This window comes from Perca fluviatilis, chromosome 5 (genome assembly GCF_010015445.1).
Source record: "Perca fluviatilis chromosome 5, GENO_Pfluv_1.0, whole genome shotgun sequence".
NCBI classification, from domain to species: domain Eukaryota; kingdom Metazoa; phylum Chordata; class Actinopteri; order Perciformes; family Percidae; genus Perca; species Perca fluviatilis.
In genome coordinates this window covers 33,249,758-33,472,198 of record NC_053116.1, presented here as the reverse complement: position 1 = coordinate 33,472,198, position 222,441 = coordinate 33,249,758, and the positions used below count along the sequence as shown (strand labels likewise).

Here is a 222,441-nt window from a genome sequence, read left to right as displayed (position 1 = left end):
TCAAATCTTCCCTTTTCTCCGCTGTAGACACACATCGATGTTCAAATCATTCATTCATATGCAAATATATCCACACATACATACATGCAGGTATGGACATACACTAACCTCTCTGCTGTCTGTCGTCCCCATTTCTTTTTCCCTCTCACTTGTAAAAGGTCAGCGTGTCCACAGGGCACAGGCCACTACAGTAATTGGGACCATGAAGAAGGCATCATAAATTATGAATATATAGTTTTTATATATGTATAATGTAGAGTGTGAGCTGGAAGATTAGGGACAGCAGAGGAGAAACTGAGGAACAGAGATATAGGCTATTGTGTCACTTTATCTCGCTCCTATCACCTGCTAAATGTCATTTCTTTCCCTGTCAGTCCTCAGGTCACAGTGTGCTTGCCTTCTGCTGTGTCTACTGTAACACACACACACGCACACACACACACACACACACACACACACACACACACACACACACACACACACACACACACACACACACACACACCCACCTCATTTCTGTCAACAGTATAAATGCGATTCTGATTTAAACATACATTATAATTTGAATGTGGCACTAGTATGTTGATACCTGACAAGATTACTTTTTATTCTGAGTTAGTCAGAAGCAGACAGACTCAGAACATGCTCTGAAATAAAATAAACCAAAGGATTTTGTAATTCCAACAAAAACTTAAAAATTTTTTTTTGAAAAAAAAAAAAAACAAAAAAAAAAAAAAAAAAAATTTAAATAAAAAAAAAAAAAAAAAAAAAATGCTGTACTAACTGATAGTTTTTGTTTTTACATGGATAAGGGTTTGTAAAGGTTCAGTTCAGGTTGCCTTGCAAACTCAAAATTGTGAATTTTCAACTAATTGGGTAGTTACAAATATGGAACTCATCTCCTTGATATTATGTAACAGCATCTCCTTGATATTATGTAACAGCATACATCGCATGGCGGCCACTTGGAGAGCAGAGTGGGAGTGGGCGGGGCAGGAGCAGGGGATTCAAATGGAACCCACCTGCCCTTGATCACTTTCAGCCCAAACTGATATAATTGTCCCATAAATCCTAAATGATAACTCCCTCTTCATTTAAAATTTATCATTCTAGCTCTAAATGTATACTCCAATCCCTCTTCTAATCCTGTGTTGTCTTTTTTTCCAGGTTGGAACCCACCAAGGGACCCTCATCCTCTCCGAAGCTACGAGACACAGTTCACAAGGCCCCGTGTCTGACAGCGAGTCATAGAACAACGCTCCTGGATTTGAATGTTCTCTAGTTTAATTAAGGGAAGAATTTTTTTTTTTTACATTAAATGCAAGAAGGTCTTGCAGTCATTACACTCCTGTAGAGTTTTCATTTAAAGACTTTGGTTCATTTATAAAAGGTTTTTTTTCCCCTGTAGGCTTTATCGCCAGGGTGCAAATAGAACTGCCGAGCTGCAGCTGAGGGGGACTGGAAGCCCTGAATAATTCCCTTTTTGTTTAAAGGTATAAAAGTCTCTGCCATAAAGGCTTTCTCTTGGATTATCATTGCACTAGTGAAGGTCAGTGTTCCTTAACTCTCTCTTTTCTCGGGTCTTTGATCCAGTGCCATCTCCTCCTCCACTCCTGACTTTGAGGTTTTTGTGGGATTAAGTATTAAGCCCTAGGACACCCTCTTCAAGCTTTTTTTTTTTTTCCTTTTTGCCCAGGAATATACTCAAGCCAAAACTTTAACCAAAATAACCTCCCAGCAGGATGCAGTGAAGGAGAGAAGAGGGCCGGAGAGAAAGGAATAGAGAGAATCGAAGGGCAGATGGCTTCGCTGCTCGAAAACACCAACAGCCAGATGAATAAAACATTTGAATAAAGAGGGAGTCGTGACATCTGGCTGAGGAGTGAGTTAGACACTCTCCTCATTCCCTCGCTCTTTCTTATTCCCTTTTCTGTCCATCTTTCACACACTAGCATCCCTATCTTCTTTACCCCCCCTCCTTCTATCCATCTTTCACTTTTCCCTTGTCTCTTTACCTCTGTGGACGCAGAGGTTCAGGCGGTCACTCAAACAGACAGAAACAAGCTTGTTCCTCTGCTTGTTTCTTCTGCTCTCGCTCAGTTTTGTTCCACCTTTGCGAGCCCCCCACCCCCCACTCCACCTTCTGTCTCTTCCTCTTCCTCCTCCCTGGCGTGGTGTGTGATGCTGTGTCCCCTCCTCTCTGTCCTGGAGACATGCCTGTGCAGGAGATGGCGGTGAGTCCTGTCAAGTCCCTGTACTGGGAGCCGTTCCCCCCCATGTCGCAGCGCCGCGTCTACTGCACTCCCGTCTACCACGAAGGCCTGCTCTACGTGCTGGGGGGCTGCAGCGAGACGGGCGCACCCCTGGACAGCGTCGAAGTCCTGGATGTGGAGAGCCAGACGTGGAGCCAGCTGCCGCCGCTGCCCACTGCGCGGGCGGGGGCCTCGGCCGTGGCCTTGGGGGGCCAGGTGATGGTGCTCGGGGGCATGAACCAGCAGCAGACCCCGCTGGCGTCCGTGGAGATGTACCACCCCGACGAGGGCAAATGGGAGACGAAGGCCAGCCTGGGTCAGCCGTCCATGGGAGTCACCGCTGTGGAGAAAGGTAAGAAAGTTGGAATGCATGTGTGCAATGCTACTTTTTATACCAAATGTGCAGTGTTGTTAATAAAAAGTCCCGAAGTCTGTCGAGCTGATTATGAATATGACTTGGGCGTGATTGGCCCGAGTTGGATCGGGTCTGTTCTAGTCTGGGTCAGTTGGTGAATATGTTATATGACATGTTTGATATTTGCGACTTCACTTGTCGGACACCTGAGAGACACATTGGTAAAAAAGAGAAGAGTGGAGGAAGAGTTAGCTTTGTACATTTCTGAATTCCCAGAGCTAACTATACTCGGCTTTGTAGGGTATGTAGTGTTTTCAATTACATCTTTCATCCTGTTCTTTACTTTAGCCTAAATAACAGATTTTCCTTGGATGACTAGGCTGATTGTTGGTGTTCGTGAGTCTCGAGGTGGGTGCTAGTGATCCCGAATATTAGTTATTCACATAGACTTACATATTAGATGTGTACAATCTTTATTTGACAGGTGAACTTGATTGTATTGCTTGGAGTGCGCTCATTCTAGATTTGTCAGTGCAGGACTGTGCCTTCACCCCATCAATTACTGCCAAAAAGTTCATGCAGGCTCATTAAGAACTGATTAGGCTGCTGCTTTGACATTTTTTGTAAGACTTTGAAACAAAAACGGCAACAACAAACTCATGCCTCTGAAGTGGGGATGTAAACTAATTAGCTGTTCATTTTGGGAGAAGCCCCTCCAAGCTTTTCAGTGACTGTGAAGCTGCTCAAGTGTACGGAGTGGAAGCTGTTCACTTGTGATTAAACCTGAGTGCCGCCGAGATCGATTGCTACTTACAAAAAGCATGTAGCTGGTGCTTAAAGAAGCATTTTGCTGCAGGAAAGTGGGTCTTTTTAAAAAGGGCCATTTTTATGCAGTAGAATGGCATAAACATTTTTGAAATTGGTGTGACATGGACAGAGAAAACAGAGACAAGGAGCTGTGGTATTCCCATTTCGCTCAGAAGGTAGAAAACCTACAACTAACCTCCTGCTGGTGGGTGTAATGCGAGCACATCATAGAATCATTATAGCAGCTGGCTGGTAACATACAATCTTGTAGTTGAAACATGATTCCTAAAACATTTTAGTCGAGAAAAATGCAATACACTATAACAGAATCTTGGTTAATATTTGATCAGCGCAGCCTAGTTTTACAGATTAAGTGTTTACAGCCTCCATTTTTGCAATACTGGAAACAGTATGGCGCCTATTTTTACACAGTCTATGTATGACGCCCACTTTCTGTTTACAAACTCTTGTAGTACTGCCAAAGAGTGCACTAAATTATGTTTCTGAAAACATTTTAAGTTGGAAATAGGCAATACAGGAACAGAATCTTTGTCTTTATATTCGATGAGCGCTGTCTAGTTTTACAGTTTAATCTGAGTTCGGTCTGAGATGCAACATGCGTCATCTGTGAGATGCGTGCGCTCAGATCTCCGTGCTCTGAGATCTGGGCGCTGGTAAGATGGAGGTAAGTTTACCATAGTTCATTGACACATACTACTATATACATACTACTGATACACAGCTTGTTGACAGTTTTAGTAAATATTGCAGTTAAGCAGTCCCAAGATTCTGGTGTTGTAAATGGTCATTAGGTTGTGTGTTTGTACAAGTCTACTATGATACAAAGCTGCTCCCCTGCCCCATCTAGCCCACTCAGATCACCTCTCTTTGTTCCTACTGCCCAAGTATTTATCACTCATCAAATGTGTGAAACCAACAGTAAGGACAGCCAAAGTGTGGCCAGAAGGAGCTGACTCTGCACTTCAGCAGCATTTTGGAAACAGTGACTGGAGAGTGTTCACAACTCAGGCCACCCAGGACTACCACACAGACATTGATTCATATGCCTCCTCCGTTCTGGACTGTATCAACTCACACATCAACAGTGTCACCACCCTCAAACGGATTACCACTTTTCCTAATCAGAAGCCATGGATGAACAGTGAGGTCAGACTCCTGCTGAAGGTATGTGACATTGCATTCAGATCAGGTGATGCTCAAGCCTATAACTCATCCAGGGCTAACCTGAATAGGGGCATCAAAAAAGCCAAGCACAACCACAAGCTAAGGATTGAGGATCACTTCAAGAACAACTCTGATCCTCGACACATGTGGCAAGGCATCCAGGCCATCACAGATTACAAAGCTACCAACTCCACCACCCCTGTCATGACACCTCCTTGCCTGATGAGCTGAACCACTTCTGTGGCTGCTTCGATAGGGACAACAAGGTGGTGGCCATCAAGGCTGTGGTCTCTGCAGATCACCAGCCCCTCACACTCTCCACCACCGACATGTGTGTGGCACTGAGCAGGATTATTGCACGCAAGGCTGCTGGTCCTGATGGTATCCCCAGACACGTATTTAGGGCCTGTGCTGTGCAGCTGACTGAGGTTTGGACTGACATATTTAGTCTGTCACTAGCCCAGGCAGCCAAAACACTCCACTGCAACAAGCCTTAATGACTTCCGTCCAGTTGCACTCACCCCCATCATTATGAAGTGCTTCGAGAGGCTGGTCCTGGCCCATCTCATGACCTGCTTACCACCTTCACTGGACCCCTTCCAATTCGCCTACCGTTAGAACAGGAGCACAGAGGATGCCATCTCTACGGCACTTCACTCTGCCCTGTTCCACCTTGACAATAGCAACACCTTTGTGAGAATGCTGTTCATTGACTTTAGTTCAGCATTCATCACCATCATCCCCTCCAAACTGATCACCAAACTCAGTGAACTGGGTATCAATACCTCCCTCTGCAACTGGATTCTGGACTTCCTAACCAACAGACCTCAGTCTGTTAGGTTAGATAATCACACCTCCTCAACCATCACTCTGAACACCGACATACCACAGGGATGCCCTCTCCTTTACTCCCTCTTCACCTCCGACTGCACACCTGTACATGGCTCTAACATCCTTGTAAAGTTTGCAGACGACACTACGGTAATTGGTCTCATCAGCAACAACTATGAGATGGCCTACAAGAAGTAGGTCCAGCACCTATCATCCTGGTGCACTGACAACAACCTGGCTCTCAACACCAAGAAGACCAAAGAGCTCATTGTGGACTTCAGGAAGTCTAAAGCTGGCACGCACACCCCCATTCTCATCAATGGGACTGAGGTGGAGCGTGTCACCAGCTTCAAGTTTCTGGGTGTCCACATCTCTGAGGACCTCTCTTGGACCCTCAACACCTATACCCTGATCAAGAAGGCTCACCAGCGTCTCTTCTTTCTGAGGAGGCTCAAGAAGGTCCACCTGTCTCCTCAGATCCTGGTGAACTTCTACCGCTGCACCATCGAGAGCATCCTCACCAACTGTGTCACAGTTTGGTATGGCAACTGCTCTGCCCATGACCGGAAGGCACTGCAGAGGGTGGTGAAAAACTGCCCAACGCATCACCGGTTCCTCACTCCCCTCCATCAAGACCATCCAGGGCAAGCAATGCTTGCGTAAGGCACGCAGGATCATCAAAGACTGCTCTCACCCCAACCACAAACTGTTCACCTCACTCACGTCTCAGGTCTCTCCGCACCCGTACCAGCAGGTTCAGAGGAAGCTTCTTTCTTGCGGCTGTCACCCTACTGAACTCTTGCTCTGCATCCCAGTGACAATTTAACCTACTCCCGTATTTATTCTGTTTTTCTTATTATATATTCTGCTAATACACTGCATATATCTATATTATTCTTACTACTATTATAATGTCAATGATACTACATTGCACATATCTGTACATGTTGTTCATACATTGTTCATATTACATAAATATTTATCCTGCTCTCATAACACTGCAATATATTTATTGTCCTGCCTATGCACCACCTTTCTATACTTTGTATATCACATTGCACTTTTCTGCTTTTTTTTGGCACTTCTGGTTAGACGCAAACTGCATTTCGTTGTCTTTGTACTTGTACTCTGCACATTGACAATAAAGTTGAATCTAATCTAAACAAAAACAGTCTTGTCTGTGCGTGTGCTACCTTGTGTGCTTTAAGCCGAATGTCAAACATAGCTCTTGTGGAAGAGCCAGTCGTCACACAGGCTACCTCCACTGAATAAACATACTGGACGTAATTGTCATTCCCCCAAGTGAGTGCACGCTGTCTGTGTATGTTGGCCCAGAGGAAGGGAGAGTCGTGAAAAAGCGAGGAAGAGAGAAGAGCGTGAGGAAGGAAACAGAAAAATGAAGCGATCACAGGCCATAATAGGGAAAAAGATGCACTATGATATATGTAGCTGAAGAAAGATTTCAAATATTGCCCTGATAGAAAACTGAGCTCACAATGAACAGAGAGAGAACAGAAGTGAGATGCACTTGTTGAAGTTCTTCTTCGCTGCAGTTTCCTGTGTTTACATCTCAGGCTGCATGCTGTTGTGTGCCAAATTACTGTTGAGACAAAGTGAGGGAATATTTCTGTGATATGAATTTTCATTCCATATGCTGTACTTCATACACAAGGTAAAAAAAGGACACAGGTGCTGCTGAGTATAATGCAGATCAGTTTGATTCTTCCAGCATTTATGGGATGTTGTATTCAGTGCATACCAAGCATTACATGCTGGATTAAAGGGGTATTAAGTAAAATCACAGTCAAGGTACCAAACTACAAATCTGTAAAACTGACGTGCAGACGTAAATTTCAAAAACACAAGTGATTTGCATTCACTAAACCCTTCTCCTAAACAACGATTGTCCAATCATAGCTTAGCAACTGTAACTAATACTTATCTGCTGTAGGGTAAGCTACAAACGTCGGCATGCCCGCTTAACTGGCTTACTGCTGACAGTGATGGAAAAGCCAGGTTCAGGATGGGAACATCCACTGTGTGGGAGCTGTCATGGAAGCTACAATGCTATACACAGGTCAGGCTAACAATAGTGGCTCTGTCCTGCTCTGTGTTGAATTTAGGGAAGTTAACTCTGGCAACCTGGGTCAAACTAGTTTCCAGTGCCAAATACAACTAATTAGTTTTACATCCTCAAAGCCTTTTCTCTTTTAACAATAAAAGAGAAATATGAACAATAAAGCATTTATTCAACCTTTATTTATCCTCAAGATCATTGAGGGGCGACCCTCATTTTCAATGTGATCCAGTGAAATTACAAAGAGAAAAAAACAGAACAACACAGAAAACAACACAGAAAAACTTTCTGAATTGGAACATGATTTGATAATGAAATTAAGGTAATAAGGATGCACAAGTAAAGCAATTACAAGTAGAAGTTTGCAGGTTTAAAACCAGATTTCTAAATTGTCCAAGAGGCACAACTGAGTTGATTTTAACAAAGTGTTGTAATTTGTTCCAGGATTCTAAAACTAAAAGCAGTTTTTCCAAGCAGACCGAGCTCGTGGAACATGAAGTGAAAGCCAGTCAGCAGAGCGAGTCTGATATTGTCCCTCTGAGTAACAGAGAAGTTTTGTAAGGTAGTGTGCTAGTTTAAATCTAACCTATGTTGCTTGTCCAAACATTTTACTAGCATCTAGCATATAAACAGGGTTATGGTGGAATAAAATGTCTGATCTTACATTTCTTTATTATACTGTAACAGGTTAAATGCCCACCCTGCTATACAAGAACAGTGCTGCTCTTTTATTGTCATGTCTTCTGCATGGATCATCAACTGGTTAGAATTTTCTTTTGTTTCTTGAGTCCAAAAAAGTTGTCTGATTGTGAGTCATAGTAAAACAAACTAAGCCATATTCTTTTCAGCAACACCTTCATAATATGTTATGTTTAGAATATGGGGTCTGAAAAAAAATCTCTATTTACTGTATATTTACCAAAGCGAACAATGTTGTTTTGTGAAACTGTGCAGTCTGCGGTGCACTGTAATGAGCATGACGACACATGCTTTCAGTCTAGAAACCAGTGCAGCAGAATCGTTCTGCTCTAAAGCCCTGCAGACAAAACACTTTCCTAAGTGGATGCTGTCACACTCATAAAAAAAAAAACTCCCATTAAAGACAAGCTTAACATAAACAGCTCAAGTGCTCATGTTTTCATGTTCTGTGAGTGCTGCAGAAGAGATACACGGGATTTCGCAGCTCCAGTGTGAACAGGAAAATATATGGGGTATGATTGATTGATTTGCAATTAATTGTTTTATCCACACTGTTTCCAGTTGTCCGTGATTATAGAAGCAAGAAGCAGGGTTCAACAATAAGGGCTGGCCCGATGGCCCCGGGGCAAGTAAAATGCCACGTCGGGCAATAAATATAAAATCCCACTTGCCTGTTCAGGCACCATCATGTCATAATCATTTGATTTGAATGTGCTGTTAGCCAATCAAGAAATTAGTTGGCACCTGATGCTTTTGAGTTTTTATTTTTAAACTTTTGGTGCTTTTTTTTTTTTTTTTACATTTTTTGCCATTTTTGTTTACTTTTTTGATACTTTTTGACCGTATTTTACGTATTCAACCGTATTTATTTTGATTTTGACATTTTTTGTTCGATATTTTCTGACCTTTTTTTGTCCGACGTGTTTTCTTTTTCAAACTTTTTTTGATGTTTGTCCTAAGAAAAACAATGTGTATAGGGGTCAGTAAAAATTGACTTTCACTAACACTTGCGAATCTGTCCTGGGCTACAGAGAACCCAGAAGAAAAGATTGGGTCACAGATGCAACTTGGAGTGAGATCGAAGCTAGACGAGACATCAAAGCAAAACTCAACAGAGAGACAGACAACAACAACTCTGACAAGACTACCAAGAAAAGAACAGGGTGGTCCGTAAAAGCTGCAAGAGGGACAAGAAAGCACAAATAGAGGAGCTGGCCATGGAAGCAGAAGCAGCAGCCAGAGAAAGGAACGCCAAGGAACTGTACAGAATAACCCGCCAGCTGTCTGGGAAAAAAACGGACCACAAGCTGGCCTATCAGGGACAAGCAGGGAAACCTCACCAAAGAGTCCCAGCAATTAGAGCGCTGGAAGGAACACTTTGAAGAGGTCCTGAATAGACTCCCCCCAGACACGGGAAAAGACATTAACTGTGGTAGGATATCAAAGGAGGAAATAAGGAGAGCCATCAAAAAACTGAAGCTAGGCAGGGCACCGGGAAGGATAACATCCCACCTGATATACTGAAAGCAGACATCAACGTCTCCACTGATATCCTCCATGGGCTCCTAAATGACATCTGGGAAAAAGAGGAGATTCCCAATGATTGGAAGGAGGGGTTAATTGTCACAGCCCAAGAAAGGAAAACTTAGCGAATGTAAAAACTGGAGAGGCATCATGCTCCTCTCAGTCCCCAGCAGAATCCTCTGCCGAATAATCCTAGACAGAATACAAGAACCACTAGACAAGATTTTCAGGAGAGAACAAGCAGGTGTCCGGAAAAACAACTCCTGTACAGATCACATTGCAACACTAATTGTCGAACAGTGCATCGAATGGCAGTCATCACTATTCATAAACTTTGTCGACTTTGAAAAGGCTTTTGACAGTCTAGACAGAAACATTCTGTGGAAGCTGCTCCGACATTATGGAATACCCATAAAACTGGTCAACATCATTAAATGCATGTATGATGGATTCACAGGTCAAGTCACCTCAAATGGTAAGCTCTCGGACACCCTCTTTATAAAAACAGAAGTACGTCAAGGCTGCCTACTGTCCCCCCTCCTCTTCCTCATCGCCATCGACTGGACAATGAAAATGTCAGTGGATGGGCAAAGGACAGGACTACAGTGGACCCTTTTTGAGCAACTGGAAGATCTCAATTTTGCTGATGACCTGGCTCGGATCTCAGGAACACATACACACATCCAACGCAAGACCACCAGATTGCATGAACACAGTAAACTGATAGGCCTCAGGATTAAACGTTGGGAAGACCAAGGTCATGAGGCTCAACACCAAAACCAACCAACCTATCACAATCAAGGAGCAATCCCTGGAAGATGTGGTCGAGTTTGTACACCTGGGAAGCAACATCAGCACAGATGGAGTAGCTGATAAAGATGTCGAGCTGCGCATTAGCAAAGCAAGACATGCCTTTAACACTATATGACTATATGGCTGTGAAACCTGGAAAACCACCAAATCAATCATCATTAAACTACAAGTGTTCATTAACAACTGTCTCAGATACTGTACAAACTGCGGATTTGGTGCCCCAACAAGATATCAAATGTAGACCTGTGGAGACGCATGAACCAGGAGCAAATCCACATTGAAATCAAATCCAGAAAGTGGGGATGGACTGGTCATACACTTAGGAAGGATCTGAGGAACATAGCAAGACAAGCTCTGGAATATAATCCCCAAGGCAAGAGGAAGCTAGGGAGACCTAAATCCAAGTAGAGGCAGTCCACGCTTGATGAACTGACCAAGATGGGGTCCTCCTGGCAAGAAGTAAAGACCTTAGCGCAGAGGAGAGTGAGGTGGAGATCCATGGTGGACGCCTTATGCTCCCAAGAGGGCCAAGAAGATTAAAATAAATAAATGAATGAAAAATTGACTTTGGGCGAGTAGAATTCTTTTTTTTACTTGCCAGACCGGACAAAAACCTTAGCGTTGAACCCTGAAGAAGAGATTTGGTGTAGTTTACAATCACCAGTGAATCCAGACACTAAAACTGGGCAGGGCCCAGTGTTTATCTATGAGGATTATGTCCACTGTTGTTTATCTTAAATGTATGTCACCCAATTGTTTATTACTACAGGGAATTCTGCAGAAGTGATACTATAGAAACAGTAGCCTACAATTGTTCATGTTATTCTCTGATGCCTTCTGACATCTGTGTGACAAATGACTAACAATATGACCACTGTGTGTGGTGTGTTTATGTGTGTATACTGCATGTGTGGCACCCTGATTGCTGTCTGCTGGTCGATAGTTGTTGGCCACCAATGGCTGTTTGTGTAAATAGAAAATTGCTTCAATTGGATACTGGACTTGACGGTACTTGTGATTATACTCTATGTGGATACAAACCACACTGTTCCCTGTAATATCCCTGCCAAAGCTCCAGGATTTGGAGCAAAACTTTTTGAGAAACCATTATCCAGAATCCTGTCCACAGTCACATCTAAGAAGGTTTGCCTGCAAGTGAATAATGCGAAACTTCTGCAGCTGCCCTTGAAGGATACAGAATTTAAATGAGATGAGGTGTGAGGCCGATGGAGGTGCAGAGCAGTGATGAGAGAACAGCATGTGCAAAACAGTGGCTTCTGAACCCTGTTGCTTCATTTAAATAATAATTATAAACCTAAGGCAATTCAGGTTGTGACATGCAAAGTGTCCACTAAATTTAATCCCAGGATGAACATGGTTCCAGCTGGGATGTAACAACTCAGATAGAAGATGTTATGTGTATTATTTTCAATAATAAGGAAACACTTATGTTAGCTGCTCATGTGTATGAGTTTACTGCACATTGACGGATACAATTTCCATCCGTCAGTGCTTAACATGGACTGGCAACTACACCTACAAAATGTGTAAAATTGGATGGTTGTATTTCTTATGTATTTGATTATAAATAGATTAACATACTAATATATCATGTAACATAGCTTTTATCAAGTGTATGAAAGGAAGACTGTCTGTCCATGAAATGTTATACAGGCATCCATGGTCCCCAGAGGATAAATCCTACTGATCCTCTAACTTTTTTCCCCCACGCTTTCCTTAAAAAAAAAAGTCTGAGCTACCCCTTTAAGTTATCATAAAAGTGTCTCAGACATATTGGATGGATCACCATGAAATTTGGCACAAATATTCATGGTCCACAGATAAGGAATTGTTGGCACTTTTATGATCCCTTAAAGGGATAGCTCAGATTTTTTTTCAGTGTATTACCTAAAGTAGATGGCGGTCGGAACGCCTTCCAGGCAGGAGTACTGGCACGGAAGCTAAACAATATTCTGCTGTCGACGGGGGCAGCGTATTGTAGCCACCTAAAAAAATGCCCGCTGTTTTTGTCAAAGGAGTCTGGTGGCTTAGAAGATTAATGGATATCATGGCCTCAGTTTCCTGTGGGAAAGGGATGTCTGATGGCAAGATCTGTCCTACACTTTATTTGGTTTGGGGAGTTTACAGTCTAGCAGCCCCTGCCAAACTTGTTACCTAAGATATCTTTAGTGCACAAGTTATACAGTTCTTGTGCTTTCAGCCAACATGTACACATTTGCCACTGATCCGTTCTGATGTCAGGGGTGAACTTTCAGATGGTGATTGACAAGTCTTGGCCTGAGGCCTCTCCTCTCCTCCCCTGACTTTCTCTGCATTTCAGAGTCGACTGATCAAGCGAGCATTGCTGTTCCTTGGCAACAGGTGTGTGACTGCCGTGTTTGTTTTCAGACTTAGCAGAGGGAGCAAGCAGATTAGTTGTAAATGTCTGTTTGTGTGCGTCAGGCAGAGCTACAGACCGAGCATGTGTGGGAATTCTGTGCATTCCTAAATTAGCAGCCAGCACAACATGCATGTGTGTCTGTGTGGTGTTTTTTATGCCTCTAGAGAGGTAAACCATGTATGTGTGTGGATTTCTTTCTCTTATCCTGCCGTTCTCTCTCTGCACACAGATATGGAACATTGTGTATAATAAATGCAACCCCCCACTGCTCCCTCAGAACATCTAGCTTTTAGTCCTCATCATTCCGAGCCACTTTTTAATTGCTGCTGTAGCGTGACTCAAAAGTGTCATACTGCCACTGCACTGATGAGTATAATTTCCTCTTTCCCTCTGTCTGTGATTAACGGCCGCTGCCCTCTCCTTAAGTCAACAGTCACTGGCTCTCTTGTCAGCTGGCCTGCACACCGCCTGACTGAAAAATAACCGTTCCGCATGGCTGTCATGCTCCTAAAAGATATAAAGTATGTTTATACGAGGAAGAAGATAAAGGCTTGCTGTCATGGCTTCAAAGTGGTGCAGGGGTGTGTTCTTTGGGGGAGGGGGGGGGGGATGTCTGTGGGATGTCAGTTACAAACAAATTCCCAGGAAAGACTCCACTCTCTCTTCTTGTGAGAGGTACTGCAATGTGTTTTTTTTCCCCTTCTAATTATTAAAGCCCCTTTCCCACTGGAGAAAAAAAACCCACTAACACCCACTAACATCTGGCTTTTGTCAGCAGTGGGAAAGAACCGGCATTCATTCCCGGGACAAATTACTCTGCACTAGTCACGGCTATTTATCGGCTCCAGCTCTGATCGGCAGTGGTGGAGACACGCAACCCAGGTTGTAATGCTCATTTTTGCCCTCTTTTTCCAGCGCGATGCTATGACACTTGTCGCCTCCATCCGTAACTTCTGTGAACCTATGTCATCTCGGCCACAAATTCTGTCCATCTCTGTGCAAGCAGCGCTCAAACATGGTAGTCGGCACCGAGTTTGAAAGAGAGACTGAGTAATAGAATAAGTAACATATATATATATATAAAAAAAAAAAAAAAAGTAACCATCGTAACATTGTCACTGGCCTCCATGCTGCTTTCTACTTTACTAACTCTGTTTTCCGGCGCGTTCGTGGCGTCTAACATGACACACCAGAAAAAAAGACAGAAAGTCACCCTCCTCTACTGGCAATGGGAAATAATAATAATAATAATAATAATAATAATAATAATAATAATAATAATAATAATAACTTTTATTTGTATAGCACCTTTCCTACACAGAATTCAGCTCAAAGTGCTTTTACATAATTATTACATTTGGAACATTTAACACAATAATAGAGAATAAAATAATAATGATAAGGAAAGGAGTTTATCGCCTATTTTTAGAGGGTTTTACTGATTTTAAAATTGCATATATGTGCTAATTTTGGTGGAAAAAGGGTTGGTTGAATATCGCACAGTAGTCACCTCTGATTCTTAGAATTCAATTTAATATGTAGATTTCTACTTTTCTTATAGGAACTTCCTATAGCAATCTCCACATCTTTTCTACTGCTTGCTTTTCTCGAACAACCTGCGATGACCTGTTTTCTGGGCTCCTGGAGCTTCAGAATGCATAATGCAAGAGTTTTTTTGCTGAAATGTTCTCTGTGATGTGATAATATGCTGAGTTAATTTGGCCATGTGATGGACTTGTGATTGGATGCAACTAATGTAGAAATATGTAAGGCAATGGCGCTCTGCCTAACCTTATTGTGATGACTTTAGGCATGTGTGGTGTCATGTTATATTGTAAATAGTAGACATCGAAGCAGTAAATATCTTCAGGTGTAGTAGTACCCATTCAAATTACAAAACTCCTTGGAGGGGGAGGAGGGATAAAAGACATCTTTCCAGGGTTTTTGAGAGCTTTCTTTTATCAACACTGTTGCTACTTCAGATTCCGTCTCTACTTCTCTGTAAAAGGTAAAGAAGTGCTAGAGGACACAGCAGGACAGACTCCTCAGCATTCTGAGTATCTCTGTCAGCAGTTTCTATGAATCACTCAGCTGCTCTTGCAAAGGAAATACCGGCAGCTATTGCACAGGGATATCTAACAAGTCTTCAGTGCGACTCCTCAAAGGTTTTTGGTAGCATCGGTTACAGTGCTGGAGTTTGCTCACAGGCCTGCTCCACTGATCACCGCCTGTGACTTTGTGAATTTTAAATGGATGCATGGTATGAAAAGAAACACCTCTCATGCCTTCTGTGTATATCCTGTGTTAACGGAGCCACAACTGTGTATTACAACACAAAATTCTTTCTATGGTTTCTTTCAACCAATTTATTACTTGGCTTTTCTTTGACAGTGAAGCTATGTTTTCTTTGTCAGTAAATTGCACTTTCATTTCATTATTCTCATATAGGCAGAAGACTGTAACATGATTCCAAAACATACATTTTCGCCACACATTCGTCTCTGCTTTTTTTCTGTTTGGTCGGACAGGGTCCTTCATCTAGTCCAGTTAACTGAACTGCCCCGTTTATGTTTCATATAGCATTAAATGGTTAGTAAATGGTTTGGCGCACAATGCGCTAAAGTAAGAGCGTGAAAATTGTACCATTTACTGACCTGAGAGTTGAATTGAAAAGTTTGAATTGAATTGTGACACCTAGAACCGAAATCGCATGAAATGATTAGATTCCTAAAGGTTGCCTGACCAGCTGTTTTCTGTTTTCTGTAGCTAGCTGAACTAGTTCCAGTGAACAGACAATGAGCTTGATTGATTGATTGGTAACACGTCCAATAATTGATTGAGGAAATTGCTTGAAATTTGGAGCCCTAATATGGTATGACCAATGAAGCCAGTAGACATCCAATATGCAGAGGTAGCAGGCAACCACACATAAGTGAAACATGAATTGAGTGAGTGTGACATTAACATTAATCCCTTTCAAAATGAGTACACAAACATGTGCTAGCCATGAAGATGAGGAAACAGATTTGTTCCGCTCAAGTTTAGTGATACTGTGTTCATTTTAGGCCTACATGTTAGTGCAAAATATATCTTTGCTTTTGTGTGAAACAAGATAAGCCAAAAATTCCTGTTAGATCCAGAATTATAGAGCAGAATCATGTAAATCAGAATGAAGCTGGGGCTCATTTTAATCATGATCACGCCTGGAAAACTGTTGCAGAGCCCTTCTCACATACATGGTCATCTGCATTTCTCACATCACTGTAATGGGTTTAAATTGGCACAATATGCATTTTCACAATATGCAAGACAGACACGCACGCACCCACCCACCCACGCACGCTCGCTTGCTCTGTTTGAATGTGATGAAACCCTGTTGAAGATGTCAGGGCTGTTTGATCTGATTTCCTGATCCTCTGCCTGCATTGCTGTTTATGATTGACCAACAGATTGCACACACACACACACACACACACACACACACACACACACACACACACACACACACACACACACACACACACACACACACACACACACACACACAGGTGCATTGGGGCCATTTTAGAGATCTCTTTGCTTTTAGCTTCAAATGAGCTGGCTTAGGCTCACCACAGACTAATTATTTGTGTGTGAATTTTCTGTGTGTGTGCATGCATTTGTACTTTGTGTGTTCTGTGTGCATGTGTGTACATTTTCTCTGCTTTGGTTACATATTTAGTTTAATTAAAAATAATGCTAATGTGTTTCACTGACAAACGCGCCACCATTCAGACTATCTTGATACAGTCATTGAATGCTAGTCTGTTCACATCATGTATCTCAGCATTAAAAACTCAAAATGTTATTTTTATGTTAAGCCATGATTGTTTGCAACTTTTAAAAATAATTTTCTTTTCAAAAGGACTCTTTTCTTCCTGAGTCTTATATTCATGAGAGCAGAAAAGACTGAGATAATGACATTTGTCTGTGGAGACTTTGCACTCACACATTCTGTTTTTGCTTGACAGGGCTTTTTCTTTCAGTGATTTGAACTTAAAAAAATAAAAAATAAGACTTGTGCTCAGAACAAAGTTTCAAACCTTTTGCTTTTCATGCACCTTAGTAAAGCCCTAAACCCACAGCGCTGAGCACAGTGGTTTCTATTCTAGGGATGAGTCTCTGATGACAGAAGCCTCTGATAGTGTGGCCCGGTTGAGCTGAAGTTGTGATGTTCTGCTGGAGGGCACAAGCTGAAATGGCTGCATATTCTTGTTTCATCCAATACTGTATCACAGTCTTATTATGAGAGCCAAGGAGCTTAAAGAAACTAAAAACACTGATAACAGTTTGCTTCTCTCTGGTCTGTTCTGTCACGGCAGCTAAGCAACAAACGTCATCGAGAAAATCTACCGTGGAACTAGAGCGAGACTACTCTGTGTGAAACAACACTCCACTTAGAAATTAAAAGTTAAATTCATGATACTTTGCCTTTTTTGGCCTTGTTTGACCACAAGCTTATGGTGGCTAATGTTATGTTAGTAAACTTTATATAGATATGACTGATTCAGTTCACTGATCTAATGACGCTTCTCATGCTGCTCTAACTGTACATTTTATTTTCTCGTAACCGTTACTTGTGGGTTCAAACAACAAAAAACATACATAGTGTTGTTTGTGTTATGTACATGTATATGTATATATATATATACATATATATATAATTTTTGTGTAAATGCTAAACACATTATTTCTCTGTCCAAGAATAAGATTAGATGATTGATATAAATCTCATATCTACATTAAAGCAAGACTGTAACTTTTGCTGAACATCTGCCTCTGTGGCCACCAATGACAATTACAAAATGCTTAATGCCAATTTATAGTCATATTTTGTGAAGGAATGATATGATATCATTCCTACGTGACAGGCAATACAACTTTTTAACACTTGATCACAGAATGTTGGATAAGACTCATACATCACATTACTGCACTAAGTGCAACTTGCACAAACATAGGTTTTACTTACATCTTTATAAATATGATTTAGGTAGTTGTAAATATTTTTCTCCCAATATACGTTTGTACATGCTTTCCTTTGTATTTTTTGTATTTTATTTTTTTTTACTTTATTTTTAGAATATTTGTTCTTGTATTTTATCCTATTTGTTATTTCTTGTACATTCTGTATGTGTGCTGTGTGTCTGATATTTTGCTGCTGTAGCACTTAAGCGTGATTTGTGGTTCTGCGGAGGCTCCACGCAGAGCTTTCGCCGTAGCCTACGTAAGTGGCTGGAGTTTATACTGCATTGGTGTGTGCGTCGGGCCGGCATGTGTGTGTGCGTGGGGCGTGTGTGGTAAAGCGAGTGAGAGAGTGATGGTGATCAGCTTCGGAGCGAGTAGCGACTCTAGAGTCGTAGTGAGAGAAACAAAGTGTCTCCCCTGTGTTTTCTGACCACGGTGGGAAAAGGTAACCATCTCCTTGATTTCATGTTGTTTATGGAGAAGGAGAACCAGGAAATGAGTAGGGGGAAATGCAACGCTATCAAGACACGACGAGCGTCGCTGCGACGTGTTGTTACAGTTTCCGAGAGGTGCACGTCAGTCTACGGCGTAGGGTCCGTGTCTCCACGTGCCTACGTACGTAGCCACGGCGTAGATTTTACGCAGAAGTATAAATCCCGCTTGACATTTCCCAATTTGGGATGAATAAAGTCTAACTAATCTAGTCTAATCTAATATAGATAGTGAATATGTAGTTTAACAAAAGCACAACTAGGGGAGAGTTGTAAAGTCAGTGGACTGACTTAGTAAAGCTAGTCACACAGCAGTATCTGTCTAAAGTTGGCCAATGTCGGAAACCATCAGATCCCGGTCCAGATGACATTTTGGCTAATCTCTATGAACAGATATCTGCATGTCAATGCAGATTAAAATAAAAAGTAATTGTCAGACGATAGCCAATTGGTTCCCAGATTGTATTTCGGCAAATGCGTGTTGTCTCTTTTGCTCTTTACAGACTGTTTACCTGCATGCAACCAAAGCCCGCTCCAATGTGATTGGTCAATACTACTCGGACTCCAACCGGAAACCAGAACGCTTCCACTACCAAAATCTTGTCCTGTTGCCTACAGATTCTGCATTCATATGCAAATATCATTTTATAGAGATTAAAAGTTGGCTAACATAAGCTAACACTAGCTACTATAAGCTACTGATAGCAAGATCAAGTAGACTGTAGCAGCAGTGTGTTGAATTGAGCAAAGCTCTGATGCAACTTTTCATTTGTTAGAGGTTGAATTTATTATTTCTTCCTTGAAAAGTTGCTTTAAGTACACAGCTGGAGTCAACTAGCCTCTGTCCAGTTTTCGTGCTAAGCTATGCTAAACACATCCCAAATCTAGCTTTCTCTTTGAAAAGAAGAAAATAGATGCATCTCTTCTAAACGCTAAAACAGTTTTTGTTAATGTACGTTTTTTTGTTTGTGCATTTTTTCCTCCATTGATAGCTATCCAAATGTAGATGTTATACGATATTTACAGCAGTTCGAATATTTTTGATATTCAGGAAATATATAGCAATAATTATAATAGCAGGGAAATTGTAAGCTATTTGCAACATCAACAGTAAATAGAAAGTTTGGGGTCAGCCACTCAGAAAATGTGTGTCTTGTGGTAAGTGTTCTTTCAGAGAAATCCACTGCAGAAGCGGCAGATGGAGATACGCCTCCATTGACCGTCGCCTCCATAGACCAGAGTGCAATTCAGTTCTGAGCACGACTCTAGCCTGGAAAAACACCCTTAAAAAGTACCGCTATTGCTCTTTCCACCCCCACATACTGACTGCAAAACATTCAACAAGATCCTTCTGTCAAAAGACACTCGGGAAATGTAAGAATCTCAAAGCAGAGGTAGATGAGAGTGGCAGAGCAAAAGTGCATACGACTAAAAAAAAAGAATCAAAAGACAGCCCGTCGAGAGAAAACAACTCCTGGAAGTGAAGTGAACATAACATGTTGATGATGCATAACGACTTCAGATTATCTTTGAGTGCTGATGTCCTTTTTAAGAGGAAATAAGTTGTGTGCTTGCCTTCACAGTGCAAATACTGATCATATTCTCTGTTCCACTCTGACCCAGCAAAGCCATATGTCTAGACTTGAAGGGGGCTTTGGCCAAAGACTGTGGTGCTGACTCCGTAATGTTAAAGCCAGGATTACTTATGTCGGAAGCCTGGTGTCTGAAGATACTCTCTCCCTTTACCGTCGACTCTAGTGGCAGCGCCTCATCCTCTCAGCGAAAGCGCTTTACCAGGGGAAGCCTGGAGCCCTGCTGAGGCTTTCATTAGACGCTCAGAGAAGGGATGATTACAGAGGAACACCTACACGAACACGAGCTGGCTGCCTGACACTGTGAAATCTGACGGAATAAAACAACAACACACACTTGTGTTTCCTGATCTGGATGGGGAGCTTTCCGGGCTCAAGAGGAAGATTTGGAGAAGAGTGAATGACAGAAATGAGATGCAAAGCAAATACATGAGAAACATGTAGGCTAGCAAAAGTGTCAATATTTAGACTCTAACAGCTTTTTTGATTCAGTTTAATTAATGCTAATTTGATGCATGCAGGTACATTCCTAATACACTGTTAGAAAAGTCTGTAGAAATAGAGGCTAATTTACTGTGTTAATATGAAGGAATTTTCGGTAATGATTTTTCACAGGTGTTTTTCCGTATTTAGATTTTTTTTGGATTAATAGAAATGTCCGTTAAAGGTACAGAGGATGTACTGTAAATCTACAGAATTTTCTGTTTTTAGATGAACAGAAATGTCGATAAACTTAATGGAAAAGGTATCTGGAAATTTTCTGCCAGGACATTATCCGTTTTTCTACGGATTTCTTTCTTACAGTGTAGGGCTGCGCAACATCTATTTATTTTTTTCGCGATATCAACTTGCGCAATAAACACATCGCGAAAAGGCTGCGTCATATTGCGAAAGACACTCAGAGATGTTTTGTGTTAGCTGAAAGAAAATATCAGTAGAAAACTGCACTTTTTCCTTATATCGTGCAGCCCTAATAACTTATGAGATTGTTATGATGGAAATGATTTCTTTCCATTTGCGTGGGTGCTGCAGTCTCCAGCAACACTTGTCTTGCTTGCTGTCTTTACAAAGACGGCCGGCAGCAAGCCCTGGCAGGAAACGTTAGAAAGAACAAGAATAAGCCCAGCCATTAGAAATACAGACATTCAGACATCTGTTAACTGGAGGGGAGCAGCAATTTTGAGCACACGCTGTGCTTTATACTGTCTGTTTTTATGATAGCACGGCTTTAGGGTTGGCAAATAAAGCACTTCTATCAGTTTCCACATTCAGATTGAGGTCAGGCTTTTGCAGCCCTCAAATTTTTAGTTTTTTATAAACCTGCCTCGCTTTTTGCTCTCTTATTTTACAGAACAAGTCTCATTGTCAAGTGAGCTCTGCAATTGAAGTCTTTTTAAGACTAAAGATCTGTTTACGTAGTTAAATTTTTAGGGTGATTTATTTATTCCCCAAAACCTGGGGCTTACATTACCCACGATGCAACTTGCCCGCCAACAGGTGTGCCATGCTAATAACGGATAATGTAGCCTCAAACGTCTAGTAGAGATGACGAGCGGGCTACAGAGGTCTGGCAAGTTCACTCCTTTCTAACTCCACACCCCACAGATTTTTATTTTTTTATTTTGGAACTCTGGACAATATCTGGCGAATCGGGTGCATATATTATCCAGTTTTCATTTCTCACATGTTGCAAACAAAAGCAGATTTTCAGTGTCAGATGAATTCTCACTTACTGGAATTACTGTGTTTGGTTTAGGCAAGCGGCGACGCTGGGTGGAGCGTGCAAGAAATGATGCGGATAACAGGGTGTCAAGTAGCAGTTCATAGTTTGGTCAGTAACAGTCGAGCGTCTTGCCGTTCCTTATATGTGTGTGATGAAGTTGGCATCGGCTGTTGCCGACTGAAATCCCCAAATCTTGTTGTCTCTCCAGTTAGACATTATTGTTGGTGTCTTAGTGTAAATGACCCTTGTGTTCTTCCGCGTGAGCTGTATGATAGAAAACGTCATCAACACACACACTCCCTCTCTGGGAATTCTCTGGACAATGACCGTCTCTATTCACACATGGCCTCAATCTGATATTTTACAGACTTTGTGAGCTGGGAGGGTAAGGTCCGTTGGATGTCCATTCCAACTGATTTGGACATTTGCCTTCTCACATACAGCTCCTCCGGGTAATGTCTAGATCCTTTTAGGTTTTAGTGCACGTGTCACAGGGTCTCTAGAGAGACAGGGAGGCCCGAGGGAGCAGCTTCTGTGTTTCTAAAGACAGTCGGCCGTGACAGGCCCGATTTCGCCACAAGCTGCTAGAAATACACCATTACGTTTACCCCCTCTCACTCTTTGCCTCTCTATCTGACCTTCTCGCAGTACCACATTTTGGCAAATATTCTCTTTGACACATTGGGCACAAGAGGATCAGCATCAACAGTATGGGTCTTATGACTTTTGCTTCAGCTTTGCATTTTTTTGTTTTTTATTTCACTTCCTGCCCGGCTGTCCGAACGCCCCGTGGCTTGCGTGAAAATAGACGCGCGGCAGTAATTGCTCGCGGGGGGCCGCGGCGCATCCGGAACGCAGCACAGGCGCCCCCGGTGGAAAATAGGGGTTACTGTTGTACGTACAGGACATTTAAATGGCGATGTGTTCACTTACTTGTGTGCATACTGAAGTCCCTTTGAACGGTAATGAGTCCACTTACTGTCATACGTACTGAAGTACAACAGCAATTTTGTCAGTAGGTTTGTATAAATAAGCAAGGGAGAGTGTCGTGGGTTTTCTTAGGCCGATTTGTCGAATCAAAGAATCTTCAGAGAGACTGGATGGATGGTGCAATAATAAGATCTTTATTCATTTAAGAAGGGTAAAGAAGATGCCTAAAGAAACACAGGGAGAGAGATGTGGAGATAAGTGGAAGAACACAAGAATAAAGACATTGACATTCCACGCATATTAAGAGACCTGCAGGCCAGACTGAAGTAAACAACACCAAAGCCTTAGACTTGACAACAGCCTACATTAACATCCAGTGAGTCAGTGACCCACACACTCAATACTTGACCCCACAGTTGTTTGCATGTAAATAGGGATTGATTTGCTCCCGTGTTTATGCATCATTAGAGTTTGTGATGAGGGGAAGCAAGGCCATGGGTTAAATATATATGGGGCAGATGCTGTCACATGAAAGTTTTGATGTTTTATTCAGGCTTCTTCCTCAGGAGTACTTTTTACAGGAAGCACATTGGCTGTTGCAGGAACCAAAGTTGAGACTGTTTGAATAATTTTCTTTTATTGCTGGTCAGTTTTAGGGAATGTCACTGCTGCCAGGGTTTTTAATTGTTAACTGTTAACTACTGGCTGCCAGACTTCATTTACCCCTACATTCTTTTGTTGTGTTTTGGAAGTTGTTTTTGGTATTTGGATTAAATTGTGTTTTCGCTTCTAATAAGCCTCACCTCACAACTAACAGGAGTGAATTCTCCAGTTTAAACAGTGTGTGTGTGTGTGTGTGTGTGTGTGTGTGTGTGTGTGTGTGTGTGTGCTCTTCCTTTATGTATGTGCATGGATTTGCACGTGCTGCATTTGTGTGTGTGTGTGTGTGTGTGGGGCTATGACTGAACCCTGTAAAGCAAAGGCTGTGTCCAATTCTGCTCTCCCAGGTTTGATTGTCCCACAGATCTCTGTCCTTCTTTCAACTCGTCAACTCTAATCATTTTTCTGCTGCCTTTAAGTCTCCTCTACTTAGATATTTTCACTTCCCCCTTCTCTCTCTCTCTCATCCATTTATCTCACTAATTACACATTCTCACTTTTATTATTGTTCATGCTATTTCTTCTCCTTCGCCTGCCTCTGGCCATTGCTCTCTCTCCACTTACACTCCATGCATAATAATAGTCAGCTAGATAATAGAGTATCAGTGTTGTCTCAGTGACCCGGTCTGAATATGGATGAGAGTCTCATTATTGCCTAGGGCAGGTTAGGGGACAGATAACGATGATTACATTAAAAATGATGAGCACTCGTCTGAGAATAAACCCTAATTTAATCTGTCTAAACTGATTCAAGGTCTGTACATTAACTGAGTTCAGGACAACAACAAGAGGACAATAGTTTCTTTGACCGCAAAATGTCCGATTCCACAGAGGCTGCTCTGGGAACAGAATAAGCAAAAGGTGCTTGTATTCAGGACATGCAGTGTGATTTAAAAAAAGGAAAAAATGGGACGTAGTTGTAGAGAATTATTGTTGGTCCCTGTGGAAGTTGTTTACCTTCTCCAAGCTGGGATTTATCCCTTAAATGGAAAACCTAGAGCAAACAAAAATTGACTCTGTTAAGATAAGATGAAACTTTACTGATTCATTCAGGGAAGTTGAAACATTATATGAGCGCTAGCGGGGAAATTTATCAGATAAACTCTAAAAATGATGACACAAAATGAAAACACAAGCAGTCCCAGACAGCAAACAGTCATTGAAACTATGTTAAATCAACATTCCGTTGTCAACATTAAGTCATTGAAACAACATCAAATTCTGATGTTGATTCAACATCATTTTGCACCCTGTTTTATTGAAACAACGTTGAAATCCTGTCCATAGATCAACGGAATTTCAATGGTATTTCAATTATCAGGAATATTGAAACAATGTTGAAATTTCAACTGAACTAAGGATCAACGTGATTTCAATGGAATTTCAATCATTATTAAGCCATAGAAAAGTATTGCTAGGCATACGAAAATGTAATGCCCTAAATTAAATAGCCTATAATGAATATCCTGCTTTATCTACAGCCAGGATGTTAAAAAGTGATGGAACATTTGAAAGCTTTTATGCCTATAGCCTAGCCTAAAACACTGACCACACCACACTGTTTAAGGTAAAAACAAATTCATTTTATTAGCCTCTTATTTCATTATTTGTCCTCTTTAGCATAGTTACAGTTCATGGTCCTCTGACGTCTGACTGCTTTGTCGTCTAGTCCATCCTGCCCGGTCTGACGCATAGCGCAGCAACTGTTGCACAGCCTGGGCAAAAGTAAATTGGGTGACGGCGGCTGTCCCCATCTGCTGTGTAAGAGCATCTAAAACAGAAAATACAAGCACAATGCAAAAAATGTGCCTTTAAGTTAAACAGAACACCCACAAATACACACTTGGAAACAAATTCATTAGGCCTAGTATTTTTCAGTGATCGGATATAAGGCAATTTGTCCAGTGTTGTAGGCTAGCCTATCATGTTTTCCCTAAATTCAAATCACTTTTCAAAATTGAAGGTTACCTTTTTACTTGCTTCAGTCCCTCCGGCAGGTGATCTCTTTTCTTCCCTCTCCGCCAGGCATTTCCCTCTCTACAAACACATTACAACACAATTAGAGCAACAAATACTGTCACATCCTTGCCAAACATCAGTTTAAAATGGATTTTTAGGCTAAGACTAGCGCTAGCTAACGTTAGCTAGCATTAGCTAACATGACCGAATTCAAAATAATAATATCCAATAATTTCCTTGCCAAAACATTTCCAACTTCACCTGTACCATATTCTAAGACTGTTACTGCTAGCTAACGCTAGCGAATGTTAGCTAACGCTAGCTAACGTTAGCTATTTTCAAAAGTTGTCTGATGCAGAATCCAAAAGCATGATGGACACTAACCACCATGTTAACGAGTAACAGTATTTGATTTAGTACAATTCATTCATACCGAACATTACATATTAAGCAAGCTTACCTGATCGTATTCGCCCCAAGAGTCCAGAAATGAGATGTGTTCGGTGCAGTCCGTTGGTCTACCACCCGATGATCTCCCGGTCAACCAAAAATCAATGGCTTTTCAATTATTTCCATCTTTTTACCTTTCTCAACTATATATCAATGCATTTTCAATCATATTTCCCGGTCAACTATATATCAATGCATTTTCAATCATATTTCCCGGGCAACTATATTTCGATGGCTTTTCAACAACAGGTCGTTTCCCGGTCAACTCTAAATCAATGACTTTTCAACACATTGGCAATATCGCCCAGTAAACCAAATATCAATGCTTAATCAATCATAAAGATAACTACAGATCAATGTTGTTCCAATGTTGTTGCCATCAACATTAATAACATCAGGTTTCATCGATATTGTAATGGTGATTCAACATTTATTTTGCATTGAAATTTCAATATCAACCATAATGATGATTCCGATGGAAAATCAATATTTATTCAATGTTGGGTTGCTGTCTGGGGTAGCAGCAGCAGCAGCAGGACTGTATAAACATGCAGATACCAATCATAGTAGGACTCTGTAGGAATGTAGAAATGGCCAAAAGTATATAGACATCCAAACAAAGTGTGTGGACACCCAAGCATCACACTCATATGAGCTATATTTGTAACAACATCCTCTCTTCTGGGGAGCTTTTTTTTGTGTGGAACCAGTCTACAGGGATGGTCTGGCCCACAATAACAAAACTAACATGCTGATGTTAAAGCGCCCATATTATGCTCATTTTCAGGTTCATAACTGTATTTTAAGGTTGTACCAGAATAGGTTTACATGGTTTAATTTTCAAAAAACACCATATTTTTGTTGTCTCTCACTTCTGCAGATCCTCTTTTCACCTGGTTTCTGTTTTAGCTACAGAGTGAGACCTCTTTTCATCTTCTTCTTCTGTAAAACTTTGATTGCACTCGCACATGCGCAGTAGCTCAGATGTAGAGCATGTCAGCTAGCTAACTCTAGAGACAGTAAAAGAGAGCTTCTCCAACTTTGGTCAGTTACAAGGCAGGATTAGCTGGGAGACTTCTAAATGAGGGCGCACATGTAAGTAGTTCTTTTGTAGATTATGGTGAACTTGTGTGTGTTGTAGCAGTGCTTTGCTATTGAGAACGACGTAGCAAGCTAGCCTTAGCATTAGCGTTAGCATGCTAAAGCTAACGCTACGAGCTAACGGTTGTGGTTAGCCAGCTCATTTCGGACTGTGATGTCACAGTCCGAGCCGATTTTGAACAGCTCACTAGGAGACTGAAGGCAGGACACATTCAGAAACCGTATCTCACTCAAAACAGCATGGATGGATTTTTTTCAAAGTTTGTATGTGTGTGTGGGGTGTCACGGTCATGCACAACAAAACAAAGCATGCAAGATTTAAATCCCCCTTTCAATACCAGTTGTTATAGAGCCACTTGGCTGGCCATGCCAAAAACACTTATTTATGAACACTAAATATCCAAAGGAAAATAATCTCAAAATGAAATAGCACAACATGGTGTCAACATGAAACTAAACTTAACTGTCATCGCTGCTCACTTTTTCTGGCTAAACTCTATTTACATGGCCCCTGAAAGGAGCGTCATCTGGCTGGTGCCTGTAGCCGGCTCACAGTCACTAAACAACTGCTGCTGGTAGCTGGCGTCCAAGTACGGAAGAGGAGTATGGCCACATGTGAAAAAATTTATTGAGTTCTGAATTTAAAGTCAGAATTCTAAGAAAAAAAGTCTGAATTATGAATATTTTGTCCCCACCAGGGGTAAAAATAATTCAGCAGAGGCAGGGATATATAGACCAGAAAGGGGGAAATCCCACACATCCCCCCTGGTAAATCGCACACTGGGTATACTGTTGACTGCTTCCCTCATCTTTTCAGATCGGCACGGATGCCCTTCCTGACGCAACTTTCGGTTGATTCAATTCATCGTCTAATTGTCTCAGCTCTACACTCAAATTTACTTCCCTGTGCACGCATAATCTCAATTAATCAAATTACAGTACTAAATTTGATACGTAGTGAAGCTGAGGCTTTGGGGCCACTGGGGCGGTGGCCTCGGAGGACCTTCATCTTCTACCTCACTCTCCAGACAGTTCTAAATTATTATTTTTGGGGCATTTTAGGCCTTTATTCATATAACAACAGCTGAAGACATGAAAGGAGAGAGAGGGAATGACATGCAGCAAAGGGTTGGAGTCAAACCCGCGGCCGCTGCATCGAGGAGTAAACCTCTATATATGGGCGCGCACTCTACCAGGTGAGCTACCCAGGCACCCTGACAGTTCTAAATTTGCCTCTCTGATTCCTCATAATTCTTTAATCACACCACTACCTGCCTGTTGGCATTCCTCGTGCCCTTTTTGCTCTACTTTGTCCTCATTCTGTCTCACTTTAGCACTCTGACCGTTGCCATTTCCACACAATCTGAGTTAATCACAGACATTTGCATAAAAAGTATTTGCTCTACTTCAGCATTCTCAATATATCATGAACTTAGAAATGCGATTCCATGAGTGCCCTCTCTAACTAATAACTCATCCGAATCTCTGTGGACCTTATGAGTCATATGCATTTGCACTTGACTTTTTTTGCTTTTACATAAAATACATCTACACACACACACACACACACACACACACACACACACACACACACACACACACACACACACACACACACACACACACACACACACACACACACAAAATCATGCATATTGCATGTTCTGAAAAGTACATTCACAACCACGCATGCAAATAAGGTAGGTTTGTCCTCACTTTGCTGTGCTATGATAGTCAATATTAAGAGTATTTTAAATGTTAACCTTTATTTGAGTTTGGGGATTTTTGGTTTGTAATAACATTTTTTCAAATGACAATGAGACCATTATAAACGAGTGTGCACTCAGCCACTATGTTTTCCCCTAAAGCTGCTCCAGGCAACGCCACACACTGGTGGCCCTAAACTGCAATGAGTTCTGAATTTTTCAGATACACCTGCATCCCCCAGCATGACACCAGTAAACAACATATTTGACAATATTTGTGGCTGCTTTATATCAAAGAAATAAAAAAGGAACAGAAGAGGCAACATATTTCGAAATGTCTTCCTTTGAGATGTTATTTCCTCTGCTTTCTCTTTTATATTTCTGCTTCTATTTGTATTTAGATTTGACATTTTGAGTGCATTTGTGTGTTTTTGATTTTGCTTTATTTGTAGAGGATGTGATGATCATGATCAGGTAATGGATGAAGTGGGTCTACTTTACATAAATCCAACCGCTGGGACTTTGTCCTAATGTGCTTTCAGTAGCACAGCTTTTTACCAACACATAACAAAGGAGTAGACTTTTGAGCTGAAATAAAAAAAAAAATATATATATTTTGGCAAATAAATCAGTATATGTATTCTAGATGTTTGTTTTACTAAATAAATGAAATATTTTTTTTCTGTGATACTGCCCCATATATTCCTTCAACCTTTATTTATCCTCGAGATATCATTGAGGGGTGACCCTCATTTTCAATGTCATCGAGTCAGATTACAAAGACAAATACAGAACAACAACACAGAAAGTACAATCATAAGAAATATAGAAAGACAATTATTTGATAAATACATTAGGAAAATAAGGATGCAAAAGAAATACAATTATGTAAAGCAGTTACAAGTAGAACTCTGGAGATTTAATTCCCGATTTCTAAAATGTCCGAACGGCACAATTGAGTTGATTTTAACAAAGTGTTGTATGTTGTTCCAGGAGTCGGGTGCACTAAAACTAAAAGCAGTTTTTCCAAGTTCAGACCGAGCTCGTGGAACATGAAGTAAAAGCCAGTCAGCAGAGCCAGTCTGATAATGTCCCTCTGAGTAACAGAGAAGTTCTGTAAGGTAAGATGTCAGTTTTCCAATAAGAGCCTCATAGATAAAGAGATACCAGTGAGTATTTCTTCTTTCTTGTAGAGAAGACCACCCAATACTTTCATATAAAATACAATGATGTGAACCATAGGCATGACCGGTTATGAATCTCAAGGCAGAGTGAGTGAGGCAGAGATTTAAGAGTTGAACATGATGCATTTCTATAAATCACATCACCATAGTCCAAGACAGACATGATGCCTCAACAACCATTTTCCTACAAAACATGGGAACGATGCTTTTGTTTCTGTAAAAATAGCCACTTTTTTGCCTGAGTCTGCACCCACTGACACAACAATTTTTGGTGCCAACTGACAATGCTGGTACTGTAACAGTATGTTTTTTTTTTTACTTCCTTTGAATGCTTTTGAATGAAGGCAGCACGGTGTCTCAGTGGTTAGCACTTCTGCCTCACAGCAAGAAGGTTTTGGGTTCGAACCCAGGTTGTACCGAGCCTTTCTGTGTGGAGTTTGCATGTTCTCCCCGTGCTTGCGTGGGTTTCCTCCGGGTGCTCCGGTTTCTTCCCACCATAAAGACATGCATGCAACTAGGACTACAGTTGAAAATTAGCTGACTGGCTAACACTGGCGCACTTACAGAAATGTTCATTAATGTGCATTTTCCTAATATAAATAAATCTTCTTTTATACCCAAAGTTTCTAATTAGAACGTTTTCTTACACAAGGTGAAGCAAGCGTGAAATTCGTTATTTTCAACAGGCTTCAACCAAGCACTGAATGTGGTGTTCTTGAACTCCTTGAATTTGCTTATATTTGCAATAACCCATATTAGATAAAAGTCATTTTAATTTAGTACTTCTAGAAGTAGCAATTGTTTTTATCAGAGGAGATGTAGGGTCTTTCCAGATTGTTTTGTTACTGCCATCAATACACATTTTCCCTTAAACACATTTAAAAGCGAGACTGAAGTTAATGCAACTTTATAAACGTAACGTTAACGTCATAATCCAATCATTTCTAATGATCTGTCAAAATCGTACTTAGGACATTTAAGAGCATTTTAAGCCCTAAAAATCAGATTATTGGATTTTTTTTATTTTTTAAGGACCTGCAAAAACCTGTTATTTGATTGTTTAAATATCTGTGGGAAGACACAAAAAAATAATCATAATATCACTTCAATTCTAACAACCCTATGTAGACTTACTGAAAAATAGGAAAACATTGTATCAACATTTGTATGATATACAGTTCACAAATAATATTCAGCTGCTGCCATGGGAAACGCCCACTCACAGGCCTGAATCTTAGATGATCACCAATGATCACCAATGTGTCCATAAAATGTTTTACAGTTCGCTTTTGTAAATAAATGGAAACATCTGCACAATCGCTGCGGTATAATAACAGTTTGTATTTCCTTACACAGAGAGTATCCTTACAGAGTGAGGAGAATTCAAATTTCAACTCTCTCTCTCATTTTAACATGCTTACTTACAACCAGCTTTTACTCTGCCCCCCTGACACCACCATTCAATTTTCCAGCCCATCTGTTTTCTGTCTGCTCCACTGGAGGCAGCTATATGTTGGGATCGAAGAAAGTTTCATTAGTGATTCAGCTCATGTTTTTTATGGCTTGCCAAACATGTTTCTCACTCTCTCAAATCACCTATAAAGTGGCCAAGGACCCATAGAGATAGGACGATTTATTCTACCCTTAGTCTCGCATTGCCAGACCTTCCTCCATAGCGCTGCAGATGAGGGTCTGGCGAGTCCACACAGCATTCCGGGATGTGAGAAAAACGTGCTCTGGTTTATTGGCATTTCTTTAAACCAATCACAATTGTCTTGGGCGGCGCTAAGCTCCACACGGAGCAACAGTGCCTCTGCAAAATAGCCTTGGGAATGAACTTGTTTTGGTGGAACGTGTACGTTCAAAAGTTGTAACAGAAAACTCAGATTGGACAGATAGTCTAGCTAGCTGTCTGGATTTACCCTGCAGAGATCTGAGGAGCAGTTAACCATAGTCCTTATAAATCCACCGGAGTTTAAAATGCCAACACAAAGAAAGCGGAAGATAATAGACATCCGGCCGAAATGAAAGACATCCGGCGGAATTTCCGGCGTCACCTGAACAATCCTCACACACACACATCTGCCAACTGTCCCTTTCTTAATGCCTTCTGTACTCTTTCTGAAATACTGGCTCATTTTTTTCTCATCTTTAAACTTTGCTCCTCCTTGCTTTCTATAGGCTGCTCCATCTACTCCATCCTGATGTTGATGTTGCATCTATAGATCTTCGATCGTCTTTATTGTTTTACATATAACAAATGCAGAGCCGCATTTCAGGTCGTTGCACAACAGCAAGTGCATCAGTATATACTGTATCTACCACAAAAATTAAAATGCTGAACTGGAGCTGGTGAATCGATCAATTTATTTGCTACACCTCCCGCTCCATCTATGATAGCTCCAAGCATGTTCAAGGGAGTGTGTGTGAGTGAGTGAGTGTGTGAGTGACGAGTGAGTGAGTGAGTGAGTGTGGTGGTGAGTGAGTGAGTGTGAGTGAGTGAGTGAGTGAGTGAGTGTGTGTGTGTGTGTTACATGTATTTATAAAACAGCAAGGAGGAGTTTCACCCTATGAGAAGCTAATCAGATGAATAATGTAGGGAGCCCTGGTAATAATGTAGGAAGGCCGTTCATACTGCTTTTCTGCTGCAGTATGGTTATGTTTATGTGTGTCAGAGGAGTGCATGTTTGTGTATGCATGCAGATGAGAATCAGGCTTTCTCAAAAAAAAATATTACACTGCAACTCCTTTCACAGCCTCCACAAATAATTGACTTATGAAAGCGAGTAACACGCGCACATACATACGCATGCACGCAATCACGCACAGGCGCACACTACAGAGACACACACACACACACACACACACACACACACACACACACACACACACACACACACACACACACACACACACACACAAAACCCACATATACTATTTATAGCAGCATTCTGTGTTGCTCAGAACACTGTGATATCTTGTTATTTTCTGCTAACTTTTGATATCATAGTATGCCATTTTCTGTACCCATTTATCATCCGCAGTCTTTCCCATATGCTCCTCAGGTACGTTTGCAATGCATTCAGATGCATCCTATTAAACCACACTATCATTTTAAATCTGGTAATTCAAATAAGACCTAACAGATTGTTATTATCAGGATTTTTACTGGCTGACATAGAAAGCTCCTCTGTAGCCACACACATTACATATTTTATCATCGTGTCATGTTTTGAGGCAAGTCAGGAGGCAATCAAAGAGCATATGTGATGCCTAAGTCACAGAAACAGACTTTGACTATAAATGAAGTTAGCAGTAAGGAGGAGAATGGTAGAAGTGTCTGTCTGTATGGATGTGGATCATGTGTATATACATGTGCTGTAGCCTATATGCCCCCACACTAGACTATAGGCTTAAATACAGGCATTATTCATTCAGTTTAGTTTCTGCCAATATCATATAGATTAGTTGTTATGAAGCTGAATCAAACCAAAATAACTTGGATATAGTGTCTTGTAGCTGTGACAGAACTGAGGTATAGCTGAAAGATTGGCTGGGATAAAGATATTTTCCGACAAGCGGAGTCACAAAAGTCAGAGCCCAGTTCTTGAGCTGGAACCCTGTCGTGCTGCTGCCAGCTGGATTTCCGTCTAAAATCTGCTCCAAGTGCTTGTCTATCATGTTGTCAGTTTCACTCTATCAATGGATGGCAAGTTTTAGAACACTTCAATAAGTTAAAAAGCTAAGTTATTAAATTAGGTGCTTCATCAGTCTCTTACTTTAAGATGGATGGATGGTGGTGACCTGCCACAAACGTCCCACTACTCTAACCCTTTTTCAGTGTCTCACATATGTCATTGAACTCAGTTTGACAAAGAAATGTGTAAAAATAACAATATACTTGACAAGGCAAGTTCATTTTAGGTGTGGGGTGGGGGGTGTGGCCTTGACCAACTGCCACTTTGCTTGTTGGCAAGCCATGATGTCTCTCTCTTTCTCATGGGCGGGCCACATTCTCTGGGCGGGAAAAGCAGAGAAAGGGGAGATCCAGATTGGCCCATCTGAACTTTCATTTTCTCAAAGGCAGAGAAGGACACCCAGGGCTCAGTTTACATCTATCACCATTTCTAACCACTGGGGGACCATAGGCAGGCTGGGGGAACTCATATTAATGTTAAAAGAAAACTCATGAAGTGAAATTTTCATTCCATGGGACCTTTAAAAATCAATCACATAATATACAAAAGTTTGTTCCATACAGCATTTAATGAATACCATACAAACTATAAAAAGTGATTGGTGAAAGCATGAGCATACAGTGTATATAGTATTAAAGCTGTAGGTAGGGCTGAGCGATATAGAGAAAATCCGATATCACAATATTCTTGACCAAATACATCGATATCGATATTGTGACAATATTGTAGTGTTGGCAGTGGATGCTTTCACAACATGTTTTATGACATGAGACAATGAGATTTTAGATAAATAATCATCAAAAATGTGGTAAACAGTTTCAAGTGAAATTATAGAGAAAAAAAAAATATTCCAGCTATATACTGACTATGTTTACATGCATGCACAAAAATAGTGTGATGTTAAAACAAATCTGCAATGCTTCAAATGATATTACCTCAAAAGGTTTCACAACAGATTTTCTGAGAAAATGGATTTAGAATGTGCTTTTTATTATCAATTGAGACAACGTAATTGTAAATTACGATATCTCAATATATGATTTCATCACAATATGATTCCATTGAAAGACGATACATTATCATATTAACTTATTACCCAGCCGTAGCTCTAGGTTATATACTGATGTTATACTACTAGAAACCTACGCCCCTCAAATTTGCAGACTTTCTAGACATTGATATCCCACAATAAAATTGCACGATTTTGCTTTAACCAGTCAGTAGAGACCCATCAGTCCGGCTGACGTCATTGTCAGTTGGCCCAGAAGCTGTGATAGCAGTTGCTAGGAGCAGTTACCTAAACATTTTCACGTTGATCAAAGAAATATGGTGATTTAAGACTTGTTATTTGTGAAACATAATGTAATGTAACACTGAATCACGGATCTGGGCACGGACTCAGAAGGCAGAACATGTGTGGTAAAAACATTGTGTTGTAGGCAGTCACAGCAGGCAAAGTAATGCAGAGGGTAAAGCAAGCAGATGGTTTTCAGAGCAGGTACAGGCGGTCAGCACTAGAGGATGGATACCCGACCCGAGCCCGACGGGACCCGACGGTCCGGGCCGGGTTCGGACAGATATTAGAAATGATGTTTGGGGTCGGGTCAGGCTCGGTCACATCAGCGCGATAAGGCATTGAACATTTTAAATTGAAAAAAAGCTTATTATGTAGGTAGCCAATGGGCCTGTTTCACTTGATGCAAAGGTTCGTTTTTGTGATTAAAATACATTTAAAATATTAACATCCGTCTTCCTGTGTGCGGAAATTTGTTTATGTAGCTGTGACAAGGAAACACGTGCATATTAGGCTACATGTGGCAGCTCAATGATGGAAGACGTTAAAAAGAAGTTTTAAAATTTATTTTATAAAAGATTTTAAAACCACCGAAAATGAAGAAAAGTCTACACAGAATTTTTGGGATTTAGTTTTGTTAGCTTGGGCCATTTCTGTGTTAATTTAATTTCAATTGGCTATATGATTGGGCCTCTTGTGCACGCCTGTGTTAACGTGCGCTTATTGCCCCGTGTGTGCTGATGCGCTCATTTGTTGACATGTCCAAATGCCTTCCTACAGTTGCTTAATAAAAGAGGACTTTCCACACAAACAAACGTATGTGTCATTAGTATGAGAAAAAAATGAGATTTTAACTGTGACGGGCTCGGACATAAATATCTTAATGCCTGTCGGGCTCGGGTCGGGTTCGGTTACTGCTCTGTCGGACGCGGGCCGGGCTCGGACAGAAAAATGCAGCCCGATCCGCACTCTAGTCAGCACGCAATAAAGGCATGATTGCTCAGGCAACATAGACGATCTGACAGAGCGTGACCAATGGATGTTTTCTGACATATACTGAGGCTGATTGTGAATGATGAGCAGCTGGGAATTTCTTTAAACCAATCACAATCGTCATGGGCGGTGCTAAGCACCGCACGGAGCCACTGCCAAATAGCCTCGGGAAGGAACTTGTTTTGGTGGAACGTGAACGTTCAAAAGTTGATTTAGTCATGCGTGACAAAACTCAGATTGGACAGATAGTCTAGCAAGCTATCTGGATTTACCCTGCAGAGATCTGAGGAGCAGTTAACCATAGTCCTCAGAAATCCACCGGAGTTTAAAATTCCAACACAAAGAAAGCGGAAGGAAAGGGACATCAGCGAAAGTACATGCATCCGGCGGAATTTCCTGCGGTACCGGAGCAATTCCTGAAGTGGAACGTCGAGGATATAGACTAGGGGAAATACAACGCTACCGCATCACCGCAACATTTTTTGAGAGGTGCACATCAGGCTACGGTGTAGGGTCTGGCGTAGGGTCCGGCGTAGGGTCCTTGTTGCCACGTACCTTTGTACGTAGCCACAGCATAGATTTAATGCAGAAGCATCATTCTTTAGTCGCTGAAATTACTTGATCCCTTGCAGAAGTTGAGGAAAATACACTTTGTCTTACAGTTTTAAGACAGTTTTCCCTGCAGATGAGGCATTCTTATCCACGAAACTTTCACTGTACAGCTGGACTTTTGTGCTTTAGGTCGTCTCAGGTTCGGTTGTATCAGACTGTGTTGAGGGCTGGAATGTATCAGCATTTCCAGTGACGAATATTTCTATCACTTTGATATGCCTGATCGCTCTGCACCTGGAAAGCTCAATAATGCAATAATGACCCGCCCGCTCTACAAGTAAGGAGTGTGGACTGGAAATGGGATTAATGGATTATTAAATCTTATTAAAAATGTTCTGTAACAAAAATGGAAATACATCTTGCAACACCTTGGTCTGTCTTTAAGGAACCCAATGGTGCTGTGATACTTCCCTTTGGGAATAAGAGGCAGAAGTTATTGCCATGACAAAGAAGAAAGTTTATTATCCGTTGTGTACAATTGTACAGTACAATGTAGTGAACAACCACCCACAACACACAAATATGTCTACCTAGAAGCAGAAAAAACCCAGGCAGCACTTGTCATCTCGTGGCCTCTGACACATACTGTACAAACAAAGGCTGATTTACTTGATGGATTTAACTGCAGCTTTATCTTTCAATAAAGCTGTAGCAGTTACTTACTTCACTTACTGTTGTCAAGATTGACAGTTGAGAACTTTTTAACACTTAGTATGCTGTGCTCATGCTACAGTCAGTGTTCAGAGCAGCCCCTCTAATAGTGTGATCTGCTTATGTTCATATTTAGATCAGAGACTTTCCTTCTTATTTGAACTTATTCCCAAGATTGTGCAGTGGCAGGTGCTCTACATGCTGCAAAACCAGAATTACAGGCTGAATGTTTGAAGTCACACTCCACTTTTCTCCTCAGGGGGTCTAAATTTCCTTTTACAGTGTTCAACTAATGCATTAAGATCATTGCACGCTAATGGGTTGTATTGTCTTTTTTATTTTTACATTGGGGAGCGAGTTAAGGGTTTGACCTGTGTCAAAGTTACACAGTTTCTGTCCATTTTCTTCCTGCTACCATGCTGGGTTTTCCTGCCTCTGAAGAAACTGCTTTATTTGAACTCTGTAACACATTTTTATGACACATTTGACACATTTTGAGCTTTAAGTGCTTTGACAGTTAAACAAGATGTAGTGTCTGACAAATACCGACAACAATTTGAAACCCAGTGGGTAACCAGTAAGTAGACTGCAGAGCTGTAGTGGTGTGATGCTGTTTGTTTTCGACTTGATGGTCGTCTTAAAACGCCACTCTTTAAGTTGCTTTTTTTAATGTCAGAAAAAGCATGAATAGCTTATTCACTTGTTTTGGAGAGTTTGCACTGACAGATAGGTAGCTAGTTAACTTACAGTAGCATACATACTATTAATAACCAATTTAATCCCTCAGGACACAATAGTGACCAATACAAATTTAGACTGAGGATTGAAAAACAATGTTTCTATGCTGTAATTTATATGGGTCATTTTGGAAGGAAATGACGAAACAACCTACTTTTTTGATTTAGGCTGGAGGACTTGTTGAAAAGTTGTTTGTACACGGACTACAGCACAATCCACACCAGCTCTACTATAATAACTATAATAATCTCACCACGAGGTCCATTAGTTGCTGTTTCTCAAGCTTTTGATCGGATCAGCAGAGTTTGTCCAGTTGTCTTGGTTTAACTTGGCAAAGACATGCTGGATTATTAAATTATTTTTAGCTTTGCTAGTACCATTGAAGCCACTAACAGTCCTTGACATTGACTTGTGCACATACAGTACAGAAGCCTCAGAGAACAACAGACTGATACAGATATCAGGCGACTGAAGCTAAGAGTAGCTTTGTCAACCTTGCCATGAGGTGCCCTCAACCATAAACTGTAAAATTGATGGACGTAGCAGCAGTGACGTCACCCATTGGTTTGTGGACTACCCTTTTGTAGCCAAGAGTTTGAGTAGTTTGAGAAATGTTCCAATCAACCTTGATGAAGCGAAAACACACAGTGAGAGAGTCAAAGCTTAAGATGAAATCACAGACATCACCCTTAAACAAGTTCACAGCTATTTTACTTTACACAGAGCCATGGTTAGCATTGCTAAGCCTCTATCATGATTGACAGGTCGGTGTGTAGTCACAGCTTAAAGCATCCTCTGCTATACTGTCTACTTCAAAATAAACAGGAGCAAAATTTACAAAATGAACACCGTGCTGCATTGAAGAAGACTTGAAACTAACGATTGAGGCCCTAAACTCATTAGGAAAATGTTTACGGAAGTAATACATCAAGTGAGAAGTAGGGTCATTGTCTCTTAGACTTCTATACAAGCTGACTTCTTTTTGCAACCAGTGGTGTCACCCCCTGCTGGAAATTACATAGAATGCAGTTTATTTTAATTTTTTTAAGCTTAATTTGACATTAATAAACATTTCTGCAATTATGCCAGAATTAGCCAAAAGGATAGTTTCCATATTTAGTCCCTGGCCAGATGTTACAATAGGCTCCCTAAAAAGCAATGATAGGCCATCCTAACATGTGCATGACATTTAAGGCACTTTCGCATTTCTTCATTGCTTCACTTTTCAGACCCATGAACCCATTATGTTATATAGTCTATTTCCTCAACTGTTTGTAGTGTGATCATTACTGGGCCTTTCATCATGAAGGAAAGCCTCCACGTCTTTGACGGATGACTCAGGTGAAAACCTACAAACCTACAGTATAAAGTCTTAATGATGTGTACATGTGGTCACAGAAGCAGTTTGACTTTATGTTCACCATTAAACTCCACTTAAGAAGTCTGTGTGAGGATGCTATCAATCATCCTCTCAACAGCCAATGTAGACACGACTTGTCTTTGAGATAGAACCAGTTGACCTCCTGAACCTGCTTGTCGCCACTTTATCTCGGTTGCATTTTTCAAAATCGATCTATCAGAATTAGCTTCCTCCTTGGCACCAAAGTGCCTAATGTTTAATGCAATGCTGCCACACATTCATCAGCAGCTTGTGACGTATCAGGTGGCTTATCTCTCTCTTTCTCCTACCATCTGAATTGCAAATTTCTTGAAAGAAAGCAACTGAAAAGCAGTCACGTGCTTCGGAGTGCCCCGCCAACCCAGACTCCATGCGACGAAAAATACCAGGGGCTGGGCAGAGCAGCCAGCTGGTTGGTAAAAAATATGACAGACACACACACACACAAACACACAAACAAAGTGAAAGAGGGAGAATCTAGGACTCAAACCACCCACATAGTTCACATAACACAGACTGCATTGCCAGTGTCCCTTGGGGACATGAGAAATAAGGTGAGAACCAGGGCGACTCAGGGGGGAAAAGTGAAAGAAGACAGGAGGAGGACGAAAGGAGGGCTGTGAGGTGTGGGAAGTGCCCGGCAGAGGATAGATGTGCTAGTGTGGAGGGAAGATAGCAAGTCAATAAAAGAGAGCCAGGAGAAATGAGGGGGGAGGGAGAGGATGCAGTGAACATGCAGTCACAGGCTTTGACATTTTGAATCATCACGGACCTGCTAACACCACATCTCTATACTCTTATTTTTCCTGAATGAATTTTTATATATCTGTGACTGGGAAAGAAGTACTCAGCTTGTTTTTAGTACAAGTCAGCTTGTCCTCAAACAAATATCCTGTGTGTGTGTTTTGCTGATCGGAATAAAGTGGTCTGCTTTATTCAGCTAGCTCCAAAAGAATTTCTCATTGAAAATAATTGAAATAGTCAGCTTCTAATGGCATTTTTGAAGCAAAAGTTAAAGTGGAGGTTGTCAGACTGAGGTGGAGGGAGAGTTGATGCGAAGGGAGAGAAGCAAGGCAAAGAAATTGCGCGAGGTGAGTTGTATTCTGGTCTTCTAGGAAGTAAGTTGTTGTAGCTTGGCCGCTCATTTAGCCAGCTCACAAATACATTTAGCAGTTGGAACTGCAGCAGTGGATGTGACACAGCTCACTGACACATATCGACGACGTTTCATTTATGGGATTGTTCTGGTGCCACCGGAGGTTCCACCGGAAGGCACCTTATTTTCGGCCGGATGTCCCTCATCTTCCGCTTTCTTTGTGTTGGCATTCTAAACTTCGGTCGATTTGGGAAAGATCCTCTGAGCTAGAACCGACATGGCGTGTGACTGGATGACTAATGGTTTACAGTTAGGCTCTTTGGTCCTGTTAGCAACATTTTGCTCACCCCAGGGAGTCTAGAGGTTTCACTGCTCCCATCACTCTCACATCACCTACACCTCAACTCTGCCTGTCTTGCTTTAGCTTTCACTTCTCTCCGCTGCCTTCCCTGTTTCTCACCTATCTCTGGTCTGCTTCCTCCTCATCACCTCTTCCCTACCTCCTTTCTCTCTGTCTCTATCGGTGTGTCCCCCTCTCTGACAAGTGCTTGTTGTCAGTATTGATCATACAGCTCAGTGCGTTGCTTTTGGCTGCTCAGCTTTTCATAGAGCCAGTGTACACATAATGGTCTCCTACTGAACCCCTAAAAATGCCCAAGGCACTGAAAAAGAATTGTGTTTGTGTGTGGGTGGGTGGGTGGGTGTTATCTGCAAAGTCTGCTTGCCTAAATCCCGTCTCTCCTTGTCCTCCCACTTTTTTTGAAAACTTTTACACAAATCACACTTTTGAGTGTTTTTTTGAATGTGCACATTCCCCCACCTAAACACAGACAGACGTGTGAAGACAGGTGTGCACTCATTCATAAACACAACCTGCAATGCCTACAGTGCATTCACAATACAATTGTAAAGGTAAAAAAATAGGACTGTTAATGTTTTCTTTAGCTCTCTTTTTTTCTCTCTCTCTTTCCTACATTATGGCCTTGTAGCATTACAGTGTGCATTTCACACAAGGCCTTAATGTGTAATTTAATTTAATACAAGCTCACTTCATTTCAGTGCTTAGGATCATTAAAGTGTTTGTTCAGGACTGCTTGAGCTTAGGATATGAAGATAAACAACTGTTATGTTCTGGCTGCCTGGCTAAGAGATGTCTGCTTAAATAGGTTGAACACACACACAACAGCAGGAGAGAAAAAGCACACACACACGCACACACACACACACACGCACACACACACACACACACACACACACACGCGCGCAAACACACACACACACACACGCACACACACACACACACACACGCACACACACACACACACACACACACACACACACACACACACACACACACACACACACACACACACACACACAGGTTTGTGGCACTATCTTTGTGGAGACCCGTCATTGACATAATGCATTCCCTAGCCCCTTACCCTAAACCTTAACCTAATTCTATCCCTAATCCTACAACCAAGTCTTAACCCTCAAACAGCCCTTTAAACTTGTGGGGTCCAGCATTTTGGCCCCACAAAGCTGTCGGGACCCCATAAGTATACTGGATCCCAGTTTTTGGACCCCACAAATATAGTTAAACAAGCCCACACACACACACACACACACACACACACACACACACACACACACACACACACACACACACACACACACACGCACACACACACACAGTGCATGTCTTTTCATAGAAACAACTTATGTGGAGCCACATGATCATCAGTGCTTTGAAGATATACTGTATCTGGATATGCTTCCAGCATCACTGTGCTGTCAAACGTAAAGGTTGTGTGTGTGTGTGTGTGTGTGTGTGTGTGTGTCTGTGTGCGTGCGGTGCGCTGCACAATGTCAGTGATGGACTATCTTGCCATATTGCCAAGGCCTAGTTGTAAATCTCAGTGTCAACATTACATGGCATTTGTCATAAATGCACAACACTGTATAATTATAAAAACTCATGGTAGTCTTATCAAGTAAGATACTATAAGGATAATCAGTCAATATTAATATATATAAATCACAATATAAATTAACTTGCTATTTCTGTTATGCTTTAAGGAAAAGGCTGGTGATATTCTATGTTTTTTCTATAGTCAATAAATCCCATGGCAATGTCTTAGTCTGTCTCTTCATAGTTCCAGACCTCCCTTACCTTCCTGTGGCTCCCAGGCAGCTAGCTGTAGCTCATTAATTTCTAATAAAGATGTGAACCTTTTAGAAATGGGACATGACAATTCAGTCTATATATTTTCACTTAAATGTTTTTTGTCCTAAATAAGCTAAATCATTTCCAAAAACAGGAGTAGAAAGTAAGTGTGTTGAGGGACTAATTTCAGCAGCAGATTTGGTGCGCTGGTGAATAGTTAGTTCAAAGGGCATTGTGTGGGAGATTGAATAAAGGGCCTAACTTTGGGTTCAACATTAATTTCCTGCATTGTGGTGAAATTGTTTGCAACAATTTGTGCCTTTTCTGCATCAAGTCATGGTGCAAATGTCTTTATTTATGTAAAGGAAATTATAATAGTTTTTTGTGGGGGGGGGGTGGGGGGGTTGCACTGGCCAGTTTTGATTATTGGGGGGGGGTCTATCAAAATAGACTACCAACCCGGTCACGCAGTGCAAGAGTTTCTCATTGATGTGTTTTCAACAGTATTTAGACAACGATGGGACTCTATGACACAGAGGAAGAAGACATGTCTGACTCTGCATACACACACAATACTTGTTAGCAGGGTCGAGAGAGTCTTCTGAAATGTTTGATAGAATAGCATTTACTGTAATGCAGCACATTTTAACGATAAGGAGAATGTTCTAAATTTTTCCTAGATGAGAGGTTGCAAAAACAAAATTTAGCACACAAAAAAGCAACCTCACATGGCTGATCCCATAGGAAAAGAACTAATTGGTTGACCAGATATCAGTAGTAAACAAAGATTACACTGTTTTCCTGCTGCAGCCCTAGGATATGAGCGGCACCAATGTTCCACATTTGTCGAGCTGATTTTAGAACACACTTTTAAACGGAGATGCCTGGGAGCCAGCTAAGCTTGTAATTGGTTTACAGCATTTGCAGGTTCTTGTAGGAAACATCAGAACCAAAGGCTTCTTCAATAGGATAGAGCATGAGGGCTAGACAGATCAGAGGCTGCCTCTTTTTATGGGGATAAGAGAAATAAGTCCGAGGTTGATCTGAGAAAAAAAAAAGGGAAAAAATGGGAATTTTTTTTTTTTTAGCCTTTTGTTAAAAGGCTGCATTTTTTGGTTTATCAGTTTTGGGACTATCTGCGTGCGTACTGCATGTGTGTGGTTGTGCAGGAAGAAGGGTTTGACCCTGAATCTTCTTGGCTATTAATATAGCTTTCTCCCTGACTCCCATTTCATTAGGCATCTCAGTCTGTCTGAATCCCTCGCTGTCTCTTTTGTTCCTTCTCATCCGTCCATCTATACCGAGAGATCCGGTTATATAATGAAGTCGCTGCTCTCTTATGTGCATTAAAGGGGACATATTATGCTTTTCCGTATTTTCTGTCATATCTACAATATTACAATGTCGGATTTTCATGTCAAACGTGGCCAAAATTTTAAATAATGAGGTAAACACGTTTTAGAGAAATCCCTGTGAGCTAAAACGTTCAGATTTCCAACTGTTCTGAACGCTCCAGTTTCAACAGTTTTTTCTACTCACGGCTATCGGCCGTCGGACAGTCTGGCGAGGTCAGTGACTCGAGTCTGTTTGGTGTGTTCCGTGCCGTCGTCAGTCGGCTTTAATTTGGGCCGATTTGACTTGTGTGGACTCAATGACCAATCTGATTGGTGGAATGCTAGCCCTCGACTAGCGAATAAGTGCACTTATGTTAAAATACTTACCGGAAATGACGAGTGGGTTGAGCGTGATGAACGTCTCTCAAAATCTGACAAAAATCTTTCAGACTGACCTTTGTTGATCAAAAAAACAGACAGATTCAGCAACTTTATGGCCTATTTCTCACATACATTTTTTCAGAAACACGTTTCGTAAAATACAAGATAGTATTCCGAACGAGCCGCCATAGGGTTGGCTTTGAAATTCGGGAGAAGCCATACCCACGTGACGCGTTCGTCCAATCAGCTGCCGGTTTTCATTTTTAGGGTGACAATACAGATTAGCGTCGCCTGCTTTTATTGAGATGTATTACGTCTCGCACACGCGCAGAACGTACGCTCAAGTCGGCGTCGCTTTGGTGTGTTCCGAGGCACTTTTTGGCCGAATGATCAGTCTGATGATCAGCCTTTTCTGCTGACAGTCAGCCATCGGGTTGGTGTGTCAGAGCCTTTAGTCTACCTTTATTGACAGCTATCTTTCAGGAAACCCGGAGTGTCCCGGCCGAAGAAGTGTTTTTCTGTCTTTATTAATGATGTAGCACAATATAGCACCATAAATAAAGGACTATATAAGTGTCTCTCATTCGTTCTGTTGTTGGGATATTTGCGATGCTTTTGAAATGTCCGAATATCCTTGCCGATGTACGCGTTGAACCCTTATCTCTAGAGCTATTAGAGCTAGCCTTAGCTAACATGCCAGTCTGATTAAATTTTGTTTTATACACGCAGGTGCTATTCTTTCCCTCTCCCTATGTTTTGTTTCACGCTCGCCGCTGCCTGAACAACTCTCGATTGTTGAATTTGTGCACGAAGAGTAATATCTGTGCGTGTGAAATTATATAATTTGCTTGTGAGTAGTGGTGGGCGATATATATTGTATACGATAATATCGTCATTGTTGAGTTAACGATGTGCAAATTGACATTATCGAGTATTTAAATTACTTAGAAAAAAACACTTCAAAACACGCATTGGAACGCTACACATTCACTAATGTCAACAAAGATGGCGACGCACTGTTGTGCAGTGGCTACTAGCTCTCCTAATGGTGTATATTTATACAAGTACAGCCACACTAATTAATCAATATAGGACTACGATACAACACAGCCGTTACGAGAGCCTTCCAGGCGGCTCATAACATCCCGGAGGACATAGCCAGACCAGGCGCTCCTTGATTGTTGTTGGCAGCTAGCACGCCGAGCTAGCTACCGGCAGGATCGAGACAAGAACTCCGACAAGACCAGAGGCGGAGGACTGCATTTCTGTGCATAATGAATGGCGTAACTACAGCAGGATCGTTGCCCAGCACTGCTCACCTGACCTGGAAGCCCTGTCGGTAATATACAGGCCATTTTATTTACCACGAAAACAGCACACAGCCCCCGATGCTAACGTTAGCACAAGTTTGGCTCACTGCTAACCATAGTGAACAAACTGCAGCGCGGGGGGGGGGGGGCAAATATTAATATAAATATTGTAGCAGGGGACTTAATCAAGGCGTCCTTAAAGTCTGTACTCCCCAGCTTTTTTCCAGCATGTAGATTGTGTTACTAGAGGGAAGAACACAATAGACCATGTATACTCTAACATCAAGAAAGCACACAGAACCTGGGCCAGTCAGGTCACATCCAACTATTTCTGATCCCAGCATAAAGTAGAAGGACTATCAAAACCTGGCCTGACACTACCCTATCTCATCTCCAGGACCGCTTCCAATAAGGACATGGTTGTGTGCAATATGTTACAGAACAGAGCCCTTTGTTTATTATTATGATTTCATCTTGCTTGTATGCTGCACAATTTACATTACAGCAGAGGTGTACAACTGAATGTGTAATCAGAGTTCAATGTTCCTACACTTGTTCAATTAGTATTAGTATAGTATTAGTATGTTGTATGTCTTTGAATTTTTTTTACTTGAATAGTTACATTTTAAAGAAAATAAATAAGACCAGTTTTCATTCAACATTGTGCCCATTATATACCAAAAATATCGAGATATTATTTTTTGTCTATATCGCCCACCCCTACTTGTGAGGATGTTTTATTGCGCTTGGGAGATATGTCATAAACCTGATGCCATGGGGCGACAGCCAAAATACACACGCCTGGTTTTAAAAAGCAGTCTACAAATCATTATTTTTCATAATCAAATCAAATAAATATATATTTATATAAATATTTAAATATACAGTACAGGCCAAAAGTTTGGACACACCTTCTCATTCAATGCGTTTCCTTTATTTTCATGACTATTTACATTGTAGATTCTCACTGAAGGCATCAAACCTATGAATAAACACATATGGAATTATGTACTTAACAAAAAAGTGTGAAATAACTGAAAACATGTCTTATATTTTAGATTCTTCAAAGTAGCCACCCTTTGCTTTTTTGATAGCGCTGCAAACCCTTGCTGTTCTCTCAATGAGCTTCATGAGGTAGTCACCTGAAATGGTTTTCACTTCACAGGTGTGCCTTGTCAGGGTTAATTAGTGGATTTTTTTCCCTTATTAATGGGGTTGGGACCATCAGTTGTGTTGTGCAGAAGTCCGGTTGATACACAGCCAACAGCCCTATTGGACAACTGTTAGAATTCATATTATGGCAAGAACCAATCAGCTAAGTAAAGAGAAATGAGTGGCCATCATTACTTTAACAAATGAAGGTCAGTCAGTTGGAAAATTGCAAAAACTTTGAATGTGTCCCCAAGTGCAGTAGCAAAAACCATCAAGCGCTACAACAAAACTGGCTCACATGAGGACCGCCCCAAGAAAGGAAGACCAAGAGTCACCTCTGCTGCTGAGGATAAGTTCATCCGAGTCACCAGCCTCAGAAATCGCAAGTTAACAGCAGCTCAGATTAGAGACCAGATGAATGCCACACAGAGTTCTAGCAGCAGACACATCTCTAGAACAACTGTTAAGAGGAGACTGCACGAATCATGCCTTCATGGTCAAGTAGCTGCTAGGAAACCACTGCTAAGGAGAGGCAACAAGCACAAGGAATGGACATTAGACCAGTGGAAATCTGTGCTTTGGTCGATGAGTCCAAATTTGAGATCTTTGGTTCCAACTGCCGTGTCTTTGTGCGACAAAGAAAAGGTGAACGGATGGATTCTACATGCCTGGTTCCCACCGTGAAGCATGGAGGAGGAGGTGTGATGGTGTGGGGGTGCTTTGCTGGTGACACTGTTGGGGATTTATTCAAAATTGAAGGCATACTGAACCAGCAAGACTACCACAGCATCCTGCAGCGACATGCCATCCCATCCGGTTTGCGTTTCGTTGGACCATCATTTATTTTTCAACAGGACAATGACACCAAACACACCTCCAGGCTGTGTAAGGGCTATTTGACCAAGAAGGAAAGTGATGGAGTGCTTCGCCAGATGACCTGGCCTCCTCAGTCACTGGACCTGAACCCAATCGAGATGGTTTGGGGTGAGCTGGACCGCAGAGTGAAGGCAAAAGGGCCAACAAGTGCTAAGCATCTCTGGGAACTCCTTCAAGACTGTTGGAAAACCATTTCAGGTGACTACCTCTTGAAACTCATCAAGAGAATGCCAAGAGTGTGCAAAGCAGTAATCAGAGCAAAGGGTGGCTACTTTGAGGAATCTAAAATATAAGACATGTTTTCAGTTATTTCACACTTTTTTGTTAAGTACATAATTCCATATGTGTTCATTCATAGTTTTGATGCCTTCAGTGAGAATCTACAATGTAAATAGTCATGAAAATAAAGGAAACGCATTGAATGAGAAGGTGTGTCCAAACTTTTGGCCTGTACTGTATATATATTGTGTTCATTGTTTCACTTTTATTCTTTGTTTGACTTGGCATTTGGCATTTTAAATCTCCCATATATACCAACGTGCACGCACTCCATAATAACAGAGCACCAGGTGTGATGGTCACTTATTGAATAATAATACTGTTATTACAAGGCAAAGCTAGCTGTTCGCTACAATCATAGATACTCTGTCAGAGAACTCAGCATGGGATTGCATGTGTATTTAAATTATCACGGATTTGCATTAAATATAAATGGGGCCTCTGGAGTGTTGGTGCGAGGGAAAACACAGAATTGCCTGGCATGAAATGTAGGCCAGCATACATGATACAGATGGAATAAACGTGTCATATACACGTAGTGCTGTCTCTCCTTACTCTCTTTATCTTACCACCATCTGTGGCCAAGCTTCAGGCAACAGCTGAGAAAGAAAAGTGGGGGTATGAGGGTTTGTAAAGGAACAATAACATTTCATACTTCTTAGAGTTGTATAATCCTGGAAATATGTTATTCTTTTGAGATGAGACTGGAGGTTGTGGTGGGGAAAAATCTAACCGTGAGAGAAAGGATGTTTATTCATAAGCTGGTGCACCTGTGCGTGTTGCAACAAGTTGCTTACAGGAAAACAGTGTGGGCATGTTGCACAGGTGTCTACAGAATCAGAACTCACTGTTTGACTACGTGTGTGCTCTTTTCCTGGCATGTGCATGCTGGTCATTACACTTAATTTTGAATATATGTGTATATATTGACAATTCATGGCCATACAAAAGGCGCTTGATTGCCTATTTTGGACTTCTGCTGCGTGTGTGCATGTACTGTGTGTGAGCGTGATGTGTGACTGGTGAACCTCCAGCTGGCTAGGTGTGGGTGTCTGTCAGCACTAGAGAGAGAGCGAGAGCTCAGCTGTAATGAGGACTATGATGTAAGATGTCCTATGGGACTCAACGTGGCACTTCCACTCTCTTCCTTCCTGCACCGTGTGCTACGAGATAAGAGAGCAGGAGTGAGGCGGGTGAGAGAAACAAGACATGCTGGTTGCCAGTACAAATCCTCGCTCACAGAGCATCTCGCTGAAAAACCTTAGAACGTTACACAGAACCTAGTCTCGCATTGCCAGACCTTCCTCCACAGCGTTGCGGAGGAGGGTTTGTCTAGTCCACACAACATTCGGGGATGGGAGAAAAACATGCTCTGGTTTATTGGCATTTCTTTAAACCAATCACAATTGTCTTGGCCAGTGCTAAGTGCCAGACGGAGCCACGGTGCCGCTACAAAATAGCCTCGGGAAGGCTTGTTTTGGTGGAACATGTGTACGTTCAAAGGTTGTTTTAGTCGTGCAACAGAAAACTCAGATTGGACAGATAGTCTAGCTAGCTGTCTGGATTTACCCTGCAGAGATCTGAGGAGCAGTTAACCATAGTCCTCATAAATCCACTGGAGTTTAGAATTACAACACAAAGAAAGTGGAAGGTAACGGAAATCCAGCTGAAAAGAAGAACATCAGCGGAAATTCCGGCAGCACCGGAGCAATCGTGGAAATGGAACGTCGTAGATAGAGACTTGGCGGCGCTAAGTGCTGGACGCAGGTACGGTGTCTCTGCAAAATAACCTTGGGAACATGCGCATGTAGGGAGGTGAGCTCCGTAATTTAAAATAGCTGTCAAGTGTGTGAAAAAAAAGATAAACATAATTTTTTTGTCGTTTCTTGGTCTGAGGATGTTTCCTGAATCGACCGGAGTAGAATGCCAACATAAAGAAAGCGGAAAATGAGGGACATCCGGCCGAAAATGAGGGACATCTGGCAGAACCTCCGGTGGCACCGGAACAATCCTGTAAATTAAATGTAGTCGATATAGACTACACAGAACCTAGTCAGGCTCAACGTATGTACATTGCTGGGATAAAGCCTGACACCGGATGTCCCTCGCTCTCTCTATCTCTGCTATTGGGGCTTAGCACCACCTAGGGAGGTTGTGATTGGTTTAAAGAAATACAAACAAGCCACAGCGTTTTTCCGTTATCCCACAATAGATATAGTTAGGCATTGTAGACAGATCATACTCCATCGCTGACAGCGCTGTAGAGATAGATCTGGCAATGCGAGACACAGAACCTGATACATAACTAAACCAGCCACAAATATTAATACACCGTCAGACCAAGCTGCCTTACCTTAAAAAAATGTATCGCCTCCCCCCTGTGCAAAAAAACATCCAGGGCAAAAACGTTTTGTGTTTTTTTATGAAAGTTACCAATTGAGTGCCCATGCCATTAAGAGCTTTTTAATGTCGTCTGTCTGTGGTGCAGAAGATAATGTAAAATATCTTCAAAGTAATTTAGCTGTCTGTAAGCCGTGCTACACATAAAAAACACCCACATCCTGAAGTCTAAGTGTTGTAAAGGACACAAGGAAATGTTTTACTGTATACTTGCAATAGCTCAGTGAAGCTCCATGTGCAGTTAACAGCCTACAGCTTTCGGCTTACTACCTTTTATGATTCATGTCGCTGGCTGGAAGTCAGTTTAGGAGCGTAAACTTTGATTGATTTTGCTGCTGCTCGAGGCAGCCAGTACTCTTAAACACACATTGAACCTAAAATAAAGCAGTGGAGGATTCATGAATAAGCACGTCGTAAATTGAGGACGTCCTTCAGTCATAATTTCTGTAGTAGACCCACTGGATATAAGCAGAACTTGTGCAAATCAATTGTTAAATTAATGTGTAGATGAGATAGATGCTTGTTTTCTAATTGAAAGATTGTCCTTGAGTATACCTCAAACGTCACTTAACAAAGATATTCAATGTTCTCAGCAAATACTTTGGTGAGGATAATGTCATTATAGCTGGTAGAAATCTACTGTAAAATTATACTGGAAATTTCTTGGACCCAGAAATGTTGTTTCCTATGAACTTTTATGATTGAAATATCATCTACAGCCCCAATGGATGAAATTAAGCTTGGGAAGTTTCATGTTGATATCTATTAGTTAAAGGGTAACCACTGTTTTTTTCAACCTGGATCCTATTTTCCTATGTTTTTGTGTCTAAGTGACTGATGGGAACAACAATCTTTGAAATGGGTCCAGTATTAAGCGAGGTCGCTACATTTGGCAGCGGCAAAACAAGCTACAATGCAAGTTAATATAGGGCAATTGTCCAGCTTGTATTTACCTTCACAAAAGGCTCAGATTAATATTCTAAGTGTCTGACAACATTATGGAAAGGATCCCTTCAGAGATAGACCTTTAAAACGGCTTTTCATAGTTTTATTTTGTTTCTGTCAACTTTGAATGAAGTGTATTTTACGATGCTTAAATTACTGTTTATTTACATGGAGTCTGGTGGGTTTAGCGAACGCAATTTCGCAGATGTTTTTATGTTTAGAAAAATAATCTTACTATTTGACAGAAATGTCAACCTCCTTAGACTACCGACTGCAGCAATCTCGCTTAATACTAGACCAATTTCAAAGATTGTTGTTCCCATCAGTCACTTAGACACAAAAACATAGGAAAATAGGTTCCAGGTTGAGAAAAACAGTAGTTACCCTTTAATTTTTTAAGCCTATTCACCTGCAGTGTCTACCCCTAAATGAGCTAATTATGCTAATCACAGAAATTGCCCAAAATGCAACTTTTAGCAACCAATCTTACTTTCATACACTAGGGCTGTGGATGATATTTAGTACATAGAAAACAACATTTCTGGGTTTCATATGGGCTGTACAGCGGTTTCCAGTACACTATGATGGCCCAAATTATACAAAAAGAACTGGACAAATGTGTCAGCATTAGAAAAAGATATCATCTATTGTTATGTCATTCAGTGTAAGTGTGGATTAGAGAGTTGCACTCAGCTGTAACGCACAGAGCAATGGTGTGGATGACAGCAAAGTTCAACAGGCTGCAGAGCACAATCACCAGGTTTCATGGCTGTTATTATGAGTGGCACTGATGCATCATGCACTCAGCACTTATATATTATCACTTAAACTCCTGGAACAGCTGATTATGTGGAATAACATTTTAGTTTTTTTTACTGAAGACTTGGTTTTTAGAAAAGTGACATTTTGAATAATGTTAATGCAGAGATAGTCTTGCTTTCCCAGATCTTCCTCCACAGTGCTGCGGAGGAGGGTCTGGCAAGCACACACAGCATTCTGGGATGGGAGAAAAATGTGCTCTGGTTTATTGCCATTTCTTTAAACCAATCACAAACGTCTTGGCCGGTGCTAAGCGCCGGACAGAGCCACGGTGCCGCTACAAAATAGCCTCGGGAAGGAACCTGTTTTGGTGGAATGTGCACGTTCAAAGGTTGTTTTAGTTGCAACAGAAAACTCAGATTGGACAGATAGTCTAGCTGGCTGTCTGGATTTACCCTGCAGAGATCTGAGGAGCAGTTAACCATAGTCCATAGATAATGTTAATGCTTGCTCTTGGGGGAATTACTGTATTTGTTGGGGCTTTGGAAATTATAGAGTGTGGTCTAGACCTACTCTATCTGTAAAGTGTCTTGAGATAACTCTGTTATGATTTGATACTATAAATAAAATTGAATTGAATTGAATAACAAATGTTGTCAATAATGTTACATTCCACATTCCATTCTGTGAGAACTCTGAAGGAAGTCGATCTCATCAGTTTTATTTGTATCCTAAGTTGTAACGCTGTTTTCCTATCTGTGTGAGCAAGCCTTGGGACAATCCTTCTGCCTATCATGACTCTTTCCTATCTTCCTACATGTCATCTAAATGAATGTAGCAATTATTAGGTAATATGTATACCCTTGCACGTCTCATTAAACCTTTAGAACATTGTGAACTGAACCCCTGCTTCATGTCACTTTGTTCTCTGAGATCTCGCCACCACTTTCGGAATCAACTCACAGGGGTCAATCCAGTAGATGATAGGATTCAAACCACAAAACAATCTTTTTTTTTTTGATGGGACAGCCTTAGACATGAAAGGGGAGAGAGAGGGGGAATGACATGCAGCAAAGGAGCTGAGGTCGGAACCGAACCTGCGTCTGCTGCGTCAAGGACTGAGCCTCAGTATATGGGCGTCCTCTACTAGGTCAGCTACACAGGCGCCCAACCACAAAACAATCGGATTGTTTCACAATAACAAATGATAATGGACGTTCCTTCTCTTTTCAGATACCACTGATGTGCCCTCTAGCAAGGCACTGAATACTAGACTGCTCTGTTGAAGTCTTTGCTGCTGCCTTGTGAATTTGATGTGACGTGTTGTAGCAAGAGAGCCTGTTACCCCCTCTAGGCAAATTAAAGGTTAACAAATGCACAATATGGCCTCTTCCATGAGCCAATTACGCCATGGTTTAAAACACCTGCTGCCACTCACTGCTGCTGCTATTAATGTTCCACACAGCTACTCGAATGTATCAAACTCAGTAGTCTATGGTTTTCAGTGAACGAGTACTAGCAATGCTCAATAAAAGCTGACAAAATACATCAAGGCCAGGCGTGATACAGAAATCAAGGCCAAAATCAATAGATAATCCCACCATACAGGATAAAGTAGGCGCTCTCTCAATAAAAAACTGAACATTCTTGTGTGTTTGTGTCATTCTGGATCATGTCCCCACAGACCTGTGGAGGAGCTTAGAGAAGGGTCTTCTTTTTTTTTTTGCAGGAGGAGAACAAATGAGAGTGTATGCTTTTCTTCACAGCTCTTTGTCAGGTTCTGGTATTGAGTTATCCATCAGGATAATATCTGTGGATCAATGTGACACCTGAGCAGTTTTATCTCTCACACTGTGGGTGCTGTCTTTTACCTTCACATTTGACCTGTTTGTTTGTTGAGCCAAATGACTTTTTCCTTGCGGATACCATCCATCCTACAGTTGGTAGGACTGAAGGATTTTGGGCTCTGTAGACAATTCATCTGCAGCTACTATGTCATTCTGCTTCACTGTCGGGTTAGTGAGAATTTCAACTGCAATCGTAATCTGTAATGGGTTACTTTGATATGATTATTGCAAATGTAAAAAGGGCTGAAATGTCATTTTGCAAAACTTGATTTCCTTTACTGTGTAATCTTTTAAATGTTAATTATGGGTTACGTAAACTGTAAAATCTGTTGACCTACAGCACGTACAGTACACAGATACTGTAGCTGCCTGCCTATCTTCAACTCATCTTACTAAAACTTTGATTATTAGCAAAGATCAAAATCAACAAACAGTAGTAAGCTCAAGGGTCACTTAGTTTTGGGTGCTTTCAACTGTATCTCATGGTTCTCACACGTTATATTTACATAATAAAATAAAATCTGAACTCAATCGTGCGCACATGCATCTAGAGTTCCGTTTCAAAGAAGGCGAGCGTTTGGGCGATTTTGGGTGTAATAACTTAATTATTAGCTTTGCAAGATGACGGGAAAATATTTTGCAAATACTTAATTTGCCATCACCCACAGACTGGCAGCCTGCCTGCCTAGACACAGATACAACATTATTTCATGTGTTGATTTATAGTGAAGCAGATTTAAAACCAAAACCGAAATCTGCTCTTGCCTTCTGTTCAGTGTCTCACACACAATCGGATGTTTTACAGCTACCCTGATAGGCAGAGTGACACATTTCATTTCAGTTTTGGTTTTCCAGCTCTTTGCTGGTGACTCAGTCTCGGACACTGTGTTGCAGGTGTGCAGGGGATGGTTATGGGATACCAGAATTCACAATTGGGCCATCTGCTAGCATCGTAGGCCAACTGATTCTTTGACAGCAGCTGCCCACTCAACATCCTTAATAATGTACCAGCTCTCAGCCACCCTTCTTTCTTATGACAACCAGTCCAGGTTTACTCAGTCTTTCTGAGAACATGCCTGCACATGCATGGGCTTGGTCTATAAATAATAGTACAATTCAGCCTGTGCTTTCTTTTATATTACTCGGTCCTCACTGATTTGCAGTGAAACTCTGATCAGAACAGACTCAGGGTTGTTGCTGTTGGAGGTTAACATGATGTGGCTGCTCAAGCTGGTTTTAATGAACGAGTGTGAGCAATGGTGCCACATGGTCACCTACCTGCGTTTCTACCAATTAGATCATTCAGTTATCTGAGCTAGAAAGACACAATTTGTTACAGTTATAATGTTCACCATGTTCCCCATCTTAGTTTAGACACCCTAAACTAAGATGGGGAACATGGTGAACATTATAACTGCATGCAAATATTTGCTAATTAGCACCAGACACTACATACAACTCTGGTGGATGTGAAAAGTAATTTGTTTTGCATGTATTTGGTCATAAACCCAAGTGCTGGACAAATTATAATTTGGACCTGGTGATGGCCACAAAATAAAAATCAGGGGATCACCAAATGTATTAAAATTCATCCTTTGAGGAACATGAATGTCACTATCGAACATCACGACATGCCATACAATAGTCGTTGAGACATTTTACTCACAACCACAAATGTCCACCTCTTCATGGTGCTAAAGGCAAGGCAAAACATTCTCACTTGAAACCATCACCCTTGGCGTCACTTTTTAACGCTCTGGGTATCCCTTTGACGTAAGTTTTCAATATGCTTTGTCAGGACACCTGGTGTTACTTTTTGACGTGCAGTGTAAAACCACTTAGTTAGAGTTAGGAAAAGATCATGGGTGGGGTTAAAATATGTATGTTTAAGTGACACGCGGGGAAAGAATGGGACACTCTGTGAAAGTCCTGTGTTGTTTGACCGATCCACCAACCCAACCTCTCCCCCTGATTTCCGTTCTTTAATACTACTCCCTACCATTATCGCTCTTCATACTACGTCATTTTACAACGCTGCAGTTGCCTATGCCCGATCCAGCCCATACAGACGCTAAAAGGGTGCATTGTGCATCAGTATTTTACGAGTTGGGAGTAAGAACAGCTTAGGCAGGGGATCATCAAAGTCATGGTTTGGGCACAAAATTTCATGGCAATCCATGCAATTGTTGACGAGATGGATCTTGAAATGGTGGATTGACTGCCGGTCTGGCAACCATGGTTAAAAACTTCACAGAAAGTCAAATTCTGTTTTCACGTTGCTGCTTAAAAAAGTTTGAGCTCACACTGAAAAATGTTGCTTTTGTAGGTAGATGCAACTCTGTCAGAAATGGCTCTCTCTCATCCTTAGTTAGCCGAACAGCTACCACGCTGGATAAGCTGGTGATGATTTGACACGGATGCCTGGCATTGAACTGTTGGCTTGCTGTGTCAGGGCCCTTAATCTGGTAGATATTGCATTTGGTTGATACTAATTGAGACACAGGAGCTGTAAAATGAGTTTGGACACCTGATTTAGTTCAATAAGAAAAAGAAAAAACTGTTTTGCTGGATGAACATCTTGTCCTGTTGAGTCCAGCAAAGACTTTTTCAGACAACAACTTCTGTTTCTGACAAATGACTCAGACCTCCCTTGAGCAAATAAAGCTGGCAGCCAATGAATTCTTAACAGCATGCCGTCCTCCACTAATGGCCCATTTTCAAGAAACACATCACCATAATGGAGAATAATTTGTTATCTACCAACTCACTACCTGAAATAGTGTCTTGCTGTTGTGTGTGATATGAGGCAGTGTGTCCCAGTTGCCCAGTTGTTTTTGATTGTGTGCTGGTGCTTGTGTGTGTACTTGCAGTATGTATGCTGTAATTGAATCATCAGAATTAAACCTTGTGCGTGCGGTTTAATGGGATGTCTGCTATGAAAAACCTAAAGGTGTGGCTCTGTAACATAGTCATCACTCCGGGACATCATCACGTCGAGAAAACAGCAGCTGCCTTGTCTGCAACCCATCTCTGCTTTAGGGAAAGACTACATTTTCTGTTAGCTCCACTCTATGCAGGAGAAATGCCATATGCACCAAGGTGGCTGTCAAACCATTTATCATTTTAATAAGACGGAGGTGGTTCTGGGGCCCTGAGATGTTCTTCTCTCCACCCTGCCATCTCTAGGAGCCAAATTCAGTTTGAGCAAGTGATTGTAAGACATTTCAACGCTCTGTGGGCATTATGAAAAATGACTATTGCTGCTGAAGAAATATCTTCTTTTAGCTGTTATTTTAAATGCATTTCATTTACAGTACCAGTCAAAAGTTTGGACACGTTTTGTCATTCACTTGAATGGGAAAGCGTGTCCAAACTTTTGACTGGTACTGTATGTCATGATTAGGAAAGGATATTTGTATACTGCACACACTGCTGCTTAAAAGGGCTTCTTGGATTGTTGACACAAAATTTGCCTCAGAAGTAGAGCCACACTGACAATCCTACTGCAATCTCAGCTAGCGACTAGACTCAAGTGGTGACAAAGTGCATATTCAGTCAATGTTTGAAGTGGTTTCAGGGCTGTACAAGATGACTGGTAAGTATGCATATATGCAACCTTTATTGCACTGTGCAATGGTGTACTGCAGTGATTTGGTGTATATCGTGGTCTTTGGTGCCTACGGCTAGTTAAGACAGTGAGGCTAGACAGGGACATCCATAAATATCCTTTATATTGGTCTTAAAAGTTACGACCTCCCTTAAAAGAAAAATATCATGAAGGCTGCAACTAACAATTATTTTATCTGATTAATATGTCAATCATGTTAATTAATGACTTTAAAGTTTCTAGGTATATGTGCAAAACAACAGAGGCAATTTTCTAATTACCACATTTGAGAAGCTATAATCAGCAAATATTGAATTTTAACTTACTTAATTTGATTTATCAATTGTCAAATCGGTTGCCAATCATTTTCTGCCGACCAACTAATCAATTCATTATTTTGGTTCAAATGCCAGTATTGGTTTAGAAGTTCATTGAGAAGTTGTATTCACTTCACATAGACGTCGACTAAAATACTGTTCACTGTCTCGGTTTAACTTGAGACGAGCAGCTAAAACGTCAGATAACGCAAAAATTCCTGAAGGAGATTTACTGTAGATGGTTGACAGGCTACATTAATTCTGCACTTATTCCTAATGACTGCCTATAAATAAGAAAGATAGATGACTGAAACTAAAATTAAGGTTACATCCACATGCACAGCTCTTGATGATGTTACGTTACCTGCTGACCAGCCTATTTCATGGTTTGTCCCAGCTGTTTTTGTTCATTTTCAGTGGAATTGTAGATTATTTATGAATCCACGTGTTGCTTTTTCCCGTCAAAGAACCAGTAACTTTAGCTAACATCACAGGCAGAGGCATGCAGTAGCATTTCAGCATACTGAAAGGCAAGCTGATGCTTATAGCGCAACAGGAAGGAGATGTTTTTAATGTTTTATGTTAAATTAATTCTGTTTTTAGTCTCTTTTCAGTGGTGCAAAGCAATTAATAAACAATACAGACAGTTACCATTTACACAGATCAGCAAATTAAAAAACAACTAAACCTGTTTTCTACCCCTGATCTAGAATTCTTTCTGTTTCATGTACTTGAATAAATACTGTAGCTGAATGTTTAAATCCCTATGTATCCCTGAGGACTCTGGGGTCATCTACTGTAGCAAAGACTGGAGTCTAATGGTACATTTTGATCAATTCCAAAGAGGGGTGTCATTTGCAAGCTTCTCATTAATTTCCCATGTGATATATGCATTGGGGTAGCAGTGTGGTGGGTTTTGAGTAGGAGGCACTTAACATTAACTGCTCCAGATTTGCATAAAGTAAAGGTTGAGTCTAATTAATGCAAATCAGGGAGGAAAGAAAATAACTTGAAACTCTTAAAATTCTCTAAAAAACATTTTTAACTTTTTAGTTAAAAAAGGTACAATGTAGAGTTTTGATTGGAAATAGACAAAGTACATTTTATTTATGATTTTCTTTAGTCTTTACAGATGCTGAATGAATATCAATCAACCTTAAACAGCTGCTGGATCTCATGCTTTAACTCATAAGGAGCCTTGCCTTTCTAGCTACTGTAACTGCAACTGTGTGATGCATCTTTGGTGTCGGTTTCTGTGTATTTTGGGGCTGTGTTAGAGCTCCTGTGGTTTGTGAGAATCCCAGCCATCTGTCTGGTTCTGCTCCACTGTAGTAGTGGAGCTGTGTTACTTCAGCGAAATCCTCGGTGGAACATTAGCTAACGATCCCATCAGAACTTGCATTACCACCGGGCTTACCAGGGATTACACACTGCAGAGCACAGCAGAGGAGGGTGCTACGATGTCAGATAGTGGAATAACACACCGCAGAGAATGGTGTTGACAACTTCCAGACATACCTTTAAGGATACCCAAGCAATTAGTTGGGGTAATTTTTTCCATAGGGCAATATTGAGTGTGCATTCTTGATTTCCTAAGAGATTGGCAAATGTATTGGAAATTTGGTGTGATTTATGTGGCAGCTGCATTCGAGTGTTGGAGCTAGCATCCATTGGGCAAAAGGCAAGTTTCTGGGCTAACAAGATTGCATGTATGAACCATTTAAACACTCCAATTTTCTTAATCTGCCCTCTCCATAGACAGGTGATTGGGATTAAACCAAGGTTATCCTTATTTATGTAACTTCATTCATTTATTTTCATCCTTCCTACTGCACATTTATAGGAGAAAGAGATCTCTTAAAGATGACTTTCTTGGATAGCAGAAGCCTGGCATAGTTTGAGAGGAAAACAAAACATGATTAAAGTTGACTGTAGAATCTACATTTCTCAGAGGTAACATGAAGGGAACATGAGGAGGCAGTGATCAAATCGTTTCTGATCAAATCCCAAGACTGGCAGAAACAAAACAATGGGCCTTGATTGCTGCTGTCCAAAGGCACTTGAGCAAGGTAATTAGTGTGACACACGAACACAATTGGGCAGAACCAGCGGAATATAATTGGGCAGCTGAACGTGAGTCAGCGACTGTGGTTGTCAGACCACATTCCCTAAAGAAATATAAAAAACAAACTGTGAATTAGCGAACTGTGTTTGGGGGCATTTAAGCTATTTGTATTGAAACACAAGTAAATGCATGTATTCACATCTTGACTGTACACAGTTCTCTTTACTGTGTGCTATTTTATTTGTCACAGCAAAAGTGGCACAGTGACGTTCATCTGCATAGTATCTACTTGCAGGCCTAGTTGGTGAACTAATGTAGTTGCTAAGCAAACCACTACCACGCGCCAGGCACCCACGGACACGCTGGTTTAATCGGTCATAGTCATGGTTACAGTATAGCTCCCCAAACCATAGACTGTACTGTATATAAAAATGTATACAGGTGCTGCCATCTTGATATTTTGAAGCCATGGGGCCCTATCTTGCAACCGGCGCAGCGCAAAGCCTGACGCAAGTGTCTTTGCTAGTTTAAGACCAACGCAGTTCTCAATTTCCCGTCCAGTGCCCACGTCGTTTAAACAGCAAATGCACCTGTGCCAATCTGCGCGCCCATGGGTGTTCTTGTCTTACAGTGAGGTGTGTTCAGGTGCATTCTTGGCGTATTGTTATCTTGAGGCACCGGAAAGTGATCGCACCATTAACCAACACAAACCTGGTCTAAAGTCAATAACGCAGCATTTCATTGTTATTTTAACAATTAGTAATTAATTAGTAAAATGCGCCTAGGCTCGTGCACAGCGCACACCCTGTGCTTGTTACGCGCTTATACACACACACACACACACACACACACACACACACACACACACACACACACACAGGGACTTGCAGCAGCACACAAACATGCAAAAGATTACAAATAAAAATATTACAATGTGAAATAGTATTATGATATGATCTGCTCGCACGCTTTCACTTAACGCACAAACAGATCAGTTTCTTCTTTTGAAAATGTCTCCTTCCTGCTTAGCAAATCCGCCATCATAATAGCAATGCGCCAAGGTACAAACGCGCCTGGCTTTTAAAGGGAATGGGAGATGACACTCTGATTGGTTTATTGCATGTTACGCCCAAAACACACCTATGAATTAATGAAGGCACTAAATACAACCCTTTTGAACCATGTGCCCGGCGCACTGACCCGTTTTTCTGCTGTTAAACTAGCAAAAGTGGATCCGTACTCGCCCTTAACGCACCTGCGTCAGGAGCTTCACGCCGTGCGCTTGGATCGTTAATATATGGAGAGCGTGTGCGAGAGAGAGTGTGTCACCGTAGCCTGTGCTGTGCATCGCCAAGCTGTCACTTGAGGTGAACTGACCCTTGAAAATGAACATTGTGTATCCAACACACTTATGTTTGTTGTGTTAATGTATTGGATATCTTTCTTCATCCAGTTCATTGTGTCTCCCATGACAACATTGCAAACCTCCTCAGTAATCGTCAGAGAGACATTTATACACACAGACGTAGTTTGTTTTGTAGAAGGAGACAGGCTGCGGCAGCCGTCTTCGTGCCAGTGTTGACACTAGCAGAATGACGGGTAACAATGTTGATTTGTGTCTGTGTTTGAACTGTGCAGAGCAAAGCCTGCTGCCGTGGCTTGCCGTGTCGCCGACCTGTCATCAGCTAACTCAGTTCAGGCAACACAACACAATCACCGCTGTCACATCTGCAGAATCAGAGACATTCGCCGATGTGTGTGTCTGTATCAGAGAGAAAGAGAGAGAGAGAGAGAGAGAGAGAGATAGAGAGATGGGGGGAGAGAGTGTATGATTATGTTTGTGTCATCAAGAGAAAGGCGGAGAAAGAGGATGATGAATGTAGCCGTTGACTGATGGAGAGTGTGTGTGAGAGAGTGTGTGTCACCGCTGTAGCCTGTGCTGTGAATCGCCAAGCTGTCACTTTAGGTTTATGTCCGCTACCTTGTGTTTAAAAAACAAGGACAAGCCTGCACAACATCACAGCTGGCTTGTCTCTGTATCTCATCATTTACGATCCACACACACGCACACACACACACACACACACACACACACACACACACACACACACACACACACACACACACACACACACACACACACACACACACACTGACATGTATGCATCCACTGTTTGCATTGATTGTGTGCTAAATTAACCACCATTAAAGTGCATTGCTAAGCTTCCTTGCCTGTCCTCCTCCATACATCTCCACTTCAAAAAAATCCATACTATCTCTTTAAGGCCAACTCTGGCATTATGTTTGAGTACATCAATTATCATCAGGTAAAAACTAGGCATTTCATTTTTTTTTTAAAAGCCTAGTTTCATGAAAACATTGGTTTAGAAAAGACTAAATTCATTAACACTCCTTTGGCAGCTACATTGCACCCCCTGCAAAGTATTTCAATTATATATTCTCATTCTCTCTTGTGGAGCTTGACAAAACCTGTCCTCACACTGTTGCTGAATACACAGACAGAATCTATTATGCTGTGCTTTGTACAAGGCTTACAAATTAAAACAGCAGTTACCAAACAGAGGCACTTACTGTTGCTCCCAATCATTTCAACAGTGGCTTTACAGGAAATCTGATTAGTGCAGTGTGCAGAGGGAAGAAGCAACTGGAGACTGTGTAAATAGAGTCTGTGGAAGGAAAGCAGCTGCACTGATGGATATCCATCTCAATGGAAAGGTGCTTTAAGGGATTAATGACAGCAAGAAGTTTCTCCTGTGAAACAGCAGAAACATGTACTGTATTTCAGTCAGACTGAAACCAGGATGTGTAATACCAGCACACACACACACACACACACACACACACACACACACACACACACACACACACACACACACACACACACACACACACACACACACACACAGGGAAATACAGGCATGTTTAAAAAAAAGAAAAAAACATTTAGATTTGGCCTCATGCAGGAACATTTTTTTTTTTTATCCTAAACAGCAAACTCGTTGGAAATTGATTGTTTGAATCTTGGTGAATACCACCTGTTTACTAGCAGTTACAGATAAAAAACTTGATCATTATCAACGCCACAAAATTGCTAAATAAAGCTACAGTACCTGTCATGTTCCATTTGTGGGCAGGCTTCATTCACAAAAATGTTAGTCAGTCCTTCCAGAAAAACGCAGTTTTTTTGTGATTGTTGTGGGCAAAAATCCTTGATTATGCGGCACGTTTTCTTAAAAAATGCAATGGAATATGAGGGATATTTATGGAATTTTATGCGATGATATTGCGGGAACTTGCAAAAATTGCGGGAACTTGCAAAAACTGCATTTTGATGAAAAAGAGAAGAAAAAGTGATTCCCCCAACACCCTGCTTTTTTAAAACTTCATTTCCAAAAATAGTTTACAGATATTCAGTCATTGCAATAAGTAAACAAATAAGATACAAAAATATATACAAATAATATAATATTAAAGTAAAAATAAAAGTAATAGTCTAAACAGAGGGAAATAAAAAATACAAAAGAGACAGACTTTCAAAAATCGTTAATAATATAGACAGCAGGAGCACTTAAACAAAGAGATTTGAGTAGACATCAGATATTAAGATTAAGCTTTCTTATTGGATACCAACTTAAGAGACTCAAAGTCATAGCTCAAAGTACATGTCAAATTCAACCCCCAACACCCTGCTTTTTAATGATGTTCACGTCGCGTAATTACGTCACTTCATAACGTTCCCATGGCAACAGTGGAAAATGGCTGCTCTTGTGTGAAGTAAACGTAACATTTTTTCAACTTTCTGCTAAGATATATGTGACTTTTTTGCAACGAAAATGCGGGGATTATGAAATCATGCAAGCACCGCATATTTTGCGCGGAAATCGGCAATTTATGCGGCAAAAATGCGGCATATTTGAAAAAATGCGGCCCCCGCATGAATATGCGATCACATAATCGCGTTTTTCTGGAGGGACTGGTTAGTACAAAAAATAACTTCTGCTTCAAGTACTTGTTGTTGGACATCAGCAAATAACAAGTTCAGCAATGTCAAGAGTCATACAGTATTAAGGGACCTAAAACTTATAAAATGTTATAGCTTAAGCTGTAGTGCAATGTAATTGCCGAACTGTGACAGAATTAAAGAAGCAAAGTTGAACGCTAAAAAACTGTCTCGCTAATGCGAACTGATCCATGATGTAGTTGTGAGGCGGTTAAGGGGATTTAACAGCCATGGAAATGAATTTGAGTTGAATATTATAGCCTACAGTCTGTGATGTGACATGTTCAGCGACGCTGCATAAGACCCAGAGGAAACTGTTTGAATGTGAATTGACTAATTTGTCATGCAAAAATCCTCATCTAAATGAAAAAAAGTAATCTCAGTAAATTGACAAGCCACTATCCATTTATAAATTGTGTTTTTCATTTATATTTTAGCAGATTATGGGAAAATATTTGAACTCAAAATCATTGATATTAAAGGCCCGGTTACAGTGAAGTTCATCCATGTGTGTTTGCGAAATAGGCATTGCTATAAAGGCTTGGTGGCATAGGGACTACTCACAGGACTAGTTAGTCTTTCCATTGTCCCTGTACTGTGCTGTTTACTCCCTGACATTTTGTTTTCAGGATCAAACATCATTTTATGCAATAGAGTTATTGAAGAGGGGGAAAAAAGACAGAGTAAAGACAGAATAGCTTTCTGACTCCCCGTTGCCTCAAAGGTCAGCTGCTGACAGTTTTTCTGTTGGCAAAAGAAGCACAAATTTGTGTCAAAGTTCACCAAAGTTCAACTGAAGATTTGCGCGGATTTCCCTTTCCCCCACTAGTGAATCCTTTATTCACGGCAGTTCTATTGAAATGTTGCAGTGACACAGTTTGAAATACTGGTGTGAAATACTGGTGTGACCGGGCCTTCAGGCATTTTAATTCTTAAATCCAACAGTAGAGACAGACCGTCCATTTTTGACTCGTATGACAGCTGAGGACCACACGTTATTTTCATTCTAAGAAAAAAAATCTAAATAAAAATGTGACAAGTTGGAGAAGTTCCCATAAATCCGTTTTATGGGATGGTGTGCCATTTCAGAAATAATCTGTTCAAATTAATGGTTCTTGCATGAGGCCTATTGTTGTTTAAACCAAGGCTAAATTGGTACCCATTTAAACGTGCAGCAAGCAAATGCTGAACAAATACAAATAATACATATACAACCCCCTATTCAGAAGCTCCGCCCCCCCCAGATTCACGCACAGATAACTACTGGCCAGCCGGCACATTCACATGCTGCCCCCATCTTTTGTCTGTTACTTTTTTTTGTTTTCCTTTTCTGACCTCCACAATTAGCAAGGTCTATGTGCCGATAGCTTAAGGGCACATCACGTGTTGTTAGAGCAAGGGAGATTAGAACCGATTCACTTTCCTTGTCTGGAGTTTTCCAGTCACGTCCTACTTAGCATAAAGCCAAATGAATGTGCATACAGTATGTGCAGCGCAGTAAATGTCACAGCCCAGTGGGGAGGATCAGGAGACAGGTCAGGAAACTGAATGTTCTGGATGGGTTTATCTGCAAAGAGGAGAGGCTACCAGATATCAATATCAACCTATTTTTCCTGGACAAGTGCTTCATCACTTGTTAGCTGATCGATGGCTGCCGATGAGGCTTCATGGTGAATTTAAAGTGGGTTTAAAATCAATGAAAATCAAGCTGTTCTTGTTTGCTTGCAGTGCACCTGCAGTGTTCAAGACAAAGTTTTCACATAGCGCTGCAGTTTTACTTTAGACAAATATAGGTAGTGGCAGTTTGAGTGTTTTCCATTCATGCTTCATCTGTCCTGACTTTTTGTTCCTTTCTGTGTCAAACAGTCTTTGTTTTATCCAGGCTTTATCCATTACCATTCTCCTTGTGTCTGCAAAAAAGTAAAATTAATAAATAAATAAAATATATATATAACGTTACGTTACGTTTTGAGTGGATGGCAAGTGCGAGACGCCGAAATGGATGACAATAAGATTCTGAATGGAAAGTTTACTTTTAAAAAGTTGCCAAATGGTTCCATTGACAAGACCAAAGTAATCTGTGTGTTTTGTCGTTGTGAACTGAGCTATCACGTCATGTCCAGTCTGAAATACCACCTGATGACCAAGTACACAGCTGATGCAAATTCTCCGCCCCCTCGTCAAAGCCAGGCGACAAAAGCACAAAGCAAGCCAATCCACTTTTCCATGTTGATAAGAGCATTAAAATGAGAAAAAATAATATCATCATCATATATCATTTAGAATAGCTAAAAATGTTCGATTAATTGCGAGTTAACTATGACATTAATGCTATTAATCGCAAATAAATATTTTAATCGTTTGACAGCACTAATATATATATAAAAAAGTAAAAAATAAAAGTTTATATATATATATATATATATATATATATATATATATATATATACATATTCTGTTTCCCTTGTGTTTCTTTTCTTTTTTGTCCTATATTTGACATTTCAGTATGTAGACTTATTTAGTATTTGTAACATTTTATACATGTACAATGTTGACATAATTTAAAACATATTTTGCCAAACCCCTCTGCTTGCTCTAATAACAAAATCCAAGGCCTTTATTGTCTATTTGGATTTTTCTCCCTTCCAGGAATTTAACCAATTTGTGTGAAGTTACATTAAGACCTGGCTTCTGTCAAACACATGCCATTCAAACCATCAAGCCATGGTACAGTGACACACAACACTGACACCATAGTTTTTAAACTTTTTAGTCATGTCCGCAGTGAAATATACTGTACAGAAGTGTTAGTTATTCACGCTGGCGCTATGGCTTCAGGGATGGCAATCATAAGTTGGTCTCTCTGTTGGTCCACCACTTTCGAAATATCTCAACCGCTACTGAATGCATTTCCATAAAATTTTATAGAGACATTCCTGGTCCTCAGAGGATGAATACTACTGACTCTGGTGATCTCCTGACTTTTCTTCTAGCGCCACCATGAGGTTGACAATTGTGTTTTAAGTTACATTACATTACATTTCATGTAATTTAGCTGACGCCTTTATACTGAAGTTATCAAAAGTTTTATGTTTGTGGGCACTTGTGAACAGATTAGAATAGGAGCCAAAGAATCATTACACAAAATTGCTGTAATATTAGTAAGGATATTTTCCAATTGGATGCTGCGATTTGGAGTGTTTTTCAGAAGGCAATTGTCCGTTTAAGATATGCTGGAAGGGCAGTGTTCAATCATCCCTAAACATAGCACAGTAATGCTTTACTGTATGTGTCCTTCTGGGGATGCTAAACCCTATAGCGCCCGACAGTGCTGTGGGGGGATATGATTGCAGTCCCAGTGGGAGTTATACCCTGGAAACATTAATTCAACTCCGTTCCTAGTAAACTGTACAGGGTACCAGCATAAAAATGGACTGTCATGCAAAAAACACTGTCTCAATGAACTTAAATCAGACAGAAAACACTGGTTTTATGCTTTCAGTCAAGTAAGTACAGGACTTTAAACACAAATCTTTCATTTCACAGTCACAATGGCCATAATTAACACAGCCCTTTCCCTGTACACTCTTTGATTTCTGTCAAACCTGGTAAGAGCTTTACTCAGTCATCCACTGAACTACAAATCGACTTTTTTTACTGGGCTTCAAATCAAAAGCTAATTTCCTGAGTGCTTGATTTCCTAAACACGGTTTGAAGTGTACAGAGGACATTGGCTCACTGCTGCCATGCCAGGTCCCCACATAACAAGAGCAGTAAAAGCTCTAGAATTTTGATTTTCGAACCCCTGCTTGAGTGGCATTGTGACTATTTTAGGAGTGCAGCAGGTTCAATGCTGTCATATGAATCATTTATTTCAAGAACACACTAAAAGTCAGTAGATGCCTGGGACGGACTGGGGCTAAAAAACAGCCCTGGACTTTCTCCCAAATAGGCTCATCATCCGGCCATTCGCCCCTAACCGTGCGCGACAGACACTAGCCAGGATGTCCTCATATTATGCCACAATACTCTAGCCTATCAGACAAGGCAGGGACGGACTGGGGCTAAAAAACAGCCCTGGACTTTCTCCCAAATAGGCTCATCATCTGGCCATTCGCCCCTAGCCGTGCGCGACAGACACTAGCCAGGATGTCCTGATACTATGCCGCAATACTCTAGCCTATCAGACAAGGTATTCACAGCAAGTAACATCTCAAAACCAATGATGATAATTGGGGTTGGGTTTATTAGCCATTTGCGGTTGGTACCATCTTTACAACTAAACACTCTCTGTAAAGACAGTTGTTTAGGCTTTTGTTGAGGGTGGTAAGCAAAAAATTGTTCCAGGCTGTGACTATCTGACTTGTCCCATGTGAAATATTGTGATGTAGAGCATCCTGCGAAATCCTGGCACTCCCCTGCACTCTCCCTGTCATCTTTTGTGCTGCAACTATCTTCAATCTGAATAAACAAATGATTTTAAAGCTAGGTTATTAGCTATTATTGATGATATAATATGTGTTGCTTTGTGTTAAAGAATTAGCATTGAATAACCTATTTAATATTTTGTCAATGTCATATTACACCGTTGATTCATATTAAGGCTGTGAAATGATGAAAATGACTATGCCCATCAATTTTGTCTGTTTCTCCTTCACAACCAACCACCAGGTCTTTGCCAGTTCCACAATAGTAAACGCAAATATGAAAGACAAGGAAAAACTGCACTCTGATGGAAGACAGACAGAAAGTGCAAGCTAGGATTTTTTGGTTCAACTTTTGGTTACATTTGGTGAATTATTCCCTGTTTGTCAGCACGTTTAGAGTGGTACCAATGCATGCCTGATGTTTTCCCATTTAATTCAATACCATAGTCTTCATCCTAGCAGCAAAAGTACATAAAAAAAGTACTCATATACAACCAAGTGAAATCGTGGTCAACCCGCGATTCATGTCTAATGCGTTTAATATTTCAAATTAACCTAACAGAAATTATTAAACACGTTAAGTTTGACATCACTAAATGGCACAAACATTTTCATAATCATGACGCGCAACCATGTTGATAGCTGACTATGCAATTCGCTAAGATAGGGATAAAGGCTACCTATTATAATGTGTCCTGCTCCTGGCACTTACCAGTACCTCTTGCTGATGTGAAATTAACTCTGCTGTCTGTCCCTCGTCATGACCAGGCTGTCGATTGGTGATAGCCAGACTAGTAGGCCTACTCTTCTTCCTCAGTTTCTTTTACACGTAGCATATACAGTAAGTGATCGTATTAGCGCCCCCTGCTGTTGGCTGTTAATATCAATTTATTAGACTTTTTTGTGCCGACGGCCGTCGGTTGGACGGCCGTTCTGGACTTTTCCCGAACGCACAGATTGTCAGTCCGTCCCTGGTAGATGCTAAAGTAATGGGTAAGGTTTTGTGCTGCAAGATTGTGAGTTAAGTAAAGGAGAGCGAACGACACCAGTGACGGCCATGGAAAGGTCTGCAAAGATCAGCTTCCTGTTTGTTGATTAGTTCAGAGGAGCCCCCTGAGAGGAGTGAACTTCTCTTACTAATTTGAAAGTTGTTTGTTTGAAACTGTTACTGCTCTAAACACTCCTTTTGGTGCTGTTGAGAAAGTCACAACCTCTCAGCTCTAGGATTTTCTTTTAACAGCGGTGTGAAATGGTTTTATTGTACCTGGGTGGACCAGAACATAACCCAGACTCTCCACCACGTTGTCCTTATAAAAAGGATCTGTGGTGTCGTATTATCTTTTTCCACCTCCAAGATGAATCTCTGGCCGTCCATGGTGTTGTAGAGGAGAGGTGTACGATATTGGAGGTGTCTTTTGGTAAATTGACTGGATGCTCTCGCTATTCCACTTCCTGCCCGGCTGTTCGAAAGCCTTGCGGCTTGCGTGAAAATAGACTTGGCACGTATCTTAAGCGGAGTGGAGAGCCGCTTCACGCACGCTTCTGGGACGCTGGTGGAATATCGATAGTTACGTAACTCCAGATTCTATGAGTATAGGCATAGCCCTCTAAGAGCTGTTGCTATTGGGTTTATCCCTCGCACATGCGCAGTTGTGAAGATTTCTTTCGCGTCCTTGTGCCCTGCACGGGCCTCTCTTATGTCCGCAGTTACTGTAAGGGAGGGAAAAACCCAATAGCAACAGCTCTTAAGGCTCTGACACACCAACCTGACGGCAGACCGTCTGCAGAAAAGGTAGTCGGACTGACTGCCTCCCCAAGTTGGTCAAAAAAGTGCCTCGGAATACACAAAGTGCCGCCGACTTGAGTGTACATTCTGCGCATGCACGAGACATAATATGTCTCCATAACAGCAGGTGGCGCTAATCTGTATTGTCGCCCAAAAAATGAAAACCGGCAGCTGATTGGACCAACGCGTCACGTGGGTCTGGCTTCTCCCGAATTTCAAAACCAACCATAATGGCGGCTCGTTCGGAATACGATCTTGTATTTTACGAAAATAGTTCACCGAAATGTGTTTCTGAAAACATTTTAAGCGAGAAATAAGCGATGCAGTTGCTGAATATGTCTTCATTTCAGATCGACAAAGGTCAGTTTAAAAGATTTTCGTCAGATTTTGAGAAGCGTTCGTCACTCTCATCCTGCTCGTCATTTCCAGGTTAGCACTCCACCAATCAGATTGGTCATTGAGTCCGACTGCCCACTGGCTGATTCATCAAGTCAAATCGGCCCAAATAAACGCTGATGGCTCCTCCGACTGACAACGGCACGAAACACACCGAACAGACTCGAGTCACCGACCTCACCAGACGGCCGATAATCGGGTTGGTGTGTCAGCGCCTTTAGAGGGCGAAGCCTATACAAAGTAGAACAAGCATTGACTTGAATGGCCACGATTGCTCGTGGGGGTTGCAGCACAGACGCGCCTGGTGGAAAATAGGGGTAACTCCACCACTACCCTAACACAGGACCACCCCGACTACCGGCCGGATCAGCAAACTTTTTTGTTGCTGCTGTTAGGTTAGATGTAGTGCTACACCAGCCTGCTGTGGAAACTGTCCTCCACCGAGGAAACAACTTCATAAGTAGCTTGTACAATCAACAATTGCAAACCATATTAACCCATATTAGTGGCCGTAGTAGTTATGATGGGAGCAAAGCAGGATATATTATAATGATATATAATAGTATATCACATTCTGCGTTACATACGTAACCGCAAGTAAAGAAAATTAAACCCCATTCTTTTCCTTAATTTAACTACTAGTTTTGCCTAATCCTAACCAAACTGTGGCTTTGACAGCTTTACTGCTAACTTTTCTCTTCTTTGATTTAAATATAAATTAGAGACCCCTTTTTTTCTTATTCTTTTTTTTTCACCAAACTACAGCAATGCAAGATGGAATTACAGAGGAGAGATTGTAAAAACAACACAAATTTTGGAATGCTGAAGTGGAAAACACAATTTATTTGTGAGAGAGAATGTGTGTGTAAAGAAAGAGACTTCCAGAAAAATCCAGAAAACAAATAAATAGAACAGGAAACAGGAAATTGAGCTATAAAAAGGATCTGTGGAAGCCGGGGAGATGAGAATACATTAAATAGCACGTGTAACAAGCAAGACATTGTTAAAGCAGCAAGGAGCTTCTCTCTCACTCTGTGTGTGTGTGTGTGTGTGTGTGTGTGTGTGTGTGTGTGTGTGTGTGTGTGTGTGTGTGTGTGTGTGTGTGTTGTGTGGGGGGTGGGTGGTGTGTGTGTGTGTGTGTGTGTGTGTGTGTGTGTGTGGTGTGTGTGGGGGGGGGGGGGGGGGGGGGGTGGGGGGGGGGGGGGGAGAAAAAAAAAAAAAAAAAAAATAAAAACAATTCACTGAATCAAAATGGATTCTATCCTTTTAGGTCAAACATCTTATGTTAAAGAAAAATGGCCTTTCTTTTGACTATATATTAAAATGTATGTTTTCACTACACTATTGTTCTTCAGAACATATGTTCTCCTGTCAGCATTAAATGCGTTGTCCAAGAATGTGTGGGAATGTTAAGTTTACTCCTGTGGATATTAAAACTCATTATATATTCACAACAGTACCCAAATTGTTGTTGTTTAGCTAGTTGGGTGGAAAAGGTCATATTTAGCATTTGTATTTTTTTATTATTTTATTATTTTAACTTCTGCTCTCACATTTACACAGAAAATGTACTGCTAAAGAGCAATTCACCTGTGACTCCCAACACTTTGTCCTACAAATTACCTTTATATACTACAAATTTGTTTTTCCACAAAACTGTTTAGAGGGAAACATAATTGCTGCCTGGATTGTGTTCAGTGGCAACTTTTTGTGTGATCGGAGTGAAGAGAAACACACTGATCCTGAATACTAATTTAAATTGAAGTTATCTCTACAAGAAATTGATAAGAAATAATACACACAAATTGGCTGGCTGAATTTGTAATATCAGTAGTGCATGAGTGAGGATGTGCTGCAAAAGAAAAGTAAAACCAAAAGAGCCACAAGCCCGGGGTCTGTGGTGAGAGGAGATGACTGGACTATTACTTTATAGGTGTGGATGGTGGGTGCACAAAGCACATTGACTGGAGACAGGGCTCCTGAGTCCTGTGTGTGGTTAGTTTGATGCAACCAAAGCACTTTGGTTAAGTTTAGGGAAAGATCATGTTTTTGGTTAAAATAAAGTACTTCCTTGAGGTTGGGGGTCCTTCGTCATCATTGTTAGCAATGCCAGTTTACACTTGGGATTCAGCACCATTCAACAGACATTGCTGCAGTGTTTATATTTTGCATACACTGCTACAAAGCTACATGCTATAATGTCAGGGAAACCTGTCATCTTGGTTGCAGATGTTGTTAATTATTTCTCACCAATTATGGATCCCATTCCTGTTGTAACATTTTGGATTGTGTAGTTTTTGTAAGTTTAGAAGCTTTTATGGGTGATTTTGCTGCTATACTTCGTAACAGTCAATCCACTGCTACATGTAGCTGCATGCTAACGTTAGAGAAACATGTTATCTTGGTTGGCGATGTTGTACATTTCTCCCCAATTTCGGATCACATTCCTGCTGGAATATGTCCAGTTGTGTATTTTTTTTATTGGTGATTTGTCACAGTTGAAAGTGTGGCTATACTCCGTTACAGTCCGTCTCTGGCTGCAGTAATGGACGGTATCAGTGTCGCGTTGTAGCAGGCTTCAAATGAACGTCTGTTGTGTTGACGGCTGTGCAGTAATCGCGGCATTGCTCGCGCTCCATCTGTCAGAGTTCGCTTGCTCTTTGTTAGGCCGGTTACACACTGCCTTCATGGCGTGAGCGTGGCGTTTCAGAAACGTGTCTGACGCGGTGCTGCTGCTGCTATCCTTGTCTGGACACATGTATGTTTCCCATTGATAAAATGAAATACCATGTTAAACATAAATATATACTGATTTGATTACAGCAAAGACAACGTCGGCAGTAGTGACGGCAAAATAGGCTACAGAATATTTCGTTCTGTATTGACAGGTGATGTATTAGAAAATCGATTTTTTTTAAAATTACATTTATATCAAAACCTAGAGACTTTCAAACATCAACATGTCATTTATTAATATGTATTTGTGTCTAAACGATATCTTTTCCTATTCTATTTTGCCTGGAAACGCTTCCAACACGCTTGCGTGTCACATGAAAAATAGGCGTCGGTTCTATTTCTAGCAGGCACGCGTTTTCTGAGACGCGTGTCTCACTCTAACCTATTAACATGGGAGCCGAAATAAAAACGGAAACGCCACGCAGCTGACACGCTCGCGCGACGCATCCAGTGTGTAACCGGCCTTAGGAAGAGGCGTCATACTGCCCTTTTTCAGTTCTAGGTCAAATTCTACAACCATTCAAGCTTAATTCAGTGTTTTAGTCCACTGCCTGACTGCTGAAACAAACCTTTCAGAATAGTCTCCTGGGTTTATGTCAAATCTGTGCAGAACATTGTCTTTTCTCAGTTCATTTCCTGCTACTATTCACTCTGGGAAATCTACCAGAGTGTACGTGTAAAAAAAACAAAAGATATATATACACTACTGGTCAAAAGTTTTAGAACACCCCAATTTTTCCAGGTTTTTATTGAAATTCATGCAGTTCAATGTCTTATTGTACTGTGAATTGAAAGAATAAACAAATAAATAATTGAAGTTAAAAGAGAAATCATGGAATCAATTTATAAACCAAAATGTATTCTAAATCTTTGACTCATCAAAGTAGCCCCCTTTGGCAGATATAACAGCTGAACACACTCGTGGCATTCTTTCTACAATGGAAATCAAATATTCTTCAGAAAGTTCTTCCCGACTCTGTTGCAGAAGTTCCCAAAAATGTGTGGCACTTGTAAGTTGCTTTGCTTTCACTTTTCTGTCCAGTTCATCCCAAACCAGCTCAATGGGGTTTAAGTCTGGTGACTGTACTGGCCACTCCATGTTTTTAAGCTTACCATCTTGTTCTTTTTTGCTAAGGTAGTTCTGGCATAGCTTGGACTTATGTTTTGGGTTATTATCTTGCTGTAGGATGAACACCTGACCAACTAGGCGCATACCAGAGGGTACTGCATGGCGCAGCAAAATGCTGTGGTAGCCGTTTTGGTTCAGGGTGCCTTTCACTCTGTACAAATCACCGACCCTGGATCGAGCAAAACAGCCCCAGACCATCACGCTTCCTCCTCCATGTTTGACAGTTGATGTCACACACTGAGGAACCATCCTTTCGCCTACACGACTGCGTACAAAAATCCTGCGTGATGAACCGAAAATTTCACATTTTGATTCATCGGTCCATAACACCTTCCTGTCCTTAGTAGTCCATTGGCAGTGTTTCTTGGCCCAGGCAAGTCTCTTTTTCTTATTCTGACGTCTTAGCAATGGCTTTCTTGCTGCAACTCGACCTGTCAAGCCTGCAGCTCGAAGTCTTCTCTTTACAGTTGAAACTGAGACTTGCTTATTACGACCACTATTAAGCTGTGCTTGAAGCTGTTGTCCTGTGAGCCGCCTATCACGCAAGCTGTTGACTCTCAGAAACTTGTCTTCTGATTCTGTAGACCTCTTCCTGTCAGAGTTTCCCCCAGTTTCTAAGTGCCTTTTGATGGTGAAGAATACTGTACTCACTGACACCTTGACTTTCTTTGCAATTTTTCTGTAGGAAAGACCAACATTCTTAAGTGTTATGATGGTCTGTCTCTCTTCCATTGTTAATTGCCTTTTTCCCGCCATTTTTATAGCAACGCACTACTTTCTGCAGTACAATACTGTTCAAATAATGCTCACGAGGGTACGGTACCACAGTGTGTTCCAACAATAATTTTACACAAACAGAAGGGTTAAGTAATTCAGACAAGTTGGAACACCTGTGGGAATTGGTAGCACCAACTTTCAAAGCTTGATCAACCTCCATTGCTGCAGAACAGCTTTACGTTGTTAACCCATTTCTTGTTCCCTGAAAAAGGCCTTTTTGTAAAATTCAGAAATGTACATTTATTTTTTTTAACCTCAGACAGTTCACCACTTACCTTTGTACCGTTTCAATGTATTCATTGGACTTGAACTGCTAAAATTTCAATAAAAAACTAGAAAAATTGGGGTGTTCTAAAACTTTTGACCAGTAGTGTGTGTATATATATATATATATGTATATACTGTATATATATATATATTTATGTGTGTCTGTGAGTTCCTATTTCCGCAGTGTATTCTCAAGTCCAAATGGTGCATGCAGGGACAGACTTAAATTGTTGCTGCAGGTCTGTGTTCTCTACATTCACACGACGAAGCTGCTTTCCCCTCTGTCCTGCCTCCAGTGTGAATCTAAACTCTAAAATGCCTGAACCTGCATTCTTTTATGCAGCCATTATTTATGCTTCTTTTCCTCACAGTGGGCCAATTTCTTTAAAGCCAATAATACACTTTGATCTTTTCCTTCCTCAAGGTGGCCTTTAGATGGAGGTTCAGACGGGCATATTGATTGACCCTTCGCCTCACTAAAGAGGACATTGGGATTTCTCCAGTACTGTATATAGTATTGACTCCTCTGTGTGAGCGTCTGTCACTAGCTTAAAGTACCAGGTGGTTTGACAGCGATCCTCACCCAAGGGTTGTGTATCTTTCAAGGATTGAAGAGACATCCCATCCTGCATACGGTTTGACTTGCCTAAATACTGCTTTGTTGCTGTAGCAGAAGGATTGTGGATTTTTTGTGAACTGAAACTCAAAGGAATATCCCGCTTGAGTGTGTCATTGCATTTAATGGACTTAAGTTGCCAATGTTGTAGTGTGGTAATGTACTGTATATGCCAGTGTCCACGTGGCTCGTTGATCTATCCATGGAGACTCAAGACTGCAATTGCTGCAAAAGATTGCAAAAATTGCTTGTTTTTGATGCAATATCCACCCCTGGCAATTACAGCATGATAAATGTCACACACACACACACACACGCACACACACACACACGCACACACAGCGGCCCTGCTATTCTCCTAAAGAGATCGACGCACACATCATCGCACAAATATAAACAGGCCACTTATAGGCTACGGTGAAAGCTCTGCGTGGAGCCTCCGCAGAACCATAAATCACACTTAAGGGTTAGCCCAACCACACTGAGAAGGAAACTAATTTAACTTGATCCTTTCTGTCAGTGCCCAGAGCTTCTGAGCATACTGTAGGTGAGGGTTGGAAGGTACAACTTCATCACGACAGACCGGTACAGTGTTCATATTACTGCTGACGCGACACCAATCCGCCTGTCTGTCTGTCTCTCAGGCAACATAGAGGTTGCCCTGTCCCATCGTTGGAGGTTGTTGGAGGAAGAATGCACGCTGTAAACTTTTGATGTAAATTTGCAGCTGAAATCTCACAGTATCTAACTGTTCTGTTTTAATGTTATACAAGATCATACTGTAAATGACAAGGAATTCTGGGAGTGAAAAAAATAATATTAGAGCACTATCTGCGAATGTTACAGATTACAGATATTTACTGTTAATACCAATGCATCTTTGGAAAATAAAGGAAATGGCGGAAATTACACTGCAGCCAGTATATTACTGTAAATTCAGATAATATGGTAAATCTAAAAAAAAATTTTAAAACAGTATACTTACTGTAAATAAAGAGTAGTTTACTGGTGAAGCTGCTGCCAGTATGTAACTGTAAATTTACTGTCAAAAGTTATACAGTGCAGACATTACTCCTCTTGTGTCTTTTATTTAGAAAGAAACAGAGCATTAAATCTACGTTTTTATTTACAGGTAATATTCTTCTTAAAACATGGTAGATTTTAACATCAGCCAAGGATAAGGCAATAAAACACAGTGGCACACCATTAACATAACGTATCGTTTTTTTACCAAGGAAACTAAACGACTTTTGGCCCAGCCGCGGTCTGATCGGATGCAATCGCCTCTAATTAAGGAAACCATGCTCTATTCTCTGCCCGTCACCCCGGGAGACTCCATGGCAACCACAGCGTAACCTACAGACTCTTATTATGGGGTGGCTGTTTGGCAGGTTTGTGCTTTGTGAACAAAATCTGTCACCAATCAAAGGCAGACCAGTACTGAGTCTCTACCTGGAGCTTAGTGATAACATGAATAAGGTTTCTGGACAGAATGTGCACATAACACCCTGTACTGAACACAACAATCATCAAAAAACAATGACGCACAAAAGTGCAAATGTAGCAGTGTATGGGACTTATTACACATTAGTTAGTTACGTTTTATATCTTTGTCTTTCTCTTTCGTAACGCTGATGGACAAACTCTGACTGCGGCTTTGATTCCTCTACAGCCCAACATCTTTCATCACTCTCTGTCTTTGTGTCCCTTTCTTGTTGACACCCCGCTGCCTGTCCCTCATCATTTTGGGGAGGGGGGGGCATCCTCCTCTCACTGCTACTTTTACTTTTCTTTCATCATTTTCAATCTCTTTTCCTCCCATTCGGTTTAATTGACTTCACACGTCCCTTTCTTCTCTTGCCTATCATTATATCCTTTTATCCTTCTCTCTCATTTCCCTTTTCATTACTACTTATCCATTTGCATCCTCCCCAGTGCAGCCTTCAGCTGGTATTGGATGCTTTGCCCCCTGGAACTGTGAAAGAAGCAAGATTTCTTTTGGCTATATTATTAAGTTAAGTGTTACTTCAGATAAGTTTTTCAAACAACCAATCATCACAGTAAGATTAGAGTAATCTAAGTGTATGTTCCCTTCAAAACAATAATAATAATAATAATAATAATAATAATAAATCCTATGCACACTGCATGAAATCACATTTCTGCTAAACAAATGGAGTTATTTTACTGAGAGAAAAAGGGACGATGATAAGTTTAAGTATCAATACATCAGTAAAATGAGTCTTTTACTCCTCTTCCTTCGAGTTGTCACATTTAGCTTTTCTGTCTCTTTAAGGCAGAGCTCTCAGACCAGCCTTATGTAATGCTGACAAAAAAAGTATATTTCATCCCTGATTTTCACTTTGATTTCACTTGTCAACTTGACATGTTAAAACACAGCTTAGACCTTTCTAAAGATTAATAACCCATTCAGTTTTGTTTTAAAAGTTTAATAGTTTTTTTTCTTCTTCTATGGGCTTTGCCCACTTTGGAAACATTTGTTTAGTGATAACCTGTAGGCCTCTGAAGTTCTAGTTAGTTTAGTAGAGCACTTATATGACCAGTAATAAATCATCAGACCAGTGCTCCTATTTTTAGAGGCCTCCTGAATCTAGACTCAGTCTGGATTGAACACATTTAGAGCAAAATAGAAGATGATAAAGTAAAAAAGGAGAAAGAGGGCTATGAAAATTGAGAGCACAAGGGGGGAGTGATATTTCAAACCCTCAAAATAAATGTATATACTACTGTGTGTGTGTGTGTGTGTGTGTGTGTGTGTGTGCGTGGGGCGTGTGTGGTAGAGGGAGTGAGAGAGTGATGGCGATTAGCTTCGAAGCGAGTACCGACTCTACAGGCATAGTGGGAGAAACAAAGTGTCTCCCCTGTGCTTTCTGACCACGGTGGGAAATCTGTAGCAGGAACAGTTAACCTTCTCCTTGATTTCATGTTGTGTATGGAGAAGGAGAACCAGGAAATGAGTCGGGGGAAATGCAACGCTACCAAAACACGGCCAAGCGGACCAATCACAGTTGTTGCGGTCTGTGTCACCGCGACGTGTAGTTGCTTTTTTTGAGAAGTTCGCGTCAGGCTATGGCGTAGGGTCCGGCGTAGGGTCGGTATCTCCACTTATCTACGTACGTACCCACGGCGTCGATTTCACGTAGAAGCATAAATTGGCCTTTAGTGACAGAGTGAGAAGCTCAGACAGTCAGGTGTCGAAAGGAGTCCAACTTGCAGCATTTCTGTGTCTGCATTTGTTTCATTTGCAGTTATATGTGACGTGTTGTCAAAGTGGTCTTTTCCTAGAATATATTTGGATCAATGTGTAATATAGCATGAGAGAGTTGGAGCCTGTCACATCTTGTGATTTATCTGCTTATAAAAGCCAAAAGTGCCCCATAGAACACATTGATAAGAAAACTTTTCCAAGCTCTCCTCTGGGCACGTAAATCATTTTTTTTTCTAACTCTAATCTCAGTGCAAACAGGTTCTTATTTCATTGTACATTGAAATGCTTATCATGCTGCTCACACATAGGAGCTTTTGGAAGTGTAAAAGCAATTTAGTCTTGACAGTTATTGTGCTGTTTTAAATCGGTTCATGCACAGAAACACATCCGTGAAATAGTTTCCTGTAGACATTTAATGATATATATATATATATATATATATATATATACACACACACACACACACACACACACACACACACACACACACACACACACACACACACACACACACACAAGTTGCCAGAAATGCAAAACCCTTTAAATTGTCACTGCAGCAGTGTGGCTATTTAGTGGTGATTTAGAAGATCATCATTAATTAAAATCAGTTTTTATTGTTTACATTTAAGGCCATCATTTTAGGGTAGGAAGTACAAATGATAAAAAGTACTTTTGCAACACATTCTCATGAACGAGTTTGTAGGATAAGTTGCCAGCACCCACTGCCATTTAGAATGACACCTATACAATTATATTAACACCTTTTCATTAAGCTGTACACTAAATGTTCTCAAAAGCATTCATGGTCCCCAGAAAATGAAGCCTACTGACTTTGGTGATCACCTGAATTTTCCTCCATGAGGTTGATATTTGTGTTTCAGAGTGAAATGTTGTTGTTTTTTACTCTGCTTTATGGATTATCATGCAATGTGATAAAGACTTTAGTGATCTTTGTGAAGTGGGTGATCCCAGTCTTTTAAATCTAGCATATTATCATGTCAAAATTTTTATTTGACCAATACTTTGGTTTATCTAACAGTTTGGCTTTCTTTAAAATGACCATTACAGCCTCACGGAGCCAGTATTGTAGACTCTCCTTACACATTATAAAGGGGATCTCACCATAAACAAATCAAAAGTAATTTTATCGATTCCCCACTGGTGAAAATACAACGGAGTCTAAATAGAAGGGCTTATACAGTATAAAGCTCCTATTTATAGATAGATCATTACAGCACCAGACATGCTTACATTGTATCTGGTGCTGCTCAACCCACTTAGCTCCCTGGTGATTTGAAGACATTTTTATTTTGACAAGCCAAGGAGTATTTGAATATTTTCCTCCATCCCTGCCTCGCCCCCACCTCTCCACGTGGATGCATTGCGACACGCTCCGTGAGATAAAAGTGTCCTTGCTGCGTCATTTATTTTATGTGCAACAGTCAAATTGGATTTACTCAGTCATAACTGCTAAACTGCGCGGCAATCACACTGTGTTGAGCTGCATTCCGAGTGACAGATTTATTATTGCTTTATTCTTCGCAGTTTAAGTCACAGCTCTGTGTATCTGTCATCTGTCTGGGTGACTGAGACGCTCACCCTCTCCCTCTCTCCCTCCATCTCTCTCTCTTTCTCCCTCAGATTTAGGTTGTCACAACTTTCAGAGTGCCAATGCGCTGTTATTCTGGTATGACCTCTCTTGTCCTCTCCTCTCCATGTGTTTCCGCTCCTCCACTGTCCTTTCCTTTCCTTTCCTGTCCCCTCCTTGTGTTTCTTCTCTTCTCTTCTCTTCTCTTCTCTTCTCTTCTCTTCTCTTCTCTCCTCTTCTCTTCTCTTCCAGGATCCTTTCATTCCCTCTCCAGTATTTCAGCAGGAGCACCCGGTTTGCTTGCTCAGCGCTCTTCTTCTCCCTTTCCCTTGCCTCTCTGTATATTCTAATGACACTGCAGTGGTTGGGGACGTTTGCGGTGTTCTTGTGAAAAAGTTTTTGAAAGGGTCATCTGGAAACTTCTCAGACCCAAGGGCATTAATATTTCAAGTTGTTTGGATGACTGTGGACAGATGAGACGGATAGCAGACATGACAGCTAGATCAGCAGTGACAGGACAAAAGGGCACTGCGATGCATCACTTTCTCTGGCTGTTGGATAGGTGTTGGCACCTTCATTCACCTCACATTAACATGTCAACAAGCTTGAGAGCAAATGTCTGTTGACTACATTGTTGCACCAAGAGAGTAGATTATAATACGCTCTGTAAAAGCTGTTAATATACAGTGTGGGACTCTCTTGTATGTCTCTGTGCAGATGGAAAGGTGTATGCGCTGGGAGGTATGGGAACCGACACAACGCCACAGGCCCTGGTGAGGGTTTATGACGCGGAGAAGGATCAATGGCAGCCGATGACATCCATGCCCACGCCGCGGTACGGAGCCACGCCCTTCGTAAGAGGAAATAAAATCTACATGATGGGTAGGAAACAAGATCTCATCATCTAATTTCTCTTTTTTTGTATCTCTTCATTGCTCAATGTTGAATTCACCAACAGTTTGTATCCCAGTGCTTCCCAGACCTTTTTAAACCCCTCAAACGTGACTGGGGTAACTTCAGGGTTTTTTTTCAACTTCAACCCTATTTTCCTATGTTTTTGTGTCTAAGTGACTAATGGAAACAACAATCTTTGACATTGGTCTAGTATTAAGCAAAACCGCTGCTGTCAGAAGTCAGCGAAACAAGCTACAATATAAGTTATGGGGCAATTGTACACCTTCTATTTACGTTCACAAATTACTATTCTAAGTGTCTGACAACATTATGGAAAGGATTTCTAAGGAGATCAAGCCTTTGTTAAAGAGTAAGATCCTTTTTTAAACAATAACATCCACGAAATTGCGTTCGCTAAAGCCACCAGACTTCATGTAAATAAACAGTAATTTTAGCATTGTAAAATACGCTTCGTTTAAACACAAAATAAAGCTATAAAAATCCGTTTTGGGTCGTCTTTCCAATTTTCCAGCAATCGCAACTCTAGTTTTGGTTGAAATAAACACATAGTTTAGCGATTTACATGTGAAAATATGTTGGCTCTATACATTGCTAAAGGTTTCTGCTTAACAAAAAGGTCTTAAAGACGTTTTAAAAAATTCTTTCTCTGTAGGGATCCTTTCCATAATGTTGCCAGACACTTAGAATAATAATCTGAGCCTGTCAGTGTCAGTCACTGCTCAGGCACACACATTCATTCTCCCTTGTAGGGGGAGGGGCTTAGGAGACAATTTTGGGCTTTAGCAGAAAGGGGGGAGGGACTGAGAAGTTGTTGATGTTCAAATTCTTTGGCTAAGTCCTGGATCTTCCCAAGCCTACCTACAGCACCTTTAATTGGACCAATTTCAAAGATTGTTGTTCCCATCTGTCACTTGCACACAAATATATAGGAAAATAGGGTCCAGGTTAAAAAAAACAAAAACAAAATTACCCTTTAAGTGAAATAATATGGGTCCTTTCTCATCACTCAGAAAAAAAGAAGTAAACAGCTGCTGTGCAGATTTGCAAATAAATAATCCGCTTAAAATAGATAATGATGATGACATATTGGAAGCGTTTCAATCCTCAGGCTTTGTTGCTTCTGATAAATTAGGTAATAGGCAGACATTTGGTACAAAATTGGCCCCTTTCTATGGAAATGAACCTTGATGCAAAAACTGTCAAATTCACAAAGCTCTGTGCTAATAGCCACACGCAGTTACAGTGAAATTATTAGCATGTTCTCAGAGTTGGTGGTAGGTGTCCTCTGCTTCAAATCATCATCTTCTTTTACAGTCTGAAGGTGTGCGTTTGAATACACCAACAGCATTGATAGACTGGGATGTTAAATCTCTCCGTCACGTTTAAATTCCTTCTCTGATGTTTTGAGAATGTCTCTGCACCTCGTCTGTCATGGCCGTGTTTGCGCTGTAATATCATGAGCGCAATACCTTTTGTGAATCGGACCTTGAGACGGGGCAGATAGCGGTTGCAAGTCACGCGCAATTCATGGTGCTAGCGGCCACAATCCATGCTTTGTGAATTCACCCCTCAGTGCTTATGTAGAGTAGATAAAGGGATTGTGACTGTAAGTTGTAGTTGTTCCAGTCTGTCTTACACACTCATGGTATCCCTCTGTTTTAGGCTGTTTCTCTTATGCAGCAAACACACCTACTGAACTGTGTGTCTAGAGTTGTGCGAGTGCTGTACTGTTCTGTTTTACATAAGCTTTTCAGCTTTGTGACTTTATCTGCCTGGCGGTTTTTAGAGCTGTGAAAGGAACTGATGGAAAGACAAAAAATGTGTCTCTCAGCTCCGAGGAATCTTACTGTCTTGGTACAATATTGATCAGAAGGATAGAGTTGCAGTTAAAAGCTGCTCTGTAGGAGAGAAAAAGAAATGTGTTTGCAGTGCAGATCCTGTGTTTGGTTTATTCCTGCAGAGCACTGTTGACATCCAGTCGTTTTCCAGCCATGATTAGAGGTTTCTACATTTGCTCTCATTTTGGCTCTTTGGAGGACTGTTACTGCTCACTGACACTTGGTCAACATGTCACACCAGTGCTGCGAGAGAAAATGTAATCTTACCGCAGAAGCGTTTTGCAAGAGATGACACGCTACACGCTACCAGCAGCAACGCATTCAGCACAAAGTAGCTGTGACCTCCTGAGAGCATGAGCTTGCCATAGCAATGTTTTTTCTCCAATGCTCCACCAGAGGGGTAGAAAAACTCTGCGACAGAGCTCGAAACACTGCGGACACGCAACCCAAACAGGCGGAGAAGACATATTCATAAATTTGGCAACACGTAGTCAGCTTTTAGAAATACTACAAATAATGAAAACACAAGCAAATGTAAGTAGTGGAATGCGATTGAGTTTATTTCCTCGAGTACTATACTTAAGTGCAATCTTTTTTAGATCATTTTTTTTTGTATTGATAATAAACAGGTAAACTTTCAATAATAGGACAGGTTTAGACTTTTAAAAACATCACAAAACGTTTTACCCCATGGCGACCCCCTTGCCAACCCCTGTCCCTGATCTCTTGACCTCCCCAAGAAATGAAAAGAAAACAATACGAACATACAGGTATAATACCTAACATGATAAAAAGTAGTCAAATACATTTATGCTGCACTCTTTCTTTAACCAAGGTGTAAGCTTCATCCCATGCGTGTAGAGTTTTCCGATTAGCTCTATGTACCCGAGCCACAGATCTCTCCATAATAATTATTGTTAATAATAATTATGTCTAGAAAAGAGTTGACCCACTGCTGCCATGACGATGTGTGAGGTGGATGCCATCGCAAAGCCAACATTTTCTTTGCTGCAGTGAGACCAGCCCATAGTATACGCTTCTGCTGTAGAGACAATTCTAAGGCAGAGTCATCATTAAGTAAAAGCAAGGTCGGTGACAGTGGAATGTTAACTCCAAGCAGATCACTAAAAGTGAGACATATGTGTCTCCAAAAGGCAAACACATTGGGAAACTCCCAAAACATATGTATAAATGACCCTGAGACATCAAGTGTACATAAGTCACAATTAGGAGATGGGATGACTCGGGATTAGTCGAGCAGGTGTAAGGGCGGGACCTAGATATCGCCGCTCCACCGCCTGATCACTACTGCGCAGACTAGTGTTAATTTTGTTACCTATTTTTAATTTAGTCTTAGTCTTAGTCTTGTGCCAAAACATTTTGTTAGTCAAGTTTTAGTCGACTAAAAGTCTCGTCATTTTAGTCTAGTTTTAGTCAAAAGAGAACTCAAGGTATCTTAGTCAAGTTTTAGTCGACTAAAGTCTCGCCATTTTAGTCAAGTTTTAGTCAAAACAATTTAGTCTTTTTTTAAATAAATTATTTCTGATAACCATTTCAGTCAAATAGTTATAAAAATAAGTAAATGCTATAAAGTTATATAAATATTGAGCCTCTTCCTTATTTCACCAGTAAACGACAAAAAGGATATTTTACAATAAAATAAATGCAGCACGAAACTGGCGAGGCGTATTTCAAGTGAACGCAACATGTTTTTCAGACAACGGCAGCTGCAGGCTGTCGTACGTCTCGTGTTGGAAATAGAGACAAACCTTTACACCGTTTAGCTGTCAGCATTTTAACTGTGTTAAATCCAACTGCTAGCTAACGGTAGGCTAACGTTACCTGCTGCCAAGTGTAGTGTTAACTAGCGCCCCGTGCAGCGATGTTTCGGTTGACTCTAACGTCCGTTTAGGAGCATCAGAGAGAAGCGCAGGCTATTCGGTCCGGTAGATAACGGTCGTTAGGGCACCTGTCGGTCAGTAACAGCTGAATATTCTATCTCATGATGAAAAAGTAGAGACGATTGTAGACGAAAATGAAGAGAGATTTTATCTTAGTTTTTATTTTATGCAAAACATTTTAGTCTCGTCTTTTTTCGTCAACAATAATGCATGCTAATTTAGTCTTAGTCAGCGTTTTTGGACATTGGCGCAGTCTCGTCATCGTCTCGTCTTAGTCATGGAAAAAAAGGTCGTTGACGAACATAGTCTCGTCTCGTCTGACGAAATTAACACTAGCGCAGACTCTGGCTCCGAAATTACAAGATGGCAGCGTCCATAACCAGGATATTTTAGCTTCCCTTTTGTTCTGTAGGAAGAAGTGGAGAAGAGTCCATCTTTACAGTCTATGTTAGATACAGACATATGGTTGCACTTTTGATTCATAATAATACCTGTCATGTCTCAGGGAGATTGTGGGGGTTCTTTTCCTGGCTACTTCCGACAGTGAAATTAAAATCTCATGGACTATCACATAATAAAGAGAATTAAAAAGTGAAGCTGAGTGTACATGTCCTCAGCTTTGTTCCTGACCTAGCTTAGCATTAAAGGAAGTACATTCTGTTCTGTTTAAGGAATCATATGACCTCTGCAGCCCCATGCAAGTTTAGAGAGGTGTCCTAGAAAGCAATATGTGTGCATCATCAGTGGAGTTAGTGGAAGAGCAGAAAGACTTGGTCTCTGAAATGAATGCCAAAATAAAAATAAGAAAACATGATGTAGAAAAAAACCCAGCTTGCCCTTAAAGGTCCCATGACATGGTGCTCTTTGGATGCTTTTATATAGACCTTAGTGGTCCCCTAATACTGTATCTGAAGTCTCTTTCCCGAAATTCAGCCTTGGTGCAGAATTACAGCCACTAGAGCCAGACCCACAATGAGCTTTAGTATGTGCCATCTCTGTGTCTGTAGCTATTGAGGAGGGGGGAAGCAAGGTGGAGAGTGGGGGTGTGGCCTTGACCAACTGTCACTTTGCTCGTTTGAAAGCCATGATGTCTCTCTCTCTCATGGGTGGGCTAAATTCTCTGGATAGGCAAAGCAGAGAAAGGGGAGGTAACCTTGCTCCTTATGACCTCATAAGGAGCAAGATTCCAGATCGGCCCATCTGAGCTTTCATTTTCTCAAAGGCAGAGCAGGATACCCAGGGCTCGGTTTACACCTATCGCCATTTCAAGCCACTGGGGGACCATAGGCAGGCTGGGGGAACGCATATTAATGTTAAAAAACCTCATAAAGTGAAATGTTCATGCCATGGGACCTTAAATGCAAACATCCGTAACTTATCTGCAGCGCACGCTACATTACAGCGATGTGTGAATGATGCCTAGGAAATGCATAGTCAGAGAAGGATGCCTGGACACAACACAACACACACACATAAATACACACATGGGAGTTTAATCCAATTATATCACATGACACACAGTTTTGAGCAACGTGCAAACAGAAAAATGTGATACTCCTCGTTTTATAACTGGAAACCTATTTATCTCTCTCTTTCTCACTCTGTCATGTTGTTTTAATGTGATGCCTATTTACTTGCTGTGCTTGAAAAGTTAATCATTCTTTGTAAATGTGTGCTGCTTCTTCAGCTGCTGCTGCTGGTACATGGAGTAACTTATCAGGCTTCATACTGCTATGCAATTCTGTGTGCGTGTGTGTGTGTGTGTGTGTGTGTGTGTGTGTGTGTGTGTATACACACTTTGAATTAAGGATTTTGTTGCAGTGTCAGGGCTGGTAGACACACAAGTGTCGCTGAAAAGAGACTAATTTGCCATAAAACCACAGCTTTCCACCTGTGTCCAGACTGAACAAACAACATACAAGATGCAATGTGTTAATTAATAAGCTTTACGTGTGCTGGTAGACATATTTCTAAACTTTTGACACAGCCAGGCTTGCTGTTCCACTATTCAGCACTTAGGCTATATGCCTATCACTTGCCTCTAGAGGTATCAATCTTCTCCTCTAACAGTTGGCAAGAAGGCAAATATTGCTATTTATTTTTTAGGAGTGTCTAATTAGATAACAGCTAACCAAAATAGCTTAAACATGTTTTTGTCAGATACATAACATTACGCTAATTTGAAAATAGTACATAATATATGCAGTTTATTGGCTTTTCTTCAGCATGTAAATGTGATTTTGTCTCTGTCAGTTCTGTGAATTATACATTTTAGACAGATGACTTATCAGTGCTGAGCTGAGTTTTTGAAACTGACTTATTACATCAGTGAATTCTCACAGTCAATGGTGCAGCACAGTTTCTTTTTTATGCAGTTTCTGTGAAGTATTGTGGTAACACATTCAATGTCCAATCTCAGAAAATTGTATACTACAGAATATACCTACTGCATATTATACATTCTATTTCAGTGTGGACTTGTAATGTAGGGTTAGTACTCTGTATACTGAACACATTTATATGATAATCAGCAGACCTTTAAGCCCAGAATGTTCCTCTTTCTCTCACAACTCTCCGACTCTAATGCTTCCCACTCAGTTCGACTCTTTGTCTCGCTTCTGCCATCGATCTCCATGCCACCCTGCCTACTCCAGTTGACCCTCTTCCACTTTCTTCTCTCACTCCTCCACATTCTCCTCTCCTCCCTGTATTACTTTTACACAATGTCTCTGTGTCATTGTCTCACTTTCCATTTTCAGTTCCCATTCCGCCTCTTTTTTTTTCTTTACCGTCTGTTTCTGTATTCTTCTCTCACAGTACTTTGCCTTCTTTCCCTGTCTTTGTCTTTTTTCTTACCCTCAACACCCCTCACACATTTTCCCTATTGCTGGATAATGTTTTAAAAATTTTTTTTTTAAATACAATAAAAGTACCCTTAAAGTGATACCAATACCAATAGAGTACTTCATTTGCCATCTTTTATTTTCTTCGAGTGTGACATAGATTTTATGATAAAATCTAAAGGAAAACAGTTGGAACTGTTTAGGATTTAGCAAAATTTGCCTGATTAAACTAAGCCTTATAGCGACGGCTATATTGTAGGTAAAGAGAAGTACTTCCACTCTTGTTTTGGGTAACAAGAGTACAAAGTCACATGTTCCTGTGGGGCCCATGGTGGATGAGATGGTAAAGAAATATGGTCTTGCCTGTTTTTTTTTTGTTTTGTTTTTTATCATTTTTAACTGCTCTTTAATGTTTTATGTAAAGCACTTTGAATTGCCCTGTTGCTGAAATGTGATATACAAATAAAGCTGCCTTGCCTTGCATTCTTCTACTTCATTTGATACCCATTAAATTAATGGAAGCATCAGGTTGCGTAAAATACCACCAACACTCCTCCCCATCAAATGATTTTTGCAGAAAAAAAAAAAAAAACGATTAAAAAATGATTAAAAAATGTATTAAATAACTGTACAAAAGTGTTCAATGAATCATGGTTTGACTGTTGAAGTTTTGTTGCTACTCGGTACTGGGTTATTTTTGATCGATACCTGGCAAGGACCAAGCAAGAAAGGCAGGACAAAGGTATAACAAATAATTGATTTATTTCAAATTTTGGTTACAAATAGAAAAGTGAATACATGTTAATATAACATAATAAACTCAACAAAATAACTAGACAAGAAAGGGCCCAAACTTAAGAGGTTAAAATGATGGTTCGGAGTAATTTCACCCTAGGGTCCTTTGCACCATGACCATGAGCCAAACACCCCCCCCCAGAAGCTTTTTTCACCTGGGTCTAACATTGGGAGAGTTAGCGTAGAGTAGCGTTATCAGCTGAATTGCTTAGCGCAGGGCCTAACGGACCCACATTTGTATCTCGTAAATGACCCCACTAATAATGCCCGAAATAATACCAAACGTCTACAAGTAGTACAAATAGGTTATGCTCTCATAAAACGATGGATTGGAAAGTTTGTAAGTACACCAGAAGTTTATGTAAATAACACTTGCCTGCTGGCTTCTGCTCTCTGCAGTTTTTGAATTGGAGGGATTTTAATTGCTATTTGTCTGATTTAAAGGCTTATTCCGTACATAACCCATATAGGGCCCTATCTTGCACTCAGCGCAATTGCCTTTGTACACCGACGCATGTATCATTCCTATTTAGCACCCGACGCACAGCGGACTTTTCCCTCCACAGACGCACGTCGGTAAATTAAGAAATGTGTTTGCGCTCCCGGGGGCGGTTCAGCGAAAAGAGTTTTTTTATTTTTTTTATTTTGCAGTTTCAGAAAACAATTCCGCCACTGACCAGGAAAAACCTGGTCTAAAGTCAGTGCCGCTAGTCTAAAGTCAGTAGCGCATTATTCAGATGCTATTTTAGGGGTGCATGCTTGGCCATAATATAGCGTGTGCACAACGCGCATACACTTTGCTTCTCTCATCTATACGGACGCAGCAGTTCCCATTTTTGCAAACCATACATAATTACAAGGAAAGATATTACTGAAAATGCGCTCCAGGTGTTTGGATAGGTCAGGAGTCACTTTACAGTACAGCCCTCAAAATGTAGCAGCATTCTTTGTGGCTTGTTGTGTTTTACACATTTCCATGAATCATGGATGTGTTGATGACATAAATGAGAAAATAGAGGACTTAAGGAGACGTGATGTTGAACTACGGTGGGATTGGACACTCCGGCGGGATCTGGTCCGGGAGTGGCAATGCACTCCTGGTGGAGCGGGTGGACGGACATGGAGTGGGGGGAGGAGGAAGGGGCACAACAGGAGCAGGTGGTGCGTTTGGAGGCCCACGCTCCAAGGCTGCAGCAAACTGCTGGAAACGGCTGGAAACTGTCCGACTTAACAGAGGATTTTTGTCACCGCCCCCTGCTGCTGCCGCATGCTCTCATCCACTTTACAGGCGAGGTGCAGTTAATCTTGAACAAGGCAATTGACACACAAGGGTTTATACACCCCCTTATGCATGGACTACCCTACCCACAGATCAACGGGAAACTTGACTGATGACAACATTAAAACATCTAACACACTTAACTAACACCAAAGCACTTTTCCTCTTCGGTCCCCCTACAGGTTGGAATTGTCAGATTGGAATTGTCCATTACCGTTCTCAATCGAACTACAGATCCGCTAACCGATCTGACAAACTTGCATAGTGCGGTTTTAGCCGATAAAGGGCCGCAAAGTGAATGCAGGAGTGCCGTTCACTCTGTTACGAGTTAATGAACCACTGAAACATGTTTGGCCCTTAATGTGATTCTTATATTCCAGTGTAGCCCTTAGTGGAGTTGAGTTTGACACCCCTGCCTTAAAAGATACCAAGTACCGATACCCAGCCCTAGCAGCACTAGGGTTGGGTACTGAAACCCGGTTCCACTATGGAACAATTAGAACACAAATTTCGGTTCCACTTAATGTTCCACTTAATGTGTCGACTGAAATATTTTCCCTCTGTCACTCCGAAACGGACGTAAAAATATCACACTTTCTCTGTAGTCTACCGTTAGCTAGCTACTGTAAATGTAGGCTACTTTTAAAATGTCATGTTTTCCCTCTGGGCTCACCAAAACGGACGTAAAAGCATATTAACCACCCTGAGCCGAGGAAACTGAGCGGTCGTGCCTTTTCGTTGATATCTAGCACCACGAATCAGCGAGACCAGCGGTACCCGACGGGCTGGGCCGGGTTCGGACAGATATTGGGGAAATTATGTTTGTGTTTGGGTCGGGCTCGGTCACATCAGCGCAATAAGGCATTGAACATTTTAAATTTAAATCAGCGTATTATGTAGGTGTGTTAACGTGCGCTTGTTGCCCCGAGTGCGCTGATGCGCTAATCTGTTGACATTTCCAAATGCCTTCCTACAGTTGCTTAATAAAATCGGGCTTTCCACACAAACAAACGTACATGTGTCATTAGTATGAGAAAAAAACTGTGTCTGGCTCGGGTCGGGCTTGGACATAAATATCTTAATGCCTGTCGAGCTCGGGCCGGGTTCGGCTAGTGCTCGGACAGAAAAATGCAGCCCGATCTGCCCTGTAGTGTATGAAAGGTAGTAGCTACACTTCTTCTTAAGTGCTTTGATATCTTGAGAGCTATCAGTGCAGACAGCTGACAACACATAAGCAACTGTGGAATCAGTATGTCTTGTTTATGAATCTTATTATACAGGCCAATTCGAGACCATCTGAGAGAGTTTTCTCCTGTGCAGGACATGCCAGAAGTCAGGAGAGGTGTCAGAGAAGGCAAATATGGTCATTTTTCTGCAAAATAGCTGCTTAAGTTTGAAGCTGGTTTAGTTAGCATACCAGTTTATCGGAATCGGAATCGTTTTAAAAGTACCGGTTCGGCATCAGAATCGTAAAAATCCAAATGGTACCCAACCCTAATCAGCACTGGCCTCTACCTTCTCTATCAGTCACATTTTTTCTGCCGCTATTTCACCACTTTTTCTTTCCCTTGTTGTTATATTTTACAAGGTTAAGTTGTGATTTGTGGACGTAAACAACTTGTAGGCGTCCCAAGGGAGTATCCTGCTGCTGTGCTCTGCTTTCAGTCTTTCAGTTCTAAAATGAAATGGGGTCCCAGCGCTGGCCTGCAAGCTTGCCAACCGTTGACATAAATGCCAAGGAAACTTTGTGTCAGGAGCAGGGGATTAAAAAGCAATGAAAACAAATGGGAAAAGGAAATGGAAAACAAAGAACAAACAGTGTCACACAGAACATTTGTATTTGCACGTCTATGGCTCTATTTATATACATGCTAATAGTCCTGGAAATGTACTCCATGCAGATGATCTTTATGATAATTCAGAAACTGGGGTGGAATGTAACTAAGTACAATTACTCAAGTACTGTACTTAAGTACAAATTTGAGGTACTTTACTTGAGTCTTTTCTTTTCATGCCACTTTGTACTTCTACTCCACTAAATTTACATATAAATATTGTATTTTTTATTCCACTAAATTAATCTGACCGCTTTAGTTACTAGTTACTTTACAAATAAAAATGTTTGCACACAAAACACATGTAGTTTACACAATATGATGTTGTATTATAAATCAAACTATCCAACAATATAACAGACTACAAGTACAGCTGAAATGATTAGACCATTAAATACTTTTGGTGTTTATTGTTGTTTGACAGAACTGTTTTCATCGTTTCCAGTTTCAAAAATGTAAGGATTTTTCTGCATTGAGTACTTTTACTTTTAATGCTTTAAGTACATTTTCCTGATGATACTTACGTACAAATACTTCTTCCACTACTGTACCGAAGGTATTTGTTGCTAGTAATCAAAACCCGTCAGCGGGTTTGAAAAAGCATGTTTTGTTTAAAAGATCGCCAAAGACAAACCACTTACCCTGTAAAGAAGCTGAAAACCCCCCGGATTTTGTCGGATTCTCAAAATTCCGATTGTCCCTGAATGCGTCTCGACAAAATTGCAGAGATTATGTAAACAAAAAGCTCCAAAGTTAGGCCAAAAACCCACTTAGTGGATAAAATACTCACAAAGAAAATTGTAAAACTTCAAGCATTTGCTTGATTAAGCTGTAAATTGCACAACATTCTATGTGTTGTCCCCAAGGGGGTAAGCCTCTCTCCACAACGCGTACCTCCTATGGCGCCATTTTGATACTAACAAGCACTCGCCTGCCGTTAGCATGCCATTGATTGCCATTCATTTTGACGTCACTTTGACAGCGAATAACTTTACATTTGAAGTGTTTAAAGACTTTATTTGTTCAATGTTTATTTCTAAAGAAACACGACAATGTATAAAAGGCTCCATTACCTTGTATCTCACATCATGGCTCCGTAGTAGACGTTTTTGTAAAAATAGGCTAACGATTGTGTCATAACCACGCGACTTACTGTCGCGTAGTAGAGGAATTACCGTATAGTACAGGAAAAGCTTGCAGGCAGTTTCGACTTCCATTAGCTGTTTAAGTTTAATTACTAATGTTAACTAGCATTTTAGTTAGCAATAATTAGCCTGTGCCTATGTTATCTCCTTACATATACCTACGCTCTCCTTCTCTGCAAGATTTGGAGTAATTGAGATTTCTCTTGGCACAGCTACCAGAAGACTTACAACTTTCAGACAGGTTGCTCACATCACATCTACGTCATCAAGCTCAGTTTGAGGCTGCACAATAATGCTCAGCGCTCACCGGAAAAGTGCTTCTAATATCCTTCACTGGTCTCCGTCCAGAGCAACGGGATCTGTTGGTCCATTTCTCTTACTGTCCATGGTTGTCCCCTACAACAAAGCTTTGCTTCCTGTGAGGCATGGTCATGTGATGAAAACTCATCCAATCCGTGACTGAGACTGCAAGCCTAAGCACCAAAACACAGCGCAACCTAGTTGTACAGTGGTGGAAGAAGTATACAGATCCTTTACTTCAGTAAAAGTACTAATACCACACTGTAAAAGTATGTAAGTATCATCAGGAAAATGTACTTAAAGTTAAACATTTACACTACTTTAGTGAATGTACTTGACATTCCACCACTGGTGATAAGTTTGTACAAATCAAACTTATTCTTTGTATGAATGATGTAGAGCCAAAATGATTTTTCCCTGTATTGTATATACATGTGTTCCCTTAGGGAGATGTTGAATTATTATGTGATTCAATTGTTTTTCTATTTAAAAAAAAAAAAGATCATATAAATCTAACTTATGTTTTTCCCTTTTTCTATGTTTTATGCCATTATAACATTGTTATACAGCTCAAAAGACATTTAGGAGCGATTCCTACCTCTAGCCATGGTTGTGCTTGTTAATTTGAGATGCCAGACTTGCGTGAAAAATGAGCTCACATTGAGTAATGTGACAGGAGCAAAAAACGCTCAAAAATGGCTTGGGTTTCAGACATGGCCGTGTGTAACTAAATCAAGTGATCTAACAGGTTATTACAGCATCATATTTCCAGTAGATTTTAACATAATAATCTCTGTGGACATGCCAAGCCCCGATATCATCAGAAATGCGTTTTGACACTGAATTTGAACTCCCCTCAGGTGGTCGTCAGGGAAAGATGCCTGTGACGGCGCTGGAGGCTTTTGACCTGGATATGAAGAGCTGGACACGTTACTCCTGCATCCCGAGCCGAAGGGCCTTTTCCTGCTGCGCTTCCAATGAGCGAAGTCTCTTCAGCCTGGGGGGCCTCCAGCAGCCAGGGCCGCATAACTTCTACTCCAGGCCTCACTTTGTCAGTACCATGGAGGAGTATGATCTGGATCAAGGTAAGTGGTGAGCTACAAATACATTTAACTGCTACTTTTAAAGCAGGATACAAGAGTAGACTGCCCATCTGGAGTACCCAGAGCTTTCCGGGGTGGGGGGGGGGGGACTGATGCAAAAACAAAAAAATGGTTTCAGGGTTACTGACTGACTGAAGAACCGTCTTTCTGTTTTTCCATTTTAATATTGAAAAATGTTGTTGTTTTTTTTAAGGGAAAATGCATTATCCAATGATACCCGGACCCGTGTACACCCAGGTGTCATGTATCCGATCGAAGCTGGAGCCAATAAATACCTGGGAGTGAATGCCGATTGTAAACTTTCTCACTAAAGACAAAAGCTAGATGTGAGGTTTTTTTGTCCACTGGGAAAGGGGCTTTATTCATGTGAATCCATGAGAATAGAGAAGCTGCTTTATATGCAGCCCGAAAGAATTGTTGGTTGGATTCCTCCCAATGTATGCAATTCTGCCCTGGAGCACTTTGAATGGAGTGAGAACATGATCTGTTCTGTGCTCATAATCCAACCCAAACACAGGAAGATTATGCATTAGTTGAGTCAGATCATATCAATGCTGATGTGGATGGAGAAATTCCTTTCCTGCACCAGTTTTCAGTGAGAGAAACAAACAAACGCTCCGACAGGGCTTTTTGCTGAAGCGTTATGGTTTGCATAAATCTTACTGCATAAAAGATAACTGAACAAATGCATTGATGCAATATGGGTAATATGTTGGCTGATTAGGTTGAGGCAAACACATCAGTTGTTCTAAATCTGTGATTTATCTGAGTGATTTTAACTGTAACCCATACTTGTAGCTTGTACTATTAGGCTGCATGTTGCTGCACTGTGAAGGTTGAGCACTCAAGAAAATGAATCATTACCTTGAGAACAGGATGATTTGGGCTGTGATAAGCTTTCATTAGCCCACGTTGTTATTTTGTTATACATTCGCTGCAAATCCCATTTCAAGCAAAAAGAACAGAGTGTGCCTCCATTAGATTAGGCTGTAGTTATGTTATTAAAAATACATCTGATATTCCCAATGGGCTTCAGCAGCTCTGTGAAAAAGTACAGTCTTTTTAAGAGAGACAGAGGAGGGAAGTTTCCCTCTTGGTGATATGAATTGTAAGTAGATTTTAGGGGATTATCGTGGTTTTCCTTTATGTTACTCAGCAAGTAGGCTAAAGGGTGAATCAACACTGAGGCTTCTAGTGTGATGGTGGAAGGGTTAAACATAGGCAGCATGAACAGCAGGGATAACGATAACAATATAAAAAGTATTTCTGTTGTAGTTATATTTAACAGTAAGTTTATGGTATCAGTAAAATGTTATAGTGACGTACAGTACAGGCCAAAAGTTTGGACACACTTTTTCATTCAATGCGTTTCCTTTTATTTTTTTATGACTATTTACATTGTAGATTCTCAGTGAAGGCATCAAAACTATGAATGAACACATATGGAATTATGTACTTAACAAAAAAGTGTGAAATAACTGAAAACATGTCTTATATTTTAGATTCTTCAAAGTAGCCACCCCTCCACCTCCGACCATTTTGTTAGAAACTAGGGCTGCACGATACGAGGAAACTGTGATATAACGTTGTTGAAAGTCGTGAGAACGCCATTACTTGCGATAAGTAAACCGATATCAAAGTGTACTCCGTTCTGCTGCTCTCAGTATTTTGCTGAAATGCATCAAATCGTTATTTGGATTTAAAACAAATAAAAGCTCAACAGGGTCTTCTTTCCCCGCTGATTCTGCCAAGCCCGTTCCCTTGGCTGTGGTTTCGCTAGATAGTAGGTAGGGACAGTGGGAATCTCGTTCATCCATTCATGCGCGTCACTAATTAGATGAAAAACAGGGGCTGTCTACATGACGGACAATTTGTAAAAGTGTATTTTACATTTAATAAAGCTTAGACAGTTTATACTAAACGCTCTTAGATTGAGTCAGGCCAAGTCCCAACATATCATCACTGAAACTGTGATGATTCATAGTCTGATAGATAGATAGATAGATAGATACCCTTTGTTCAAAGCTCTGTGCAATGAGTCGTGATTTGATTCAGCTTTAGTGCAATTTAAAGGTTGCAGAAGGAAAAGAAAACTGAATTTGGACTTGAAGAAAAGCATGAAGAGAAAGCTAATAAGATTCAAAGTGTGTTCGAGGCTGAGCAGACAGTAATGCATTTGATGAAGGAGCAGTTTTCTAACTTTCGGTAACAGGGCTGTAGCTAACAATTATTTGCAGCACTTTATCCACTGAAATTCTGGGCTTTACTGTTATGAATTAAGGGGCATGGAGTGCAATGAAGTGTGCCATACCCAGGGAATACCAGCACTCTTTTACCAGTGTTGTAGCCAGAGGCACGTGCTGCAGCTAGCTACGAAAGAATACATGATCAGACATTGTAGTAGGTAGAGGTGTAACGATACATTGATCTGGATCGATATATATTAATTCAATGATCAACGATCCAATATCATCAATGCAATTAGGAAATATTAACACATATCGTCATCTTTAAGGTGCACCTTTGTTTTGAATTTCCCATTTTATATTATTTATATAAAAAGTGGTTTGTTTTCATGTAAATGACTGGAATAGCTAAGTAATAACATTGTAAAATCATATTTTATTTGCTTTTTATAAATTGATATGATTGTAACTGATAGTTTTAAATGAGAGTGAAGAAACGCGTCTGAAATGCTTGTGGCCGAGACAACGGGAAAGATGGTTTAATATGTTTGCATTGTCACTGTTAACATGTTGCCATGCTAGCATTAACATTTAGTAGAGCCTCACAGAGCAACAAGCATGGCTGTGGACTCTTAGTCTTATTTTTTGGGAGTGAATTAAGGCAAAAGACATGAAAAAAAAGCTCCACTGAACATTTGTCAAGACTTAAGACTTAAGAATAAGGCTGCAATTTGTATGTCGATCAATAATGAAAGTCATTAGGACATTTACCATTTGGCATCCAGACATTAATGGGAAGAGGGTTGACACACACACACACACACACACACACACACACACACACACACACACACACACACACACACACACACACACACACACACACACACACACACAGAGTAGATCGTGCCAAATGACTCAGACTCTGGCACAGTTAGGTGAAAGAGGATGATTAGATATTCTACAAATTATGATTTAGCTGTTCATTGCTGGATGAATGGATTAAACCACAAAAAAGATATTAGGTGGCTACCCTGCGTGCATGCGTGCGTGTGACGTACAGACAGAATGGAAAGAGTTTCAGTGTGTACAGATATGGGGATTATTTGGTTGCTCACCCGTGAAGAGATCCCCCCCCTCTGAGTGTTCAGCACTGTGTGTGTGTGTGGCATTTATGTGTAAAATCTAGCGAGTCTATCCACCCACATTAACAATGCATCCTTTGACACCCCCCTGCGCCTGTCAGCTTAACATTCGATTTATCCTTTTGCTTATGTGAGTCCTCTCAGTCAGGTTTAATGTGTTTGGCTTTAAAGGATAATGGCCCTTTTCTCAACTATCAGGTCTCATTCTCACTCTACCTTTGAGAGGGGGCCCGGACTTGACTGCATCGCCTGTATGTGGTTTAGGTGTGAACGCAGCATTGTTACAGGGCATGTATGGCATGGCAGTGATGTTGAAGCTTGAGCCATACAGACTAAAAGCCAATTTTGGTGTTTCTTCTTAAATCGGTCTCATTCCCCTAATTTAAAGTCCCCCTCCACTCAAAATTGTGTTCCTTATGTTCACGTACCTTACAATGTATTATGTTGACAATCTTTACAAAGTTTGTCACTATAGCGAGAGGTGTTTTCACATTCCTCTCCTGAAGGGAGAGATGTCTGTTCACTTCCCCGAAATCTGAGATTCAAACGTATCCCAGGCAAGCTTGATTAGGTAATCCGTAAACCAATTGCTGTTTTATATGCAAAAGCAGGCAAAGAAAGCTAAAACCTCCAGCACAGAGCGGACTGTCAGTACAGAGAGCGAAATCAATCAAAACGCATCATCAAAGCTGTTAGCCACCGCAAGCTACAAGCTAACACGCTAACAAACAACATAAATAAATCAAAGATACTAACTACACCAACCATTCATTCCTGTCTGCTTGTCACCAATTTTAGTGAACATCTGACTTTTCATCTGAGTCTGGGTCTGACTGACATCGGGTTCAGATAGAACAAGCAACATCTTTTATATTACTCTTTGTCATGTCATCCAAAAATATTGATAAGAGCAGCTTTAAATGAAATAAAAAAGAACAAGTATGCTTTAAAAGTTGTATTAAAAGCCATGAGCATGTTAACAGTCTGGATCCCGCTAGCATGTTGAGTATCTACTATAAGTAATCTGGTTGGGACAAAAGTCCATGTCAGTAGTCCAATCATGTTGACACAAAAGCATGTTTATCTTAAATACTTGGCATTTTATACTAAGATGTCCTCTGGATAAAGTGAGACACGGAACACTCTCTTTATGCACTGTACGTGAAACACACACATACAACATACAGTATGTATTAATGCGAGTATTTCACATGTAGAATGTGGGAGTGTTGACCTTTCATATGTATGCATATTAGCAGCAAATCTTGACCTGGCTTGTCACATTGCTGTGTGTGTGCGTCTGTTCGTTCATGTGTTCTGTGCTCTGTGCGTCATGTGTGTGTTTCAGTGTGTGTGACTAATTCCCTGCATTGCTGTTGTTGCTCAGGATTTAACTTTTCATCTCTGTTGCACCCCTCTTTTATTTCTGCTCCTTTTGAATATGTCTTGCCAAGTGTCCTTTGAGAGTGGAGATTGGTAACCGGCTTGGTGAAAGCGTTGTGATTAACATTATAATACATTACGGTGGCATGGAGACACAAGCGAGCGTACCGTGGAGCTAGCAATTAAAGCAACAACAGTAAGACTTTCTGAAAATCAGATGCAGACAAAAATAAGAGAACAGAAACGAGGAACGAAAAAGACGGAGAGCGTGAGAGGGCTAACCCAGCAAGTAGATTTAGATTCATAGTTAGTTTGATTGTGTGGCACAAAATAATGTTTGGTCAAGTTTATCGAAAGGACAATCATATACTTGAATGTAAAAGAGAGCTGATCAGTGATTATGGTATTTAATAGAGGTTATAACCCTCTGGACCTTTGCTAATACTCATTACCTGTTCATTTCTGTACAGTCACAATGTTTTAGTCAAGATGATTAGCATTTAAATGTTCCAAACATCAGCTTTCAGTGCTGATGAGAAGCAGAGCAGCAAGCAGGGTTAATGGATGTTCTGGTGTTCCCTGTGCGTGGAAGATACAGTATGTTTCTACTAAAATAAGCCAACCAAAGCTGTAAAACTAGGAAAGAGCATTCTCGTATGCAAGATTAAGTGTTAACACAACTGCTTGCACCCCGTTTTGGGTCAACACACCTGTAAACATTATAACTGTAGAGGTTTCAAACCCTGAACAGAAAATGACTTGTATAGAAATGTATAGGTGGAGGCCTATTGCAAAAAATTCACTTTAAAGGTCACATATTGTAAAAAGTGGGATTTCCATGTCTTATGATTTATAAAGCACGTTGAGGTGCTGTATAAATACTGTTGAAGAGTCAAAACGCTCAGTCCACAGAGAAATGCACACAGCCCGTTTTCAGAAACTGTGCCTTTAACGAGCCATCGGGACTTCCATACAGTTGTGATGTCACAACTATCCTATATAGAAAGTGCCACTACAGTGCCGTTATAGTCATTCCCCCGGCTGCAATGATGGTACAGAGACCCCTAGAGCGCACATGCAGAAGACCCGGAAACACTGACCAATCAAGAGCAGACTTGGCCTTTTCAGAAGGGGGGCTTAAAGAGACTAAAAAACAGAGCGTTTTAGACAGAGGGTGAAAACAAGTTTATTTAGACAGACTATGAATACAAATAATGTGTTTTTTTTAAAATAGTAAAGCATGTAAACATTTTCTAGTAGAAACCCAAAATAGTAGTATGAGCCTGAAAATGAGCATAATGTGGGACCTTTAAGTTATTACAAGCTTGTCTTTGTGAAAATGTTGACTGCCAAGTGAAGCACTAAACTCCCCCGTATTCTCCAAATGTCCTTTCTATAAAGTGGTGATTGGTGGAAGTGAAGTCTTATCCTTCAGTCTACATCTCCTTCTGTCTTTTTCTTGTTCTCTTTCATCACAGTTTTGCGTCACAGTTTAATCATGCCCTGAGGGTGGTCCACTGCTCTCCCCAGCTTAAAAATATCTTGCCCAGGTCTCTTCCATCTGAACCAGGTCTCCAGGTTGATTTGATATGCCTTTATCTGTCTTCCTTCTCATCTTAAAAGTCATGCAGGGTTGTTCGGCTGTAATTTATGTGAAAGGTAATGTGGAATTTAAAGTTCACACAGGCGCTAAAGCTTTAACCCCACCAGCCTGCAAACCTTCTTCCCAGAAATGGCATGCCAATCAAGCACATCACACCCCTCTTTAGAAGGTTAGGATGCAGGGCTTTGATCTGCCAACAGATTGCATGTAGTGGCAAAGCTATTCCAATGCATTCTTTATCTAAGATTCCTTTTCTTTCCTCCTCCCTCACGTCCTTCCTCCATCCGTCTGGTCTCAGCTGTAAGGACAGATTATCTAGTAAAGTGAAGTGTTGACAGATTCTGCCTGGATGCTCTTGCAAACTGATCTGAGCTTCAGTAATTATGTCAAATATTTTAAATACAATATTTCCAATGGCACATGGATTTCTGAGGATTGATAGACAAATTGATGGGTGGCACGCCAATGATAAATCAGGTTTCTAAGTTACACTGAAAAGCTAGAGCCCAACAATGCAAGGAAAACAATTTAGAAAGTCCATTATCACCCTGATCTTTTTTGATAGATTTTTCTCCCCTCCAACCATACAGAATAATCTAAATTTAGAAGCTTGTAGTGATTATGCATATGATTATATGGTTTATTGGTTCATGAATAATCCCATATCTTCCTCTGAGATGAGGCCCATATATCAGTGACATGCTCTCACTTGCTTAAATGACTGTTCGAGCCTGTCCTCCCCCGAAAAACACTTCCTTAGGTCGTTAGTTCAAGCAGCAATTACGACTCATGTTTATGTTCATAGAGGCGCTGCTCTCTAGTGGCCGTAGTTATTATGACGGGAGCAAAGCACAAAGTAATGTGACAAAGTATAGGAGGCGAACAAACAGGGCCAAACAAACAGGACTTTCACCCTGGAGACTGGGGTTTGTGTCCTGTTTGAAAATAAAAGTAAACGGGGAGTTTTTTTTTTACTTTACGGAACTATGTACGTTCAGTGTCACGCGTGTAAGCAGAAGTGAAGTAGTGTCTGATTTTCACCCATACCATAATGTTTTCTCAAACCTAAGTAGATTTTGTGCCTAAACATAACCAAACTGCGACCGTATGTTACGTTCTCGGAGGACGGAAAATGCTCCTGTCAGTTGTATTTCCTGCCACCTCTAGGGGTGCTCATTTATTAACACTCCTGTGGGTCGTGTTAATCCCTTCACTTCAATTTTTTAAGGTGTAACAAAAGTACAGTAAGGTTAAACAAACTATTTTAGGTTAAAAAAAGTGAGGTTAAAAGACCACACCACTCTCCAACCCTTAATATACAGAGTATTGCTCTTACAGCCCCATGCACAAATCACACTGCTTCGGAAAGAGAGAAATTCAAAGCTTCATAGCTACATGCCTAGTTATTATGTAGCTATGATTACAAGCTATGATTTGACAATCAATGCCAATTGTCTCGCACATGAATCATATCCATTATGTGTGCGATTGGGTGAATTTGAAGATCAGTTTGGCCTTTGAAAAAGGCTTCCAGTGTCTCCCCAACCATTGTCTTTCAGCTTTCTGCGCTCTCATTCTGTCCATTCACACAGTCCACTGCCTCCTCTCACTTTCACCTCCCCATCCAACTCCCCTGGCCCTCGCTTTTTGGCATTTTCTTCTTATCGCTGTCCTCTGTGGCCCTGCTCTGGTCATACTTCTACTGTGATAGAATACTCAGGAGCACTGACACAGACTGATATCCTGGAACTCTGGAAAAAACACAAAAAAACATTAGAAACAATTTTACATACCTTAAAAGCACAAATATAGAAAATAATTCAGAGGTGATTAGATATCGGAAGCTTTTACGGACCTAATATTAGTCAGGGCTTACTGTATGGCAAGATAAATGCATTAAACCATAAATAAAAGCTATATTGTTCACAAACCATTAGCCACGCTGTATTTGTAACTAATCCACATTTCACTACATCTGCTCCCCGTGTCGACACTGATTAACAGACAATTACACAGCAATCAGCTCAGCTGACGTTGACGTGCTTTTTTATTAGGTGCCTGTTGATTAGGAGATACAGTATTTAGTTTGTAAAATGTAAAAGTAGATAATCTAAAGCTGGTTGCTCTCTTTTATTCTCTCTACCTTACCTGCTCTCGCTTTCTAACTGTGTGTCACTCTCTTTCAATCACTTCCCCTCTCTCAACTGATGCTGCATATGAGTTTTATTACTAAAAGTAGCCTTCCAGCGATTGTTTAGGAGATTGTAGCGGTGTTGAAATGCAACAGCTCATCACAGGGATTGGTTTTCCTCCTACATGTTTTACTCCCCATGCAGTATGGCAGCAAAGATGCAATATGCAGACATATCTGTACCCGAATGTGCACATTGGCTTTGTAGTTATTATATTCATGCATATTTATCTGGTCTTCTAACTGACGGGAGCTGCAAACAACTGTAATTATATTAAGTATGAAGCTGAATAGGTGTTACACATCTGTTGTCTAAGTATGTGATCAAAAGACCAGCTTGTTGTTCAGACTATTATTGGTTTGGACATGCTGTCACAGGAAGCCTATAAATAGACCCTAGGGAGTGCTGGTGATGACGGTGTCGGTGTGTGTGGGGTTGTGTGTGGTGTGTGTGTGTGTGTGTGTGTGTGTGTATTTGCTAATGTATGTGTGTGTGCCTTATGTTTAAAAGATGATAGCAGTGGTGGGAAGATGCTTTGACAGGACAAGAAGTTCAGGCAAATACAAAATCTGTTCTTTTACCGAAATTATTACAGAAATCTTCCTCAACTGTCATTACTTGTATATCTACAGCTGTGGTCAAATGTATCTGAGCATCTCAGGAGCGGATGATTAAGGCTGGATGAAGAGAGGAAGGAGAAATAGATTCATTATGCGGTGCCATATGTCATACCAATGAGCCAGAAACTAGGGGTGCATGATACATCGACTCAATATCGTTATCGTTATATTACATTGCGCAATATTATATTGAAAGCGTCGCAAAAAGTATGCAATATTTAGAATATTTTGTGGAGCTCTGCGTCCTGTCACTTGGCTGTGTGGCTTAGTTGTGTTCGATTTAGAACCCGCTTGAAACGCTATAATGATCATCATGTCAGTGGCCAGTTACCGTGCCACTTGCACATGTTGGTACACGTCAGCGCAAACCCTAGGGAGCATACCACGTGTGCACATATTTCAACAGAGTGACAGTGTAAGTGAAGAAATAGATAGAGACAACAAAACGGAATGAATCAGAGAAGCGAAAGAAAAGTTGTGTCCTGTTCTCTTTATTTATTTATTTTATACTGTACAACCAGTAAAACATGTCCTGTTCTGCAGACATGGTTTTTATTTATTTATTCATGTTGTACCAGTCCAATATGACAGTCAGTTGAAATAGACCTTGTGTTGTATTTATTATGAATCTATTTTGATGCATTTTCCCATTTTTGAAATTTTACATATATTTAAAAATATCAAAATTAATATCGATATCGCAATATTCATAATCAATATGGCAATATCACATTTTGTCAATATCGTGCAACCCTACGAGAAACCAAAGCTCACCATAATGTACAGAACATATCTCCCGTGCTGGTGGTGGATGCTGCTCTGGCAATGGAATTCAGTTAGGGATGGGATTAGGGCTATTAGGAATAGCTTGTTCATGTGATATGTAGCAATAAATAAACACAGAATAACTGTGCAAGGCCTGTAATATACTTTCAATTAAGTGCTTGCTTATGATTGCTATGGTTGTGTGCATCCTCAGAAGTTAATGCTACGCGTCCACCATCCAATTAAGCACATGAACAGTGGGGGCAGTACATCAGGATGTGAAGTAAGGTTAACAGTAAACCAATGGCAACGACATGGGCAGAAAGTTCTAAAGAGAAAATGATAAAGCTTGTCACCTCTGTGGCTCATTGTGCAATAATCTCAACATTAACATTACAACAATCTCCTTGAGTGTCGCCATGTTTAGTTATATTTATGTTGTACAAAATCAGTTTGCAGGCAAGCATGTAAACAATGTAGCCTCTACTTTACGGAGCAAACTGAGCTATGTACGTTTAGTGTCATGTGTATCCAGAAGTGAAGTAATTGCTGATTTTCACCCATACTGCAATGTTTTTGCTAAAGTAGATTTTGTGTATAAACCTAACCAAACTGCGACCGTTTTAACAAACGTTCAAACTGCAATCTTTACGTTCTCGGAGGACGGAGAATGCTCCTGTCAGTTGTATTTCCTGCCACCTCTAGGGGTGCTAATTCATTAACACTCCTGTGGGTCCTATTAATCCATTCTCTCCACTATAAGGTTTAACAAAAGTACAGTTAGGTTCAAAACTGAACTATTATAGGTTAAAAAAGCACACCAATCTCCAACTCTTACATACAGTAGGGCTCTTACTACAGCCCCGTGCAGAAATCACACTGCTTCGGGAAGAGAGAAATTCAAAGCTTCATGCCTAGTTATTATGTAGCTTTGATTACAAGTGGTGATTTGACAAACACAATCATTGTCTCGCACATGAATCATATCCATTATGTGTGCGAAGCTTGTCACCTCTGTGGCTTATTCTGCAATAATTTCAACATTAACGTTACAACAGTCTCCTTGAGTGTCACCATGTTAAGTTATATTTATGTTGTACAAAATCAGTTTGCAGGCAAGCATGTAAACAATGTAGCCTGCGGACCAGCCACTGTTCTAGCCATATTTAAAAACGCTAGCCTTTTGCCAGACAAGAAAGTTGTTATTGGATTCTGCTCATTGGACATCAATGGTGCGGTGCGGAATCATCCAATACAAATCTAATTCTAAGGTAAACTGGGCTTTTAAAAGAAAGTATGTCACAAGCCTTGAGGTCAGGGTATGCTTAAAAAGAACTAGTATGTATGTTGCCAAGTTTAGTTTGACCATGTTTTAAGGCAATAGCACTTATGCGTGTTTTAAACAGCCACATGTTGCGATATTAAATGGGGATAATAACACACATAGACAGTCTCCTTTCTAAGGCATTTGTTCACTCATTTGAACACAAGAGAAGTGACAAAAGTAGTTTTGTGAAGAATAGCCAAAGAAAGCTTAAGAGAGTAGTTCAAATCCACCCTGCCTTATTTCTCCCCTCACACACCTTCCCAATCTCTGTGTGAAGTGGTTGTGCTTGACTCACACACTTTTCGATGATCCAAGAAGCATTAGTGGTTTGAAGCACACTGACCCCACATGCTTCTTCAACTTATCCCCTTCTACAGCTTCTCCAGAATGAAATATTGGGAAAGTGTATGCCGCACTTTGAGTTGGTAACAGCTTTTTCCACTGTTGAAAATGGATATGTGCTTCTAAATGGATTTCACCTTAATAAAAAAGTAACTGTTTCCCCCCTAACTTCTGTAAGTATTTCACTTTTTTAATTAATGTATGTGCAACCCGATCACCAGGCAATAACCTCAATTTTGCAAATCCATGGATTACGCAGATTGTCCCCTCAAGAGAAAAATGACAGCATCAGTCAATTTAGCAAGTGGCCCAAAAGGAAATATGTATACATTAAAGCAGCTGTGGTAAATATGAAGGGAGCAAACGAGGAAGTCAGGTGACGTAATTATAGAATGACAAAATCCCTATTCGTATGGGACTATTATAACCAGGAGATCTCATATGATTTGGAAATTATGAAATTTTATACATAAACATTCATTCACTTCTTACACATAACCTTGTAGAATATATTTTGCATCAGTTTTATCCTTTTACACAAAACAAAACAAAGAAACACACACCAAAAGTAGCAATATAAAAGCTATAAAAGACATTGACATTAACAGCTAAAGCAACACTGCGTCACATATAGTTACATAGAATACATGAGCTGCAAAAACTACCCAAAAGCTCCTTACCCACGTTTGCGTTTTTGAAATTCTTATTTCTACAACAACTGCGCATGACAACTACAGTGAGTGCTATCAGGCACCCAATAAACACACCTCAAGATGCAACCTGTAAATAGATAAGGTGTCTAATCAAGAGCTGACATCTAAGGTACTCATTACTCCAATCACACATGGCAACACATAATTGCACAAAAACAAGAAGCACCACCTACATTTGGCACATGAAAAGCTAATTGCTGTGATGATTCTGTCATGTATTTAACATTTTACGTTAACATGGCCCTCTAAGCACTGAAAAGTATTTGTGACATGAATCCCATTTTATTAGCGAAGAAAAATGGTCAGAGGCATAACACACCTACTGTGTGCTTTTGACAGCAGCTGTGTGCCTGCCTGTTCAAAGCATTCACAGAGACAGAAATACTAGGAACGCGTATAGCGCTATTTTGCATCACACTTTTGTATTCTTCGGTGTAAAATATGTAACTCATATCAAAGCCACCATATCCTTACTGAATGTAAATTACAACAATGACCGTGAGTTATTGACCGCAGAGCTCTCCACTAGAGAGGATAGTTTGTTCCAGGCAAGAGTGGTATAAGGAGGTGAACTAGACAGTGATTAAATAACTTCACAGACAAAGTCAAGGTTTTATCAAGAGGTTTGGAGACGCACTTGACACGCCTCACTGCCCCAGGCACTCATTCAAAGACGAACCCCGAGAAACACACAGCGGAGTTGAACATAACTTCTTAAACTCTCTATAGACAGAACTCCATCACTTCTTCAGAATGACCCTGTCAGGGTAAAGTGATTAGCCCTGGCAGTGTGTCCTCTACAGTATAATAGTGCTTACATCAGACCTTCAATCCTCCTCCAGGCTTCTTTTTCGCAGGATCATATGGTGGTCGGTGTTGACAATTTGACCCTGTGCTTCTGTCCTGCATAGTTTCCTCTCTGACCCAGTCTTTCTCCGTGACATATATTTCAGCTTAATCACAAAATAAAATGAATCGTAACAAAACACATATTTTTCTAATTTACCTCCAGTGACACCTAGCCACGCACATTGTTTTGGTGTAATTTACTCAATCTTTGAGATATTGTCTCCATTGTTACTATTACAAACACATCATTGACTACATTTACATGCACATGATATTCTGACAAAGCTGTTTACATGTAACCTGACTCCGCCAGATGGATTGCTTCGCATTTACTCGGCATATCCATCTGGGAACTTTCTGTTGGAGAACTTTTGGGACGGGGTGAAAATACTGGTTAGCTGAAAAGCATTAGCGAGCAGCTAACAGAATTAGGGCTACTGCTGGCTGAAAATACTGGTTAGCTGATTGGATAAACCATCTGTCTATCACCTATGTTGGGGATAGAGTGGCCAAATCAACCAATCAGATCAATGAAGCGTATGAAAATACAACCACAAGCCCCTGCTGCTGCAGGCAAAGCATAGCAAGCAAGCAAGCAACATGTCGGTAAAGGATATTTGCCGTTTGTGTAACGAGAATTTAGGAATAAAAGGCACCATTTCAGGTTCCCGGTCCATATTCCAAAAGAAGGATCCAAGAGAAAAAAGCATTAGCGAGCAGCTAACAGAATTAGGGCTACCGCTGGCTGAAATTACTGGTTAGCTGATTGGATACCACCTAAACCCGCCTCAAAACCAACGCTGATTGGCCCGGTCGTTTGGCGAACGGCTCCAAATTTTCTCTATCTCAAGATGCCAGACTGATCTGCGAGTGGAAAACTGGAGCTAGCGAGATCAGGACGGTATCCCGAGGCTAGTTTACATGGCTAATGAAAGTGAATATTCCACTAACATTCCCGATTACATGCCGTGCAAAATAAGATTTTTTTCAGTTTACCAGCGGCGGTGGACTTGTTGGACCGTGCAAACACAGCCTCCCTCTTTCATTCTTTCAACCAGCTTCTTGAAAAGGTCGGCGTAGCGATGTGTGCACATATCCAAAAACCCGCTGATATCCAAGTCTTTGATAATGTTTAAAAGTAGCGGTGTTTCTCCTTCTTATCAGGCCTGCAGCCTTGCAAACTCTTCGCTGGTTGGCTTGTGTATAGCAACCATAGCAACGCACAGAGCTGACCATAAGTGTAAAAACCCCTAATTGAGACGCATATTTTGAATACGCTGTATACATGTCCAAAGAATGCCTCTAAAACTCATTATTACCGGAATATCCCACATGTCTTAATCGGAAAATGCTATATTTGGAATGAGGCCTTATTCAGAATATCCAACCAGAATATGCTGTTTACATGACCTGTATCAAATTAAGAATATTGTCATATTTGGAATAACCATAGAATATTGGTGTGCATGTAAACATACTCAATGAGCCACAGGTGCAGGTGATATGTCCCTTCACTATGATGAAACTGGGCACTTTAGTTTAAAAAAAATGAATACTACATACACCGTCCTCCTGTAGATTGTCAATATCTATGGTCCCCAACAATGTTCCTTTTTATGCCTGTTTGAGTAACATTTGCTTACAACTATAGTGGCTTTTTGCCTTTTTTTGATAGCAGTAGTAGAGATACAAAAAGAGAGAGAGGGACAGTGGTGGAATGTAACAAAGTACAAAGTACATTTACTCAAGTACTGTACTTAAGTACAAATTTGAGGTGCTTGAGTCTTTTCTTGAGACTTTCTACTTCTACTCCACTACATTTCAGAAAGAAATATTATACTTTTTACTCCACTACATTAATTTGACAGCTTTAGTTACTATAGGTACTTTACAAATTAAGATTGTTGCACATAAAACACAAGTTTTACAAAATATGATGTTTTATTATAAATGAAACTACCCAACAACGGCCTACAAGTACAGCAGAACTGATTAAACGATTAAACACAGAACTGTTTTGCAGTGTTGTAGTACTGAGATCGGTCTTGGTCTTAAGACCGGTCTCAAGACCACTTTTTGAATGTCTTGTCTTGGAATTGACTGCATTTCTACTTGTTCTCGTCACGGTCTCGGATGAACAGGATTTTATTTCAAGACGGATCAAGACCACAACTGCAAGGATATCACTAAATTGCCTGTGCATTTGTCTAATTGTATGTGTTAATGTCATTACTGTGATTGGATATAAAACTTCCTGCTTCAAATGCAACCAATAACTTGACTCATTTCTAATTTGAAATTTGTTACTGGTAACCCCCTTTCCCCTTTCCCCACTCCCAAGAAAGTGAATGCGGGAGACAGGAGAAGCTTCAGCTGTCTAGCACTGGTCTGGTCTTGGTCTTGACCCCTCAAAGTCTTGGTCTTGTCTCAGTCTCGATACAGTCTGGTCTCTGTTTAGTTGGTCTCGACAACAACACTGTTATTTTGATCTTTTCCAGTTTCTAAAATGTGAGAATTCTTCTGCATTGTGAGTACTTTCACTTTTAATACTTGGGTGACTTGGGTGTGTGACACAACTGTGACATGACAGGTGTCCTGCTCAGGATGCAATGAAGCACAGCATTGAATGTGAAGTTGTTTAGATGAGCGGTTTCTCGAGAAAGCTGTAAGCAGCAGCAGTACCGCAGGCCAAGCTGTTGGCCCATTCCGAAACAGGCGCCGTTTGAACGGGCACTGTACTAGTGTCATTTCATTTGGACGACTTGTCGGAAGGAACCAAAAGGCTTGAGATTGAGTGCTGCATCTGCTGGCTATAACCAGGAGTGTGTGAGAAACGATGTTTTGTAACGTGGTAGAACCGACCGTTTATTAATAACCGCGCACATTCACAAAGCTGTTTATCTGTGACTCATACATGGTACAGGTCTCATATCTCACTTGAACATACGTGTGTGTGTGTACTTATACGTGTGAACGCAGGCCCGCACACAACCACACGCGCGTGCTGAGAGGCTAATGGACATGGACTTTGATCTCAACTGGCCCCCGTGGGCTGTGTTTCACACAGTAATTGAGCTACCTTCAGCTTAATCCACATTCTCATGGTCTCGCTGTTGGAGGGCGGAGGTGTACGGGAGTTTATGAAAGAAAGAAGGAGAGAGATGGAGAGAAAAAGAGAGAGAGAGAAGTGAACCTTTATGTAATTGACATCCTGTGATTGCATAGACTATCAAATAGATTAATAAGCCTCTTGCTGATTGCAGTACATCTCTTTCTATTAAAGCACTGTCTGCAGAATAATTACTGTGTGCAAATCAGTGATATTCTACCCTGCCGGGGGAGAGGGGAGAGAGGGGACCACAGAAGGTGTTGAGCGATGACTCAAAACCTGTCCGCCGCTGAACCAAAGACCTGTGTACTTCTTTTTGAATCATCTCTGTCATGTTTACACTCTCCCCTCGTGTGTTTACTCTCTGCTACTCTATGAACAGATTTTTGAGATTTGATGTTTTTCGATATTGGATTTTTTTATCCCACGCAGTTTTTCCTGCTGTTTTGGAAGCTGTGCACTCTCGTGAAGCTCTTTCCTTTCAACATGTTTTGCTTTCTTTCTTACGTTCTCTTTCACCATAGAAATAGGTGATAGTCAAGCAAAAACATTGACCTGATGGATCCCGACAAATGAGTACCAATCGGGTTAGGGCCTTTCTGAACTTTATGTTGGCTCACAGATAAGGCTGGGTACCGAATTCAATACTTTTTAGGCACAGACCGAATTGCCTCTATAGTATTAAGTATTCTACAAATGCCTCGTCGTTCAATACCCAATTTCAATACCTAAGGAGTAAATTTATCAACGTCAGTGAGCTAATAAGCATGCGGCATGCTTCTACCAAGATCTAATAAAGTTGCTGTTTGGCTATCTGATCTAACATGTCGTACAGGAATGCAGGAAAAACTCTACATTACGCACAGAGACAGGGCTCACGTAGTAGGATTTGAAAAATAGATAAAAACATTTGTGCAGTTATGTAATTTCTTTTTGTTTTATAATATATATATTACAGGCCTTGCCCAGCGATATCGTTTAGGAACCGGTATTGAGGTCATGGTATTGGTATCGGTAGCTGTAACGAACATTTTTGAACGATACCCAGCCGTACACACAGATGAGCATAATTTTAACACACAAATGACATCATCCGCCATTGACAACATCTTTGAGATGATGTATATTTGTGTCATGACAACTTTTCAACCCATACCTTATTAAAATGTTGAATCATGCATATTGCAACTTCATTTACAACTGTGGTAACCCCACAGGTCTTTCACTGAGCTCACATTTTGTTAATACTGCAGATATCAGCGAGACAGCCTTCACACTACTAGGCCTATGAGTCATAGCTGTTTAGTCCGCTCTGGCCTACTGTCGGACAAATATGAAAAAATACAAGAAGAAAACTTTGAATGAAGACAATAAAAGTACGGTAGCAAGACAGAAATAAAAACAAAGTCGTTATGTATTGATATTATTCCATATTAATTTGCCAAGAGCTAAAGCTTTAACTTTGAGCCTACATAAAATGCTCATTGTACACCCTATGAATCAAATGTACACCCTATGAATCAATACCTTCTCATTCTAAAACGTTTCTATATGTGCCACTGGTTGAGTCACACGCATTGACATTCATTTTAATGGATCTTTGAAAGTAGGACTCTACGAGATGTGACGAAGTTGCTTAGTTACATACCGTCCTCTTACTACCTGCTGCAATTAAGTCTTTTTAGAGTCCAAAATTTATATATTTATTACCACACCATGTTTCTGGATGAGTGCTCTTCATCTTCATGTAGGTGTGTTTGATAAGGGGTATCCACTTGGGCTCTGCTTTTTTAGTGGGTGGATTTTCTTATACTGTCCAGCAGCTGACTGACTCATAGATTTCTACATGTTTGCATACTGGAACGACACTTACAAGAACCTCTTTTTTTATGTTCACACTACAACCACCTGAGCAAAGGGGGTTTTCTAAGAACAGATCGAAGAGGAGTTATCAATCGTGGGAACATTAGTAGATCTGTTAGTAGTTCAGAAGTGTCAGGATGTGGCCATGACAGTGGAACTGATTAAAGCCCACATCAACTTGCAGGCCCGCCCACTGAGCATGCATATTTATAGGATTACTGAGAGACCAAGGAGACTCATTAGCAGACCTAGTAGAAGCCTGCAGCTTGCGCCTTCTGCCCTTCCACCACTTTGGTCCAGAGTGTCCCCTAAAGCTCTGCTGGATAAGCCTGAGCCGCAATAATCTGTTTGTCCAGAATCGTCTCCAAAATGAGCTGGGTAATATCTTCCCTCATTCATCAGATCCTCATTCAGCTGTCTTCCCTCTGTCCGTGGTGCTGAGTTAGTCGTCTGTCCTTCATGATACAAATGAAAACAAACTTCTTATCTCTGCACTCACAGGACGTTTTCTAAGTCCTGTAGGGTGTAGTGTTTTCCCCGATTGCTTTGCACATCCCCTCGATCCTCAAAAGAAATGTGGACTAGTGCATCGATCTTGTAATCAATAGTAGAGTGCTATTAATAAAACCTGCATTGCAGCAACTGCGTGTGTGTTCGTGTGTGTGTGTGCGCTCGCTTGTGTGTGCGCGCGTTTGTGTTTTCTCGTGTGTGTGTGTGTTTGTGTGTTCTTGCGTGTGTTCTGTGAGTGGAAGTGATTATCTATCAGTCTGGGATGCAAATCTAGTTGTAAAGAAGGTGACAGTAAATACTCTTTCATATTTACTCTTGACTAATACTATCAGTGAGCCAGATAAAGACATGCAGATGGACAGAGACCTCTAGAGTCTTTGTGTTGCACCAGCGGATCCATCTGAAAACCTGGTTAAGTGATGGAAGAACAGGCAAGACAAAACGTTTTTAGGCTTTTAAAGCAGCATGTAATGTGATGTCCCAGTTACAAAAAAACATGGGAAATGTTTTCTTGTTGCAGTTGCTAATTAACACTAAACACAAAGTACAGCTGAGGCTGATGGGAATGTCATCGGTTTTGCAGCTATGTGTGATGATGTATGAAATAAAAAGTCACGTCATTAAATGTCATGCTGTCCCCAAAGTGTACTTATGCTCTTATAATTGAAGAGAATATCTGTACAGGCATGCTGAATGTGGTCGGTACCTTAGCAGTATGTGAAAACAAATCTCCCTCATGGGACGATAAATGTCTATCTATCTTTATGCATGGATGAGCAGTGTGTATTTGCTTCAAATAATTAGTATGTATTTTACGTAGCAGTGGTCCATGAGTTGATCATTTGGACGTTGTCTATGTTTTTGTATTTTTGTCTGCAGCATTTTGCCCTTGTCCAACACAAATTTCTCCCAAGGGAGACAAAAACAGAAACCTTGACCTTGAACTAAATGTAATGGCAATCCATCCAACAGTTGATATATTTCAGTCTGGAGCAACCATCCATAAAACAACTGTGGATAAAAATACGATTCCTTTTAGAAACTCCACCATGAACAGGCCACATGCCAAGAGACTTTTTTCTGTCACTAACTCTGTGGAAGGAAGACACTGAAAAAATCTATACGTAGTATATGTAAAACTCAGCGCTCCCTGGTGACTTTTTCGGGTCTAACAGATGGTGCTTCAGCCGAGTGATAACTTTTCAACTTGATATCCTAACACACATCTGCTGTATCAAACAGTGGATAAAAACCCATGAAAGGGTTAAGAAAAGCCTGCATCCGCCTGCTGCCATTCTTACTGGTTGGCTGACTGATATTATTTCCATATTAGTTTTTGCTAATTAAAATGCGGTCATGCTTAACTTGCTGCAATCCGCTGCTTGCCTGCTTGTTTGCCTGTTACATTACTCTACCAACAGCTTGTGTGGATGTGGGTGTTTGACAGCATTTCGTTTGGTTTTTTAGTTTACTTATTGCAAGCTGAATGACTGCTAGCACCTCAGAAGCCGCCTACTTCTTTTTACATTGGTCTGATGAAATCTCATCCTACCTGCCTGTACAGCTGGGTGTGGACTCACCATCAGTCCAACAGATGCAGATATATTCCACCTTGATGTAACTCAGCCGAGTGTGTGGGGACAACAAAACACATCAAGCTTGTTTTCAACATCTTGGATATATCAAGGTCATTTCTCTTCCTTCTGCAAACACTTCCAGTGATGATTCATGTGCTGAGATTAGTGTCGAGTATGTCTGAGTGGTGAATACTGTTGTGAATTATCTTAATGGTAATATATTGCATTCTAGATTAAATCATGTCAAATCATATCCTCATGATGTAAATCATTTTTCAATTTAGCATGAATCATAATCACAAATGTAATGTTGAAATGTGTGCACTCAAGTAGTTCTATGTTTTTTTTTTGTTTTTTTTAAACTCAGATTTTATTGATTGTTAGTACAAACAATAAAGAAGAAAGAACACAGCACAGCGTCAGTGGGGTACATTTTCTTAGTATTAATACTCAAATGTCTCTGACATCAAAAATTTGGTGGTGACTCTATTGTGATCGGTATTCTGTCCATTTTTTGCATTTCTTATCATATTTTGCTTTCTGAAGTCTCAATATATACGTCAGTCTTTCCATGTTGAGTATCTCCTCGACTACGTCCAACCAGTTCAAGTAGTTCTATGGTTTTAAGGGGGGATTAATTATGAATTATTATGGTGCACAACTCCAACATGAAATGATTCTAACCGTGACATAACCCACCTTATTTAAAGTACTATAAAAGTAATTTATTTTTCCTTATGGGCCACACAATATAGGTCAATTAGAATTATGATTGTTATTAATCTTAATTATGTTTTCACAACAGCATAGGGCTTTTAAGGTTACAGTAAGTGACTAACATGCAAACACGCTAACTCCTAATTTCCACCAGTTGCGGAACGGCTGCGGAGCGGCTCTGCTGCGGAACGGCTCCGTGCTCTGCCGTCCGTCGATACCCACCAGGTCCGGATTTGTTGCGGAACGGCTGCGGCCGTGACTGACAGCTGAAGTCACGAGGACCCACGAGATCTCGCGAATTAGAACCACAAAACCAACAACAGTTAGTTTCCATCCAGAGGAGTAGAGGGGAAACGGCTCTGTGCTGTGTTTTCAAGGTGTAGTGCAGGGAAATATGATCCGCCGTGAGCACGGTGTATTCTATTTAGAAAATGAACCGGATGTTTTATTTTGTTTCTGTGCTCGACCTCCTGTCCCGCACAATCTGAATTGTGCTGAATTGCTGCGGAGCTCTCCGGCGTCCGGCAAAAATAGAAGCTCTGCGTATCTGCTCCGGAGGGCTGCGGACCGCCGGAGCTGGGACGCCGTTGGAACGCAGCCGTTCTGCAGTCAGTGGAAATGCACACATTGACTTTAATGGAAACCTATTGACTCCGCCGCCGTTCCGGAGCCGTTCCGTAACCGGTGGAAATTGCCAGTTAGGGCCCTACTTTAGCGATCTAAGCGCACGGTGTGAAGCGCCTGGCACTGGTGCGTTTAGGGCGTGTCCAAATCCACTTTAGCTAGTTCACGGCGGAAAAAAGGGTCCGTGCGCTGGGCACATGGTTTAAAAGGGTTGTACTTAGTCTCTTCATTAATTCATAGGTGTGTTTTGCGCATAACATGCAATAAACCAATCAGAGCGTCATCTCCCATTCCCTTTAAAAGCCAGGCACGTTTGTACCTTGGCGTATTGCTATTATGATGGTGGATTTGCTAAGCAGGGAGGAGAGATTTTCAGGAGAAGAAACTGATCTGTTCATGCGTTAAGTGAAAGTGTGCGAGCAGATCATATCATAATACTATTTCACATTGTAATTTGTATTTTTTTTTGCATGTTTGTGTGCTGCTGTGCGTCCCTGTGTGTGTAACAAGCATAGTGTGCACGCGTGGTGCAGGAGCCTAGACGCATTTTACTAATGCGCTGTTAAAATAACAATGAAATGCTGCATTATTGACTTTAGACCAGGTTTTTGTTGGTCAATGGCGCGATCACTTCCTGCTGCCTCAAGATAGCAATATGCCAAGAATTCACCTGAACACACCTCCCTGTAAGACCAGCACGCCCATGGGCGCACAGATGGGCACTGGTGCATTTGCCATCTAAATGACGTGGCCGCTGGACGGTCTTAAAATAGCAAAGAGAGTTGCGTCAGGCTTTGCGGCGCACATTTCGCCTGGTGCAAGATAGGGCCCAAAAACACCAAGTTCACTTTTGGTTACATATACATTCTGGGTAGACCCATGGGTAGACCCAGTGTGTCCTGGGTCTAGATTATGTATCTCATCTGGCCTGGGAATGCCTCTGGGTTCCCCAGGAAGAGCTGGAAAACTTTGCTAAGGAGAGGGACTTCTGGAATACCTTGCTTAAGCTGCTGTCCCCATGACCCGGCCCCCGATAAGCGAATGATGATGGATGGATGGATGGATGGATGTGATCCAAGCGGTGCAGCTGTTTGATTTCTGCCTGAAATATGCGAAGCACATCTATCAGAATGTGATCCCAGAGAGGGCCTGCTGCTGCCATTACTACCTCCTTTCCTTGCTAATATCTTCCCTTTTCTACCCTGTGATTAAATTTGGAAATGGGGGGTGGTGGGATCTAACCGCATCCTTCCATAGGGCAGATGTAGCATGTGTGTGCAAGTGTGTGTATCAGAGACACAGAGTTTTTCTATGCATAGGTAAAAAATGTGTGTGTGTGTGTGTGTGTTATTGAGCTTCACAATGGGCACAGAGGGAAGTGCTGGTGTCTGGGAGGGCGAAACAGGAAAATGAAGAGGATTGATTCTGAGCTTTAAATAACACACTCTCCTCTCCTCCAGCTGAGTCCACCAGACACATGTCTGCCCCACACGTCACTCAACGGCCTTTCTGTCTGTGTGCGCAGCCCCAGCAGTCAGTTAGTCCAGGAACAAAAGGATTATTGGCCAAATGAAATTATTGCCTTCTCATTCCTTTTCCCCAAAGTTTCAAGTTGGCTGGGGCAATAGAATTAATCATTTCTGCTGATGAATGGCGGCATTCCCTTCCTCGAGGCACCTCATTTGTCCTCTAATAGGTTAAAGCAGCAGTGAGTAATGCTGCATGTGAGGTTTTGTTTTTGTATGGTAGAAGGGTTCGCTCTGTCTCTTGGTAGCTTTCTGCTTGACAGGCTTTGTGAGAGGCTGTGCTATAGACATGTGACAGGGCAGGCACGCGGGTTTTCTCTCTCACACTATCATTTGATAAAGTTATAGTGGTCAGGGGGTTAACTACGGTGGCCCTGAAGTGCAAAGCAGGGCAGCAAATCCCACAATGCGACAGCAAAATGCCACAACACCACAGCATTTCGCCACAACATGACAGCATTAGTCAGACTACAACGGAAAGGGTAGGTACATATTAGACACTGATCCTCGTTATGATTGGTTGCATTGTTTTTTCCATTTGAACCAAGAAAGGATCAAACAGAAATAGTATTTTTTTTCCTGATTTGTTTCAATAAAAAAAAATTAAAAAAACGATTCCAAAAACAAGAAAACCAAACTCAAAAGAAAAAAAGAGAAAACCAAACTCAAAAAAATGCTCTGATTTGGGGTCCGTGTACTTTTTCGTTCATTTGATTTTCATTTCATAAACAGACTTAAAAAACAAAAAACGAATGGTTATTTGATTTTCGTTTTAAAATACAACAATTGAAATTGAAATACAAGGCATTTTTTTCCTTTTCATGGTCAAAAGGGGATGGGAGAAATTAAAAATATGCTGTGATTTTCATTTTCTATTTCATATAACAAAAATAAAATCATTCGGAAATAGAAATGAAAAAAGGTTTGTTTTTTCATATTCAGAGACCGGATGTTGTTATTTCCAAGGCAACAGCGCCAGCATAGCCTACCAGTGTTGCTTTTAGCCCAGGCTAAAATTACTTTGGAAACCTGTGCTCTTGATAATGCTTGGGGGGGAATTTTATTTCATAATGCCACATGTATTTATTACCCTCTCTCCCTGCCTCCCTGTCTCTACCCGCCGCAGACAACTTCGCCCGAAGAGAGTCGAACCAGCGGAGCAAATAGACTTTCGGTTCACGGCTGTAACGTTTGGGTTGGTGAGGAGGGTGAGGTGAAGTGGAGTGAAGTATTTCAAAATAAAAGCCAAGCGTTTAGAATGGCCATTCTGTGACATCTCTCATAATGTCATTCTCTCATTTTTCTTTTTCAAAATCAGAAACCAAAAATGGAAATATGGCTCTGCATTTTAATTTTTGTTTTTGAATTGAAAAGGAAAAAAATACATGCTTTTCTGTTTGATCATTTCTTGGTTCAAATGAAAAAAAAAAAAAACTATCGGACCCATTTGTAAATTACAGACGAAGATCAGCGTCCATTGTAAATGACACAGTGGAACCAATCAGGACGAGGATCTAATATGTACCTACCCTTCCTCTTTCAATCTTACTAATGCTGTCGTGTTGTGGCATTTGCTGTCGTGTTGTGGCATTTGCTGCCGTGGTTTGCACTTCAGGGCCACCGTAGTTAACCCTTAGAGAACGGAGCTTCCGCCGACGGCCGCGGGAGATCATTTATATGATTCTCTTTCAATCTGTCACGATTTGTTAGATCTGTTCGAAGGGTTTCAGAGTGTAGTGGACCCAAATGCAGAGACGGTAGGCAGTGAATAGTTTTTTTAGGATTTAATAGCAAATGATGCAAACGACAAAAGGAAGTCCTAAGGCAAACAGGCAGGCAAAAACAAGAAAACCAAAGTCATCAAAAACCACAGGGAATACAGCGACAGGAAGAAAAAAAAAGCAACTCACCCGCAAAACCCTAAATGGCACAACAATCCGACACAAGACAAGGAACACACAGAGACTAAATACAACAAGTAAACTAGGGTTAACAAGGGACAGGTGACACGAGGGCTGGGGAACAGGTAAAAGACATCAGGGCGGAGCAGACAATCGCAAAAGGCGGGAAAAGACAATACAGGAAGTAAAACAAGACCAGACAAGACAGAAAAACCAGATTACCAAAATAAAACAGGAAACAGAAACATACAACCATGGCACAATCTAAAATAAAAACCATAACAGAGCGTCCGTTCTTTCTGCAGCAGAAAGCTACGGCTTCTGTCTTTAACCTCGTCACGTGTTTACTCGCGGGGACGTCATCACGTCATGTGACATCCGCTGCAAAACCCAATGACACAATTTTTGTTGCAGATGAAACTATCAAAACGCCTTTACACTCTGCGCATAAAAATGAGCATATCTCAACAACTAAAAAATTGACAGAGTTTAAATAACTTTTGGAGGGCTAAGAAATATTTAGTTCATGTTTCTACATTGACAAATCCTTTGGATTATTGTGGATATATTTAGTAAAATTTCATGAAATCACATTATTTATGACCCAATTTCAATACTTGTATTAGTTATTCTGGTTTATTGACTTACATAACCTTTCGGCTTAGCTGGTATATGTTTTAGGGATATGAAGCATTTTAAGATACTCCAGGAAATGACATCACATTTCTATCGCAGAGTTCAAAGGGTTAAGACTCCCTCGGTGTGCATGGTTCAGGAGCTCCTTCTCTCCAAAACAAACGGACCCGGTGATTAAATCGGTAAAAACACTTTGTAATAACCATCATTAATGAACGATAAATTGATAGTTAATTCCACTTTAGTTTTTAGTTATTATAAAATGTATAAAAGGTTCTGCTGCATCGATTTGTTTTTTAAACTCCATTGTGATGTTGACAATATTACGTGTAATGCTAATTAATTAAAGTATCCCAAGTTTTGATAATTTCATTAACTAACCAGTTTACTAACCAGAGTTCTAAGGTGCTCAGTGACACGATGATACTTCTCTGGCTCAGTAACCAGGGTGCATCTGTTGTATGAGGGACGTTAACAGGTTCTTTCGCAAAACCTCCTTTGGACAGACATTTTCTTTTTGTTTGGATCGATATGTGGAACTGCTTATCCACAGAAATCTGAAAAAAGACTAATCAACTGAGGGTCATTTTAAACTCATGTTGAAACAGCTTTTAGAGACGAATCAGTCATTTAGTCGTGAATTGTTAATTGTTTCGGTATTTAGTATATTTTAAAGGCATATTTGGACATCTAACTTAGGCTATTTGCTTGTTCATATAAAAATGAACAATAACTTACACACACATACACACACACACACACACACACACACACACACAGTCAATCAGAGAAAAAGTGCAGAGGCTGAACTGAACACAGACGACAACACTGTCATGGCTATTTCTGCCAAATTATCTACAGACGGCACCGGGAAGAAGAGCAAAACAGAAAAAGTTACAAGCTTGCATGCCTGTTTGAAAGCTCAACTCCTCACTCCTCTCCTCCCGTATAGCTGCACTATATTTGCATGTTATCTGGCCTTTCCATTTTCCACGGCTGAATAGCTGATGTGTTGCAGCCAGCATATCTATTAGTGAGCTGCTGGTGGCTCTGCCTTCCCCTTTTCTGACTCAGAGATTACCATTTAGCTACTTTTCCTACAGCCAGCACTACAGCAGCTTCACCACCCATTTTTGTTACATCGGAAACATGCCTCTCCTCTCCTCTCCTCTCCTCTCCTCTCCTCCTCCCCTCCCCATCACCTCCCTCTTCTCTTCTACCTCTCCTCTTTTGTTTACTCACCTCCTCTCCGCTCCAAGAAAACAAATTGTATCTGGTTTTGAACATTTTTGAAAATGTGTTGATCCCATTACTGTTATGAGAGCTTATTTTTTAATCCTCTAATGCTTCTCTGTCATTGTTGCTGAATAAGAGAAATGAGAATGTGTTCACCGAAGTAGTGTTTTCTTTTAATTCTCTTGGCAAGCGATGCATAACAATTTTTTTTTTCTGAACAGCAGTTCAGGAAGTCTTGTTAACAGGAAAATATCAGCAATATGTATGCATGAAAGTTCAGAGAACAGCACAACACATGCCCTTTAAAAAAATGTAATTAAAAAATCGTGAACTTTTTTTTCTGCCCTCTGCCGTGCTCAGTGTTTGGTGCAAAGTGGAATTTGGCAATCTGTTTGTGTCCCCAGTGCTCGGAGGCTTGGCTGCAGCAGTCAAAGTAAACTTAAAAACACACAGCTTTCTGTTAGGTGAGATAACTGATCTCTGGTGACCATTTAGTGGCCTGCACCTCTGACACTAATGTGAAACTAAGCTTATCGTGCTATTGACAACTCATTTGTTCACCCATCCAACTATCCATTCACCCATACCTCTATCTACTATCATGCTGCTTATCCCAGTCAGGGTACCTATGGTGGCAGGGGGAGCATAGCAGACGTTTTGATATATTTTACCCAACTTCCTAAATGATGTACTGAGATGCCTTAACCCCAACTACAGCACTGTTTCTGTCTCGATATGTTTTTAGCAATGCTAGCTAGAAAGATACACACAACTTCATTTGTGTTACATCCATTTGCTGCTTTTTGTCCAAACCGACTTACATTCAAACGACGTAGGATGGAATACCACCATGAATTTGACATTTTTGTTTTGAGTGAAATGTCTCAACAATGTTTAGAGGGATTGTTCAGGTGGAGCCAGAAGATCCGCCGGATGTCCCTTAATTTCGTCCGGATGTCCGTCACCTTCTCTTTTTTTTGTGTTGGCATTCTAAACTCCAGTCTAATTATGAGGACTATAGTTAACTGCTCCTCAGATCTCTGCAGGGTAAATTGTGACAGCTAGCTAGACTATTTGTTCAATCGGAGTTTTCTGTTGCACGACTAAAACAACTTTTCACTGAGCACATGTTCCACCAAAACAAGCTCCTTCCCCAGGCTATTTTGCAGAGACACTGTCATTGAGTCCGGTGCTTAGCACCGCCCAAGACAATTGTGATTGGTTTAAAGAAATGCCAATAAACCAGAGCACATTTTTCTCCCATCCCGGAATGCTGTGGACTAGCCAGATCTTCCTCCGCAGCACTTTGGAGGAAGGTCTGGCAAAGCGAGACTAGATGGATAGCTTTGATATTTTGGACAGGCATTCATGTCACATGTCTTACCCTGATAACAACAAACACTGATTGTAGGGAAACTGAAGACGTATAATAAGGGGGGAAATATGTCCCTCCTCCCTTTCAAAAATCCATGGTTTTCATCCATGAGTGAAAAACTACAATTTAAAACTGGTAGGCTGCAGCACAGGAAGAAAAGTACCACCATTCACAGTGATGGGTACTTTGCATCTTATCATTTACAGCGTTATGCATTCATTTACATTATGTATATGCAGCTCATTTCCCGCACTGAGGCTCTTTGCAGAGGAGACATAGAGGAGTGGGAAAGTGGATGTGTCACTACATATCACTGTCGCAAATATAGAAAATATCTGCTGTTGGGTAGTGGGTTTCAAGCCAGAGAATAAGGGAGGGTAAAGGGGGAGAGTGTGGGAGGTCCTGAGGTGCACCTTGTTGTGCTGTCAAATACAGATCTCTGTATGTACTCCATTTTTGCCGTCTCTTACTCTCACTCTCCCTTCCGTCTTCTGCTCTCTCTTCCTCTGTCCAGCAGTAGTTGAACTTTGCCAGACCCTCCTCCAAAGCATTCTGAAGGAGTACAGAGATGCACAGAGTGAGAGAAAACTCAGATTGGACAGATAGTCTAGCTAGCTGTCTCAATTTACCCTGTCAACAATAGTTCTCATCAATCCACCAAATTTAAAATTTCAACACAAAGAAAGTGGAAGGAATTTCTTGGAATGTCGAGGATATAGACTATCAAAATCCTAACTCTGAATATGAAAAAAGAGTTTCTGTGTTTGGGTGTCAACATATAGCTGTTTTTTGTTTTTCTTCTAAATACTTTGGCAATGAGGAACTTCTGTGTTTCTTCTGTTGTGGTTGACTGACCTGTTCCAAGATGACTGACAGTATCTCGTCTCTGACAGGTATCTGGATCAAACCCAGCCGAACATCCAGGATGAGGGAGAAGAGGGCTGACTTTGTGGCAGGATGCCTGGGAGGAAGGGTAATCGCAGCTGGTGGTCTAGGTCAGCACCTCCATCCGTTCTTTTCTGTCAATTAAATACAGCACGGTGCTTTGACCCATGCAGGAAAAAGGGATGAGAGACACAACAATCACAGGTCATCCTGTCATTGATTTCCAATGTTGCAGCACCTTTTGTCTGCTCATGGACATACCTTACAACGGCTCTACCCTACTGTATATTTTTGGGTATATAATGAAATACAATTGAGTTGTAGTTTCAATAAAACCTATTTCTCAAACATTTAAAAAACACTTTTACATTGTGTAGTCATAATGGTATGTATAATGTAGGACAAATGAACTGATTTCCATGTGTAAAATCGGTGGATTGCCCCTTTAAATCACATAACCCATTTGTGTTTATGATGATACCCTTTCTAAAGCACAAAGTAAAGGTTAAAACATTACCTGGTAAAAAAAATATATGGTTGTTTCTGAAGAATACTACTATTACTATTACTAGGTAACTTAAAATATGTTCAGATATTCCCTGTATACTTACAGTTGGCTTCATTTGATAATAAAAGACCCCACCACCTACAGACAGGGAAGTTGTTAATGCCGACTTCACTGCTAACAGCAAACTCTGAGTCATCACAAACACCACGCACATCATACACATGCTTACACACACAACCAAATTAATTTTCCATTAACTTTCCATTTTCTCCTTGGCTGAGCTGCATTTGTTAAAGTAAATATAGTGTGAAGAGAGACTGAGCAATGCTACAAATTAATCACAGGTCAGCTTTTATCCTCAATGACATGCTTATTAAGCAGAGATTGACTCCCTCTTCTGTGCACCTGCATGCATCAGCAAGATTACACTCATATACTGTATATATACAGTACCAGTCAAGTTTGGACACGCTTTCCCATTCAAGTGAATAAGAAAACGTGTCCAAACTTTTGACTGGTACTGTATGTATATATATATATATATATATATATATATATATATACACACACACACACACACAAACTGATGTGGTAGTTATAGAATGACATCTATTGACAGATTTAAAAGCCATCTATTTCTGCAAGAATGTCTTTCTGTACATAAACACACAACCAACGCACATGCTAGATGTTGTAGCAGGTTGCTGTCTCTTTAAGCCTCCCCTCCCGTAAAAGCCCAGTCTGCTGTGATTGGTCAGCATATCCGGGTCTCTGCATCGGTGCTTTCCACTCTCACTCTGTCTCTGTACGGGCCGTTGCAGCCGGGGATGAGTGTAACGGAGACCAGAAACTACACAACCGTGGACATGATTCAGCAGGACTGAGATCCAAAATTGGGGAGAAATTAAGATTTGCAACCAAGATTACTTGTCAGTAGGGTTGGGTACCGAAACTCGGTGCCAATAGGGAACCGGTGCCGACGTAAACGGTAGTAACGAGACCGAATAAGAACGAAAGTTTCGGTGCCTCATTTCGGTGCTTGACTTTACACTACACCTGACAGCATTTAACGTTAGCCTACCTTTAGCTAGCAGCTGGATTAAACACCGGTAAAATGCTGACAGCTAACGTTAAACAGTGTAAAGTGTGACTGTATTTCACTGTGGAGGACTTCAACAGCGGGATGTAACAGTCTGCAATGCAGCGCAGCAGCAGCTGCCGTTGTCGCAATTCATAGATATACAGTATGTTTATATGGTCGGAATTAAACAACACAGACGGTGCGTTCACTTGCAGCTGCCGTTGTCGGAATTAAACAACACAGACGGTGCATTCACTTAAAACAGGTTGCCTCGTGGTGCATTCACAGTAATTGTAAAATACCCTTTTCCCATCTGGGGTTCAACAGCAATTTACTGGTGAAATAAGTTATTGTTATAGTTATTACATTATTATTAAATCTTTAATTTTGACCATGGCCTTAGCAATAAACAAGTCACTGACTGTTGTTTACTGCCCTTATATTTTTTCTTCTTCTTTTTTTTTTTTACTTTATTGAAAAGTACCGGTTCAGGCACCGTTTAGGCACCGGCACCGTTTTAAAAGTATCGATTTAGCACCGGAATCGAAAAAAAACCAAACGATACCCAACCCTACTTGTCAGCTGTGTGTCTGCCTGGCATACACTGTGTGTAGGATGGCCGATTTAACCCGCCAGTCCTTACCAATATAGTGGCATGTGTGACGTAGCTCTCTGCTGTGAGCGGCGTCTAGCAGAGCCACAAAAGAAAAACAAAATGCAACTTGCTAGTGAAAAGTTAGCATTAGCAAGTTAACTTGCAGTTAAGAATTAGATTGTATATTTTGTATAATGTATTTTTTTTACAATGCCAAAAACATAACTTTTTATTGTGTTGTAGTAATATTATTTTTAACTGTTTAACCGATAATATTAAGTTATTAGTATAATAGTATTATAGTATAGTATTAATTATCCAACATTCCTATTAGTAAACGGTTAAACAGTTGATCAATAGCATCCCTGTTTCAGAACGGTCTGAAATCTGGGGTTTTTGCTCACATGGATTACAAAAAATAAGGAAAAGCATAATAGTTCTCCATTTATTGATTGATACCTCAGTCCTTAGATTGTTTAACACATTCCCATGTAGGCTTAATACAAAATAGTTTTGTTCTTTGTCCACAGCTCAAAGTGACAGACACTAATGTGTAGGGACATGTGTGTCCGTGTGTGTGCGTGTGTGCGTGTGCATGCGAAAAGAGAGGAAAATGCCAATATTGTCCTGCTGAGAGAGACAATTAGAAAATCAGGAGGCGACAACAGAGACAGAGAAAGCGAGATGGTTGAATGAGATACAAGAATGGAAGTGTGTGTGTGTGTGTGTGTGTTTGTGTGCAGATGCCAGCGTGAGGGCGAGTGAGAGGAACAGAGTTAGATATGGTATATTTTTCTCTGTGCGAGTGTCAGCTGTGAGTCTGGCTCACCATCTAATCTATGGGGATATTTTGGGTGTGTGAGTCATAGCTGGTTTATAGCACATTTCCAACCCTCTGCCTTGACTTGGGAAATACAAGAGGAAAATACATCCACAAAGACCAAAATGCATCTATAATGCAGTTATACTGTCTGTGTGCGCACACTTATAAAGTTCAGGTTAAGGATGAAGGATTAAAATAGTCTTTGCATAAGTTGTATATATGTTCCTATTCTTCTTTATATAGATTAACTCACTTGATGAAAAAGCAGACGTTTTCTGCACTTTTTGTTCATCTGTCCAAGGCTTCTGAAACTGTTGATCACAACATTTTGTTAAATGAGCTGCTTTCCATTGGTTTGGTGATTCTACTCCCAACTGGTTCAAATCATAAGATTGTTGAAAACGGTGTCCCACAAGGATAAATAGTATACCTCTTATTTCTTTCTTTCTCTATAGATAAAGTATTATTTTTTCAACTTAGCATCTTGATGTCCATTTCTATGCTGATTAAATATGCCGCTCATTGAATTGACATTTCGATAAAGAGACCAAAAAGCCATGGCGATATGAAATGCAATTGATTGAGCTTTCATTATAATTTTTTGTCAAATAATTCAAACTTAATTGAGGATTCCAATGCCACTTAGCATATTGAATTGCCAATTGCAAAATGGAATTGTAATTTTTTTTACGGAAAAAAGCCCCAAAACTTCCATAGAAAACATACCTTGCTTATACTACACATTATATTACACGCATATTTACAAAAGACCTGGAAGAAGCAAGAAAGAAGGTCAAGGATGAGTCCTGTGACTGACTTGCTAAAATATAATAAGTGCCGTAAAGAGGGAATGTAATGATGCTATGTACAGCATACATCATACCACAAACTGTACTTCAGGCTTGCTGTGGCTTACTTTAGACCTAAAGTGCTGTGTTATTGTCTCGCTGTCAGAGAGGAGGTCAGAGAGAGATGAACAGAAAAGACAGATAATAAACACTTGTGAGCTTCTGAAAGGGTAACGCTGAAGAATAGGGATGGAAACATTAGAGGATGAAATTGATATTGGAGCTGCAGATGCAAAAAACACAGACTGCAACAGATGATTCACAATGTTTTTTCGCCGATTAACCCTTGTGTTGACTTCCCGTCGAACATGCACTTGTTGTCCTCCCAGCAAAATGAACCCGGTCCGTTTTGCCTTTTTATGAAGCATAAAGTAAAAATGATCACCCAATTCTATTTTGCACCTTCTGGCCAACTTCATTCCAACTCATTACCACTACTTTTACACTTATTCTTTTGAATTTATGGTCAATAAACTTCATTTACTGTACATGAAATTATACCTCATTTCGGGAGAGTAAAATAAGCAGAAATTATAAATTATTTTCACTATAGTGAAGATCAGATGAATATTTGTTGATGGATTATCACAGACAGGTATATGTCAATGTTTAGCCAGGATACTGTTTTCAAACCATTTTATTATTTTGAGTGGCAGCATATATTTCCAATAAAGAAATTTGATCCTGATCTTTCATCAGGACAGATCAGACCAAGTTGGACCAAGTCAATTGCAGTTTGTTCCAGCTGGTTTGGGCGGGGGGATGGGGTGGGGGTGGAAATCAAGTATAGTGTTTCAGGATCTTTTATCATTTGTTTTCTGATCAAGTTCCTGCCTATTGTTTTTACATAGATTAATCACGCTAAGCTACAGTTGTTCAGGCAGCTAACTGGAGTCTGCAGCTACACTCATCGGGTGTGCTTTTTTTTTTTTATTAACTGAAATTTAAATCTAGTGCATTGTTTAAATTACCGATCATCACCGGTGAACAAGTCTGAATGCCTACCTCACTTGCTGCTATTCATTTAGCATTTAAAAAAAGTCCCACCTTCATTCATACTCGAGGTTTCTGCCTAAAAGGGAGTTTTTTCTCGCCACTGTTGCATTTTTGTATTTGTATTTATTTATGACGCATCGACGACCCGAGGCCCGTTCCAGAAAGCAGGTTTAGTGAAAACTCTGAGTTTGTTAACCCTGAGATGAGGGAAACTCTGGGTTTTCTGTTTCAGAAAGAGAGGTAACTTCACCTCAGAGTCAGTTACTATGGAAACTGAGCCTGTGAACCTAACCTGGTCGGGAGCAGGTTTTCTTCAAGAAACCTCGAGTTTCTCTCAGTCTCCTCCCTCCTCATTCATTCATTCAGTCTGTATCAGGCGCATTTTAATGCAGTTTGTTATTTGCATGAATAAAACATATTGGTTTATGTTAGGCAGATTATAAAACGTATTGGTTTATGTTAGGCAGACTATAAAACGTATTGGTTTATGTTAGGCAGACTATAAAACGTATTGGTTTATGTTAGGCAGATTATAAAACGTATTGGTTTATGTTAAGCAGATTATAAAACGTATTGGTTTATGTTAGGCAGATTATAAAACGTATTGGTTTATATTAGGCAGACTATAAAACGTATTGGTTTATGTTAGGCAGACTATAAAACGTATTGGTTTATATTAGGCAGACTATAAAACGTATTGGTTTATGTTAGGCAGACTATAAAACGTATTGTTTATGTTAGGCAGATTATAAAACGTATTGGTTTATGTTAGGCAGACTATAAAACGTATTGGTTTATGTTAGGCAGATTATAAAACGTATTGGTTTATGTTAGGCAGACTATAAAACATCTTGGTTTATGTTAGGCAGACTATAAAACGTATTGGTTTATGTTAGGCAGATTATAAAACGTTTTTTTCTCAAACATGTCATGTCCTTTTGTCGACGATCCCATTGATGAAAAAGCTGTATTAATTCACAGAGAGTTTACGTCGGGAGATGATATTGAGTCCCGACTATAGATGTATTTTCATTTCCACATAACCGATTTGAGAGGTATTTTTTATCACAGTCCATTAGATATGTAGATACCTTATCCGTCCTCATATCACTAACATCAACCATCGTGGACATGCTTTAACATCCCAGCAGATTCTTTGTGTCGCATTACGTTTTTTGCAAACGGCAGTTTTCTTTATAACAGTGTAGTGGATCACACTGTAATAGTAAAGCCACTGTAGAGCCGTCAGAAAAGTGTGACTCGCTCTGAAACGTTTTTTAAACGTGTTCCCTGGACACAAACCAGTGAGAGCCATTAAAAAGAAATACATGATTATACATTATAGTTCTGTTAATGATCATGGTGCTGCAGCCTCAGAATGGGATTATTAGGCTATAGTTTACTTTTTCGCCTGCAGGATTGCACCTAAATGAAATTATAGGTGTAATTCAATTCCAGTTTTCACCAGTAATATTATAAGTTAACTGTGATTAAATATGAAATTAATACACTGTTAATGCGTACGCATTGACTCGAGCAGCAATTTTCTCCCACACCAATTCTCTCTCTTTTGCAGCAGCAGCCGCTGTCTTGCTTTTTTGAACGAAATGCATGTTCAAATGTTAAAACTCGCTGTTTGTGCGCATGAGTATTTCCGCCGACCCGTTTGTTTGTGGTTGTTACCATGGTGAATCGTAGAATCATGGCTCCATTCATACTGCCTTTTGTGCACGAGGCGTAACCCTGAGTGAACATACTCCGAGTTGATTGAACCAACTCAAATCAGCTGTTCTGGAACCGAAAACTCAGAGTTTCCCATCTCAGGGTAAATCAACTCAGACATCAGGGTTAGACTCAGAGTTTGTTAAACCTGCTTTCTGGAACGGGCCTCAGAAGCCCGTTCCAGAAAGCAGCATCATGTCCTTTTGTCGACGATCCCGTTGATGAAAAAGCTGTATTACTTCACAGAGAGTTAACGTCGGGAGATGATATTGAGTCCCGACTAAATGTATTTTCATTTCCACATTTTTTCACAGTCCATCAGATATGTAAGATACCTTATCCGTCCTCATATCACTAACATCAACCATTGTGGACATGCTTTAACATCCCAGCAGATTCTTTGTGTTGCATTACGTTTTTTGCAAACAGCAGTTTTCTTTATTGGTGTGTATACGGATCACACTGTAATAGTAAAGCCACTGTATGCAGCCGACAGAAAAGTGTGACTCGCTCTGAAACGTTTTTTGCAAACGTTTTTTGTAGTGTTCCCTGGACACAAACCAGTGAGAGCCATTAAAATGAAATAAATGATTATAAATTATAGTTCTGTTAATGATCATGGTGCTGCAGCCTCAGAATGGGATATAGTAGTGGCTTACTTTTTCACCCGCAGGATTGCACCCAAATGAAATTATAGGTGTAATACAATTCCAGTTTTCACCAGTAATATTATAAGTTAACTGTGATTAAAATATGAAATTAATACACTGTTAATGCTTACGCATTGACTCAAGCAGCAGTTTTCTCCCACACCAATTCTCTCTCTTTTGCAGCAGCAGCCGCTGTCTTGCTTTTTTAAAGAAATGCATGTTCAAATGTTAAAACTCGCTGTTTGTGCGCATGAGTATTTCCGCCGACCCGTTTGTTTGTGGTTGTTACCATGGTGAATCGTAGAATCATGGCTCCATTCATACTGCCTTTTGTGCACGAGGCGTAACCCTGAGTGAACATACTCGAACCAACTCAAATCAGCCGAAAACTCTGAGTTTCCCATCTCAGAGTAAATCAACTCAGACATCAGGGTTAGACTCAGAGGGCCTGATTTACTAACACTAGCGCAGTTTGCGCTGCGTCTGTTTATGCGAGTTCGGTAATAGCGCACGCTATGCTTCCACATTTTGCGTAGTATTTATCAACCCTGACACCCATCAGGCAATCAGCGTCTTTCTCCGCCCACTATACCGTAAATTGCGCTGTAGCAAAGCGGTACTTGTGCTATGATATGGCTGAGTGCAGACTGCGATATTCCCACTGCTGATGCTATGACTGTTTGAAATGATCCTGATGCCAATATTTGTAATGTAGCGAGGAGTTTAACAACTGCTGGAGTGGGATGTGAACGCTGAGTGGGAGATTCAATTTCATCTTTGATTTCTTCCAGTAACTCTAATATTGCATGGCTGCTTGATCTGTAACGCTAAATGATGTTGTGTTCACTGACAAAGTGTGATTCTTGTGTTAAAAATATTTTCAGTCTAGCCTATGTCTTCGTCTTGCTCAAATTACTGTTGCCATTTCACCAGCGGCATAAAGGTCTACGAGGAAACTCGATTGCGGCTGGTTTAAAGAGGCGGAGAATTTACCCCGCAGAATAGAGGCGCGCTCTTACTGACAGTCTTTGTAAATACCACGGAATATATAATTAGGTGCACTTTGCGCTTATCCTCCCAGCGTTTTTGGGTGGAACTCCCACTTTCCCCACGACCCTCCCACGAACGCATATTGAAAGCGCAACTTGTCTCTTATCGATCATGTGGCAGACAATCTGCGATTTTACCCAAGTGCGCCCTGTTTGTAAATAGCCCGCATCGGTAACGTCCGTCTTTGCGACCATTTAGCGCCTGGAAACAGGCGCAAACGGCTTGATAAATCTAGCCCAGAGTTTGTTAAACCTGCTGGAACATGAGTATTTCCGCCAACCCGTTTGTTTGTGGGTGTTACCATGGTGAATCGGTAGTATCAAGGCTCCATTCATGCTGCCTTTTTATAGTGGTGGTGCACGCGCGTAACCCTGAGTGAACATACTCCGAGTTGATTGAATCAACTCTAATCAGCTGTTCTGGAACCGAAAACTCTGAATTTCCCATCTCAGGGTAAATCAACTCAGAGTTCAGGGTTACACTCAGAGTTTGTTAAACCTCCTTCCTGGAACGGACCCCAGCTAGTCTTCCTGGTTTCCTGGCAAATCATTGTTATGATTTGATACTATAAATAAATTGAATGGAATTGAAATTCAAGCATCAACCTGTAGGCCCTCATTATCAGGTTATCATCATCAGAGCCTAGACAGGTCAGACTCTGTCTTGTTTTTATTATAGGAACACATGAAAAACTTTTTTTTGGGTATTTTGGAGGTTGCCCAGCCTCGCGACTCTAATCAACTACTTGTCGTCCATGTGTTAAAGAGATAATGAAAAATCTTTCTATATTGGCGGAAATTGCTTGTGTGTGGTGTCTAGTCTTCTAGCTTTCAATTATCTTAAGGTCTGTTGTTCCCACCTTTACCTTCTCACTGATACAAACAGGCATCTAATAAGTCTTTGACTCTGATGTAACATGTGACAGTAGGTGAGTAGCATTATTTCAAAAAGTATAAAATGAGGATACCATAGCATATAGTAAACTAGGGGGCACTGGGAGAGTGCAAACCTCTGCCAAGGCCGTATCCGATCTCGCAATGTTAACAATAGTGAAATATAATAAGTGTATCGGCCCTGTGAATCGTATCCGCTCCAAAATGTTACAGTTTCTTCCTTTGGTCCATGTTGTACCCTTCCACCGAGTTTAAAGGAATATTTCACCGCTGGAAAGCTGAATATATCTTTAAATTGGGTCACTTATGTAGTAGAAATGTGAATTTTTTTTTTAAATTGGTGCCTTCTAGGCCAAGAAAAGCCAGAAAATGTGTTTTGGTCTTATATGGATGAAAAACACCAAATCCCAGAATGCACCTGCTTCGTTGCTTTGAGTCCACTCCCAAGCCACGCCTACCGCTTGACAGACCGACAGAGGCATTCAACTCAACTCAAGCGTGTTTTATTGTCATTTCAACCATATACACGAAACAACGTTTCATCGTGACTCAAGTGGTGTTACACATTTAACATATATAAAAACGACATTATATAAAAACGACATACGAAACAGGCTACATTTAGTACACACACTTTATAGGCTCCGTAAAAGTTCAGCTAACGCATACTAGCATTGGGCGCGGTGGGCTGTAAACACCGAGCATAAACACAGCCGTGAATTAGTGTGTAATGTAGAATGGTCGGCATTTAACAGTCACAAACTCCACCAGCAGTTAGCAGTTAAATGGATACAAATCACCACATTTCTGCGCCACTCGGTGTTAACACAGCCCACCTCTTTTACCTGGCGACAGAGCATCTCTAGCTCGGAGGGCTAGCAGGCCTGGTAGCTGGACAGTCCGGTACACTATTCAGGCAGGTTTCCACAACAACAAAAACACGGCAGTCTCTGAACTCACGTTGGGAGTGTCGTTGAAGTTGGATGTAGTCCAGTTTGTGGTCTAAATGAGCGGACACTTGCAGGCAGGATCCGTAAAGTTCAGCTAACGCATACTAGCATTAGCGCTTGGTGGGCTGTAAACACCAAGCATAAACACAGCCGTGAATTAGCGTGGAATGTCGAATGGTCGGCATTTAACAGTCACAAGCTCCACCAGCAGTTAGCAGTAGCTAGTTTGATTTTATTTCTACACCAGTCCGTTTAACACAGCCCACCTCCACGGGCCGGCGAGAGCAGCCTGGTAGCTGGATAGTCCCGGTTCCGGTACACTGTTGTTCCACAACAACAAAAACACAGCAGTCACTGAACTCACGTTGGGATTTTCGTTGAAGGAGGATGTAGTCCAGCTTGTTGTTTAATGAGCAGACACTTGCAAGCAGGATGGCTGGGACAGGTGGACAGCTAGCGTTAGCTTTCCACCTAGCCGATGAGGATGTCCCCTAGCCGGCTAGCGGCATTGAGCGACACCGCTGGTCTCCGTGCAGGCGAAGCTCACGTAGTGTGCCGAGTATTGCGTCTGTAATAACGTTTCCTCCATATTCTCCGATCTGTACCGATGTATCCTGGTGGTAAACACGTCCGGTAGTTTGAATGCAGATAATTGTTGTAAATGTTTTCTGCTGAAAACCGAAAGCCTGTTTAGCGAAGATTCAAGATGGCTGACAGTCGTTTTCATTCGGAATACCTCGGCCAGACTCGGCAGTCCAACCCCCTGTGGGCGTGTTGAAAACATACGGAAGTAGATCCTACTACTGGCTGTAGTCCTTTGCCTCTGGCCCAAAAATCTTCCGATGACGCAAAAATCGTCATTTTACGTCATCGGAAGATTTTTTCCAGGCCCCAAATGCAGAAATCTCTCGTCTCAGGGGGACATGAGGGAGGGAGGCACGGTCATTCAGAAATACTATCGGGTTTCTACTGATACAAAGCTCAATGCTAAATCGGTGAAGTATCCCTTTAATGTAAATCTGGCCAGTAGATGTTTGTAATCTGACAAACAAACCGAACCGAAAACATAACCTCCTTGGTGACGTTAATAATGTTAAAGGAGCATGAAAGTAACAATTCCCCTCAAGAAGAAAATCCAGCCAAAAATCAATCTTGAATCTTGGCAGTAAAAGTCAGTTTTGATGTCAGTGTCTTGGAATTAAACAACAATGGCTTATTTCTAAGCTCATCTTGCAAACATGTTAAAAAACCTAATCCGTAAGTGAAGTAGAAGATGGTGAGGCAGGTTGAGGTGATAGCCAGGGCTGGGTATCTTTCAAAAATATTCCTTACCAATACCATGACTTCAATACTGGTTCTTAAACGGTAATTTTTTCAATAGCAATTTCATAAAACAAAAATAAATTACAACATTATACATTAAGGCACAACTGTTCTTATTTATTTTTCAGCTCCTACTACGTGAGCGTAACAGAGTCTTTCCTGCGTGTGTCTGCGACGTGGAACGTTAGACAGCCAATAACAAGCATTATTAGATCTTGGTAGAAGCATGCTGCATGCTTATTGGCTCGCTGACGCTCATGGGATTTACTCCTTAGGTATTGAAATTGGGTATTGAATGATGAGGCAATTCTTGATACTCCATACTTTAGAGGCAATTCGGTCTGAGCCTAAAAAGTATTGAATTCGGTACCCAGCCCTAGTGATAGCATCTAAATAACAAAGTGAATTACAACAATTTAGCAATTGAAATAACTCCTTGAACCCACTGATCATCATGGACTGATGAGATGCTAGAGTGTTAAAGCTAAATGTTACAGCATGAAACACCACAGTGAACCATGCACTACCAACTTTAAACAAACAAAAGGGTCAAATCGCTGTACTGTATGCGCTGTAGCTGACGTATTGTGTACGTGCGAACAGCAAGGAGGTGAGAAGAGGAAAGGTGCAGGAGAGACAAAGAACAATGCAATGAAGGTTGAGAGTTGGAGGGGTTAGAGAAGCAGAAGTTTGAGACGAGCAGCATCAAAGAAGAAAAAGTGAAGCCAAAATGAGATCAGGTGAGTGGAGAGGAGGAGGACAGGAGGAAGAATAGTTGGAGTGAACAGAGCAAGGAGGAGGACAGATGGTTAAGAGGGATAAAGTACAGGAAAAATTGTTTCTAAGAAAGGACTAGAAGGAGTGAAAGATGAGGAGTTGAAAAGGGAAAGACAGGAAATAATAAAGTTGGAGGAGAAATAGGCAAGAGGAGGCAAAAGAGATACTAGCAAAAATAATGGAAGTAGGGAGGAGAGGAATGGAGGTCAGGAGGAGAGAGAGAACAGAGGAAGAGAGGAGCGGCGGGTGAATTGACATGACGTTTGTGGGCCGTGAATCAAAGCAATGGCAGGAAGCCTTTGAGCACCAAGAGCAGCACAGTGCGTGTGTGTGTGTGTGTGTGTATGTGTGTGTGTGTGTGTGTGTGTGTGTGTGTGTGTGTGTGTGTGTGTGTGTGAGTGTGTGTGTGTGTGTGTGTGTGTGTGTGTGTGTGTGTGCGCACATGTGTGTGCGTGTGTGTGCTGTCACAGGTTTGGGTACGTATGTGTGTCTCCATAAAAAATGATAATGGAGCCGAGGCCTGAGCAGACCCAGATTGCTTTGAAAAGGCCGACCCGGCGCCGTCACTTTGTTCTTTGAACAAAATGATCATAATAGTCTTCCTTAGAGACACACACACACACACACACACACACACACACACACACACACACACACACACACACACACACACACACACATCATACACTCAACAGTCCATATCATTTGGGGACTCGCTATGATGTGGGTCTCCATGGAAACGGCAACAACTTAGTGCTGGCTGATGTATAATGACAGTGAGCGTTGCACCTGAGGTGAAAGGGGGAGGGAAAGAGAAACAGAGGGAGATTAAAAGAAGTACAGCAGACCTGAGAAAGGAGAGGAGTCCTTGGTGAGACCTAAAAATGTCCTACATTTTTAAGTTCCGTCCTTAAATAGGCCTTCTGGCTGTGTAGTTCTAAATCATTGTAAATCTGTTGTCAGCCCTTCTTGGAGCACATATAATCCAATAACGTACATTAAATTAATATCCTGCAACATTTGCATATAAATTAAACATTTCGGGCCCCAGAGGTAGCTGCAGAGTGAGCGCTCCTCACTTTCACCCAGGGTGAGTATGTGTTAAAAAATCTGGCAGTTCAATAGAGTTGCTTGATATTCTTTATTGAAAAAAGGAACATGTGATGTGTTTATAGTAACACTGAGTAAGTTACATGGCGTCAAGCCATCTCAAGCAACGTTTACCATGCTGCGCATGCACAAACGGTTGCAAATAAAACAGGCTTATGTCACAGAATGAATAGTCAATTATTTGTATTAAACAGCCAAATCCGATTCGACTGACAAAATTCTGAGCCCTAGTGTTTAGTTTAGCGTTGATAATGATAAAATGATTATATAATAATCAGTCAAAGAAAGAAATTCCAAATAAGGAAACTCAAAAGTCCTGTTTCAATGACAGAAGACTATGGAAAGTATAGAAAAAAAGAAAAGAAAACATAGATCTTGCAGCTATAAAGCTGATACACTATCGTAACGGTTTGAGTGTTAAATCTTTTTTAACATGGCAACATTTTTGGATCATGTGGGGGCAGTGCATCAAGCTGTAAACACAACACCGGTGTATATTATCACCTTGTAGAGTTGTGACTAACATGGCAGCAATCAGTTGCTTATTTACACGTCCAGCAGACACGAAGCAACATGAGCATTTGTTCGGAGTCATGATTCTTTCCATCGAATGTCACTCCAATATTCAATCCAAAATTCACTCCACCTTCTCTATAGCTGCAGACAAAAGCTCTTTTAGGAAAAGACTGATTATTGTATTGATTCTCTGAGACTATTTTAGTATGTTTATGACAACAGGGGGAGATGGAGTCATGGTGATTCTCCATCGGTGTTATAGGAGGTGTTATCATTGATTTTGTGTGTGTGTGTGTGTGTGTGTGTGTGTGTGTGTGTGTGTGTGTGTGTGTGTGTGTGTGTGTGTGTGTGTGTGTGTGTGTGTGTGTGTGTGTGTGTGTGTGTGTGACCACTATGGAAGCAAATAATGGCCATTGAATCTTACAAGCAACTGAATACCCAATTACTCTTGAATGTTTGAAAGACAATTACTTCATAGCACTGAATTACTTGAATTCATGAATTTATGTGGTCTAATTTCCCCTCTTTCAAAATTCCAGTAGCCAATATCAAGTTATGCAATTTTGTTGAGGGCAATTAATTTGAATGTCAATATATGTTTTCAAACTGTTGGTTTTGTCATTAGTACTTTCACACAGAACGTGAATATTAAGCAGCGATAAAGCAACATTGTTTTTTTTTCTGAGCTTTTGCAACACGAATAAAGGCATCACCAATCACGTTGTGCCTATACTTGAGGATTACAATACAACAGCACAGAGGCTGTGTACACTACGTGTGTGTAAAGGCCTTTATGCTGCATTTGCAACATAATTGCTGTCATCCTTACATGTTACTTTCCATTTCGCAGGTAATGAACCATTGCCGCTGGGCACGGCGGAGAGCTACAACCCTGTGAAGCGTCGCTGGGAGTATGTGGCGCCCATGCCCACTGCACGCTGCTCCTCTGCCCTCCTGCAGACAAACAGCATGCTCTTTGTCATCGGCGGAGTCGCCCAGGGACCGAGTCATGCTGTGGAAGCCCTCTGCTTACCGGAAACAGTGTGACACATGCACACACGCTAACACACACACAGGAGTGCAAACTGGCATTGATATTTTATTCATGTGTGTGCATAAACACATGAATTGGTTCCACAGATCGCATTTAGATACTTTTCTACCTTTATGTCCAACTGATGGATTCCTATTGTACACTGGGATGTAAGAAACAATTTTTGACATTCAACAAGCATTTTCAACTGCAGAGACAGTTTGTGACAGAGCTGGACCAATACAAGATTAAAGCGAGGACAGAACACTGACAGCTTTTCTACACTGGGGAAATCAGAGAGAAAGAAAAGAATGAGCAAAAAACAGACACACACACACGGTGTCTGAAGAAACAACACGCCTTTGAACTGTTGAGTATTTTTCAGAATTAAAGCAGGGTACTTTTCTGGATATCAAAGGAAGATAGGGCCATATCTGCATTTCTTCTATGCGGCAGCGTCGCTTTCCCTGCTGCTGCGTCAGCGAGCTCGGACACTTTTCTATGACCTTAGAAACAGTTTCAGACAGTGTCGTTCTGGGAATGTGTATGTCTGTTGTGGTTCTTCTGTTTTTGTTGCAGTGTTGTATATGTGTGAAAGTTAGCGCTGCAGCTAGCAACCGCTACCACAGTGTCAACAACAGTGGCCCTTGACATGCGTTCACACTTCAAGCAACTGCTAGTCAGAAGCCCATCTATTTTCTACAACCACTGTAGCGTTGGCTGACGTTGACCACAGTCACTGTGTTTCCTTTATTTGTTGTTGTAGAAAAGCTGACTGTGGTCGGCACCTCGTTCTGCTACACATCTATCCGCCCCTGCTTTAACGTTAGCGCCACAGCAATCAATCCCGAGCAAATTACCAAGGCTCAAACGGTCCTTCACACTGTAGCACAAGGATGTAGTTGCTCGTTGAGTGAATGCAGAGTTCCTCATACCTGCTGTACTGAAGCATCCAGACATATTAATAACCTGAAATCAGCCTCCTGACACTGTATATTCCCCTTGATTTTTAGGATTGATAGTAATACATTGTATTACTGTATTTACATAAAATTAATGTCAGTCCGATGATGGATGAAATGGGAAGAGCATCTCAAAGGGATGATACATGGGCAACATTTTGAAATCAGTGTTGGGCAAGTTAGTGGAAAAATCTAGTCATTACAGATTATATATTATTCTCTGAAATTGTTTGTATTATATTACTTGACTAATTATTCAACAGCAAAAGTAATTAGTTGCATTAAGTTACCCATCCCAGCTCCGTCAAAGGTGCCTTTAAACAACTCCAAAGCCTCCACACCCGCATGTCACATCAACTGTATTTAACGTGTACGGTATAGAAATCGGAAAAATATGTCGGCAGTTCGTGAAATGGTCACGTAATTTAATCTATTTGATTCGTGTACACGGACACGTTTATCTCTTTTTTTTCGTGGTGATCAGCAGGTTTTTGAAACTAATGTATTTCAATGGGAAGCATCTTGCGTGATCACAGCACGACTACGGTAGCGAGTAGTATGAAATGCCGAAAATCCGCATAGGGAGGTTGGTTCCCCGTTCTTCTTTTCCTAAACCCAACCTCTGTGGGTCCATCACGGAATTTTCAGCGATAGTGTTCATTTCACGCCCGACATTGCGTGCTGACCACCACGAAAAAAAGAGATAAACATGTCCGTGTACACATAATCAATAGATTAAAAATTACGTGACCATTTCACGAACTGCCGTGAGACCGTGTTGACAGTTTGGAGGTATTTACAGATGGTTTAAGTCCTGTTGTTAGGGTGACACTGCTGTTCACACACTCTCCACCAATAAACAAAACCCAGGTGATTCCTGAATGTGGGTTTACCAGTGGCTAACGTTAGCTAGCCAGCAAAGAACACACAGCTTGTAAATTAAGACAACTTGAAGTTAGTGGAAGACACTTTTCACATCTTTTGGCTGCCTTACAACACGTCCAGCTCTTTCGCCAGGCTAACACATAACGCCGCGCTCTTTCCACTGAAGGCATGAGACAAAACTGATTACTGACTCCTGGCCAAATTGTCAAAGAAACAAAGTGTAACTGGGATTAGTAAATTGTAATCCCTTACACTCATTGTTACTGGAAAAGTAACACATTACTGTAAGACATTACTAAGTAACTACTGCCCACTGTTAGCATGTTAGCCAAAACAGTATGTGACATACTACACATAGTATAACATACTTTTATTTTGAAATTCCTTTTTGATTTTATTTCACACACATGCATCAAATGCAGAGAGATTGTCCCCAAGCCAAGTCCGTATGGACTGTGCTACTGCCTGACATTAACTAAAACCTAAAAATTTGTAATCTGTCTGTCTGTCCTTTGATTTTATCAACAACCGTTTATCCGATCGACTTCACACTTGGCAGGTGTATTGCTGAGGACACAAGGAAGTGCAGTGTCTAGTGTGAGCTCTTAAGATTTATTGGACATATTTATGAGTAGTTATTTCCACACTGTAGTATTGAGAATGGACCCCTATTTACTGTTACACCGCAAAACAGTATGCTGGGTACAGCTCGCTCTCCGTCGCTCATACAGTACATTCAAGAACAGATGAAGAAAGAGAGACCGGAGATGTTATAAACTTAAACATAAACAATGTAACTTTCAGAATGAACGCTTCCTGTTCCCAGAAATAGCCTGATCTCAAATAGATAGCTTTGATCAAATGACATGTATACTAGGGTACACATCTATGTCATGGCAAGTGTGTTGCTTAGGACACAAGGAAGCATAGTGTCGAGTCCAGTGTGAAGTTTTTTTTGGATAAACGGTTCTCGGGAAAGCAGCAGTACCGGTGACCAAGCATGCGGCCCATTCCGAGCAGGCACGTTTTGAATGAGCACTGCACAGATAAATGGCAAAGAATTATGCTGGGAGTGCTTTGAGAGGTTTCTATGGACACATGTTTTTGCCATGACTCCATTGGAATCTATTGTAACTGCTGTGAATCTAAGTTGACAACAGCTACTACAAACCTTTTAGAGGCACCTTTCAGTCCTACAGGTTGAGCAGCTGATACTCAAAAGATGGACTTTTTGTTTGGGCTGAGGTCAGGCTTTGTGTGCAAGAGTTAGGAATAAAAGATGATGGAGGTTAGCGGCTGTGCAGAATGTTTTGTGACAGATTCAGTGACTTCAGTGACAGCAGACGAGGTCGGGCATGAAACGAACAAATGACTCAGTGCAGTGTGTTACTGTGTGGTAAGCTGCCTCTGTTGGTCTTTCTTATTCTGCCATACTGGTAGCATTTTCAAATATAGACAGCCATCAGCTCCTCCATTCAGACTACTGTAACACAGAGGAGTCAATCGTGGCTCTGTTGGTTTGGTCCCAGGTTCTTTTACAAAAATTTGCATTATTAGGCAATTGATTTACAAGGTTAACTGCTCTTGCCTGTAGAATACAGGTGATGTTAGCCACAACAAAATGTCAAGTTTATTTTAAAATACCAGAGTTTATTTGATGACTGGATGATTAAAGGTAGGATGTGCTTCAAAATGATTAATGACCGTGAGACTTGCAGTAGGAAAGAAATTGGAAAATTAAAGCCAGATTGGATCGACAGCTATGATTGGACAATTTAACAGATAATGGTCTATTTTACTACTCGAACACACACACAAAACTGAGATACAATATTGCAGCCTTATTGCACGGTGCATCATTTAGAGACAACATTCATCTGCTACATACAAACTATTTTAAATAACTGAATACATGTTGCAGGTGCGTGACAAACACACCATTATGTCACCCCAAAACAGGAAACTTATTTAAAACAGACTTGTATCCATTCATACATACGCAACGAGAGAGAAAAACTTAGAAAAGTTAGTTTGATTAGTTAGAAGCACAAATAAGGAACAGTACAGGAAGAGGAAGCTATCTCTGACCCCTAATATAAGCATTGTTTCACACAAACACACACACACACACACACACACACACACACGCTAAAAACACACATACACCATTTTCCCTGTATTGCCCAACTTCATATACGTTTCTGGTCTGCACCGTGGCAGACCTTACTAACCGAGTCAGACATCTTTTGCTGTGAAAGAGCACTGAACCTTCTGGAGCTCAAATAAACGCCAGTTGACAGTTGGCTATTTCTGGTGTTGCATTGTGTGCATCTAATTGAGTGTGTTAGGTATAAGCCACTCAGATATGTGCATGTGCACACACACACACACACACACACACACACACACACACACACACACACACACAACGTACACACTTGGACGCAGAGCCAAGCACAGACCTGTAAACCTGAGTGTAAGAATGCAGTCACCCACTTGCACAGTTCTATCTGGCAACACTCACAAAAGCTTGGAGACAACACGGAGATCATTTAGTCATCCAGCTCTGCTGGTTGGGGACTGTGTATCTTCTACTCCATCCAACACTGAATCAATTGCTGTGTTTGTGTGTGTGTGTGTGTGTGTGTGTGTGTGTGTGTGTGTGTGTGTGTGTGTGTGTGTTTCTGTGTGTTTGTGTGTGTGCTCTGTTTTTGGTCTCCACCAACTTCTAAAGGAAATATCTGGCTCTTAAGCTGCTAAAAGCTCCACTATGTTCAACAGCTAAGTGTCTGCTGAGCAGGTAGTATAAAGTGTATTTATTAGAACTTTCTAGCTAAAACATAGCTGCCCACTATGACTGGAAACAAGGTTGATACTGATATACTGAACCAAAATAGTAAAGTTGTGGGCTGCAAACCAAAACAATGATTTGAAAGAAGACCTTTTACATTTCACATAGTCATTTCACATATTGTTAAAAAATTTATATGAATGTAGCTTATAGTAGCTTGTTTGGTTTTTCACTTACTCGACACAAGCTGAAAACACAACATCATATGTGCCGCTGTGCTTTATTTGCATTTGTGTGATATTGACTGCATGTGATTGTTATTATGCTTTTGTGTGGGTGCATATGTGTGTGTTTGTGTAAATTCTTGACACAAAGCCACACTCACCATCTATTATTGTGTGAGCTGTCTGGAGGATATACAATGTCTCCTCTGCAGTCTTTCGGTTTCTCCTTCTCTTTGATACAGTTTACATGCCACACTGCAGTCCCCGAGGAATTTTGGGACTTTGCCAGAGCTTGCTCTCTCTTTTGGTTGTCTGTTTTTCTTCTTCTTTTTTTTTTTTAGCTTTTCTCGCTCACTCCTAGAGAAGATGCCTCATATATCTCAAATTTCTCTTTCAATAGAAAGTATGCCTCGTAAATGTGTTTATCTGGCTCCGGATGTGACCTACAGTACGTGTCAAGCTGTTTACTCTTTGGAGTGAAATCCCTCTACTGCTTCTGATGACAGCAGGTTGAGAAACGCAGAACAAAAGAGCAGGATGCTTCAGTGCAGGTAGCAGCTAATTACATGCTTTACTTTTTTTAGCAGGCCATGAGCAGATGATGCACAAGCATATGTAAATGTGTTCTTACAGGACTAGGTGAAAGCCAGAATGTATTGAGGACCTGCTTTCCAAGAAAAGAGCTTTAATATGGTTTCTAGGTGTCATTTTTCAAACTGAGTCTGAGAAATCGGCAGAACCTGAGGCACAGGGCAATTTTACAAGCAATAAGCGCCCTACAATTATTACACAGGTTTTTAATACCCCACAGTATAGAGCAAAGGGACTGCCAACAAATGTGCAAGTACAACCTTCTTTTTCAGGCACGTTTTTATTATCTGGAGCAAACAGACGTGACTTGCATTGCCTCAAAAAGTTGCCTTGTGTATCATTACCTCTCAGACATCCGTAGATACAGTATGTGTCCTCTTGTCCAAGATACAGTACATTCAGGGCCCTTTTTGGTGTAGGCACACTGTGCATGGCACACTCTGTGCCTTAATTCACAAAAAAAAGGCCCACAGACTCAGGTTCTGACAAAACATCGGGGGTGCATTCAGCACAGATGGGGGCGGAAGATGCTGAATTTACACTGTTTTCAGTTTTATGAATCCAATGCAGAACTGTATCTTATATGACTTTTGTTTTTCTTGTTGTGCGGGCAAACTTGAACACAGTTTCCCGGACAACAGGGAACAGTGTCAACACCCGCAGGTAGCATAAATGTGTTCCACTTACATTAGCATACCAATGTGTTCTTGCTTTTATTTCCCATTTGGGCCTGTATTTGAAAAATATATCAAACATCCCCATCATAATTATCTGGTATCCTGGTTTTTAGGTAACCAGGATTAGATATAATTGTTTGGGGTTTTATCCGTTACTTGTTCATGTTTGTTCATTATTTTGTCAGTTGTTTGTGCTGTGGATTGAGGTTGTGAGGTGACAGATGTGTTGTGGTGTTGATCTGAGCTGGGTTCCCCAAAGTGTTTGTCGCTAGTTATGTGTTCTTGCAAAGCTTCGCTTGGGTGGACGTTGCAGCAAATATTTTCTTAATAGAATTATATACAGAAATCTGTTTATTTTCACCATGTGAGCACAGTTTGTATAATACTGGGAATGAGGATTATGTAATATATACCACTATCTAATATATGGTTCTTAAGTAGAAATGCCTTCGAAGGGTTATATATGACACAAAAGACAAGAGAGATATTTAGAACAAACAAGCTGGCATGTTTTATTTCTATTTTAATTTGTTGAGTGATTCATAACTATCTGGGGGGATTTCACGCCCAAATGGTCATCAGCAAAATAAAAAACTAAATCAACTAAATCTCAACACAGAATAATTATTTTTTAATTCTGTGATTGAACCAAGATGCTATCTCAAAACCCGTTTCACTTGAGAACCACAGGCCTTCAATGCTGTGCGTCATTTTAACTGACGAGTGTTAAAGTGAAACTAGTTTGTACAGACATTTTGGGAAACACAAACCCAGAATCCCTCTCTCTGCTGTTCTAATCGCTGTACTGTGCTGTTTCCCTACAGTGATTGACATGGTAGGAACCTGGTAAACTGCTTTGTGGTCACAGTGGATCAGTATTGCCATGTGCTCTGTATGTGCTAATGTGATTTGAGAGGTGAAGAAATGTACTGAAGGTGATAAGAAAGATAGAAAACTAAACATAAGGACGGTTGGACTCGACTCACTCAGATGGCACGTGTGTGTGTGTGTGTGTGGGCAGGTGGAAGGCAGTGTGTGTGAAACACTAAAAAGTAAAAAAAAATATTTATGTTATTACTTTACACTTTGTATTTTATCCTTATAATGACTGGGTAAACATTTGGACTTCACAACACACTAGTCCACTATTATTCAGAATATGACAATATTCTGAATTTGATACAGGTCATGTAAACAGCATATTCCAGTTGGATATTCTGAATAAGGCCTTTTTCCGAATATAGCATTTTCCGATTAAGACATGTGGGATATTCCGGTATTATTCTGGTTTTAAATTTATTCTTTGGACATGTATACAGCACATTTGGAATATGCATCTCAATGGCGGTTTGACCGCAGTTTACGGCCTCTTGGCTGTTTACGGCCTCTTGGCTATTTACGGCTTATGGTCTGCTCTGTGTGTTGCTATGGTTGCTGTACACAAACCAACCAGCCAACAGTTTGCAAGGCTGCAGACCCGATAAGAAGGAGAAACACACCTACTTTTAAATATCAGAGACTTGGATATCAACAGGTTTTTGGATATGTGCACACATCGCTATGCCGAGCTTTTCAAGAAGCTGGTTGAAGGAATGAAAGAGGGACGCTGTGTTTGCACGGTCCGCTGGTAAACTTTTAACTAATGTTTTTTTGCATGTAAACAGGAATATTAGTGGAATATTCACTTTCATTAGCTATGTAGCTTAGTCGGATTATGGTCTTTTTCGGACTAAGGGCAAAAAACGGAATATTATGCGCATGTAAACGTAGTCTGTTGACTAGAGTCAGATATGACCCCAGTTTAACAGTACTGAGAACAACCACCAAACAATATAGTATAATAATAAATAACAGAAACAAATAAATATGGAGCCTCTGCAGGACCATAAATTAACGCTTAAGGATGGTGCTTTTGTTTTTGGCTCCAGGTTGACATTTTTATTATAAAGCATATGTTACAAACAGGGGGCATGGAGATTATAAGACGTGAGCATTTAACAGGTAGAGAAGGTCCACTGAGAGACATTATTAATTTTCTTTTTGAAAATTGTGTTGTTGTTTTTTAGCTTGACCCAATTTAGGGACTGAAAATCAGGATATTTCTCTTTTTTTTTATCTGGCTTTGGTGAGATCTCCAATTTAAGATGGGGATATTTTTCGGGAGAGGTCTCAAATAAATCGTTAACTCACCCAATAGCCACAAGCTGTTGCTTGTACATCTTTGGTCCTGAACAGATTTAAGAGATGCAATTAATTGATTAGTTTAATTTAGAGGAGTTCTTTTAACCAATTTTAAATAGAGCCACAAAGATAGTCACCTCCTGACTCTAGCTTCACACTTGTTGCACCGACATGAGACTGGTATTGATCTTATGTAACGCTCGAAAAGAAAGCAAATAAGCCAATTTCTGAAAATGTCAAACTATTCCCGGGGTCATGCTGTAGGTGGGCCTATGACATATATAATCGCATACAAGCAGAAACCAAACTCTGGTTTCAAATACATTTCTTTACAGATCTAACTTAAGGGTTAAGCATTACTAATCATGCTAATTTAAGATTATATTATGCGCCACAGATGTACAAAGTTATTCTAACATAATTTGTGCTATAATAATCTTTCTGAGAGAAAAATACAACAAGATTAATTAATTAATGTACTTCCTGTTTACAGGAGGAGTTTCTCCTTTTCATTACCCACTCACACAGACAAAGAGAGTGAAACAAGAGGGGATATGCTGGCATTACTTTTGTTATTATAATTGTTATTATAATAATAATAGTAATCCTAATAATATTTGTTGTGGTTGTTGTTGTACTTGATCAATGTGACACTGCAGTGTGTTCTTAAACTGTTGGATGAAATGAGTGAACAAGAAATGTATTGCGATGTATTAGAAAGTCCAGGGCAAGGCAACGCCGAATTAGTTTAAGGATGTGTTTGGATGATGTAATGTGCTCATGGAAAAGCTGCCTCCCCTCACCAAAGCCTGCCAGTCACATTGTTACACCAATGATACAACCAATGCGTTTTCAAAATGATAAGAAGGGTTAGTTTGGGATTAAAGTTTCAAGAGCAGGCATATGATGATGATAATGTTGCATGTTAGAACTACTAACAGAACTAGGCTGACTACTGATTATCAAGTATAACCCTCCTCTATACAAACTTACTAGAATAAGCCAGAAAGGAGGACAAAAGTCAGACATATACAGACATTCCTCCTCCATAGTGAGTAAGCTGTCATAACTGTCACACAGATTTTCAAAAACAGCCAAAAGTTCATGCTTTCCCCACTAAAGGTAGAAGTTTATAAGTGAATGTAGAAGTCACTGCTGTAGGATCCAACATGAGCATTTTTGCTAGACCCAGCATGCACCTGTTGGTTACATACCATGTGGGTGTGATTGATTTCGCTCACTATGCTAGACGGGTGGTGTATTAAATCAGTGAATAATTAAAGGTAGAATATTTAGTGAGTGTTGCTTACTGTTTGTAAAATGTTCAAAGTTGGCCCCTTCCTCCCCGGCTTAAAGCCAGAGAGAGAACGCAGCGGTGGTCGAGCAAGCTTGAGAGTGAACAAAGACAGTTAGCGTGGTCCAAAGCTGTGAATTACAGGAATAGGTAACACTTTACTTGATGGTATCTACATAAGAGTGACATGACACAGTCATGACACATCAACCCTAAACCTAACTCTAACCCTAACCCTAACTTGTCATGACAAAATGACAAATGACAAAAAAACGAAAGACATGTACTAAAAGAAGCGTTATGTCATAAACGTTTGTGACTTGTTTATTATGTTTATGACACGTTCATGACAGTGTCATGTCACTCTTATGTAGATACCTTCAAGTAAAGTGTAACCGAGGAATAAAGCAATCTTTTCGGCTTGTTGCACAGCGGTTATGTTCTAAAGCACAAATAAACACACCTCCGTGGGACTGTGCCGCATTGTCAGATTATGAGTCAATCATCATAGTAAGGGCTGCAAAACCTGCACCCAGTTTTTGGCTGGGGCTTACACACCCACGGGGGGACCAAAGGCTCTTTGTTGACGCAATGATAAGAAAAAAGAGAGAATCCAGATCCTGATGCAAATATCATCACACACTAAAAACACACTGGGCGCGTAAGCGCCACGTAGCGCAGCTATTTTTTATTTCGGCGCCCATGTTATCCAATCTGTCTGTTCATACCGGGCGCGGAACTGCCGCGTTGGCCCGCGCGCTGCAGCGATCGTTTCGGCGTCACCTCTATTTCTTGTGCGAGACCCGAGCAGGCAGGTAATCACATACAGGAAGACCACAGTGGATACTTTACAAAAAGAAAACATTTCAAAATAAAACACCTATGACACACACACACACACACACACACACACACACACACACACACACACACACACACACACACACACACACACACACACACACACACACACACATATGCTAACCTTACCACAGTTTTCCCCACTCATCCTGAGGAGAAGGATCGCTTTGAGACCGGCGCATAGAAATATGCGTCTGGTATGAATGGGCTGGCGTCTAATCAGGCACGTATCTACGCTTTGCGGACTATACGCGATGCTTACTCGCCCGGTGGGTTTTCGCTGTTACAGGGTCAATGGTGATGATTGAGAGGGATTACTTTTGAATGAGTCTACACATTGCTTTCTAGGATAACACTGCATATTATGTCTTTTAGGTAGGCTTGATGCAATTTGTTTTTTACCTGTGCTGAGTCAAAAATATGTTGACCTTAACTATAACCCATAATGACGTGATCTTTAATGTTATGGCATTGTGGTACGTATTCTGTAATGGTCACTATCAGCTGGGCCTGTCCCAGGTGCAACCGCAACACTGCCTTCCACTGACACTTAGGCCTCGTCCACACGTACACAGGTATTTTTTAGGCGTAGCTTTTTAAAATATGTTTTGGCCTTTCGTCCACTCGCAAACTGTGTTTTAGGTCACTGTAAACAGTAACCTGCCTATCACCAGACCAAGCTCAATCTTTTAAGACTGAACATTAGTCTGGGGAGTCTGCTCTGTATTTTCTACTGCACAAGAGGCGTGATCAATGGGCATAGTTCAAATGACTGTACGCAATTGGATAGTCCTTCAACCAATCAGACCAACGAGCCAGGTGACGTAGAAGCGACAGAGGCATGAACGGGTTGCTGTGCTTCGGTGGCTGCCATGTTGAATGTAAACAAGAAGCTGCTTGGTTGCTTCTATATCGTCATCGTGTTAAACCCACCAATAGCGCGCCAGGTGGATAAGCCACTTTGTGATTGGTCCCCGCAAAATTATAACCGAAGCAGGATAGATAAACGTACAGGTTTCCAGCCTGAGCTGCAGGGCGAAATCAAATCACCGGCAGATCGGGCTGGGTTTACCCAGTCTATGTGAACAGCGCTTTTGGAAAACAATTTCCAAGATTTTCAGAGCCTCCATTTATTCTTTTGACGTGTAGACAGGGAAAACACAGTTTTTGACTTGTAACGTCATTGTGTGCTGTTATCTCTTTTTTTTAAAGTTCACAAATGAAGCAACATTTCATACAAGGGCGGACGTGGCCAGAACAGTGCTGGTTCTAACCTTGCCAACAGGAATTTTTACATGTTTACACATAAATGTACAGTTACTCTTCCACTATATTGAGAAACAGAGGCATCTACATGCTACCGTAATGGGCCATTGCATCCATTTTTTTCAGGCTTCTGATTGGCTAACATCTTCTTCTTTGTGTGATAGGTGGGTTGTATCGCAGTCTGTTGCTTTGGCATGCTCTTGACAGCGCTTCAATGTGTTTTTGCGTTGTCATTTGGACAGAATTTTTTTTTAAACAGTGATTGTGTGGATTGGATATCTTTTGAGAACGAAGGAGAGAAAAACCTGTTTCCAAAAATACCCGTGTACCACAGCCAGTCAACATTTACTCGTAGAACCTGTTACATTTCCAGAGTGTCAGCCGAGTGCAGTGTCACCTGTGAACGTGGAGCTCTGCATCCTACAGCTCCTTTCTCCTGCTCCATTCTCACGTGGTTTATCAGTTTATTTATCATGTTACTTTTCTTCTTACTCTGTAACGATTGCAACTTGAAACTTGACATGAGAAATACTTCAGTAAAAGTTAAAATACTATTAGTTAAAAAGGTTATTATAAATATATTCAAAAAATTACAAAAAACAACTTTGTTACAATAATGATAGTAAATATAATTTGTTACTTACACCCCTGATAATTAATAATAATAATAATAATAATAATAATAATAATGCCCTGTTTACCACCTTAAATGGAATACAAAAAAGGGGCTAAAACTGTCTTTGCAGAATTTATTCAGATTACATGCTTTGGGGCATATAGATCCACATCAGATCACTTAATAGAGCATTTACGTAATGATGTGTTGTCTTGATTTGGCCGGCGGTCTATCAGGAATATGACATATTGTACATGTGGTTGTAGCCAGCGTCAACGTGGCTGGCAGGCTTTTGTTTTCAGACCGAGTCGTGGCTGTGACTCCAGTGCAGTAGTTCAGTGCCTATACTAAATGTGAGGTAGTGCCTCGACTATGAATCCTGTTCTAGAATAAACTATTTTGACTTGCTGTCTGATTCCATATGTCCTGTGTAATTTTTTTTGTTCCCTGTCTGACTCCAGCACCTTCTCGTTGGGCAAAAAAGTGGAGAAGAGTAGGGTAATGAAAGAAAATAGCATACTGGCATCTATTTCCATGTCCCTGTTTTCCATTCCTGTCTCTTAAGGGGCGTATTGGGGGCTGCCATCAGAAAAATGTCATCTGATCCATAATAGATGAAGCTGACATCAAAACCCACTTCAAACGCAGCTCATGGATGAAGTGCTCCTGTAGAGAGAGAAAAAAATTCGAATGAGCATTTCATTTTTTCAACAGTGGTAATAACTGGATATATGAGTATGGTCAGCTGGTTCTCCAAATTAATCTCCTGTCTTTTTCACACTCTCCAAGGGAACAATATGTCACACAGAGTACGTGTCATATTAAATACAAGCTGCAGTCCTCAGGAAACAGCCGCCGCTAACACTGGGTTATTCCCACGTCTTCAGATTATTGCAAAGCATTTCAGCATGTTAAGCAGTGAGACATGAGAGTTGCTCATTAGCGCTTAACGCCCTAAAAGTTCAACTGCCACGTATAAAATAACCTGTATGATAGTCGCTGCTTTTGCACTATGGGGCCCATAGAGCAGGTGCACTAGCAGTCTATATCGACGACGTTTCATTTCCGGGATTGTTCAGGTGCCCTGCCGGAAATTCCACCGGATGTCCCTCAATTCACCCGGATGTCCATTACCTTCCGCTTTTTTTGTGTTGGCATTTTAAACTCCGGTGGATTTATGAGGACTATAGTTAACTGCTCCTCAGATCTCTGTAGGGTAAATCCAGACAGCTAGCTAGACTGTCTGAGTTTTCTGTAACACGACTAAAACTACCTTTGAACGTACACATGTTCCACCGGAATTCCTGGAATTCAGGGATTCCAGGAATCAGACAGATCTAATGACAAAAAACACATTTTCAACATAAATCCGCTCTGTAAAATCCATTTTCCCTTAGCCATCCTGACTGCTGAGCAAATATGGTTAGGTGACAGTGACAAAAAAGAAGAAGCAGATAAACAGCAAGAAATCATGACTCTGGGTCTGATAAACATGCTGGCAGAGTGTGAAATTCTTTCATCCGAGACACATTGTTATTCTTTCCCTGCAACCCACGGGATCAGAAAGCTATTTGTAACATCTCTGTGGTACAAAGCCTTGCTGTTATGTTTTGCTTAGCCTGGTCTACTCAAGCAGGAAACCATCACATAGGTCTACACATCACGTACGGGACAGGATGTTCAAGGCACCCAGAAATATTCAGGTGCATACTGTACATTCATGGCTGTGTGCATATACCAATCTAACATGCATTATTCAACTTTAGAATGCTAACATTATATACAATAACATAAAATGTGTGGTCGTCAGGTCTGATTTGAATGCTGTTTTTTTCATTGCAAACGCTACTAGTTAGAAATGAATTCTTGAGCTTTAAAGCTCTAGTGTGTAACTTTTTTATATTAATGAACGTCCGTTACATTCAAGCCATTGCCAAATGAGTTTATATGAAACTAATTAAGACTATCAGCTCCACACAACTCTCTCTGTATTTCTCAGTATGGCTATGCTCAGAAACTGGTGTCGTCCGGCGACTTACGCACGCAGAAAATTGAGTGAACATAATGACGTCTTCTGAAGAGTTCATCATGTTTTTTTAATCCTCCGTGTCCTCCTTGGCTACTAGCAACTGTGTGGAGTATGGGGGGTGGTGCGCGATCACAGAAGGTTTGTATCATGTGGCCGTGCCGACAGTTTTGTTGTCATTAGCCTAGAATTCCTCATGGGGGAGACAGAAACTATGCAATATAGCTTTAACCCTTTAGAGGTTTACTCCACTGTTTTGAGTTGTGATAGCTTGTTGAAAAAAGTAGTCGAGGCCTGTACTACTTATCAAGATCAACATGCCCTGGATTTATTTCATTTCCCTGGCTTCACCTAACCTAACAACCGCGGTCCTGCATAAGCTGTTTCACGACGGTGGTTATCAACTAGTTCAATCAACCCCGGGTTTCCTACCTTAAGTTACCTCGTTAACGCCAAATCTTGCTTTGTAGTACAGGCCTCAGGTTTTTGTTGGTCAATGGCGCGATCACTTTCCGCTGCCTCAAGCAGAGGTATCAAAAGTATTCACATTCATTACTCAAGTAGAAGTATAGATACTAGGGTTTAAAAAGACTTATGTAGAAGTTGAAGTATCAACTCAAGCTTTTTACTCAAGTAAAAGTGTAAAAGTACTGGTTTCAAAACTACTTAAAGTATAAAAGTAAAAGTAATGTAAGGGGGAAAAAATTCCATTGAGGACAAAAGCTTAGCCCGCCCCACATGGGCCTATAGTGCACTACCCCACCTCCACAAAAAAATCATTTTTCTAAAGGCCATAATGACTATAATAATGTTATATTAAAATCATACCTGCAAACTCAGAAGGGCTGAAAAAGGTGACACATCTCCTCTGTGTTTTTCAGACAACGGCAGCTACAGTCTGGTGTTAGAATCCTCTCCAGTGAAATACAGACCCGAGTATGTACTGGTCAGTCATACAGTTGGCTCACAGTAGCTTACACGCAGCACACTTGGGCACGTCTCTCATAACTGGCCATGAATACACAACCATACAAAAGTTACAACAAATACAATAATATGAAAATATGTACCTGAATAGGAACAGATTATGTACTGGTCAGTCATACAGTTGGCTCACAGTAGCTTACACGCAGCACACTACAAAAGAAGAGCATTTGTTATTTTAGAACAGAGGCTAGCTAGAAAGTGCATTGTGCTGCTTTTTTACATTTTTGCACTTGAAAAGGTACAACAACCCACTTGTAACTCATATTATTAATATTTTCATAAATCACAGTGCACATATGTTCATACAATGAATATACGGACATAAATACACAATATTTGTACTCTGTGCTGCACTCGGCAACTCACATTGGGCACATCTCTCATAACTGGCAATGAATACACAACAGCCAGTGGCATTTATCTACTGCAGAGAGAGAGGGCGCCATTGAGCCAATAAATCCAGCGCCGTATATAGAGAGAGTTTGGCCAGCTAGGGAATCGAATGTTCTGAGCTATCCTGTTATGCGATTGGTTCCGAGGTGGTCTCCATGTTGGATATCAACATTCATCTGATTCCTATTGACATAGTGCAGGGAATAGTGGAAAGATTTAATAAATTATAAAAAAAATGCCTTACTGTTGCGCGTTTGGCTGCAATGAAAGACAGAGAAGCGGCAAAAGATTTCACAAGTTCCCTCGTGAACCAAAAAGGCGAAAGGTATGGGAGCTGAAGGTGAAAAGAGCAAACTGGAGGGCAAGTGACTACTCATTATTGGGTGAGGTAAATGTCAATTTCTCTCTTCGATATGATAACAAATGACATAGGACAAATATAGTAATACCATCGTTAATGTGTACCACGCTGTCAAAAAAGTTCTAACACTGCTTACTACTAAATTATTATTGCTAGCGTGATAACATTTACCCCTATGCTGTCGGTTGCATTGTCATTGTCTTACTGTGTATTTTGTCAAAAAACTGTGAGTGACTTTGTTAAGGGTTCAGTTGCTAGTCATGATGATAAAGGTTACGAAAGGTTACGTCAGGTCAAGAGAAAAGGAAAGGTAAACACTGGTCAGAGACTTATTAGGCGACGTGGTCACTCACTACAATGGCCATTTTTTAGAGGCCCATTTACGATATAGAAGGTAAATATACACTGGAATATTTCCGTAAGGGCCTTTTACATATTGAGACATTGATTATAACATGTATATGCCTGTTTATGGTGAAAATAATTGATTTATTTCAAGATAGCATATTCGCCCCATAGGGTTACACTGTAGAGTCATCTGAAGATAGTATCCAATATAGCGCTCATGATTTGAGTTGGCCAAACTCTCTCTATAGACGGCTCTGAATAAATCTACATTGATATTAAATAACAATAATGGCAAGTGGAATGGCATTATATATAAACCCTGTTACATTTGCACTGAATTGGAAATTATATTTTACAAAAACACACTGAATTACAAGGCTGTAAAGAACAATGCGCTATTGCAAAAACTACTTGGTAAACTTTAAAAAAAAGGTGTAGATGTGTGGTATGTCTTCAAGCTTTTTTGTTCTGCTGGGAACATGGATATGACTAATACAGGAGCCCTTCGAAACACGGCTGTTCATTTATAGAATCAGCAAGCACAGGCTGCCCTCCAATCCTGCGCCTGCTCCACTCCGTCTCCATTAGAGTCCATCAGGAGGTCGCTTTGAATATCACCAACTCCTGGTATCTCTGGCTTCCATGATATACCTCTTTGTTTTTTTTAACAAGGTTGACATCAAGCCAAGACCAAATAGAAGGCAAGGAAAAGTAATTTAGAAAAGTAGCCTGGCAGGAGGTGAAAGACAATTAAGTGATAGCATGTTTTTTTCCCAGCTTCCTAGCAATAACAAATCCACCAGATGAAGTAGAAACAAGGCTTTCACAAAGTATTTCTTACTTCTTTTTTATGAAAAATTATTGACATCTACAGGGATTCTTCTGTTGAGTTGGTTCAATCCAAGCAGCTGTGTGTTTGTGCCACCTAGTGGCGCAAATACCCCTCCTGCTCTACCCCAACATGCTCATCTCTAAGTGCATGTGTGTGTGTTGTGTTGTGTTGTGTATATGTGTGTGTGTGTGTGTGTGTGTGTTGTGCAAGTAGGGGAGAGGGGGTGATGGTAGATAAAATAAAACAGATGAGGGTGATGGGGGCTATGAGTTTTTGCATGGTTGGAAAGGTAAGATGGAAGTTTTACTTTAATATTAATATCACCTTTGTTGTCATAGAGCCAACCTTGTTCAGGAAAAGAACAACCTATATAATATAAAGACGTGTGTCACACTTGTGTATGTTTTTGTCTGTTATTCATTTATTAATATTATTTTCTTTCATTTCATTATTTATGTCTGTCCATTCCAATAATAATAATTATGGTTAGAAAGGGTTACTAGTTGTGGTGGGTAAAGTCAAATTGCATGAACTTGTAATTGTAATATTGATAATTACTATAGGACCATGACACTTTTATATTTAGTGAGAATTACTTACTTGTGTTATCTAGGATGAGTTCAAATACATCAGGTACCAAGTCATCTAACTAAAATGGAAGGGGTGTCTGTTTGTCTCTGTCTGTCTGTCTGTCTGTCTGTCTGTCTGTATCTGTCTGTCTGTCCTTTGATTTTCTCAACAATCATTCATCTGTTCCAACTTTACACTTGGCAGGTGTATTGCTGAAGACCCAAAATGCAGTTGTCAAGTATGAGTTCTTGAGATTTACAGGAAATCTTTATTTGTAGTGTGTTATGTACACATTGTGTAGTATATTGAGAGGGGACCCCTATTATCTGTTACACTGCTGAATGGCATTTTGGGTACAGCTATAGCTACAGTACATTCAAGAACAGATGTAGACAGAGAGACTGTAGATTTTATATTGTAGCAAACTCTCAAATATATCCATCATCAGCGATGTCACTTTTGGAATGAACGTCTTTTCCGCGAAAATAGCCTGGTCCCAAAAAGTTAGGTGTTAGCAAATGACGTGTATACTAGGGATGCCACAGTGAGGAATTTTTTCACCAGTACTATCGATCACACCGTTCATTTTACGAGAAAAGTTGTTCGTTGATGATTTTTAAAGTGGCTATATGTAACTTTCAGTTTGTGTTGATTGCAGCGGCCTCTTTGGACAAAAGCAGTAGTGTTTTTACCACACCTTCTGTCGTTAAAGTCTTTTCTTTACAGTGCTGTATTACCCACTGTATTACTTAGTTAGTGTTACCGGGAGGTCATATAGTTGCAATGAATGTTTTGCTCAGACAGAAAATCATTCATTTACAATAAGAGAATACGTTACAGATGCATTGTTGCATTTTAAGTGTACCATAATGTAACTTAGACTACTTTGAAAATATCGTGAGCTAAACCAAATGTCACTGTCACTGTGTTACGAGCCAAAGCATTAAGAAACTGTTTTAGCAACCGACATAATATGAAACCCAAGGACGCTTTAAACAAGGGACAATGGAAGGACGTAATTTAATGTCTGCTATTGACGTACAACCACATTAGGCATTGTTAAGTTATTTTATGAATGAAGCACATATTACATACCTGAGGGCCAGTTTGGGGTCGATTTTGAATAATTCATAAACCCGCAATTCTCTCCATCTTTTGAAAGCCCGACCGAGTGTGACTCGGATTTCGCCCGTCATCTTTCACTTTCCCTTTTAGCTTTTAGTTGTTCGTCGTTTATTTTCCTTTTTTCTGTGGTGGCCCTGCCCCAGTATCAGCCATAACTACAGCAGATAACAATTAGGCCTATATAAAGAAATCTCATGCTACCTTTTACCTGGCTGGATACAATAACAGATGCTTATTCGGTGTTACAATTAAATCTGTGACCCGTCAGAATGTGTGCTCTCTAGCGCCGTCTACCTGCTGTAAATCAGCATTCTAAGTAATGACAACAAAACTGTGGGCGTGTCCACGTGATACAAGCCTTCCATGACCGCGCACCGCCGATCCCCCCCCCCCAACACCCCCTCTTCCACACTGATGTTAGTAGCCAAGGAGGACATGGAGGATTACAAAAAACATGATGGACTCTTCAGAAGAGGTAATTATCTTCACTCGAGTTTCTTCGAGGGAAAGTCACCGGACGACACAATCTTCTGAACATAGTCATACTGAGAAATACAGAGAGAGATTTATGGAGCTGATAGTCTTAATTAGCTTTGTAGCAACTCATTTGGCAATGGCTTGAATGTAACGGACGTTCATTAATATAAAAAAGTTACGCACTAAAGCTTTAAAAGTTTTCCTTTTTATTTTATATAATTTTATAGAAATTAGAAAAAGAATATCAGAAAAGAATAATAATTTGTACATAGTAACCATTTCATCATAATAAAACATGTGCAAGCAAGACAGGAAACCCCAAAGGGCTTATATAATGTCTTCCTTTAATATTTACATACTACATATTGAGTAGGCACTTTTGACTGTAGATATGTTGACATGTCACAGTAAAGCACAGGTGTAAATAATGAAATGTATGGCTGAATTTCATTTTAGCTGCTTCAGTTTCAGAGTCCTGGTCTTGTTACACTGTCATGACTTCCAGGAGTGTGTATAAAACACAAGATGAGACGAATTAAAGACTATTTGAGAATTAAACCAAAGTTTGGTCTTTGAGTATTTATTTATATTTGCAAAGGAATACAGTTTCACAAGTACCACGGCACATCTGAAAAAGTCTTCTGACTCAAGCCAAATGTCAACACATCTTATGGTAAAAACTCCGTTAAAGCCACCCCTCTCAAAATATCTTTAGCATGCTGGCTTTGAAAAAAAACCATAAACAGTCAGATGATTTTACAACCTTCCCTTCTCCTCCTGTTCCTAACATTAGACACAACAACTGCTTATCTCAGAAGACAGAAAGAGACACGGTTCAGACTGTTATGGCCTTCTTCACCTTATCTGCTAAAAGTAAACAGAAGGAGGGACTGAGGTCTTTATCAACAAAACATTACTTCAGCTAGACTCAAGGTTTATGATTTCAGCTATTTCACTTGGAGTGAAAGAGTTCACAAACTGTAAGAATATACTGTAAGATAATCTTGTAGAATATTAAACAATCATGTTAAAATAAAATTTTGCCATTACAATTGCCTTTCCAATAAACTGTAATCACAATATATAATGTTTGTAGTCATTTTATGTACTGATACAATGTGTGTCTTTGTGTCAGCGGAAACACTGCCACCACCAGCTTTTGGACCTTTTTATCTCAGTGAAAATCAGAGATGTTGCTTTGCACAATCTTCTTTTTTCTCGAGCAAGGTGACAAAACAAGAATACTGTATATATATATATATATATATATATATATATATATATATATATATATATATATATATATATATATATATATATATATACCCTGCCCTGTAATAGCGAGTCCACGAAAAGCTATATAAATTCAATTTATTATTATTATATATATTATATATATATATATATATATATATATATATATATATATATATATCCATACTTCGAATGGTAACATTTTATTATATGGAAATATTTTTATGATTGAGTAAATAATGCCTAATTTGCAACATTTATTCACAACATTGTCACAAACCTTAATGCCACCAATTGAGGTTTTTAATGAGGAAATGAAGTTCCTCGATTTACTGCCTATATACATTTACTGACACTGTATATTTACTATACATAAGAAATAATTATACTTTATACTTTATATAGTTTGTTACTGAATTCTATGGTACAATGTATTAACACATACAAGAATGAAGGCTTCGATAACAACCAAGATTCCTCTTGTGAGTTTTAAATATTTAGGTTTTAAAGTTTTAATGTTGAGATTTTGCAATAATGCAATTGTTTAAATGTGTATGGATTATGCCCTGAAGACGGCAGCTGGCCTTTGATTTATACTATATATATATATATATATATAATATCATCTCAGTCTCCAGTCCTTCAGAGCTGAGGCATCAAATATGATGGATTGTTTAGGATTAAACTGCTCACAAGATATAAGATAATTCAAATTGAACCCACCTCCACCAGCTCTATCAGTAGAACACTGCTTACAAAAATGAATGCATGAATAATCACAATACAATAATATAGTATGTAGGCACTCTCAAAGAAGCATCTTCATAATGAGTCATTTTACATTTTCTACTTCAAATACATTTAGCTAATGATACTTTTGTACTTCCACCCAGTAACATTTTGAATGCAGAACACACACACACACACACACACACACACACACACACACACACACACACACACACACACACACACACACACACACACACACACACACACACACACTTCCTAAAAAGATCCTGTGAAGATAATACTTTCTCTCACAGAAAAGGGCAAATCTTACTGTACACTAAAAACTAAAGAATACGCTTCGTGGTTCCTATATAATCTTTGTCTTACCAATTATTGTTAATTGCACCCATTTATTTGTACAAATTAAAGATATATTTTTGTACAAATAAATACAAAACAAATTACAAGAATACATTGAATTCATTAAAAAAGGTTAACCTGTGCACCTTCTATTACATATAGCAATACTTATACTGACTTTTTAATTTCACTTTTGTGGCAGGACCCCTTAGCTGAAAGAAAGACAGAGCATGGACCACTAATACATATTGTATTACATTGAGTTGCATATTAAACTTGGCCTACAATAACGTGTAGGGCGGCCTAAAGCCTTTACACATACCAGTTGATGTTACATACAATACTAAGGTATTAATTAAACTAATAATTATTGACATATTCATATATTTATACATCATGTATGTCATCACGCCTGCAGTTCCTGGGGATGTTGCCTCGGTTGTCAGCACCTAATCGCCGCACGACCCTGCTCCTTCCTGCCCAGCTCTGGCCTCCAGCTGTCCGACATTCAAGCATCGGCGCTGAACGCGACTTCAGTCGGTTCCATCACGGCAGAGGACCCGGCGCGTTCAAAATCCGCTGGAACATCCCACCCTAACTTAACCTAAGTTAAGTTGTCTCATCAGGCTGCGTTTTTGTCCATTAATGTTGCTGCCCACCATATATGCGGATCAGGATGCTGTGAAATATAGATCCAGGTGCTGTCTAATCTCTGGTTTTCAGTCGCGTTTCCCCTGTCTCTCGGGGGTTTAATTACCGTAACTTCTGTAATAGTGACAGCCGGCGGGCATTGTTTTACTCTAATAAATGCATCAGGTTTAAGCGAGCACATTAGGCAGGCCACATCTATTTTTTTTTGTTGGCACATAAGGCAAGCTGCTTCTATCTTTCTCAGACATTTGCTTATATTTAGCATGCTCTCAAACATCTCAGTTGACATTCTTAAAATCACGTGCGCATTTGTGGTGGTATACGACTCTTACTGTTCCTGTTAAAATTAAAAGCCCTCTAGCGGTTCACTCCGTCTGTGTTTCTGGGGAATCGCAGAGAAGCAGCTCCTTAAATATCATGCGCACATATTTTGATATGCAGTAACTGGTATATTTTTCTGACTCAATGCTAAGTTTTATACATTTATAATATATGTTGATTAGGCAATGGTGTAGTCTTTTTATGCATTTTGTCACATACTCGTGACTTGCTCTGGAGTTAACTCACTGTTCTAATACCTGGGCAGGTGTATCATTCTTTTCTTGATAGGAAAACAACACGCAATGTTAAAAGTTTCTCTTCAAAGCTATCGCAATCATTATCAGTTAGTTCATTGCTGGGGTCAAGGAGCATGCATGAGGGATTACGTATATTCTACATCCAAATTTATTTATTGTATATGTTCATCTTCACCTGCGGCTGAATACGTATTGCTTCGTGCCTTATGCTCATTCATTGGCAAGTAGCGCAATATTCATTGTATCTGGTAAGTGGGCTATCAATACAAGAATTGTAAGAGCATTTTCATTTGTTTGGTTGTAGGACACAAATTGGTTGCCATGTCATTTCTCCATTGTTCCGACCTCTCAATAACCCGAAAAATTCCCTTTGGTCCTACAGCCCATTAGTCCGACGTCCACGCAAGGTAACATAACCCCATTTGTACAGGTCCTATCCCCTGACCAATTGGCTATCCTAACCTTAACCACTCAAAGTCAAAAGCCTAACCCCAACCAAACGAGCTGCTTCGTAGGGCGGGTCTTGGCGTGGCCAAAGTAGGATTCGTAATTTCGCCACCAGCGAGACGTCGGACTAGTGGGCTGTAGGACCAAAAGGAATTTTTCGGGTTATTGAGAGGTCGGAACAATGGGCAGTCCCCCACAAATTGTCCACTGTTGTCACTAGCGTGCTTTTGAGTGATGTCTATCTAGGTAGGAACCTTTCAACAGGTAATAGGGGGGTGCTGTTAATTGGAGGAGCACACATAGTTTTTGACCGCATCAAATCGCTACACACCGCATGTGGATGTGTAAATGTTGTTGTTGGAGCAAATGGACACTTATTATTCTTGCATGTTCAATAGAAGAACATTGTAAGCAATGAATTTCCATCAACGCAACGACTACTTTGAGTCTGTGAATTCAACAGTAGGCTTCAGAACGGTGTAAGGTAGAAGAGAGCATGTCAGCTAGTTTACTAGTTTGTTTTAACTCCATAGCAGCCCCTCAGTGGCTTTAAGTTTTTCGGCATAAGATATATTCTCAGCACTAATCGCGTTTATTGTGTATAATGTCATCATATCATTGTTGCCGGCTATCGACAATTTTAATAGATATTTAATTGTCATCAATTCAGGCTGCAATCGCTTCATCACATATCAGATAGCTGGTAAGGCAACTAATGTGACGGCCTGAAATATTATCAGTGCACAGAACTCTTAAAAACCTCCTATGTTAGCACTATATCGGTGGTGTGTTCTGCAAATCAGGGACTACAGGTTGAAATTAGCAATTGTTGCTATAACCTGGCCAAAGACATACTATCTTGTTTAATGTTTATTTGTGCATTGTCTCTGTTTCAAATAAATACATTTCCATTCCATCACAGATGTCTGGTTAATCTCTGGTAAGTGATGCATGGAACCGGTGGTAGGTCTGGTTTCCTAATCACTACGTTGTTTATTCACCTTTCTGGTCATGGCTGACCTCGGTATACAATTAATTCATTTTTTTCAAATTGGCAATTCATCTTCTGTTGATTTCTGGTTGGTATTCACTTGCTTTTCGCATGCTTGGCATGTGCAGATTGCTTCTCTGTCTTAAATGTGCTAGCATCAGCTTGGTATCTGAGTACTACGAAGGCACTTTATTTCATTAATACTTGATAATGCGTGCTCTTGCTTTTTACTTGTGCTTCATTTTAGTTTTTTGGGGGGATCCCATTTCCATTCCATTCCTATGGTGGCGGTAGATCCATCTTACCTGGCAAAACGGTGGGTATTCATTGTTCTTATCATAGCATGTTTAATGCAAACTCATCTTTGCAGCATGTTGAACAGGTTTTCATCTCTGCATTACGTTTACCAGTATTTACCAGTACATCGGCCTGGATAACTATACAGATCTGTTGCTGCCCATTTAGGTAAGTATGTTTTCTTTCATGCTTTTCAATCACTAGTTCTCCTCACGTTTTTGGGGGGAATATGTCTTGGCTTCTCTACCCCTTTAAAAATTATTTTATAATGATGGAGTCTAATCTCCAAAGACTCTGTACATTTCATATTATATATATGTACAAATAAAACTTTGCATATCTGCAACAATGTCTCTCCTGATTGAAATGAAGCTCAGCGCAAATTCTTTCAGGAAGACTTCTAAACATATTCACCTCTCTGTCTCTTCCTAAAACTGATCAGCTGGTTCGAGGCATTCACTTGTCAGTTGAACCAATCAGAGTCAGCCATGAATTTCACAAAACAATCACAGCATTACATCCCTGCTTTAAATCTGTTTCTCTCCCTGCTGCTGACAGCTGTATTTTGAGGCAAAGAGTGCAAACCTCCTCCTCCCCTTCCACCTCCAGTCATCATCACCCACGGCAACCTTGGTCTTCCTCCGGCTGACCGCCCGTCAACTCCTTCGGCCCGGTCTTCGGGCTCCTTCATCACCACCAGCAGTGTCTAGACTCCATCGGGGGAATATGTCTTGGCTTCTCTACCCCTTTAAAAATTATTTTATAACGATATAATGATGGAGTCTAATCCACTCTGGACATTTCATATTATATGTACAAATAAAACTTTGCATATCTGCAACAAAGTCTCTCCTGATTGAATTACTTTGGGCCCCCCTGCAGTAACTGTGAGGACACACTAAGGGTCCCGGACCCCCTGTTGAAGGTCTCTGCTCTAGTGATTATTTAGGGCAGCAGGACAGTGTATGTGGGACTGAGTTAATATAAACTACAACTACAGTGTAGTACATGTTGATGAAGGAACATTTCAGACAGAACATTTTTTTTTATATATATATATATATATATATATATATATATATATATATATATATATATATATCTCAGACTTCCTTCAAAGACACATGATTGCTTATTGGCAGTTTGAGTTGAATAATAGTCTTATCTTTTATACAGTATGATGTGTGCAGTAATCACCAGTAACTATTTCTGTTTCTGTTCATTTCTGTTCATCATCCAGCAGATAAATCATCTCTGTTGGCAACAAGATGAAAACACAGCCATTTAATTTGTTTTTGCGAGGAGGTAATTATAACATGAGTGAACTACATCAGTCACGACCGGCTTTTGTTTTCACTCTGTGGGAGTAGATAACACTGCCAGTAGTTTTTGGTTTGTGCACTAAATGTTCATGGAGACCTTTTTCTCCTGTTGCAGTACTGCATGTGGTAGTATGTTGATGCCATGTGTAAATGTCAAGACCACTGAGGGTTAGGTGTTCTCGTCACACTGTGAGACCCTGAGCACAGGGACGGCTGCTGTTCAGTGCCCTTTGACTTTTTATTCAGTATTTTTTTTTTCTTTATGCATGTGTGTGTATATGTGTATGTATGTATGTATAAATATATACAGTATGTATACTAAATTATATATGTGTATGCTATATGTGCACTTTTTCTTTTTACAGATTTTTCCTCTTTTTTTACTGTTATTTTAAAAACATAATTTTCTCTAATAAACTATCATTCATATTATTGTCATTATTATTCAGTTTTTACTATAACAAATACGGTATGACCATTCTAGGAATGCTATACATATGAACATAACATTTTTATGTAAATTTAAATTTATGTTGACTTCTACACTCCTAAAATAAAGTGTATATACAAAAAAGATGGATACATTCACAGATATCCTGTGTCAATAACAAATTATGGATAAATAAAAGTCCAAGTCTAAGTACCCAGCAGATTTCTTTAAATAAACTCTAAAAAATAGTTAGGTGTCGACATTTCACTCATATTTCCTTGAGAGAACATCGGAGGTAGAAAAAAGTGTGAGATCACTGTTTCCTGCCTAGATGGAAGATTGTTGGTGGCATAAACACAACCCAGAGGTTTGTGGCTTTATTTCTGCTAAACTAGCTCCGCTCACAAGCCAGTGGTTGAGTCCCTTATACTTAATCTGTGATTGCCTCGCTGATAAATGTAAAAATATGTGGTCAAACCATCTCTACATGAGTCATAGATGCATCACTGTGAGATCAAACGTTGAGAATGTTTGCCCGTCATATTCAACTGTTGGGAGGAAGTCGGGGAAATTAAACCAGGCCGTTCTCATGAAGCATCATACCAATTGGTGAGCATAAATTGTCATACTATATCGTACCAACCCGTTCATGAGAATGCGTTAAATCAAACATTTGCCATATCTATAAAATAACTATTCTTTGTTGGGTCATGGATACTTAAAAGATTATTTTAAATACAGCAACTCATCTCAAACACATTTTGTTTACTAGTTCACGAGAGAGGAATTTTTATTCAATGAACTTTATACATGTATGGTGTGGACATGCTATGCACCATGTGTATGATATGGAGATTAAATGGTATTTGTTATACATGGAAAATGTATTAATGTAGTTCTGTATGATTAAAAAAATGTATTGCAAAAGTGTCAGTTGTGCCCCCTTTTTTCCCGTCAGGTTCGCACAGGTACAAGCAGGGCCGGTTCTAGCCCTTTGGTTGCCCTAGGCGAGATTGAGTTTTGCGCCCCAGTCTCACATTGCCAGATGTCCACAGTGCTGTGTCAGCGATAGAGTAGCAATGTATGTTCATTTTAGTTTTTAGCTTCCATGTAAGTTAGATGGCACCAACATTTGGTCTAATTATAACTGGTCTGGCAACCCAAAGGCCAGTGTTTTGTTTCCAGATCTGTGTGCATGGTGACTTATGATGGGGGGGTCTGGTGGTCCTCCACCTGAAAATTTTGAGTATTAAATACTTCATTTCCTGCATTCTGGTGAATATCTATGCACTATCTTTTTTTTTTTTTTTTTACCTTTTTCTGAATCAGTTTATGCTGGAAATATCTTTATCTAAAGGGAAACATAGATTACAATCCAAATACAAAAACATAATGGAATATATTGCAGTAATGCTCTCAGGCATTCTGTATTGCTTTCATCTATTTATTCTCCTTTGGATCAATGTTTCTAATTATATCTGAGTCAGCACACATGTAGCCTAGGCATCATTTACTCTTCCCACTTTTGCTTCTTTTGTTGAGGAAGTAACCTCCTTAAATGTGCATATTAAAATGATTCACCTGAATGATACATGAATTCATTTTAATGAATTAATAAACCCCTGGACTGTAATATTTCAGATGTGTTTGAGCAAGATTTCTGCTCATGTTCAAAACTTTGTGCACATTCAAAATACAGCATATCTCATCTGTGTTCTCTGAGGTTTGGAAGAGTCGTGATATTGTGAGAAAAATTAGGTGATAATACAATAGGCTATTACAAGAATAAAGTCACTATATTTCAGAAAATAATCCACCTGCACTATAGTCTGCTGTGCATTACGTGATTGCTCTGTTGATACGGTAGATGTCAGACCTCCTGACAGACACAGAGCCCCGCTTGGGACGCTGGTCTCTGAATGAGAGAATGTTTAGAGAAGTGGCTGTAGGCTACGCTGCTCTACATCGGAGGTGGAAACACAAAACTACGCAGAAATAGGGACACATCTGCCACAGCATGCCCACAGCAGAGCGCGTCCATTATAAACCTGGAGCTGCACAGACCAGGGAAGGCGCGCTGCAGCAGCTCCGTGTCTGTGCCGCTGTTCGTCTCTATTTTTACAGCGAGAGTGGACACCAAGCGACGCACAGGTCTGCTTCAGAGCTCCGTGTGTTTGAGTCTGACCCATAGACTGGAAACGTCGCGTAATGAAAGGTTGACAAGTAAACGTGTGGCTGAGGGGGCGCCCTAGGATGATCATGTTTAATAAACACGTTTTATTTCGCTTGTCGTTCTAATTCTATTATTAATGGGAAGTAGACCTAAGGGTGACACGGCGCTCCCAACACATTTGACGCCCCAGGCAATCGCCTAGGTCGCCTATAGCAATCGCCGGCCCTGGGTACAAGGATTAGACACAGCCCAAATGTTACTGCAGCTTGACTTCTGCTAACCCTGAGCTAAACTGTACATCTTTATCTGGGTTTAGATTTTGTTAAAAACACACAGCCACAAAATAGTAATTCACGGTAATTAGCAATCATAGCAAGCACAAAGGTTATACATTGGAACCATTGCTTATTTACACTTACAAAATTAACTGAAGAAATTAACAAACTGCAAACAATTCCAGACAATAAATACAAGCAATTTTAACATTTGTTTTATTGAATGCATCTAAGGTTCATAAACAAAAAGTCCTAACATATTTTTCAAAGGATAGTATTAAGGTTTAATGGGACACTTGAAAGTGTTTTTTAGGAAGACACTGTGTTATCTCATGTAGGCAAAAGGCTGCGGTGAAAAAAAAGGTAGATTGTACTTAATTAACACTCAACGTTGAAGTCTGATCTATTCAGTGGAAAATGTCACTGTGAAAGCAGCGTAGAGCAAAAAAGAAAAAGAGCAAGACACACACACAATACTTATCAACATAACTGAAATAGTTTTACTGTATACACACACACACATAAACAGACACACACACCCACACACACACACACAAACACACACACACACCCTGCACTGTAACTTTTATTCTTGTATTTCATACGTCTTTTCTATTTTACCTGTTTTTACATTCTCTTTCACAAATAGTAAATAGTCTTTAATGTTTTACGTAAAGCACATTGAATTGCCTAGCTGCTGAAATGTGCTCTATGAATAAAGCTGCCTTTCCTTGAGTAATTGTACTTAGTTTCCATCAACATTCTTTTACTTTAATGAATCATGAAATCAGAGTTAGTTTCTATTAAAAGAGAATGGAAATCAACCTCCCCCCTTGTTTGAACGAGTGGCGTTTTCCTGTCTATATTTAGAGGCGATTAGGTAGGCCTACTCCTTGTTTGGTATCTGTAGAGATTCGGAGTCCCTTTACTGATTATATCTGAAGCAAATGCACTCGGCTGCAACACGTACGTGATCTTTGGTTCATGTGTGCCTCTGAGAGTGGCTCTACAGTTCATCTGAACAGGTTTTAAATCACACTCATATACACCTGTTTGAGGTGCCAGAGTGCAAGTAGTGCTAAATTAAATGCAAATTAAACTGTGAAGGAATAGATCAGATATACTCTATATACAGATATAAGGGCATTTTAAGTGTTTAGGATGTGTATAGAAATTGACAACTGTGTTGTGTGTTTGTTACTCATTAGCATTATTTGACAGTTTATTTAAAATTTTGGATTTTACTTATAAAATATTAAAATTTTGGGCCCCTCACCTGGTAAAGCGTGCACCCATATACAGAGGCTCACTCCTTGCCGCAGCGGTGGCGGGTTCGTTCCCCCTCTCCCTCCCCTTTCATTTCTAACCTGTCCTATCAAATAAAAGGCCTGAAAATGCCACACACACACACACACACACACACAATATATATATATATATATATATATATATATATATATATATATATATACAAGCTCATTTCACTGAATCGTATTTGACAGTATTACTACTTAAGTAAAGTATCTGAATGACCCCTCCATCATGAAGATATGCGCACCTGAAAGCAGCGAGCTAAAAAAAGCAAGTAAAAACTATGTGCTTTCCTGTTGTCTATAGCAACAGACTAAAGGGCACTTTGCTGATATATGTTTTGCATTTTCTAGCTTAGTGTGGTTAAGTTTTACTTACTGGTGTGTTACAGCTCTGGAAAGTCTGAAAACACAAAGCCACAGCCCTGTGCAGCTCTCCAGCAGTTTTCAGTTTGCACCTGTAACCACAGTCCACATTGATAGTTACGTATTGTAACTCCAGATTCTATGAGTATAGGCATAACCCTCTAAGAGCTGTTGCTATTGGGTTTATCCCTTCGTGCATGCACAGTCGTGAAGATTTCTTTTGCGCCTTGTGCCCTGTGTGGGCCTCTCTTATGTCCGCAGTTACTGTATATTACTGCTGCATGACCAAAGATCTGCTCCCAACATCACTATTTTTCTTCAGCCAATGTTGGTGAAGCAGGTGGCCTGAATCTTAGAGGGCTATGCCTATACTCATAGAATCTGGAGTTACAATACGTAACTATCGTTCTTTTTCGTATAGGCTTTGCCCTCTAAGAGCTGTTGCTATTGGGTTAAGGGCGAAGCTGATGTAGTCAATGCCACCTGCGACACAAGGTCCACAAGCAGAACATAGACTAATTTGTTTTCCTATTCACACTGAACAAGGTTTAATGAATCAAAACACATATTATTTTGATGAGAAAAACCCTGTCATCATCATGAGTAGGCCTATTACTGATCATAAGGCCCATGTCATGTGGATTGTGAAAATGTTTTATAATGACAAAAAATTAATATCACAATTAATATCTGCAAAACCCCTCCTCCGCGTCGTTGTTATGAGGCAGCAGAAAAACTCCCTCACCCGAAAGGGTTGTTAAAACTTTCGGTATAAATGATGGATTTGGCTGCGCTCCAGTCCTTTTCTAATGGAGAGGCAGGGCACAAAAATATTTATTAATTTAATGATTAAATAACGTAATGTCTCCAAACTTACATCAATTATAACTTGTCTCCTGCTAGTTATACTACAGCACTTACCTTTAAAAAATAAGTTAAATTAATAAATATTTTTGTTGTATCTCTTTTCGGTGTTGTAATTTGTAGACGGCCCTAAGCACATAGTCTTACTGCAGTAGCAGTAGCAGCAGCAACAGCAGAGAGCAAAAGCCAACAGGCAAGTGTTATTTACATAAACTCCTGGTGTACTTACAAACTTTCCAGTCCATCATTTTATGAGTACATAACCTATTCGTACTAGTGTAGAAGTTTGGTATCATTTCAGGCATTATTAGTGGGGTAACTTATGAGATACAAACCTGGATCCATTAGCCCCTGCGCTAAGCTATTCAGCCGATAACGCTACTCTACGCTAACTCTCCCAATGTTCGACCCAGGTGAAAAAAGCTTCTGGGGGGGTGTTCAGCTCGAGGTCATGGTGCAAAGGACCCTAGGGTGAAATTACTCCGAACCATCACTTTAAGAAATTTGTGTCCGAGCCCGACCCGAGCCCGACACAGTTAAAATCTCATTTTTGTTCTCATACTAATGACACATGTAGGCTACGTTTTTGTGTGGAAAGCCCACTTTTTTTAAGTATGAAGGCATTCGGAAATGTCAACAGATGAGCGCATCAGCGCACCTGGGGCAACAAGAGCACGCTAATAAGCTGTTAAAATGTTCAATGTGTTAACCTTTCCTGCTTGCTTCGTTTCCGACCGTGGTCAGAAAACCAGGGGAGACTCGTTACCTCCAGGGCCAACGTTATAACATCGGGGTTAAAATCCTGTTTCTCCGCAAATGAATGAACTTGGCTTTCAGTCTGGGGTTTATTTCGGACACCGCACACACTGTGTACAAAACTTAAACTTATTCCACCAACTCTGCTCCGGTTGCATACAATGAGTCTGCTTCCTCTTTCTCTATCTCTCTTCTGCCCACTTTCCACACACCCCCACATGCACTGAGCTCTCTTAAAGGAGCCGCAGCACCATTTTACAACAAATGCCTTATCGCGCTGATGTGACCCAGAGCAATAGACAGAGAATTCTCTATCACTCTGATGTGACCGAGCCCGACCATAATTTCTAAATATCTGTCCAAACCCGGCCTGGCCCGTCGGGACCCGTCGGGACCCGTTGGGCTCGGTTTGGGTATCCATGCCTTAGGCAGGATGTAGCCGGTCCGTAGTCGGTACATGGGCAGACACCGCTGTTCTTCGAAGTCTTCAAATTGCTAGTCACTGAAGAAAATTAGGGAGCAGATCTTTGGTCGCGCAGCAGTAATATACAGAATCTGCGGACGTAAGAGAGGCCCGTGCGGGGCACAGGGCGTGAAAGAAATTTTCACGACTGCGCATGCGCGAAGGGATAAACCCAATAGCAACAGCTCTTAGAGGGCGAAGCCTATATGAAATAGAACCAGGCAGCACTCACATATACAATCTGACCCCTGTCATTAAGTCTTGTTTCCATGAAGGAGTTTGTTTCATGGCTGAAACACTGTCAAGTTATATTATCATAGGGACATTTTAATCAAACATGGTTTTATAGAGACATTTACATAAACATCTTGCCACAGCATAAGCAAACTAAACTTGGTATCTCTTTTTGAGGGATAGAACTCTTTCATCTTTTTACTTAAGTAAACAACAAGGTCAAAATACTCCATTACAAATGGGTTACAACCCCCCCTATAATCAAAACTTGCCAGTGCAAGCCCTCCCAAAAAACTATTATAATTTCCATTACATAAACAAACACATTTGTACCATACATTGATGCAGAAAGGGCACAACTTGTTGCAGAAGAATTCACCAGAATGCAGAAAATGAGAAAATCCAACTTTCAATTTTGCTCAAAAGTGGAGATCTCATCCTCCATCTCATTTGTCCATTTCTTACACTGCACTGTAACTTTTATTCTTGCCTTTTCTCATTAACCTGTTTTTATATTCTCTTTCACAAATGTTTGAAAATGTTTTTCTAATGTTTTATGTAAAGCACGTGCTCTATGAATAAAGCTGCCTTGCCTTGAGTAATTGGACTTAGTTTCCATCACCATTTCTTTTAGTTTAAAAAAAGGAATCAGAGTTAGTATCTAGAAAAAGAGAATGGAAATCAACCTCCCCCCCCTGGTTTGAACGAGTGGCGTTTTCCTATCTATATTTAGAGGCGATTAGGTAGGCCTACCCCTTGTTTGGTATCTGTCTAGATTCGGGGTCCCTTTACTGATTATATCTGAAGCAAATGCACTCGGCTGCAACACATACGTGTACGTTGGTAAAACTGCTTTTAACTTTAGTGGCCCTTACTCCAGGAAACAAATTACAGCACTTTCGTAAAATCAACTTAACTGTACATTTTGGACAAAAATAATTAGAAATCTGGTTTTAAACTTGGAAACTTTGACTCTTACTTGCTTTACAGAACTGTACTTTCTTTGGTATCTGTATTATCCTATTTATCAAATGTGATTTAGCAATTTGTCAATTCAGAAAGTTTTCAAGTTTTTTTTTCTTTCTTATGATGGTGTTTTCTTTTCTGTCGTTGTTTTGTTGTTGTCTCTGTAATGACTCAATGTCATTGTTAAATGAGGGCTGCTGCTCAATGATCTTTTGAGTTTAAATAAATGTATTTAATATTTCATGTTTTGCTGTATTGGTGTGTGTCTTGTCCTTCTGTCTGTCTGCTGGCTGTACAAACAATTGCCCCTCAGGGACAATAAAGTTACCTTGAACCTTAAACCTTGAATGAATGAATGAAAGAATGAACTGGCGCTTTGTATAAAAAAAAAAAAAAAAAAAAAAAGTTGAATGGTCTAATCATGTCAGCTGGACTTGTAGGCCAACTACACGTGTTTTGTGTGTAAAAATCCTAATTTGTAAATTAACTAGTTACTAAAGCTGTCAGATTAATGTATGGTAGTAAAAAGTACAATATTTCTCTCTGAAATGTAGTGGAGTAGAAGTAGAAAGTGGCATAAAAAGAAACGACTCAAGAAAAAGTACAAGTACCTCAACATGTGTACTTAAGTTCAGTACTTGAGTAAATGTACTTTGTTGCATTCCACCCCTGGTTTTGTTTATGCTTGTTCAAATCATCACATCATAAAATGTAAAAGAGGGTTCATAAGTTGCGCAGTATCTTTCAATATGTCCATCTTCTACAAGTGTGTCCAAGTTGAATGAGTGCAACTGTAGTATCTGGATTTACAACATTGCTCTATTCATGTTCTATTGAGAGCCTATATGGAATTTGCTGAGTCTATATGGAATTTGCTCTCTGAAGATTTACAACTTTACCTCATGTCTCTGTTAGAGACCTATATGGGCTTTGTCTATTCTTGCTTTCTACCCCCCACATAACTACATCTTATGTTACACCACGCCAGAGCATATATACCGTGTTTCAACAGCAGTATGTTAGAGTGACTATTTTGAGAATTGGAAAACTGTCCTCTCCAGATCTTCTGCAGGGTCTGTAATTGATGCTGAATTATTTGATGTAATAAACCCTTTTACAATCAAAAACAGTGTCAGCGAATTCCTCTTCATACATCACCACAGCATCGCTATTAAAGATACCACACAACAAATATAAATGATGAGTTATAGCCGAGTAATTCACATAAATTGTTTTTCTTTGTGATTCTACCATATGATATTTAAAAAAAAATGAATTACCCATTAGATGTAATTGCCCTCATGTTATTCACAATCTTGATCTCTCTGCTGAGGAAGCCAGATATTTGTTTGTAGCCTACCACTACCTGAGCTTTTTATAGTTTCTACATGCTTTGTGATAATAGCTAGCAGGAGGCTTTTTTTTCTCAATAAAAATAATCTTTTGTTTCCAAGAATATTAACAGCTTGACATTTCTCTGATGTACAGTGAGTTGACATTTAGCTCCCTTGTTGAGTGCTGAGTGTGTTGCTCCCTAACGCTGAGTCGTTGTATTTGAGGACTTATTATCAGATCAGATGTCAGAATTACTGCAAAAGGTTTATACTTAAATTAACAGCACTGAAAAAAAAAGTTTCATCATCAATCATATAATAACAATGGTGGTATCAATTCTTAAGACAACTACACGATATGTTGTCTGCTATGTCTAATGACAGAGTTTGAAATCTCAATTCAGGAAGCAGCGACTGTATTGTGTTTTGCTTGTAAAACCGTGTCTGTGTTCTTCATATTTATGTAGAATTATAGTTTGCCCTTCTTATGTAAAATATGCGGCTCTGGTAGATGTTTGTGATTGGTCGTGCAGTGCAAACACCGCCTCTTTTATGTGAAGGCGCGCACGGCTGGATTGGGAAACCCGGGGTTGATTGAACTAGTTGGTAACCACTGTCGTGACACAGGTTATGCGGGACCGCGGTTGTTAGGTTAGGTGAAGCCAGATAACTGAAAGAGATCCAGGGCATGTTGATCCTGCTTTGTAGTACAGGAGCCAAGTTTCTAAATCATACTATACATCCACTAACTGTACAGAAGGTTTCAGCTATGATGGAGATTCCTATTACAGTTTCTATAGCGACTGGATATAAAGTATATGCTCTATAAAATGCAGCATATGTTGTAGAAATACTCTGTTACAAGTCAATGTCCTGCATTGAAAATTTTACTTAAAGGGTAACTACCATTTTTTTCAACCTGGACCCTATTTTCCATTGTTTTTGTGTCTTTCTTTGTCAGACACTTAGAATATTAATCTGAGCCTGTCGGTGGCAAAACGAGCACTTTTGTGAGGTAAATACAAACTGGACAATTGCCCTGTTGACTTATATAGTAGCTTGTTTTGCCGCTGCCAACTGCAGCGATCTCGCTTAATACTGGAGCATTTTCAATGATTGTTGTTCCCATCAGTCACTTAGACACAAAAGTATAGGAAAATAGGGTCCATGTTGAAAAAAAACCCTGGTAGTTACCCTTTAAGTAAAAGTATATAAGTATCATCAGGAGAATGTAGTTAAAGTATTAAAAGTAAAAGTAGTCAATGCAAAAAAAATCCACACATTTCAGAAACTAGAAACGATCCAAACAGTTCTGTCAATCCACCAAGTGTTTAATGGTCTAATCATGTCAGCTGGACTTGTAGGCCGTTATATTGTTGTGTAGTTTAATTTATAATAAAACATCATATTTTATAAACTACACATGTTTTGTGGGCAAAAATCCTAATTTTTAAAGTAATTAGTTAGTAAAACTGTCAGATTAATGTAGCGGAGTAAAAAGTACAATATTTCTCTCTGAAATGTAGTGGAGTAGAAGTAGAAAGTGGCATGAAAAGAAAAGACTCAAGAAAAAGTACAAGTACCTCAACGTGTGTATTCAAGTACAGTACTTGAGTAAATGTACTTAGTTGTGTTCCACCCCTGGTTTTGTTTATGCTTGTTCAAATCATCACATCATAAAATGTAAAACAGGGTTCATATGTTGCGCAGTATCTTTCAATATGTCCATCCTCTACAAGTATGTCTACAAGTTGAATGAATGCAACAAATATAAATGATGAGTTACATCCGAGTAATTGTTGTAAAAGTTGTTTTTCTTTGTGATTCTACCATGTAAAATGTAAAAAGAAAAAAAAAAAAATGAAAATACCCATTAGATGTAATTGCCCTCATGTTATTCACAATCTTGATCTCTCTGCTGAGGAAGCCAGATATTTGTTTGTAGCCTACCACTACCTGAGCTTTTTATAGTTTCTACATGCTTTGTGATAATAGCTAGCAGGAGGCTTTTTTTTCTCAGTAAAAATAATCTTTTGTTTCCAAGAATATTAACAGCTTGACATTTCTCTGATGTACAGCGAGTTGACATTTAGCTCCCTTGTTGAGTGCCGAGTGCGTTGCTCCCTAACGCTGAGTCGTTGTATTTGAGGACTTATCAGATCAGATATCAGAATTATTGCAAAAGGTTTATACTTAAATTAACTGAACTTTATGAAAGACAGCACTGAAAAAAAAGTTTCATCATCAATCATATAATAACAATGCTGGCATAAATTCTTAAGACAGCTACACGATATGTTGTCTGCTATGTCTAATGACAGAGTTTGAGATCTCAATTCAGATAAAATAGAAGATTATGTATTTTCATTTTTTTAATACTATTTCTTAGTTACGGTGATTACAGTATTTTTTGTTTTAATGATATCTTTTATTTTTTTATTTTACAATCACACTGTTGGGGACTCTAACAATGTGATTGTTGTAATTACAACTGCTTTTGGCTGAGCAGGCACGTCGTATAATTTAAAGGAAGACTGCACAGATGAGTAGGGTAATACAATAGTTTATATTATAGGCATTATTTTATTGAATGGGTGTTATTAAAAAGGGCCTACGGATATTGTAAAATGCCATCCATTTTGCAAGACACTATAGGGTAAACATAAGATTTCAAATTGTAGCTATTAATGCATGGATTAGGTGTATATTTCACTTTATCTATTAGGTGTCCTTTTGTTTTTGCACTGGCCAGTTTTGATTATTGTAAATTACGCATATGATAGCTTTCATTTAGACAATTATTTTTTCAGTAAGTTTTCTGAAATTAAATGTTTAAATAGGCAAACGAGGCACTAACTTATGGTAACTTTTGGTGAATTTATGATAAATCTACAGACACAAATAGACTGAAGTTTTGTAAAATAAATGTTTTATTTCCACTAGTCTGAAAGAAGTTGTACGCAAAAAATGTTTTTACCTGTAGTGTCTCCCCTTAAAAAAGATTTTAGATTTGATTTTGATTTGAGTTTTGACTATTGATAATTATGAACCATTGATATTAATAGTTGAATTAACTGACCTAGGCATGAGAGTAATTCACATCCATCTGTGTTGCCGTGTTTAAAGAAGTAGCTGTGATCTTATCGCAAACTAAGACATTGTAATCATTATTAAATTAATAAATAAATCTCCGCTATACATAAAAGTGTGCATCGCAGTAACAGTAATGTGAAAATACTTCAATGTGTAGCTGTTGTAAAACTTGAACATTCATGCACCTTACAATTTATCAAGAGATACAGTATACATTTTTGCAAATATGTAGCTAAATGCCACATTTTATACAATGCCACCCCAATATTTAAAAGAGGTAGATTTGTCCCCCTCAAAAAATGTGATTGGTTTTGGGAAAGTAAATCCACAATGTCGTTTTTTTCGACCTTTGTGTCGCTTTATCAGATGTTTTTGTGTCTTTTTTCGAAATTTTTTGAAGTTTGAGTTCAACATTTTCAGAAGTTTACTAACTGAACAGCTTTGTATGAGAACATTTTTAATAACAGAATAATAACACATAATTTCCCCCTTTTTTTTTCGGGGGAAAGTTATTTAACAGATTTATTTTTTTAAATGCAGGGAATGAAGTGTTTTCTGGGCGACGACCCCCCCAGAACCCCTGGTTATAATGTGTGTCGCCCCCCCCACCAATTTTAACCTATGCCCTTGGCTGTTAGTATGAGAAAAAGGAGGCTGAATTCAGTTTTCCTTCATTGTGAGACAGTGTTTTTGAGTTGAACTATATGCATCCCATGCATGTTACAGCTTCTGATCCATTTTGAGTGGGTGCTTCCTGGGCGATATAAAGCTGAGCTCAGATCATTGATCTGCCTCACTCTCTAGTCATGAGCTGTGGCGACGATGTGGTTCCTCCTTCTTCTCCTTTACACTGCTCACATTGAGGCGGTGATCGCCCAAAGCACAAGTAAGTAACAACTACTCTCTAGATTCAACTCTCTATATCTGGGACTAATTACAATTAAGAGTTAGATTAACCCTTGTGTTGTCTTCCTGTCAACTATGAACTTATTGTCTTCCGGGTAAAAATTTAAAATGAACTTTTTTTTTATGCTTTTGACGCTTTTTTTTAACGTTTTTGTTGCTTTTTCCAAAGCTTTTTTGAATTTAAAAAAAGTGGTAACTATGATTTTCTTTTTTAAATCACAATTTTAAAATGTAGATAATCCCACAGTGCCACATAGGGTTGGGTACCAAAACCCGGCTCCATTCGTTCCTATGCAACCGGTAGGAATCCGACGTTGAATTTCAGTTCCTCATTTTGGCTCCACTTAATGTGTCTACTGAAATATTTTCCCTCTGTCACTCCTGAAAGGATGTAAAAATATCACACTTTCTCTGTAGTCTACCGTTAGCTAGCTACCGTAAATGTAGGCTACTTTTAAAATGCCATATTTTCCCTCTGGGCTCACCAAAACGGAAGTAAAAGCATATTAACCATTCACTGCTCGTGATCGCTAGTAAACATATTACACTTGCTCTACTAGTCTATCGTTAGCTAGCTAGCTTTTAGTGCATTTAAAAGGCCTTAAGCGAAGCGGTCGAAAGTGTGGCTGTATTTCACAGCCAAGGATTCCGACATTGCTAGAATGCAACAAATGTTGATGTCATTTTTCAGTTTTTCAAGAATCAGTATAGGAATCTGAATCATTTTAAAAGTAGCGGTTTGATATCGGAATCGTAAAAATCTGAACGATACCCAACCCTAGTGCCACAATCAGGGAAAAAAAAACATTCTAACAGTTTTGTGAGCATCAGTTTAGATGGACTGCTAAGTTTGGCACATTTTCATGTCAGCTCAAAACTTACGGTAATCCTAATAAAAATAATAACACAACATTTGACTGATCATTTCTTTTAACATTTCTGGATGTGTAGAAAGAAATCCCATGCAAAGTCGATTTTGTATTAAGAGACCAATTAGAAATGTATTATTATATATTATATTATTTTTATTATTTACATTGCAAATTTGTGCCCAATTTTTTGTGAAATGGTTTATTAAATGACAAAACATTCTCTGTCTGACAAATCAATTAGTATGATGTAAGTGTTAAGGTAAGTGTCTTGATGTAGAAGTTACATCAGGACACTTCTGTCTTTTGGCAAACATTTTCAATGAAATTGAAAAGAAATCTGTATGTCAAATGAATGAATAAATGTTATATGTTGATAAATAAGTGTATAGCAATTTGGGTGATACATTCTAAAGTAATTTCAAATAGTTTGGGATGAAATAGTTTACAACAGGTTGCAATAACATATTCTTCTCATATATTGTGGTGAAACCTTGAAAGCTGTAGCTTTTTTAATGAAGTCAAAGTCGAGCCAGCATCAGGAATAAAGGTCTCCATGGTCCGATACCGGAGCTGCCTGCTCTGATAACTTTGCGCAATTAGTTTTAATAAACCAAAAAGAAGACAAAAAAAACGGACAAAAATATCAAAACTTCAAAAACAATGCTATCCAATAACATTTGGTGTAAATAATTTTTTTTGCATAGTTTTTTAATAATTTAAAACCCTCTGAGGACAAAAGACGCGCTGGCGACTCCAAGCGATGCTTGACAATATATTACAAAATTTAATTTTAGACATTTATTTACCATTTTATTAATATATTGCGCTACTTTTGTGAACCCAATATTATATATAATATAACAAATTCATTTTAAGTGCCAAAATAATTGAGTGTAGGTTTGGAAACTTACTCCATTTTTTAGCTTTAGGGCTAAATGATCTCTTTACACATTGCTCTGGAACAAATTTGGGCATCACTCTACTGAAAGCTGAAAGAGTTTGTTCGGAACATTTTGATGTGAAACACATGGGGTTCACGTTATATACATTTAAAATATACATTTTAATTTAAAAAGATATCTAAGAGAGCTCAGAGGGTTAAAAAGGTGTTACAATCAAGCATGTAGGTGGAATAAAGTCTCCAACAATACTGTAGATCATGAATGAATATTTACAGTGCTTAGGTTTAAATGGAGCTTTATTTGTCAAGGATATTCCTATTTTCTAATTTATATTATAAATAGTATCAAATGACATAGGCCTATTTCTAATCTAGGAAACCAAATAGTAATGAGAGAAAAGGCAGATTTGTAAAATTAATCTTTTATTTCTCCATCAACTCATTTATTTGATTTGTATGGGAATTGTGTTACATTTTTGAACCGATGTTGTCATTAAAAAGCAACACAATGAAAGGGCATGTTAACAGGAAAACAAGAATGTTTTGCGGTAGCCAGATGTCAGTTTTTCTTAAAGTCAAAAAAGTCAATTCAGCCGAGTTTTTATGAAATTTGACTTGATTAATAATACATGTTGCTGTAGCAAATGTGTGTAGAAGGCTCAGAAATAGGTTCAGAGCAGTTCAACGCTGACAGCAAACTCAAAATTCTCAGCAAATAAATGAATGAAGACTACAAAATGGATACGTATACTGTACCCCACCTTGCATACTATATTATATACATACTTCTATAAACCTCTTGTCATGTAACCAGGTAAGAATAGGCTGATTCTGAAGAGTGGAAGCAACCCATGTGAAGGCTACATTGAAATCTACCATGAAGGCGAATGGGGCCATGTTGGAGAGAAATACTGGACCGAGAACACTGACAAAGTGGTGTGCAGGAGCACTCACTGTGGGGAACCTGTAAAGAACAGCACAGCAGAGATTGCGTCAAGGCCCGATGAGTCGGTGTTGCTCAATGATGTGAGCTGCACTGGAAATGAGGACCATCTGTGGAAATGTATTCATCCTGGTTTTAAAGTCAGCACTCAGCGAACGGGAACTCAGAGAAAGATTAAATGTTCAAGTAAGGCTGAACTTACATTTTTTTATGAACTAGTTTTTACACATGTTTAGATTAATATGCACTGTTGAAAAGTACACCTTTTTAAAAAGTCTGATTATGCGCTGCAAAATAACTGCTAAGAGATGTGCTAATCCAAAACATATAACGTGATGATGGTGATGATTCAATTCTATTTATAGTGTCAAATCACAACAGGAGTTACCTCAATACACTTTTACAGATAGAGTAGGTCTATACCACACTCTATAATTTATATAAGATATTTTATTATAATAAGACCCAACAATTTCCCCCAATTGATGATGATGATGATGATGATGATGACGATCTACGCAAGAATGGGTTTGATATCGTACTAAATTAGGCGACTGCCAACTGGTCATGTGACAGCCCGTCACATGACAGTTACGTTCAGGGGTCTTTACAGGTAAATTTAGCCGACAAAAGGTTCCTGGGAGCCGGCTACAGAGCACCATGAGCTGCCGGTCAAATCACAGGCAGTTGCCAGGTAAAGGGCACCGCGAGGAGAAAGTCCTTTCAGGGGCCGTGGCTGTTAAGTTTAGTCGACAAAAAGCGAGCGTGATGCAGCAACGGGAGTTGAGTTAGGTTTAGGGTAATGACTAGCAGTGGCGGAAGGGGCTAAGTGCATTTACTCAAGGACTGTACTTAATTCAAAAATGTAGATACTTTTCATGCCACTTTCTACTTCTACTCTATTACATTTAAGAGGAAAATATTGTACTTTTTACTCCACTACATTAATCTGAGAGCTTTAGTTACTTTACAAATTAAGATTCCTGCACACAAAACAAACACAAAACAAACTAATATATATATATATATATATATATATATATATATATATATATATATATATATATTTAGTTTTGCTAATCCAAAATATATATTATCACATGATGATGATGATGATGATGATGATGATGTCGTTGGCTGCTATTCTATTTGTAATCGACTGTTACCTGATTTTGCTCTTGTAGATAACATCACATTGAGCCTGGATGGATTTAAATGTGCGGGAGCTGTCAAGTACTCCACAGATGGGGGACAAAATGATTCAGGTTACTTTTGCGGTGAAACAGGCTGGGGTAAGAGTTAGCATCACACATGCATTACACTACAACATGATTCAGTCTATAACTACAGACTCTTTTTCTTCCAGACTTTAAAGTTCAAAGTACTGTTTGCTTTTCACTTTGTAATGCATTTAAATAAATTAGTTTTACTTAGGGTTACGTAGGTATGGAGTATTTTTAATACTATTATGGTGATTATTAAACACTATATATGATTCATCTCACATCAAGGACAAAAGGAAGCCAATCTTTTGTGTAAAAATCGCAACTGTGGTACATCCAAGGATATTTTGAACGACTGGATGGTTTGGGAGAAATTCCCACAGTCAAAGAAGATGATGATCAACTGTTCAGACCTTCAAAAAACAGATAATCTGTGGCAGTGTGTCACTGGGGAATCAAGATCGTGCAAAAAGCCTGCTTCTGTCATATGCACAGGTAACACACACACACACATATACACAGACACACACACACACACACACACACACACACACACACACACACACACACACACACACACACACACACACACACAGAGAATGGTAAGAGTGGCAGCCATTTTTATGTGTCCCATCGTCAAGGTAATGTATAAACTTCGGTTTGAACAGACTTCCAGAAAGTAGTAAAGTTTCAGTCGGGGAGCCATCGCTAAATGAGTCAAATTTAGCAACTTAATCCTTCATACATTTTTTTTACTATGGTTGCAACAAATCAGTAAATTGAGAAAATGGTTCATAAACAGGTCATGACAAACTGCGACTCAAAGGAAACGCATCAAATGTGTGTTCTGGGAGGCTGGAAAAAGAGGAAAATGGCAAGTGGAATCCTGTAAAAACAATCAACACCAATCCTGATGATTGGTGCAAGCAAATGCACTGTGGTACGAAGGTCTCCCACAGCGAGGACGACAACGGCACACAGCTGACATGCTCAGGTAATTCAACTAAAATTTCACCACATTTTTTCCAACAGCAACTCGTATTTCCAAATCAAAACAACTTTTTCGCTATGATCTTGCTTTGTCTTATGTATTATATCTTCGACAACATGATGCAATTGTATATGTGTATATCTGTGTGTGTGTGTGTGTGTGTGTGGGGGGGGGGGGGGTTATGTATGAAAAGTGCTATATAAATAAAGTCTGATTGATTGATTAATTGATGGATTGATTCATCAAAAGAGCCACCACTTGAGCGTCATAGAAATCTAAATCACTTTGCATCATTTTTATTTTTCCAACAGACAATGTTACAGTACTTCTGATGGATGGTAACAAACGCAGCAACTGCTACGGTGAAGTTCATATTCAAAGGAATGGTAAAAGTCAGGCCGTGTGTGGGACCGCCTTGACCTGGACCGAGAAGGATGCTGAAGTGGTTTGCAGGGAGCTAAACTGCGGCAGCGTGAGTTTTAAATAAAATGTTTTATTTAATGCAGGCCGTATGTAACTTTTCTGAACAGCCAGCACTGGAAAAAAAAGATTTTTTAAAGGCGGACTGAGCCTATAGAAAATGGGTATTATATTTGGCTATACAATTTTTTTTCAAAATGTAAACAAGTTAAATTAATAATGAATGTTATGTGTTTTATTTAGCAGAATTACATTTTCTTGTTCTATCCTATCACATATGTCCTATATTTCTAAGCAGATGTTCAATAGTGTATTCTGACAAAATGCTTTTTTAATTTCCCAAAACCAACGTGTGTGGCCGCTGAAGGTTGTTGGAGCACAGATTATGCAGTTTGAAATGTAAAAAAACAGAAATACAACTGGTAATCACATTCTATGGACAATTTCTGTTAAAATATACAGACATACAAACTGTTAATCCACAGATATTTCTTAGAGTGTACTTTTTACTCCACGACATTAATCTGACAGTTTAAGTTACTAGTTACTTTACAAATTAAGATTTTTGCACACAAAACACATGTAGTTTATAAAATATGATGTTTTATTATAAATCAAACTACCCGACAATATAATGCCTACAAGTCGAGCAGAAATGATTAGACGACTGAACACTTATTTGATTGACAGAACTGATGGATCGTTTCCAATTTCTAAAATGTGAGGATTTGTCTGCATTGAGTACTTTTACTTTTATTACTCTAAGTACATTTTCCTGATGATACTTGCATACTTTTACTTTTAAAAAGTATGTAAGTATTAATGCAAGACTTTAACTTGTAACAGAGTACTTTAAAAGTGTGGTATTAGTACTTTTACTAAAGTAAAGGATCTGAATACTTCCTCCACCACTGGCTGTGGCAGCAGTGTGTTGGACTAAACACGTGTGTGTTGTTGTGTTTTACATTACTATGAATTCTACTTTTAACTTGTACTTGTACATGTAGCTTGGCATATAGACTGGAAACAAACCTTTAGGCAGGACCAGTCCTTCTGTTTCCCCTCTGTTTCCAGTCGTCATGCTAAGCTAAGCTAAGCTAAGCTAGCCATCTCCTGGCTGAAGCTTCATATTTAACGTGCAGATAGGAGAGTGGCTTTCAATCTTCTCATTGTCTAAATTTCCCAGTCTTTCATACATATAAGCAGTGCCAATGAGTTATTATTATTATTATTATAATAATAATAATAATAATAATAATAATAATAATAATAATAATAATAATAATAATAATAATAATAATAATAAAAATCATGTAACTTAGTGTTTTCTTTGGGTAAATCAACATCTTCTGTTTGGCAAAAAAAAAAAAAAAAAAAAAAAAAAATAATTTTTTTTCGGGGGGGGGGAAAAAAGGGAAAAACATTTAGGAGAGAAGGGATAATGGACAATGTGAAATGCTCAGGCGATGAACCCTCACTGTGGCACTGTAGAGCCAAGCATTCCAAGAATGAATGTTCCTCCGTTGCTTACGTAGTCTGTGCAGGTGAGGTATGGCAGGAACCACATGTGATGCACTCTTCCTGTCTTTTACAGTAAACTTTGACATTATGTTGGAAGCAAAAATGTGACAGCTGTGCGATGTTGTGTTGTGTACCATGTTTGACAATTCTCTTTCTGTCATTGAACAGATAGTATATCAGTGAAATTGTTGGACGGTCCTGGTAAATGTGCTGGGAGAGTGGAGGTCCAGCATGAGGGCAAATGGCACAGGGTCAATCAAGCTGGATGGACAGATACCAATTCAGACACTGTCTGCAAACAACTGAACTGTGGGAGTAGAAGAGTTCTCACCACTCCTGAAAAATTCAGCCAGGGTTCAAATGGTGTTCTACACAAAACTGTAGATTGCAAGACAGACGCCAAACATATATCTGAGTGTATTCCAGCAGCTAACTTAAACGACCAACCCAGGGATCTGGTGGCAGTAGGAATAACCTGTGAGGGTGAGTGTTTTATTTTTTAATTTTTCCATTCGTCTGTTTTTGCCTTTGACCTTCTCTTGTTGTACCTGACGGTCATTCATCAGTTCCATACTGTCAGTTAGAGTACAGAGGTGTGTATCAATGCACTCAAGTGAACTCAAATGTGCCCTCCACTTTTTTGTTTATGGTTTGAGTGGAAAGTGTAAAAAAAATGAATTAACATTTTTCAAAAGCCATTGCAAAGGTTCTACAAATATCTGTAGTTTTTTTGTGAAATTGTTCTCCATATTTCTTAGCCCTTTAATGGTCTCACCCAGTGAAAAGTAGCATTAATTAAAAACATGAATGGAGCTCATTATTTTGCAACCTGGAGGCAGCAGCTGTAAATGCCACATTGATAAATGACCAGCTTCATTTTTCAGGATCAGGATAATTTAAAATGTGGCAGAGTGAATCCTTAGGATGAACTGTATCTGTGGATGGCTACCTCCGTGACTACATCACCTATAGGCCTGTGCGCCTATCATCAATGTTTTCTTTTCACAAATAGGCTGATTTATATTAGCTAATAATATGTTGGATTCATGTTCATTCATTTTGAATTGCCCCTCAGGGACAAATAGTTATTTGAATTGAATGCTTGAACATTTTAAGTTTTGAAAAAACTTTCAAAGAATAAACAGTAATTTGGTGCCCCCCCCCCCCCCACTGCAGTGACTCTGATGACCCCCTAGGTGTCCCAGACCCCCTGTTGAAGATCTCAGCTCTATTTGTGTTCACAAACTAGCCGCTAACTTTATCTGTCTGAGCAGTGAGCACAGGTAGCGCTCATATAGTGGGTTTTATCAGAGCTTTTTTGCTGGATGAAAGTGAAGTTAATAATATTGCTGAGGCTAAACCAAAACATCATAGTCGCAGACTATACAACCAAACAGATTAGCTGAAAGATTGGCATTCTATCTGCTTCATATGATATCCTTACCTGCCTTAAATGAGATCATCTCTTTTATTTGCATCCTATTTGTTTATATATAACACCTCTTATTAAACTTGAAAGGTGCTATATAACTAAAATATATATTATTATAGCCAGGTCTATATAACATTGTATTCCTAAAAACATGGCGAGAAATGTTTTTTAGTGGGTGTTGACAGTATTTACTGATTTATAGAGTGATACAAAGAGATATCCAAAATGTCCTCAGTAAAAACCTTTGACTCTAATATGTCAATATAATATATGCAACGTGGTGCATATTTAGTTACAAAATGGCTCCTTTGAATTTATTTGCTCCTTTGTGTTGTCTTCCCGTCGACCATGCAACTTTTAGTTTTTCTGAGTCAACATTTGACGTTTTTTTCACTTTTTCCGATGTTTTTATAAACTTTCTCCTGCGCCTTTTGACATTTTTGTGGGAATTTCCCTGCATTTTTTAAGCTTTTTCCTACATTTACGTTCCTTTTTTCAGCGTTCTTTTATCTTCTTTTATTTCAAATGCTATAAAATTAAATAAAACACCCAAATTCAATGAAAGTAGCAAACTGATGATTTATTCTACTTGTGAAGAGTGTTGTAGAGATCCACGTTGCTTTGGTCGAAAAACTTGAGGACAACAGGAGGCTTAATCAAACCAGAAAACTTTTAGTTAAAATTAGTTTTTAATATAAGTAATCAGCTGGCAAAGTTTCGTGGTTTTATTTACTAGTTAAAATGATGATCCCATTTCACACATACGGTCTCCCCTTAAAACGGCACCTCATCTTTTTCATCATTCATCACCATTCTTGCTTACCTTATTCAAGTTTGTGTGCGGGAGCCTATCCCAGCATGCATTGTGAAGGAAGAGGGGGACACCCTGGACAATTTACCAGTCTATGATAATACTAATACTAACAGCCTTAATTTCTTTTGTTCCTGTCAGAGCACAAGGTGGTATTTCTGAAAGGAGATAGTTCCTGTTCTGGCATGGTGGGGATAGAGCACGACACCAAAACCTACTGGCTCTCCGGCTCTAACGAGACATGGGACCAAAACTCTGCCGACACTGTGTGTCGACAGATGCACTGTGGGAGTGCCTTGAACCATATCTCCATCCCTAGTGCTGATTTGGTGAAAGATGTTTGGAATGTATCTTACAGCTGCTTATCCAACTCCACATCTCTGTTGGACTGTGAAAATACAACACTGCCATCAAACCACAGTGACACTATTGCCACTGTGGCATGCTCAGGTAATGTGACACGTGTTGAAACGTAGATATGTAACATACTGCATGTATATGCAATGCGTAGATTTGGAAATAATCTGCTGATGAAGTCCACAAATAACTTTCTTATGCCTTTTGGCTGTTTGCCTTTTGGTTGCCCCAACAGGAAAAATCGAGGTGAACCTGACCAATGAGTGTTGGGGGTATGTCAATGTTTGTGCAAATGGAGAGTGTGGAAATGTGTGTGCAGACACCTGGACAGACAAAAAGTATGCGATGCTGTGTAAAGACCTGGGCTGTGGGGACAAAGTCCTAGAGACCAACTCCAAGCTCCAGCCCAAGGCCAATACTAAAGGGAGTAAGGTGCTCTTTACGGGTTTGCACACTACAAACAACATGAACAACCTGAGCCAGAGCATCTTCATTAAAAATGAAAATAATTACGTCTGTAACCCTAGCCAAGTCTATGTTGTTTGCTCAGGTAATGCATTCTATTTTTTTTTTTTAAATGTGATTATATGACTGTACTGTTTACCTTTTTTGGTCAGCTTGAATCCCTCATTGATTCCTACCTGCTCAAAATGCCTACTTCCAAATTTCAGTATATTTTACCTGTATATACAGTATTTTCTGTTTACCTTCAGTTTATTTGTTTGCTGAGTTACCTACCCTCTCAAAGATTGCAGTGACTTTTGGAGAAAAGTTAGATCAAAGAATAACTTTTTTTTTTAGTGATCTATCGAGAGTAGGCTGTCAGTATAGGCCAAATAATTTTCCACTTAAACAAATGTCCTTGGGGAAAAAAACCACAACAAACACTTTTTTATTTTTTCTCTTTGGTCAAATTTGCCCTCACCCCGTTTGGCACATATCAAATGTGCAAATACATAACTTAATTGTGGTTGTTTTAATATGGCTCTTGTTTTCCAAAATTCTTTCAAATTCTTAAAGGTGTGTCCTATTTGATACAAACTACAGTACAACAACTCTTGAACACAATCAAAACCAAATTTGTGACAAAATCAGATCCTAACATTGTTAAAAATTAATTTTATCTTTGCATAAAGTTGATATTATTGTCTTTTTATACATATATGTATTTCCCTAGACATAGCACGATGCCCATTCCCATTTGCTGTCCCTAAGTGTGTATACAGTCCATATACACACACACATTCAGAGAGGCATACTCAGACCTCAATGACAACATGACGGTCTTTCAACCATTTTCAAACTTAAATTTTAAACTGACTTAAACTAAAAATATAGACATTAATGTTTGGGATATCATTGCACTGTATTGTCGCTGTGCAAATTTTGTTGAGTAATGTTTTGATAAATACAGTAACAGTCTCCCCTTGATGATCGTGGCTGTCCTATTTCACCATAAGCTGTGAGAACAAATAGTTTGAGGAAGTAAAACATGTGGTATCTTATAAATTAAGCAAACATGAGTCACAAAGAAAGACATTTCAATAAGTTGTAGGCCTATTGGTTGATAATACTGCAACAGTAATATCAGTTCGGGCCTAAAAGAGCTTTTTTTGCTGGATAGAAGTGAAGTTAATAATATTGCTGAGGCTAAACCAAAACATCAAAGTCACAGACTATACAACCAACGGATTAGCTGAAAGATGCTAAACTGCTCGGTAGAGCTGCAACTGCGGGGGTGGGTGATAATTCTTAGTTTTTATTCTTATGCATTTAAGTGCTTCCTTATAATTCACTTTCACAAAATGGCCAAAAATGTACAATGTTTCCTTTTCCCATTATCACATCACTTCTTCCCATCACTATTTGATGTTTTTTTCTTTTAACTTCATTGTGACAAAATTCAAATTGAGTCTATTTACTTGAGTCTATGTAGCCTACATGTATTTTTCACTTAAAAAAAATTAAGTTTGTTCTTTTATTGGCATTCTATCTGCTTTAAATTATATCATTACCTGCCTTAAATGAGATCATCTCTTATATTTGCATCCTGTTTGTTTTTATATCTGGTTTAAATTTAGTTTTTGTTCATACATGAGTTATTTCCTTCATTTCACACCTCTTATTAAGCTTGAAAAGTGCTATATACATGCTATTTTTTTTATTATTAATATTATTATATAATAGCCAATTCTATATCTTATAAAGTCTTATAAAGTACACAAACATTGGTCATAAACAAAGACATTTCAATAAGTTGTAGGCCTATTGGTTTTTAATATTCCAACAATAATATCAGCCAGTTTAAACAGTTTAAAAAGTGGTTGTAATGTATTGTTGTACTGTAGTACATCCCTGTGACCGGGAGATGGCACAATAAGATAGATGTGATAAATTCATAGAGTGCATGTACATCACAGCTGCACCATATACCATCCAGAGGAGTTTGTTTTTTGTTGTATTAAAATAAGAAATGACATAAATAACCTGAGGTTCTAACTCTGTACCCTCTGAATTGTTTTGTTGCAGGTAGTTTCAAGTCCAAATTTTCTTCTTCCAGAGACAAATGTTTTGGAAATGTGTTGGTGGAGTATGAAGGCCAGTGGCTCCCAGTCTGCAAAAAAGCTTTTGAAAACATCAACACACAAAAGGCCATCTGTGGGGAACAATGTGGTCTGGCTGGAGAACCCATTCCTTACTTCGGACCTGAATCAACAGAGGGTCGTGTCATTGAAAAAATAGAGTGTGGGGATGACGCAAAATCAATAACAGCATGCAAGGTCAAAACCGGTCCTCCGAGTACCTGCTCACAACGTGGTGGTCTTCAATGCTCCAGTAGGTGTAATGATTTTGTCTTAGATTTATCACTTTCAAAATGTCTTCTGTCTCTGTCAAACTGCTGCTTGTGTCTTATCATATTTTCTCTATGTAAACCTTTCATATTGGGCATTTTTGCGAGGTGTAGGTCTGAATAGTGGACGGGCAATTTTCAGTGGCAGTTTTACTTCTAGCATTCCAACATATCTTGGACCTTCCTTTATAGGAATTGTTTTAATAGCATGTTTTGTCTTTTTTATTTGGTAAATGAACTTATTTGCTTGCTTGCTTAGAAAAGATAAGAACAAAATGATACCACTGTGATGCCTGTATATGACAAATATGAAGCTACCACCAGGAGCCTGTTAGCTTAACTTAGCATAAAGACTGCAGCAGAAAACAGCTAGCTGCCATCCAATGAAAAAAAAAATCTGCCTCACAGCACCTCTAAAGCTTGTTTATTAACATGTTATATTGTTTGATTTATCCATACAAAAACCTAAGTGTAAAAAAAACGCTAAGTGCCAGACTGTTTCTTGGCTTGGTTTTTAAGTCTTGAAGTCACTACCACTATTTGTGCTGTAGATTCCTACTTGACATAAAGATATGAGAGTGGTATCAGTTTATGCATCTATCTCACAGCAAGAAAGCAAATATCCATATTTCCCAAAAAATCAAACCATTTCTTTTACATAGATAGATAAAGTAATACTTTGCCGATGGTTAATAATTGTTTTGTAAACCATCAACACACATACTTTGGATTTGGATATTATAAAGTTGCAACTAATGCTTCATAAGTAAATGATTAATAAGCGGTTAATAAAGCATCAAGCAACATTCATTTGGCCCCATTAATATTTTTTTTTGGCGATCTATAGAAGAGAGGATTATTTGATTATTTGTAAACTGATATCTATCTAAACAATGTTTATAGAACAAGGTCTTTATTAACCCTTAATGAGGTATTATGTTCATCAGATGCAACTTTCTAGTAGCCATCCAAGTAATGTTCATTGATGATTTATAAACAATTTCTTAATCATTAACATATGCTTATATAATGTATTAAATGTTATGATGTGAGCAACAATAGTCATAAACATGAAATGATCATTTTGTTTTTTAACAGTAAAATAACTAACTTAAGTTTAATTAACTTTCGATGTCCCATTTATTAGCAATGGTTATTATAAAGTGTTACCATAACTTTTGTAAGTTTTGTATTTGCTAAACCTTCTCTCATCCCTTCAATTCTCCCCCGCTGTGTTTTTAGACTGGAGTAAGATAAGGCTGACTGGAGGAAACGCCTGTAATGGAGATGTGTCTGTTCGCTCGCAGAACGGAGTCAGTGCTGTTTCCACTGACGGTTGGACAGAAAGTGAGGGGCAGATACTTTGCCGGGATCTGGAGTGTGGCAATTTCATGTCATACAGAACAAGGACATCGGACAGTACCTCGACCACAAGCTTCAGCTGTGCAGGTGTGAACAATTCCAAAAACATCTGGGAATGTGAAAAGAATACATCGGAGAAACAGAAGCAGCTCGTTCTCGAATGTCAAGGTAAGGTTTATTTCTGCTCTCAAATGATCATAGAAGCTTTGCAGTTACATTGTAAACCTCCTTGAAAAAACTCCTAATAGTGGGTAAGAAAAACAGTTAGCTATTTCGTTTTTACAGATGCAGTAGATACTTGACAATCATTTTAATTGACCATTAAAGGAATATTTCACCGCTGGAAAGCTGAATATATCTTTAAATTGGGTCACTTATGTAGTAGAAATGTGAAAAAAAAATTGAAATTGGTGCCTTCTAGGCCGAGAAAAGCCAGAAAATGTGTTTTGGTCTTATATGGATGAAAAACACCAAATCCCAGAATGCACCTGCTTCGTTGCTTTGAGTCCACCCCTGCCACGCCTACCGCTTGACAGACGCACAGAGGCATTCAACTCAACTCAAGCGTGTTTTATTGTCATTTCAACCATATACCGAAACAACGTTTCATCGTTTGACTCAAGTGGTGTTACACATTTAACATATATAAAAACGACATTATATAAAAAACGACATACCGAAACAGGCTACATTTAGTACACACACTTTATAGGCTCCGGAAAGCCTATAAAGCTAATCTGCATATTACGCGCTTGGGGGGGCCTGTAAACACCGAGCATAAACACAGCCGTGGAATTAGTGTGTAATGTAGAATGGTCGGCATTTAACAGTCACAAACTCCACCAGCAGTTAGCAGTTAAATGGATACAAATCACCACATTTCTGGCCTCACTCGGTGTTAACACAGCCCACCTCTTTTACCTGGCGACAGAGCATCTCTAGCTCGGAGGGCTAGCAGGCCTGGTAGCTGGACAGTCCGGTACACTATTCAGGCAGGTTTCCACAACAACAAAAACACGACAGTCTCTGAACTCACGTTGGGAGTGTCGTTGAAGTTGGATGTAGTCCAGTTTGTGGTCTAAATGAGCGGACACTTGGAAGCAGGATCCGTAAAGTTCAGCTAACGCATACTAGCATTGGTGTAGCTAAACACAGAGTATAAACACAGCCGTGAATTAGCGTGGAATGTCGAATGGTCGGCATTTAACAGTCACAAGCTCCACCAGCAGTTAGCAGTAGCTAGTTTGATTTTATTTCTACATCAGTCCGTTTAACACAGCCCAACTCCACGGGCCGGCGAGAGCAGCCTGGTAGCTGGATAGTCCCGGTTCCGGTACACTGTTGTTCAGGCATGTTTCCACAACAACAAAAACACAGCAGTCACTGAACTCACGTTGGGATTTTCGTTGAAGGAGGATGTAGTCCAGCTTGTTGTTTAATGAGCAGACACTTGCAAGCAGGATGGCTGGGACAGGTGGACAGCTAGCGTTAGCTTTCCACCTAGCCGATGAGGATGTCCCCTAGCCGGCTAGCGGCATTGAGCGACACCGCTGGTCTCCGTGCAGGCGAAGCTCACGTAGTGTGCCGAGTATTGCGTCTGTAATAACGTTTCCTCCATATTCTCCGATCTGTACCGATGTATACTGGTGGTACACACGTCCGGTAGTTTGAATGCAGATAATTGTTGTAAATGTTTTCTGCTGAACACCGAAAGCCTGTTTAGTGAAGATTCAAGATGTACCTCGGCCAGACTCGGCAGTCCAACCCCCTGTGGGCGTGTTGAAAACATACGGAAGTAGATCCTACTACTGGCTGTAGTCCTTTGCCTCTGGCCCAAAATCTTCCAATGACGCAAAAATCATCATTTTACGTCATCGGAAGATTTTTTCCAGGCCCCAAATGCAGAAATCTCTCGTCTCAGGGGGACATGAGGGAGGCACGGTCATTCAGAAATACTATCGGGTTTCTACTGATACAAAGCTGAATGCTAAATCGGTGAAGTATCCCTTTAAAGGTGCAGTAAGTGATGCGTGACGATTGTTTATATTTGAACTGAACTGCCCCCCCCCCCACACACACACACACACACACACACCTTTAGAAGCTCCACTCCCTAGATTCATGCACCCGCATTGCCATAGCAACCACTTTGGTTAGTGTTTCTGAAATATGAGTCGATGTTAGGTTGTGCAACGCATTTTTCATCGTATAATATCGTACGAAAAGTTATGCACACTGAAATGTATGATATTATACGAAAAATAGTAGACTGCCAGCTGGTCATATGACATCAGTTACAGCGCTCCGTGCTACAGAGCGGCAGATGCTAGCTGTTTCAGCCACAACAGAGCTTCGTGACGCGGCTACAGACCTCCGTCACAGCTCGTCGTATCAGTGACACTTTGTAGATGTGTTTAGCCGCTACAGAGCTTTATGGCGCTCCGCATGGTGCTCCACATGGTGCTCTGTCAGGTCAGCGATGGTTGGTGGTTCAGTTACCTGAGGAAATGTGACTGTGAGCTGGGTACAGAGCACCGTGAGCTGCCGGTCATTTCGGTGGAGATTATGGCTCTTGTCAAGTTTAGGCAAGTTTAGGCAAGAAAAAGTGAGCGTTACTGAAAGGCACCAAAATGACTAGTTAAGTTTAGGAAAAAGATTGTGGTTAGTATTAAAAGACTCCCAGGGAACATTTCATGGGTGAAAGTCTTTTTTTTTCCGCCAGCAAGCGAACTCCGCTCCCTGGCTTCACTAGCTAAGTTTCCATCCACTTGTCAATCGAATTCAATCAATCGCCTTATATTTTCCCTCCGGCACCGCTGCGAGACAACTCTCTTTTTTATCGCTGTTTGAGCGCCTTCCATTTACTCCGCAGGACGTCCCACGGCTTGTCGTAAGGGACATTCTAAGACGCTTAACGTGAAAAAGCTTAACGTGGTTTAACGATAACTTCCATTATCGTTGGATTTCAATTTTGTTTTTTTGACAGGCTTAAGTGTTTATGACAAGATATGACCATGATAAATCTGGTGATGATTGATCGTTGTTTAGATACATTAAACTACGTTAAGCTTTTTCACGTTAAGCGTTTTAGAATGTCCCTGTCGTAACCTTTGTTGGTCATTTCCTTCGCGAGCTCCTGATAAATGATGGCGTTTCTTAGATTTTTGCTATCTAAAATAGCTGTTATATTTTTCTGGTAAATTAAATTTAAAAAGTATCTTGTCTCCTCGTTTATCCACTTACATCTGTTTTTGTTGACACCTGTCATGTGTGCAAACAGAGCGGAAATACTGGGCGGAAATGAACTGAAACTTCTTCTTCGTTTTATGCAACCATAAAATGACCTAAAACTTAATCGCAATTCATTATTTATTCGGCAAATAACGTTTCCATCAGCGTTTATCGCATAAGCCGTATATCGATCAAGAAAAAATCCGATGAGACCGAACGTATTTTCTTTGAGTCAATATTCATGAAATTCAATCGGATTTTAGTGTTTCCATAATTTTTCATTCAAAATCACTTAATTCGGATGAAAACGGGTCGATGGAAACATAGCTACTGTCTGTGTGTTAACGCCCATCCATCCTGACCACCTCTTTACGCGGCCAACCATGTTCTTATACAGCAGCAGTTAACGTGGTCCGCACAGAAAAAAAACATACGGATTACAGTGCTTATCTCTTCGTAGCTTTTCGAATGTATGGTTCATGAGAACAGGCTGGGTTGTGAATTAGCAAACTGTCGCTCTAGCTGGTTGTGTTTGTTTGGCAGTTGAGTTCAAATATCATCAATCGCTTACTGCACCTTTAACAAGGCCTTCCTCCTTTCCCGGTCTTACAACCTCTTCTTTAATTTGTATTATTCAGTTATTTGACTCTTTTGCTGTTTCGCTGACAACTCTTTTTGTTGATAACTCCTGGCACTGGCCACTGCCTCCCCCTCTGCCTCTTGTTTTTAGGAAATATGTTTATTTGCAGTCTTGCGTTGGAGTTAGATGAGAATATTGATACTGCTCTCATGTTGGTAAAATAAAATATGAAACTACATTAGCTTGGTCTAGCTTAAAATAAAGATTCAGGTGAAAGGTTAAAAAAAAAAAAAATTGGTAAGCCATCTCTTTTTTTAACCTTTTGCCTGGATCTTTATTTTATAACATCATAGCTCACGTATTCACTTATAATAATTTTAGAGCAATTTCTATTTGTTTTTGTATTTGTGCATATCATGGCTTTGCTGGAGCTGCTATTGTTTTCTGTTTCATTCTGTACATGTATGTGATACTGTCATATCAAAGTTGTTGTTAAAAGCGGTAATTGTAATACAAATCTATAAAAACTAAAAACTTCTAGCTAACTAAATATTACAACATATATGTCTGTGTCCTTGTTGCTCCTTTAAATATTTGTTCTTGTTATTTTCCTTCCTTAGATGAGCCCAAGGTCACCCTATCAAACAAATGTCATGGTGAATTGAAGATAAATGGTGTTGCGGTGTGCGCCACTGACTGGAAAAACGAATATTCACAAAGGGTTTGCCAAGATCAGGATTGTGGCATAGCTATTGCTGGTGTACCTTATGAGAATCAAGCAAATGGAAATTACTACCATGTCAGCTGTGAGAACGACCATTATAAACTTGGCCAGTGCAAGAGATACAAGGGAAAGTGTCAAAAAGAAGGAAAAGAAGGAACACTGGTGTCTGTTTACTGTGTTCGTAAGTATGTGCTTTCTTTAACATTCAAAATTCTGAGGATTTCTCTAAACCTCAGAAAAAGATTTCAGAATCAGAAATCACAATCGGAAAAAGTCACAGTACTGTCCCCCCTGTCTGAGGAAGTGCCATTCATATTACTTTAAATAACATCACACTACTTCACAGTACTTCAAAGAAAAAATCTCACATTATCTTCCCTACATTATTTTTGATTCTTACATTTTATCAGAATATAAAGAATTTATGTGATCACCACTTAAATGGACTACACATTACACATTACATTACAATTCCTTATTAACACATTATAAGGAATTGTATGCATCTTGGAGTAAATCCCCTGAAAAGGGCATCATTGTTAGAATCTTTGCAGCTGAAATGGTGAATCAATTCAAATACAGAATCATGTTTATTTATTACAGTATTAAAGAAATTGTTTGACATTTGGCCTTATGCAATCACTCTTCGTTTGTCCTGCCGAGTGTAAGATTAAAAGATTGTTACAACTCTCGTGTCAGCTTTGGCCAGGAGACGAGTAGCCTAGCGTAGCATAAAGATGTGGAGCAGTGTAAAACAGCTAGCCTAGCCGTCTCTCTTCGAAGTAAAAATAAAACAAAAAATGCCAACCAGCACCTCTCAAGCTCACAAATAAACACAATATACTTTGTTTGTTGATTCTATGTGAAAATGAAGTAAACTCTTTGGTTTTAAGACTTGCTTTACTTCCCAGAGATGATGTTTTTTTTCTTCTTTTTTTTCTTTTTTTTTACAGACAATGTTAAGTTTAACACCACCCAAAAATGTGGAGGTCAGATTGAAATCAACTATGGACGTGGATGGAAAAAAGTGTGTCCCTTGAATTCATTCTCCAAGAAACATAAGGAGATGCTGTGTAAAGAACTTAAAGATTGTGGTCCTCTTAATGAAAGCATAACTTACAGAGAGAAAAAGGTAAATCTTTGTGTTCCATTTTTTGTTTGTTTCTGGCAATGTCCCACTCATTAGTTAAATAAGTTATGTATAATTTAACTTTTACTTTTTCTGTTTTACTGCAGTATACACTATGTTGTCCTTATAATTAATCCCGCCAGTATTGTTGGCTGACAAACTCTCTATTGTTATGTATAGAAAGATAGTAACTTGGAAATATCGCTGGAGTGCAACAACGATCAGAACATCACATACTGTGTCAGCCAAAAACCTTGTAAAGATGCCCAACCAGCTGAGATCTACTGTGACGGTAACACAAATCATGAATCCTTTCCAAATAAGTCCAACTGGTTCCCAAAAATATTCATTCATATCATTTGAATGTAAAAACAGGAAACAGGGGCTTTTTTTGTAATCTGCCGAATTTGAATTTATTTAACATAAAACTAATTTCTGATCGGATTAACATGGTACAGAATAACTAAATCAAGGAGCATCCCCACTTTTTACTGGAAGTAAATGTAGAATGTGGCTGTGTTTGATTTCAGGGTATGAGCCCCCAGATCCACCAATCCCTGTTCCACCACCGCCCAACGTACTGTATATCCTCCTGGGAGTAGGATTTCTTCTGGTTCTGGTCATACTGATTGTTGTATTTGTACGCATCTGCATTGTCAAGAAAGCCAAAAAAAAAGCCATGAATTTCTCGTGTGAGTATATCATTCCATTACACCTATCTTAGTTGTTAATGCCTAGTTACAATGAAATACTGATTGATAATTTGTTTTCGCTTTTAATGAATTGTCTTGAACAAGTGTATCATTCCAAAAGACAAAATAAATGCAATCAATCTATTTATTCATCCTGATCATCCCAGTGTATTAAACAGGGTGAACTGGAGCCTTTAGCCACAAGAGGCCAGTTTTGCTGCATGCTGACTAAATTCTTACTGTTTACTGAGCATTAAAATAATGGTATCACTGCTGCTTTTGTCCACACCAACCCCTATAAAAAACAATATTCTGGCAGCGTTGGCACCAAAAAATACTGTAAAATAACAGAAAATATCTGTCTTTGTAAAAATACAGTAATTTTCCATATTTAAAATACAGAGTGTAGCTTGACATGACATCTTGTGTATTTCTTTGGCGTTTACTGTTTAATGAAGGAGATTTACATGTATAAAAACAGATTTTCTCTATTCACTAATTTGATCTAATCCAGGAAATGTATTTGACAATATTAAACTTGACTTTAACAGTTTAATGTATTAAATACAAGATGAATATTTGTGAAATTATGATAAATTAACTAATGCATTTATCTTTTTATGTAAAAATGAATTAGTTTTCTTTAAAGAAGGAAGTTTTATGGTTATACTGTATATATATATATATATTTTATATCTTTTACCATAGACATGTAAGGTCAATTTTTTGTAATTTTTTCACTTTAAATATATATATATATATATATATATATATATATATATATATATATATATATATATATATATATATACCATAGAGAATATATATATATAAATTATATTTCAGCTCCCAAACTTCTTAAATTTGTGCCACTAATGTATTGCTATTTAAACGTAACTGTTTTCCCGGCTCTTGTCATGTCCTTTTGCTGTGAGACAGTTGTTGTTTTGCTAATTGTCTAATTTTCTTTTGAAATAGTGAGAAAGCTGTCAAGAACAGAAGTGGAGTTTGAAAGTGGAGACTATGAAGATGTCAAAGACAATGAAATGGAGGACTTTAGTCTTGGCAGTGAGTCTTAAAACATCTTCATTCATTTATATTATTGGTATTTATTTATTTTTGTAATCTCCTAAGTAGGACAGTGAATCCTATTCACAGGCTGCACCCCAGCCTCTGTTACATATTACCAGTAGCATTACTACAGGAGTCGTCAACAAGGTCTCACTCCCAACTCGTCACTGTACTGACGCTTGGTCCGTGTCAGAAAGCGTCGGTATGGGACGCTCCGGGCAGAGCAGCAGCTTGACCGTGGCGCTATAAGATGACGTATGAATTAGCTAACACCAAAGGCACCTGACCAAGCATCAGTTTTCTTAGTAGCACAAGAATTGGTAACATATAGCAGTGTTTTATTTTGCATTGCACAATTAAAGGGATCCTATTATACTCCTTTTCAGCATCCTATTTGCACTCTTGGGGTCTACCAGAATAGGTTTACATGCTTTGATGTTCAAGAAACATAATTTTTCGCAAAGTGCCTATTGCTGCAGCTCCTCTGCCTGAAACACTCGGTTTGAGCTCTTGGCCAAGCTTGGTGAAAAGCTCAGATTGCTCTCATTGGTCAGCTGTCCCACTCTGTTGTGATTGGTCAACCAAATTTAAACAAGCCACTTGGTGGGCTGTGCTTGCTCAGGCAGCACATATAGGCAGCACATATGACAAACTGGGCTGGCATTCTAAATCAGTGACATCACTAATTGAGGAATTATATTAATTGCCTGTGGGAGAGAAAGCTCCATTTTGAGTTAAATGTGGTTTTTTTTGTACTTTATACATATATTAGACATTACACATTACACAAAAACCAGTATACCAGACTAAAAACTGTGGGAAAAAAGCATAATAGGGCCTCTTTAAGTTTAGCGGTCTTTACAGTTGATTTTAGCCAAGAAAAAGTTACTGGGAGCTGGCTTCAGAGCACCGCACGGTTGAGTTTAGGCATTAAAACGACCAGATATGACTAGATGGCATTTGTTTAACCCTCGTGTTGGCTTCCCCCGCCAACCACACACTTGTTGTCTTCTCGGGTCAAAATTGAAAATGTTGACACTTTTTCTGACGTTTTTGTATTTAAAAATTTTTTTTTTTACTGTTGACGCTTTTTTCCACTACCACCAGTACTGTATACACGCCAGGGACACCAAGTTATTACCACTAGTGTTACACTTATTTTTCAGAATTCATGGTCAATAAACCTCGTTAGATTTTTAAATTATACCTAATTTTTTAGTCAAAAAAACTGAAATTATGAATTATTTGACTAACATTTTAGGAATGTATGTTGATGGATAATCAAAGACTCGTATATGTCAAAGTTGAGTCAGAATACTGTTTAGAAACCGTTTAATTTTTTTCAAATGCTATAAAATTTAATAAAACAAGTCAAAATTCAATTAAAGTAGTGATCATTAACTGTACTTGCAAACTTGGAACAATCCATGTTATTTTATCGGTAATTTGGTCAGAAAAGAAACTCATATTCTTTGTAAATATAGACATTTTGATAACGGGTTTGTTCGCTGTTGTTCTTGCAGGATTCAAATCAGAGACTGAAGTCATCACGGAGAACGACGCACGGAGCACTTCCTCTTTTCCCTACGATGATATTGATGAGGCTCAACCCCTGACCTCTCAGGTCGCCACTGATGCTGACTCAAGAAACAACATCAATCAGGGTGACCCCGATGAAAGCACAGGAAAGTTTTGAGCCAGTTTATTCACGTCTTTTTCACACTTGAAGACCAATACTTTGACAAATTCTCACATTGTCAGCAATCAGAGTGAGCAAATTTGAATATGCTACTGTTTTTCTTCTTAACAGATGGGGTGACCTACGAGGTGGACGACCCGCAGGAGAATTACGATGACATCGAAGCCTGCCCTGAAATCACTCAAACCGAGGCTGAAGTCCACAACAGCCCCCAAACAACACCTGAAGGTGACACAGAGGCACCTCAAGGATTAGTGCAGGGGGATGAGGACTACCTAGTGCCAGGTCAGGACGGGTGAGCCAAAACTAGGTTTAAAGGCTACAGAAATACATTTCAATCTGGAAAAGTAGACCCCCCCGAAAACTTGGCTACCATTTACAAAAACATACTCACAAAGTCACAAAATTATAATCAAACAACATTACCGTAGAAAAGCTTTTTATGCAGCAGAAATATGCAAAATTGGTTAAAATAAACTTTAAAGCAGGGGTCTTCAACATTTTTTTCTTAACTGAAAGAGACGGATCAGGAACCCCTTACTACATATATTGTATACAATTAAGTTGCATATTAATCTGGGACTACAATAACGTGCAGGGCGGCCTAAAACCTTTATACATACCTTTTTTGCATAGAATACAAAGCTATTAAAATAGCCTATAATTGTTGTAAATCCTGTTTTAATTTTAAAACATACATGTGGCACAGTGAATCCTTAGGATTAACTGTATCTGTGGCTATCTTAGTGACTACCTTACCTATAGGCCAGAAAGACTATCATCAGTGGGGATTTATATTTGCTAAAAATATGTTAGATTCATGTTAAGACTTTTTAATTTTTGAAAAAACAATTAGGAATAATTTTGAGGCCCCCTTGCATTGACTCTGAGGAACTCTGACCCCCTGTTGAAGATCACTGCTTTAAAGTAACCTTAATATTGAGTTAATATAAAAAAATAAGTGCATCCCTAGATAAAACAAATTGAATAAGGCATACTTTGAAATACTCAAATACTCATATCAGACAAGCTTGTACAGTCAAAATAGATGACAAAATAGATGTTTCCTGTATATACTCAGAATACATAATCTGATTGTGTACTGCTTGCTTGTGTACCTTCTAGTGACATGGAGTTTGTGACATCTCTCATTTAACATAAGTGTGTATATCAAATGTGCAAAGTATAAGCCGGCAATCAAATCACAGGTGAGGAAAATGAGTGGTTAAAGTTCCTTTCTCTTAAAATGTATAACATTAGAGTGATAGGAACTTAGAACCAGTGGTGTAGTCTAATGTATTGTAGTGGGTATACTGTAGTGTATATATATATATATATATATATATATATATATATATATATATATATATATTAGCCAGAATCTGCCTTTGTGGTGGGGGGGGCATATCATAGTGGGGAGTCTGGGTGTCCTTTTGAGGGAAGTTTTTAGCATCAATGATTTCATTTCCTGTATTCGGATACACTTTTATGCACCAATGTATGGTGGAAATACCTTAATTTAGCCTGTGTGAAGAAGAAAAACACAGATGACAATTCTAAATATACCAAAAATATAATGGAAAGTAGGCTGTTGCGTGTCATTGGGCATTTTTAAGTGGGTATATGGAAATCCTGGAGCTTTTTTGGTGGGTTTACTGTGTATACCTGCGTATCACGCAGACTACACCACTGCTTAGAGCAATTTTTGTAACATACCCCTTTTTTGTTCTAAAATCCACTTTCTCTGTTGATTTTATGGCTTTTATGAAATGTGCTCAGAATATTGTAATGACTGTATATGCTTTTTTTTATTCTTTTGTTAAAAACAACTGTACAACTACATCAGTAGTTGTATAGAGCTTTTATGATTGATGCAATATTTAATAAGAGATTACTTTTGCTATAGTATGTCAATGTGTCTATCAATTGCAATCAAAACGCCTATATGAACAAGGCCTATAGCAGCCAGGAAGCACAGAGAAAGCAAAAATGAAATAAATGTTACATGAGTCAAACTCCTTGTGTGTAACATATCTGATACAGTAAGCTCAGGTCATCACACACATTATCACAAGATTATTAGCTTTGTAAGAATGTATAACACTGAGACGTTTTTGTTTTAAAGGAATAGTTGCAGAGAGTTAGATGAGAAGATTGATATAATGGTATCAATCTTCTCATCTAACTTATTATTTAAAAAAAAATCAAATATTCCTTTAACATGTTCTATAAAACATGAATTAAATGTTCCTTTAGGTGCGATTTTTATCTTTTATTGTTTAAGTGTCTTCAACAAAAATGTTAACAAAGAAAAGTACTGTCTCTTTTATGTGATCTCTTTGTTAAATATACTTTGCATCATTTTTTATTAACTGAAAGTTGCTATATCTTGCTACTACGTGTTACACTTCAGAATTAAATTCAGTCAGTGCATCATAGCATGAGCTGTGTAGCAGTTACTGTATCTTGTGGCACTGCTACATTGTGCTAGCTTTGTGTTAATAGGAGTTTTGTGCAGCAAAACATTAAATTCTTTACCAAGACTTTGTGTACGCTCTATGTTACCACTTTTAGGGTTTATTCTCTACTTGCATCTAGTGATGCCTCATAGACTCCGGGGACTTTGAAAAACGGCTCAGATGTTGAGTATCAAACTGTATGTTATCTTTGTCATATATAGTTTGATACACAGCACAATAAGCCGTTTTCTTCACATGACATCGTTTGTAGAGTGACTCAAGATTGCCTGAAATTCCCTGCTGGTCTAATCTTTAACAATGCACTAATGTCTCAATGCACAAACACTCTGGCAAACATTTCAAATACAGTTTCATCTTCATGCACTTTAGGATACTCAACAACCCCACCCCACCCCCCCAAATATAGAGAGAGCAACTGCTCGCTACAAATGTTAACTTGGGAAAGAGCATCCGTAAGGGACCGGCAGACAAACTGGTGGTGCTTTTAAGAGATTGGTGGGCCTCCTAGAGCCTCACATGTTTAGTCAAGAGTGATTGATACACCCAAAGGGACTAATTTGTAAGCAGCAGCCCTCGTATGATATGTTAACATCGCACCCAGCCCCGCTGCCAGAGGCCTTGCTGGGGGATCTCGGGAAAGGAATAGATCTGCTGTGTGGCTAAAGCTGAAATAGATACAGCAGACAAATAGTAATCTGTAAATGAAAGAGTTAACAATTTCATTAAGTCTCAGTATAGCATTATGTTGTTTAGATGAATTTGTAAGACTCTAATAAGAAATTCTCTTTCTCTCAACAAGTCCTTCAACTCATTCGACCACATAGGTCGTTTTTTTCCCTCTAACTCGACCCACAGGAGCATTTCCAAAATTAGCGGCCCTACCGGTGGCAGCAGATCAACACGTCCTCATACCTACATTGAACGTTTTTAAACATGTGATTAAAGTGGTTATACGCTCACAGTTTGGTTAGATTTAGGCACCAAAATGAGTTGTTTGGCTTAGGAAAATATCATAATTTGGGTTAAAATAAGTGCATTTGTCACATTACTTAATGTCCGTTAGTACAGTAAGTACATGACGTAATGACACACATGATCTCAGGTTTCAAATATGAATCCGGAGCACTCTGATCTGTCTCCTCTGCTGGCTGTGACTCTCATGGTCCTCATTTGTTCAAACACAGATCGATGTTGATACTGTAAAAAGTTTCTTCAACCATCCTCATGATGACTTTTTATGGAGGTAACAGACAGACGAGCCATCAGCTGGGAGAAAGGCCCCAGTTGTGGTGATTTTCCATAACAAACAATATGGTATTATTAATAGTGCTCCCATGTGTATGGTTTCATCCAGAATGCCTGGATATCTGCGTGTGTGTGTCTGTGTGTGTGTATGTGTATGTGTATGTGTATGTGTGTGTGTGTGTGTGTGTGTGTGTATGTGTGTGTGTGTGTGTGTGTGTGTGTGAGGTAGAAAGGATGCTATTGGAAACACATGACTTCTTATTATACAGTCTTTTGATTTAACATTTGCTCCAGACATAGTACGTAATGGTACAATGTCATAATATAAAGATCTCAGGCTTGAGAATGAGAAATAAAGTTATGTTCTTACTGTGTGGGAAAATCTCCTAGTTCAGTTAAGGATTATTAAACAACTATCCAGCAGCAGGCCAGTTTTCAGGCATAGGTGATCGTTCATTGAGGGTGCCACGAGCCAGAGGAATGCCAAAGAGAAGTAAAACCATTTTGGAATTATTGTAAACAGACTACTTCTAAAAGTCTGTCCCAATGACGTCAATAGCTCCTGCATTTCATTTACTACGTAAATAAGGTAATTGGCATTGTGTAAGAAAAATAAACAACAGAATGAAAATGATTGATCAAAACGTGCTCAGAGAATGTCTGATGGGAGTAATATATCTGTAACTCAGTCAGTACTTGAACGTTGTAGAGATTAAAACTTCTTCTGCACAGACAATGGGAAACTTAGATAATGTTAAAATAATGAATGCAGACACAGAAATAACATGATTATGACTCATAACTGGGACACCAATTTACATTTAAACACACTCAAAGTTTTCACAGACTCAATAGCAATATGTGATGTTACAGTAAAACAATTCACTCAGGTTTGTGGGAAACTGAGGTGTATGCATTGTTATATAATATAATATGTTATATTATATAATACATTGTAAAGACTTAATGATCCATAACTAGCAGTTAATATAAAAAAAACATGAAGACTATAACTCCTCCTGTGGGCACCTGAGGAGGTTGGTGTATAAACGGATAATGAAAATGTCATTATAGTTGCATTTAAAGTGTTTTCACTTTTCTATTTGGAAATAATGCAGGTATAAATGTCAGTACCATAACTAAATACTAATGGCTCTCTAAAAAGCCATTGAGTCTGCATTTGGAAATGTTACTAAATCATGACTAAAGCGTCAGCAGATGGAGTATTAATAATGCAGCTGTAAATGTTACTAAGTTGTTAATAAACACATCAATGAATGCTTCATTTTGAAAAACTCCCTGATGAATTAAAGAGCTCAAAAGTCCAATCAGGTGTCCTGCTGGAGGAGAGCAGCCAGAGGTGTTTTTTCACAGCCTGGCAACCCAAAAGTTCTTCTTGTTAAAGCTTCAAACTAATCTATGAAGTAGTATTATTGATATCATAATGTTTCCATTCTCATATAAGCAGAGCTACTCCAGGTATCCCCTGGTAACTGAAGTACCCCTGGCTGGGGACCGCTGGCCTGAAACGGCCCTTTTCAGAACATGTGTAACTATCTGTCACAGTGCAAGATGATGTGCTGTTTTCTGTTAGTCGTCAAGTATCAGAAGCATGACAGCCTTGTAGATAAGATAAAGGGAAAGTCCATGACCACAGTGTCTTTCATAACAGCACTAAACGATCTTAATTCGGCAGGCAAAGGAAATGGTGGAATGATAAGACCTGATTCTCGTGTTGATGAAGTTTCCTGTAAATTCCACTTAAGCTCATTTGTTCAGTCTACCATTAAAAGTATGACTTTTTAGACTGTTAGATTTAGCAGGAAAGCATAATTTCTCACTCATATGCAACAAATTGAGAAAAAATATGCATTGAAACACGTAAAGAATATATATTTTCTTCTTCTTTCCTCTGTAAGGCAGGCTTTTTAAAGTGCACAAGATTAATACCCTGATTGTGTGATTGATCACACAAGGTTTCATTTTATGACGTGAGAGGACGCTGCGCTGGTTATTCGCCGCTTCTCCGTCTGCTATTCATCTGCTATTCGTCTGCTATTCTCTTGTGTTTGTGTTCGCTGTACCCCTACCTCTGGACAGCCTCTGTACCTCTGGACAGTCTCTCTGCTGGTTCCCGAAGCCGCCTGGGGCTCCTTGACCGGACTCTTGCCTCGTCGGTTAGCCGCTAGCTAGCTGCCCCCGTTCACCAACACGTGGCGGCAAATCCTAGCTTGCCGGCTAACCCGATTGCTGACCTCCTCCTCATAGGCAACCTCCACCAGATCGCGAGCCGCGACCAAGACTAGACATTCCTCTCCTTCGGTCATGCTGTGGATCATTTTGGCAATCACCTCATTCATCCATCTCCACCTCCACCTCTGTGCTCCTAGCCCACGGCTAACCACTATCGCGCGCTCCGTCCCTCCGCTTCGGCATCATGATCAAATATTCAACTCTGCAACTGGTCCATTCGTCAACTACTCCATTCCATCCTGCATCCCAGTCATCAAACAGCTCCGGACTTCTACGTCGCGCCGTTACATCCACAGAAGCTCTCCGCAAGTTTGTTTTCTTCCACCACGGACAATCCATTCCATCCATCTGGTCACCTGCACGCTCTGTTGCACCTGTCCCACGTCATCTGAATGCTTCACCCACTGGTTCACATAGGGCTGAACGCATCATCAGGCTACACAGAAAACCGGACCGGACTACAGTGCTTTCCCCACTTCACATACACTCAATCATACTCTCCAATCATTTGCTAATCGGCTCACTCCCCCTCAACTGCAATACCCCACCTAACGACCACACGCACTGCTAACGGGACAACCTCAGATCTCTCCAGCCTGCCCCCATCCCACCACCCTCTCACCATGCCAACTTTGCCCTCCTCAACACCCCGGTCGCTCAACAATAAAGCCCCTGTCCTCCATGAACTAATCCCCCGACAACACTCTTGACTTCCTTCTGCTCACGAAACCTGGCAACAACCCAACGACTTCTTCTCCCTCAACCAAGCACCCCCTGGCTACAACTACATCTGCAAACCCCGCCCTCCCACGTGGAGGTGGCCACCGCCGTCATTTTCAATCAGAACTTCCGGATCCCAGAACTCACCCTCCCCTCAGTATCATCGTTTGAATATCTCGCCTTCAAAACTCTTTCCTCCATGACAGTCATCCTCATTTACCGGCCACCTAAACCAAATCCCTCCTTCCTCTCTGATTTTACTGAACTCCTCCACACTAGCCTCATCTCTCTCTACGTCTGCTGCTACTCGGTGACCAAACATCCACATGGACTCCCCACATGCAAGCTCTCATCAGAATTCAAAATTTTACTGGATAACTTCTCTCTCACCCAACATGTCACATTCCCCACCCATGAAAAAGGTCACATCCTCGACCTGGTCTGCTCCACCAACCAACCAGTGCTCGACCTCCATCCATGCCTCTTTTCCCCTCTCTGATCACAAACTGACACGGTTCACCATCCCTTCTCCAACCCACGCCCGCCTCCTCAGAGAAATCACCTTCCCCAACCTCAAATCTATCAATCCCCACCATCTCTCTGACCTGCTCTCCACCACTCTCCACCTGGACTCAACCCTCACCTCACCCGATGACCTCACAGACCACCTCAACTCCACCTTGTCTACCTCCCTCAACACCCTGGCCCCCTCAAAACAAAACTTCGTCACTTTTAACACCTCTTCACCCTGGTACACACCTGCACTCCGAAAATGAAACAAACTGGCCGCCAACGAGCGTCTGACAAAGAAATCATCCCTCACAGTCCATCAAGAAGCCTATAAATCCCCATCTCACGCCTACAAAGATGCCCTCATTGCTGCCAAATCTGCCTACCTCTCCACCATCCTCCACCGACCCCTGCCAAAACCCCAGAACCCTCTTCTCCACATTGAACAACCTCATCAAGGACTCGGACACCCCCCTCACCCCCTTTAAATCAGTCTCCTTCCAGGATCTACTCCACAGCACCTACTGGACCTCCCCTCCTCCTCTCCCATCCCTCCAGACCTCCCGACCCCTCCTCCACACTTCCTCCTCTCCCCAGTTTAACCCAGTCACTCCTCCTGAAATCTCCAAACTCATCAGCTCTTCCAAACCCACTACCTGCTCCCTTGACCCCCTCCCTACTCCCACTTCTGAAGTCCTGCCTCCCGGTCCCTGTCCCCTACCTCACTAACCTCTTCAACTCCTCACTGTCCCTTGGAACTGTCCCTCTGCTTTCAAAACTGCCGCTGTCACCCCAATCCTTAAAAACCTGGTCTGGATCCTCCTCTCTCAACAACTACCGCCCAATATCCAACCTCCCTTTCTGTCTAAAACCCTGGACGCATAGTCGCCTCACAACTACAAACCCATCTTCTTGCCAACAACCTATTCGAACCTCTCCAATCTGGTTTCGCCCCCTACACAGCACAGAAACCGCTCTCCTCAAAGTCCTCAACGACCTCCTCACCTTTGCTGACACGGTTCCCTCAACATCCTCATCCTCCTCGACCTGAGTGCAGCCTTCGATACTGTGAGCCATAACATCCTGCTCACCAGACTCAAAGACCTGGTATCGACGGTACTGCACTCAGCTGGCTCCACTCCTACCTTTCCAACAGATCCCATTTCATCTCTCTCCACAACCACACCTCTGCCACAGCCACAGTCACTCAAGGTGTTCCCCAAGGCTCCGTACTTGGCCCCCTCCTCTTCATCATCTACATCCTCCCTCTTGGTCAGATACTCCGCCACTTCAACCTGGACTTCCACTTCTATGCTGACGACACCCAGATCTACCTCAGCACCAAATCCCCCCACAATCCTCCCCTCTCCCACATCAACTCCTGTCTGTCAGCTATTAAAACCTGGATGCAACACAACTTCCTCAAACTCAACAGCGACAAAACAGAATTCCTTCTGATCGGCTCCAAATCCACACTCAGCAAAACCAATAACCCCACTCTCACCATCGGCGGCACCATTGTCTCCCCATCTCCCCAGGCCCGCAACCTTGGCGTTATCTTTGATTCCACCCTCTCCCTTGAGCCTCACATCCGTCAAGTCATTTAAAACCTCCTTCTTTCACCTCCACGCACATCGCCAAAATCAGACCCTCTCTCACACCCCCGCTGCTGAAAGACTCATTCACGCCTTCATCTCCTCCCGACTGGACTACTGCAACTCACTTCTCCTCGGCATCAGCTCTACCAACATCAACCGACTCCAACTGGTCCAGAACTCAGCCGCCCGCCTCATTACCTGCTCCAAATCCTGGCACCACATCACTCCAGTCCTAAAACAACTCCACTGGCTTCCCCATTTCCACGGATCACCTACAAAATCCTGGTCCTCACCTATAAAGCCCTCCACCATCTGGCCCCTCATACCTCACTGACCTCCTCTCCCTTACCAACCCTCACGGTCCCTCAGATCCACCTCAGCCGGTCTCCTCTCCATCCAAAAGTCCAACCTGGGCTGTTTTGGGGACAGAGCCTTCTCCAGAGCAGCTCCCAGGCTCTGGAACTCCCTCCCCAAAGAGATCCGCACCTCTAGATCCCTCACCATCTTCCAGTCCCGCCTCAAGACCCATCTCTTCACCTCAGCCTACCCATAGTCCACCTGCCCCCTCCCTTTTTCATCTGTATCTTGTTTTGTTCTACTTGTTTTGTTTTGCTCGTTTTGTTTTGTTATGTTTTTATAATCTACCCTGCCCTGTAAAGCGACTTTGAGTCCATGAAAAGCTATATAAATTCAATTTATTATTATTATTATTATTGTAATGTTGTGTTACACTGAAGAGGCATGCAAAATATTGTTTTAATCTTTTTAAACACTAGGTTGGCTACTGTATGTGTGTAAACACAAGCACAGAGGGCTTTGTGGTCAGATTTTCTAGCTGTAGTAGTGTTTATATGACCAGGGGTCAAGTGAAAGATGACCCTGGTTAGTGTAATGCCCTAAACATGCTGTAACACATGAGGGGGATAAGCAGGTCCAGGCCCCCTGCCAAGTTTGGGTCTGCCCCCCTTAGATGGGTTCACATCCAATCCTGAAAGCACCTGTGATGTCCTTTATACTCAAACAAAACAGGACATCCATCAGTGGAGAGCCAGCTGTAGCAGATTGTCAAGAGATTATTAATGTAAAGGGATGAAGAAGGTCAGTGAAGTAGGTGAAAGGGGGGATAAAAACTGAGTGAGACGGACACAGAAATCTGACATAGGTCATGGTTCTAACTTCAAAGAGGGTAATATGATATCAGCCCAAGAGAGTGGATGAAAAGAGCACGACTAAGTGGATGGATGCATGATTCTAATTTATGCTCTCACACCGTAACATTACGAACAACGCTACAGCAATTGTGAAGTGTAGGGGTACGTTAACAACTGCTTCTGGTGTCTCCTCACAGTAAAATGATATTTATGATTGCGTTTCCTCAGCTCCTGTTTTTATTTTCAGTGAATGTTGTTATTATTGACTCTTTTTTCAGTTACAAAGCCACTGTGCAGAGCCACATGCTCTTTGTGTTATATTTTCTATTCATGAAATGTGCTATACAAAGAAAGTCTGGATGATTGATTAAACTGTTTACTCTTCATATTTTTTATATATAATTTTTTTATTTTCAATATATCTATCATACTGTTATATTTTTCATTTTTTTGTTATGTCAAACTCATTGTTGTCTCATTATAATCAAAGATTGAATTACAAAATCTCTATAAAAATAATATATAACAAAAAATCAGTTCATAAATAGTTTCACATTCATGAACTTCACTTTTTAAATGTTGATCAATATATACTAACAACCCGGTCTCACACCAGTTCGTGAAATGCCCACGTTATTTAGATTTATTGATTTGTGTACAGGTCACGATTTTCTCGTTTATTTTGTGTACAGGTCACGATTTTCGAACGTGACCACTTCACGAACTGCCATGACTCTGGGCTGCTCTGGGGGACGCAACAACGGGGAAATGAAATGCCACAACGGGGAAATTAAATGCCCTACGCCGGCCACGACAACGGGACGGTTGTGGTTAGGAAAAGAAGAACGGGGAAAGGAAACTTCACATGCAGGAGACGCCAACAACAAAAGCGACGGTTGTGGTTAGGAAGAGAATATCGCAGAAAGGAACTGCACCACGCAGGACGCGATACCTGGTCTCCGGGGTGAAAGTCCTGTGTTGTTTGACCCATCCACCACCCCCTCCCTGCATGGATTATAGCCTTATCAATTCAACTCGCTACTGTAATCGTTCTGTGATCACGAAATATGCTTCCCATTGAAATACATTACTTTAAAATTCGTGATCACCACACGAAAATAATGACATTAACATGTCCTGTACACGAATCAATAGATTCAATAACGTGACCATTTCACGAACTGCCATGAGACTGGGCTGATATTAAAAGTTATACTGTATATTAAAATTATCTAAGTAAACAATCCACGTTTAAAACTCTCAACAATTTGTATCAGTTTGTGCAGCAACATATGTGAAACCTAGATAGAGCTGCACTGCTTTCACTTACGCACGTTTTCAAAACTATGTCTCCTTTTTTCAAAACTCTACACACAATTCCCAAAAGGAAAGGGGGATTGTATGCAAAAAAAAAAATTCTGATTGATTTGTAATGCTGAAATAGTCATTAGATAGTTGCATGCAGTATGGACGCTACTGTAAAGCTACTCAAGATGGGCTTCTCTCATTGGTCAATCCGTGGTTGATCAGTCATGAATAAAATTCCTTTTTTTTTTTTTTAAATCTTTTTTTTTTTTTTTTTTTTTTTTTTTTTTTTTTTTTTTTTTTTTTTTTTTTTTTTTTTTAAGTGTGGCCCTGATCTCATCAGAGATGGCTCTTTTTTTTTCTCTTTTTTCCCTCCTTTTTCTCTCCTCCTTTTTTTTTTTTTTTTTTTTCTCTTTTTCTCATTATTCCTCTTTTTCCCCCCCCCCTCCCCCCCCCCCCCCCTCTTCTTTTTTTTCCCCCCCCCCTCCCCCTCCCCCCCCCATTTTTTTGCTCTCTGTCTATTGTTGGCATCCATTGTTCAAAACAGGTAATCTGACCTTTGACCTATGTATAGGCCTATACTAAAGCAGTGATTGGTTAGTGTTCAGTTATGACATAATGTGTTTGCAAATGTGAGGAGTGTGTGTGTGTGTGTACCCTAGTAAATAAGTGAAGCATTTGATTGGTTGTGTTTAGAAAAGGAAAGCAAGTCACTTCCTGTTAGATTTTGTGTCTTAGGTAGAGAATTGTGTTTAATGTTTTGAAAAAAACGTTTTATGCAATTGAAAACTGAGTGAAAGGCTGAGAAATAGCTTATGGTTTTGGAGATTTGCTGTGTAGTTTTGCACTTTGAGTGAGAGGTTTCAAAAATTGTGTGACATGAAAAGATTTTGTGTGTAAGCAGTTGGAAAAAACTGTAAGTTCTATGTGATAACTCGACACAACAGCCCCACCCTGGGCAGAAGGTCAGAATGCACAACAGCAGCCTGTTGCACTCCAAATGCTTTTTGCAATAAATGAGCATGTGCTGCCTCATGCATGCAGATCACAGCAATATCTGGAAACCAAGCCAAACAAAGCCAAAGCGTGCCAAAATAATTTATGTAACTGCTGTTACGACAACACCCGGTTTTATGCACCACTACAATCCCATGCTGTTGTACTATTCAGTACAAGAAACAATGGATTTGTTTGAAGCCATGTACTTTAGTCTATGGTAAAAGGTTGTAATTTGTACTCATGTACTCAGAACAGAGAAGAAGATGACACTGAAATCCAGTTGTACTAATTTGACGAAATCATGAAAAAATATCGTTCATAAAAATGTAGTCCCACTTAATGGGTCATTTTTTGTCATGTTATACATGTGTGTTGTACCTAATGATTCAACAGTGGTTGGAAATTAGATTTATTAGTACATTAGAAAGTACTTTTACTCTCTTCACCACCCAAAGTTTCTCCCTAAAAGGACGTTTTTTCTCGCCACTGTCGCACTAACTGCTTGCTCTTGGGGGAATTACTGGAATTGTTGGGTCTTTGTAAATTATAGAGTGTGGTCTAGACCTACTATATCTGTAAAGTGTCTTGAGATAACTCTTGTTATGATTTGATACTATAAATAAAATTGAATTGAATTGAATTGTATTGTACTTAAAGGGGCTTTACTTGACATTCAGAACATTGATATAGCAGTAAACAAATATTTGCCATGTAAAGATAATAGTGGAATAATGGCGTCCTGAGAATGAAGTCACGCTCCCTCTGTGTGTAATGTATTTTGAACATCTCTTTTCTTCGGCTGTGCCTGAATGTTAGTGCATGTGACTGCCTTGTGCGTCGCTATCAGACGCTGAGGGCAAAAGGTAATTATTTGACAAAATGGAGAACGGTCTGTGAGAGCCGTGTGGAGGCAATCCCAGACCCCTTTTTTCAGTATTTTGAGTACAGCACCAGTTGGGTACGCCAGTATTTTAGTATTGCATTTGAATAAAGGTGGGGAACTCACAAGACACAGAGAATGGTGCAGCAGAGGCTGAGACGTCCTGACTTGTCAAGCTCCAAACACATTGGATCCTACATTCCCACAATGCAAGTGTGTACAATTCTTTCAAACCCTTTGTGTCAAGTTTGTAATGCAGGATTTCTGTTAAAAATGTTAGGTTTAAAGCCCAATCCAAGATAACCCCAACATCATCAAGGTTATTTTATTATTTGTAACTACTGTTTTCACCTATAATTGTATATTTAACATGCTTTCTAGGCATATAGAAGCTCTAGATTTTTTATTTGTTTTTTTATTCAGTCTGTGATTATATATTAAGCTGTATTTCCACCTTGCAATGCCCAGGATTATTCCCAGAGGCACTGTTTCTTTCTGCTGTCTGCTGCTGCTCAATCTCATGTACCTTCTTAAGCCAGTCTTTCTCCACATTCATAATCACTTTACAGTGGGGGACTGTAAACATTTTTCCTACGACACAAGACAACACAGTCTCTCTCTCTCTCTCTCTCTCGCTCTCGCTCTCGCTCTCGCTCTCGCTCTCGCTCTCGCTCTCTCTCTCTCTCTCTCGCTCTCTCTCTCTCTCTCTCTCTCTCTGCGCACACACACACACACACACACACACACACACACACACACACACACACACACACACACACACACACACACACAGGTTCTGGTGGTGATTAACACAGATATGTGCTGTTTAGCTCTCATAACGGGCAAGGTGGGTAGTGCACTGCCATGAGTCCATGACGCTAATGTCTGATTACTCCACATTTTCATTGTGATATGTTGGGATTAAATTCTGAATCTGCAACGTTCTCTGTCAGGTAAATCAGTAAGTTAGTAGTAGGCCTACCGCCTCGGGCTTGGACCCCTCATACGACACGAGACAACACCATCTCACACACACAAACGGTCCGGCTCTGGTGGTTGATGAACACAGATATGTGCTGTTTTGCGCTCATACGACACAAGACAACACCGTCTCTCTCTCTCTCTCTCTCTCTCTCTCTCTCTCTCTCTCTCTCTCTCTCTCTCTCTCTCGCGCGCACGCACACATACCGGTTCTGGTGGTTGATGAACGCAGATATGTGCTGTTTAGCAGAGGGCCGGTGGGTAGCACGCTACCATGAGTCCATGACGCTAATGTCTGATTACTCCACATTTTCATTGTTATATTTTGTGATTAAATTCTGAATCTGCAACGTTCTCTGTCAGGTAAATCAGTAAGTTGGGAGTACCACCTCGGGTCTCTCTCTCTCTCTCTCTCTCTCTCTCTCTCTCTCTCTGCGCACACAAACGGTCTGGTTCTGGTGGTGATTAACGCAGATATGTGCTCGGGTCTCTCTCTCTCTCTCTCTCTCTCTCTCTCTCTCTCTCTTCTCTCTCTCTGCACACACACACAAACGGTCCGGTTCTGGTGGTGATTAACGCAGATATGTGCTGTTTAGCGCTCATAACGGGCCAGTTGGGTAGCACACTGCCATGAGTCCATGACGCTAATGTCTGATTACTCCATTTTGTCATTGTGATATTTTGTGATTACATTCTGAATCTGTAATGTTCTCTGTCAGGTAAATCAGTAAGTTAGTAGTAGGGTATACAGGGGAGTTGCATTTGAAGTGGTTTGGGGTCCTTCTGTAAGTCATTTTGGGGTAGGCTACGATTTGGTTTTGATGAATTCTACAAGCAGCAATACCACAGGCCAAGTAATCGGCAGTTCCAAACAGGCACATTTTCAACGGGCACTGCACTAGTCTAACTAAAATGGAAGGAGTGTCTGTCAGACCCAAAGAAGTGCAGTTGTCGAGTGTGAGTTCTTGAGATCTACGGGAAATATTTATTTGTAGTGTGTTATATACACACTGTGTAGTATATTGAGAGGGGACCCCTATTATCTGTTACATTGCTGAACAGCATTTTGGGTACAGTTATAGCTACAGTACATTCAAGAACAGATGAATACAGAGAGACCATAGATTTTATATTGTAGCAAACTCTCAAATATTTCCAGCATCACTTTTGGAATGAATGTCTTTTTCCACAAAAATAGTCTGGTCCCAAAAAACTAGGTGTTAGCAAATTACATGCATACTAGGGATGCCACAGTGAGACTTTTTCCCACCGGGAAATAAGAAAAAGTTTTGACAACACCAGTACTACCGATCACACCGTTCATTTTACGAGAAAAGTTGTTCGTTGATTACTGGACTATTGTAATTCCCTACTGTCAGGTTGGTCAAATAAGTCCCTTAAGACTCTCCAGCTGATCCAGAATGCTGCAGCGCGTGTTCTCCCAAGAACTAAGAAAAGAGATCATATTTCACCTGTATTAGCTTCTCTGCACTGGCTTCCCGTTAAATCCAGGATTGAATTTAAAATCCTTCTCTTGACCTACGAAGCTCTAAATGGTCTAGCACCATCATATCTAGAAGAGCTCCTAATACCCTATTGTCCCACTAGAGCACTGCGCTCCCAGAATGCAGAGTTACTCGTGGTACCTAGAGTCTCTAAAAGCAGAATGGGAGCCAAAGCCTTCAGTTATCAGGCTCCTCTCCTATGGAACCAGCTCCCGATCTGGGTTCGGGGGGCAGAAACTGTAATCGCATTCAAGAATGAACTTAAAATTCTTCTATTTGATAAAGCTTATAGTTAGGGAGTGAGGAGTTGCAGTGTCCACCTAACTGGCCTACCTGCTTCTCTTCATAATTGTTAGATTAATAATATATAACAAAGTAGAGGGAGGCAGGCCAGCAAAGCCAGATCTGGCAGGGGAGCGTTCTAAGCCCGAAAAAGCTACCTCTCCTTATGACCTGTCTCTCTTAGTTACGCTGTTATAGTTTCAGACTGCCAGGGGACTTCCTTCCTTTGACACACTGAGCTGCTCTCTCCTCTCCCTTTCTATTACTATTACTATTTGTGTGTATCCCGTCCCAGAAATGCTTGTTATTAATCCTGGCTTCTGGGGAGTTTACTCCCCGGAGTCTTTATGTTTTTTCCCCCAGCGTATTTCCTTGGAGAACGTTGGCACCAAGATCTTGGTTCCAGCTGTCGCCATGGGCCTGCTGCACTCCCTGCTGAGCTCAGCGGTGCCCTGCAATGTCATGCTGCGTCCTGCTGAACCCTGCTGCTTCCTGCTGAACCCTGCAGCTTCCTGCTACGTCCATCCATGCTCTGCTGGACCACGCTACATCCTGTAACGCCCTGCAGCGCCCTGATATGACATGAACTACTACGACTACCATTTGAAGTCACTGTTCCATTATTAATGTGACTATTATTGCCACTGTTCATCACATCCCCAACCGGCCCATCAGACACCGCCTACCAAGAGCCTGGGTCTGTCCGAGGTTTCTTCCCAAGAGGGAGTTTTTCCTCGCCACTGTCGCACTGCTTGCTCTTGAGGGACTCATTGTAATTGTTGGGGCTTTGTAAATTATAGAGTGCGGTCTAGACCTACTCTATCTGTAAAGTGTCTCGAGATAACCTGTGTTATGATTTGATACTATAAATAAAATTGAATTGAATTGATGATGTTTAAAGTGGCTATATGTAACTTTCAGTTTGTATTGATTGCAGCGGCCCCTTGGGACAAAAGTGGTAGTGTTTTTACCACACCTTCTGTCGTAAAGGTCTTTTCTTTACAGTGCTGTATTACCAGTGTTGGTAACGTAATTACTCGGGTAAAAAGTAGTGTAACGCGCTACTGCTGAAAATTTGGTAACGAAACGTAGTTCCTTTTTCGGCGCAACGTTACTTTTCCCAGGGACAGATTTGACATGACACTGCCTTCTCAGCTGCACGCTCACAAGCTCCTCACAGTACGCTGAGGCTGGTAGCAGAGCAATCATGGCAAGCAAGAAGCAGCCAACGCTAACTTTTGAGAGCGTTTTAAGCGTTGTGGCTTTTTGCTGGACGGCGCTCTGAACGGAGAGCTACGTGACACATGCCACTACATCGCTGAGGACTGGCGGTTAAATCGGCCGTCCTACAAACAGAGCATGCCAGGCAGACATAAAGCTGACAACCTCACAGATGGATACCGTGGAGATTGGCTCATACATAGGCTACACGCAGCGGACCTCTGTGGACTTGTGTCGGTCGCAAGGACACGCAAGGACTTCCAGAAAATTGGCTGCATGTGTCTTTACAACAATGCACGGACCATCGTGGCTGCGCGACCGGTACAAGTATATAGCCTACGGACATTACACACTAACACTGTGTAACGCAGATGACCTGCCGATGTGCATTCAAACCGCGTTGGACTCGTTCATAACTCACTCTGTGAGTAGAGAATCTGCAGTGTAGTTCAGACACTTCACTGATAAACCATAGATTGGCTTTATGGTCAAAGATAGTTTTTGTATAATTAACTTAATTCTCTGCCAGAGACGCCTGCTTTTAAAAGTAACGAGTAAAGTAAAAAGTTACTTTCCATAAGGGGGTAACTAAGTAAAGTAATGGATTACTGTTTTAAGAAGTAACAAGTAATGAGCAAACACTACTTTTTAAAAGTAACTTCCCCAACACTGTGTATTACTCACTGTTTTACTTAGTGTTACTGGGAGGTCACATGGTTGCGATGAATGCCTTGCTCAGACAGAAAATCATTCATTTACAATAGGAGAATACGTTACAGACGCATCGTTGCATTTCATTCTCAGGAGCAGAGTTGGCGGCCCCGGTCTCGTCTACACGTCTAGTAGCTGCTTCCTCTCTGTATTTCTCCTCTGCCCCCTTCCCACACACACACACACACACACACACACACACACACACACACACACACACACACACACACACACACACACACACACACACACACGACTTGTTTAAATAAATACATACATTTATGTTGTTAATAAATAACAATAAATTGTTGTTAATAAATAACAATAAATTGTTGTTAATAAATAACAATAAATTGTTGTTAATAAATAACAATAAATTGTTGTTGTACCAGCAATATCTCCAAGTTTTGTTTTTTTCACTGTAGAAATCTCAAATGTCATAATGATTTGCCAATGCAAGAGAGTACCGGCACCTTTTTTTCCCACTTCAAGCACTGGTTGGTGGAATAAGTTTAAGTGTTGTACACACTGTGTGCGGTGTCCGAAACAAACTCGACACACTTCTTTTTAGTTTCTAGGTTTTCAGCAGTGAAAAATATGTTACGGTCGGGCTGCAGCTTTTTTCCGTGGCTAAGCGAACTTCTGATAGGGTGGGCCGACTGCTTGCCTTATGTGATTTGTCAAGATCTGAGGTAAATCACGTAGTGCCGTCTGGGTAGTGTAGTTTATGTAACGTTAGGGTCAATCTCTCTGACACTGACTCTTTCTCGGTCAGTGGTAGAAATAGCGGTACGCAAGAAAAAGTGCAGGTACGCTTAAGAGTAAAATGTAGAAGTGCCGGAACTGCGTACCAGTGAGTACCGGCCCACTTCGAGCACTAATTATATTTAAAAAATTATAAGGTTGTTACTGAATTCTATAGTAAAATGGGTGGTAAAATGTTTTAGCACGTACAAGAATGAAGGCTTCGATAACAACCAAGATACCTCTTTAATTGTGAGTTTGAAATATTTAAGTTTTAATGTTGAGATTTTCACAAAAGCTCCAAGGCTTTTGCAATAATGAAATCGTTTAAATGTGTATGGATTATGCCCTGAAGATGGCAGCTGGCCTTTGATTTATACTTTATTTACTATTTATTAAATATTTTATATATATATATATATATATATATATATATATATATATATATATATATATATAATAAATACTAAACAAACTACAAGAATAAATTTAATTCAATGAAAAAGGTTAACCTGTGCACCTTCTATTACATATAGTAATACTTATACTCTCCTGCGAAATTATTTCACTTTTGTAAAAGAGAATTTCAGCCTGTTAAACTCGCACTGAAACGCGAAAGTTTCATTGTGCTAACACAAGTTTTATTTTACAGTCTTTTAATGTCAGTCTCTCAGTATGAAATCCCTATTCTCCGTCCCTCAGCCACCAAGCCCACTAGTTCCTACTGAAGGTGTCAATCTTTAAAAATGGTCACAAATATGAATTCATTTTTTTTTAATAAAGGTTAAATAATTTCCTGAAACAGGTGGTGTAGGAAAAAAAGCGACCGATTCTACTCTGGCTCAAAATGCCAGAGTCTTTTAAGAACCACCAGTCACTTCTCAAAGTTTCCCCTTTACTTATTGTGTTCGTTGAAAGGCAGACCAAGAAATGAATACTCAGGATTCGTTCAGTTAAACTATAACAATCTTTAGTAAAATAATATTGCAAACAGATCTTTCATATGCATATGGATCAGCCGCTCCTTCGAGACTTTCTCTCCCTAGCCACCAACAAAGTCTTTCCGGGTCTGACACCGGACCTTCCTTTTCCCTATTCTTTTATTCATCTTCAGGTTCCTCCTCTCGCCATTGCGTGTGGGCCGCCAATTGGTTGGATATCACTCAGACTTTCTGTCTCCGAAAAGATAGAGCAGTTGCGCGCTAGAGATTGTCTGTTCCTTTAAGAGATTTCATTAGGTGCATTCTGTTCCAATTGTTTATTAAACAAATGAGGAGCACTCTTGCTCCACTAAATTTGAACCCGTCTTATCTTACACATGCCAGACAGGAGGAGACAGCGAGGCCATCCCAGGCTACAGGACATTCTTATTTTAAACCCAATATATTTCTACACCCTCTTTTTCCACAGCAACACGCTGTGGAACATAATCCTAATATTGGCAAAACAAAATAATGGGATCCCTCTTTCGAGACCTACGTATGACTTACTGGCAATTTAGTTATCAATAATAAGCAATCAAAAGTTAACTGTGATAGTAGATACGGCACTGGTGAAAATTACTAACGACCTTTTAACTGCTGCAGACAAAGGTCTTGTCTCCATTCTTGTTTTACTAGATCTTAGTGCTGCATTTGACACAATTGACCATTCAATCCTGTTACAGAGATTGGAACACTTGGTTGGCATTAAAGGAATTGCTCTGAGTTGGTTTAGGTCCTATTTCTCTGATCGATCTCAATTTGTGAATGTTAATGATAAATCCTCCAAGTACGCTAAAGTTAGCCATGGGGTTCCTCAAGGCTCAGTGCTTGGACCAATTCTATTCTCCTTATATATGCTTCCTCTAGGCAATATTATTAGAAAACACTCAATTAACTTTCACTGTTATGCGGATGACACCCAATTATACTTGTCAATCAAACCAGACGAAACCAGTCAGCTAGCAAAATTTCAAGAGTGCATTAAGGATATAAAATCCTGGATGACCTATAATTTTCTGATGTTAAACCCTAACAAAACTGAAGTTATTGTGCTGGGCCCTAAACACCTCCGAACTTCATTATCTAGAGATATAGCTACTCTGGATGGTGTTGCCCTGGCCTCCAGCACCACTGTTAGAAATTTAGGAGTTATCTTTGATCAGAATATATCCTTTAATGCCAATCTAAAACAAACCTCAAGAACAGCCTTTTTTCATCTTCGTAACATTGCCAAAATTAGGAATATCCTGTCTCAAAACGACGCTGAAAAACTAGTCCATGCATTTGTTACTTCCAGGCTGGACTATTGTAATTCCCTACTGTCAGGTTGCTCAAATAAGTCTCTTAAGACTCTCCAGCTGATCCAGAATGCTGCAGCGCGTGTTCTCACAAGAACTAAGAAAAGAGATCATATTTCTCCTGTATTAGCTTCTCTGCATTGGCTTCCTGTTGAATCCAGGATTGAGTTTAAAGTCCTTCTCTTGACCTACAAAGCTCTAAATGGTCTAGCACCATCATATCTAGAAGAGCTCCTAATACCCTATTGTCCCACTAGAACACTGCGCTCCCAGAATGCAGAGTTACTGGTGGTACCTAGAGTCTCTAAAAGTAGAATGGGAGCTAGAGCCTTCAGTTATCAGGCTCCTCTCCTATGGAACCAGCTCCCGATCTGGGTTCGGGGGGCAGAAACTGTCACCTCATTCAAGAATGAACTTAAAACTCTCCTATTTGATAAAGCTTATAGTTAGGGAGTGAGGAGTTGCAGTGTTCACCTAACTGGCCCAACTGCTTCTCTTCATAATTGTTAGATTAATAATACATAACAAAGTAGAGGGAGGCAGGCCAGCCAAGCCAGATCCGGGGGGGAGAGTTCTAAGCCCGAAAAAGCTACCTCTCCTTATGACCTGTCTCTCTTAGTTACCTGTTATAGTTACGCTGTTATAGTCCTAGACTGCCGGGGACTTCCTTCCTTTGACACACTGAGCTGCTCTCTCCTCTCCCCTTTCTATTACTGTTTCTATTACTGTTACTATTACTATTACTATTTGTGTGCAGCCCGTCCCAGAAATGCTTGTTACTAATCCTAGCTTCTGGGGAGTTTACTCCCCGGAGTCCTTATGCTTTTTTTTCCCCCAGCGTATTTCCTTGGAGAACGTTGGCACCAAGACCCTGGTTGCAGCTGTCGCCGTGGTCCTGCTGCATTCCCTGCTGAGCTCAGCGATGCCCTGCAATGTCATGCTGC

At 40.2% G+C, this 222,441-nt stretch overlaps 2 protein-coding genes and 1 long non-coding RNA gene across 3 annotated transcripts; all 3 read left to right on the top strand.

Moving 5' to 3' along the window:
• Positions 1–1,892: 1,892 nt before the first annotated feature.
• LOC120559567 (kelch domain-containing protein 8B-like) lies at positions 1,893–148,394 on the top strand. The gene is made up of 5 exons (XM_039801391.1): positions 1,893–2,604; positions 81,357–81,521; positions 94,351–94,575; positions 123,686–123,787; positions 138,370–148,394. The coding sequence occupies exons 1-5, from the start codon at positions 2,214–2,216 to the stop codon at positions 138,564–138,566; spliced, it is 1,080 nt and encodes a 359-aa protein (XP_039657325.1). The 5' UTR covers positions 1,893–2,213; the 3' UTR covers positions 138,567–148,394.
• Positions 148,395–163,274: 14,880 nt separating this feature from the next.
• Positions 163,275–164,068, top strand: LOC120558313. Its single transcript, XR_005639088.1, has 3 exons — positions 163,275–163,348; positions 163,443–163,497; positions 163,888–164,068. It is a non-coding gene; the product is annotated as an uncharacterized LOC120558313 (long non-coding RNA).
• Positions 164,069–177,718: 13,650 nt separating this feature from the next.
• LOC120559885 (scavenger receptor cysteine-rich type 1 protein M130-like) lies at positions 177,719–201,067 on the top strand. The gene is given in 19 exon segments (XM_039801962.1): positions 177,719–177,801; positions 180,409–180,723; positions 181,722–181,829; positions 182,049–182,255; positions 182,563–182,754; positions 183,063–183,241; positions 184,586–184,715; positions 184,861–185,175; positions 187,077–187,385; positions 187,528–187,842; positions 189,822–190,127; positions 191,386–191,673; positions 195,937–196,221; positions 196,994–197,172; positions 197,350–197,461; positions 197,700–197,861; positions 198,840–198,929; positions 200,456–200,617; positions 200,743–201,067. Coding segments are annotated over 19 exon segments (3,906 nt in total). The 5' UTR covers positions 177,719–177,737; the 3' UTR covers positions 200,931–201,067.
• Positions 201,068–222,441: the final 21,374 nt, after the last annotated feature.

Coding starts and splice junctions, on each gene's coding strand:
- LOC120559567 (XM_039801391.1), top strand. CDS start 2,214: ATGCCTGTGCAGGAGATGGCGGTGAGTCCTGTCAAGTCCCTGTACTGG. Junction 94,576..123,685: donor GGAGTATGATCTGGATCAAG/GTAAGTGGTGAG, acceptor CGTCTCTGACAG/GTATCTGGATCAAACCCAGC. Junction 123,788..138,369: donor AATCGCAGCTGGTGGTCTAG/GTCAGCACCTCC, acceptor TCCATTTCGCAG/GTAATGAACCATTGCCGCTG.